The 256,661-nt window shown below is 44.1% G+C and overlaps 2 protein-coding genes and 1 pseudogene across 2 annotated transcripts; all 3 read left to right on the forward strand.

Moving 5' to 3' along the window:
- The first annotated feature begins 2,652 nt into the window (after nucleotides 1-2,652).
- Nucleotides 2,653-47,583, forward strand: LOC121434326 (protein sel-1 homolog 1). The gene is made up of 21 exons (XM_041633167.1): nucleotides 2,653-2,835; nucleotides 8,262-8,299; nucleotides 9,291-9,522; nucleotides 19,847-20,014; nucleotides 21,756-21,861; nucleotides 22,506-22,668; nucleotides 25,818-25,871; nucleotides 25,959-26,018; nucleotides 27,608-27,689; nucleotides 28,024-28,178; nucleotides 29,529-29,585; nucleotides 33,190-33,258; nucleotides 34,613-34,690; nucleotides 35,689-35,751; nucleotides 36,888-36,975; nucleotides 37,302-37,450; nucleotides 38,131-38,296; nucleotides 38,603-38,677; nucleotides 39,319-39,491; nucleotides 41,406-41,534; nucleotides 43,526-47,583. Exons 1-21 carry the CDS (start codon nucleotides 2,766-2,768, stop codon nucleotides 43,733-43,735), a joined length of 2,385 nt encoding a protein of 794 aa, XP_041489101.1. The 5' UTR covers nucleotides 2,653-2,765; the 3' UTR covers nucleotides 43,736-47,583.
- Nucleotides 47,584-71,152: 23,569 nt separating this feature from the next.
- On the forward strand, nucleotides 71,153-226,067 carry LOC121434385 (stonin-2). The gene is made up of 8 exons (XM_041633290.1): nucleotides 71,153-71,231; nucleotides 107,973-108,249; nucleotides 112,318-112,593; nucleotides 132,372-132,569; nucleotides 209,017-210,849; nucleotides 216,788-216,990; nucleotides 218,652-218,749; nucleotides 225,353-226,067. Exons 2-7 carry the CDS (start codon nucleotides 108,162-108,164, stop codon nucleotides 218,733-218,735), a joined length of 2,682 nt encoding a protein of 893 aa, XP_041489224.1. The 5' UTR covers nucleotides 71,153-71,231; nucleotides 107,973-108,161; the 3' UTR covers nucleotides 218,736-218,749; nucleotides 225,353-226,067.
- LOC121434386 lies at nucleotides 147,010-147,373 on the forward strand (annotated as a pseudogene).
- Nucleotides 226,068-256,661: the final 30,594 nt, after the last annotated feature.

The raw sequence follows: 256,661 nt of genomic DNA on the forward strand, positions 1-256,661 counted from the left end.
AACAAAAAATAGAACTTGAAGCTGAACTGGCCAATGCCCATAATCACAGCATGGCAAGAGTACTGACATTAGATTCAAGGCCAGTCTAGGCTACATAGTGAATTCCAGGCCAGCCTTGGCTAGGATATGAAACTCTGTTGGGGGAGGGGGTAATAAACAAACTGGGGAGATGACTCAGCCTGTGTCTTTGTTCGCTTTCTATTACTGTGATAAAAGCCCATAACCAAAAGCAACTTGGGAAGGGAAGGGTTCATTTGGCTTACTAGTTACAGTCTATATGAAGGAGGCCAAGGCGGGAACCTGGAGGCAGGAACTGCAGCAGAGACCATGGAGGGATGCTGCTTACTAGCTTGCTCTCCATGGCTTGCTTAGCCTGCTTTTTCACACAGACCAGGACCTCCTGCTCAGGGATGACACTACCCACAGTGGCCTGAACCCTCTCACATCAGTTGTTAATGAAGAAAATGCCCCCCACAGACTTTCCTGGGATCCAATCTAATAGTCATTTTCTCAGCTGAAGTTCTCACTTTCCACATTATCCTTACTTCTGTTTAGTTGACAAAAAAGAAAAAAGAAAGAAATCAAACCAGGACAGTTGGTGAAGAGCTTGCTCTACAAGCATGAGTGATCATTAGTAAAGAAACTGCCAAGAGGACCACTCCATTATAGCTTTTTATTGTATATATGAGAGGGAAAACAGCCAGACGCATCTGGAAGAGTCCAGGGGAGAGAAAAAAGAAAGCTGACATGGCCAAACTCGGAAGAGAGAAAAAGCACAGACAACAAGAGTGAGAGAAGCGAAGTGAGAGTCATCGCAGAAATCCAGGACTCTGGAGAGTAGCAGCAGGTTATAGGGAGGGTGGGTAGATGGGCAGGGGCCAGGAGACTGGCATGGGGGCTCTGAAATGCATAACAAGCCCTTGTGAACAGTGACTAAGGGGGCCTGGAGGCTGATGTGGGCTTTGATATGCAGCCACAGGTACACATCACTGGAGAGTCGTGGGTCCCTTCCGCCAGAGGTAAGCAAAATAACTCTTTTTTGGCAGATGGAAACCATTTTCATAAGTTCCTGAAGAATTATTTTTAACTATTTAGTTTTATTTTGTGTACATTGGGGTTTTGCCTGTATGCATGTCCAGAAGAATGCTCGGTTTTAACTAACTGCCAGAAGTCCTCTTATAGTTCAGCTTGAGCTCATTTCCGAATGTATGGACACCCTGCGCCTACTACTGAGAAGCTTAGCTCCAACCTGCAGAACCCATGCTTTCACATTCCTATGGAGGAGGAGACAGGAGGTCCTTGGGACTTCAGGTCAAAATAGTCTAGCTGAACCTACAAGATACCCTGTCTCAAAAACCAAAGTGGAGATCAATTGAGAAAGATACCTGACATCAACCTCTGTCCTTCAAATACACATGTACACACACACACACACGAGAATTTGTAAGATTTCTTTTCCTCATCCCCTCCGATGCCAATGAGCAACAGCTAATTGTTACCATTTCCCTAAAAATAAGGATGATCAAAGAAAATGGAAAGCAACTGTTCAAAGACATCAAAGCACTGAGACTTTATCCAAACCCCAGGTGAGTTCCTGGCCTTAGAACCCAGTTGGGCTGGTGCTGGGAAATAAGCCTTAGCAGAACGACCCACTTGGATTAAGAAGATTGCACCAAGATGCTGCCCTGCTGCTCAAAGGGATCTTGCGCTGTCTCCTTACTTCCTATATAACTATCTCCATGTCTGAGAGCCTTGGCTCTCGCCTCTGTCTCCCCACAATCATCTAACCCCATCTCTGGTCAAGGAAGAAGAGAACATTGCTGTATTTCCCTAGAGAACAATGAGGACAAGTGTTGGAAGAGGTTTTGGAGCGCTGTTGGCACTTTTACCAGGTGACTAGCAAAAATAAACACAGGAGTTGAACCCATCTTCACTGGGGGAAATTTCTTTCCCTTTGTTTTATTAGGGAAAAGCTGAATGGCACTTTTTGTCCTTTAGCCCTTTAAACTACAGGTATTGCTTTGCCCAAGCTTTAAAAAAAAAAAAAAAAAAAAAAACAAGACTGTATTTTTAAACTAAATTCTAAAAATACTTAAGATTTTAATGTAGCTGTTGCATATTTCTCAGTGCTCACGTCATGTTCAATTCAAATTCTCAAAATAATTACAAAGAAATCCTTAGCTGCCTTTATAAGTTCTTAACTATGTAATATCTGTTCCTTGATATTTGCTCTGGTTCAAACGCCAAGAGTGCCGTGAAGCCAAGCCGTGAGTATCTAACCCAATTCCTCCTGCTTACTTTCTCTGTCACCTGCAGGCGGTACGCTTGCGTTATTCTGGACTACATCTCCCAAGAGCATCAGCCGAGAGACTCTAATGAAGTGCATTGTGGGTGTTGTAGTCCTAGGTGAGGACATTTCCATCCGAGTCCTTGCCTAACGCGCTGGTTCAGGCGCTACCAATTAGCTGGGGCCATGTCGGTGAGGCCGTGGTCCAACCGGGAAAGCTGATGTGAAAATCATGCACAATGATTGGCTAAGGGATGACATAGGGGACGTGCCTATGAATAGGGCGGGGCGAGCACGATCATTGGACAAGGAGGTCGGAGCGGCAGCTGGGGATTGGCTGCGCGCTGGGCCAGGGTGGCCTGGGAAGGGGAGAAGAAGGAACCTGAGCAGGAAGAGCGGCTGCGAGGCGGCGGTGAGGCGGTGGCAGCGGCTTATTTGGTCGCGGCGACCGCGACGGCTCTCGACCTCGGAGAACAGAATGCGGGTCCGCTTCGGGCTGACGCTGCTGCTCTGCACGGTGCTCCTGAGCTCGGCGGCCGCGTCCTCGGGTCAGTATCGGGCCTCGGGCAGCAGGCCCCGAGCCACCGCCCCCCAACCGCGGTGGAGACAGGGCCGAGGGGCTTGGTGGTCTCTGGCCACACCTCGCCCTGTCTGTCACTCGCTCTTGCTTTGGGCTTCGGTTATCCCGGGCCAAAGAGGATGCTTAGGAAGCTGGACGTAAGGCAAGGCTGATCACCCTGCCCACACGTCTCCCACGCAGCAAACTTTAGGTGACTTGTGACGAATGAGGAATGAACTGATGGGGAGGGATTCCAGACAGCTGGCTTAGACCCACCGGGATTCCTCGGTCCTCACGGAGGGGATGTGTGTCCAGACTCAGGGACGCTCTGGGGGTTGCAGTTGACACACCTGGAGCTGTCACTTTGAGCAGAGCAGGGTTCATTGGGACTAGGATGTTGACAGTGGCGTAGAGGCATTGCTCAACACCTGGTCTGTTAGTCTGGTCTTTTACAAGGAAAACCTCTGATATAATTGTAGTCATTCTCGCCCCCCTCCTTAAATAAACTTTCCTGGGAAAATGTGACCTCTGCCATGGTGTTTCTGAATTTGTAGATAGTGATTTTTTTTTTTTTTTGATTTTTGAGAGAGACTTGGTTCTTTCAGAATGAACAGAAAATAGTTTAGCCTTTTCCTGCAGGTACAAAAATCCGTGTGATTAATTGATTTTTCACCCGGCTGACTTTATACTACCTCTTTGCAAAGGATTTTCCTCGTGAATGTTTTGCTCTGCCTATATCAGAACAGTTACTATCTTAAATATGTTTATTTTAAACATACTAAGAATGTTTTAGGTGTTCGTAGACATTGACTACAGAAAAACTTTGAGATTTTAGTCAGTTCCATTTAACAAGACAGCTGTTGGATGGCTTTACATTTTTTTTTTCTGGAACACTGAAAATATAAATGTCAACTTTTTTTTTTTTAACAACAGACATTTTTCCAGATGGTTATTTGAATCCCCAAATTCTCTGTCCTGGTTGTAAATGAAAGCCATAACAGCACCCTACTTCTAAAATTAGAGAGTTAAACCAGAATCCCATGGGTGGTGAGTTCTAGATCCCACTTCGAAAGGGGCAAGCATATGGTAATCACTTTACTGCCCGCATCGGTCTGGAGGTCGAGTCTGCTCCATTTGAGGTGACATTTGTGTTGATTAATCAAATCCTTAAAGACTGTACAGTACTTGACTCCTGCAGAAATTTTAGCAGTTACTGTCCAAAAGAAGTATGAAGTGGAGCTGTTGCATGTTTTGGGTAAAGACCCTGATGGACTGTGGACCTTTTGCAACTGAATTCCTCCTCGGGTTTTCTTAATAATACAGTTTTAGCTCTACAATACACCACATACCTGTATGTGAACGAGCTGTATGATGCTTCACCCTGAAGTTTGAAGATTCCAGTAATTAAACAACATAGCATATATCCCTCTGAAATTCACTTTGCAGAGTTTAAAAAACATTCAGACATAACAGTTTTTCCTACGTCCTAAAGAACATTCAAATATAACAGCTTTTCCTACTCTTCTGTCGACTGTGCTGTGTGTACTTTGAGCTCTTGGCATTGGTTATTGTTGCTGAAGTACTTAGCACTCAAGTGTTAAATCTTCAGCTTGTATTGATATAAGGGGAGTACAGAGTTTAGAAAATGTCTGCTCTGATTTCCATCACAGTGACAGCCATGCATTTCTGTGGTACAGGTGAAAACTTAGCCAGAACAACAGTATAAACGTGCATGAGGAAAGCTAGGGAAAGGCCAGTGGACCCTGCTGATCCACAAGTTCCACATTGTCAGGTTTAGCCTGCTTTTGGGGTTAAATTGTTGTATCGTGTACATGTGGACTTTTTATTTCAATCCTTACTTCCTAGACAATGTAACAACTAATTGTTTAACATTTACCTTGTAAGAAGGGATGAAAGTTATCTGTAAATTCTGTTTTATGTAAAGGATTTCTAGGGTTAGGACATCATGGGGTGTTCTGGACTGAGGCATCTGTGTATATCAAAAGATAGCTCTACTCTGCTCACATGATGTTCAAATACCATATTTAATATGAAGCTTTATAAATTAAAGACTTGGGTTTTTCAGTTCTCATGGTAAGGATGTGGTTGCTTATTTACATAGGATTTTTGTCTCACTTTTGAGATTGTGATTTAAAGCCCAGCTCTTCATAAAAATCGGGTTTTTATGATCATGTTTTATTTAATATTAATGTTACCCAGGGCAGGTTGAACTTACAACCACACCACATAGGTTCTGATTAACCAATAAAGCTGGCCCTTATTCCATCATTGTTGGTAAACCTCATCTAACATGTTGGCTTAGAGACATGTAAAAACATGGTTCTCGTATTAGAAATGCTTCCTTTTTCTTGTAAATGAGTAAATTGAGAGGAGAGTTTTTAAAAAGCTATTTCTCCTTAATTTTCTCTCACTTAGAAATATGGCCTTGGTGGCGCTGGGAGTGTAACCTTATTGGTAGTGTCACTGGGGTGGTCTGGGTTCAGTCCAAGACAGGGTGAGGAAAGACTGAGAGGTTAGGAGAAGGACTGCTTACCGCCTTTCCATTAGCAACACTGCCAGGTATTTGACGTAAGTTGTATTAATGCAGAAGTTCAGAGAGCATCTTCGAGATGGCTGGGGGTATTTAATTTCAATGTTCTAGTTGCTCCTCGCACCATCAGTGTGAATCAACAGGCACATTGTGGTGTTCCCTTTTGACAGACTAAGAAAATAGAGGCTGAGCAGGCTTTTCGTATTGAGCTGTGTGTGTCTCAGCTTTCCACACCTCAGATTTGGGGTGACTCAGGATCAGGAGTTTGCTAGGAGTTGCACCCGTGTCAAGCAAAGCAGAAGCAGGGTGGCTGTTCCCTTTTCACTAAACTCACAGCTCTTTGTGTTTGGAGGTGAACTCATCTGTTTAATGTACATGACACATAGGAAAATGAAAATGTAGTGATCCCCTTTCCTCGGCAGAAGATCCCTGGTCGTGTGCAGTTCCGTATAATAAAAATGAACATGGGTTGTTTTTCAAGGGAAGTTGTACAGTTAGTTAAAGCAGTTCCATTTTAGATGTGATACAGGTAAACGAGACATTTGGAACTCGTCATTAAATCCTTTGGCATTTTTTTCTCTTCTTGCTTTGTATCTGTTGCTGATAAAATGCAATGCCTGATTCAGGCATTGCTGTGCCCTTCCTACTTATGCACAATGTCAGTGTCTTGGATTTTACTTGAGTACGTAAGAGTCACTTACATTTACCAGCAACCTTTTTAAAGATGGTACGTGTAAATATCAGCTGGTAAGAGAAAACAACTTTAGCTTATCCTTAAAGCTACTGTTTGGAGTATGTTTTCCTGTTTAGTAGCTGAGAAAACTGTTTTGTTAACCAAGTCATCTTAGCGAAAGAAAGAATGATGCAATCCACATGAAACCACCCTGATGACACAAATCCTTTCTCCTGGAGCCGAACAACACACTTTGCTCCTCCAGCGCCTCGCTGTTACCTCTGATTCAGATGTGTGTCATTTGTATTCATTTCTATGTATCTGAATAATTTGCACTTGCAGCCGGTCCAGAGGCCTAGTGTGTAGGGACATATCCTAGACAAATCTGCTCAGGTGGTGCCTGCTCTTCAGGCCAGGTACTAAATAGTTGGTATTTGTGATTAGCAAATGGCATTAATACATACAACGTTGATACATAATAGATGTGGGTTTCCTTCCCTTAGCAAGAGATAATACTAAGGATAGTATTTGAACCATTTAGATCTTCAAAGAGCTAGGAGGGAGGATGATTGTTAATTCATGGACCACTACCAAAACGCCATGGGCACTATGGGACTAAGACATGCCATCCCCGCCACCATTACCTCAGACTTCCAGAAGTAAAACATTTGTAGGCCCTCTTAAAGCAGGTGAATCTATATAGTGACTATACTCTACTTTTTTCATTTGAATTGAAAATATACATGAGGCATAACTTCACTGGAAGACTTATTCTTCTCAGATATGCAAAACAAATACTGCAAACTAAGTTGTCGAAAGTTCAAACCCTTATGGTATAGCCATCAGAAACAAAGTACTGCCACATTTTCCAGTAAAAAGTGGTTTTATAAAATTCCACTGTGAATTTCTCATAGTTTATGGGCACGGGAATAGTAATGCCCCATTCAGGGTAAAATCAGGCCATTTTTAAAAAAGAAGGAAACAGAAGATCATGTCGCTGTTTGTCTTTACATTGGCAGTGATTATGAAGGTCAAGTACTTGCACCTGGCATTGAGTTGTTGCCTGTTTCTCTAGATAGCACTATAATCAGGCACTAAAACTAGTGAAAACAGCCAAAAACCATGGAAAGGATAATAGAAAATATAATTTCTGAGAAAGCTAAACCATCTTTGTGCATTCAGAAGCAAGCTGTCAAAATGGCTGGAGTCATTGATTGTTTTTTCTTAACCATAAGCTATTGCTTTTCTTTTTATGTGGATGAGTGTTTTACTTGCATGTGTGTGCAGTGCAGCATGTGTGTGCAGTGCCCATGGAGGCCAGAAAAGAGTGTCAGATTCACCAGGAACTGGAGTCACAGTCGGCTGTGAGCCAGTATGTGACGTGGGGAACCAAACCTGAGCCCTTTACAAGAGCAGCCAGGGCTCTTAACCACTGAGCCATCTCCACACACATGCACTCAAGTTTTCTCTCTCTTCCTGCCCTCCCTCCCTCCCTCCCTCCCTCCCTTCCTCCCTCCCTTCCCTCTCTCCCTCCCTCTCTCACACACACCTCTTAAGAAGCTGTTGTTATCTTGGGGCTGAAGAAATTAGTAAAACAACGAAATCCTGCTCTGAATTAAAATAACCTACAGTAGCTCCAGATCCTCAGCAGAGAAACAAAAGAGCTAAAAACCTGGAGTATGAAATTAGAGCTTCATTTTTATAAATTGAGATGGAATCTGAACAAGAGGCTGGTTTGGGGGAGTAGGAAGGGAGCCTTCTGGTTTTCCTATGTGGAAGATGAAGAGGGATTTTTTCCCCTTAATTTTTTGTGAAATCTTTGAATACAATCAATTTTTAAATAATCTAGATTAACCAGATGGGAGGGGTGCAGGCCTTTAATCCCAGCACTTAGAAAGCAGAGGCGGATCTCTGTGGGTTTGAGGCCAGCCTGGTCTACAGAGTGAGTTCCAGGACAGCTATGGCTACAGATAAACCCTGTCTCAAAGACCCTAAATAAATAGATAATAAAGTGGGTTCATTTATCTAGTGACTAGTTATCTGTTGTGTGTTTGTTTCCCCTCCAATTTTTTCATATAGGATTCCTGAAATACTTGGACTCTTGGATAGGGACACATGGGGCCTTTTGTGTACTTTCTAACGTTTACAGTTCCCAACACAAAAGATAATTTGTCTTAAAATTTCTTTGCAGATGACGAAAGTAACCAGGATGAATCCATAGATTCCAAGGTAGGTACTAAGGTTTTCACTGAACAGACTAAAGGAGATATACACTTTAGAAAGGGCATACTAATTCTGAGTCACAAATTCAATTAAAGATGATACCTATATTAATTCTAACTCTTTTCATTTAAAAAAAACTATATAAGAATAATGAGAATTTCTTTAAGGGGTGCTGGCTGTTAGGATCACTTTCATCTTAAATTTGAATATTGTGTGTGGATGGTGGACACTCACACAAAGACAGCATTTTTAGTGCCCAAAGAAAGATGGATTTTATACCCTGTTTTTTCTTCTAAAGTCTCATGTAGTTCAGGCTGACCTCAAACTCACTATGTAGCTGAAGGTGACCTACAATTTTCCATCTTCCTGTTTTTGCACTCCCAAGTGCATTGCAGGTGTGCACCTTTTTGTTTGTTTGTTTGGTGAGATAAGGTCTTACTCTATAGTCTAGGCTGACCTGGAACTCACTATGTAGACCAGTCTGGCTTTGAACTCACAGAGGTCCATGTCTCTGTCTCCTGAGTGCTGGGATTGAGAGTACACATCACCGTCTCACCATGCCATCTGTTCCACCTAAACAGATTAGGAAATGCATGTCCTTGTGGGTTGCATAAGTATAGCCGGTTCTCACATACCCAGGGAGGGCTGCTGGTTCTGAACACAGATCTCTAGATTAGACAGAGTAGAGATCCAAACAGGAAGTCATAAAACAGACAGTTACCAAGGGCAAGGATAAAGGAGGAGTGCATGTAAGGAAAGGCATAGCCCCGTCTTCCGGGATTAAAGAAGGCTAATGGGAAAGTAACATCTGAATTGGAATTCAAAGCTAGGTGCAGCCCCAGCTAGAATAAGCACATCAGAGCCTATAGCCGGGTGGAGCTTGGCATGCCTCAGAACTGAAGGAGACACCTGTAGACACCTATCAGAGCAGCGGTCAGATTGGATTGGGGAAGTCGTGGTACAGATGATGAGTAACAAAAACATTTTCTCTTCTCAGAGTTCTTTGCCAGCAGATGAGTCAGTGAAGGACCACACCACCACAGGCAGAGTGGTTGCTGGGCAGATATTTGTTGATTCTGAGGAACCAGAGGTGGAGTCCCCTCTTCAGGATGAGGAAGAGGGCCCCAAGACGGAGGAGGAAGGCAGTGCCACCGAAGAAATCAGCTTTGTAGACTCTCCAAATCTAAGCAGTAAGAGCTATGAGGAAGCAAAGAGGGCCAGGAAGCCAGGTAACCTAGACACTTTGATTTCACGTGACATCGGAAAGAGACTTCTGGAACTTTAAAGCTAGGGAACCTAGACAAATGCTAGAGCTGATCTCGCTGATTATTAACCACGCAGAAAGAGGAGAGTGTGGTTTATAGGGTTTTCAAGGTTTTAGCCAATCAGATATTCACTGTGGTTTGATATTACATGACCTAAATTCATTGATAAAATTGCAAATATTTTCTATTAATATCTTGGCATATTTGTAGACTAGCATGTAGATTTCTTTTAAAAAAATTGAAATTATATGCCAAGGTGGGAGGGAAAAAAAGAAGCAGAGTTTCCAGGGTGTTTGCAAATTTTGTTAGAGTTTTTACTGCCATTTTCACCATCCTATAAGTTTTCAGTCATCCTAGGTAATCTGATTTAGGTCTTACCCTCTCCCATTGAAACTGAACCCTAATCATCTTCTCACCTGAGCCAGCTTCACAGCTTTATGTTCAAAACTGACCTTAAAACAGTGTGTGGGGTAAGTGTCTGTCCTTTTAAAATTTGGTAATGTCCACTCTGCCATTTACTTCACGGTTGACCACAGCAGCACTTGCTTCAATTCCAGCCACAGTCAGGAATCGATCCCAAGTGAAACTCTGCCATACTCATTGATAGAAAAATCATTTCTCAAAAATTAAAAGCGCCTTATTCCATCAACTAAAAATAATGTTCAACATTATCCTAGAATATTCTGGCAAGCTTTCACCAGGCATATATTTACAATTTGAAGTTCTTTGTTTTTGAGCATTAGTAAGAATACAGAGAAAAGAAATCAGTGCAGGTAGTTTTCATATGCTCGCCGGTTGGTCAGTATTTTCCCACACAGCAAGCAAGCAATTCTGCAGTGGGTGTCGCACTTGATGCTGCCTGCTGTCCTCTTTTCTATCTCAGTTCTGTCATTCTATCTGGAGATAGCATCGGATCCCCCAGGTCGAGGGCTCAGCCCCACAGGAATGTCCCCTGCCCCCTGCCCCCTGCCCCCTGCCCCGCTCACATGCCAGTTGCCTGTGCTTCTGACAATCTGCAAGCCAGAGTTCCCGTGACATCATCCTTAGGTTCACTTCATGTGTTAGAGCAGCTCAGAAAACTCGGGAATAGATCGTGTTTACCCATCTGTTATGAAGTATGTTACAAACTGTGTTAAAGACGGCACTGAAGAGTCGGATAGGAAGTGCGTAGATTGAGGTAGAGGAGAAGCAGAGCTTCCTTGCCCCTCTGGGTCCACCACCCTCTGGGAACCTCCATCCTCGCAGCTGTTGAGACCCTCTTGGAACTCAGTCCTTTGGATTCCTATGGAAGCTTCATTACCTTCTGCTCCTCTGATGTGGAAGAAGCTTCAGCTCTATGATGCATGGTTAGCTCCCTAATTTGGTAACTTAGGAGTCCTGGCTCGCACTGACTTTGGTATATAGAAGGGAATTCTCTGTCTCCAAGAGAATCTAAGATTCTAGGAACTGCATGTGAAGAAACTTAGAGGAAGAACAAATAGGCTTTTTACATACGACTACCTCATGACAAACCCATGACCTTTAGTTATTCCCAGTTCACGCTGTACAGCCATTCTTATGGCTAATAGTATCTTATTTTGTCCATTGAGAACACCTTTAGTTTATGCCTTTGTCCTTTTGACTGGATTCTGGTGATCTTTCATAACGTTTCAGGCAGAATAGTATGTCTCAAACTCAGTATATTTCCTAACCTAAAGGTTAACTTTAGTCATTTCTCCAGAAAACCTAGATTCATTTTCATGAGTTAGACCCTGCCTAGGCACCAAGGCTATTGAGCCTTTTCAGTAGATAAGTTTAGGAAACTTAGTGCAAATTAAGTATTACAGGCAAGATAATGAAAAGGGTTTGACTGACAAATTGAACTTCTAAGAATCCGAGTTCTTATCCAATGCCAGACATGGTGCATATTTTCAGAGTCAGCTGCCACAAGACACAGAAAACGAAGACAAGTCCATGACACCAGGGCTCCTTGCAGCGCCTTCTTTGCCCCATCCAGAATGGGCTCTAGCCAGGTCATACTGTCCTAGACTCCAAGGGACACTGTGAATTGTCACTTCCACAGAAGAGAGCTGTGTTGGTTAGCTATCTCCTGCTCATTCTCCGATAATAAAATTTGAGATGTCCTTTAGGATAGCAGTTCTCAGCCTGTGGGTCACAACCCTTTGGAGGGGTCAAATGACCCTTTTACAGGGGTCACATATTAGATATCCTGCATGTCAGATATTTTTAGCATTACGATAGCAAAATTACAGTTATGAATTAGCAGTGAAAATCATTTTATATTTGGGTATCACCACAACCTGATGAACTGCTCTAGAAAGTGGGGCCTGCATACATTTGAGGCTTGTGTAAATGAGCATCTGGGCAGACCAAGTCCATCCTGCTAAAATGTGCCAGAAGTCAGTACTGTGAAACTTTCTGGACCTTTAACATACTTGATGACCAGTCTGTCACTATTGTGTTTATAAGGAATTCTCACCAAGTCTCTCTTTTACGCCAGTGAAAAGACATAGCAGATAAGGATTTCTGATTCTTTTTGGTTCCAGGATGTATTTATTAGGGATTTGAAATAGTATTATAACTATCTCTTTCTTATGCAATTTTCTGTGGGTGGCTTTACCAGCAACTTTATAAACATATTCACCTGTTCAGCTTGTTTCAGTGATGATTTTGATTGATTTTTAATTTATTCATAATACACAAAATCATATGCACTTATGCATATTTAATATGTAATATATATTGCATAAGTTTGCATGGATTTGTGTGTTCCATTCAACTACATTAGAATTAGATTCTGTTACTGTCCCTCTAAGTTGTTCCTTTTGTCAGCCTTTGGTTCATATTCCTGCTGTGTTAATCTTCCTAACTTTCAGACTTGACCCTGCTTCCTTATGTACAGCACTGCCTCCCATGCCTTCTGCAGTGAGGCACACACTTGTTGGCATGATTCACAGAATCTGGCATGACAGCACCTCTTCTGTGCTCTCACCTGCAGCTCTCTCTAGAACACCCTCTTCTGAATGTTCCCCCAAGTTTGCACGCAGTGCAGTCTGTGTCCTGGGCCTTTCCACAGGTTACCCTCACAGCTTAAAATGCCCTCTCCACCCCCTTGAACAAACCCAACACCAAATTTCTGTTCCCCTTCACCTACTCTTTGTGCAGCAGCTTCTGCCCCACCCAAGGGTAAGAGCCTCCCCTGTGGCCCAGGCTTTCGCTCTTTTCTCTAAAGTCAGTCCTTGACAGCAGGCAGAGTGAACTTTCTGCTCGTGCTCTTGGGTTCCTGTCATCTTAGAATCCAAACTTCTCACCTCCCTCCAGCTTTCTCTTCTGCTGCGCCCTTCTCCCACATGACCCCAGCCACATTTGCCTTCATACCTCTCCTTGAATGTTTCCTACTGTGTTAGCAAGACCACAGCCCCCGGGTTAGTAATTCACTAGGAAGAATCTAAGGACTTAAGCATGTAGATGTATTCATAGGTATACTCCAATAAACTAATTTTATACAAACACACACACACTCACTGTGGCATGCATGTGCCTCTCCCCCAATTAATTAATTTTAATTTTAAAATGCAAATCAAAATCAGCAAAGGAAGAAGTACATGAAATCGAGTAGTCTCAGGGAGCTTCTAAGGGTCCTCTCTCAGGGATGTCTCTCCAGGTGTACCTAACCCTCCAGCAGTCAGTTATAGTAACATAGCAAGCATTAGCGTTTCTCAGAGTAACTTAGGCTGGGGCTGACACAGTACCTGAAGTTTTTTATTGGGAGCTGGGCAAGGTGGCAACCGCGTACCTGGCATATACCAAAATTGCGGGCACGCAGAGAGAATGCGCATGTTCATTATGAATCCTACTGTTTGCATAGTTTGAGTGAGCCACTCTGAGCAGGCAGGATGGTGGGATCTCATCAGAAATCAGTAATTTCATACATGCCAGCTAAGGGCAGCCTTTGTCAGCAGACCCTTTCCAGGACAGAATTTAGGCTGATACGCTAATTCTTCTCCACTCAGTCTTCACCTCTGTGGTCATTGGCCAATGGCATCTGTAGATCTGAGGTGTTATTAGTAAGACCCAGCGATGGTGAGGCCAGACTACTGCTTTACTCCCTAGGAGTTCTGTTCTTAGTGAACTACAGCAAATGCTATTAGTTGTAATAGATCTGTTAGAAAGCCAGGTAGCTTCCTCCTTAAGTTTCTATATTAACTTTTTTGCTTTTTAACCTGGCCCAAAGCGTCAGTTCAGACACAGTTTTACAGTCTAGTAGGTTGAGGTAGACCCGGCAACGTTTCAGGGTTGAGGCAGTGTTGTGAGACGTCCATGGAAACACACCTGACAATGGACTGTTAAGCATGAAGCGCATTAAGTGGCACAGTGTGACCGTCCTTCCACCATGGTGGCTTGCCTTCGCCTTCCTAGTCTGGCCCTTGGTTTCAGAGGACTTGCTAGGAGGTTTGGCTGTACTGTCGATAACCCAATCCATCTGCCCATGAGTCAGAGAAGGATCTGGAAGATTTCTGTGTGGGAAATGAAACCTTGGGTCACCTACCACCTTCTCATAGCTAGCCTGTCTTTAGGACGGAGTAGCAGCTTCTAGAAACAGTTTCTGGAGATCATGAATGCCCTTTGCTCCCTCTGCCTCCTCCATGCAGGAGTTTCAGTTTATTTGGTTAGAAAATCAGTAATTTCATTCAGAAACCCTAAGTACACCTTTTTTTTCATCCATTCCCTAATTTCATCTGTAGCATGTGTCTGGAGGGTTCTATGGAAGAGGCACAGAACAGTACAGAAAAACATTTGTATAACTTTGCCAGGAAAACGGTGCCCAGAAACTGAACACAACAAAATCCTCAGTTTTCAAACACTCTGGAAATAAATCCATGTAGTCTCTTACACATTCACCTTGATCTTTCTTCATTTATCAGCCCATTCAGAGGCTTTCCCTGAGCTGTGTGCAGCAGGAAGTAGGTCATCAGTCCATTGCGTCACACTGCAGGAAGAAGCCCAAGGGTCAGCAGCAGTGAGACTTGCTCAGCAGAAATCAGGTCGGCCTGCCTAGAGTGAGCCAGAGGATCATGGTCTCTGCTATGTACCTTCTCCAAACCTGTAACTTGGACCAGTAATCACAAGTTCACAGTGCTGTCTATACCAGAAGTGGACAAGCCATTCGGGAGCTGGATTTCAGAGGGTCTCAGCACCGAATGAGCCCTCCTCTGCGAGCATGTGAATGTGGCCATTCAGGCCAACCAGCCTTCCCAAAGGAGACTTTTTCACAGCTGTGGGCCCCTGAGCAGTGCCCTAAATGTGTGCCTGCAGGAGCCTCAGTGCTGTTCATGGAGCTCATTCCTGCTCTGAATGCGGCACAGCTCCCACTGGCGCTGCAAGCCCGTCCCAGGCAGTATTGACTTTTGGCTCAGAATCAAGTTCAGGCAATTAAGGCCTGTAAACCCAGGACTCAAAAAAGGCCAGATGTTAGCAGCCTCAGAAGCAAGGTGCTTCAGGACCAGGGAGTTGAATAAGCCAGGCTTTCCTAAGCCCTTTTTATCTAGTCAATCTTTAGAATCCTAACTGGCCTACTCAAAATATATTCAAGTTGGAAAATCATCTGCCTCTAAGAGATCAGACTTTGACCAACTCTGGTGACATGCTTTCAGTCCCAGCACTCTGAAGGAAGAGGCAGACCTGGTCTACATGGTGAGCTCCAGGCCAGCTATGGCTATGCAATAAGACCCTAGTCACTAAAAAAGGAGGGAAGGAGGGAAAAGTCAGACTTCAGCTTTCACAGGAATGAATTAGCAAACACAACCTGATTTTTGAACTCTACATAATATCTCTGTCTGTCTTGTTATCAATCTCAGGGTTTAAATTCCAGCCTGTGCTGCTGGGAAAAACCAAGTTTTGTCTCAGTAACATATTTTTTCTTCAGTTTCTCTTGACCACAGTGATACCTCTATCATTTATAAAGTCGTAAGTACTTAATATTTTGTATGAACTTTTAGCGTATATCCAAGATGTCTAAGCACTAAACGATGCTCCACTAAACATCCTTTTTCCATTTCTCTCCTCACTGCTGTTTCGGTATACCCTCACTAGTTCAGAGCAGCCAGAGAACACCCAGCGGCCTGAGTACAGAAAGGAAGGCTGCCGCAGCAGTGAGAGCACCTAACTAAACCTGCCTGCAGTCCTTTTCTCCTCTGGCTTAGCTGCCAGCTTTCTTCAGCCCTGGGGCCTGATTTAATCCTATCCCCACCCTATACACACTTGTGTGCTGTCTTTTAGAGGAGAGAACAATGTCAACTTTAACATCTTTATCCAGCCTGGAGAATTTAAGGCCCATCAGAGGACAGATCAGAACTTTTCATATCAACTAAGCTACTCTTATATTTTCCCTTTCTGTAGCCAGTAAAACCAACAGCAGTCAGGAGATCCAAGCCAACTCTCCTAGAGTTAAACCCCTTGTTTTAAGCTCCCACAGGTCACTTTTCCTCTCATACACACAGAACCTCAGTGGCTACCTCGTATGGCTCCATAGCCCACCTACCTGTGCACCAGGCTTATCATACCCTGCCCTTCCCTCCTCTTCCCTCGCAGTGCAACAGCACGTTTCAGGGAGAATCGGCCATTCTAGTAAATCCCACGTGAGAGGTCAAGGCATCGAGGTACCCAAGACTGTTTGGTGATTTGCTATAAGGAATCAAAATACTTGGCCAGCACTTACACATCAAAGGGATTCAAAGCAGAGTCAGTGAAGGGAAAGGTTGCATTGTGGCCAAGTAGAGGAAACCAGACACGAATGCCTGAGGTCCTCTCCCTGGTTGTCAGCATCACCAGAGCCCCAGTCTGCGCCTAGTCTGCAGTATAGAGCAGATACTGCTCTTGCAGCCAACCTGGCCAGCATCTTTGTCAAGCAGCTCACAACTGCTTGTAATTCCAGCTTTCTCGTCTCCTTAGGCACTGCACTCATGTGCACATGTCCCGTACACACACACACACACACACACACACACACACACACACATCCTAAAATGAACTGGAGAGACAGACGGACAGACATAATGTATAAACACAAAATGTTATCTACTTGCAGCAATTTTGATCAAAATTGGGAAGAGAGAAATCCTCAATCTGTCAACACCTAAACAATGTAGCAAGTTATAGGAAAGGCGAAACAAAAGCCAGCCAGTGTGCACAGGTAGATTTGGGCGATGTGTCTTGGTTATTTGAACTGGAAGCTAAGTCTTTTCTCCTGGCAGCTGGGCCAGGATTAGGGAAGACCAGTCATTTAAACTCCATATGGTATTTGCTGTGGGGAGGTGGAGCTGAAGAACACTTTGGGCCTAAATTCTCAGGGCCCCATTTTCATATAGGATTCACTTGACACCTCCCAGTGCCCATACACAGAGCACATTGGGGGGAGCGCATGAGGCGCTGCTAGCAGGGAAGCTCATGAGAGACCTAGTATTTGGTGTTTTGTCTGGGAACTAGCCATTTATTCACCTTGGCCTCACATGTGCCAAAACTGTAGACTCCCAAGAGCAAAACAGGTGTAGACGATAAACCACATTTATATAAACATGTGAGTCACATGAATGTGTGTAGTAATAAGAGTGGCGGGGCTGCGTCCCCAGCACCCCGGCTGCCCACATGGCTAGCTTATGCTCCGAAATAACAACACACAAACTGTATTCATTTAAACACTGCTTGGCCCTTTAGCTCTAGCCCTTATAATTCTCACATCCCGATCAACCCATCTCTAATAATCTGTGAGCACCGGTCTTACCGGGAAAGATTCAGCATGTCTAACCTGGCGGCTTGCTTCATGGCGTGCGTCTGCCCGGGAGAGCGGAGCATGGCATCTCTCTGAGCTCACACTTCCTCCCAGCATTCTGTTCTGTTTACTCCTCCCACCTATGTTTTAAGCTATTAGCGCCAGCCAAGCAGTTTCTTTATTTTTTTTAACCAATGACCTTCCTCCATCAAATGTGTATGGGGCAGGGAAGCCATTTTTGTGTGTGCGTGTTTGCAAATATAAAGGAAAAGCTCAAATTTTCCACAAAGCTTGATTAGCTGAAAAAAAAAAAGAGTTTGAAGTGGTAGGCAAAGGTGATTGGGTTTCCTTTACATTTGCACACTATCTGGTCGTTTTATGTCATAAAAAAACCACATTTTCCCTTATGGTAAAATAAAAATACAGAAATAATAATTCAGTAGAATAACCATCTTGATCTGTTCAGCTAATACAAGTTCAGAGAAGGTAAAGTGCTGGCTATTACAAAAATGTTTCTACTTTGCTCTGGGAAAGACAGAGAAGGACCCTTCGCCTAGCTGGGGTGAATCATAGGCAGTGGCTTCCAACACACCCAGCTTTGATGGAAAGGATTATGTTGCTGTTGACCGTAAACATTACTCTCCTTCCAAAGGGAGGGAGAAAGCTTATTCTAAGCCAGGTGTGAGTGGCCAGGGCCTGGAAGCACTGGTGGTTCCCCTGTAGAAGTGGCCTCATCGAGTTTTACAGTCACAAAAGGAAACCACAAATCAATGCATTATTTTTACCACATGGTGATAATATGGGGCTGTCTGGTTAGGAGAGAGAAAACAAAGTGAAGAAATCTGTTACAGGTTCAGATGTTATCTGATAGCATTTGTAGCTTTTAAGCTTATGCGAGCTAATGGTCTGCTAAGTTTATGTGTGTCAGAGATTTTATCTGACGGTCAAAAGGATGTTACGAAAAGGGCGCTCTAGGGGACGAAGGAAAGCCTTGACGTTGGACCTGGAGTATTCCACCTCCCCATGATTGTAGAATTCCTTTATTTTAAAAGCAAGTTGTTGACTTTCATTATTCATATACTTGATAGAAAAGGGAACGTGCGGGCTGGAGAGATGGCTCAGAGGTTAAGAGCACTGACTGCTCTTCCAGAGGTCCTGAGTTCAATTCCCAGCAACCACATGGTGGCTTACAGCCATCTATAACGAGACCTGGCGCCCCCTTCTGGCTTGCAGGCACACGTGGAAGGAATGCTATACACATAATATAATAAATAAATAAATATTTTAAAAAAAAAAAGAAAAGGGAACGTGGAAAACGGTAGAACAGTGGCTCTCAGCCTTCCTCATGCTGTGACCTTTTAGTGCATCTCCTCATGCCGACCCATGACGTGACCCCCAACCATAATATATTTGTTGCTACTTCATAACTATTCTTCTGTTATAAACCATAATGTAAATATCCGATATGAAGATTATCTGATAATGTGACCACTGTGGAAGGGTCATTTGATTCCCCAAAGGGGTTGTAACTCACAGGTTGAGAACCAGTGATTTAGAGTCATATGAAAAAGAAGTCTGAGTAGGTACATGCCCCTTTACCTGCAAATCATGCATGGCAGCTGTGCTTGCCAGATCCCCTTTCATCACACTTGGAGCTGCTGACTGAGCAGGAAGAGCAGCAGGTCTTGCACTACAGGATAAGTGGCATCTACCTGATGCCACTGAGTGAAAGATTGTTTTCTCCCAGCTCACTGAAAGTGTTTCTAAAATTAGTATCTTCAGCTGCGTCTCTTGTTTAAACTGTAAAAAAGGAGAGATGCCTCTAGCCTCTCAGAGGAAGGTGTCAGGAATAAATAACAGCTGTCAGCTCTTGAACTTATTATCTGACATGACAGGGGCCATATTAAATAGTCTAGTAGGAGCTACAGTGCGGGGGGGGGGGGGAGCTAGTAACAAAACCCTCAGTAAACATGGTAAGTACTCTAACAAAGGGCTTCACAGAGGAATATGTGAATGATGAATTTTGCCTGGGGAAGCATTATCCAGGTATAACTTTAGATAACTGAAATTGCTGGACTCCATTCAGAAAAAAGGAAAATTGTCCTAGCAGTAGAGACCTAAGTTCCCTTATGTCTGCTTGGTTTTTGTTCACTCCTTAGAGCTCTTTGGTTGGGTCTGTTGTTTTGTTTAGTTCTGCTTTGCTTCTTGAGACTCTAGTCTCAGACTCAGGACAGCCTTTAGGCAGTTTCCTGGTAGACTTTGAAACCATGCTGCTTTATCGTAAGAACTCAAAGTCTAAGCTACACACATGTGAATAGTCAGCCAGGCTTACTAAGTGGACGTGGCCTCGGGTCTTTTCCAGTCAAACAGCTCTGGCTCTCCTCTGGCTCCCGTTACAGATGCCGCAGGGTGTCTCTTTGCCTTCACATTTAATATAGCTGAAGCTTGACATTGTTGAGTCCCTACATCACAAAAGTGTTCATTTAGACTCTTGTTCTTTTGGTTTTTTGTTTTTTCCAGTTTTGACTGCCATTGAAGGTACGGCGCACGGGGAGCCCTGCCACTTCCCTTTCCTTTTCCTGGAGAAGGAGTATGACGAGTGCACGTCAGACGGGAGGGAAGATGGCAGACTGTGGTGTGCCACCACCTATGACTACAAGACAGATGAGAAGTGGGGCTTCTGCGAAAGTGAGTACTGCCTAAGTAGGGCCATGCCCTGTTGTTTTATGTCTAGGGCAGCATTCGGAAGGCATTTTCTAGCTGTCCTTTTCCACGTGGATCCGTGTTGGTGAAATGCTCACAGCCTTAGAGAACAACTTAAGAGCTGTGAGCAGTAATATACTTATTCCAAGCTGTCACTCAGCCTTTCACATTAAGTCTCATTGATTCACAAGTAGTTCTTCTATAAATCCTTGAGGCGGGTTATTGAACTAATTAATACAAAATAATTCATCAATAATGGAAGCAAAGGTTAATAGTAGTTAGAAGAACACCAAAAAAAATACCATCTTTAAAAGGCTTTGAGTGGACTATGCTATGCTTATGTTACACTTGACATACGTAGTATGTTTAACCACCCTGTGTGTAAATGCTGCCCTCTGCTGGAAAACTGTGTTTGGAAGACATAGCAGTGTGGTACCAGATACCATTTCTAACATGGTGGCTGTAGCCTCCTAAAACAGCATGAAACATAGGCCATCTTCAGATGCAGGCCACTATGACTAGTTTAATATGTCCGACTTTTTTTTCTTTTTTTCTTTTTCTTTTCGAGACAGGGTTTCTCTGTAGCTTTGGAGCCTGTCCTGGAACTAGCTCTTGTAGATCAGGCTGGCCTTGAACTCACAGAGATCCGCCTGCCTCTGCCTCCCGAGTGCTGGGATTAAAGGTGTGCACCACTGCCCCCCGGCACAGGTTTTTCTTTATTACAAAAAGAATTCATTTCTCACTGTCTTATGATGAGTTCTGTATTCTGTTTTAAATGTTGCATTCAAGGAGCAAAATAGGGGTTTTTTTGTTGTTGTTGTTGGTTTTTTTTTTTTTTTTAGTTTTTCAAGACAGGGTTTCTCTGTAGCTTTGGAGCCTGTCCTGGCACTAGCTCTTGTAGACCAGGCTGTCCTCGAACTCACAGAGATCCACCTGCCTCTGCCTCCCAAGTGCTGGGATTAAAGGCGTGCACCACCACCGCCCGGCTCAAAATAGTTTTTTTAAACCCACAGCTGTTCTGTGATTTTTTTTCAGTGTTACATTAATGAGTATGAAAAATAGAAAAATAATGAGCTGGGCTGGAGATGTAGCTTGATTGATAGAGTGCCTGCTTGCCATGCACAAAGCCCTGGGATTGGTCCCCAGCACCACATACACTGGGCGTGGTAGCACACTGAACAGCAGGTTCAAAAGTTCAAGGACATCCTTGCTTACATCGGGAGTTTGAAGCCAGCCTGGGCTATAAGAAACCCCATTCAGAAAAAGAAGAGAGAAATGACTGAACTTAAACATTGTACGCTAAATTACTTCTATGTTTGGTAAAAGCCAAGTTTTAAGGTTTTAGTTATATAATTAAATGATTATGTAAATATACAACATGTGACCTTTGGATATTATAGCAATTTCTGGTTGTTCTTCTCCAGTAGCTTTTTTGTTACTGTTTCAGCTGAACTTAGCATTTAATATGAAGTTTTAGTTTAATTGTATTTTTAAAGTCATCATCTCTAATGAGAAATATGTTCAAAAGCAGCTTGTCTTGCTATCACTAAAAGAGACTATGTTATTTAAAACTCTTTGTCAGTACAGGACACACTTCAGCCATTTTTAGTCATGTTTGGAAATAGCCGAAGATCGTTCTTTCTGTATGTATTCCTACCTGAAACAATAGTGAACTTGGTACTAGGTAAATGAAATTCATTTAATGCGTGTGTCATTTTATTGTCAGCTGAAGAAGAAGCTGCGAAAAGACGACAGATGCAGGAAGCAGAGATGGTTTATCAGGCTGGGATGAAGATACTGAACGGAAGCAATCGGAAGAGCCAGAAGAGAGAGTAGGTCGCACTGTCCAGCCCGTTCTTCTCAGCACAGGCCCTGTTGCAGGAAACCTTAATATTTTTTGGGCAGACTTTAACTCATTTGGATGAGATTATACATATTGACCATAACGCTGACCAGTGAGAAAAATGGCAATAGTATATTGTAGTTTGTTCTAAGAACTAAGAATGAATACGCTGTTCTGAATTCCAAAATGACATAAACAAAAGGAACTGTCACTAGATGTGTTGAATTTTTTTGTTCTACTTTGACATTTTCACTTAGAACGTTATTCTCTGAAAGAATTATAGCATTTTATGTCTGTTTGGTTCATGCTGGTTTTGTTAGTCTATGCAGAGTGAAAAATTTTTATTTGCGTATTTACCTGGCATCGTTACAATTTTCCATTACAAGTCTTGTTAACCTCCTTATTAGCTTTTCAGTCATTGTTAGTGTAATTAGATAATCTCACGATGCTACACATAAGCTAAATCAAACTCTCCAGGATATTTTCAATATATATAATAACATGATATAGTAGGAGTAATGGGTTGGGATTTCTCACTATAAAATAAGAAAATTGCAGTCCATTTTAGTAAGGAAAAATCTTTGACTGTTCTGAAAACACAGCTGACTTTTTGTTTGATTGTTTCTTTTAAAGAGCGTATCGGTATCTTCAAAAGGCAGCAGGCATGAATCACACCAAAGCCCTGGAGAGAGTGTCCTATGCTCTTCTGTTTGGTGATTACCTCACACAGAATATCCCAGCAGCTAAAGAGATGTTTGAGAAACTGACTGAGGAAGGTTCTCCCAAAGGACAAACTGTAAGTGCAGCTCCAAAAGAGAACCTCTGCACACAACACTTTGTTTGTTTGTTTGAGGGCTGTGTTTATGTGGGGGTGTTTTTACCTGCTTGAGTATCTGTGCACTGCTTGTGTGCCTGGTGCTCAAGGCGGTCAGAAGAGGATGTCCAGTCCCCTGGAACTAGAGTTACAGGTAGTTGTGAGTCACCATGTGGGTCCAAGAATCAATCCCAGGTCCTCTGGAAGAGTAGCCAGTGCTCTCTCTAGCCCCCACCTCTTTTTAATTTATTATAATAAAATGTGGATGTGTGTTTATCTATATACATGTGAGTGCAGGAGCCAAGGGACATGGATGCTGAGAATTGAACTCAGGTCTCTGAAGGAGCAACACATGCTCTTAATTGCTAAGCCATCCCTCCAATCTCTCTCCCGCACTCAGCACTTAATCCTAATAGCCATTTGTTCTCTGCACCCTGACTTTTTTCAACAACAGAAGACTGGATGAGAGCATATCTCTAATTACTAATTTTTTGACAGACCATTTTACTTGTTTTCTTGGATACTTATTTTCCTTCATCTAAGAACTTTTATGGTCAATGAAGATAATTTTATAGCTACATCTTACTACAAATTCTTTTGTAGTAGTTTTGCAGTTTTAAATCTGTAGACAGTGAAATATGAAGAGCAGTTCAATAGAGCAGCAATTCTGTTTATCAGAAATTATTCCCCATAGGATTTTCTCCCAAAGTTAACCTTGATTTTTTTAATGTGTGTGTTGTGGGGAGGGAGGTGTGAATGTGTGTGTGTGTGTGTGTGTGTGTGTGTGTGTGTGTGTGAGAGAGAGAGAGAGAGAGAGAGAGAGAGAGAGAGAGAGAGAGACAGAGAAAGAGAGAGAGAGAGAGAGATTGATTGATTCTAGGGTGTTCTAGGAGACCAGGAGATGGTATCAGATACATGCAGGTGGTTGTGAGCCACCTCCCATGGGTGCTAGGATCTGAGCTCTGGTCCTTGTAGCAGAACAGCAAGCGTGCCTAGCAACTAAGCCATCCATCTCTCCAGCCCAGTATTGATACTTAAAAAAAAAAAAAAAGTAATGTGAAATATTTTAGGACTGGGAAATAGCCAAGAAAAGCATTTGCCTGGCGTGTACAAAGCCCTAGGTCCAATCTCCTAGTACTATACTGCATACAAACACATACATACATACACACACACACAAACACACACATTCTCTCTCTCTCTCTCTCTCTCTCTCTCTCTGTTGTGTGTGTGTGTGTGTCTTTCTCTCCCTCTCTTTATCCTTCCAGCCTATAAATGCCCATAATATATTGTTAGAGCACTGAGCTCAAAAATTTCTTTATTCTGATTTTGTCGAAGCAAGTGTCCATCACAGCATTACATTTTAGTTGTTATTTCTAATGTAGCCCTTTGTCTGATTGGTTTGTTTCTGTGTTAGAGGTAGATACAGTTTTTCTGTAACATGTTCTGCCTGCATTTGTCCTCATTTCAACATCTATTCATTAATTTTTCTATTACCTGTATTTTCTGTAGATATTTTTCAGATATCACAGCTAAAGGCTAATAAATTGAAGTAACTGTTTTTAGCTAGGCTGCATTATAGGTGAATTTCAGTACCACATTGCACTACATGCATTGATAACACATCGTCGTTACATTATCAATAGAAATATAAAGAACGCAAAGATTGCCTAGGCTTAAGAGGCCATGTGATAGGGGAATGGAGAGATAGCTCAAGTGTTAAGAGCAGCACTGGCTGCTCATCCAGAGAACCAAGATTCGATTCCAAGCACTTACTCAGTGGCTCACAGCTGTATCTCCTATTCTAGAAGAGCCAGCATTTTCTCTTGGCCTGTAAGAGTATTGCACTCACATGGTACATAGACATATATTCAGGGAAAGCACCTATACATATAACATAACATAAATAAATTTTTAAGTTGGCCATCCTATTTATTTACACTGAATTATAGGTAATTCAGGTTTAACAGAATATAAGCTATGCTTAAAAATACATTGTTCAAATACATGGATATTTGCGAAATTATTTTTAAAGATACATTTTCTTCTAAATTATCATTTCTGCAACCTAGAAAAATGCCTGCTTTCCCCTGACCATAATATAATAAAGCATGTGAGAGACAGTTGTCTTGAGGCTTTATGGCAGCAGGATCATACCCATTATTGTCTGTGAATATTTCTTGGTCTCACTTTTAGTTATAAACAGATGCGGTCTTAACTGTTTTCCTTATGTGTCTGAAGCTTGTTCCTTTCTTGATTAAATCAGCTTACATTAGCTGTAAACACACATACATCATCTTCAGAGGCGCTGATGTCTTTTGGCAGCATTTTGTAGAGTCGTCCACCTCTGCAGTGTCACTGAATTTGTACCCCGCCCCCCAGCTCTCTTGCTGTGCTCATCAAGTTTGGCTGATGCAGCGAGCAGAGCCCCACATCAGTACTTCGTGCTCGCCAGATTAGACGGAGCTCTTTTTTCTGCCTGGGTGGCTTTCTTGCAAATGGTGACTCCTGGGCAACAGTCGGCCTCCTCTGCAGACATATCTAGTCTTACCTAGCTGCAAGAGAGGCTGAAATGTGCATGAGCTCACAGACTCTACCGTGCTTTCCTTACCACTGTGTGTCATCAGGATGGTGCACAGAAGACAAGGTGGACCCTCATCAGTACATCATTTGGAGGTGGCTTCCTCAGGAATTCATGTTCTTCAAAGCAACCCTTGACCACTTAGTGTCTCTTTATACCTGAGATTACTTCTCTTGGGACACTTGTCCTTTTTCATCCCTCTTGCAGAGAAAGAAATATGTTGATATAATAGCACAGAAGATATTTTATCTTCATAAAAGCTAAAAAGAATGAAGTAAGAACCACTTTTAAGTGTGTTTAGCTTTGTTTCATTAGTAATGTCTTCTTAATTTTCCATGGACCTTCTAACTAAACTTAATGACCTGATTAAAGTTGTACTCAGGTGTGTGGTTTGTAAAAGGCTAAATGTATTGCTCTGGCTATTTTACTGAAGGTCAGCATAGTTGTAGTCAAACCTTTTCATATTTAAAGATTCCTGACTCTTCTCTGTGTAAAACTGTGTATGTCTTCACCAAAATAAGAATATTTACTTTTCCTCTTTTTACCTCAGGCTCTTGGCTTTCTCTATGCCTCTGGACTTGGTGTTAATTCAAGTCAGGCGAAGGTAACGTTATTGAAGTTTTACTATATATTAAATTTGGAATTGAATAAGCCCTGGCCTGTGTTAACTTATATATCTGCTATTTCACAGGCTCTTGTATATTATACTTTTGGAGCTCTTGGAGGCAATCTGATAGCCCACATGGTTTTGGTAAGTGTGATCTTTAAGACAACGTACATTAAAAGTTAAAATCTGTGTTTGCAGTAGCCATAAGTTTCTGACTGAGATTTGCTTACAATCAAATCCTCAGGTGGACAGCCAACAAATTCTTGTCAATGGCTATAACACATTGAATCCACATGAATAAAAGTTTATATAAATTAGAATTGTTTATCAGAATGATTTTTGATTAGATTATCAGAGATTTTGCATTTAAATTAATGAAGGACCTACTATGCAAAACTGTCCTATAAAGGGCCCTTGCAAGTATCTGTATATAAACTGATAACATTGATCACATACATCACTTAGAGACACAAAATCTGTCCACCAATTTCTTTTTGTGCTAAGGGCCTTAAGTATCTTATATGTTCAATTTGGGATAGTTCACATGACCTGTGATACATGATAGATATTACGTTTTAAATGAGTATGAATTCCTTGTTGCAAGAATGTAAAGGCTGAACTGAGTGGACGTGAAACTCAAAGCAGGAAACCAGTCCAGCACCGAGAAAGGCTCCAGATTTGGTTACTGACAAGGCAGACAAGAATAGTATAGTTTTCCAGCCATTCGGGAAATCATAGATAATTTCAAAAGTCATCACTGAGTGATTGTCAAGATCAAATTAGATGTTTAGGTAGACAGACAGCCTAACAAGTAGAATGCTGGGAGTTGATAAGCAGGGCAGATAGGAATCCAGCCAAATAGCCAAGTTGTGCCCAGGAACTTGGGCCCTCCTGTCCTGGGTTTAGCCACTAAAGGAATTGAAGGAAATGGAAAGCAGAGATGCTGGGCTTCCTAAACATCTCTCCTCTCTGATTTCAGTGTTGTCTTTGTTTAATCTATATGGTACCATCTCAGAGAGTAGCTGAAAATCACCTTCAGATAAGTTTTTTAGGTAGTTTGTTTTTTTTGCGGGGAAGGGTTGGTTTTGTGGGTTTTTTGTTTGTTTGCTTGTCTTGGTGTTGTTGTTACAGCTTTTGAGACAGGGGTCTCCGTAAGTAGTCCTTAGAGACTAGGCTAGTCGTAAACTCACAGAGATCCACCTTCCTTTGCCACCATACCTAGCTCAGGTCGATTTTTAAGAAATATGAAACAATTTTGTGTGGCAAATATATATGAAATACTTTAAATTACCAACTTTTTTAAAACAATGGCTGTAGAATCTGACCATGTTGTGCATATGGCTCTATAGTAATGCAGCAAGGACTGCTGAAGCTTACGACGTTTTGAGTCCATTCAGATTTCAGACAGCTCCTTCCTGCTCCCCCACTCCCGTCAGTCTGTAGTCGTTTGTTAGTGGTGAGAACACCTTGTTCTTGTTACGATGATATCTAAAATAAGACTGACAGTGGTTGTGAGTGGAAACGTGATGAGGACTGTGTCCACGCTTCTTTCATGAAGTTCATGCCACTCACCTGGTTGCTGTAGGAATGTTCTTGTCTCGTGCTTAGCTCTAACATGCGTGTTGGAGTGTGTGGATTGACGGAGAGCAGAATTATAGTCTGAGTGTGATTGGCTGTATGTGTCACAAGAACACCATGGTGCTATTGTCTTCTCACACAAGGGTGTCTTACAGGGTTACCGCTACTGGGCCGGCATCGGAGTCCTCCAGAGTTGTGAGTCGGCACTGACCCATTATCGCCTTGTTGCCAATCATGGTACCTATCTTGTTTTCATCTTTCATGCTCTAGAAAAAAAATACATAATTAATTTGAAGTATATATATATGTTTTGGTTGTAGTAGTTCAGATGTTGCAAATGACTCTTTGAATTGAACTTACCTTTTAACTGCTTTAATTATCAAGAAAGACATTCCTTTCACCACTTTGTTCTTAAACATTTGTGGTAGAAGTCTGGTTTATTAGTGGGTTGTTATGTAGACTGCTACAGAAATGGTGCCATCAGCGCCATGTCTGTCCACAGCTGCTTGCTGCAGTTGTGGACCTGCTCCTCTGACTTCACCTCGCGTTCCTATTTGTCCTCCTCTGTCAGTTGCCAGCGATATCTCCCTAACTGGAGGCTCTGTGGTCCAGAGAATACGGCTGCCTGATGAAGTGGAAAACCCGGGGATGAACAGTGGGATGCTGGAAGAAGATTTGATCCAGTATTACCAGTTCCTAGCTGAGAAGGGTGATGTCCAAGCACAGGTGTGTGTTAGCATCAGGCAGTCTCTTGCTGCCTTGTCTGCTTCATGGGGTGGGGGGGGGCAAGCACCCCCATCTGTAAGTAATGTTGTCTTTGCTCTGAGTAATTGTTAGCTTTGCTCTAGATCACCACTGGATCTTTTAGAAAAAGAACGTCCCACACACTCAACACTTTTTTCCTATTAAAATCACAGCTGTTTGAGATACATGCAAATAAGTACTAAGAATAGTTTGAAAGCTCACAGAAGGAAGTCTTAAGTTAAAGCTGTAGTGAATAGCAGATCTGAACGTTACTCGTGGAAGTTAGAATACAACTATCCTGTCCATTTTAAAAGTCTTTTACACTGGGGTATATTTTGGTTTAAATGTTTTCTGCTACTTGCTTCCTTTATATTGCTTTTCTACATTCCCTTTCCTCTGCTTTCTTGGCCTTGTTTTTGGTGGTTACTGCTTTTGCCTCTCCTCCATGACCCGGACAGTTGGGCCTTCTTTGTGTTACCTAGAGATGCCCACACAGCTCCGCCTCTAGTCTAATGGACAGACACGTTACCATTCCCGGGACAATACCGACCATAGATTGTGCTGAGCGTGATGACGTCTGCGTGGTTTTGTGAACCTCACATTTCTCTTTTATACAGCTCATACTAGTTTAAATTTACTCGCGGGTTTGTCTTTTCTTGTTTTTATTTCTTCATGTCTAAGCTTCTTGGATAATTGTCTTCATTCGCTTAAAACATCCTTTAGTATTTCCTTTAGAGCATGTTCACTGAGTTAAGTGTAATTCATCTAAAAACCTTTTAGGAACCAGGGAGGGTGATACCTCGATAGATGAAACACTTGTTGTACAGTGTGAGGAACAGAGTTCATGTGCCCAGAACCCACAAAAATGCCAGATGGATGTGGTTCCTGCCTACAGTTCTAGCCTTCAGAAGGCAGCGACAAGACCCCCAGAGCAAGCTGGCTGGCTAGGGTGATCTTGTTGGTGATCTGTGGGTTCAATTGAGAGGACTTGCCTCCATGAATAAGATAGAGAACAATTGAGGAAGAATCCTGAAATCAACTTCAGGCCTCCACCTGCATACATGTGCTCTTCATACATCCACTCAAAAACACTGCATGTGTGTACAAAGGAATACTGTTTGCTTCAGAAGAATGCTGTTCATTTTAAAGCATGCCTTTTTAGTTTCTGATAATTTTAGGATAATTAAAACAGAATAGATACTCAGGATTATAGACTAGGTTTCTAGTCTTTTGATTAATAAACAGAGCCTTTTTACAGCCAACTGTGGGTCTGATTTTAATTGTATGGCAGATGCTCACTTTCACATTTACATCGTTTTTGTTGCTTCTCAGGTTGGTCTGGGCCAGCTGCATCTGCATGGAGGGCGTGGAGTGGAACAGAATCACCAGGTAACCACCCTGTAGTGAGGCTTGATCCCATTGGAAATGGGAGCAAAATGGTGCAGTGTGGGTGTTCTTTATAAGTCAGGCTTTCTAAACATCTGTCACAAGTGAGCTCTCAACACCTACCTGATGGCTGATAAACACATGAAAAGATGTCAGAAAGACCAGTGTGTGTGTGTGTGTGTATTTCTCTATGTCATGTGTGTGCAGAGTGTTGAAAAGGGTGTCAGATACTCTGAAGCTGGATTACAGGCATGAGTGCTGGAGACTGTACTCAGGTCCTGGGGAAGAATGCAGCATGTGCCCTCAACCGCCTCAATCTCAGATTGTACTACTTTTAAACTTAGCTCTTAGTACTGCCCAAACACATAGACACTTCTTGATTTCTTTGTTGTTGTTGTTAAGTATATAGTAGAGTAAATCTTAGACACCGTTTAGGTCTGGAGAGATGACCAGCAGTTAAGAGTGCTTGCTGCCCTTACAGATAACCTGAGTTTTGTGCCCAGCACCCATGTCCACAGTTTAGAGCTGCCTATAACTCCAGTTCCAGAGGATCTGACAGTCTTCAGGGCCCTGCAGTTACCCACATTCAGGTACACATACCACACTCAGATACACGCACACATATTCGAAATTAAAAATTAATTTTTTTCAAAGAGCAAAAGGAAGCCATCAAAAAAGACAACTTTTAAAGACTATAGGGCTGAGGAAGATGTTATTTATTACAAATCAGAAGCATCCAACTACCCAGGCTGATACAGCTACTTACTGAGTTTTACCTGCCTTCTGTTTTGCCTGCCTATGACTCATCTCTTCCCCTCTCTCCATTATACCTGTCACTCGAGTGAGTCACCTGCAGTTTCTGTAAACCCAGCATCTGATTCTTTGTTCACCTAGGACTTCCCAGTGCTCTGTGGGTTCCAGCAGCTTAAAGATTTGCCCTTTAACATGACCTCCAAGACCTCATTCCAGCCCCTACCTCTCCAGTCCCTTGCTAAGTCACAAGCACACAGAATTTTCTAAGGTCTCTGAACCTATTGAGAGCCTCTTTCTCATGACTTCAGTGATGTCAACCCCTCTGTCTGTGGTGACTTCACCCCAGCTGCTTTGCTTATACAGTAATTCCTACCCATCACTCCCTTAGCCCCATCCCCACTCCAGAGAAAGGTCACATATGACAAAGGATGGCTGAAAAATAGTGCTCTCTGTGGTCCTTGTCCAAAGCAAATTGGTTGGTTACCTAACCTTTTTCTGTGCTACAGCATCAGTTCAAGAGAGCACAGTCACCATCTGCCTTGTTACCACTTTATTCCAACCCCCGGCAGAGCCTAGCTCATAGGAAGTTTTCTAGAAGTATGTGTCAAATCTACAAAACTCTTAATTTGCTGCCATACCAATTAACTATGTCAAGTAAAGTTATTTCACCTTTAAGAATGAAATTGTTGGGGGCTGGAGAGATGGCTCAGAGGTTAAGAGCACTGACTGCTCTTCCTGAGGTCCTGAGTTCAATTCCCAGCAACCACATGGTGGCTCACAACCATCTGTAGTGAGATCTAGTGCCCCCTTCTGGCGAGTAGGCATATATGCAGACAGAACACTGTATACATAATAAATAAAAATAAAAAAATGTTTTAAAAAAAAAAGAATGAAATTGTCACAAAGACACTTATCACTCACGGTGCCAAGTACCTGTGGAATTTTTTTTGTTTTTTTGTTTTTTTTTTTATCAGGCAGCTGCTTGTCTCTTGGTCACTAAAATGTATGCTACACGCTGCTATTTAACAAAATAACAAGAGTGCAGGATTCTGAGGTAGTTAGGCACCTCCACAATGGGAGGATATTTCACCAGCCTCACAAGAGAAAGAGTAGTATTTTCCAGCACATGTTTGCGTTAATTCAACAAACATTTCAGTTCCTACCACATGCCAGTCATTGCCAGGTTTTCCGAATGCAGTACTGAATGGAACGCTTTGGTCATTGTCCTTGCTGGAGTTTCAAATCCAGTGGAATATTGGTTCCTTTTTAAATGACCGTACCAACAAATAGCAAGCATCTAAAGTTGTCGTGGCTGTATCAAAGCAGAATCAAGGGGTATAATAAGTAAGGGAGGGAGATCCAGCTGTCAGGGAAGACTTCTGAAGGGAGAAGGAGGTGGCACGTTGACACTGGAGGTAGAGCCATTCCAGGACGAAAGGAACACCGTGTGCCCTGGCCCTGGAGCAGAAGGGAACAGGGCTGGTATGGCCATGGTGCTGACATCATAGGACATAATGTAGTTCTGAGACAGGTGGCATTTGTTCTTACCAGCTTAACCTCTGTACTAAGGGGCTCTTACAGCCAGCATGTTCAGATTTGAAAACGTTGACTTTTGCTTCCATGTGGAGAATGAGTTAGTAGAATCCCAAAATATATTCAGTCAGGGAAATCAAAGAGGAGACTATTCCAGAGGTTCATGTGAAAGAAAATATAATGTGTAGTAGAGCCGTGGTACCGGCAGTTAGTAGATGGATTTGACATATACTTTGTCAGTTCCGTGATTAGACTAGTTTGGCGCCAGAAACAAATTTCTAAGTTGCCAGCATCTAGATGGTATGTGAAACCATGGAGTAGATAAGGCTGCTTTGAGAGCATACGTGAGGATGGTGTCATCAGGTGCCCCTTGAAGAACTTAAGTACAGAGAGCAGATGATAGAGTAAGAACTAGCAAAGGTGGCTGCGGATGGCGCAGGTACAGATGAGATTAAGGAAGGCAGGAAAGGATGCATGTGACGCCAAGCCAAGGAGTGTTTCCCGGAGAGTGAAGTAGACTCCATCAGAAGCCGCAGAGAGGTGGACTGAGAGAAGAGCTCCTTTCTGGAGCAGTTGGTGGAAGGCACTCAAGCTTGCAGAGTGGAGTGGAGTCCTGAGAGGACCCACTGAGAAGCTGCGCTGGGAGCGAAGTCACGAATGGGTAGCCATCCCACTGAAGAGGAATGAAACTCAGGAGAAAAAAATGCATCTTGTATGGTTTTTTATTAATAGGTTAGGAGAATTTACTTGAATGAAAAAAGATTAGAAAAAGAAGAGATTAAATCATCAACAGGAGTGAGGCATAACCCGTGATATAAGTTCCTTAACAAAGGTGTAAGCACTGAGTTGCCGGGGATGGTAATGAAGATCTTCCAGCACCAGTGGGTTTAGTTATATGACTCTAAACACAGCCAAAAACTTTCTCTAAGTAATACAAAAGGGAATTGCATTCCAGAATATGCCCAATATCTTGGGAATGTCTGTTAGGGTATTTTTGTTTTTGTTGTTTGGGTTTTTTGTTGTGTTGTGTTTCCTTTCTCCCAGGTCCTAGTAAAGCAGATAGTGAAGCTGCGCTGCCTAAAGCTTATTTACATTGCCTGTGATAAAAACGCCCTCTTACCTGGGAACTTTAGGGAACACAAGACGTTTATTTGTGGTCATAAAAACTTCTAGGTACATGCATTTCTGCTTGAAATTCTGATAACTGGATATTCTTGGTTTTTAAGCTGCTTTACTATTACGAGATCTTTTTTCCCCTGGTTTTCCTGAAATAAGTGTTTTGGTTAGAAACTAAATATTTTTATGAATTCTTCTTTCACAGAGAGCATTTGACTACTTCAACTTAGCAGCAAATGCTGGTAATTCACATGCGATGGCCTTCCTGGGAAAGGTACTGTGTACTCTGCAGTTATGTTATGTGACAGCAAAATAGAATTTGCAATGCACGTGTATCGCACCCTGTCTCCATACAGTGCCGTGTGAGCCCTCTCAGACCGCTTAGACCTAGTGTAGTGCTTACTTCTAAGTGATTCACTGTCTGAGCTCCTACTACTGTATCAGGTATATGCAATGATGAGGGCTCCAGACTGTGTTACACACGGGGTTTTGCTAAGATTCATAGTTATCTACTTCTATTCATAAGTGAATGAAAGAATTTTTTTGGCACTTGTCTGCAGATCTTTTCGTTGTCTTAAATATGACAGCTGTGAGCACCTTTCCGTGTAGTTTTTTCTGGAGCAAGGAAGTATTTACATGTAAAAACTACTGAATAGATTCTGTGTCTGGGAAGGATTCCCTTTTCATCATTTTAACATTAATACAGGGTAAACTGACAGTTGTTCATGCATAACCAAATCCTAAGGTAAGGAAGATCAGGTGGAGTCTAAGGATTTTACAGATAAGACAACCTCATCCAGACTTACCACACGATCACAGCTAGCTCCTGTGAGCTGGAACATTGTGAGCAAGCGTTCCAGTGTTGTATAGTATGAACTGTGTGGGTGCTATGGTGGTGAGGATCTCAGCCTTCCAGCACCAGAACACAGGAATCTTTTTTTCTTCGTTTGTTTTTGTTAAGAATTTTAAATCTCTTTATTTCGAACAGTTTTACTTTTTCTTTGTTACTAATTAACCCTCTATCTAAAGGCAGCCTTAGTGTTGTTGTTTCCTTAATGTATTATATGAATGAGAAGCAATGTTGACATTTGTTTTCCTTTCTTTGAAAGTCTTATCTGATCCTGTAACTAGTTAAGTGTTTATACCTTGTTAAATAACTTTTTAGCTACATATTTTTGTGTGTGTGTGCACATGGAATATGTGTGTGTAAGTGTGTGCCTGTATATAAAGACCAGAAAATAGTCTTGGGTATCATGGACCTTATTTTTGAAACAGGCTCTTTCATTGGCCTGGAACTTAATAAGTAGGCTGAATTAGCTGTCCAGCATACAGACACAAGCAAATGTAATTTTAAAAAATCTTTTAAGAGTTCTTGATGCAGTCATTATCCTGCTTTCTATATTCAAATCTATACCTAAATCATATATTTAGTAGAATACCAAATACTTAAAAACATATAAGTATTTACCAATAAATGTTTGCTTTAAATTCTACACTTTCCTATAGAGAATTCTAAACTTTGTGGGACAATTCCATGTGAGCTAATAAAAATGAGATGAGAAATAGAAACAAAAATGTATCTGGAGAAAGGGTAACAAGTCCACCTGAAATTGGGGTGTGTTTTCCAGATGTATTCTGAAGGAAGTGATGTCGTGCCTCAGAGCAATGAGACAGCACTCCACTACTTCAAGAAAGCCGCTGACATGGTGAGTCTTCCCGACTCAGTGTGCTGACCCTGTGTGTGACCGGTGGTTAATGAATAGACTATGAAGGATTAATACTGGCCGACCCATGCCCTGAGTTATTGGAAGTGCTTACATACACCTGATGAGCTGACTGGAAAAGCTTCCCCAGTAAAAGCAGTTTCTGTTTTAGGAACTAGGTGGATGAATCTTAAGTCTGCTTAAATCTCTTTGAAGTATTTCCTAATCAGAAGAGTACTGGTTTTTAGTGATGAAATTGGGAGTTGCATACCCTACCTCGGTTGTACTGCAGTTTGAAAGCTGCAAAATCCAGTTCCACCGACAACCGTGACACACAGTTTAGACTTTCATTGACCCGGGGGGGGGGGGGGGAGGACACATGTAAGATACTTAAGATAAGACTCTCTGTGTCCTGTGTGTGCACTGACCTCTATCCAGCGATGTATGGCTGCGCATCATAGCTTCAGTTGAGTGTTGTCCTGAGGGATGTTATGACACATTTTTTTTTTAAATGTCATCTATCCCTCCAAGTTTGGGTGAATTCTAGAATTTTGTGTTTTGCATCTCAAAATACTGTCACTAAGCTAGTCTTAAGTATCGTTGCTGCTTTTAGTGCATGAGTGTTGACTCTGCTCCACAGAGCTGTCCTTCCTTTTCTGTTAGGACAGGAAGAGACCAGTGAATCAGCAACCCAGATGTGACCTCTTTTAATTTTGGTGAAATGTATTAGTTATATTTGTGTCATAAATTCATGGAAATGATGGTCATAAGTCAGGTCACAAATTTGATCCTGGAGTCATTTAATGTTGTAGTCTTTGATAGCCCTCTGCGTCTAAAGGTCCAGTTAAGTTTACTCTAAATGGAAGGAAGAAGCTTGTTTTTATTGGAAACTAATTAAAACCTATTTTAGTATGCTTCAGATTATTTCCTCTGCAGTCATTTATCCTCCCCTGTGTTGTAATGAGCTCTTTCCCCTGTTGTCTGATTTCTCTGTTTTACAGGGCAACCCTGTGGGACAGAGCGGGCTTGGAATGGCCTACCTCTATGGAAGAGGAGTTCAAGTTGTAAGTGTGTGTGTGGCACGCTGAGCTTAGGAAACAGGCAGCCAGTGCGGGCGGGAGGTATTCCTTGAATAGCTCCCCGTTCAGTCGGGAGGAGCCATCATTGCAGCAAGCCCTTTCCTGCGGTCTCCGAGTTGGCTGTTCCCATGCCATGCCTCACACCTCACGTGTCTTCTTAGGCCAGCTCCATCTCTGGGACCATCTGAGGGCTAGCGTTGTTTCCCATTCTCCGTGTCTGCTTTCTACACTCTGCACTCTTCCCATTTCTCCAGGACTTCCTTCCTTGCCCGCTTCCTTACTCAAGGCTAAGAAGGCACTCGAGTCTCCTCTATTTAGAAGAGAGAGGCTTTCCCTTCTGCCCTTTGTTCCTTCTAGCTTCCGCCTCTCTTCTCTCCAGTCCTTCGCTGAAAGCCAAGTGTCTCCAAAGAATGAACCTTAGTAAGCCACTTTAGTTCCTAGTTGTCAGGTTTCTGTCTCATATCCAGGTCACCAGTAACCTCCTAAATGTCAGTGCTATGTCTGCAAGCACTTGTTTGTCCTTGGCCATTGCCTCATGGCAGATGCCCCTGAATCATGATGTTATTCTAACCAACATGCTTTTGGTGTTTGAAACTAAGAACTGAGTTTTTTTTTTTAACTTACCTATATGTATTCCCTAACATAAAAGACAGTGATATCTTTGACCCCTGATCATTAGAATACCAAAATTCAGAGTAATGTATTTTAATTTGTCCTGTGGTTACATATGATCTGTGGGCTCTAAGAACATAGCATCTTGTAATGTACGGGGAAGGGAAGAAACAAGGAGAAAATCATACTCCTGACCTAATATTAGAAAAATTAAGGTTTAAAGGGCAAAGGAGGTTAATAAAAAGGTTTTCTTAATTCCTACTCTAGTATTCTATTTGTGTTTATGCTTTCTGAGAGCAAACATAAATTGGTTCACAAAACTCTTACTTGCTTTTCTTCTAAATATGAGGCCCTGACTCCCTGTAACCTGAAGCATTAATGACTACTTTTTAAATCATAAAATAGTCTTTTAAGAATATGTATACTTATTCTTACGTAGAATGGATCTCTGTACTTCCAAGTTTATTAGTCTTTTGTGCTTTCTTACCATTTGACATCTTGTTCTGCAGAATTATGACCTGGCACTCAAGTATTTCCAGAAAGCTGCTGAACAAGGCTGGGTGGATGGGCAGCTGCAGCTTGGCTCTATGTACTATAGTAGGTATCTTTGTAGAATTAATGATGAATATACCAGCCTAAACTAGTGTTCCACCAGATGGCACTAGATATAGAATGGGAGACTCGATTTTGGTGAATTAATATTTTACCAGTTCGATGACTTATGCATCTCATTTCTCATTACAATTTATATTAATTGATATTAATATATTAATCTGCAGTGGTGAGATTGACATGTTTCACTCTGTAATAATCCCGACTTTCACCAGGTTTATTCCTCTTGGAGAAAGTTCTCTGCTACGTCACTAGATTCTGTGTAAGACTCTGCTCGCCTTTCATTGGCTTTTGTTTCCTTTGTCTTGCAGATGGCATTGGAGTCAAGAGAGATTATAAACAGGCCTTGAAGTATTTTAATTTAGCTTCTCAAGGAGGCCATATCTTGGCTTTCTATAACCTAGCACAGATGCATGCCAGCGGCACAGGGGTGATGAGATCCTGTCACACTGCGGTGGAGGTGAGGACTTTCCTGCAGTCTGGCTGTAGGAAATGGGTTTGCCTACTGGGAAGTCCTGCCTTTTCCATTCTGGTCTCTTGACCTGATTCCATCCACAGTAGAAGCTGACTCAGCTCACTGGGATTGATATTCTGAAGGAAGAAACTGGAGATGTATACATTCTGCCCTTCCTACTTTTTGGTTCCTGTAATAAGCAGTGTTTGTGAAGCTGAGTGTAGGCACCAACAGTATCTGTAGCTCTCCCGGAGTATAAGATACCAAGTATCAAAGTAAAGATACAGGAAGGAGCTATGCAAAGGGCAAAGCAGCATCTCTAATCTCCAGCTTCTCTTCAGCACTCACACCTCTCATTGGAGGGACGCTGATAATGCTTAGCACGGTTTTGGAAATCTTTCTCTGCTTTATTTGGTGTTCTCACTTGTAAAATGGGGGTGTTAGCAGGGCTCACCTCACGAACAACTCCTCAGGTAGAGGAATGTGCTGAAACCTGTACTACACAGAAATCACTAGAATAGCTCCTGACCACAGCAAACAATGTGTTGGTTGCTGTTATTTTTTGCAGTGTGTTCGGTTCTAAAGAGTAAGCTGCCAACAAGTCATGGAGCATAGTTGGTCACCTATGCCCGGATGCAAGTTTGTTTTCTAGACGTGCATGTCGTTTGCTTTTCCTCTGTTCACAGTTGTTTAAGAATGTGTGTGAGCGAGGCCGCTGGTCGGAGAGGCTTATGACGGCCTACCACAGCTATAAAGACGGGGACTACAATGCCGCAGTGATCCAGTACCTCCTGCTGGCCGAACAGGGCTATGAAGTGGCTCAAAGCAACGCAGCCTTCATCCTTGACCAGAGTAAGGTCCACTTTGGTCCTATAGCAGGTTTTACTGCACTCAGCAATGTACTTTCAAAGTGAAAGGAATACGGAGCTGCCCTTTTCCTCATCCAAATCCCCAGACTCGTCTCAGAATCTGGCTATGGCTAAAACCTGCTCCAAGAAGTAGCATCTTCCTGAATCACTGATTCCTTTAAATCCAGTATCTTCTTCTAATATTTATTTACTCTTCAGACTAGCTTAATTTCATATTTGCTGTGCTCCATGTAGTCATTCTAAATTGCAAATGAAAACCCTTGACTCTTGTTTCCTGTCTTTCCTGTAGGGGAAGCAACTATTGTAGGCGAGAATGAAACCTACCCCAGAGCGTTGCTGCATTGGAACAGGGCTGCCTCACAAGGTGAGTAACTGATTGTCAAGAGAGTCTTACCCAGGACCCCTCCCTCTGTTGATTTTCATCTCATGAACCCTCAAAGATACCGTTGCTTACCTTGTTTGTGACCAGACTTCATTCTTAAATGAGAAGTTGAGTTGCCAGTCCTTGACTGGACATTTCCATCACCGTGTGGTTTTTAGCTTCAGGCTAGCTAAATGGAGAACTGAAGAATATATAATATAATACCAGCCTGAAATGGAAAAGAACTCTTACCCTTTCCCTACTTTTTCTTTAACTTACTTTCCTCACATACTCCTCTCCAAATTAGGCATCTCCTTCTCCAGTCCTACACAGTGCTCAAGTTGAACAGTCAGTTTAGACTTAAATGACCTGATAAAGGGAGCATGGTCATTTAAAGGGTGGCATTAGTGAGACACAGGACCACCCACTTGGTTGACTTCTCTGTGACTGTCAGGTGCTTTCTGCAGAAGAGATAATGTCTGCTCTACATGCCTGCTGTCTTTAGGACTTGGCTGGGAGATCCATTTAAAGCTTTTCTACTACAAATGAAAATTCTGGTTTACATAAGCCTGTTTAAAAAATAAATTTGATTTGTTTTAAGCACACTTTGTTTATCAGTAGCTTTGCATTTAATTTTGTCTCAGGTTACACTGTGGCCCGAATTAAACTTGGAGACTACCATTTCTATGGATTTGGCACTGATGTGGATTACGAGACTGCATTTATTCATTACCGCCTGGCTTCTGAGCAGCAGCACAGTGCCCAAGCTATGTTTAACCTGGGCTACATGCATGAGAAGGGCCTAGGCATTAAACAGGTGAGTGTGGCGTCAAAACTGGCACCTGAGGGGGCTGGAGAGATGGCTCAAGTGGTTAAGAGCACTGCCTGCTCTTCCAAAGGTCCTGAGTTCAATTCCCAGCAACCACATGGTGGCTCATAACCATCTGTAATGAGGTCTGGTGCCCTCTTCTGGCCTGCAGATATACACACAGACAGAATGTTGTATACATAATAAATAAATAAATATTTAAAAAAAAAAAAAAAACTGGCACCTGAGTAGCGTTGCTAAGACAAGGGGAGATGTTTGCATTGCTGTATTCCAGGTAGCGCTGCCCTGTTGGTAGCCTCTTGTGTCAGGTACTATATCCACCCTCAGTCAGCGCCATTGCTTTTGGATCATTTTGAAATGGATTAAAACTTTTTTCTAATGCCTCTACCTTTATTTTTCTTAGAATGGCTCTAAGTCCTTGCCTCTCTATCCCAAAAGAATTCTGAGAATATTACTACTTGTACACTTTAGATAAACACTACAATAAAAGTCCAAGTATTCAGGAAAGGAACCCAGGTTCAGCTTTTGAGAACAAGTAATCAAATATAGTTCCCAGTAACTCCTAGGTGACAAGACTTTTTAATGTGTCCTAGTCACCGTTTCCATTTCCTTCCTACTTTGTAAATGAAGGAGACATTTACTACTAAAAACTAGTTGGTGCCGCTGACCATGGTGGCACAGGCTGTAATTCCAGCAAGGGGAGACAAGAGGTCAGATCAAGGTCTTCCTCAAGAACACGCCTACTTCTGTCCAGTCTGGGCTACATGAGACCCTGCCTCAAAACAGCAGTAACCCCAAAAGTCAGTCCAATACCAAGTAAATTGCTACTAAAGTATGAAGATTGATGATGATTGGAAAATATAATTCAGGATGTGGTTTGATACGATTTAAATACCCAGTTAGATCATCTATATCATAAAGTTGGGTCCAAGGTCTTGAAAGATTCAGTTGTCGAAAAATGTTTGAATTGTGTATTTTTAATTGGATACTAACCATATTCCTATTATTAATTGAAAGTGCTTTTCTTCTTAATGGATAAGGACTAACTGAAAGTAACTGCTTCTGTTTAAGTCTATGTGTGGAGGATGTAATTTCTGGTGTTCTCCTTCCTTTCCCATGTGTAATAGCATTCTGTCCTGTAAGTTTAACATTCTTCAGAGCTCCTATCATCCCTGCCCTGCCGTTCTGAATCTTGAACCCTCCATCCTAGGGTCACTATTTCCAGAAACATTGTAGCAAGATACAGTGTTTATATTGTGGTGGTTCATATCAGTCAGCACAAGAGCCTCCTACTGCAGCAGCATAGCAAGGTGCCTGCCTAGATTAGTGATCTCTGAGGTTTCCCCGCCCTGAGGAAGGACTGGGTCTGTCAGGCTAAGCCATCCTTTGCAGAGACAGATTACATGTTGACCCCAGGCATTTCTGTCTTAGAAAAACACATAGCAGAAGTTGAGAAATTCCCGAAGAGATAGATTCCCATACTTCTCTAGAAAGGACCAGCTGGAGATTCTCAAAGGTCCTACCCCAGTGAACTAAACCAGAGATTCTTACACTGGCTAAAGTATTAAGTGAAAGATTAGCTTGGAACTTAGAGGCTTTCCTTGGAAATCTCCAGGTCAGCAATATTTTGTGTCAGGTGTGTGCCTGAATACAGTGTGTCTACACATAAAATCTGACGTTACATTGGAAGAAATGAGTTATATTTTCTAATTCCTGATTTTAAATTTTTTAAATTATTTAATTACAGAAATTTTACTCAGGTAAAGTTTTGGGTTTTCCTTTAGGTAGTGGGCATTAATTTTAAATAGAATCTTGAAAGGTAGGACAACTTTTCTGAAATAAAATAGATACTTTTTGTATATTTTGACAAGAATGAGTTTTCCTTTGTTTTCTGCACTATAGGATATTCACCTTGCAAAACGGTTTTATGACATGGCAGCCGAGGCTAGCCCAGATGCACAAGTTCCTGTCTTCCTTGCTCTCTGCAAATTGGGTGTCGTCTATTTCTTACAGTACATTCGGGAAGCAAATGTGAGTAATGAGCTGTGTCTCTTTTTTTTAAAAAAGTACAATTATGTCTCTTTCTCGGGCCTCAAGGCTAAAAAAAAAAAAAAAAAAAAAAAGGGTCTCGGCTTCTTCCCAGGTAAAGTGCAAAGTGGGGTGAGCTGTAGACCAGGCAGGCAGCAGAGTTTTCAAGTAGCACTTCCCGGTGTCCTTGGCATAAGCGCTTGTCATTGGTGCAGGTGTTTTCTTGTCCAGGGACAGCTGAGCACTAACTGGACACTTTGAAACAGTAATAACAATTAAGTCAGGCACACCCCTGGCAGACAGACACCAATACCGTGAGAAGAAAAAGATGGAGGGGAGTCTGAGAGCTGAGTCACTGTGCTTCTGATTCTTCCAACAGTGAAACAGAAGTTAAAAATGCCACAGCTTTCTTCTCTGAAATAGCCTGGCTGCGTATGGATAATAGAGCCTAACTAGGCGGTGGGCTACCTATTCCCCTCAAAGCTCCCGACTGTAGTAACAGGACATGGGTGTAAGTGCCCTGGGTTCTGCACTTAGATTTCTCTGTACTCCGTTTGCTCCATAAACACTCCATGTTCTGAGCCCTTGTTAAGAGCCATTCACCTTTAGTTCATTCCAGACTGAAGGGTGATGTTTAAGTCTTCTGTGCTGCTCCATTAGACTTACCCTTACACATTACAGATTTAAAAGTGAACAGTGCTCCTCCCACACTCACACAGAAAATGGGCTTCTCTCCCTTTGCCACTTGAACCCACACTACCAAGGTCCTCCACACAATTCCCAAAACCCAGGACCCCTTATACCCTGTCCACCCAGTTTCTTATATATGTATAATGTCCCTCGTTGGAGTTCCTTGGTAGCATGAGCCCCAGTGTGCTGTACTTTCTGCAGCTGGCAGTGAGGGCTGGGCTTGGACTCGGGACAGAGCAGTTGCCTGGCTTATACACAGCCAGCATGAGGCAAGTCTCTGACTGCCAGGGATATCCTAGACCATTGTCTCCTGCACTTTCCTTCAGCCGGTTGCAGTCTGAGGTTTAGGATGGTGGCATGCCATGGAGAAGATACTTTTGTTGATTTTTTTATGCAGATCTACAAAGAGGACAATAAGATTCTCCAACTGAAACAAAAAACACCAAAGCAGTCCCAGCCTACGGGGGGGGGGGGGGGGGGGGAGCAACAATACTAAGTAATGATAATAAGAAAGCCAGACTGGGTTAAAAGCTTAGAATCCCCTGGGGCACAGTACTTTTTTTTTTTTCTCTAGAAAATTTAGTGCCTGTGTTTACAAATACATATTGCAGGAGTTTGGGGCACAGTTTTACAAAACCTCTAGACTAAGGATATAACTTGTAAGTTCAGATTAACATGTGAAATAGTGTGCATCTCACTTCAAATGTAACCACGTCCAGGCAGTGGTGGTGCACACCTTTAGTCCCAACACTCAGGAGGCAGAGGCAGGCGGATCTCTGAGAGACTGAGGCCAGCATAGTTCAAGGAGAACAGCCAGGGCTACAACACAGAGACACATGCCTGGAGGGGAGGGGAGGTTAGCCAGTGGACGCTGGTCCTGTAGTCTTCATTTAGGCCGGAGAAGCATGGCAGACAGTCGGGAAAGTGAGGTTCAGCTGGTCTGCTGTCACTGTGGGCAGGTTACATATGCCAGCATGCAGGAGTTTTTGGACTTTCTTTTGCCATCCCGGTGGTCCTTTCAGATATCTACTGTGAGAACTAGCTGGAAGTTGCTGCATGAGATTTCTGATGGAAGAATTCACGTAGACATCTGACGTTGTCAGTGGTTAGGACATAGCAGCTCAGTTCTTGAGACACGCCATTGTGGGTTTCTTCTTATGAGCTTTAAGCCCTTGTAAGAACCATGACAGCATCTTAGAATCCAAGTCTTCAGAGCTTTCTGCTCGTCACCAGCTCTCATGTAACGACTTTAGAGTTTTTGCCGACATTGAAGTGATAATGCTTTCTGTGTTGTTCTCATTAAGATTCGAGATATATTTACCCATCTGGACATGGACCAGCTTTTGGGACCCGAATGGGACCTTTACCTCATGACCATCATCGCACTGCTGTTGGGTACAGTCATAGCTTACAGGCAGAGACAGCACCAGGATATACCAGTACCCAGGCCCCCAGGGCCGCGACCAGCTCCTCCCCAGCAGGAAGGACCGCCGGAGCAGCAGCCGCCACAGTAGCAGCCACACGCCCTCCTGGGTCCGACCACTAGGGAGCTGCTGGCTGAGAACACTTGCATTTGATGTAGGGCTCTGGATGGTGGCCACCACCCGGAAGAGGCTCGAAAAAGCTGCTTAGAGCCTGCTGCCTTCCTTTTCAGGGATGAGTAGCTCTCGCTGGAGCTACAGTGAATGTTCGCTTCAGTGCCATATGGAATGACAACTTCAGTGGCTTTCCCTTCTCCTTCCTTTCCTCTCTTTTTTCCGGAAGCATAAGACACCCGAGTCATGTCTACTGTACCCACCTGTCTCTCCTGAGAGCGTCCTTTTGTCACCCTGTCAACTCGCGTGAGTTCTTACATGAGTGTCTTTTCAGGTCCCAGGCCTTGACCGCCTGGGAAAACTCAGTTAGTTGCAAGTTTAACCATAAAAACATACTTAAGTCTGAGAATAGAACTTGCCTTTAAGTCAAAAACACAACAAGCCAAACAAGGCGTCTTCAGGGTGTTTGGGAAATGCGGTAACTGGGAAAGCTTACCAGCTTACTTGCAAGTACACATATATGGCACTTTCTGTATTAAAAGGGATTTTTGAGCCGTTTCCTGTCCTGGCGGCTGCGACACTTCATAACAGACTTGAAGACTGAAAGGCTTTGCTAAAACATTCTTTGTGAACGTCACTTGTAATGGAATAGAAGTAAAACTCAGTGAACTGACTCCTTGCACTCACATAGGAATTTGCCCCTGCTCCTCAGTGTGATTTGCTTGTCGGTGTGAGTGTGCATAGTGGTCCAGAAGCCAGAGGACGGACTCAGTGGAGGAATCGGAAAACAGCCTTAACCGACTTCGGGGAGATGAGACACCCTTCCACAAATTGACGCCCTGCTTCCCAGGTTTCGTTTCACTTTTCATTTCTTACTGTACAGAGAACAGAGAACCCTCTGAAAATCTTCCGATGTCGAATTCTATTTTCAAGATCTGTCGGGCAGTCACTTCCCCTTGTAATACTAAAACTCAGATCATTAAGGGTGAGTTAGACCCAGTCAGTGCATGGCGAAAACCAAGGCCTGGGTGTGCCGTTCTGTGTGCTCTGGTAGCTTCTTGTTTCTGGCGGTCTTGTGTGGCTGTGGGAGTCGGCCACTTGCATAGCTGTCGTGGTACGGCCCTGCTGTTGTAAACGGGAGGAAATCGAGGCTGTCACACTTGAGCATTTCCTGCTGTGATTGATGTACAAACAACAAGCCTGGAGAGCATCATGTAATCACCCATATGAAGGAATTAAAGCCGAAGCTGAATTTGGGGTCTGAGTAAGCCTCAGATGGCAGCGTCCAGCAGCCAGCACCCTATCATAAGGGAGCTGACACCAGCCTGTTGACGGCACCTTTCCACTTTTCTCTCATCCCTGCCCACCACGAGACCTGTGCAGTATGTAATGCTTTGGGTTGGGATTCCAGTCAGAACTAGATTAGTTCATCTCTAATGAACATGAAGGCTTTGTTGTGAAGTTGTGTACTTTCGTGTGTGCTGACGGGATTATGAGATACCTCGTAAGCAAACTTTCCTCCAGGATACTTGCCTCCAAATTTAAAGAGGTGGCCACAGAGAAGCCATATGCATAAAAGAAGATCTTTTGAGAAGCATCAAGTGTTTCTCTCAAAAAATGTAATGTTGCTTTGGGCAGCACCTTTAAATTTTAAGGCTTATTCTGTGTCCTGTGCTTAAAGATTAGGTGGTGAGTGGTACAGTAAACGGGTTGTCACTGGGGCTGGCGCTGCTGCCTCTCCTCGCAGCCCCACCCCAAGCCCAGCGTAACCCATGGTGGCAGCACTTAGAGGGCCCTGTTTGAAGTTATTTAGGGGAACTGGGTACAGTGGTGTACCAGTAGTCCCAGCTCCTTGTGGGGCTAAGGGAGGAAAATCACTTTAGGCCAGGAGTTCAAGACCAGCTCAGGCAACAAAACAAGACCCAGTCTCTAAAAATAAATAGTTGGGAAACTCTCTAAAGTGACTGTGGCTTCTGTGGTTGTCCTGTGCCACCCACCTAACATCTCCTTGGACAGCAGCAATCTTGTGTCCATCTTTCCTTCCCTCAGAGAGTACTGGAGAAAACACTTCTTAAGCTGCCATACACTACCTGAGGCTGGATGGGTCAGCGCGATCTTGTTCCTCATGTGGTGGACTTGCCCCTTGCTGCCCTCCGTTGTTAAGATTGCAAATGTTTTCCCTTGGCTTGTTAACACCTTCTCTTTCCAGCCTGGGTCATTTGCACCCAGAAATCTGGGTACCATGTGTAAAATAATTCAGTTCTTACAGCTTATTTCAAAGACGATCTCAAAATGCTTTGCTCCGGTTCTCTTACTGCTCAAGGCACATGGTACCTTAGCAAATAGGAATTGGGTTTGGTGTTTCTCTTTAAAATAATGCACAGTTCTTACTAATGGCATCCATTTGAATCAAGTGGCAGTAAAGCTAGTTAATGTCAGTGACATTAAGGCAACTCCAGGATTCCGGAGTTTTAGCATTAGGGTTTAGATTTCCAGATAGAGTGTGGCTTTCTTGCTCCCTGTAGCCCACCCTTCCCACTGCCTTTTGTGGTCTGTCTGTCCTGTTCTCTGCTCAGTCCCTATTCCCCTGTGTGCCTGCCCCATTGGGTAGCCAGCTGTTTCAGAGTACCACGAGTTTTACTTCGGTGGTGTTTTACAAAGGTGAAGTTTTTGTTTTTGAAGTTTTTGTTTCTGATTTCTGGGGGTTTTTTAGTTACTAACTAATAGCACAAAAAAAAAGGTAAATCAAAGGCTGGTTTTTTTTTCAAAAATTTATTAACACTTAAGCCAGATTAATGTAAAAATACAAGTCCTAAATCTTGATGTTCTTGAAGGTTTGTTATTCTTCTGAATATAAGATTAATTTCTGGACATCTTTCCACTCACCTGTCTTCTCTCTACCCTGAGAGGCACTAGAGACTCCTTCAGGAACCTGGTAATGAGCTGATGGCTGGCTGTTCTATACATAGAATTTTGGTTTTGTTTGACTGGTTGGTTGGGGTTTTTTCCTCCCTTCTCTGCCCTCGTGTTTGCTCTTTAGTGCTTGGGAGCAGGCATGGAGGCTTTCAGAAGCGGACCTCAGCTCTTCGTGTGTGTGTGTGTGGCATGTGTACCACTTCCTGTGTACATTTCAGACAGGACACTTCTGGTGGCCCGCTCCCTGCCAAGACAGCTGGTGTTTGGCAGGGGTTCTAAAGTTCATTAGACAATATTATGGCCAGAGTTGTGCAGGAAATAATCAGCAAAAGAAAACTATTTTATGCAAAAAAAAAATATATTCTCATCAGTTACTGAGAGAGAAATGTTCCCGGATGTTAAGTTGTCTGGTTTTTAAATGGGTCATGTTCTTTGAGAAGAAGCCACATGTCTCCACCCATTAGGGATTACAAGAAAATTTGAAATAATCCCATAAACCAATGATTTGTATCTTAACGAGACTGTTTACACATTTAGAAAACTGGTTTTGTATGCATAAGAAGGGTCCTTTGGTTATGTGCAGGACGCCGTTCAGATGTGCTGTCTTTACTATTTATTGACGAACAACCTGACACTATTTCCCTTTTATTTAAAAGAACAATGATGACGTGATCAAAGTATGACCACTATAGGTGTCGAGGGAGGTTTTAAAGAGCCTAAGCTGGCATTGTGAAGGAACACCATAGTAGACGTTTGTAAATTTATTTTGTATTTAATGGAATGCAGTATAAAGGCTGGTGAAGTGTATTATAATTGTGTAAACAAATCCTGTTAATAGAGAGATGTACAGATTCGTTTTGTACTGTATCTTGAAACTTGTGAAATAAAGATCCCGCCTCTGGTTATCTGTCTGTGGTTGTGTGCCCTGCCCAAAGGCCTTCCCATCCAGACTTCTGCTCTAACCTGAAAGAGTCAACATTTCAGTGACCCCTCCTTGAAATTCAGAAACAACGTTCCAGAAGGCACTCGTCTGGGGAAATCTGAATCTCTCTTTCTTTTCTAACATCTGTCCTTCAGATGTTCTATGAAGGACATGAATTTGCCAGGAACTGATAACTATTTGTGGAATCGCTAGGTTTGGCCTTAATCTGCCTGAGTTGTATATAGTAAGCAGAACTTACCTCTTTTTAAGCTGATTCTAGTGTAGATTGCCAGCATATGACTGCATGTTCATCCCTGGTTTTGAAGAGGTCTTGCAGAAACTCAGATACAGCACAATGAAACTTATTTAAAATAAGATCTAAATAAAGGGGAAACAAAAACAGCATTGGCTGAGAGTGAGTTGTATACACACAATCCTAGCCAGGGGTTGAGCGTGTGACAGTGGGAATGGGCTTGCCAATAAAGTAGAAGAAACCCTGAGTTCCATCCTCGGGGCTAGGGGTGGAAAGCAAGCAAGCTGGAAGAGAACCATAGGTTTGTCCCTCCACACCCTGGCAGGCAATTCAAAACTCAAAGGTGGCGATTGCCAAATGGTCCAGCAAAGGACAACATCAGACGGATCCTTGGGTACAAGGTCCGTATAACACAGACTGCTGCAAGTTGGATCGTAGTTGTTACTCCGAGGAACACAGCCACCCGAGGTGGCCTTGGCTAACGTGAAGATAGAGACATCAGAGTGACAGCCTCTGCAGTCTGCCAGCTCAACCAGAAATTAGGAGTGGAGCTGTGTAGCACGAATAGCATGACAGGGAAACCCGCAGCCTCTGTTGGCTCTCACAGCCCCTCCCCTCTAACTTCCTGGAGAGTACTAACTGACAATGGCTGCCCTACCTTTGGAAATGTACTGCTGCCAAGCTGTGGAGTTGAAAGCTTTCCCATCTGCATTTCCCAGATTCTTCTGCCATGGCCTTGCCCACTGTATCCTAGGTTTTCTTAGCCATGCATGAACAATTTTAGAAAGTAGAAACTATAAAAAAAAAAAAGCAAAAGGAAACATTTTTACTTACTATTTTCCAGAAATATATGTATTAAGAAAAAAAAAAAAGCTTTAGAACCTGGTAGCTGAAGAGGATGTTCCCAGGCCACCGCTGCTACAACTTAGAAAGTCAGCAGACTGAACATGAGTATAAGTGGGTTCTGAAAATTCTACCAAACTAGCAATATTTTGTTAATGTTCCATTTTGGACAAAACCACAGCACTTGGGAGACAGGAGCAAGTGGATCTCTGTGAGTTCAAGGCTAGACTGGTCTACAAAGTTCCAGAACAGCCAGAGCTATTAAACCAGAGAAATCCTGTCTCAGAAAAACAGACAGACAGACAAAGGTTGGGTGTGGTTGGTGCATTTTTTAATCCCCACCCTCAGAGGTGGAGAGTTTTAAGGCCATTCGGCTCTACAGCACAAGCCAGAGCTACACAGAGAGACCCTGTCAAAAAAAAAAAAAAGGAAAGAGAGAGAAAGAAAGGAAGGAAGAAATTAAAATAGTATGGCATTAATGCCAAAGTTTTATTTTAAAAGCAAAGAAAAAGAGCATGAATCACTTTCTTAGAGGAATTGAGTGGCACGCAGTCAGTTACCCACCCTTGGAACATCCATGTTGCCCCTGGAAACAGTCATCCTGGCTCAACCTGATTTCCTTTTGCCTTCTCTCTGTCTCCCAGTAGAACCAGCCTCTCAGCATTGAGAAGGATTTCTCCTAAGTCTTCTAAGTACTGGGAGAGCCACATAGTCCACGCAAGGACTCTGAACTTAGAGAACGAAGATGCCACTCTTTCACGTGATTCAAGATTTCAGTCTGACTAGAAAGCATTCTTGGAAGCAGACTTATTTTGAGCTGTGCAGATGCAGCTGTGAGTTTCAGACTTGACCCACCTGGGTTTCCCCTCTCGTCCTGGGGCCTTGCCAATTCTGTGCTTTTCCTAACCAAAAAAAAAAAAAAAAAAAAAAAAAAAAGACGTTAGGAACAGTTTGGCATTAGACATTTTTGTTCTTGATGAATGTAATCCTGGCTCTGTGTATACACTCAGCCATGGGGGAGAGGGGACAGGGGGAGCTTCTTTCTAGCCGACTCTGTTATTCTTCATCTCAGAGAACAGTTGCTCTGGCATCCCACACACACGCCGTTTTCTTTCGCTGGTTGTTTGAACAGTGTTGTCTGGTAACATCTTACACAACACATGCAAATTTGCTTCTTTCAGGGGATTGAAAATAACACACTCTTCCCCAGAACCCTGTTTTGACATGAACTGAAATACGTAGAGCTGTCCACGGCGGAGCCGCAAACAACAGCTGCCTCTGTTCGCTTGAAGAAGCCAAGAAGTATCTGTTTCATCATTCGCTTGAGAGTTAAAAGTAATAAAACTATTATAACAAGACTGGCACTTTGTATACTTGGGGTCACCGGATACAGCCTTAAAATACTGAGATGAAGGAAACACGAAGGACCCCGGCATTAACTGCAGAAAGTGGTTGCCTCCCTCTAGCCTGTAGGCCTTTTCATTGTCACCATCCTGGACCAGTGAGACAGATGGGTAAAGGAGAGCTCACACTTAACCCCTGTGGCCTGCAGTTGTAGTCCCAGCTACTTCCACCAGCCCTCTTGAATGGCTTAATGCCTTAGTCCCACCAAACGGCCTTCAGATGCAAAGACAAGGAAAAAGGCCACGGGAAGGAGAAAGAGTTTGGAGTGAGTGACTAGAGAGTCTTGGGCAAGCCACTCCAGGTGGATCTCACAGGCATCATGCGACCGGTTGAACTGGGGGTAATGGGGGATGCTGTTGAGGTCCTACCCAACTGTGGGGATCTAAAATGCCAGAAGTGACTTCGTGGGAAGTGACACACCATCCCACTGAAATGGTCAGCCCCAATAATACGCAAAGCTCCCCTTACACTAAAACAAGTCAGTCTTAAGGCTTATATGCTTCCATTTCTATCCTTCATTCAACGGCCTTTATTATTCAGTCCAAAGCACTGGAATCGATTGGAAGATAAGTGTGTGAAAGAATACACTGAGAGCCGCCATTGTCCTTTAAGAGCCCTTCAGTGCGGACTGAACACACAGGAAGAGTGCTTTGTATGTAAATACTCCATGATGTCAGTTCCGTCCCCACCCTTCTCCTAACAGCTGAAGAAGCAAACGGATAAAACGCTGAGCCACTTGAGATTGCTCAGCTAGTGCTATTCCTAAAACTCAAATGCAAATGAAAGCCATTCCTGGCTCTAAAACCCAAGTTCTTTTTTTTTTTTTTTTTTTAATTTATTTATTTATTAAGGATTTCTGCCTCGTCCCCACAACCGCTTCCCATTTCCCTCCCCCTCCCCCGATCAAGTCCCCCCCCCCATCTGCTCGAAGAGCAATCAGGGTTCCCTGACCTGTGGGAAGCCCAAGGACTGCCCACCTCTATCCAGGTCTCGTAAGGTGAGCATTCAAACTGCCTAGGCTCCCACAAAGCCAGTACGTGCAGTAGGATCAAAAACCCACTGCAATTGTTCTTGAATTCTCAGTATTCCTCATTGTCCGCTATGTTCAGCTAGTCCGGATTTATCCCATGCTTTTTCAGACCTAGGCCAGCTGGCCTTGGTGAGATCCCAATAGAACATCCCCATTGTCTTAGTGTGTGGGTGCACCCCTCGTGGTCCTGAGTTCCTTGCTCATGTTCATGGCAGCATTGTTTGTAATAGCCAGAACCTGGAAACAACCTAGATGCCCTTCAACGGAAGAATGGATGAAGAAAGTATGGAATATATACATATTAGAGTATTACTCAGCAGTAAAAAACAAGGACTTCTTGAATTTTGCATACAAATGGATGGAAATAGAAAACACTATCCTGAGTGAGGTAAGCCAGACCCAAAAAGAGGAACATGGGATGTACTCACTCATATTTGGTTTCTAGCCATAAATAAAGGACATTGAGCCTATAATTCATGTTCCTAGAGAAGCTAAATAAGGTGAATCCAAAGACAAACACATAGGCATCCTCAGGCATATTAACCTTCATCAGGCGATGAAAGGAGACAGGGACAGAGACCCACACGGGAGCACCGGACAGAAATCTCAAGGTCCAAATCAGGAGCAGAAGGAGACGGAGGACGAGCAAGGAACTCAGGACCACGAGGGGAAAACCCAAGTTCTTAAACGACTCCGCTGTGATATGCCCTTGATGCCACGTGGGAAGACCTGTGATGGAGACGTGGCCAGTCCCATGGGGAACTGTAATGGGAAAAAGTGCAGCGTCGGTTCCCTCCTGTCCACACCGCCGTGCTGTTCTGGTCTTAGCGTGTGCCACTGACGTGGTGTTTACAGGTGTCGTGCTGTAACTTTAGACATGACAAACATCCGGAGCACGTGAGCTGCCCATCTCCGCTCCACCACATCTAGCGCTGGGTGAAATGGCTTAAATGGCTGAAGGAACCTTGTGACCAGGATCTAAACCTTTTCCCCTGTGACTAACATCGGCCCGGGACCAGAATAACCAAGGTACCTCCAACACTCATGTGTTTGGCTCCTGGACTAGCCTGACCAAACATCTGGGGACCAGCCAGCATCTGTCTACATGGGGGAGAAAGAATAGTGTCGAAGTAAATATCCCAAGAGGTTAAGCAGAGCTGCAAGCCACTATAGAAGGCAGCCACATACTTCCGCCTCTTAAATTAGCATGGGAATAAGCAATGTTTGCCTTCTAGATAACTTCTCTATAAGGAACTTGTGCCCTTAGCATACCATACATCACACAGCAGCCCATCCTGAGGACCTCCTCAGTGGTGGCCTTAAGCAACTTCTCACATCCAAGTTGGTACCAACTTTCAAGTGTCTCTGATGTGACTGTCACCTTCCCAGTTTGTCCATAGATTTTGGATCTCTCTATCCAATGTGAACTATCCGAGCTACTGAAAAAGATTAGTGGAGCCAATGAATGTGTGTGTGTGTGTGTGTGCACGCGCGCGCACGCGCGCGCACGCGCCAGCTGGGGCTAGTTCAGTTCCTTGGGCTTCTCTTTTCCTACGGCTTCATGGTACCTCTCTGCCCTCTGGCCAGGCTCACTCTCCTCCAGTCTTCACTCCGACTCCACTGGGTCCATGGGAAGCCAGGCCCATCTGTTATGCGCCCCTGTGTGTCTCGTTATCATTGATTACAGCATTTGCCTGTCTTTCTCTCCCAGCTTGTAAGTCCCAAGACAGGCCCTGATCTGTCTTCTTCACCAGCAGGCGTCCAGAGCTTGGCACGATGCCTGACGTACAAATTAATTTGTCTCATGTTTGAATTAGCAGGTGGACTTTCCAGTAGAAAGAACACTGAAAAGGCTGGTTGACATCCTGAATCTGCTCTTGGGGAAAAGTGTGGACATACAAGTGGACTTTTAACACTGTGTGTGGTGCCCAGTAGCTTAGCCACAATGATTGAGACTTCCCTGAACTTTCTCATTTCCTAAGAAAGATGGAGATAATCTCTTCTGGGAAACCATCTTAGAAAAGGGACAAGTAGTCCTCATCCTTTCCAAACTAAGAAGGGGGAGCATTGAGTACTTCGAGTGTCGCTGGAAGGAGACCACAACAACCTCTGCCCACTTTAGCTCTGGTGCGCCAAGCCCATGCAACACTGGGTACTGGTTGCATCCAAGCCTGTACCAGAAAGGAGGAGAAAGCCAGCTTAGCCAGAACTCGTGGGGCCATGAGTGCTACGAGGAGACACTGTGAGGTGTGTGCTGCTTCACACAGGACATGGGCCCTTCCACACATCTTTCTTCACTCGGGAGCTCTGCATAGCAGGAAGATGAAGTCTTGCCTGGGGTATAGTGGAGCTCTTGTTTTCGCAAAAATCTTATCAGGTAGGAAAAATACCATTAAAAACCAGGAAGTTTTCAGTGTCTACTCATCACTGGGAATGTCTGGTTTCTTTTTAGGGTTCTGTGGCAGCAGCAATTACGTGGCTACATTCATTCGGTGTGACCTGCTAGTGTAGAAAGAAGGGCAATGCAGAAAATGGAGTCTATAATACAGACAGACTCCTCTTGCCCTGTCCGGAATTGCTTCTCTCTAAGCTAAACAGCTATGCTAAGTTACTGGGTACACGGCTCTACCAGGCCAGGCCAACGTGCACCCATGGCCACATACACCCAAGGATAGCAACGAATGCAACGCAACACAAAGTCAATCATAAACTGACTTAAACGCCGTGAGATTATCTTGTTACTCGATTGTGCGGTTCTCAAATGTGAACCGTGTAGATGATAATGTCATCTTACCATCTACGTCCAAAGATCGAATGTGCCGGTTCAGAGCCATGTACCTCACTCACATTGTTTTAATCTGGACCTATCAGTTCCTCTCTAGCTAAAGAAAACAAAGCCACTGGTCTTCTTGGCAGAAGAACAAAACCACCCAGAGCGGGGATGGAGCCAAGGAACATAGATGAGAACAATGGGGAAGGGAATGAATGAGAACAAAATATAATGGGCATGTGAGTATGAAAATATCACAATGATTGCTTTGTAAACCAAAGTACTCCTGAAAAACATGGATGTAGTTTCCAAACCATCCCCTAGAGGGCACAAAAGCGCCACATCTGAAAAAAGAGGTCCTTTTTTTTTTTTTCTTTCTTTTTTTTTATTGATTTTTATTGAGCTCTACATTTTTCTCCGCTCCCCTCCCTGTCTCTCCTATCTCCTTCAACCCTCTCCCAAGGTCCCCATGCTCCCAATTTACTCAGAAGATCTTGTCTTTTTCTACTTCACATGTAGATTAATTAGATCCATGTATGTCAAAAGAGGTCGTTTAAAAAAAAAAGTTTCCGAATTTTTTTTTATTAAATTTATTTATTTATTAAAGATTTCTGTCTCTTCCCCGCCACCGCCTCCCATTTCCCTCCCCCTCCCCCAATCAAGTCCCCCTCCCTCCTCAGCCCGAAGAGCAATCAGGGTTCCCTGCCCTGTGGGAAGTCCAAGGAACCTCCACCTCCATCCAGGTCTAGTAAGGTGAGCATCCAAACTGCCTAGGCTCCTACAAAGCCAGTACGTGCAGTAGGATCAGAAACCCATTAAGCCTTTTCTGAGAAAAGTTGAAGTCTGAAGTCAGAGGTCAAGTGCTCCTCACAAGACTATAACTACAACTTCCAGAAGCTCCACCAGAGCTTCTACTTGGCATCATCCTCGCTGCTTTGTGGTATGCATCGCCACGCTTCGGTCCTCGTTTGTTCTGTGCACAGAAAAGATGTCTCCTGACGTCAACCATCTGGCCTACCCAATTCCTGGGTGCAATGCCGTAAGAAGCAAAGACCCCGGGGGCTTTTCACCCTTTCCCTAGGGTCTCCACGGGCAGCTTCCACAGCTGCCCTCTGGCATGGCCAAGTTGTTCCTTCTGTCACCACGTGAAGCGGGGAGATAAAAGGGTAGGGAGCCTTTGGTATGGGAAAGGGGTCTTCAGAGATCGGGCCCAGGTGGAGGAGGAGTGACTGCTGGAAAAGGTGGCCCCGTTTCCCTCGTGAGACTCTCCAAAGTGCTCTGCCTCCATTTTCACACCTGATGTGATTCTGTCCTACAAGTCACACACTTCTCTCTGCTGACGTAATCATGCCTGCTCTGCTTTCCTCTCGGGTTACTGATCCTTGTTGATTTCTGTGAGTTTCTAGACACGTGATGCACTTCAGGGCTTTGTCTCTGCAGTCCTAGTAAATTGTGCTATCCTTGTTTCTTGGTTCTCTCAAATGTCCCAATGCTCTATCAAATGACTCTTTGTGGCTTCCAACGACTTTTGACTTTTTAAATTCATGTTTCTAAAAGAGATAGAACACCCTAGAAATCAGGAAACTAGCCAGGCTTAGTCACAGTGCTGCAAATAGGCTAACAAGAGAGTCATTCCAAAGTGCGGGGTGGGGTGGGGTGGGGAGCACTTTTCAAGACAGGGTCTCTTTGTGTAACAGCTCTAGCTGTCCTGGAAAGGACTTTGTAGACCAGGCTGACCTCGAACTCACAAAGAGCGACCTGCCTCTGCCTCCAGTGCTGAGATTAAAGGTGTGCATCAGCATGACCCAGCTAGCAATTAGGGAGGAGGAGGGACTGGGGAGGTGGTCTATTGGGTAGCGTGCTCACTATGCAAGCACAAAAACCTGAGTTTAGATCCTCAGAGCTCATATAAAGTTCATGGTAGCACAATCCAGCTCTGTGGAGGCCGAGACAGGAGGACCACTGGCTAATCAGAAAATCTTGTGGAATTGGCCAACTGCTGTGGGTTCAATAAGAGAGTCTCTCTCTGAAAGTAAGACAGAGAGGAACAAAGGAGAGTTGATATAGACCTATGGTGTCCACATTGCTTACACACCTGCACACACATGTACACACATGTACACACACACAAACTTAGAACATAAGGAGAAAATACCTAGGAAGATTCTGAGAGCACCCCAGACTTCAATTTCCTTAAAGTCAGCTGGCAACCAGTCAGGGCTTCTGGGGCAGACAAACCCCTCGGATGTGAAAAGAGACCACTCCCCACCCCACCTCTCACAGACACATCTTCTAGTCTATGCCAGACTTTTCCTGAGAAAATTTCTTGCTAATGTGGCTTTTCCACACTGCTATAGTGATGTGTCTCTTTTTTTGTTTGTTTTTGTGTTTTGAGTTTGTGATCAAACTCGGGTTCTTACACATGTTTGGTAGTACGGCCAAGCTCCAGAGTAGCCTTTGGCTGACATCCTCCTACCTCTCCTGACATGAGTTCTCACCAGACCAACCCCCATCCTGATGAAGGGCACGAATAGAAACTGTCCTCTCCTCTCGGAGGAAGGAAGCTGGTTCAGCTCCCGGAAGACCGGGCAGGGATTGGCAGAGGCTTGGGAGGAAGAATACAGACTTGATAGATTGCAAAGGGAAGGAGCTGGGTGTGGTGAGGAAAGCCTTCCCTCCCTGTTGGAGCTCAAGGCTGCTCCAGGAGACAGAGAACCACGTGTGACCTCCGCATCTATGTGGTGGACAGAGTGCCCAATGTCCACTAGCCCTCCCCAGAGCAGAACCCTACTATAATTTTGTTATCCTCTTTAAAAATTGGTACTGGGGGAGGAGTGAGGTTATGTGGGTGTTCACCCATGTGTGGGGGTCACAAGACAACTCGTAGAAGTTGGTACTCTCTTCTCACTATGTGGATTGTCGTGTCAACAAGCTTCGCAGCAAGCACCTTTACTGGTGGAGCCATTCCGCCAGCCCGATGGCCTGGAATATTTTTTTTAATTGAGTATTTTACCTGGATGCATGTCTGTGCACCATTTGCATGCCTGGTGCCCTCAGAGGCCAGAGGAAGGCATCAGAACCCCCCAAACTGGAATAACAAATGATTGTGAGACCATGTGGGTGCTAGGACTCGAACCTGGTTCCTTTGGAGAAGCAGCCGGCACCCTTAATCACTGAACTATCTTTCCAGTCCTGCCTACAATAACATTCAAGGGACATGCCTTCACCGTTCCGTATCCCTCCATTTCTCTCCGATGCTAGTGAATGCAGTTCCTGAGAGAGGAGCTATTCTAAACCATCGTTGACGCTGTCTGAGTCCCTGAATGGTGAGGAAGGTGTAGACTTCCATGCAATGGCATCACTTGTGAGGATCTTTTTAAAAAATGGGAAACTGAAGAAAAGGAAAAATCATGATGGTTGAGATGTTTCTAAGCGAGTTAAGAAGAAAAGCGCGGCTGTCCTTGGAGATCGTGTTCTCTCATTCCCGCCCCTCATATCTACTGCAGAGTCTCAGGGCAGCCTTTGTGGTCCCTTGCCTCCAGGAAGGTAGAAAATAAGCACTCGGCACAAATGGAACAGGGAAGAGATGGAAGATAAACCTGGCGCTGTGCACCTGGTCCTTGGGATTGTGTTAAAATCTGAAACTCTGGATTTAAAGTCAGTGTTGATGCTTCACGATACAATCTCAGGAAAACATTAGCGAGGCAACATTTGTACACACCCCCTACACCCCCAGACTGGAAACACTAACTGCAGGATTCTCTCATGTGATGGATCTAAGGACCTGGCCAGCAAAGGTGTGTTCGCCTCCATTGTCAGTTCTGTAATCTTGGGGTGAATTGTATCCCCTCGGGGTTTCCCACAGCATCTCTGCAACCAAAGAAAATAACCCTGCTGGGTTTAAAAGTGGGACTTCCCTGACTCCATTTTCAGCTCTGTGGTAGCAGACATGGTTAGCTCCCATGTCACTACCTGATTGTCCACACTGAGGCTTACACAGTGGCTTCACACCTGTCATGGCAACTGTATCCTTGGACAGAGTCACTACCTGATTTCCCCGACTATCACAGCCTTTAATGACTCACGTTCTCCATGTGCAGGGTCAAAGCCACCGAGGCCCCCTCTGCACTCAGCTTGCTGGGTCCTTCCTCCCTTTTCTGTCATTGAGGTTGTCAGTCCAGTCTCCCAATACTTCAGGTAAGCCCTTGTTTGACTTCAGTTAGCCCCCAGGCTCCCGTCAAATAGTTTATTACTGAATGCTGGCTGTGGCCTTGTGACTCCTTTCTGGAAGGGATGATGGCAATTTAAGGCTTAACCTAAAGGTTTTGGGGAAAGCTTAGGTTGGGTTTCAAGAGATGAACCCAAGCTTCCTGACAGGCTGTGGGATGCAGGCCAGAACAGAAACACAATGTGAGGATCTGTGGGTCAGGAAGAGGGTGTGGCCTCTCCCCTTAGGTGTGCGAGTTTGTGGGACTTTGAGATAGAATAGGAGCATGGGGATAGTAAGGAGAGAGGGTCACTAGGGACAGAGTGCAGGAAATGAGCGCACAGCTGACTCTGTAAGAGAGTCCTGACGGTGAGTGGCTCCCAGTCCCGTAAAGTGAGCTTGCTGCAGATGCTATTAGTGACTGAGGGGCTAAAATACAGGACCATGTCATACCAGGAACCCGGAGTCCCAGTGTTCCGGCTTCAACAAGGGTTGGTTTGAAGCTGTTTTTCCCTTCTCTCCTCATGCTAGTACCCTAACTCTTATTAAAGATGGCTGAAGTGTAGTCTAGGGTTTTATATTGTTTTGGTTCTGGGGAGCCCACCTTGCTCCTTGTGTATGTAAGTAATACCTTGGCCTATGATGTCACAACAGCTGAATAACTCTAGATGACAGCGATTATTTATTGCTAGAATAATCTTTTAAAAAATATTTTTATTTATATGTATGTGTGCATGCCTGTTTGTGTGTGCAGTGTGCTTGTGCAGATGCCTGTGGAGGCCAGACGAGGGCATCAGATCCCCTGGAGCTGGAGGTACAGGCAGTTGTGATCCATCAACGTAGGTACTGGGAACCAAACCCTGGTCCTAGGAAAAGCACCAAGTGCTGTTAACTGCTGAGCTCTCTCCCCCTGCCAAAGTTCTATGATAATCGTATGGAATCACCATCATCCTCCGCACTGTCCCTTGACTTAGTCATCATGTATCACACGACTGTAGTTGTGGGCTGGACTTCGGAGCACACAGTATGTAAATCAGTCTAATACACCCCCCTCCGGAGAAAGGAGTCCTTGCAGACTTAGCACTTGAAATCCCCCTATTCCTCTGATGCTTACTGAAATGTGCTCATATTTCCAAACAGAAACTGAATTAAGTGAAATGCAATATTCTAGATCCATTCTGGATATAATGAAAACATAATTCACCATTAGGGCAGAGAGAAAATATCAGAATTACACAAAGAGGCACCAAAGAAGCCGATGGTGCCAATGACGTAGCTAACTGACTCCACAAGCGAGATGGCGGACAGGGAACAGTGCATCCCTTGTTATTTAGAATTGGGTTCTAGGTCCACCCATGTACCTGACTGACAGTGTCAGTCAAACTCTGTGGACTGTGGCGCAGGGGTGGGAGAGAATTGCTGGCTACAGACCCCACAAACAGAGAGAGAAATTCTGACCAGACAACACACATAGATTTCTTTACAAATCCAGAGTGTACTCTATGCTTTGAGTTAGTCAGGGTTCTGTAAAGAAACAGAACCGATGACATGAATATGTATCACAAATGGAATGTATCAGGTTGATTTACACGCTATCTGTTGGGCAATCCAGCGGTAGCCCTCTGTGTGCTGGAGAGGCTGAGAACTGGGGAGCTGCTCGGTCCACGAGGCTGGATGCCTCCGAAGTTCCAGTCTAGCACTAAAGGAGAACTCCTGGTCCTTCAGTACATGTTGGAAGGCAGAAAAGGCTGGGTTCTGACATCAGTGGAGGATGGCATCAATGCCAGCCATAAGATAGATGCATTCACAACCAAAGCAAAAGCCATAGTCTTCCTCAGAACTTCTCATATCCAGTCCACAGTGCTTCCCACTCGGAGAGGTCTTCCTCCCTCTTCTAGGAAGAAGCCTTATATACCTGATCAGGGGTGTGCCTCTTAGTTGATTTCAGATCCAACTGAACTGATAACCAAGATTAACTTTCACATGCTTCTAGGGAATTCTATTCAATGGATACCTAACCCTAGTCCTAACTCTAACCCTAACCCCAAACCTAGTAAGCATCTGCAAGTCCAGAGGTCTAACTTAAGGGGATTTGAGTGTTTTTTTTCTTGAGGACCTGAAAATCAAGATGAAGCTCAGAGGCACTAACACACCCACCTATCAACACAGAAACTGACATCTGTAGTAGCCATGTGCAATGGAACACACTGTTTAGAAAAACGAGATACATAGACAAACCAACCTGAAGTTGTAATCTCATCAAGACTGACCAGACCATGTAAGACGGAAGGGTCTATTTTGTTAAAACCAGACATCTCCAGTGGGAGGATACTTTTATAATTCCAAGGACCTTCCTAGATAGTTATAGTATTTTAATTATGTTCAGTTGACAGTCAAAGCCACAAATCCATTTGCCAGTCCTTTGCAATAACGCTGACTTACACTAGAGGGTGTCAGTGCACGTGTTTTTAGCCAACCAAGAGTCCAACCGTGCTAGAGTATTTTTGCACCACAACTTGAACAGGGAAGTTAGAAGTTTAAAAAACAATTGGCAGACGTCGGTTCCCACCTTCCTTCCTGTAGAACCAGAGGATTTCAACTCACATCACCAGACTTGATGGCAAAAGTGCCTCCCTATCTGCAAGGAGGTCTCAGCAGCCCTGAAAATGAACTTTTTACAGTTGATTTACCTGGATGCCCGCTCTCTTCACATCAGAAGAACGAGCCTTTGAATAACCATCTTGGAGCCATAAGCAGGTTCAGAAGACAGGCAAAGGCTCTGAAATCTAAGGCTCTGAAATCTAAGGAAGAGCAGACTCCAGTTTTGCTTTTGAGTGTCTTGGCTGAGGAGTGGGACAATTATGGACCCCACATTGCTCTAACAGACACAGCCTATCCCGTGACTTCTAAGCACCTACCTTTTTCCTAAGTTGTTGCTTCCAAACTCAATCCAGAACTCCCCCCCCCCCCATCACCGCTCAGGCTCCTGGTCCCCACAGCACTGAGCTCGGTTGGCAGGAAACGGACAAATCCTCGGCAGTGGGACAAAGGGCAGTGGTTGGTGAAAGAAGATTCCCAGTGGTGATTTATAATGAATATCGAGTGCTCATCAATTAGTGGCCAACAAGTGGCTGGCAGGCGTCCCGAAACAGCTTGTTCCCTGTAAATATCTCTCACATACAATAAAAGGTGGAGCCGCAGATGGCCTGGCCACAGGCTGCTCTGAAGGGAGGATGTGCTAAGTGTGAAATCCACACCCATTCTCAAAGACGTAGCATGCAGAAACCGACGCTGAATATTGTTTGAGTCCATCCCAGCTGCTGTAGCGAGAAGACCTCGAGCCTAGAAGCTCATAAACAAAACAGATCTGTTTCTTAGGCACAGTTTTGGAGTTTTGGAACTAGGAAGTTTGAGACTAAGGGAGGCCCTGGCAGACTCAGTGTCCAGTGAGAGCCTACTTTCTGGTTCATAGATGCTGCATCCTCAAGTGGTTAGGTAAGGAGACGGCCACTCGGGGGTTTCTTTTAATAAGCACTAATCTTGCGCATAGGCATCCTACCTCCCTAGACCTCCCCTCCTGATACCAACCATCCCTATATTGGTGATAAGGTGTGCTGGCTATTCTCAACTGTCAACGTGACTGAACCAGCAATCAATGAAAACTCAAGCTGCAGGGCGTTCCTGTGAGGGATGTCCTTGGTCAGGTTTGTCTGAAACAGGAAGATGGTGCTAAATGTGGCCAGCACCTCCTGATGGCCAGCCAGATAAACAGACACAAAAGGAAGCTTTTGTTTTGGGCCTGCCTGCCATTACTCTTGCTAGCTAGCAAGCTCATCCTTCCTGTGACCGCTGTGGTCCTCTGCTGACCTTAGAGCCAGCTTTCCTGGGCCACAATGTAGACAGAAGACCAGTAGCTCTCCAGGAATCCCAGGCCCTCGGTGCCAGACTGGGACCCCTGAGACGTCCAGCCTCATGGGCTGAACAACCTCCAGATTCTCAGCCTCTCCAGTGTGGGACAGTTAAGTACCATTGAACTACCCACATGACATGCTGTGAGCCAAATACATTCCCTTTTAATGTATATATTCAGCCTTTGGGTTCGTTTCGTTTAGAGAACCCTAATGTATCAGGCTTCATCATAGAGATATTAATACCTAGCAAAATTTTAATAATTTGCATATGAATGTATACTGAGACGTTAAGTAAATATATTAAGATGAAGGTGGCTCCTGAAAATTTCTAATGATTCATGTGACTCACATGTGTCAAATAGATGAACTCGTCTTGACTACACAGTCTACAAATTTTCATCCTGGGGCTTAGCGTATAGCCCAGTCAGACAGCATGGTATGGGCAGGCTCTGGGTTCACAACCACCACAGAAAAAGCCCTTGTCACCCTGTGGGGTTCCGTGATGGAAGAAGCGTTTCAGAGTGAAAAAGCAGTTCCATAAGGTCTGTATCCAGCAGCTCCATGCACTGAGGACTGACCCACAGAAACGCCTGTCTATGGGCTCCTACATGATGGCATGCTCTTTTAGCACAATAAGAAATCGTGAGGACGACCTAAATGTACAACAACCCAGAACCAATTGATAAGTGATGAGCGATGGTATAAGAGGCCCAGGGGAGGGGATGCTCATCGGTGGGACACCCATGTGGCATATTCAAGACCCTGGCTCCATATCTAGCGCTGGGAGGAGGTTGGGGGGAAACAGTACATCCATCTATGGAGTGTATGCCACCATTGTAAATACGCAGAATCAAAAAGGAAAGACTACCCAGGCTCCTCCAGGAGGAAGTCATTCGGCAGGTCTGAGTTGAGACCCGTCTACCTCTGTCTTTTAAATATTTTCCCCCAGGAGATTCTGATTTCCAGGCAAGCTTGAAAGATGCTAAACTAATAAGTGTATGTCACTACATGAGAAAAGTGACCAAGCCAGCAAGACAACCTTCAGAACAACATGATACGATGCACGGTTGTTTGTGCACCGTTTGTAACCCTGCAAATACGTAGGGGAGGATGGATCCACACACCTTTACAGGGAAGGACCTGAGCCACAGGGTCCTGGTGACTGCATCTGGAAAGGGAAATAAAAAACGGACTTTGTTTTTATTTGTGTACTTGGATGTTTGTTTATATATTGAAGGAGGATGAGGGACCCCTTGGGGTTTTGTGGCAAGGATGTGTATGGGAGAGACTCAAGGTAGGGCTGCGCTCCTTCTGAGGGTCCCAGCCAAGCTTGGTCTCACCCTGCAGCTCCTTGGTGCTTAGCAGGGAGAGCCCAGACTTGGGAGAAGAGGACTTTCCAAATCATCTTGGCCCATGACGGAGCCAGAGTGATGAGGTCACCCAGCACAGCTGCGAACTATTTCAAGGAAACAGGTGGTGGCGGGAGCCTCTTCCAGGCTTGGAGTTTTGCTGGGAGAGAGGCCTCCTTCAAGGGCATCCTCCCTGGGAGGCCAGCCACAGAGGCCCAAGCTGCTGGGAAAAGGGAGTGCAGGGTCAGAGGGTGTCCTCGGAAGCCGGCGGATGTTTTGTCCCTCCACAACCGAACTCTCAGCGCCTGCGCGTTGTTCTTTCACCGGAACAGCTTTGCAACTGTTCCGCGGGAGCTCCACCCTCAGACCAAGAAAACTGTTGTCTCTGGAGAGGACCAGGGGAGCCACGCACAGTGTGGAAGCTCTCAGGTCATTGTAAGCCAAGGTTGACACCTCCGGGCTAACCTTGCAACTGAAGTCCCCGGACAAGTAGCGTTCCCTGGAAGCTTTCTGGAAATGTAGAATTTCTGGCCCCTTAACCATATTCAGTAGATAGTCAGAATACGTACCCCCAGTAAGAGTCTCCGAAGGGTCCGATGCTCTTTGGGATTTAGAAGCTCGGCTTCCGTGGACATCGATTGGCTTAGCTGGTGAACAAAGATTCTCGGGGATCACAGAAGGGGTGCAAGGCACGTAAACCCTGGCCTTCTCTGAGATGCTTTGACCTTGTGGATGTAATATAGTCGGCACAATTTTCCTCCTGTACAGTTGGGATGGTCTTAGTTGGTGGTGCCTGCATGGGACTTAGTGGATCTGGGCGCCTATTTTGTCAGGATGGTCACTGTTTATAATCCTGAAACACAGCCTGGTTAGTTGGCTAGCCTGTATGAGCGTGTTTCTTGCCCAGCTCAGTCCCCATTCTGCCAACATCAAATATCTTTTCTCGCTGCCGCTGAGTTGAGGATCAGAAGGTTGGCGGCTCCATCAGCACTCTCTCAGATCCCAGGTTTGATTTTCCTGTTCAAACTGTGTGATTGCTCCATCTTTGAGAAAAGGGGGAAAAAAGGCAATAAAAGGGTGTAAGTTCCGATAATTGCTGTGGAAGCTGCAAATGTGGAGTGGTTCTCGGCCAGCTGGAGAGATGAAGGGTTTGGACTTGGGGTTTGCCAAATCCCTGCCTCCCAGGCTTCTGCTGGCAGTTCAGCTCTGCATGGAGAATTGGAGGAGTTGTGTGGCCACAGCCCTCGGATTTGGGCACTGACCCATTGATAATGGTGAGTAAGCCGTGCCATTCCTTTAACAACAGTGAAGCCTCTTCCAACAAGGAGACTTAAAAAAAAAATCCCCCGAGCCGCGCAGTGGTGGTACACACCTTTAAAATCAACACACAGGAAGTAGAAGCAAATGAATCTTTGTAAGTCTGGGACCAGCCTGGTCTACACGGTAAGCTCTAAGACAGCCACAACTACACAGAGAGGCTCCGTCTCAAAAACCCAAAGATCAAAGATTAAAACAACCCCCCAATAAATAAATAAACAAACAAAAGCCCTCATTACTTCTTTAGCAAGCAGTTAAGCATTTTCTAAGTGCGAAGCATTTGTTCAACCATCCCATTGAATCATCAGAATTACTCTTTGATACTGATGCAACATTTATTTTTAGGTGAGAGCAGGCTCAGAGATGTTTGGGTCTGGGTATAAACAGATCTGGAGTCACAGAATGGGGATTCCCACAGAAGTGGTCCTGGGTCCAGTGTCTAATTGGGGGGGGGGTCATCCTATTATTGACCTCCCTCCATTCCAGGACCTGGCATTGGTAGCCGAGGCTCTTTCTATTAAAGATCGGCTTATTTGTTCTTCCTTTGTTTTTTCCTACTAATGATGAAGGAGACACCATCCCTTCACTTTACTCGGTCAGATCTTTCTTCTACGATGGAGAACGTTAGTCCAGTACGGACTCCAGTTTTACAGCTGTAAACTCTATGTGTTTAGAAACTCATCTCCCTGACTCTCTTTAACCCAAGGAAACATTTATCCAAGATGTCAGGAAATGCACAGGAGAACAAAAAGGAGAGATGGCTTTTGTTTGGAGGGATGGGGTTATGAGGAAAGGAATCCCAGATGCTGAGGGAGAAGAAAAATACTTCATGTTTTTATGGATCAAAAAAGGAGGAACTTCGGGTCATGGCAGCAGTACAAGCAGGGCTCTTCTTAAGGAGATATTGATTTATTGTTTTCTTTTTGCAATGCTGGAGATTAAACCCTAGTCAAATGCTCTATCTCTGAGCCACACCCTGAGTCTGCTCTGTTCTTTTTTGTTTACGATCACTAATTTGCAGCTTTCTTAAAATAAAAGCCATATGAGATTTTAAAGAACGAATTTGATTTTCTCATTAATCAATTTATTTCTTTTCACCACATGGTCTGAAACTCAAGGGTTCACTTACACTTGGCCAAGCATTCTACTGTGGGCCTGGATCCTTAACTCTAAAACTTGATTGCGAGCTTGAAATGATCTTTAAATAACAATATCCATGATATCTAATACTTCTATTGCTACACACTGGGCGTCACTCTAAACACTTGATGTTTGTTAAGTGGATGCTCTTTGTGTGCCTCCCTGCCAGGGTCTAAGTGACAACAAGTCCTTCTTTCTTCCCATGGCACCTAGCGATGTTCATACGCAAAATACACAAGAGCTCCATAAATATTTATGCAACAAATCAATCTTGCCATGGATGATACTAAATTATAGACTTGGAAAACTTAGAAAACAACTTCATGCCGTATTATTGATTTCAAATTCAGTGAAAGTATAGTTGGAGATGTATTGAAGGAGTTAAGAATGTCTCAAGGCCTGGGGTAGGGGAAAATGATCTAAAAGATTCTTCAGGGCGATGAGATGGCTCCGTGTGTAAAGACACTTGATCACAGGCCTGACAGCTTGAGTTCTATCTCCAGAGGCCAAGTGGTGGAAGGGGAGAACCAACTTCTGCCAATTACTCTCTGACCACCACAAGTACATGATATATAGGCGAAAATCAATGTAATGTTACAAATTATAAGGTTCTCCAACATCGGCATCTTGGCAGCAAAATTTCCCTCCTGGAAAAGCAGTGAATGGGGGGCACTGGAGGGAAGGGTCACGCCCTTCAGAGGGATTTCTTCAGTCTTCCCTTCCTCTTTGTTTTTTAAGATTTATTTCTTTATTAAGTATACAATGTACTGCTGGCATAGAAGGTGCCAGGTCACCAGGTCTCATTACAGATGGTTGTGAGCCACCATGTGGTTGCTGGAAATTGAACTCAGGACCTCTGGAAGAGCAGACAGTGCTCTTACCCTCTGGGCCATCTCTCCAGCCCTCTTCCCTTCCTCTTAACTTTCAAGACCAGCTCTTTACAATAATTTTTACTACTTATCTCTGTGTATGTACCCAAGGAGATCAAGGGCTGTCAGCTCTCCTAGAGCTCAGGTTGCAGACAGGAGGGAGCTGCCTGATATGGATGCCGGGCATGAAACACAAGTCTGCTACGATCGGTGCCCTTCCTTAACTACCACGTCGTCTCTCCAGTCTAAGCCAGCACTTGGAAGTTGCCCGAGATAGTTACTCTTTTCTGTGTCAGTATGTTCCGTAAATTGACTAATCCATAAACGCTTGTGAACGGAAACGCTTTGCATAAAGGAGCAGCTAACCGCTGTTGGGCTGATGTGCACGGTGACCCTGCAAAGGGAGACAGAGACAGCAAAACGCTGCTGAAGTGTATTGCGTGGGTGCAGGCTTGAGGCGGGCTACAGGCAAAGACACAGACTCTCCCACGACCTTAACACAAGACGTTCTAATGTGTTTTGTTGTTGTTTGTTTGTTTGTTGACAGTCTCACTATGTTGCTCTGGCTGATCTGGAACTCGCTGTGTAGATCACACTGACCTCAAACTCAGATATTCACCTGCATCTGTCTCCCTACTGCTGGGGTTAAAGGTGTCCACCGCCACACGTGGTTCTAATTCTTTAAACCAGCTCAGGTTACACTGCTGTATTGGTGGTCATTCGCTCCATGCAGCTATTCATATTTCAGTACAACTTTAAAACTTAGTATTTCAAGTCACAATGAACCGCATTTCAAGTCCGACAGCACATGTCTAATCACTACTTTATTGATTGTCTCAAATAAAAAAACCACTTTGCTGGCTGTGATGGTATGTGTCTGTATAATTCCAACACTTGGGAGGTGGAGACAGGAGGATCAGGACTTCAAAGCCATCCTTGTCTACATAGTGAGTTCAAGGTCAGCCCACGCTGTGTGATAATCTATCTCACAATAAAACAAAAAAAGATGAAAAGACAATAGTTGCATTTTAATAGACCGTTCTCTTAGACAGCACAGATCTAACAAGTAAAGTTTCTCTGGACTGATGAGGTGGGGGCATGAGTCCTAAATGAGTTATATTTAGCTTTCTTTTATAGGCCTACCTAAGTCCCTTCACCTAGAGAAGCATATGTGATGTGGAATTCTCCTCTGTGTGCTGTGAATGTGTTTTATTAGCATTGGTTCATAAAGAAGCTGCTTTGGCCCATGACAGGGCAGAATATAGGTAGGCAGGAAAACTAAACTGAATGCAGGGAGAAAGAAGGTGGAGTCAGGCAGATGCCCTGTAGCCGCCCAAGAAGCAAGATGTGAGGTAACAAACCACGAGCCCTGTGGTAAAACATAAAATAATAGAAATGGGTTGATCTAAGATGTAAGAGCTAGCTTGGAATACGCCTGAGTAGCTGGCCACAATGTTGTGATTAATATATTTATGTGATGAGTTGGGTCAGGGTGACTGGGAAACGAAAGCGCAGTTTCCGTTTACATAGGCTTAGGTCCTTCATTTAGGATAGAATGAGTGCATTCCTCAGAGCACTTTCTGCCCTCTCAGAATGTATGCTGTGCAATAATAATAGATTTGCTTCCCCAAATCAGCAGACATTCATTCTCTGTTTCCAAGGTTTTTTTTTTCCCCAAGGGAGATCTGGCCACCATGAAGCAATCACTCCTCACTTCCCCATCTCCCAGTAACCAGCCCTTTGCAATGTCTTTACAGATTCGCCTATTGTAGATATAGTAAAGAAATGGAATTATACGCTATGTGGCCTTTGACTTCTGACTTTTTTCACTTTGCATAACATTTGTCGCTGAAAAATACTCTATCACACTGGGTATTTGCAATGTTCTTTATGAGCAATTACTGAGCTTCTTGGCTTTGTACTTTTCAGCCACGATCTATAGCAATACTATGATACTCTTGAACAAATTTTTCTGTTTTCTTTTCTTTTTTCTTTTTTGACACAGAGTCCAAATGTAGTTCTGACTGGCCTGGAGCATGCTAGGCAGACTGGCCTCAAACTCAGAGGTCCACCTGCCTCTGTCTCCAAGGTAGTGGGATTCAAAGGCATGCACCACCATGCCAAGCCAGTGTCCTTGACGATTTAAGTGGAATTACTGTAGTGTGCTGCAATTTTTACCTTTGTTTTTTAAGAAACATTGTTCTGTAGATCGGGTATTTAATCTCACTTCACCTTGTGTCCATACAATAAGGCTATCATTTTTTTCTTTACTTAACAACATCTAACATATAAGAACTACTTGTTTACAGTTAGGTTGAATGGATGTGGCCTTTAAGGTAATATCCCCTCGTTCAGGAACTGGAGAGTACCCTGTTGAAATTTAGGATAAGTATGTGGTTAGCATTTTATTAACCTGTTGGAAATTTTAGCCTCATTCATGTTTACAGAGTGCCTACCGTGTTCTGATGGTAAGCTAGGCACTGGGGCTGTGCAACAATGCAATTTAGCGGAAGAAGACTCGTGACAGATGGATGGAGCACTGTTCCTGGGTGCCTGAGAGACTTGGTGAAGGCCTCACACTGGAAGGGATATTTCAGTTCACTCTTAAGTGCTAAGTGCCATTCAGGAAAGAAGAAATATGAGAGCCAAGCAAAGCGTTTTTCCTAGATGAGGCAGGGTATAGAACTATGCGTAAATGAGCTCACCCACAAGACAAGTAGACTCCGTGGTCCTCATTCTTTCCTTGTATTTGTGGGCTGGAGTTCACTCGCGGCCGCCAGAAGTGAGCGATTGGACACGTCATCTTGGGTCAGCCTCCAACTCTGGAAGAAACAAGCTTCTCTCCTTTGAAGTGAGCATATGAGCAGCTAAATTGGACTTCTGTTTTGGCAAGGGCCATGGCCATGAAAAGTGATCATCCAGGAGTCACAAGCATGTATGTGTGTAAGGGTGTGTGTGTGCACACACACACGCATGCGTGTATATATTTCCGAGGCTTGAAGAGGAGTGCCCCCGATAGGACTTTCTTCACCTTGCCTCTGTCCTGTTTTACTCCATTTTCCAGCCACGTGAGGCTCAACCCACGTCCAGTCTGCTTTTCCAATATACAGGTTCATTAATATAAGCGACAGAAAATGGAGATGATTTTCTCCCATGGACTGTGGTTTCTAACTTTGACCTAAGATAGATGCAACCACTGTTTAGTGTAGGTCCAACTGGATCCCAACTGGTATCTTTTAAGCATTTTTCTATCAGCCACACTTCTTAAGGGTTCTGTGAGCCCAAAAGCACAGAAGGAGAGAAAAGCTTGCAGGAAAATGGTCGCATATGGTGTGTTGTTTATTTGTTCATTAAGATAAACGGCAGAACATGGAGCTGCTTTTCTCCACTGCCTATCTGGGTGGCAGAGATTTGTAAGAGTGGCGTGTGGATTTACACCGCTTGCTTTTAGTTTTTAGGAAGATCCAGAAGAGGTAGGTTGAGAGGGTTAAAGAGCTACAAGGAAAGAGATGCATGATGGGAACAGTTATGGTCCCCTCTTCTCCCCAGAGATTAGGGCCCTGCTACTGTCTTTCCGATGAAATTGTGGTCTCTTCGGAACGTCTGTGTTCTATCCCTGAGGCTCACGCACACATAAATGTCTTTATGGCAGACTTTTCCTGAATTTCTGGATTATAAAAGTGTATATAAAGTTCTTGGAATAATGCCTGCCAAATAATATGCACCTTGTTAGTATTAGGGTAATTATTATGTTATGAATCAGCCTCATCTCTCCAACTAGGTATTAAGTTCTTTGTCGGTGACCTCAACCCATCTTTCTCCTTTCTTGGACAGTACCTAGCACAGAGTTCTTAATATATTGACGGTATTGGGCTCTCCCACAAATCGCTTCCTTTTTGTTAGCTTCTGGTAGATAGGGACCATACAAAGATTGTGTGTGGCGTTCAATTTCAGTTCACAAACACCGTTTGGCACCTACTGTTTACAGAGTCTGACCTAAGCCCTACACCCTACAGTAAAAAGTACAGAAAAATAAATGTAAAGTCAAAGTGGCTTGCATGAGAGAATCCAGGGAAGCACCTTTCCCAGCATGGTGGAGGTTCACAACCACCCGCACTCAGGGACAGTAGCTGGATTCCATAATGATCCCAAGTTCCCGCCACTCCTGCGACACTGTTCCCACCCCCAGATGCTTGCTGGGCCGACCCCACTGGGTGTAGCGGGGATCCGAGCGGGTTTCAGAGTCCTGCTGGCCCCAGGTGAGGTGGGGGACCAAGGCCAGGGCAGCAAAGCTCCAGGAGTGACCCCACCTCCTGTCCAATCAGAGAGCGGCTCTCGAACACGCTACGACCAATCAGGAGCGGCGGGAGCTGAGCCTAGAGCCGGCGGGCGCCCAGCGAGCCCAGAGTCGCGAGCGGGCAGTGGTGGCGCGGCGACCCGGAGGCTGCTCTGTTAGAGCAGCGGCGGGACGGAGGCTGGGCTGGGGAGCTGGTGTTGGAGCGGACCTCAGCGCCGACGCCGGGACTCTGCTCACCCCGACACTGGTGAGTACAACCCGCGGTGGGGAGCGACCTAGGCGCCGCAGGTGGACGGAGGGGGGCGCCGGCCGCGAGGTCCTAGCGCCGTGCGTCTCCGAGCACCGCGCACGGAGCCGACGCCGAACGCCACCGAGCCACCAGCCTTAGGGGGAGGTTGAGGAGGGACGAAGGGAGGCGGCCTCCGCGGGGTGTTCGTGGGGAGTCTCCTGTGACCCCCATACTCACCCCAGCACTTCTTGCCAGCCAATGCCTTCCCCTGAGATCCAACTCGGCCAGGGCAGCTTCGCTGTCCTGAGTGGGGAGGCGACAACAGGTGTCCTTGGAGACAGTGCCTTGCCCCACCCCCGCTCGAAATCCCGGCCTTGGCGTTGCGCTCCAGCTTCGGGGTGTTCTGAGACAGGACCCCAGCCTGGCCTCTCAGGCGCTCTGCCCGCTGGACAGCGCCCAGGGGCCGCTTGGACCCCGGGCTTTGGATGGAGTTTCCTGCGCGCGTTGCCAAGCAATTTGCAGGTCACCGCCTCTCGTTGGGATGGAGAGTTGAAGATTGGAGAAGGCGGGGGACAGAGGAAGGGGGGAAGATTTGCTGGACACTGACCTCTCCATGAGATGAAGAGTTGGAGAGAGAGAGAGAGAGAGAGAGAGAGAGAGAGAGAGTTCCCACACAGACTCTGTTGAAAGGAGCTGCCTGAGGGCTTAAGTGAATCATTAACTCTGGTTCTGTGCCGCTACTGCGGCTGCTTGCCTTCCACCCCGTCTCCTCCAGGCTTTCTGCGCCTATTTTGCTCTTATCTATAAAGTGATGACACTGATTGCACTCCTTGTTTGAAAGATTGTACGAGCCAGGATCTGAAAAATATCAAGCACAGCACCAAGCATTCGATAGATGCTGGCTCTTACTATTTATTGTGAAGTGGATGGTTGTTTTAAGAGCAAATCAGACCTGTCCAAACAGGCCCAACAGTCATTTGGAGCATTTAGCAGCTTTCTACTCTCCAAGGAGAAAAATGTCAATGTTACTGATGGTCTCGTTTAAAGGTAATAAATATAGCCGGGCGGTGGTGGCGCACGCCTTTAATCCCAGCACTCGGGAGGCAGAGGCAGGCGGATCTCTGTGAGTTCGAGACCAGCCTGGTCTACAAGAGCTAGTTCCAGGACAGGCTCCAAAACCACAGAGAAACCCTGTCTCGAAAAACCAAAAAAAAAAAAAAAAAAAAAAAAGGTAATAAATATATCCTATGGGAAAGGATGGCAGAGGTAAATGAATCTGAATTAGTAATCAATGCTTTGTATCCCTGTGAATGTTTTTCAGAAAGAATATCACGGTACTTTGTTGAATTCTCTCTCTCTCCCTATTTGTATGGTTGATCGGAGTAATGGAGGAATTATTCTTTAGCGTTTTATGATTCTTATTCTTTTTAAAGGTGAGGGAGAAAAGCAGAAACACAAAGGAAATTCTCAACCTTATGACAGAATGCCAGCAGCTGACAGAAAACTGAAATTTGTGTTTCTGTCTCTATGCAACTGATGGGATGCCTGACTCAGGTGCTCTAAGTCAGATCCTTGCCCCTTTGCTGTTTAATCTGAGACACAAGCAGACACTTGACTACATGCTTATTTGTGCTACTAAACCTAAGATATCACATGTATCGCTTGTTGGAGTTGTGAGCCTTCTCCTGCCTCCTCCTCCTCTGGAACAAACCCTAAAGACCTCTGTGTTCTCAGTGGCCATCTGCTTATCTCGGCATCCCACCCCACCCCTGCAGCCTGGACCTGGGAGGGGAAAGGTCAGACAAACTAACCCTGTTTTTCTGAGGTTCCCAGTGCCTTGTCTACCTGAGGATGAATACACCATCTAGGAAAAGTGTGTCTTCTCAGGCCCAGGGTGCATTTCTAGCTGCAAATCGTGCAAGTGTGAGATTAGTGTGGATTTCAGCTGTTGTTGTAGCCTTTTCCTTCCCAGCAGAGTGGGAGGATTGGAAAGCTTGCAGCTGGGGAGGGACAGAGGTATGTGGCACAGGGCAGATTGCTTCATTCAAAGCCAGACTCCCACCCAGTGAGAGCCCTGGCTCTAACTGTAGCTGGGAAACTTGGCCACCCTGCTTTGGTTCTCTGAGCCGGTCTCCTCACGAGTGATAATGATTTTGTTAAATAGCGAAGAGACGGTATAATAATAATGATGATGATGATGATGATGTTAGGTGGGAAGCCCATGACACAGCTCCCAGGACAGAGTTTCAGGTCTGTGGCCTCTAGAAGAGGTTCTAAAAGTGAGGGTGACCTTTTAGAGATAAAGCCCAGGTTGAGAGTTCACCACTTGAGCTCAGGATAGAATGAGCAGCCGAAGTCATTGGCAGCAAGGTAGAAGAGAGGAGAGAAGCCACTGCAAGTGGGGTGGAAAGATGACAAGTGTTGCTGTAGTCAGCTTGGGCTAAGTGACAAGTCACCCCAAATCCCACTGCTCTATGGTCACTCAGACTCCTTGCTCCTTGATGCTGTGATCCAGGTGGATCCTCACATGTCTTTATTTACAGTCCCACATAACTTAAAAACAAACCAGCCTTGCCCAAAGACAATACCAACTTCACTTATGGCAGGGGAAAGACGTAGGATGCTCACAGTTAAAGTTTGCTAGGATGTGAGCGGTGGCTGGGCTGTCCCTACAGCTCCATACTGTTGGCCAAGGTCAGTGACATGGTCAAACATGATGTCAGAGACAATATAAGCTTCCTGCAGATGGGCAGACATGGCTGTGGAGATTAGAAGCAGGGGAAGAAAACAAGGTCAGGGAAATTACCAGAGGTAGATAATAAAGGATTTGGGGTTGTAGACCAGGCACTTGGGACTTTTTTTTTTTTTCTTGGATTTTCGAGACAGGGTTTCTCTGTGGCTTTGGAGCCTGTCCTGGAACTAGCTCTTGTAGACCAGGCTGGTCTCGAACTCACAGAGATCCGCCTGCCTCTGCCTCCTGAGTGCTGGGATTAAAGGTGTGCGCCACCATCGCCCGGCTTGGGACTTTATTTTATAGGCAGAACACAACCACTAAAGGCAGGTGTGTGTGTGTGTGACCATGTGTGTGTGTGCATTCGTTTGTGCACCTAGAAGCCAAAGGAGGATTTGGGGTATCTGACTTACTCTCTCTTCCTCATTCTCTTGAGACAGGGTCTCTCATTGCATTGGCGAGGCTGGTGGTCAGCAGGCCCCTACACTTTCCCCGTCTCTGCTCCCCACACTACCGAGGATTACAGGTTTATGAGTCTTTTTACATGGGTGCTGGACATTTGAACTCAGGTCCTCATGCTTGTGGAGCAAGCACTATTACCTCATGGTCCATCTCCCCAGCTCCTAATAGAGGACTTTAAATGGGGTTTAACAAAGTCAGATTTTTTTTCATGCCAAACCAAATTTCCAGTAGCGTTGTGGAGAGAAGTCTGAAATCGGTGAGATTAAAAGCAAGAGATGGTGAGGTCCTGAGTTCACCCAACAGCCTCAAATCCCCTTCATATATCTTGAAATAACAGGTCTAGAAAATTCTTTATCTGATATTTGAGGGGCTTGTCTTTTTCATGAGTCTTCCTACAATGTTCATGCTCATCTATGTTGACATTATCTCCTAATATCATCTAAAAACATGGTTCTTAAACTTTAAGGGCATCAACACCACTTGGAAGACTCCAGTCAACAGCTTGCCGGCTCCACCCCCAGCTCCACCCCAGAGTTTCTGAGCCAGTCAGTCCAGGGTCAGGCCTGAGAGTAAGCTTTTGTACCTAGTGTTCTGAAGATGCTGATGCTGCTAGCCCAGAGGTCTCACATTGAACTGCTAAAGGCGGAAATTAAGATGTTTTGAAAGACCTGAAAGGGAGGGCCTATGAATAATTCTAGAGTTCTTGAGGCATTTGTCCTGCTGTAGGCTGCCCCAGGCCACAAGCATCAGGGTGTGTAGGAGTCCTTGAGCCTCCAGTTCTTATTAACTGCTTGCTTGCTTGAGGTTTTTGTTTTGTTTTTTTAATAGAGCCTTATTATGTAGCCCTGGTTGTCCTGGAACTCTCAGCAATCCTCCTGCTTCAGCCTTCTAAGTTCTGAGGGTGCAGGTGTGTACTACCCTGCCCAGCTAGGTTTATATTAAATGTCACATGCAATTCTCCTAGTGAGAAAATGCAAAGCAGCTCAGAGTTGGAGAATCTAGAAGCATACAAGGGTTGCTTTGTCCCACCCCTTTGTAATTCTGCCCAGCCTCTCCATCCTGCCTTTGAGCACACACCCTCTCATCCGGCTCCAGACCTCTCTTCCTGGCCTGTCCACGTGTTCCAGTCTTAGCCCCTCTCACTCTTTTGTCACTCCAGTCTGACCTCTCCTGGAGCTTGCCCACTGGGTGGACTTTTGGCTGAATTTTACTAGAGTCAGACCAAGAAATTGCTTGTCTCATTTGAGGTCACCTTCATGACTAAACATCTGTATGGTGTGGTCATTGCAAATTGCAGTCCATCTTTACCCCAAGATAAATAATCCTCTGAGAATCCAAGAACAACCAACCCCGAACTCTTGGGCTTGTTGTAATAGGAGGAACAAGTCCCAGCAATTCCCTCAACGCTGACTCATCACTCCTGCAATGACAGAGTACTTGAAAAATGGTTGTTAAAGAGAAAACATGTTGGTTTGCGCAGGAAACGAAACAAGAGTTTCTTTTCTTTCTTTTTCTCAATTTTAGACATAACAAAAGGGTGACCTCTATCTAGGAGCCAGATAGCTGTTGTGTGCCCACCCTAATGTTGTTTGATTTTTTTTGTTTGTTTGTTTGTTTTTATTCTTTTGTCTTTGGGGGCCTGCCACCCAGCTCCCAACTAAACACGTGGAGAATTATTCTTTCTTATGAATTCTTGGCTTTAGCTTGGCTTGTTTCTATCCAGTTTTTCTTAACATAAATTATCCCTTCTACCTTTTGCCTCTGGGCTTTTATCTTTCTGTAAACCTTACTTTACTTCTTACTCCGGGCTTGCTGTATAACTGGGTGGCTGGTCCCTGGAGTCCTCCTCTCCTTTTTTTTTTTTTTCATTTCCCCGCCCACATTCTTCTCCTATTTATTCTCTCTGCCTGGCAGCCCCGCCTATCCCTCTCCTGCCTAGCTATTGGCTGTTCCTATCATTATTAATCCAGTCAGGTGTTTTAGACAGAAAAAGTAACACAGCTTCACAGAGTTAAACAAACACAACGTAAAAGAATGCAACACATCTTTGCATCATTAAACAAATGTCCCACAGCATAAACAAATGTAACTCATCTTCGACTAATATTCCACAACACACTAATATGCAGCATGTGAGCACATGAAATCATTTGGGGCCCAAAGTTCTGAGTACTGACTAGCAGCCTACAAGATATGTTTCAAGGCGAGGAGCATAAAATATCTCAATGGGATATGCGTAGAGAATTTTAGAAGCAGTGTATATTGTTCATATAAAATAGAGTGAGCCAAAACTAAAACATAGAGTGGCACTTGAAAAGACCCTGAGATTTGATAGAGTACCACACTTAGCAGGTATGTGTTTGATCAGAAGATGATGCTCAATGATTCGGATGTTTGTGATGGTCCAGCACAGCCTTTGGAAGGTGGCTCACATGATGATATTGACCATCTGGGTACAAAACACTAGAGGAAGTTGTGGGGAATCTGTGTCATCCAACAGCCTCTGTTCTAGGAGAGAAGGGGCCTAATATTTGCATAAATTAATACCAGTTAATGATGAGACCATTGACAGTCAGTGGGCAGTTAACTAAGAGGGTACCGAGTGCTAGGAATTCAGAGCTCTGGCTGTGTAGGTCTGCGAAGGAGCAGGTGCCCTGGGAGGGATGTAGAAGATTTCATGGAACCAAAGCACTGGTTTCATAGGTAATGAACCTCTGTGAACTGTGGTTCAGCCCTGGTGACTCACGTCAGGCTCCCTGACAAGACGCTTCGTCTGGATGAGAGAGTCCACAGAAAGCAGAGAGGCTGGAGCTGATGGCTTCTCTTCCTTGCTTAGCTGCCCTCTGCCCATCTCATATAAATGCTCATGCACATAAAAATTTGCATAACCTCCTAACCACTGAATATTATTCATTAGTAGATGAATAGCGCAGAACTCTGATGTGACCTTCTTACCATGCTCGTTTTATTAATAGGAAAGCACTTGGGAGCTGAGGCTGTCAAACCTCTTTATAAATAAAGCCTAACCCTACCATACATGCTGTCGTCTGGCAGACCATCAGCCACTCTCGACTTTTAAGATGACTTACAGGTCAAATGGGAGGTTCACAGTCATTCAGGAATCCCTTGGCACTCCATGTCAGCTGACCCCCACCTCTTCTCACATTAGCTGGTGCCCGGCTTAAGTTGCTTCCCAGAGCATCACAAGGACTGTGACACTAAGGACTTTGGGCCTTGCCACCTAGCGAGGATTTCTCCGGCTAGCATTATACACCACAGAGGTTTTCGACTGCTAATGCCTAAAACTCCTCATTAGTTTTAAATTTAGATAATTGCACCCTTTTCTTTCAAGCTTCACCGTGGCTTTTATTGAAAGAAAGTGCCATTTTTGTGCTTGGGTCCATGCAAATGTGCTGTCTGAATAAAATGGCATTGAGTTCTTTCTACCAAATGTCAGCCAGGGTCTGGTGACAGGTCACCAAATGTCAGCAGGTTGTGGGTCTGTCAGTTTCTTTCAGTCTGCTTGTACTTGGGAGTGAGACACCAAGCCATTACCAACTTGATACAGCCCTCTATTGCCTGCCTTTTGAAGGTATGGAATTGCTCTTGCTGCTGCTCCTCCCTGATGTGGGATGTTCTTCTGTATGCTGTGAATATGTGTTGCTTTTATTGGTTGGTGAATAAAGCTGCTTTGAGGCAGAATATAGGTAGGCGGGAAAAGCCAAACTGAATACAGGGAGAAAGAAGGCAAAGTCGAGAGAGATGCCAGCAGCCGCTGGAGGAGTAAGATGCCAGGGCATTACTGGGAAACCACAGGGCACGTGGTGATACACAGATTATTAGAAATGGGTTAATTTATATGTAGAGCTAGCCAGTAAGTAGCCTGAGCCATTGACTAAACAGTTTGTAATTAATATTAAGCCTCGGGAATTGGCATGTGGGAGAGGATGCCAGTTACAACTCCTCCTCTTCTCTTCCTCCTCTCCTCCTTCCTCCTCTTCTCCCTCCTCCTTCTCTTCTTGATGTGTCTCTGTATGTAAATGTGGGCACATGTGTGCCATAGCATGAGCGTGAGGGTCAGAGGGCAGTCTCAGGTGCCAGTCCTCACCTTCCAGGTCTCTTAGTTGCTTTGCTCTGGCATATGCCAGACTAGATACCCTTCAAGTTTTCAAGGATTCACCACCTGCCCCCGCCCCCATCTCCCCATGCTGAGTTTAAAGTAGACACTTGTACTCTGCATCAGGCCTTTATTTGGGTTCTGGGGACTTGAACTCGGGTCTTCATGCTTGCATGACAGCTACTGTTATCCACTGAGTCATTTCCCCAGGCCTATAACTGCTTTTTTTTTTTTTTAAGTGAGACGCTTTATTTAAGAACAGATTTGATTTCATTGTTTGCTTAAGAACTGAGTCTGTCTGTCTATCTTTCTTGATCGGCACTTTGGAAGGAAAGACCTATAATGCTTTGATTAAGTGGGTGGGCTGAGGCTAGCCAGACCAAGGGTTAGGTGGGGCACAGTTTACATAGTAGCTGTTTTTATGAACCCAGAGCTGTCAGAACCTAAGCTCACTTTCTTATCTCTCCACTCTTGCCAAACATAAAATACTCATTTTTTCCTCGGGTCTGCATTTCCCTATTCACATGATAAACAGCTGAAGAGTGCGGAAAATTTACATTGTTATTGAAATGATCAAAATCCCTGCCAATAACCCTCACTCATTGAGTTTTTCTATGTGCCGGGTCCTCGGTTCTGCCGCGTTTTGTCTTTTCTGCCCCTGGAGTCAGTGTGTGTCTCCTTCTGCAGCTGAGACAGGGTCTGAGGTTAGAGGGGAGCTGGGCTTTGAATCCACCTCCTCTAATCCCTTAGGTTTGGAAGCTGTACACTTAATCACCATTATGGTGTCTGGGAACAAAAGGGAAAGCCCTCCACAGCACCGGTGGGCTGGATGTTCACTGCTGGCACACCCACAGAGAGCCCCGTGGGAGAAAGCCGCCCTTATTTTCCCAGTATGGTCGAAGCACAGTTCTCTCTCTCTCTCCTTTTTCCTCTGGAAACATTTCCCTGGAATGTTTCTGTTACAAACTAACCTTTAGAAAAGAGGCTATTTGAGAAAGAGGCTATCTATTTTCCTATTTCCACTTACCTGAATGCTTCTGTTACAAACTAACCTTTAGAAAAGAGGTCATTTGAGAAGGGGGCAATCTGCACTTCACGTCTGACAGCTACTCACTCCTCAGCCTCTTTGGCCCGAGTGGGCAGTGCTGGCTGTAGCAGCTTGCCAGCCCCCATCACAGTGTTTAGGGACTCCCGTATCAGTGCCCCCCATCACTCTCAGGGCCCTAGCGTTCACATGCTTTGCCGCTGGTGGGTTTTAAGTTCCTCCTGCCTGAGCAGGCCTTGGATATACAGTTCCAAAGAATCAGAGTCATTTAATGTCACATGTTAGCTTTTAATCTGGGTGGCTTGGGTGGTCTCTCCAGTGGCCACAGGACCAGGGGCTTTGATCCTCTATCATTTGGTTGCATTTTGTCCTGTGCACCTGTCAAGTCTAGGTCCTTTGCAGAGGTGGGTCCTGGCTAGTTTATTACATATGTGTTTCTGGTTTCTACTGTTTCTACTTAAAGGAAGAACATTTATAGCATGGGAGGGGGGATATGTTGCATGGTTGGAATATGGTCAGATGGATAAAAGCTAGATGGACTGTTCAGGTTTGCAATTTTGTAATAAGTTATTTATTATTATCATTTTCCTTACCTCTGTAAAGGGATAATTACAGAACTTCCTAGAGTTATGAGGATTACATGAGTTATTTAATTTAGAGTCATAAAGCACTTTGAGATTGATGTTTGGGAGATAAGAAGGACTCATCGAATAGCACAGAAAATAAAGTGGAAGGTGACTGTTTCTGGGTGTGGGCTGGACAGTACCGTGACAGGCATGGCTCACATAGTCGCGCCTGTTGTAAAGGTCTCCTGGTGAGTCGCAGGCATCAGCCGTCTTACCAAGTGCACTGAGGTGCTGGCCACGGTAAAGAATCCCAGAAGGCATCCTGGTAAACTGCCCCTTCAGGAAAGAAACAGAAGAGACGCCGTGTATGAGGAAAAGAGAAGCCACGGTTGGATAACCTGGCTTGAGCCATTGGGAAGAGTGTTGGTCCCTCTCCATGAACTCACTCATATGTGTGCTCACCCAAGTGGGCATGTGTAAAGACTGGCAATGAACATCGGAATTATTTTACCTCATTCTTTAAACTATTTTTATTAATTCTTTGAGAATTTTATACCATTTATTTTGAGCATATCCACCCCCTTCCCCTTTTCCCATCTCCACCCTCCCATCCCTTTCCAACCAACTGTAAGGACTCTTCCTCCTTCTTGCCCCCATGGAGTCTAGTCCTTGCTGTCTGACTAGTCTTACTACCTCATTTTGTGAGGTGGAGTCTTTCTTTGAATCTGGAGCTTGCTATTACAAGTAGAGTAGCTGACCAGAGACGCTCTGGGACCCATTGTCTCTGCCCCTCAGCACTGGGGTTACAAGTGTGTGCTGCTTTGCCCTTAGATTTTCACATGGATGTTGGGGATACAGATTCACATCTGTATTCTCATTCAACAGGTACTTACTTTAGCCACAAAGCCACTTCTTCAGGTCCCTATTGCCTTCATCCTGGACGGGAACCCTTCTGGGGACTGCAGGAGTTTTCAGGAGAGCAAGTCATTGGCCAAGTTTGGATGTTAAGTTTGACAGGCTGTTAGACATTGACACGAACTGGTCATTGAATGGAAGCAGTTGAGAATTTGAAGCTGGAAGATGGGTCCATGATGGTCTCAGGCTTCTTGATGGGACCTGTGGTGGTTTGATTGAGAATATCCAGGCTCATAGATTTGAATGCTTAGTCACCAGGGAGTAGAACTTTCTGGGAAGTATTAGGAAGTGTGCCCTGTTGAGGAGGTGTGGCCTCGTTGGAGAAGGTGTGTCACCGGGAATGGGTATTGAGGTTTCAGAAGTCCACACAAGTCTCAGTCTTTCCCTCTCTACCTGCTAGCTGTGGATCAGGATTTATCTCTTAACTACTTAATGCCTGCCTGCCTGCCTGCCATGCCTGCCTGCCTCCTGCTGTGAGGAGAATGGCCTAACCTTCTGAAACTACACACAAACCCCCAGTTAAATGGCCTCTTCTACAAGTTGCTGAGGTCATGATGTCTCTTCAGAGCATTGCAAAAGTAACTAGGACAGGGACCGAATGCTGGGAAAAAGCGAAAGGAGTCAGGGAGGGAGTTCTGGGCGTGAACCAGGGTCATTTGAGTTCTGGCTTTCAGAAAATGCCAATCTGGCTCTCAATCTCTAGTTTGCTTTCCTCCCCCTTTCCAGTGTAAGAAATGGACTTCTTGGGGGTTGACATTTTATTGGGCTGTTTGTATCGTTTGCAGTGTCTGGTGAGGGGGTTCATCCATAGACCTAAAAATCAATAAACTAGCATCAGCTACGACCTGATCTCTCAGCAGCCGTGTGTCCTTGGGGACCTCAGTCTCCAGTCTCTGAGACCGAGTTCCCATCCCTGTCAGCTGGTAACTGGTGGCAGCAGCCCATCGAAGGTGGGAGGGCACTGTGAGTGCTGCACTAATGCTCTGAAGTGGTCCCTCCGGCTGTCACCATGAGCACTCATGTCCTGCCGTCACATTAGAGGAAGGAACAGCGGCAGTTCACCCGTCCTTAAAGCCCTTTCGATTCTCCCCAGACGGAGAATCTCCACTCCACTCACTGCTACTCTTTTCCTCCTCCCCACCCCCCTTCTTAAATTAAACATAAAGGCGGACGGAGTGCAAGCAGATAGTGCAATAAATTTCACACACTTGCCAGTTGCTTAGGTTTCTCTGTAATTGAAACACTTCATCTAGAGATCAAGTCTGGCCTGTGTTGTGGCAATTGCTGCATGAATTGCTACAGGTGCAGAGGCATTCAGAGAAAATACAGGCATTAAAAGGAGCGTGTGTGGGTGTGTGTGGGGTCATTTCTGTCTGTGACAGTAACCTCGTGCCTGCTCTCTCTGCCACTCTGGGCCAAGAAGGAAGATCCTCCTTGTTTTGTCACAAACAAGCTCCTCTTCTCTTGTAAATTCAGATTGCTGTAGTTGTTTGAAACCACTTAATTTTGATCTGTAAATATTTGAAATCTAGTTTTTAAGTCTTAGTCTTTTTTTTTACTATTTATTGTGTGTGTACATATATGTGTACACATGCTCAATGTGTGAAGGTACTTGTGTGTGGGTGCACATAGACACGTGCATCCGAACACCTTGGGAATCCTCCATCACCCCTTACCCTATAGTCTCTTTTTTTTTTTTTTTTTGATTTTTCGAGACAGGGTTTCTCCGTAGCTTTTGGTTCCTGTCCTGGAGCTAGCTCTTGTAGACCAGGCTGGCCTCGAACTCACAGAGATCCTCCTGCCTCTGCCTCCCGAGTGCTGGGATTAAAGGCGTGCGCCACCACCGCCCGGCCACCCTATAGTCTCTTATTTGAGCCCAGAGATTACTGATTTGGCTAGTCTAGCTAGCTTGTTCCTCACTGCCCCTGCCCGACCCCCAGTCCTCTGACTCTGCCTCCTGTGTTGAGGTTGCAGGTTTGCTACTGTATCTCTCTGGCACTCACACAGGCGCTGGGGATCTGAACTGTAGTCCTCCTCCTTGCACAACGAGCTCGTCGCCCGCTGAACCATCTCTACAGCATCTGAGATGTTTACTCTCTGCAGACGCTGGAGATGCATGCAAGCTCTCTCATCTTGCCCCTCCTTCTCTAAGTAGTATGTCTGCTGTGTTTGCATTTATGGTTTCTATGCTTTGAATTTGTGGTTTTTCTGTTTTGCAAGAGTTACTGTCAGTGAGCTGTCTACCCAAAGAAATACTACTATTAGCGGTGGCGGGACCAAGAACATGCCACGGCGTGGTTTGTTTCTAAATCGATACCGGAGCGTTCTGAGAAACGGCTTCCAGATGGCCGTGGGTGATGTGAGGACTGGAAAAAGAAAGCATTAGAAATATCAAAGTAGGAAATTTAATAGGAAAGACCTTCCAGGGCTGAAACTTTTTCTTTCTGGTCTTCCAGTTTGAGGAAGTAAAAAGAATAGGCATGAATGGTGGGAAATTTCCACCAACTTGGGGGGAGAAAACAATAGACACAATAATTCTTAGCCACTAAGGTGCTAGCACAGGGAGGCACAAGGTCAGAGGATCCTGTCTCATTTGTCTGTGGTGACAGGCTATCCTGCCCCCATGGGAACGCCTCCCTTGAACAATAGTCATGTCTCCGGGAAGTTGAAATGCATGCAAACAGTTATATAAATATAAATCACATCACTTTGGAACAGTGGTTCTCAACCTTCCTAATGCTGTGACCTTATAATACAGTTCCTTATGTCCTGGTGACCCCCCCAACCATAAAGTTATTTTTATTGCTACGTCGTAACTGTAATTTTTCTGTTATGAAAAATAATGTAAATATTTGTGCTTCCCAATAATGGCTTTAGGCGGGCCCCGAGAAAGGGTCATTTAACCCCCGAAGGGATCGTGGCCCACAGGTTGAGAACAGCTGCTTTGCAAGTAGGTCATGGGTGTGTTTGTAGACATTTCCCAGATTATCTTTAGCAGGAATATATTCTTTTTTTTTTAATAAAAAATAGACAAACTCAAAATTGATGTGAAAGGGGAAATGAGCTTGAAGTGTAGGGATAGGTGAGCTGTGACCCTTTAAAAGTGGTCAGTTGCTCACATTTTATGACGAGAATTCTCTTGTCTCATAGTCAGGCCACATATAACATACACACCCTGTACATAACAGCTTCCAGAAAGGAAGAGACGTTGATGCATTTCACATATCGAAAACCCAGAGCCTGTTTTACTGAAGCCTGGCCAGCCCCTGTTGACATGACCAGGGTGTCTGAGTTCATCTCTCCCGGCAGCTGGAGAAACCCACACACCCCTGCCTTCAGCCGACATGTAGACTTGGGGTGTCTCGTGTGTCTAGTATACAGCCTGGTGTACAAGGATAAGGTCACAATCAGGCTGGGGCCCCTCTGCAGCTGCAGCTTTGAGGCCCCCTGCAGTGGTCCTTTTTTTGTTGTTGTTGTTTTTTTTTTTTTTATGTGTGTGTGGCTGTCTTGTTTTGTTTTTTTTTGGTTGTCTGCCTGGGTCAGGATTCTCAGAAAAGGGAAGCAGATCCCCCTCTACATTGCTGAAAATGGAAGGAATCGTCAGCTTGGGGTCAGTGTGGAAACCACCGCGTCTCTGCCACTCTGGAATGATTCCGTCTGGTTTGACTTGAACTGGACAGGTTGTTCTGGGGCTGAGTGTTTTACAGGGAATCAGAGGTCCCAAGGGTATTCTCAGTTGCAGGCTGGGCAGGCTGTCCATAAAGCACCTTAAACTGGAAATGATGTCTCACGCATGTGTGCTTTTTCCTGAATCAAGAGATTCAGCTCACCCTCTCGTGTGAGAAAAGATCAAGAACTGGTTCCAGGGGAGGCTTCAGTTCCTACATCTTGCCTGTGGCCCACCCTGGAGAATTCTTCCTGGCGCAGTCCATAGGAACATAGCTGCGTGTGAAACCTGTCGGTGCACCAACAGGCCATACTATGAACAGGTGAAAAGGGTTGCTTCTTCAGGACCAGAAAGATGGACACCCCAAACTGATACCTCTACGGTGCTCCCCTCAGCCTTCTTCTGGCTCCCTCTCCTCCCTTGTGCCTGAGCCTGGTAGAACTTCCTCGTTTCCTTGTTACCGAATGATTGACACTTGTGGAGTAAACATACATATCTCTTTCCCCCGGTTTCCTCTGGGCTCCTGCTTCTCCACTTCTTCAGGATGGTGACAAAGCAAACTCTCCCAGCGACTGCTTGTCATCTCCGACCATAATTAGTAACCTTCCTCAGATCCCAAACTTAATTCCTATTTCTCCAAATCTTATTCACTCTGCGTCTCCCAATCTAAGACTCTTGTTCCTAGTGGTCCTTCAGTATCTCTTAGCAGTGCACATCAGTATTCTTCTAGCTCTGTGTGACAGCCCAGTCACACAGCCCCATCAAACCCACTCATCCGCCCTGAGCTCATCATATCCCTCTCTTCCTCAGCCACCCTTCCTCCTGAAGTCCTTGTCTTGGCAAACGATACAACTTGGTCCCTTCCCAGGGTCTTTTTCATCTGTCTACTATATAAATAAAGACTTCTTTATTCTAAATGAACCCTAACAGATTTCATCCCTGTGTCTTGATGCTATACCCCGTAAAAACATTCTCTTCCTCACTCTTGCTAGTCTCACGACCGTATTTCTTGCTTATCTTTGCCCCTCCTGTCTACCCTCCTCATTGCTTCCAGAGTGGTCTTTCTGAAACATAAAATCTCACTTGCTTAATTGGCATCCGTTGCTTTCATTTCAGGACCCGGCCTCTGGGCCCCACCTGCAGTGCACTATCTTATTCTTGGTCTTTCTAACCTCTCCTCATTCTGCCTTCCTCACAGCTCCTCGTTTTTCCAAACCGAATTATCTGTACGTCAGAAGACAGCAGACTTTCATTCACTAGACTTTTTATGAACACTTGGCGTTTCAATGCTGTTGTTTTGAGGGAGATCTTACCCCTAAGAACTATTGGAATTTGAATTGCCAAGCATGTACAAAACAGACATCCTGAAGCCATCTGTGTATCCACCACTCCTGCCTTTTACCCCATCCCTTGTATTAGCTCTGTGTGGAAAAACCTTTGTGAACTCTAACCTCACCTTTGAAGCACAGCCGTCCCTCATCTCATAGCTTATCTGTATCTCTATATCCTGCTTTCTCTTCTGTCTGTCTGTCTGCCTGTCTGTCTATCTGTCTGTCTGTCTATCTATCTATCTATCTATCTATCTATCATCTATCTATCTCCAGCTTTTATGATCAGCCTGTCCAAGTATGGAATTAGACAAGACAAGGTCCATGTGTGGACATAAGAATTAGGGATTCCTGTTGCATATACTTTGGCGTAGTAAACAGTAGTTTTACATGTTGTCATGACTGTGTGAACAAGACTGAGTAAAATAGTACATTTTAAGCCAGGTGGTGATGGTGCACACCTTTAATCCCAGCACTTAGGAGGCAGAGGCAGGAGGATCTCTGAGTTCGAGACCAGCCTGGTCTATAAAACAAGTTCCAGAACAGGCTCCAAAGCTACAGAGAAACCCTGTCTCAAAAAGCAAAACAAACAAACAAATGTACCCCCAAAAAGGTACATTGTATTCTCATGGTTTGTTCTTATAGAGACAGGACTGCCATCCAAGAAAGTCCTTTTCTCTCACTTGTGTCTCCGGAACCCAGCTAATTTCCACTTCTATTTCAAACCTGTGGCTTTCCCCCTATTTGTTCTTAGCTGGCCCCAGATGGAACTGAGTCACCTTCTGCATGGCCATGGCATGGCTGAATTCTCGGGTAGCCCTAATCATATTATGCCATGTCTGGCCATCTGCCTATCTCTTTGAAGACGATAGATTTTAGTTATCTCTAGCCACAGAATTTCACTAGATGTGCTAAGTAACAGGGGATATCAAATGAGTGCTTCTTCAGTGATTGGGGAGGTGAAGGAACGAGTGGGTGATGTTCTGTGATAGAATTCTAATACCCCGAAGAAGCCCCATAAGCACAGATAACCAAAGGCCCAAGGCACCTGCTGGGTCATCCCCAGCCTCCTGTGTCTGTGAGATTGTATACTAACTACTAACATGGGCTCTTATCTTCACTACGCTTCCTATATAGGCTATCTCTTAGGCACCTTGGAAACCCTCAGCCTCACCTTTCTCCAGGCTGCTGTGGTGGCCAGTTCTACTGGGGTAAGCCATTCTGCTGTCCAAGATTGATGCTGGGGGTCTCCCAAGTACTTCTGGATTCAGATGAATTACCACACTGAAGGCATAGACTCTTATGTTCCCCCCATATCCTGCCACAGGAGCCAAAAATACATGCTATATATGGGGAAGTTGAGCCACCACCATATAGTCAACTCTGACCCAAAGAGAACAAAACCAAGCAACAGCTGCCAAATATACTCGGCCTCCAAGCACCGCCTTGTCCAGTGCAAAGTCCCTACTATCCTCTGAGACCACCGGGCAGCAAGCTGTGATTCCTTTGAAGCCAGGACCAACTCAGTCCCACCACATCTGGTATCTCCCTACCTCTTTGTTCTTGATCCTTCGTGTGGACTTCTCTGGGGTAGCCATCAAGCCCTGGCAGAGAAGCTTGACTTTGGGCTCTAGCCTAACACTCATTAAAACTTGCCACTCTTCCCTGAGAGCCCCAGGCCAGGAAAGGGAGAAGAGGCGAGAACAGGACAGTATTCCAGGCCTCTAGATCGAAGATCCTACAGATTTTAGACTTCAGCCATGAGTTTCCTGTTCACCCTTGGCTGTGCAGCTGTAGGGGGAACTGGTCACTCTTCTTTCAGGGAACTGGCATGTGGCTTACTAGCAGAAAAGGTAGATCAAATTTGGAGCCTGTGAACTGGTTGTTGTTCATACTAATGTTGGTCCCGGGACTTCCTACTTAAAAAAAAAATCTTTCTGATTAAAAAGATCAAATATACAACTTTAAAGGCCAATAATCCAATGGAATGTTACATAGCCACAGAGCAGATAATTATGGCTTTGTGATGAATTGGTTTATGTCTTTGCTTATCTATCTACTTATGTGAACCTGTGAAAGAAACTTGGCCCATCCAAGCCTCTGTTTCTTTAACTAGAAAATAAATGCCAGTAATTGTCCTTTACCTCGCAGAGTTCATGTGAAGATCACATTATAATACAGAGCATGCGGCACCATCAATACTTAAAACTCATAGCTTTAGTTGTCACTTTCCTTTATTTATTTATTTTTTAAGCTTTATTTATTTATTATGTATACGGTGTTCTGCCTGCATGTGTCCTTGCAGGCCAGAAGATCTCATTACTGGTAGTTGTGAGCCACCATGTGGTTGCTGGGAATTGAATTCAGGACCTCTGGAAGAGCAGCCAGTGTGCTCTTAACTGCTGAGCCCCTAATTTTTTAAGTAGAATTTGTGAATGGTAGTATTAACTGTGTCTGTGAAATACAACTTTACGGTGAGATTTTGGAATCATTCAAACCTTTATTGGGATTTCAACAGGAATATTTTTGATCTGGATTTTTTTTTTCCTAGAGAAAGTAAATCACAGGCCTGGTTTTAATCTTGCTATAAGAGTAGATTGGTGTGTGTGTGTAGCGGGGGTGACACAGAATTACATGCAAGCAGTATTGGCCTACTAAGTTTTCAAAGCCTATTTTCTTTTTTTTTCGAGACAGGGTTTCTCTGTAGCTTTTTGGTTCCTGTCTTGGAACTAGCTATTGTAGTCCAGGCTGGCCTCGAACTCACAGAGATCCGCCTGCCTCAGCCTCCCGAGTGCTGGGATTAAAGGTGTGTGCCACCACCGCCCGGCCTATTTCCCTTTTTAGAGTGTTTTCATAGTCTTTATAAAAAGGTTGATATCAACCTTAAATTAACACATTTTGAGGGGTGGGGCAGAAAGGTTTTTGAGTTTTGCTCTGGTTGAGAGAAGATCCCAGGAAGTAGCCTCTTGGTCCTCAGGCAGGTTCCAGTTTCTTCCTGCCAGTGGATGAGAACTGCTTCTTATGTAATCAGGATCAACAGTGTACCCTGGTGATTCCATCTCTTTTATAGAACTATATTGAGAGGCATTACACTTTAGGACCAGCAAGATGGCTCAGCAGGTAAAGGTGCTTGTCTCCAGGCCTGACGGCCTGAGCTTGATCCCTGGCTCCCTCATGGTGGATGGAGAGTACTGACACCCACAAGTTGTCCTCGAATCTCCAGATGTGCACTAGGGCACAATAAATCAATGAACAGATAAGTAAATTTCTTTTTAAAGAGCTTCAAACTGTAGTTATTTTTAACTTTTTTTTGTAATCAAGCTTCCAGCTCAGGTCTTCTGCTCTCCCAGCTCTGGCTGCTTTCCTTCAGTGTGACCTGAACTGAGTGTCAAGGCCACCCCCATTCCTCATGGAGTGGACACTCCAGCCAACCTCTCCAGAGTCGCTAGTGACCATCTGGCCCCATTATGTTTTTCTGTGATGCTCACTGGAAAAGTCTACGTGTTCTGGAAAATTCTCTCTTGCCTCCATGACCTCTTGAAGGATTCTGTTTTTTTTCTGGGTTCTCAGACCTTTCACTCCAGGCCCCCTTTTCCTTTCTGAGTCTCCCCTGTCCCATGAGCGGTGCTGCTCCTAAGGTCAGGCAGCCCCTTGCTCTGTACTTCCTCTAAGTGATAGCCTGCTGCTTCTGCTTTACACACGTCTGTCCTGGATGACTGTAAAATCTCCCCCCGCCCCACTTTTTCCACATTTTCTGTAATCAGTCTACTTTTAAACCCTTGAATCTCAGCATATGTCAGATAAAACTCACTTCCCACCTCCACCTCTAATTAGCTGAACTCGGTACTGAAGCACCCCTGGCTTCCTTAAGATTTGTTCTGGGTTTTCTCTCTCCTCTATTCAGCTACTAATGGCATTAGCGGTCCCCTCACCACGAAGCTTAATCGGTCTCCCTTATCACTGTTACTTTTATTCTGCTGAGTGAAGAATGACCCAAGGATTCCTCTTGGCTCTAAGTGTTTCCTCTGCTTTTATCTTCTTGATGGGTCAAGGGTTTTCTCCTAACAATCAGCAGGCCCCTGCTTTTTCAAACATGTGGAGGTTTGTGTGGGAAAGGGTGTGTGCTAGGCAGTGTTTTCTTGGTCACCCATCTCCCAGAGAGCACTCAGATAAAGGGTCGGGTTTTCCTGCTGTGATGTGGATGTCACTGCCCATGCTTGCACAATAAGAGGTGGCGTGCTGGTGATGTGTTCGGTGGTTCTGAAGGCAGATGTCAGGGAGGGCAGTATAGGGGTTTACACTAACCTAGGCAGAAGCTGTTTTTCTAAAAGGAAAGGAGAGGATGGGGAAACAGGAGAGAGAAATTGCGTGTTTTTCAAGACAAGGCTGTGTTGGGCTAACTTCTCTATAGATCTGGACAAGCTTGAGATGTATTGCCTGGAGCTGTTGTCTTCTAGTCCTTGTTTATCTTGGTCTAGAGAATGTGGGAGGGTGCATCTAAATTGCAAAATCCATGCTTTGGCAGAAGTACAGTTCAATTAGGATAACACCACACACTCGTGTCAGAACCGACATGCCTTTGGATACGGTTAGCATGCTGCATAGAGGTTCGAGAGACTTGCGGTCACATTGATGCTCTCTATTGACTGAAGTAGCAGCTGTGGCATACCTGGGAAGGCTCCATGGCACATTGTCCCCTCAGCTGCACAGGCTGGGTACTTCACACTGTATGGTCACCACACACATAGGTGGTCATAGGGCTAGGGCCTCAGAATTGTCCAGTGTGATGACCCGAGCCAGGTCACCTGAGGCTGGATAGACAGATAGGGCCTATTGAGGGATGTGGGAAGGGAAAGAAGCTCCTGACCCCAAGATCTAGTTTGTCTTTTATGCTGACAGACGGCCAGAAACCTTCAACCTGTGCAACCAAAATTACCTACAAAGATAGTGTGTTTTTTTTTCCCAAAGTCCTCTCAAACAAGAAAGTTAAAAATAACAGCTATGATTACTTAGAGTCAAGATATTTGTAATCTTGAATATTACCAGATCAACACTCCTCACACCCATAAATGTGCAAACATCAGATTCAGAAAACACCTTACGTTTCCATTTGCAAAAGTTACCTCATAAGAAAAATAAAGTTAAGCATTTTAAACTTTTAAACCTTATCTTACATTTTAAACTCTGCTTATCATTAAGCCTTTTTATAAATTATATCCTTCAGGACCTGTAATTTAGAAAGCTGTAAGAGCATGAATTAACTTATGAAGACATTTAAGATTGACTGTCTTGCTGGGTTTGGCGGCACAAACCTTCTATCTCAGAATTCAGGAGGCAGAGGCAGGTGGATCTGTGTGAGTTCAAGGACTGCCTAATCCACATAGTTACAGGACTACATTATAAAATCTTGTTTTTAAAAATAATAAGAATGAAAATAAGGAGGGAGAGAGGGAGGGAGAAGGAGGGAGAGAGGGAGGGAAGGAAGGACGGAAGGAAGACTGACCTCCTTAAGAGCCAGCACACAAGTCTTAGGGTGGTGTATTCCTCTCCTGTTTGTTTCTCTTTGACCTGGAATTTAGTCAGGAGTCTGGTTTACCTGAGCGGAGGTCCCTGAGGGACAAGGGAATTCCAAGTGCTGCTGGTGCTATGTAGCCTGTGTCTCCCTGTGTGGCTGTTGACAGCTCTGCTTCTCACCCAACACTCATTTCCAGAGCCCCAGGTCATGCTGGCCAGCTGTTTCCTGTATGAGGCTGAAACTTTAACCATGACCTCCTTTCACCCCAGATTTCTAAGGTCTCCCCTTTTCTTCCACTTTCACTTCCTGAAATGCCATCGCCACAAGAGTCAGGTCATTGGGTTTGCATTACACTCGCTCTCTTGACCAAGCTTCACCCTTGGTTAATGGAAACATGGACGATGACGGACGCCATCAGCTGAGCACTTGTTCCTTACTAAAGGTCTCAGGCACTGCAGCGTCTATTTTCATCTCACAGGAGCCTTTGAGAAGAGATCCCTATCACTGTCAGCGGAAGCAGGCTTAGAGGTCCTAGGAGACATTCCCTGATGCAGCCAACAATGAGGAACTTGGCTGGCTAGCCTAAAGGGCCTGTGCTCTGTTACCTTTCATTGTGAACCTTCTCCTAAAACATAGGTCAAGTAGAGTATTCCACCATCCTTCCTGTATCCCCAGCTCCCAAGACCTGTGGTCATCCTCCATAGCATCCTACATCATCGTCATCATCATCATCATCATGCTCAAAGCTTCTCAAACATGGTAGAGAGGGCTATATACTTTGCTTTTCTGAGATTCCATAATATATTAAAAAACTCAAATTCTAAGACAAGATTAGAAAAATCCCTTTTCTGTAACTTTTCATTTCTCCAAATTAGCCTTAGATATTTATGCATGTACCTAGAACCTATAATGTTAACATAATTTTGTTAGGCACACAGTAACTATAGGAGTTTCAATAATACTTATTTAACTCCCCCTGCAGAATCGTCTGCTATTGGGACATGCATTTAAGGTTGTAGAGAGAATCTGATGGCTGTCCTTTCACTGTGATATTAGATGTCCTTCCAGAAATGAGGACATTGGGTAGTTGGCATTTCTAGAGCCTGCATTATTTATTTCTACCATAGTGTCAGAGTTTACCAACAGTCATTACCCATGATGGTTAGATTTGTGAATTACCTTCGAAGTCAAAGGGTTTAGGGTCGAAATCCCCACACTACCTGAACTTGAGTAAGTCATCTCACCTCTCTGGCCACCACCCTGCCATCTCTCAAGTGCTGGCATTAGCAGCGTCTTCTTTCAGGGTTGATGAAAAGAACATAGGTAATGATGTACCTCATCTGCCCCATGACAGAAGTGGGCCTGACTGACGCTTGGGTCAGACTTGAGGAATGGGAGACAGGCATTAGCATCATTATCAACCAAGCTTCCCTTCCCTGGGCCTCTCTGCCTCTGACAGCCATAGAGAAGAATTCATGGCCCCAGGAAGACTCAACAGCAACTAAATTCTTGCCAGAGACAAAGCCCGTCAAGAAAAAGAATGTGTAGATTTTGGCTTTTTATAGAAAGCAGTCCACCGGAACCCTCCCACAGTAACTGATTTAATAACTACTCCAAATTTTGAAATTACCTGTGTTTTCAGGATGTCCCTGCTCTTGTTATGACTTGCCTGGCATCTGCTCAGCGGCAGTCACCACTGAGGTTCCTTCCTCCTATGTTTACTGAATTCTTTGGCAGCACGTTCCTGTGTTTTAGTCAAGGAATTTCATTGAGAAAAGCTCTATTTTAAATTAAAGACTTGTTGGCCAGATATAGAGTGCCTGAGGCCTTTTGGCTCCTGGCCACCCTTTTGTTGAAGGACAGACCAACATGGCAACCCACAACTAGGGCATCCTCAGTGTTTCAGGACATCTGGAATCTGCCTCCTGTGCCTTGGGTACATCCCAGAGCATAACATCCCAACTGCCCTGGGCATGTAAAAGCATGGGCCATTTCTTTTCTTTTGCCACAGCCTCCCTCTAGATTACCTGATCTTCTGTATATGGTGGTGACTTCTGGATTTGGCTCTTCAGCTCTGAGCTCTAAGCACCTAGTAGACACATCTCTTGAATACATAACAAATATCTGTAACATATGTAAGTGTGTCACCTTTTAAAAGAAATGCTTCCCTGGATATGATGAGTCACACCCAAACTCCCAGCACTTGGGTGACCCAGGTAGGAAGATGGGGGTAATTCTAGGAGATATTTTCTTCATAAAAAACAGAAAAAAAGAGAAAGAGGCCAAGGAAGGGAAGGTATGGAGGGAAGAAGACAAGCTCATTTCCCTAACAAATCTTGACTTTTCTTCCAACTCCAGTCAATGACACACGCAGTCCTCAAGCAGAATCCCAGGAGCGTGTGGCTTGCTGCCACCAGTGATTCTACTTTTCCTACCTGTTCATTCTCCCGTCCTCCCACTTCAACCTGCGCCAAAAGGCTCTTCAGCATCCCTCATTGGTAGGAAGAACCCTTGGCAGGAGTTGATCATTTCAGCTCCAGGAAACCATGGACTATTCGCCGAAACCATGGACTGTTCGCCGGCACCATGTCTCCAAAGCGGTGAGCTAATGTTCCCGTGAGCTCAAAAAACAAGACAGGAGAAAGAAAAATTTAACCTCCTGTACAGAAAATATCCTTATAATGTGTTCCAAATGCTGCATGCGTAACTCCGTACATTTTGTTTTGACTTTTCTTTGATTTACTACATCCCGTGGCTGCTACAATGGCTGGTTTTAGTTGTGGTTCTGTACCTTATCTCAACTGGGATGTTACTAAAGAGAGGTTGGTTCTCTACTGGGATGTTACTAAAAAGAGGTTATAGCTTCAAGTTTTTGAACTCCAGACTGACTCCATTTCCCATTTCTTTTAAAACCTTTGTAATTTTTTTTCTTTTACAATCTGAAAACCAGAAATTTTGGCCAATTTACATAACCTTGTTCTGAAGACACAATCAGTCACTCAGAGATGTGAAGAGCCTCTGCTTGCTATCCCACAGTTCTGAGGCCCTACCTCCGCGTAGCTGGGTGGGTTCTCTGCTCAGCTGAGCTCACGGGTTGTGCGCTCGCCAGAACTCAGGCTCCTGTGGCAGAATTCAGTTCTGTGGCTGTCTGCTTGCAGCCCTGACTAAAGGGTCGTTAGCTGGGAGAGGCTCACTTGCATAATCTCCACTTCTTAAGGTCCACTGAATAGTAAACATAATTATATCCACCAAATCCATTTTGCCAGGTAGTGACCACAGGAGAAACAGAACCATGGGACTAATGACAGGGTGTGGGAGTCCTGGGATCATCTCAACACTCTGCTCCCCACCATGGGACTAATGACAGGGTGCGGGAGTCCTGGGATCATCTCAACACTCTGCTCCCCACCATGGGACTAATGACAGGGTGCGGGGGTCCTGGGATCATCTCAACACTGCTCTCCACCGTTTGTTTCCCCGCCCTTTAAAAATCAGTTAGCATCACAGTCACCTATCTGTGTATATCAGAAAATCTAGTTATAATAGCATAAACAAAAATAAATGTTTTTCCACAAAGCGATAAAAAGGCGAGTGATTATGGTTACTGGTGCAGAGGCTTGGTGACATCAGAGCCAATAGATCTGATCCTTCTAGCCTCTCCTTCATATGCTTGCCCTACCTCCAACAACCACTGCCATTTTCCCAAAAGGAGCAGTCAAATGGGAAGGATTATAGTTACCAGACTACAACTGTCTTCTTCCCTGGGAGAACAAGACAAAGATAAGAAAATACCTCCCAGAACTATGTAACTCACTGTCTATCCATCTAAGTCTGACTGATTAGTCAGAACTTGGTGAGGTGTCTACCCTAAGATCCAAGGAGGCTTATATAGAACAGAGTGCAGAGTTTAAAGGCTTGTCCTGTCCTAATTCTGCCATGACCTTGAACTCACCTGTGCTGTCTCTGAGCCAGTTCCTTTGAATATCAACTGAAAGAAATACCTGTTTTAGTTATCTCAGGGTTACTGTACGAATATTGAGATCTAAAGCATAGGCCCATTGATAGATACACAAGGCCTTGGGTTTGATCCTCAACAAAAGGAAACCTCCAAACAGCCTTAAGAAATTGAAGCAACCCATAAAGATGTTTACATTATGGAACTTTATGTTAATTGTAGTTTAGGATAACTCTGAAATCAGAATATATTGTGTTGACTCTCAGAAAGCTGAGCACACACACACACACACACGTGTGTGTGTGTGTGTGTGTGTGTGTGTATTTAAAGTATTTTTATTTCTTGCTGGACAGTGGTGGTGCACACCTTTAATCCTTGGGAGGCAGAGACAGGCGAATCTCTGTGAGTTCAAGGCCAGCCTGGTGATCTACAGAGTAAGTTCCAGGACATCCAGGGCTACACAGAAAAACCCTGTCTTGAAAAAAAAAAAAAGCGTGTTTTTTTTTATTTCTCAAATTAGTTACATTTAACAAACTATGACATCTTAACTTCATTGAAACTTAGCAGTAATATTTTGTTAGGCTTCTTGGAAAGACTTAGAGCTATACACAAGAAAGATGGCCATCAGAAGGGACCCAGAAACCACAGCACTAAAACATAGCTGATAGCAAATTATCCATACCATCCACCTTCCTTCACACAACAAAATACTAGTATTTTTGTTTTAAGAATATGAAATCAGTTAAACCAAGGAGAACTTGCCAAGACTGAGTAAACTATCACCTGAGACTAGAAGACTTTAGTAGGCCATGTGGTTCTATGACACGCGGTCGGTGCCTGGGATGTCTATCACTCGAAGTCACTGACTCAGGAAGGAAGCAGAGACCTGAGGCAATGCCTAACCTGATTTTCAAGCCAAGTGTGGCTTTGACCTTTGACTCTGGATGTGGGGCCATAGTATTGTTGGATAGCACAGCCACAAAGATTATTTCGAAAGAAAAAAATCATATAGTCAGGTAATTTGAAATTATGACTTGAGAAGAAAACATTGCCTCATCACTGGAGGGATTTACTGTATCCCTGCCTGAGACCTTTCTTTTCCTGATTTATAAAAGTTCAGAAAGACTTGAAATTAATTTCCAGGTATAAGGCGTATTTTTCCAGATAGGAGGTATTGTCAAATTACCTTTAGATAATCAGAGCCAGTCTCTGATTTAAAAAAAAAAAAAATCGTGAACACAGCCCAGAAAGAATGTAGGGGAGGATTCCCAGTTCTGGCTGTAACTGGCAGCAGAATGGCCTGTCAGCAGTAATTAGTCACAAAACAAAAACCATTTTTAGGCATTGCTCAAGACAGAGTGCTAGATTTGTTTCCAGGGGTCAGGAAAACTCAGGAGTTGAACTCCACCAGTGATGGCCTCGGCTCTCTTCCAGGGCAGAGTTTCCTGACTGCCAGGGCTTTAAGCTGTACTTAAAATCGCAGTACTGTGAGCTAAGGAAATAGAGATCAGGATTTGGAGCAGTGTCAGCCCCTGGACTCTTCAGGAGGGAGCATGTCCTGTCACGTTTACTGTTGTTATAACAAAATAACCGATGCCAGCTAATGCATGTGGAAAGAAGAGGTTTATCTGACCTGGAATTCCAGTGGTTGGAAGGTTCAAACTGCATGGCGTCAACGTCCTGGTAAGGAGCCCCGGCATGATAGAAAAACTGACTGAGAGACAGCCATGTGTCTAGGAGAATCAAGGCACGAGGCAGCTGGAGTTCATAACAACCTGCCCTTATGAAATGGCATTATTCTGTGTGTGAGGTAGAGCCTCTGTTATTTATCTATGACGAGGCTCCACCCTTTAAAGATTCCACCTCCTCAGCACTGCCCTAAGGACATCAATATTCCAGTGCCCAAACCTTGGGAAGTAGCAAGTCTGGTGGAGACAAAGAGCTGTTTGGGGAAGGGCTATGGGGAGCAGAAGTCTGTTAGAGGAAACTCGGAGGATCTTCGGTGGGACTGGACTGCATATCCACTTACTGCAACCAGATAAAGCTTCCTAAGATGCTGTTCTAGAACCAAGAAGGTCCCGAAGACTACTGGGAGTCAGTCAATCCCGAGGGGCCTTGGTGGTCCATCTTGATCTCAGTAAAGAACCTTGCTAACCATTGTTACTCTTCCAAGCATCCAGCCAAGATGCAGAAAGCCTTGGGGGAGGGACCAGGATACACCTAGAAGACACACCAATAAAAGAGATGGAACGAAAGGGCGGTTCTTCCCGTGTGAATACCTTGTGATTGAATTACTCCATATTTACTGGACAAACTGACATGCAAAACCAGAGACGCTCCATAAACTTCACATGAGTTTTGAGAAACCTTAAAGTCAGCTGCTGAAAACCGAAGATTTAAGAAGAAAATCTTGAAGTGTGTGTGTTTTTTTTTGTCTTTTTTTTAATTGAGAAAAGGAGAAAAAAAAAAAACAAGTTTCCACCTCCTCCCAGCCTCCCATTTCCCTCCCCCTCCTCCCACCCTACGCCCCCTCCTCCCACCTTTCTCCCCCTCCCCCCACTCCTTTCCCCCTCCCTCTCCAGTCCAAAGAGCAATCAGGGTTTTCTGCCCTGTGGTAAGACCTAGGACCTCCCACCTCCGTCCATATCTAGGAAGGTGAACATTGAAACTGGCTAGGCTCCCACAAAGCCATCACATTACGTAGGATCAAGCCCCTGTGCCATTGTCCTTTGCATCTCATCAGCCCTCATTGTTCGCCATGTTCAGAGAGTCCAGTTTTATCCCATGCTTTTTCAGTCACAGTCCAGCTGGTCTTGGTGAGCTCTCAATAGATCAGCTCCACTGTCTCAGTGGGTGGGTGCATCCCTCGTGGTCCCGACTTCTTTGCTCATGTTCTCCCTCCTTCTGCTCCTCATTGGGACCTTGGGAGCTCAATCCAGTGCTCAGTGTCCCCAGTTGGACAGGGGAGCACGGAACCACAATTCTTAGTTAAGGGAGCCACTTTAGGGTTGGCAAGAGACCTGACCCTAGAGGGGCTCCCAGGTGCCCAAGCTGAGGTCCCCAGTTAGTTCCTTGGGCAGTTGAGAATAGGGAACCTGAAATGACCCTATCCTAGAGCAATACTGACGAATACCTTGCATATCATCATAGAACCTTCATCTGGTGATGGATGGAGATAGAGACAGAGACCCACACTTGAAGTGTGTTTTTAAAAATACATTCATGCACAGATAATTAAATTCAGCTCCTCACCAGAAGTTCATTTTGGCAACATATTTTGACCCAAGATCTCATTTCTACAATAGTTAACAATATAAACTTACTAATTAAACATTTTTACACCTTAAAAAAAAATCAGTTTTGAAACCTGGTGTGCATTTTGTCCTTGAAGAGTAACTCAGTCTGTGGCAGGTCCATCTCAGGAGTGCCAGTCGTTTAACAGCTGTCACCTTCAAATTGAACAATTTTGATAAACGAGAGAGGTGACACCGTCTATTGCCTCTTATCTAGATCCTCTCCCGAACCAGCACACACCAGTGTTTTAATGCGCCTTCTCAGAATAGTTGCTATCTCAACAGTTTTTGAGAGCACACCTACTATGTAATTAAACATACTCATTTACTCGGTACATAGCAGGGCCTACTCGAAGAGTTGGAGACCTCTGGAGGACACCAGGGACACAAAGTCCCCTACATGAAGAGGATTGAGACCCACATGAACTCAGAGACTGTGGCAGCATGCATACAGTCTGCATGGGTCTGCACCAGATGGGTCCTAGAGCTGAAAGGAGAAGAGGGCACATGCCCCACTCCTAACCCAGGAGCAATCTCCAATTGATAACCACGTGCAAATGAAAATTTAGTTTCCTCCAAGGGAGTCAGTCACACTGGGGAAACAAGCTCCTCTGTTTGGTTCTTCAAGACAGGGTTTCTCTGTGTAGCCCTGGCTGTCCTGGAACTCACTCTGTAGACCAGGCTGCCCTTGGACTCAGAGATCTGCCTCTGCCTCCTGAGTGCTGGGATTAAAGGTGTGTGCTACCACTGCCCAGCCAAACAAACTACTCTTGAGTATAAACTGCGTTCCCTGCTGTAGATGACTAACAGAAAATGGACTCAGTGGTGTCTTTGAAGATTCCTTGTCTCGATGTCTTATCATGGCTTTTCCTTTTTAAAAAATTTTAATCGTTTTATATATAGCCCCTCCACTTAACCCTACAGGTCCTTTGAGTATATATTAAAGCTTTCAGTTTAGTGCTGTTGCGGAATTGCTGAATGCACAAATAAGTTGGTCTCTGTTTCTTGTACCTTTTCTTGGGCTCTTTTCGTTTGTTTGTTCTGTCATAGTCTGATGTGTTAGTTTTGTTTTATTATAATTTATTTTATTATTATCCCATAAAAGCCTGTTTGTTTTCTAGTGAGAGCCACACAGAAGGTAGATCTGGATGGGAGAGGAGTTGGGAAAGAGCTGAGAAGGGTAGTTGGAGGGGAACCCGTAATCAGGATATATTATGTGAGAAAAAAATCTATTTTTAATGAAAAGGAAAAATCACTATTAAAAACAGAGAGTTGGAGACAACAGGAAAGATGTCCCCCCTTTCCTCTGGAAACGCTCGGGCTCATTGGCAGCTGACCACAGCGGCAGACATTTTCATTACCACTGGTTATGAATATAGGCTACAGTGGGAGCGTCACACAGAACAGGAACGGGGCATGAAATTTGTGGGAGCTGGGGATGGGTACACTAAGTTCTTGAGTTCCAAAACCGAGTTTGGCTAATGTAAGAAGGGGATGATGTACCAACCTTTTGTGCTACCAACCAGCTATTAAGTCATGACACAGAGACTTATTGTTAGTTTTGAATGCCTGGTCTTAGTTTAGCTTATTTCTAGCCAGATTTTGTAACTTAAATTATTCTGTTCCTCCTCTTTTATGTTTTGCCTCTGGGTGTTTAACTTTTCTTTATACTCCCCAGCTGGCTGGGTAGCTGCCCCCTGGTGTCTCCCTCTCTCTCCTCCTTTTCTTCTCTTCTCTCAAGCCTAGATTCCTTCTCCTATTTATTCTCTCTGCCTGCCAGCCCCACCTATCCTTTCTCTGCCCAGCTGTTGGCCTTCAGCTCTTTATTAGACCAATCAGATGTCTTAGGCAGGCAAGGTGAAACAGATGCAACACATCTCTACATAATTAAACAAATACAGCATAAACCAAAGTAACACACCTTTACACATTAAAGTAATATTCTGTAGGATAAACAAATGTAACACATCTTTGCATAGTTAAAATAATATTCCACAACCAAATGAATCTATGGAAGGTATTGGAGAAGTCGTTGGATTGATTGCCAGATAACCGCCAGACAGCTTGGGATTCTTGGTTAAGAATGACAGGACCTCGACAGCAGTAAACAGAGCTAGGCTAATGCTGAAGTTCTGATTCGGTTGGCATATTTGGTACTGTCACTACTGAATTTAGATACTACTACCACTGGGCTTAGTCCAAGTTTCCATTGCTTGCTATGTTACTTGTGCTTTGCTCAGAGTCTGTGTACCATTCAGGATTCTCTCAAGATCCTAGCGTCTTCTGTCAAATCACTGGATCACCTGACAAGAGTGACAGAGAGTATTTTTTTTTTCAAAAAATGAGGGAGATTTTTGAATATTTGGTGAGAAAACCAAAATAAGCAAGCAAAGATAACAGCACAACAAACATACCCATTAAGAAAGTTTCAAAGCAAGAGTCTACTACCTTCTCTTTCTTTGGATCGAGTGGCTACCACTTAGAGTAAATGCTGGTTGAATTAAACCCCTGGTAAAGAATGAGCTAATTCTTTAAGATGAGTAGGAGCCCATTAAATAACCATGTAGGGAAAATATAACCCAAGGAGATTTCCAGTTTATTAGATAGACACATATATGACCAAATGACCAAACCAAGCAAAGTATGCATAGAAACAGTCTTTCGTAGAAAACAGTTCAGTTTGTCTGGAAGAAGGGGCTCACACGGGGAGACAGCAGCAGAGGAGGTCCTGTCCTGGAGCTGCAGTATTTACCCAGCTCCCGGCAGGTACAAAGTTCTGCACTCAGTGCTAAGAGCTCGCAGCCGGCAGGCTGTACAGCCCCTGCTCTCAGGAAGCCTCTGCATTTCTCACTCTTGCTTTATTTTGTAGCAATTGAGGAGCTTTTAAGGAGAACTGTAGCACAGCCATTTGCAGAGTGTTGGAATCCAAGAAGCCGCAGAATGGGGCCGAAAGCAGGGAGATTGTAAGAGACTCGTAACAAGGATGAGAGAAAAGGAGGCTGAACCAGACTTCAGCAGTGCAAATGGAGCGAGCTGGTCCAATGCCTTCTTCAAGACTAGTTCACTGCGCCCGACACCACTCCTGTGCCTTTGTGATAAGCAGCCTGTTGTGGAATATTATTTCAAGATGTGTTATATCTGTTTATGCTGTGGAACGTTTGCAAAGATGTGTTGCATTCTTTTATGTTGCATGTGTTTAACTCCATGAAGCTGTGATTCTTTGCCTGTCTAAAACACCTGATGGTCTAATAAAGCGCTGAACAGCCAATAGCAAGGCAGGAGAAAGGATAGGCGGGGCTGGCAGGCAGAGAGAATAAATAGGAGAAATCTGGGCGGAGGAAGAAGGAGGAAGAGAGACCAAGGGGTGAGAAAAGGGGCCAGCCAGCTGGCCGTGGAATAAGACTGTAACTAAGATTACAGAAGTAAGAGAAAAAAAACACAGAGGCAAAAGGTCAAAGGGAGAACTTAAGAAAAGCTGGCTAGAAACAAGCCAAGCTAAGGCCAGACATTTATAATCAAGAATAAGTCTCCAGCCGGGCGGTGGTGGTGCACGCCTTTAATCCCAGCACTCGGGAGGCAGAGGCAGGTTCGAGGCCAGCCTGGTCTAGTTCCAGCTAGTTCCAGGACAGGAACCAAAAGCTATGGAGAAATCTTGTCTCGAAAATCAAAAAAAAAAAAAAAAAAAAAAAAAAAAGAATAAGTCTCCATGTGTGATTTATTTGAGAGCTGGGTGGTGCCCCCCCCCCACACACAAAAGAGCAGAAGCTAAAGAGTAAAAACCAACCAACAACAGCAGCGTATAAGTCATTGCAGGCCAGCGTGCCATTACTATGATCCATTCCTAAATGGCTTTGTCTTTCCCTTGTGCTCAGAGCCCCCCTTCCAGATGAAGGTGAGCCCTGGGTAGTCTGGACCCTTCTCTACTCCTGCGGTTCTGCAGGACAGGTCATCAGAATAAGTTAGGGAACAGAGGTGGCTGTCTAGATCTCCGAAGCTGACTGCAGAGATAGTGTTGGTCTCTTGTGTGCCCATATCCTCTGAAAGTTCAAAACTCTCTGTGTCCAACACAATTTGCCTAGTACCAGCTCCTGACAGTGTCAGCCCCTTGACCGTAGGGCACGCCTTGAATATTATTGTGACTGATAACTCATCTTCAAGCTGCTGCTGAACACAGTGAGGAATGTCGATGTCCCCTACGCATGCCCTGGAGCCACTGTCCACTCCTAAACCTTTAGCAGGTTTCCATTTCCCGAGGGATCTTTCCTTTGGTGTTTAAGGTCCCTCTGTCCTTCTTTTCCACATTTCCCCAGTACATACCTCCAATCTCATCAGCTGCCCAGAGTTAACCCTTACCAAGACTATTAGCCTCCACTCACACTGATCCATCTGTCCCCAGGAAAGCCTTACTCTCGCCTTCTCGTGTTCCAGAACCCAGGGCATCCTTCATACCCATGCAGCCTGCATCAGGCCCCTGTGTTTCCAACTCTCCGAGATCTCTCCACCGCCGGCAGTCACACCACCCCCATATGTCCTTCAGCGGGCAGTTATCCCAGACTTGTATTTGCTATTCTGTCTTGTCTCCCCCAGCTAAGTTATGGCTGCCTGAGGATTGCTATCTCGAAGGACAGTTGGCATGTTTTTACAGAGGACCGACCTGAGACAATCTACTTAAGACTCCTATCCCGTCAGCCAAGCGCACTCTCCAGCTCCACGTTTTAGAGCCTAAATGGTGCGGACCATAGAAGCCCCAAGACTTCAGTGGAATCTCTGGTATCTCCAAGTCACTCTTGCTGCTGATTCTGAGTCACCACTCATCTGTGGTGGCTGCCAGCCTCACTTCATGATTCACGCTCTAAAAGTGGGGTGAGGTTTTGACTGAGGAATTGATTCCAGTCTGAGCCTAGCCTCACAATTACTGGGTTCCTCTGTGGGTTTTGAGTAACTCGCATAGCGCTTCTCACGACAAGTACCTAGAAGGCATTTCACAGGATATGCTGGGACATTCCCTGTAACAAGTATTCTGTCAGTCTTTCCTTGGACTGTTCAGTATTGACATCTGGCTCATGCCTGACCTGGGATGGATGAGCTAAGGAAGAGCAGAGAGTTCCCAGGGGCCCCTTCTTCCATTTATTCTTGCTGAGTGATGGTTTTGGTTTCTCACGCAGAATGTGCTTCTGTCTGAAAAGAGGAAGCTGACCTTCTGGGCCCCGGAACCAAGCACTTATCTCTACTTAGCATCTGAGAGACCTGTTCTCTCAGCAAACACAATGAGGGAAAGAGGAAATCACTGGAAGAGGACACATCAGTGGCAGAAATAGGGCAACTCAATAAGTCTGTACTCTAATCCAAACACTTTTCCCAAAGAGCTTTGCCACCTTGGCTGAGACTCGGAACAACTGTGGTGATGACAATAGCGAACGCTTGCATAGGGTTTGGAGCGGAGCCTAGCCCAGAGTAATCCCTCTGTAAGGTCACTGAAGATGGACCCTTAAAAGAAATCCCACACTAGCTCAGAATTGAGAAATAGATGGTTATTTATTTAGGGGTAGACTCACAAATCAGAATCCTCTGCTTGAACGATGATCAGAAACCGAATCCCACAGCCGGAAAAGAGACCGGACGCATGCCCTACATCAGCTTATATAGTATAAGCGACCACGCCTCAGTGGGCGGGTAACCACTGGCTGTAAGACTTCCTACAGCAGGTCACCTGATATTGTCGTTGTCACTTATTTGTTTCTTTCCAAGACAGAGTCTCATGTAAGCCCAGGCTAGTCTCAAAATGTATGTATGTAGCTAGGGATATTCTCGAACTTCTAATCCTCCTGCCTCCACCTTCCGAGTGCTGGGATTGCTGGTGTGTGCCACCGTGCTCACAGTGGGGTTGAGTCCAGGGCCTTGTGCATGCTAGGCCAGCAGTCCACCAGAGGCTCAATAACTCCAGCCTACCCTTCTTGTCAGTACAGGGGGCTTAGTATGCCCACTACTAAACATCAGCAGCGTTCATGATCCCACTGAGTGCTCTGAATGGTGAAGTGAGTTTTGTTCTTTTTGGTGTACAGAGGTAAACTGGGACTTAAGCAGCTTGAATGATGAGTTCAAGCACTCGTGCAGGCTAATTTTATCTCAGCTTGACAAAGCCTAGAGTCATCTGAGAGACAGGAACGCCAATTAAGAAAATGTCTTCCTAGGATTGGCCTGTGGAGCACTTTTAAATTAGAGATTGATGGGGAGGGCCCAGCCTATTGTGGGTGGGTCCACCTCTGGGCAGGTTGCCCTGGGTTCTATAAGAAGCAGGCTAAGCAAGCCATGGAGAACAAGCTTGTAAGCAGCATCCCTCCATGGCCTCTCTGCATCAGCTCCTGCCTTCAGGTTCCTGCCCTGTTTGAGTTCCTGCCCTGGCTTCCATCAGTGCTGGACTATGACCTGGAAGTGTAAGCTAATTTAACCCTTTCCTCCCAAGTTACTTTGGTCATGGTGTTTCATCACAGCAACCGTAGCTCTGTCTGGGACAGCATTCAGCTCTGGACTGGGCCATGCAATGGATTAGCAGATAAAGGCACTTGCCACCAATCTGCTGACCTGTGTTTGATACCCGGAACTTACATAGTGAAAGGAGAGAACTGATTTCTGCAAATTATCCTCTGACCTCCACATGGTTTGCATGCACACACATACATAAATAAGTGTGATGTAAACACACATTCAGGGGCTATGCTATTAATCCTGAAGAGCCCACCTATTCTTAGGGTTCTCTGCTCTTTTTACCTTTTATTTCCTTCTCCCTATCCATCCCTCCAGGCCTACTTATCCACGGCTTTGGCTAGGCTCACCCTTGTGGGATAAACTCCCACGGAGCCGTGACGTGGCGTGTGTCAGCACATGCCTTGCATTGTGGCTTTCTGTCTGAGAGGCGCAGTGGGGTTCGGCTTGACATCCAGAAGATGAATCTGACTCTTCAATTTTGCTTTCTTTTCCTGGCTCACAGCCATTACCACACTGAGTGACACTAGCCTTGACGTTGATGGGGCTAGAAAGAAAAAAAAGTTCACAGGCTGCTACTCATGAGGACCAGTCCTTTGAGTTAAGACCTGGGTTAGGACGGCAGCCTTCTCCAGGCTGTTCGTACATGTCCAGTCCTGTGGCTGGTAAGGATCTCAGGGGAGGGCCTTGGAGTAGAGACTTCTGGACATTCCATCCTTCGTGCGCATAGGGTGTCCTGGCAGATCTCCATAAGGGGAGTTTGTCAGGAAATGTCAGTAAAGTTCCCTTGTAGTTGATGATTGTAACCTACTTTAGTTGCATGATAGTCTATAATATACTCAGTAGTGCTTTTTCGTGGCTGTGACTCAGATTACAGTGTTTTGACATTAGAGGACCTGGGCTCAGGGACTGGATTTGTCACCCAGCAGCTTCCATTTTCCAGTCTACCAGTTTGTTGTGGCTTCTATTTGATCTTTCTTTATATAGGAGGCTACCATGGAAACCGAGAGTCAATTGCCCTGAAGCCGTGAATTTCTTTGACTTAAAAAGCCTGGAAGAAGCGTGTTGGGAATGTTAGGGCCCATTTTAGCGTTGAATAAGTCACCTCATTTCTCTCTCCTCAGATATTTTTTTAATCAATAAAAGAACTATATTGTCACCTGCCCTAGTCATCTAAAATGGACGGTGAAGGGCTGGAGAGATGGCTCAGCGGTTGAGAGCAGTGACTGCTCTTCCAGAGGACCCGGGTTCGATTCCCAGCACCCACATGGCAGCTCACAACTATCTGAAAATGCAGTTCCACGAGATCTGACACCTTCACACCAATGAACATAAAGTTAAATAAAATCATTAAAAAATAATAAATAAAAATTTAAAAAAATAAAATAAAATAAAATGGACGGTGAAGGCTGTGAAAGCAACTCAGTTGGGAGAGTGCTTGCCTGCTATGCAGGAAGTCCTCTTAAACCGTGTGTACTGCTGTGTAATCGTAATCTCAGCATTCGGGGGTGGAGGCTAGAGGATAGGAAGTTCAAGGTCATCTTTGTCCATGTAGCTAGGTGGCCTCAGATATGAGACTGTCTCAAACAAACAAACAACAGCTGACCAGTATACTGAAAACTTAAGTGACGGGCAGTATAAAAATAGGTTTCTGAGGATTATAAATTTTATAGAAACAGTTGCTTTAAGAACTATAAAACAAACCTTTTCCTCACCAAAATCATCAAATGTTTTCTATTCTGATTTTTTTCTCAGTATAAAGTGTTCACTGTAAATAATAATGTAGAGCAAAGTTTTACTTCTACTGTTATTGTGAAGGCTGAGTTACGTCACTCTAGAAACCATCAGAAGAGTGTATTTGCTTAACAAGAACAATGGGGCCCGAGACAGACAGAAGCTCCTTTGTGAAAGCACATTAATTTTGCACCAATTCTCATTTTATCCATTCATCATAAGATCAAGAGCGAGGTTCCAGTTGTAAAAAGACATTAATAACATAAAGAAAATTATAAGCCAATTAAATAATCTTGAGCATTCACAGAACATAATTGCCTTTCAAGGAAGGATTTGACATTTATACACTAATTCAAATTGACCGAGATTGAAAATGTATTTAACTTGCTTTTTTATTTTTAATCAGTAAATCAAATATTCCCCAACCTCTTCCTTCAAATGAACAAGCGGTGACTCCGTTATTGTTTTGTGTTGTTTTGTTTTTTTCCTGATTGGTTAATCACGCTTGGAGATGCTATCTGGTTACAGCTGGGTTTCTGCCAGAGATTCAGATCAGACTCACAAAAAGGAACCTGCCTGAGGCAAGCAAGGGCTTCGGTTAAAACGGGAAGGAGCATGCTTTTATTTCACCATCTGGGTAAAAACCGGGAAAGCCTCTGAACAAGTTTTAATGCTTAATAATAACCAATAGCCTTCCATTATAGCTAACAGTGTTTCCGAAAGAGAATGGTTGGGGAAATCAGGGAAGCCAATCTAAAAATGCTAAACTTTGAGTGGTTATTAAATGAGTGATCTGACCTGACTCCTTATACAGGGATCTTGCTTCAATAGAGACGGTTTAGGAGAGAAAGAGAGAAACATGGCATGTTGGGAACTACCCGAGACCTCATCATGGTATTCAAAGCCCTAGGTCTTTGTGGATTTCAATTTCCTTTCTCATTTCAACAGATCTCTGCCTGGCAGATTGACCAAAGGCAAGGAGGACCAATCTTGACTCTGTTCTGATTGCTGGCTTTCACGGACGTCTGTGATAGATTGGAGGCCCAAGCTCGTGGTGCTGCTGCCCTGCTCTCCCCAGACGTCTTTCTGGGGTCTACTTGAGGTCAGCAGGGTGAAGATGAGCAGCCTTCTCTTAGCATGACGACCTTGGACCATGTCGTTGCTACCCACCAGTCGGAGTGGGTCTCCTTCAGTGAAGAGCCCCTGTTCCCTGTACCTTCAGAGGGTAAGGACAAGATTTTTTTTAAAGTGACAAGATTTGTGTCTGGTTCTTGATCATTCGTGGGTGGGATTTAAAAGGAAAAAAGAAAAAAGCCTTTTGGTCCCTTACCAGGGATGTGCATGGTTTCTTTCATTCAGTAGCAAGAGGAGGTTCCTTGTTCACATGAGACTGCACTACAACCCTGGAACACCAGTGGCGGGGGGTGGGCTTATTCCTTCCAGGAAACAAAACTTCTAATTGCATACTGCTTTCCTGTTGGCCATTTTGGTGGCTCCTCCCACCAACCCTTTGGATTTTTCTCAACTTTTAAAGTATAATTGCTCGAAGTGACAGACAGGTTCTGAGCCAGATTGCAGATCTCTAACCTTGGCATCACCACAGACGAATGGTATGTTCTGGGGTGAACGATGTACGTGTGGGGTGAGATGGCGGGTGTTTGGCATGTGCACATGCCGTGCCCATCTATGCCGAGGCTCGAGCAGGACTCAGGTGCCATCGTTCTCTGCCCTCTTGTCTTGAGACATGATCTACCAACAAAACAGAAGCCTGTGTGTTAGTGAAGCTGGCTGACCACAATCTGCTTGTCTTTACGCAACGCCGCAGTTATAGGCGTGTGCTGCCAGGCCTGGTTTATAGGTGGGTACCGAGGACTTGAACTCGGGTCCTCACGCTTGCACAGCCAACGCTCTTACCCACATCTTTCTGAAACTTTTTTATTTTATTTTTTTTTGCTTTGTGATTTGTTTCTGTTGTTGTTTCCTTTTGCTTCTTGTTTGAGACAGGGAAACCTGTGTATCCTGGCTGTCCTGAAACTCAATCCGTAGACCAGGCTGGCCTCGAACTCAGAGATCCACGTGCCTCTGCCCCTCCCCCCCAAGTGCTGGGACTAACAGCATGCCCCACCACACCCAGCTGGTTTTGTGTTTTAATTTTAGGACAGGTTTTTACACTATAATCTTGGCTGTCCTAGAAGTCACTGTAGACTAGGCTGGCCATGACTTCCCCAGCAGCTCTCCTACCCCCCTCTCTGGAGTGCTGCAATTACCACCGCTGCCTTGTCTATTTATAAGAGGAGTGATCACAGGCCCTGCCTCGGGAGCTTCTGCGAGCATTTAGTCAGCAGATGTAAAATGCCTGCTGGAGTACCTGGCTCACACAAGGAGCCGAGCATTGTCACAGTAGAAGTGACCACATTGCCCTGTAGGAGACTAGTGCTCCAGGGTGAAGGTCAAGGTAGACCCAGGGATATTTGCAGCACCAGGCCGGTTGGTTCTGCTCTGCTTCCCCTATGCCTACTGACCTTCACCTGCGCAGATGGGAAGTGGCAGTCAACAGGTATACAGCCCGTGTGGTCGCCATGTGGATAGTGAAGCCTTAAAATGTGGCAAATCTGAATTGAAACGTGGCCAAAGTGTCCTGTATGGAGATGTGCATTCTCTGAATGTCAAAGACCTAGTAAAGATCACATGTCTGGGGGGCTGGGAAGACGACTCACTCAGTGAAAGCGCTGGCTCTGCAAGCGTGGGGGCCCTAATTTCAAATGGCCAGGAACCATGCTATAAGTCCAGCATAGCTGTACACAACTCTAACCCCAGTCCTGTGGAGGACATGAAGTAGGATTGCTGGGAATGGATGGCTACCAGCCTAAATCCGGATCCAGTGAGAGACCCGTCTCAAGGGAATAAAGCAAAGTGTGATAGGAAAAAAATACTAGGTGAGCTCTTCCTGGCTGCCACACATGCATAGGCACATGTATGCACCTGCCCCCACACGTGTGCATTCAGCACAGAGACACACTCAAAACACACACACTCTCTCACACATACACACAGTTGTGTCTCGTCGTGGTATTTCATTTGTATTTTAATAAATCAAGCTTGCCTGAGGATCAGAAAAGCAAAGCAGCCACACTGGCCAGCCTTACAGACCAGGCAGCAATGACACACACCTTTAATCTCAATAGCCACACTAGCTTGCCATAGAAACCGGGCGGTAGTCGCGCACACCATTAACCACAGAACTAGAGAGGATTATAAAATGGGAGGAGACAGCTCTCAGTCTCATTCTGAGATTCCTGGAGGCAAGATGGTCTTTTTGGACTGAAGTATAGATAAGAGCCAGTGGCTGGCTGTTTTGCTTTTCTGACCTTCAGGCTGAACTCCAGTTTCTGTCTCTTGAGTTTTTAATTAATCGTGCTTCAGTATCTCATTAACAGTTTTTATTTGGTTTTTTTTGTTTGTTTGTTTTTTTTTTTTTGGCTTATGGAGACAAGTTTCTCTGTGCAACAGCCCCTGGTTGTCCTAGAACTCACTCTGTAGACCAGGCTGGCCTCAATTTCACAGAGATCTTCCCGCCTCTGCCTCCCCAGTGCTGGGATTAAAGGCGTGCGCCACCACCAGCTCCTTTTAAATGTGGAAACTAGAAAACTTAAGCTTATGTACGTGTCTCACCTTTTATTTTACTTAGATAGTGCTGGAGCCTTTGATTGTATAAAAGACACTATGATTATCTTATGATAGGAAAAAGGATTTTCAAATTATTTTTTTGACTCTTTAGAATATTTCATATATAGGCTGTGCGATACAAAAGCAGGTAAACTCTCATACAGTAAAATGGACATTGTTTGCTATGCAGTAGATGAATTTTAAAAACATGTATATATTTGTATATTCAACCACCATAATCAGTGCATATGCTTTATTGTGAAAAACAAGTTTTCTTTCTCCATCTTCCTGGACACAAAGTCCCACCCTTAGCCAAGAAGCCATTTGCAACTGTTACCTGCTGGGGAAAAAAAATCCATTTTCTCAATGGAGTGTCACTAGGTCTGTCAGTAACGCTCCACGCCCAGATGTAGCTGGCCTATAGAAAGCAGACTCTGTGTGTATGTGCGCATGAGCATTTTTGTTTTGTTTTGTTTTGCTTTGTTTTCCTGTTTCTATTTTGTTTATTTTGAGTCAGAAGGAGGAAGAACATGAACTTGAGTGGGTAGGGACCTTGGGAGGATCTAGGAAGAGTTTGGGAAGGAGAACAAATATCATCAAAATATATTTTATGGAAAAAATGTAATAAAAGTTTTTAAGGAACAAGTTTTGAAGGGCATTAAGCCTTTCAGGGCCAGTGGGACAACATGAAGAAAAGGAAGAACCCCAGTGTCAGAGCTGCCAGTGATTCGTGGGGTCTGCACGGGTTGCCTGCAGAGTAGCTTGTGCAGAATGGAGTTTCAAATTTGAATTTGAATTTCTTTAGTGCAGAGGGAAGCTCCACTATTTGGCTGTAGTCCCCAGCACCCTACTGCTTCTCATTTGTCCCCACTCGGCTCAGGAATATTTCTTGCTTGACCTCTATTGCCATTTGAATTTGTTTGCTCTCAAACTGGGCACGGAGACTGAGAGTAAAAATAATGAACAAGGGCTGGAGAGATGGCTTAGCAGATAAAGTGCCAGCTGTGCAAGCACTGGGACCTGGATTTAACCTCCAGTGCCCATGGAAAATTGCGAGCGGTGCGTGTGTACAGACAGCCCCAGCATTGAGAGAGGGGGAGGTACAGACAGGCAGAGCCCTGGGCTCACAGATCAGCCAGTCTAGCAGAATAGATGGATCCAGGTTCAGGGAAAGACCCTGTCTCAGAAAGTAAGGTGGAGAGCAATTGAAAAAAATCATCCTGGTATTGACGTCCAGCCTCCATAGGTGCATACACTATGCACTGGGCAGAGTACCCCCTCACATGTGTACATCGAATATGTCACCCCAAAAAGTAAAGAACAATCAAGGAAGATGCCTGACATCAACCTCCGCCACACACCCACACACACATACATCATATACACTCATACACACATAAATAAATACAATAATGGGGAATGTTTTTCTCAGTTCTCTGGGATAGTAACTAGGAACAAATGAGATTACAGGCTTTAAAAGTTATCAGGGACACAGCCCTTTAACACGGAGATGGATCGGCATGGCCATTTCATCTTCCAGTGAGTGTCATGTCACCCCGTCCCTTGGTTAGTCACTTCTGATTAGCATCCTTCCTTGCATGATGGTCGTGTTTGGTACCCTCTGTAGGGGCCACAGAAGAACACTTCCCAGGATCATCATCTTCCTCAGACCCGTCTGAGAGCTCCTCCGGGGAGAATCCTGCCGTGGATGGAGGCTGCCAGGACCTTTCCCACTCTGAGCAGGATGACTCCTCTGAGAAGATGGGCCTCATCTCTGAAGCGACCACCCCTCCCGGGAGCCCAGTACAGCCCACGCCTGACTTGGCCTCGGCCATCAGCAACTGGGTCCAGTTTGAAGATGATACGCCTTGGAGCAGCACCTCAACACCTCACAAGGAAACCGGTGAGCTGGGGAGGAAGTCAAGGAGGGGTCTGGCTTTGTACAGGCTGTTGAAGGGCTTTCCTGTGAGAGGTCTGTAAGGCTTCTAGGGCTCCAGATTTTTGAGCTTCAGAACCTGGAAATGTACAGGAGAGAGCAAAGACCCCATCTCTTTTCAACTCCATGACAAGGTTTTGGTTGAAATATGTACACAAAAGGATTGGATGCTAGGTCATTTTCATTTTTGTTTTGTTTTTGAGACAGCTCTCACTATGTAACCCTGATTGTCCTGGACCTAGCTCTATAGACCAGGCTGGCCTCAAACTCATCGAGATCCGCCTGTCTCTGCCTCCCGAGTGCTGAGATTAAGGGTGTGCATCACCACTACCCAGCATGAGTACCTATATTTTTATCTATTATCAGAAATTGAAATTACATTTACTCAGCTCCTGTATTGCAAGCTGTAGACACATAGGAATGAGTGTTTCTAACCTGTAAGTCACTGATCATCCCTAAACAGGGACCTCTGGCATCAGAGTCCTCAGGGTAGGAGATGGCCTTGAGTGGCAGAGATCTTATTTTGTTGCACTTAAATGTTCAGAAGCTGCACTGTGAACCTCAGAGAACACAGGGAATTGATCTCATCCCTACACATCCCCCAACCCACACCTCACTGTCCACCCTGACTCCCCATCCCCACCTAGTGACCTAGCCATTTACTGCGCTCTGTGCTCCAGTATATCAAGGATGGTTTGATAATCCTGTGTGTGTATTAGTTCTTAACTTACTGCTGTAACAAATGACCACAGACTTGGTGACTTAAACAGCGTGAGCTTATCACCTGTAATTCTGCCTTTCAGTAGTCTGACATGGTGTTCCTTTTTGTACATTCTAGGCAAGAATCGGTTTCCTGGTCCTTCATAGATTCCATAGGCCACCCAAGTTCTTTGACTTGGGACCCCTTCCTCTGTCTCCAAAGCCAGAGCTGTAGTATTATTCTGTGCCTTTATTCTGAAGTAATATCTCTCCAGTGCCCCCCTATTCCATTTTTAAGAACTGTTGTGGTTATGTTGGGCTCATATGAATAATTTCCCTATCTCGATGTCTCAGTTAATATTCTGTTGCTGTAAAGAGACACCATGACCACGGAAACTCTTATAAAGGAAAGCATTTCATTGCGGCTGGCTTACACTTCAGAGGCTTAGTCCATCATTGTCGTGGTACACAGGCAGGCATGGTGCTGGAGAGGTAGCTGAGACTTCTACATCTGGATTGGCAGGCAGCAGGAAGGAGAGGGACAGATGGGGGGCTTGGCTTGAGCATTTGAAACCCCATATCTCCCCCCCCCCCACTGATATACTTCCTCCAACAAGGCCACACTTCCCAATCCCTGTGAAGTCGCACCACTCCCTAAAGCCCAAACATCCAAATCCATGAGCCTGTAGGGGCATTCTTAATCAAACCACCATGTTCATGTTCCTCGTATCTGCTAAATCCCTTTGCCGTGTAAGGTAACACATTCACAGGTCTTGGGGGTTAGAAGGACATCTTATATGCAGAGGGTGGAGGACATCATCCTGTCTACTACAGAGTCATATTAGTAAAAAAACCAGAACTGCTATGTGTTTCTGTTGATGTGTTAACTGTTTTGCTAGTTTTACTTTTAAACATACCATCTGAAGTCAGGCCTAGTTGTAAAGCTTGGGGAAATTTAGAAAGACCCTGTCAATTAAAATAAAAGATGTAAAGGGCTGGTCGAGCACTGCCTCGCATACCTGTAGGTCTGCATGCAGTCCCTAATATTGGGAAGGAGGATTCAAAGGAAGCAGTGGTCGGAGCATGTGTGCAGTCTTGCTTGACACTGGATGCCATCTGAGCGCAGGAGTTTGAGATCAGTTTAGGCAGCATGGGAAGAACCTGTAGTGGCTTAAATTAAAGCTGTCCCCGATAGGCTCAGATATTTGAAAACTTGGTCCCAGTTTGGTGACACTGGGGAGGAACCTTTAGGAGGTGGAACCTTACCGAAGGAAGTACATCAGTTGGGGGGAAGGCTTTGAGAGTTCATTGCCTCACCCAGCTTCCAGTTTGTTCTCTCAACTTCCTTCATGTGGATGGAAGCGGAGTCTCTTGGCTTCTAGCTCTGACTCCGGCTCTGCTAGCTTGTCATCACCACCAGGGCGGATCCTGACCCCCTGGAACTGGAAGCCAAATAAACTTTCCTCCCTGAGTTGCCCTTGATCATAGTTTTGTTTTTGTTTTTGTTTTTTTTTTATTACAGCAACAGAAAACTAACTACTGAAGACATTTTAAAAAAGAGATTCCTTTTTTCTAACATACTTCCTTGTCATTAAAAATAATTTCCAGAAAATATACCGGTCTGGAGAGTTAGACAGTTCAGGGTTTACGAGCGCTTGCTGCCCTTCCAGAGGACCTGGCTTTAAATCCTAGCACCTATGTTGGTGACTCACATCTGTAGCTTCAGTTCCAGGGGATCTAATGTCTTTTTCTGGCTTCCTTGGGCACTGCATACCTGTGGTACACAGACATAAATGCAAGCAAAACACCTATACATATAAAATGAAATTAAGTTGAGTTATATACGAAAATATAAAGTATGATTCTGCCATATAACAGGTGTTTCCATTTTGACAGAATACCTCAAACATTTGGGTGTCATTTTTCATTTCTAATCACCAGGCCTTCAGCGATTTGTTGGTGATTGAGCCACGCTGTGTCAGATCCAGACTGGTTCTGGCTGGCTGGGGAGTGAGGGAGCCACTCTTAGTGAACCTCTGACACTGGCTCTTCAGCTCTCCATACAGGAAAATGATGGAACACGAGGGCTGTGGTTTGAATATTTTGTCTCTCCAGGATTTATGTTGAAATCTAATCACCAATGTTTTGGTATTATGGGGTCCTTTGGGAGGTGACTAGGTCATCTTGAGGGTGGACCCTTTGTGAAGGGGCTCAGCGCCCCTCCCCCACGGCAATGTTTGTCTTTTTGCCACGTGAGAACACCAGCTGCTGTCTGTACGGAATGGACCCTCACCAGGATCTTAATCTGGTATCTTTATCTTGACCTTCCCTTCCCAGCCTCCTGATCTGTGAGGATTAAATTTATATTCTTTATAAATTACTCAACCCACGGTATCATAGTATGACAACAAGAACAGAAAAGCCAGTCATATGAATCAGTACAAAAGTGTGACTATTGTTATTACTATTTATTTTGTATAAAGGATTTCATATAGTCCAGGCTAGCCTTTGACTGTCTATATATATATGTTGGCTAGCCTTGAACTTCTGATCCTCCTGCCTCCACCTCCACTATAGTGAGATTACAGACAGGCAGCACAAGCCTGGCCGGTCTTTACTTTTGGTCAGTTACCTCTGTGGAATGCCCACTCTTAGCACTTTCACTGAGTCACCGTGTATCCTTTACACCGATCCCATAAGGAAGGTTTTACTATGAAGTCCCTTTCTCTATGAGGACACCGAGGCAGGTAATGGTTTGAGAATTTGCTCCAGGTTAGGGGCTAAGAAGTGACAGAAAAGAGCTTTAACACCTGGTGCACCGGCCTCAAGGCCTTGGAGCAGCCAGCGCTGTGTTGTGGTGTTTGCCTCTTGCCTCACATTTCCTCCCACTGCCAGTGCTCCAGGGCCCCCTTCTCCTGAAATACACCAGAGGCAAGGGGAGTAAGGGGTGGGAGGCCAGGGCTGGAAGGTGATGGGAGGGCAGAAAGAACTCTCTTCTGAGTGTCCATGCCTTCCGGGCCTGGATAATATTCAAAGTATCCAGATCCTTTTGCTTCTTGTTCAGACTTCACGTTTAGCCTCTAATAGCTCAAAACAATTAGGGTGACAGATGGGGCAACTTGCCTCGACTCGTTACCACTTCCTTTGGTGAAGCTGATGTCGGACTTAGCCTTAATTATGTAGTTTCCATCCAGCTAAGGATCCTGAGTGGTTATTGACAATGATTTTGCTATAGAGTTAAGACTTTATTACCTGAAGCAACGTTAATAGCTCAGTTGGTAGAATGGGTGTCTAGCATGCATGGTCAGTGGGTTTGGTCACCACCTTGTAAAAAATGACTGTGCTAATTCACACCTCTAATCTCAGCAGTGGGGAGGTGAGACCAGAGACTCAAGGTCAGTGTCAGCTTTGTAGCAAGACCTGAGGTCATTCTGGGCTACTTGGGACACCATCTCTAAAAATTTAATAATACAAAAATATCCTTGGTGAACAAAATATTAGACTTTAAAGACAAAATCCAGCTCAGACATGTAAGACTACAGCTTTATTGAGATCAGCAAAAGGCTAATGTCTGGGCCCTAGTTTGCTGGTTTGCTTTGATATTTTTAAAGTATCACATTTATAACATGTTGCAAAGTATTGTTTTGATAGCTGAGATTTTTTTCGTACATTGTAAATTGTGCACCCAAGACAATTATTATCACCTGCTGTACCCTAACCCTAGCCTTTCGTTGAATTGAAGGTGTATTAGTGTCCGTAGAAGACAAAGCAAAAAGTTACAATTATGGAAGACTAGGTTTGTCTTGAAAATTGCTCAGATATCAATAATCCCATGCATTTCTGTGTCTGATGAATTCACTAACTCTGTGAGGATGGAGCCTAGGAAGAAGCTAGACTGAACTATGCATAGGACTATCTGGTCCCCTAAGACTCTATACAGAGCATTAGTCTTGTTTAAGAGCAAAGGATTAAGAAATCCAAGAGCCAGATTCTAAACCTGCCTGTGTGCCACTTGACCTTTGAGAGAGCACGCTAAATAAAAGGCTACAGGATGCTTTCTTGTCATCTAAACCATCCTTTTCCTCTTGGGCCTGCTCCCCCTGGGCTTCCTGCCTTGGGCTGTATTTAACAAGTAGGATGGCTGGTAGAGCTCACAACAAAAGAAAATGAAGAGAAACTGGCCATCAGTCCACTCAGTGTGGCCAACATAAACAGTCCACAGGTTAGACCTTCGTTCACTTTGGACGTTGGTGGATAGTGGATAGTGCAAGATTTTAACTTAAGTGGAACATGTGTGGATCATGTGTCATGTTATCAAGACTGTGGCTGGACCTGTAAGCATCACACAGAAACAGCCTATATCTCTACAGCATCCTCCTTCATCATGCTGGAGGCCCTTGCCGCTGCTGCACGCACTCACTGCAGCCTGCTCCATTCTTTTGGTAATACTGAAATTTACTTTTCAGTAGGATGAATAATTGCACCCAAAGGCAGCAGGTTCACCACCTTGAACCTGTCAATGTTACTTTATTTGGAGATAAGACCCATGCAAGTGCTTCCTCTCTGCAGTTCTGCTAGGTGTGGGCATCCAAAGACAGAGTGTAGTGCTCAGAATTTAACAGACACTCACTCAGCTTCTTCCCAAGCCTTCTAGTAGGAACCCAGAGCCAGCTTGCACCTGTATGATTTCTCCTCTCCATTTCCCGTTGATAACCAACCACCTGTTTTCCCATGCATGGCTTTCAGCAACTTCGTGCATTTTTGTTATTATTGTTAATGTTTTACATTTTATTGTAGCTGGAAACTTGAACTTGTCTCTGAGGAAGTAAAGGAAAAAGTAGAAAAAGTAGATATTGGGAGAAGTTTTTTGTTTGTCTTTGTTATGCTTTCCTTTTTTGTTCTATTCAAGAGCTTCATTTTATAGCCAGGTTCAGCTATTATCTCTTGTGAAGAATAAAAACTAAAATTTAAAACACTCTCCCTTGTCAGTTATCAGTTACTTCCAGGACATCTTTGAAGTTTTTTTGTTTTTGTTTTTTCCGAGACAGAGTTTCTCTGTGGCTTTGAAACCTGTCCTGGAACTTGCTCAGTAGATTAGGCTAGACTTGAACTCACAGAGATCTGCCTGCCTCTGCCTCCTGAGTGCTGGGATTAAACACATGTGCCACCACCATGCGGTTTCTTCGAAGTTCTTGCTCAGTTTGCCCTGGACCACTGGTGACTACTTAGAGAGTTCACAGGTAGGTAGGTTTTCAGCTTCCAGAAAATCAGTAGTTATCATATGATTCTCAGGGGCATCTGACAACATAAAAAAGTTTCTTTACCTATTTCTCACTTATCTACTTTTTAAAAAATGTTTTCCTTAAGTCTTTGGATTCACATTCTGAATGTTTTCATTCAACTGTAGATTCCAAGAAAACTTTTTAGAAAGTTTATTCATCATCAAGATTATTATTAGTGGTGGTGGTTTGTGTGTGTGTGTGTGTGTGTGTGTGTGTGTGTGTGTGTAATGTGTGTGTGAGAGGTGGGGTGGGCATGTAAGCACCACGCCCATGTGTACTTTAGTAGCATCTTCAGGAGTAGCATGCATTCTCTCCTTCTATGGCTTCTGGGTGTTATCTATGGTTATGAGACTTGCATGGCAACTGCTTTCACCTACTGAGCCATCTCGCTGTCCCTTTCTTTCAGACTAGGTGATGTATAAATGAAATGGAGGAGTAATAGAGATGGCTCAGTGATCAAAAGCCCTGGCTGCTCTTCCTGAGGACCCAGGTTCAATTCTCAGCACCCATAGGGGGACTCACAGATGTTTGTAACTCCAGTTCCAGGCAATCCAGTGCCCACTTCTGACCCCCATGAACACTGCATGCAAGTAACGTACAGATATACATGCAGGAAAAACGCATACAGGAACTGAGAAAAGGGCAGTGTTTGATGTGTATGTTAAACATGGAAATAAATTTGGATTTCTGGTGAGATGAATATGTAGGTCTGTCTCATCATTCAGGTAGGTGGTGAAGTTCAGCCATAGAGAAGGACCAGGGAAAGGAATTTTGATTGATTTAACCTTCTTTCCAGTCAGAGCAGTAATGTGTAGTTAGTTTATTCACTATTTCTGATGATGGTATTAAATCCCTATGACTGTAGAATAAGATGTCTTTGTGCTAAGAGACTGTAGAATAAGATGTCTTTGAGCTAAGAGAAAAATGTTTCCCTGTAGCCACTGAATTCCGTGGTCTTGGCCTAAGAGAATTGGGTGGGAGGATGAGGAAAAGAAGTTGTTCTGATAGAATCATTCTTAGCAGTCATTTCTACAAGAGAAGTGAAGCCTATTCTAGCCAGCTGCTCAGTATCTGAAGATTCTGGCTTGCCGAGAGGAGCTGGGAAAGCAAGGGGAGCAGACACACCAAGGAGAAATGCTATCTGGATGACTCCTTTCCTTCCCTCCGTTCTTTGAAGTCCTTCTGGCAAAGGAGAGACAAAAACAAAAGATCTCTCCACCTAAGAGTGAAGCCAGAAGGCTTTGGACTCCAGCCTGGAAAGGGAATGAATGGATTGCCCCAATTAAAATGCAAGGAGCCTGTAGGCACAGTGGAGTTAGGGACAAAGATGTTGCCCTCAATGGTAGAGCTTTTATTTTTAGGACATTGAAATGGCCAGAGCCTTGCCCTAGGGAGTTTAGCGAGGCCAGGGAATTGTTAGCTCACCTTGATGACCTGGTCACTTATTTTATTGCGCACTGAAGGGGCCCACGGGTCACTGGAAAGCCAGGAGTGGCACCTGATCCAGAAACAGTTCCAGAAACGCTTAGATACATCAGCGGCACAGCCGGCTCTTGGACTTTTAACTAGGGCAGGAATTGAAGTGAATAAAATCCCATCGTGGCTGGCCTAGGAAAAAGAGGCACATGATTTCCTCTAGAAAAACATGATGGAGCTTGCCTAGCCGCATGGCCCTAGGCTCCATCCTCAGCACTGCAATAAATGAATACAAATGGAAAAAAGCCCTTTTATTACCATGTGTTGAAGAAAGTAAGTGAGCTAATGTTCAATTCTTTGGATGTGAGAGCTGAGGATACTAGCAGGGAGAGGACCAATCAGACGATTCCCCTTGACTCTATCCCATGAAAACCCCTGAAATGTGATGGAAGTCAGATATAGGATACATCTCCAACTTAATAAGACTATTTTCAGTTTGGGCCATCTTAGTAAATGTTTGATGTCAGAACTTTAGATTGCCAAAGACTTAAGACCATGTTGTCACAGAACACTGTCCGCATCTCAGTTTGTGTGTGTGCCGTGGTACAACATTATATGGGGCTGGAGAGATGGCTCAGCAGTTAAGAGCACTGGCTTTTCTTCCAGAGGCCCCGGGTTCAAATCCCAGCAACTGCATGGTGGCTTACAACCACCTGTAGCTCCAGTTCCAGGGTGTCTATTGCCATCTTCTGACATGGGCACTAGGCACACTTGTGGAGTACATATATATACACAGAAATATACACATAAAGTAAAATTTTAAAAATTAAAAAAAGTTTTTTTAAGAAAACTTGTTTGCTGAGCCCTATGCTTGCTGCTCAGTCTGCTAAGCTATGAGTAGAACGAAGGGATACAATAAATAAATAAACTTCTAGAAAGTCTGTCCAAACTAAAATCAAGTCTTCGTATTTTTCTTTAAGAGAAAGATTTTGAGAATGAAGCAAAACCCAGCTGCTGTTTTGTTCATGTTGAGCCCATTAGCTCTAGTTCCCAACTTTCTGTAGCCACAAACATCTGACTGACATTTGGCTTTAAAATTCCATGCAAAGAGCGTAGTGGTCAACTTAACCTATCCCCTACAATCTTCACAAAGATTCTTTCCGACCAAAACCAATTTCACCCATGCACAAAGTGCATTGCACGTACTGACTGTGTTTAAAAACGCTGACAGATTGATGAAGAGAACAAAGTTCACCCTCCAAATTTTAGAAGACGGATATGAAGGCACTGTTATCAGCAACGGCTTCCTGTCCCTCATTATCCTGTGTGCTGACCTTCCTCCACGGACATGACAGTTTCTGCTGGAACCGGGGCTGAATTGAACCCATTATGCAGATACTGCAGGATATGAATATTTAAAAACATTTCTCAAAACCCTTTCATTTCCGGAACATTTGTCCCACAGCCCTAGCGAAACACTAATATTCCCTTATCCTTCATATGTCCTCTATGAGCTTGGGCTGAGGCCTTCCCATTGTGTCTGGGGTAAGCTAATTATTTGGGGCCAGAGAAAGAGCCATTTGTTTGGGAGGAGGATCAGCAATGATGTCAGCTGTGTAGAAAGAGGCCAGAGAGATTTCATCTTCGAAGCTCGCCCAGTGGTTCATTCTGGCTGCTGGGGGTGGGTGTTGGGTAGGGGTGAATATGGAGACATGCATATGTATTTCCCTCCTCAATAGAGGCACTCTTATTTTCTTAGTACCTTGAATTGTTCTTTGCTACTAGATATAATTGATGACCTTTCCGGAAGACATACCCAGGAATAAATCTGAAACAGAGTGGGTCCCGCCTCCCTCACCGCTCAGCCTTGCTGGTTCAGACACATTGACTGCCGCTAGCACTGTTTCCTCTGCCTAGAGGCTCTCCCTCCAGTTTCTCACTCAAAATCCCACACATCTGTGGCCTCCTTAGGGAGGCTGAGAGCATTCCACACCCCACCCTCAAGCTAGCTTTCCCTTGGAAATTTACCAGCTGAATGCAGTCACATGTTTATTCCTTTACTTTCTTTTTCTTTAGTCAGTTTCTTGATGGAGTATAGTTATGAAGAAACAGGGTATTTGTCTGGTTTTGTTTTGTGACAGGTCACAAGTAGCCCTTCCTCTACTTCCCCAGGGCTGGAGTTACAGGTGTGTACTTGGTTTATGTGGCACTGGGGATTGAACCCAGAACTTTGTACATGTTAGGCAAGTACCCTACCAATAGAGATATACCCCCAGCCTGATAAATAACTTTGAGCTATTTATATTGATAAATAGCTTAAGCAAAGATACTAAGACAGTGGTGCTGAGGTGGGCGGTAGTAACGCACGCCTTTAATCCCAGCTCTCAAGAGACAGAGGCAGGCAGATCTCTGAGTTCTAGGCCCTAGTTCCAGGATAGCCAAGGCTACACAAAGAAACCCTGTCTTGGGAGGGGGTGGTGCTTAGGAAAAGGACAGTATACAACCCAAGACATGGGTAGCAGGTTTCTCAAAAGAAGACTGGTTTCATTGTCTATCCACTTGAACAAAGAACTTCATCTCTCTAATCCATCCTCTCTCCGAGAATGTGGTATGTGGATTTAGGTGCTTACTTAGTGTCTGTTTGATTAGTAAATGAAGATAGGAGGGGTGGGTATGAAACCCACTGTGGACTACCTGATGGCTCCAGTGATGGGAATAACAGGTCTACCCTTAGTTAGACCAAAGAGATGGCATCCTTGGTGAAGTCAGTCATCATTGTTGTTATTGTTATCACCACCACCACCACCATCATCGTCATAGTTGTCATTCCTCCACTTTCTCACTACTGTTATAGTTGTCAGTCTTCCTCCCCTTCTTCCCCACCTCCTGTTCCTCTTCCTTCTCCTCCTCCTCTCTTTCTTCTTCAACAAAATAGACAAAGAAATTGTGCCAACCTGTCATCATGCCCTGATTAACTATTATCATTGGTTCATAATTTTTCATCATCATATACTCAATATATATATATGTATACATGTCTCTCTCCATATATATGTATATATAGTAACACGTGTACACACATACTTAACATGTGCACATAACAACATAACACACGTGTATGTACGTATATACAGATACATCCATGGATATACATGAACATATATTTTCCTGGGGGCTGCCTTTAAAAGGAAGTATACTTAAAATTATCCTCTGTAAGTTTTATTTATTGTACTGAAAGGTACTATCGTGCCATGGGTAAAGGAAAAAGTTTTAAAGGTGAATTTTTCTCTATCTTTAAACATTAAAATTCCAATATTCTGTTCCAGAGAACATTCAGCAGAATTTGTGGCCTCTCTTACCATCTGTGGAACACAAAACATAATAAACTACCTGAACATGCATCAATTAACTAGTGCCTTCATGCGAAAAAGTATTTAGGTGTTGGGAATGCCGTTATGAGACAGCTGGACTCAGGAGTCCCTGCTCTCCCTCAATTGTGCTTACTAACAATTGGGCGGTCTGTTCCTAATGGGCCTTCTAGAGATGAACAAGAGCTCCCCTGAACCAGTGCTGGGGACAAGCGCTTCATTTTGCCACTCTGAAGTACAGGAAAAGCACAATGCATTAATATCTGTTTTATATCCATGGCTGAATTCTCAGCATTGAAAAAAAAATTACATGTAGCCCTTGTGATTAGATGAAGCGGTGGAAGACTGGCCTAGCAGGAGCGACAGCTTGGAAGGGTAGCTGCGCTCTGACAGGAGCAAAATGGGAGAAGAGACAGCCGTGCAGCAGGGGAGTCCTAGAGCTTCAGGCATGTAGATCCGTGGACAGGGTGATGAGGATTTTGACTTTTATTATGGATGCAATAGCAGCTATCCAAAGAGGGACAATTCAAAAAATAACTATTAAAATGCTGAGGCTTCATTAGCTGTGATTACCCATATAAGATCTGCATAACCTTGGGCTTCTCAACACCCTGTCGTGGAGAGAGGGGAGGCCCCACCCCCGCTGAGGATGTACACAGTTAACTGTGGCTTTTTTCCCCCAATGCTGTAGCCACTGGTAAGGTGCCCATGCTCCTGTAAACAAGCCCTCATCCATACTCCTGTAAATCACTAATGGAAACACACACATATACGGGGGCGGTGAGGGTCATATGAGTAGAACAGATGAGGGACTAATAGAAAAGAAGAAGGGAATGAGCCTGTGTGGGAGGGGAGCAGGAGAGAGTTGGGAGGGTGAATATGATCTAAATACATTATGTATATGCTTGAAATGTTATAATGAAACCCATTATAATGTGTAATTAATATATGTTAATTAAAACACACCCTCTGTGGCTTGCCATAGTGTGACCGTTGAGAAGGGTGTGGTTGGACGTGCTAGAGAGGCCTCAAACTTATCCAAATGAGAGTGTGGTGGCTGGGCTGAGGATATCAGCATGGTAGCCAGAAATAACCAGATCCCACAGCTTTTGAAAGTAGATCTTGACACAGAGGAAATTCAGAGAATCATTAGATCTTACTACAAACGCCTGTATACCACAAAACTGGAAAATGCAAAAGAAATGGACATTTTTTTAGATAAGTACCATATACCAAAGCTAAACCAAGACCAGGTGAACGATCTAAATAGACCTGTTAGTCGCGAAGAACTAGAAACTGTTATCAAAAATCTCCCTTCCAAAAAAAGCCCAGGACCAGATGGTTTCAATGCAGAATTCTACCAGAACTTCCAAGAGCTAATACCTATATTCCTTAATGTATTTCACAATATAGAAACAGAAGAGTCATTGCCAAATTTCTTTTATGAAGCTATAGTCACTCTGATACCAAAACCACACAAAGACTCAACCAAGAAAGAGAATTACAGGCCAATCTCACTCATGAATATCGACGCAAAAATTCTCAATAAAATACTAGCAAACCGAATCCAAGAACACATTAGGAAAATTATCCATTATGATCAAGTAGGCTTTATCCCAGAGATGCGGGGCTGGTTCAACATACGCAAATCCATCAATGTAATCCACCATATAAATAAACTGAAAGAAAAAAACCATATGATCATTTCATTAGATGCTGAAAAAGCATTCGACAAAATTCAACACCCCTTTATGATAAAGGTCTTGGAGAGATTAGGGATACAAGGGTCATACCTAAATATAATAAAAGCTATATACAGCAAGCCGACAGCTAACATTAAATTAAATGGAGAAAAACTCAAAGCCATCCCACTAAAATCAGGAACACAACAAGGATGTCCACTCTCTCCATACCTCTTCAATATAGTGCTTGAAGTTCTAGCAATAGCAATAAGACAACATAAGAGGATCAAGGGGATTCATATTGGAAAGAAAGAAGTTAAGCTATCGTTATTTGCAGATGATATGATAATATACATAAGCGATCCCAAAAACTCTACCAAAGAACTCCTACAGCTGATAAACACCTTTAGTAATGTGGCAGGATACAAGATCAACTCCAAAAAATCAGTTGCCTTCCTATACACTAAGGATAAGGAAGCAGAGAGGGAAATCAGAGAAGCATCACCTTTCACGATACCCACAAATAGCATAAAATATCTTGGGGTAACTCTGACCAAGGAAGTGAAAGGTCTATTTGACAAGAACTTTAAGTCTTTGAAGAAAGAAATTGAAGAGGACACCAGAAAATGGAAGGATCTCCCTTGTTCTTGGATTGGGAGGATCAACTTAGTAAAAATGGCAATTCTACCAAAAGCAATCTATAGATTCAATGCAATCCCCATCAAAATCCCATCAAAATTCTTCACAGATCTGGAGAAGACAATAATCAACTTTATATGGAAAAACAAAAAACCCAGGATAGCCAAAACAATCTTATACAACAAAGGATCGTCTGGAGGCATTACCATCCCTGACTTCAAACTCTATTACAGAGCTACAGTATTGAAAACAGCTTGGTATTGGCATAAAAACAGTGAAGTCGACCAATGGAATCGAATAGATGACCCTGACTTTAACCCACAAACCTATGAACACCTGATTTTCGATAAAGGAGCTAAAAGTATACAATGGAAAAAAGAGAGCATCTTCAACAAATTGTGCTGGCAAAACTGGATGTCAATCTGTAGAAGAATGAAAATAGATCCATATCTATCACCATGCACAAAACTCAAGTCCAAATGGATTAAATACTTCAATATCAGTCCGAACACACTGAACCTGATAGAAGAGAAAGTGGGAAGTACTCTACAGCACATGGGCACAGGAGACCACTTCCTACGTATAACCCCAGCAGCACAGACATTAAGGACCTCATTGAATAAATGGGACCTCCTGAGACTGAGAAGCTTCTGTAAAGCAAAGGACACTGTCACTAAGACAAAAAGGCAACCCACTTACTGGGAGAAGATCTTCACCAACCCCGCAACTGACAAAGGTCTGATCTCCAAAATATATAAAGAACTCAAGAAACTAGACCGTAAAAGGCTAATCAACCCAATTATAAAATGGGGCACTGAGCTGAACAGAGAATTCTCAACAGAAGAACTTCAAATGGCCAAAAGGCACTTAAGGTCATGCTCAACTTCCTTAGCGATCAGGGAAATGCAAATCAAGACAACTTTAAGATACCATCTTACACCTGTCAGAATGGCTAAAATAAAAAACACCAATGATAGCCTTTGATGGAGAGGTTGTGGAGAAAGGGGTACACTCATCTATTGCTGGTGGGAATGCAAACTTGTGTAACCACTCTGGAAATCAGTGTTTCGGTTTCTCAGGAAATTCGGGATCAACCTACCCTTGGACCCAGCAATACCACTCTTGGGAATATACCCAAGAGAGGCCCTATTATACAACAAAAGTATATGCTCAACTATGTTCATAGCAGCATTGTTCGTAATAGCCAGAACCTGGAAACAACCTAGATGCCCTTCAATGGAAGAATGGATGAAGAAAGTATGGTATACATATTAGAGTACTACTCAGCGGTAAAAAACAATGACTTCTTGAATTTTGCATACAAATGGATGGAAATAGAAAACACTATCTTGAGTGAGGTAAGCCAGACCCAAAAAGAGGAACATGGGATGTACTCACTCATATTTGGTTTCTAGCCATAAATAAAGGACATTGAGCCTATAATTCGCGATCCTAGAGAAGCTAAATAAGAAGGTGAACCCAAAGAAAAACATATAGGCATCCTCCTGAATATTAACCTTCATCAGGCGATGAAAGGAGACAGAGACCCACATTGGAGCACCGGACTGAAATCTCAAGGTCAAAATCAGGAGCAGAAGGAGAGAGAGCACGAGCAAGGAACTCAGGACCGCGAGGGGTGCACCCACCCACTGAGATAATGGGGGTGTTCTATCGGGAACTCACCAAGGCCAGCTGGCCTGCGTCTGAAAAAGCATGGGATAAAACCGGTCTTGCTAAACATAGCGGACAATGAGGACTACTGAGAACTCAAGAACAATGGCAATGGGTTTTTGATCCTACTGCACGTACTGGCTTTGTGGGAGCCTAGGCAGTTTGGATGCTCACCTTACTAGACCTGGATGGAGGTGGGTGGTCCTTGGACTTCCCACAGGGCAGGGAACCCTGATTGCTCTTCAGGCTGATGAGGGAGGGGGACTTGATCGGGGGAGGGGGAGGGAAATGAGAGGTGGTGGTGGGGAGGAGGCAGAAATCTTAAATAAATAAATAAATAAATAAGAACGAAAGAAAGTAGGTCTTGAACAGAACTTATGATGGACCAAATAGGAAAAGACTTTAGGGTGACATGAATTTTATCCTGGGTAGCCGAAAGGATGAAGGGGCTGTTTGAAAGGGATGGCAGTAACCTAGTATAGGATATGTAGAGTGAGAGATCTGATGGCGACATCAAGTCGGTTGGAGCCTCAGGATATGCTGTCACATTCGTACGTCAGCTGCTACTGTGTGATCTGTTTCAGGTACTTCTTTGTATACAGTGCTTTGCCATCGACCCGATACCCTAGCTAGGGTTTTACTCTCTTTGGCTCCATGCTCCAGGTGAAAAAGTGGAGTCATGGATGCATTTATCCATTTCCCTCAGCCTGGGAATGAGGCATCTGGGTTCAGAGCCCTCATTCTAGAACTTGGGGTACATACATCTTCACTGGATGGATGTGTCTGAGAAACATCATCATGGCAGCCCACTTTGGACTGGCTCAGGCATCAAAGGTCTGGCCCTGGGAGAAGAGCCATCTAGCCCAGCACAGGGCCTTCTCTCATTTCAGAGAAACCTGTGGCCTCAGGACATTCATTCAGTCAAGCCTGCGTAAAATAGCTCATTCCAGAATCTGAAGCTGGTAAATGAATAGTGGCTAGGGACCAAATGAGAACAGCGTGTTCGCTACAAGGCCTTATTAACCTCCCCACCCTCCTTTGGCTAGCCTTAATTTATCTCTCAAAGGAAATATGGATGTTTTCACCCATAAAGGTAAAGATCGGTATTGAAATCAGCATTTTTGATATGTGGGTTTAATAAATTTTATTTATAACTAGGTAAACACAAACGGATTGTTCTTAAAAATATATCAAAGTCTGAAGAACAACATACAAGCCATTGCCCCGTTAATAAATGGAGTATTGCCATCATCCATCCGGAAGGGCTTTGATTTCCTACTAATCACAACCTCCTCCATCACGGCCCCTCCCTCAGCTGCTTCCCACCCCCACGCCCCAGGCTCATGGCAATAACTTGTCTTTGTACCTTTTTTTTTTTTTGACAGCTTTACAACCTACACATTTGTCGAGGAAGCTGTGATTTAAATTAGTCTGGTTCTGAACTTTGCAAAAATGGAACAGTGTTCTAGCTAGTATTTTGTGACTTTGTGGTTTGTGAGACTTGCCCATCTTCTTCCCTGTGGCTGCAGTCCCTGTTGTTTCTATGCTGTGCTTTCCATCATGATTATAGCATTCTACAGAAGTTCATTTACCAGGCTACGGCTGGACACGTGGGTCCTCTCTACTTTGGCAGTTAACAAAATGCTTCTGTGAACATTCTTCTAATGCCTTTTCTTCCTTTGCACTGAGACATGCTCTCGTAAAGGTGAGCCTCAGAATCCTTATACGACCAAGGATGTCACTGGACTTTTTTAAAAAAATATTATTTTTATGAGTTCTTTGAGAATGTCATGCAATGAATTTTGGTCATGTTCATCCTCCTTCCTCCACCCCTTCCCAGACCCAGCTTTTCCACCCTCAACTCCCTACCCAATTTTGAGTTTTCTCTTTCTCCTTCTCTCTATAGAAGAAAACAAAACCAGTGTGATACAGTTTGTGCCACCCCAACTACAACTGGGGTCACCCTGTTAAAGAAAACTAACTCTCCCCCAAGCAGCCATCAAATGCTAATAGCATGTGTGCACCCATATATTATACAGGTTGGCCGATTCCAGTGTGAAGGCATTTCTCCATGTCCTACCTAGTTAGCTTCAACCATCAACTGGACCCAGCCTAGAGTCACCTGAAAAGGGAGTCTCATTTGAGGAATGCCTAGATCAGATTAGCCTGTGGGCATGTTGTGGGGGGGGTGTTTCTCTTAACTGTTAATTGATGCAGGAGGGTTGAACCCACTGTGGGCAGTACTGTTGCTGGGCAGGGGATCCTGGGCTGTATAAGGAAGCTAGCTAAGTATGAACCTGAGAGCCATGCAGCCAACAGCATCTCTTTATGGTTTCTGCTTCAAGTTCTTACTCTAGTTCCCTTCCCAACTCCCTTGAGTGGTACATTGGAAGCTGAAATAAACCCTTTTCTTCCCTACTTGCTTTTGATTATTGGGTTTTATCATAGCAATAGGAAGGAAAGCAGAGCACCCTGGGTAAGATCCTATCCTGATCTTAGCCTGTATCAGCATGTTGACATGTTCATTGGTGTCCATCTCGTCCTGTTGAGAAGGTGGTAGGAACACCCATGGTAGACAGGGAGACACTGAGGACAAGGAACGACCACTTTTGAAAGTAATGTGTAGTTTTCCCAATAGCTGTTAAGAGTTTCCCTTTGTCTTTAGTCTTACACGATTCTGAGGTCTACTTTTAGTTACTCTGATTGACATTCCTGGGGATTTCTAATCTGAAAAAGAAATTCTTTCACAAGTCCTGGGAAGTTCTCAGCCAGCAGCGGTTTTTCAGATACTGCCTTCCTCCCATTCTCACATCCTTAGGAACTCAGATATACGGATGAGAACGTCTCCCTGTCCACTGTGGGCGTTCCTTCCCCTCGGTGTCTCCCTCTCCACCGTGGGCATTCCCTCTCCTCAGTGTCTCCCTGTGCACCGTGGACTTTCCTTCTCCTCAGTGTCTTTCACCTTATTTCTTTGCCCTTCACGCTGTCCACTCACTGTTGTATTTGAGGTAGTTTATTTTTCTCTTCTTAAGAAATCCATTTAGCTGTTTCTCATGACTACGTGTTCCTTTCTCATATTTCTAGCTTCTTATTTCCTTACACACACCATACCTAGTTGCACATCCTGCTTCCTAAACCCACTATCTGAATTCTTTGCCGGGCTGACTCTATTTGCTCAGCCTTCCAATATCTTCCTTGTTCTTGTTCACGATAATTTGATTTTCTATGTACTTTGTGGTTTACTACTATTGTGTTTTTACCACCTTCTTGGGATATTCTGCCTGAGATGGCTAGCTTGTGGGCACTTTCTTCCAGAAAGGGTTAGTATTTTTCTCTCACAGGTATATGAAGCTATGTGGAAATATTTCAGCTGAAATTTAGGCTGAAAGTTTTTCCAATGTACACAAATGATGCATTTATCCAATTATTCTTTATCAATAAAAAATCAGGAGTCAGATATTGGGGTAAGAACCTGAGAGATCAGAGAAACAACGGATTAGCCTCCAGTGACTTCCTACCTCTTCCATTCCTTCCTCCAAAAAGGGCCGAGATCCTCTCTAAGCCCTGCCTTACTACTTCCTCAGTCCTCCAAAACCTCTATGGTTAATTTTGGTCAGGTAGTGGCTAGCTTTACCCTCAGATTCAAAACAAACTTTACTATTACCATGTAATCAAAATATCACACAACACACAAATCCCTATGTGGGACCTTACATCAGGAGATTTTTCTTTTTCTCTGTCCCTTGGACCCAAATTTAAGGTAGACATTTTTCTTTGTATCTCTAACTAAAGATAAAGTTATCCCCGATGTACTCCTTTTAACCTCTGGGGATTCTCATTTAGGCATCTGATTTTTTTGTTAGTTTGTCTATCTTGGGTTGCCTGAAGGTTCATTCTCCTTTATCATCACATGGGCCATACGTACTCAGACTCAGCAGGGGGTCTCCGGTTTGTTCAGCCGTCCTCAGGGTATGGAAATCAGCTAAGCTTCACTTACATTTCTAGTTTTGAGATTTCCCTTGGCCGCTTGATAGCGCCATGTTGTATATATATGTTAATGTTAGTATACTTTATCTAAGAGATCTATTCCGTAGTAGTTCAAAGTCCCTGATCCTCCACCAGGGAACGGCAGTCCTACAACAAACCTATTACAAGCTCAGCTTTACTTTCTAGTTGTCTTATTTGTACGAGTATCCTTTTGCTTTCTGTTTGTCTAGGGGCTTTACAGGTGATGGTCTGGTTTTGACAGTCTGTGTAATACAGACTGTTAGGGAATGGTTTGTCGTAGTTCATCTGACATAATCAGCAAGTGATGAGGGCCTGCCTTGTGTCAGGCAGCATTGTAGGAAGTGAGCAAAACAGACAAAAGGTCTTCCTCCCTGGTAATCTTGAATTCTAGCTGAAGACAGGGATATAGCGGGTCACATAGCAATGATGCTATAAATTAAATAAATAAGTAGAAGGCAGCCTTGCATTTGTGGAGAGAATAGCTCACAGGTGATTTGCCAAGGGATAATAGTTCCAAGGAAAAGAAGCCATGAGCCCTCAGTGCAAAGATCCAGGAGTTTCATACATGCCCAAGAAAATAAGGAATGCAGATTCTCTTTTTTTCATTTCCATACTGCAACAAGTATTCCCTCTGAAATCTCAATTTTCCCTTTCTGTCTCTTACCCCAACTATAGCTTCGGTGCTTCAGCTGGGATAACTGACTATATGATCTTGTAGGTTTCTTAATCTCTGTGCTGGTTTGCCCTCCTAATATCAATGGATCAAATGCAAAAAACATTTGTAAAGGTGCCTGATAGTGACTCTCTATGAAACCTCATTCATTCTATTTTCTCTCTCCTCATCCCAAGTGTCCCCTTGCTTTCTATGATGGCTGCTGTTGCAGAGGATCTGAGTGACATCAACATAAGATGAGTGTGATAGACTTAAGCAAAAGATAACTATTTACATTGTATCCTCTTGGATTTCCATCTCTTCTCAGCCCTCACATTGACCATGCCTTGCTGGACCTGCCCCTCCTTCGACTCTTTAAGAAGGTGCCCTCTAACCTCTGAGAGCAGCTGGACAACCCATTCCGAGGATACCAGCAGTCCTAGTGTTGCTCCTTCATACACGGACCTGCAGCTCCTCAGTGCTGAGGAGCAGGCAAGTGGCCGGGCTTCCAGGACCGACTCCACGGGTAAGTCAGAGTTCCAAGCTAGAGCTCTCTACAGATCACTTTTGGTGTACGCAGGTCCTCCTTAAGCTCCTCTTTCCCCCACAGCCAGCTTTGTCTGCAGAACAAATACATATGTGGTTGTCTGGTTCGAACGCTAGCATCCTCAGTGGTTTGTAATGGCATCGGGAAAATGGGTAAACAGACTGACTGGTTACTTGGCCAAGGATTCATGTTGGGAAACCATTTGATGGTGTGTATCAAAGCATTGCTCTTTGTTTAGCACAAGTACTGTTTCCCTGTCAATGCATCCTCTTCCAGTTGCTGCTGAGCTGTGTCTAATATTCACGAGGCTGAATCACTCATCCTACCGCCCACACACCTCTCTTCCTCAGCAAGAGGAAGGTGAATCTCAACAGGGAGAAATTAATTGTTAAGTGAAACAGAATGAGAATCTGGGTTCAACCGTAGCATCCAGACTGCTAAGGATTTTGCAGCCAAATGCCTGTAGCATTGTGCCTTATTGAGCTATGTGACAGCCTGGAATGTCCCATGGTCTCATTTGTCAAACTTTGCAGTAGGCATAGGGTGGAAGTCTGGTCTTCACCACAGGTAGACAATGGGTCTGCCAACAAGCACTCTCACGGGCTCTTTGGGATGGTACTGGAAAGATGTGTGTTCTTGATGTTCACTGCTAGCTGGTCTATGGGAGAAATTATTCTCAGGCACACCCCACGGTGTCAATAGTTTTTTGTTTTCCTTCTCAAAAATATTGTGAAATTTGTCTCTAGGTCATTTCATTTTTAAAGTTTAGATACATTTTTTTTTTTCTCATGCAGTACGCTGGTAGATTCTACAAGCATTAACAGTGATCCTGCATAGAAAGTCAAAGGTTCAGGCAGGATTTGCTTTGGAATTTGATAAAATTGCCCACCAGCGTAGTTAACCAAAGAATTCATCTTTACCAACCATTCTTCCTTATGGCATTTTGTTTTCATAAACATTCCTTCAGCGTGCATTAGTCTCTGTGGCTTATGTGGCTGTTCTGTGCCCCACAATTCCATTTCTACCATGGGACAATCTCGTCGGTAGGAGTTACCTGCAGCGGCTGAGCCTGTTAGGCAGAGAGGCTGAGTGTCCCCTTCACCTCTCATTGCCTTCCACTTCCTCCCCAAGCCTTCACAGGGAGGAAGCACACACTCTTTGTAGTGTTTATGGATGCTCAGATTCAACAGCCATTGGTTCAAATCCTGGTTCTGTCATATACCAGCCACACACCTTCACCAATCCTTACACTGTCTACATGCATATATGTATATTGACATGTGTGTACAAGTATGTTCTTATATTTTCACATCATTTTGACCAAATACCTGACAAGAAACAACTTAAGGGGGAGAAGTTTTTAGGGCTCGCGGTTTGAGAGGACATAGTCCATCCCAGTAGGCCAGGCATAGTAGTAGCAGGTGGCTTCATGACGTCCAGAGCATGCGGCAGGGACGCATCACCTGATCATGTCTTGGTGGAACAGGAAACAGACAGACAGGAAGCAGTGTCTGGTAAATTTCAAGACCTGCCCCTAGTGACCCAATTCCTCCAGCGACAAACACCACCACCTGCCGAGAACCAAGGGGATAATCGTATGGGACTATGGGGAACATTTATTAAAACACTATAGCCCTGAGTGGGGGCGGGGCGGGGTGGGGGAGAAGAGAGACTGTGTGTCTGCGACTCTCAGGATCAGACAGAGGGTCACAGGCATGACAGGCCAAGTGTTCTGCCCTGAGCTACACCTGACACATCTCCAGCCCTAGACCCTTGCTATCTTTATGACTCAGTTTCATCATCTGCCAAATAGAAATAATAGCAGCGTGTACCTTACCAGGCAAGACAGTTTATATAGAATAACCTACACGATGCCTGCTTTGGAAGAACTGATACCAGGGATAAACTGCCAAATAGTTCTCATGACTCTCCAGAGGTGCAAATTCAGCCCTTTACTAAGAAATGTGAAGGTCGAACCCAGAGCCTTTTATATGCTAGGCAAATGCTCTACCACTGAGCCACATCTGATCCCAAGTTTATAATTATATATGTAATTTTTTTCTTTTGGGGGGAATGTTTCACTGTGTAGCCTTGGCTGCCCTGGAACTCACTCTGTGGACCAGGCTGGCCTCGAACTCACAGAGATCTGCCTGCCTCTGCCTCCGGAGTGGCTGGGATCAAAGGTGTGCACCACCACGCACAGCAGTTATAATTTTTAACATCTTACTTTTCTCAGTGATATTGTGACAGTTCATCATCAAGAAAAACTCCTTCTCCCAGCACTTGGAAGGCAGAAGTAAGCGCATCTCTATGAGTTCGAGGCCAGTCTGGTCTCCAGAGAGATGCCAGAACAGCTAGGACTGTTACACAGAGAAACCCTGTCTCAAAAAAGTACCAAAAAAGAGAAGAAGGGAGGAGGTGGGAAGGAGGAGAAGGAGGAGAGAAAAAAAGAAAGGAAAAACACTTCCTTCTTGGTTGGTCAGGGACCTGGAAGGAAGCAGGTGGTACACAAGGAAGGGCTGGCTTATTTGGAGAGAATTCATTGAGGAGGCAGAAGCTGAGATCATAGGAGAGCTCATTCGGTTCTCCCTGAGCAAGTGTGATGACAGCAGCCAGGACAAGCGCTCTGTGTGTTGTCACCTTTGGGTGAAGATGGATGGTGGCACTCAGGTCAGCCTGCGGGACTGTAGACTGCAGGGAGCTGAGTCGGTCTCCTCCCTGACATCTGTTCAGGAGTTCTGCGGGGATTTGCCCGCCTCACAGGACAACATGATTTGCCGTGTAATTGTGGAGGAAAGGATTCTGTCACCAGCCCACACTTTCTTCTCGGTTTCTCACCAAGGGGATAATTAGAGGAGGAAAACAAACAAATGCCCTGGAGTTGGTAGATTACAGGAATGGGGTGCTGGGGAGTAGAGATGGTGTATCCTCTAGAGACCCCATTCCAGGACAAATGACAAGAAAATTAGGAAGAAGTACCACCTCGAGATCTTCCCCTTCTCTGGCACCCCTGTCTCCCCAAGGTCTCCTTTGCCGAGACAAGAAAGGCACACCTGTCACCTTCACCAGGCAGATAATGCTACCACGTTTACACAAAGTTCTTAAAGAGCCAGAGGATCAAGGGAATGGGAGCAAGCCTCTTCCTTTGAACTCTATTCTAAGCAGCGGAGAAAAAGCATGTAATTATGTTTGCAGTAGTTACAAGCTGCTTTAAGTGGTATGCCTAGGCTCTGGTGCTTGTGTGTGCACAGGAAAGGTGTACATTTCAGTGTGAGATTAGAACGTACAGCTCTAGACAAACTAAGAATGTCAGACTGGAAGGTCTGTCAAATGGAGGCAAGAGTTATCACCATCCTAGATGCCTGTGTGTCGTTCATATTTAAGAATCCAGCATTTCCCAACCTGTATTCCATACAGCAGCAGGAACATAAAGCAGGATGCTGGGAGCCCTTGGGTTAGGACATACTGTGGTACCTCTGCTGCAGATCCGTGATGTGCAAAGTTCTGAAACATATGTATGTAATTGTGTATATACATATGTGAGCATACGTGTGCTTATACACACACATATTCAGTTTTCCATTGAATTATCCTACCTGTCTGGTCAGACGTCAATGTTTGAAAACCCAAAACACATCAGTTAGCAAGTTTTATTTTGGAATAACATATTGGCAAAGAACAGAACTTGGAAAAATGTATATAATAAACTCCCAGATGAGTTAACTTTATGAAGTTAGTCCTGTGCACTGCTAAACCTCTTGGCCTTTTTAAAAAGAGCTGTTGCTGCTTTAAGTTCTAGACCCAGTAGATGTAAAAGTGAACTTTTTGCCAGGCGGTGGTGGCGCACACCTTTAATCCCAGTACTCGGGAGGCAGAGGCAGGTGGATCTCTGTGAGTTCAAGGTCAGTCTATACTACAGAGCTAGTTCCAGGACAGCCTGGGCTACTCAGAGACACCCTGTCTTGAAACCTCCCCTGCAAAAGTATACTTTGCTATGCTTCCTTTGTAGTGAGCTATGCATACCTTTTTTATGTAAACTATACATACTTTTGTACGTAAAGCCACGGACTTTAAAGCAGATGTAGCCCAGATGATTGTGGTTCATTTGCTTCTAACTGCAGTTGGGTTCTGCCAGAGGCTATCCCCAGACGTGGATTCTTTTGTCTTTCCTTCTCAGAAACAAATGTTTATGTTATATAAAGAGTTATGGACCGAGGTCTTTGAAGTTTTTTTTTTTGTTTGTTTGCTGCATCTTCCTCTTCCTCCTCCTCTTCTTCTTGGCACGTGCTTATGTGTGTTATATATGCAGGTGTATGGGTGTGTGCACATGCTTGTACATGGGTGTGTAGGGCTGAGAAGTTGATGTAGGTGTCTTCCTCAGTTGCTGTCTATTTATGGAAGCAGAGTGTCTCGCTGGATATGGAACTTGCAAATCCCAGCTGGTCTAGCTAAGCAGTGCCCAGGGGATCCTCTGCTTCGGCTGGCGTTACAGATAGCCACCACACTCGCCTGACACATACCATGGCGCTGGGCACCCAAATTGCCTCATGCTCGCCTGGCAAGAGCTTTTTCCTACTGTACCATCCCCCCAGCCCACAGAGGAGGCCCCACATTTTGTGACAATGTTTCAGTGTATCAGAAGACTCTCTTGTGTGAGAGGCTTACCTACCCTTAGGTGCAGGTCTCTTTACATGGTAGAACTTGCTTTTCTGTCTTGTCCTAAAACTACTGCAGCCAGTACAGCATAAATTAGAATGAAGATCAGAGTCCCAAGTAAAGAGTAATTGCTGTGTGCATGAGTGGCCTACAACAATTTTTGTTATTTACAAGGCACAAGTATATATCTTCTAAATTCTTTCATGTAATACACATAGCAGTATATACTATACTTGTGTGCAAAATAAAACTTCACTGTTTTCTTTTAAAACTTCTTCCTTTATATTTCAGAGACAATTGTAATTGTTAAAAATTATAATGACATTAATTAATTAATTAATTTATATTGTATCTGTCTGTGTGTGTCTGTGTGTGTGTGCATGAGCAGTAAGGATTGAACTCAGGTCAATTCAGGCTATTAGGTTTGGCAGCCAGCACTTTTACCTGCTGAGCCAGTTCCTACCTGATGATTATAATCTTGTGGCTGGTAGTTTCCTTCCTCCAAATTCAGGAGTAGCAGAGTAGTTTTTTGAGAAAATTATATATGTTTTCTCATTCATGAAAAAACACAAATTTATCTTGACATTTGTTTCTATGTGTTCATTAGTTGTACATTTTGTAGTGGTTTTTCTGTTTCTGTCTTTGTTTTTGGTTTGTCAAGACAGGGTTTCTCTGTGCGTAGCCTTGGCTGTCCTGGAACTCAGTCTGTAGACCAGACTGGCTGGTCCTACTCACAGAGATCCACCTGCCTGTGCCTCCTGGGTGCTGGGATTAAAGGTGTGTGCCACCACCGCCCGACACATTTGTGTTTTAATTTTTCACGGGTGCTAAGAAAATGCTCCTGCTCCGGTGTCTGTTTTGTCTGAAAGTCTCTCTGGAGAAGCTTGAAAGTTCCCCAGTGCACAGATATTAATACAGTCCTTACGTTTACCAGTCATAGAGAACAAAGGAGAGAATTAGGTGATATTTTCCCACAGAGAACTGGTGGTTTGAAAACAGACCTTCGCTCTTGTCGTTAAGGAGAGTTTTACATATAATTTAAGAATATTTCTCTGTGTAGAACACCTGTTATGTCCCAGGCAGGAATGTGCGGCACACTTGATACACACATTATCCAGTCTTCACAATCTTAAAAGTCCTCGGTACTATCCCATGTTATAAATGCAGACATAATCCCTAAAGGGGTTTGCCCATACATAGTCTCACAGAGGGAAACACTGCAATTCAACTCCTCCCTCTCTGCTGCTCACCGGCCCTGTGCCTGGCCTGCTGTTAAAGCCAGTGTTAGGAAATACAGTGAGCTGTGGGAAGGAGCACTGACAGAGCCTTCCAAGGCCTTGACATTGCTTTCTCTGCATCTCCCAGGAGCCTCGTGTAAACTTCTCTAATGTAGCTAATTCAGTGGAGGAGAGAGACTCAGGAGTCCCCGCCAGACTGAGGCCATCTAGGAAGAAAGGACTGTGCTTACTTCTCCAGCACTATGTCTGGCACGTTGACATTCCACAGCGGAATTTTATTTTTTTTTTATTTTTATTTTATTTATTTATTTATTTATTAAAGATTTCTGTCTCTTCCCAGCCACCGCCTCCCATTTCCCTCCCCCTCCCCTAATTAAGCCCCCCCCCCTCAGCCCGAAAAGCAATCAGGGTTCCCTGTCCTGTGGGAAGTCCAAGGAACCCCCCACCTCCATCCAGGTCTAGTAAGTTGAGCATCCAAACTGCCTAGGCTCCCACAAAGCCAGTACGTGCAGTAGGATCAGAAACCCAGTGCCATTGTTCTTGAGTTCTCAGTAGTCCTCATTGTCCGTTATGTTCAGAGAGTCCAGTTTTATCCCAGGCTTTTCCAGACCCAGGCCAGCTGGTCTTGGTGAGTTCCCAGTAGAACATCCCCATTGTCTCAGTGTGTGGGTGCACCCCTCATGGTCCTGAGTTCCTTGCTCGTGCTCTCTCTCCTTCTGCTCCTGATTTGGACCTTGAGAATTCAGTCCTGTGCTGGAATGTGGGTCTCTGTCTCTGTCTCCTTTCATCGCACAGCGGAATTTTATGGAATAAAGTAATTATTTTAATACAGGGCTGAAAGGCCTTCATTTGCAAGCGTATTTTTTTCAGTTATGTAGCTTTAAGTGTCTCTGTTCACTGAAGCACAATTACAGGACTAGGGAGAATTAAAAGGATGCAGTGAGGATGCTGCACACGCACTGAGGATGCTGCATGTGCACTGAGGATGCTGCATGTGCACTGAGGATGCTGCACATACAGTGAGGATGCTGCATGTGCACTGAGGATGCTGCATGTGCACTGAGGATGCTGCATGTGCACTGAGGCTGCTGCATGTGCACTAAGGATGCTGCACTTGCACTGAGGATGCTGCACATGCACTAAGGGTGCTATATGTGCAGAGAGGATGCTGCACATGCACTGAGGATGCTGCACATGCACTGAGGATGCTGCACATGCACTGAGGATGCTGCACATACAGTGAGGAAGCTGCACATGCACTGAGGATGCTGCACATGCACTGAGGGTGCTATATGTGCACTGAGGATGCTGCACATGCACTGAGGGTGCTATATATGCACTAAGGATGCTGCACATGCAGTGAGGATGCAGAGAACAGTGACTGCCACTCTTCAGCTCGCTTTCCCCTTTGTCCTCAGTCTAGAACCCTGTCTTGGTTAGGGTCTCCATTACTGCGAAGAAACGCCATTACCACAGCAACTCTTATAAGGAAAACATTTAATTGAGGTGGCTTGCTTATAGTTTCAAAGGTTCAGCCCATTATCATCATGGCAGGAAAAATGGCAGCATTCAGGCAGACGTGGTGCTGGAGTAGTAGCTGAGAGTCTTATACCTTGCAGGCATCAGGAAGTTGACTAAGACACTGGGGGTGGGTATCCTGAGCATAGGAAACCTCAAGGCCACCCCCTCAGTGATACACTTCCTCCAAGGCCATACCCACTCCAACAAAGCCACACCTCCTATATAACACCACTCCCTATGAGATTATGGGAGCTAATTAGAAATTCAGAATCACTGAGAAAAAAAATAGCACATTCAAACTACCACAAACCCCAGCCATGGATTGATGCTATCCACACTTAAGGTAGGTTTTTCCACCTCAGGTAACCTAGTCTGTTAACTCCCTTACAAGCATGCACAGAGGTTTGTCTCCAAGGTGACTACAGATCCTGTCAAGTGGACAATACTAAATCTCACACCAACAGAACAAGATGTTTGTTTCCATAGCGCTTCTTAGTAGCAATGGGTCCCTCAAAATACCATATGTCATTGATACCTAACTGAGGATAGTTACAGACCTCATCAACACATTGTACTGATAGTATTAGCACATTATCACAGTTATATTCATGCTACTTCAGAAGTTTTTTGAAATCTATTTTTAATGTTTATTATTTCAGTATAGTTTTTTGTAAGTCTTACATTCTTAAAGTTAGTGAATTGCCCCGAAAAGGAGTCAATAGGTCTTATTCATTATTTGTTTATTTATTTATTTTAGATAGGGTCTGACTGTGTAGCCCTGGCTGGCCTGGACCTCACAGAGATCTGTTTGCCTCTGCCTTCAGAATTCTGGGATTGAAGGTGTGCACTACTACACCTGGCCCTCAGTGGGTCTTACCAGACTGACAGAGGGTCTATGGAATCCTGGTTTGTTGACACTCTGGTACTTTTCAGTGAAACTAGGTGTAATTTTACCTTAGCTGATTCAATCATTCCACAAACGGGGCTATCTGTATGCTACCACTGGCCTAGGACCTGGCTCTATGAGGATGAACATAACATAACATAACCAATAGCTTTGGTGTGCAAACAGCTGTGAATGTGTCTGAAAGTAGGTCGAGATAACAAGAGGGAGGGAGGGAGGGAGGGAGGGCCTCTTTGATAGGAAAGGTTAGGAGAATCACAAGGAAATAGCAAGGGGGCAAGGGGGCTGCCTCCAAAGCTGTGAGACAGGAAGGTTCTCCAGAGAGCCATTTCAATGCAGCAGCTTACTGAGCTTGAAGGAAGGCCTTAAAATCAGAGAAAGCATAGCGAGTTCAGGAACTTGGTTCCTCTGATTAAACCATACAGCTTATTCATCCTGAATGGTGAGAGGGTCACCTCGTTAGTGCTCCTCTGGACCATGCTCCCCTCTACAGTAGTAACCTTTGGCCACATGTTGCTAATGAGCACTTAAGATGTGGCTGAGGGAAATAACTTAATTTTTCTTTTTAATTAATTTAAATTTAAAGAGCTGTAAGTAAGTGGTGGATACATGACTGGCTGGATCTTAAACTCAAGGCAGGGACAGACAACATAGGACTTTGGAGGCAAATTCATACTAAAGAGTTTTAAATAGCCAGGCAGTGGTGGCACACACCTTTAATCCTAGCACTCAGGAGGCAGAGGCCAGCAGATGTCTGCGTTTGAGACCAGCCTGGTCTACAGAGAGAGTTGCAGGACAACCAGGGCTATATAAAGAGACCTGTCTGGGGTGGTGGGGAAAGAGTGAACTATGTCTAAGAGTGGCATCCATTAAAGGTCTGAAAGCTGTGGATGAATGATGTCTGCAGAATTGGAAAATGCTGCTCTGCGATAGATTATATTAGCCACCAGGACAGGATGCAGGGGATGTGGGGGTCCCCTCCATATGCTGTGAATACCACTGGTTAATAAAGAAGCTGTCTTAAGCCTGGCAGGCTTAAGAATAGAGGTTGGCAGGGAAAACTAAACTAAATGCTGGGAGAAAGAAGGCAGAGTCAGGGAGATGCCATGGAGCCACCGCCAGGAACAGACGAGCCAAAACTTTGCTGGTAAGCCACAGCCACGCGGCAATACACAGATTAATAAAATTAAGTTAAATTAAGATGTAAGAGCTAGACAATAAAAGGAGCTAATAGGCCAGGCAGTGATTTAATTAATACAGTTTCTGTGTAGTTGTTTCGGGAGTCTGGGCAGCTGGGAAACAAACGAGCAGCCTCTTCACAACAATAGATGGTGGTCTGGACCAGAGACTGGACAGGGTTAAAGGAAACTGGAGTCAAAAGCACTTTAGAGGGACGGGATTTCAAACAGGTTCTCCTGTTATGTTTCAGAAAAGTCCATTTCTATGTGTCTGCTCTTGTTCCTAATCCTGAATAATCTTCCCTCCCAGTACACACATGACAAACTCCCACTGATTAAGATGGAATTCAAGAGCTGTTTTCCTCCCATGAAGTTCTTTCTCTGTGAGAAGCATGGTCCTACAGACTGGAGTTCCTTTCATTCTTTATTTTACTTGCGCGTGTGTGTGTGTGTGTGTGTGATGTGAAAAGGGCATACTTGGTACAGAACATGTGTCAGAGGTCAGGGACAGCATCTAGTCAGCCTCAGTTCTCTGATTTGTTCCATGTCATGAGTGCTCTACCTGTTCCTACCTTGGAACAAAGAGGGCTCTTTACTTGAACATCATCTTCCTATCATATTCCAGGATCTAAGAAGCTGTTCCTCAGACATTTTCATGGAGATACTTCCTTTCTGTTATACTGTCAGCATTATACTCCTGCTTCCAGCCTGAGAAATTAAAGGAAAGCTAATTTTAAAAAATTAATAATATTATTATTATTATTTGTGGTAGTATCAAAGAGTTCCACAATAGCCCAGAATGGAGTATAACAAAGGTTTATTTATTTGGGAATAAACTCACAGTAAGGATAGCAATCCACAATCCTTTGCATGCACTGGGAACTGGAACCAAATCCAGCAGAAAAAGGAGCTGCACATGCTTTTTGTCTGCACTTATAGTGCATGAGACCACGCCCAAACTGGATGTATCTTATTAGCTGAAGGAGTTCCCACAACAATTATCATTATCATTATTATTATTGATTTTGGGGACAGGGTTTCTCTGTGTAGCCCTAGCTGTCCTGGAAGTCACTATGTAGACCAGACTGACCTTGAACTCACAGATATCTGCTTGCCTCTGCCTCCCAAGTGCTGGGATTAAAGGCAGGAGCCACCACAGCCCAGCAATTCTGAATTATTTTATTGGGAGTTTTAAATGTAGATACTTTTTTTTTTTTTTTTTTTTTTTGGTTTTTCGAGACAGGGTTTCTCTGTGGTTTTGGAGCCTGTCCTGGAACTAGCTCTTGTAGACCAGGCTGGTCTCGAACTCACAGAGATCCGCCTGCTGTAGATACTTTTTAAATAAGTGACCAAATATACCTGAGAAGGATAGTGTCTGATGTTTTTCAGATAAACAAGATAACAAAATTGATTTAAATGAAATTACAATTTGCTCACTAAAACTTTCATACAAACCATTCAACATCCAGAAAATTCAGACACGAGAAAGAATTATAAGCTATGCTATTTTTAAATACTAAAATGTTAAACTTAATAAAATATCCATAGATATAAAGTTCTGATGCCATAGTTGGTGGTACATAATCCTTTACCAATTTTTTATTATTATCTTATTTAAATAGTGCCAAAGCTTTTCTGAATAAGTGTCTTTTTTACTTGGACATGGAATCATAGTGATTGGTAATGTTTTGTTTTGTTTAATTGATGCTGGGATTGCATCCAGGAGTTCACATATGCTAAACACATGCTGTATTATACCCCAACCCATTTAGTTCCTTTTTTTAAAAGTTGTTTGAAACAGCGTCTTCCTGTATAGCCCAGGCTGACTTCAGCCACAAGGCAGTTCTCCCAGAGGCTGGGATATAGGTGTATGCTATCATTCCTGGCTCCCATTTGGACTCTTTGGGTATCATAGCCTTTTAAAATAAAAACAGACTTAAAAGTTTGGCCAAGTACAATGGTGCATGACTTTACTTCCAACATTCCAGAGGCAGAGGCAGGAGGCTCACCGTGAGTTAAAAGCCAGCCTGATCAGGCCTAGAGAGATGACTCAGTGGTTAAGAGCACTGACTGCTCTTCCAGAGGACCTGGGTTCAATTCCTAGCACCCACATGGCAGCTCACAACTATCTATACTCTAGTTTTAGAGATCTAACACCCATAACAAAACACCAATGTATATAAAATATACATAATTTTTTTTTAAAAAAAAGCCAGCCTGGTCTACATAGGTAGCTAAGACCTTAAAAGTGATTATCTAGTAGAATTTCTGCATTTCACAAACAAAAACACCAATGCCTAGGATATATCATGAGCAGAACCCCACTTTATACCTCATCCATTTGGTGAATCATGTTGTAACCTGAGGGACTGGTCAAGGGAGCATGGGTAGGCTGCTGTCTTATGGTTTTCTATTGCTGTGGAAAGTCACCATGACCATGGCAACTCTTATAAATGAGAACGTTTAACTGAGGGGGCTTGCTTACAGTTTCAAAGGTTCAATCCATTATCATTGTATGGAGCTTGGTAGCAAGCAGGCAGACACTGTGCTAGAGCTGAGAGTCCTACATCTTTACTCAGAGGCAATAGGAAGTTAGCTGAGTATCACACTGCGAGAAGCTTGAACAAAAGAGACCTCAAAGCCCGCCCCAACAGTGATACACTTCCTCCAAAAGGGCCTCACCTCCTAATAGTGCCACTCCCTTTGGAGGCCATTTTCTTTCAATCCACCATAACTGCCCTTCATTTCATTACACTCTAAAAGTTGCCCTCCAACCCCTCCAAAAAATTTGATTACCTTTCTTTTGTTGAAATAATTTATTTAACTTTATTATTTTATGTGTGTTGGTATGAAGGTGTCAGATCCCCTGGAACTGGCATAAGAGACATTTGTGAGCTTCCATGTGGGTGATGGGAACTGAACCAGGGTCCCCTAGCAGCCAGTGCTCCTAACTGTTGACCCATCTCTCCAGCCCCCTAGATTACCTTTCTTGAGGTTTTAATTCACTCATATGATGGAGGAAGGTCATTGGCTAATAAAGGAACTGCCTTGGCCCATTTTATTGGTTAGAACATAGGTAGGTGAAGTAAACAGAACAGAACGCTGGGAGGAAGAGGAAGTGAGCTCAGTCTCCACAGCTCTCCTCCCGGGAGCAAACGCCTCAGAGAGACGCCGGGAGCGGGGAGCATGGCATCTCTCTGAGGGGGAGCATGGCGTCTCTTTATTAACCAATGACCTTCCTCCATCACTCATACAAAAGATAAAAGGTAGACCAATGACTGTGAAAATCCTCCCAGAATACATTATTTTGCCCTTAATAGCAAGTTTGACATCATGAATATTTGGTCATAGAAAGTCTTTTGACTTCCAAGTTCATGTATGTTAGATTCTATACCACTTCTGCTGATACTGACGCACTATGGGGTAAGTCTTGGTCTTACTGTCTCTGGGGCCTCTTGTGTGGAAACCTGCAGTCCCTCTTCCTGTTGGAGGTGAGTTGAAACTCTACAGGGGAGAACCTTTCTCGGCCTCCTGGCTTCAACTTTCAGCCCTCCCTTCCATTCTCAAATGACTCACATTTTCAAAAAGCTCCTTGTGGATTATATATGAACACAGATTCCCCCACACACGCACAACAATAAAATGACAGTTGGTTTTCATTTTCCTTCAAGGGAATACATGAGTTCATAGCTTAACCTTGGTCAAGTGACAAACATGGCAAGCAGCCCAGGAAGCAAAGCTTCCAGAAGAGTTAGAATTCATTGCTCTTGACTTGAGTTGTCATGAGACTAACAAACAAATTGATGCTGTCGCCTTGTGGCACATTTGGCAACACAGATAACCGCCACAGACAGAATAGTGGACGTTAACATATTTTCCCTCTCTGGTAGCAGCACCTAAAGTGATCATTATTCCTCTTGTCTTTTCTGTGAACTTGATAGTTGACTTTCTCTTAGTCATTTGTGGAATACATTGTGTATTTGTTGACCAGGGTTGCTGAAACAAAATACTACCAGCTGGCTGGCTTATGCAACAGAAAGGTATTTTCTCACAGTTCTACAAAATCAAGATGCCAGTAAAGTTGATTTTTTCCCCCCTTTTTCCTGAAGTCCAACTTCTTGACTTGCAGGTGCCCATCCTTCTTTGTGTATGTATATTGTTCTTTTTTTTTTTTCCCTGTCTCCCTGTGTATGTATATTGTTCTCCTTGTGTGCGTCCCTGTGATGGATTGGGTGAGCAATGTTCCCTAAAGGTTTGAGTTTTTGAAAACTTGGCCCCTGTGTTGGTTTGAATAGAGGAATAGCCCCACATACAATAGGGTTCATATATTTTAATGCTTAAGGAGTGGCATTAGGAGGTATGGTCTTGTTGGAGTGGGTGTGGCCTTGTTGGGTAGGTGTGACTCTGTTGGTGTGTGTTGGAGACCAGCCTAGATAAATATACCTTTTGCCAGGGTAGGAGCATTGGAATTTAGAAATATTAATAAAGAATTCAGGGGCTGAAGAGATGGCTCAGTGGTTAAGAGCACTGACTGCTCTTCCAGAGGACCTGGGTTCAATTACCAGCACCCACATGGCAGCTCACACCTGTCTGAAGATCCGGTTGCAGGGGATCTGACACCTTTACACCAATGCACATAAAAAATAAAGTTAAAAAAATGAATTCAAAGACACAAAAATAGTAAGACAGAAAAATGTACAATAGTACTGGAAGGGAGTTCCAGTGAGTACTGAAATTGCCCGCATTTATTTTCCAGTTTGCTTAAAATACCCAGACCCCAAGAGGTAGGAGTAAGATTAAAAAAAAAAAACTGCATTAACATGATACAAGGAAATGAACAGACTAGTTGGAAGTCGCAGGCTACATCCATAGTTAAACATTCTGTTGCTAGAACAAAACAAGTCACGCTCGCTCAAGTCATCATGGCGGGCAGACCTGCTGTGTGGTAATTATAGTTGCAGCATCAAGCAAGTGGCTGGATGGTTTTCGAAAATGATATTATAATGCTGCTGGATTCAACAAACTGGGTTTAATGCGAGGTGATACACTACATGAGACTGAAGATGTGAAAGAAGCCATAAGAAGGCTTCCTGAGCATCTTTATAATGACGGAATGTTTCGAATTAAGAGAGCCCTGGACCTGAGCATGCGGCATCAGATCTTGCCTAAGGAGCAGTGGACAAAATATGAGGAGGACAAATTCTACCTTAAACCCTATCTGAAAGAAGTTATTCGGGAAAGAAAAGAGAAAGAAGAACGGGCAAAGAAGTGATCTTGTAGTTGAGATCTGTGGATGTGCCTGGTCTCAGCATATTTTTTATTTTTATTTTTATTTTTTTTATTTTTTTTATTTTTTTATTTTTCGAGACAGGGTTTCTCCGTAGCTTTTGGTTCCTGTCCTGGAACTAGCTCTTGTAGACCAGGCTGGCCTCGAACTCCCAGAGATCCGCCTGCCTCTGCCTCCCGAGTGCTGGGATTAAAGGCGTGCGCCACCACCGCCCGGCTCTCAGCATATTTTTATGAAGTTGTTTCAGCCTGAATCACAGTTTAAGAATTATTTGTTCTTCTGATACCTCACTTTAAATAAATGTGTATTGAAGCCAAAAAAAAAAAAAAACCAACAAAACAAAACAAGTCACGCTCACACAGCGTTTCTCAGCCGGGTGGTGGTGGTACATGCCTTTAATCCCAGCACTCGGGAGGCAGAGGCAGGTGGATCTCTGTGAGTTTTAGGCCAGCCTAGTCTACAAAAGTGAGTTCCAGGACAGGTTCCAAACCTACAAAGAAACCCTGTCTCGAAAAACAAAAAGAAAACAAAACAAAAAAACAAAACATAAAAAAGACAGGGTTTCTCTGTGTGGCAGTCATAGTTGTCCTGGAACTAGCTATTGTAGACCAGGCTGGCCTTGAACTCACAGAGATCCACTTGCCTCTATCTCCCAAGTACTGGGATTAAAATGCATCATTTTGTTGTTGTTGTTGTTTGTTTGTTTGTTTTGTTTTGTTTTTCAAAACATGGTATCACTATATACCTCTAGCTGTCCTGGAACTCACTATGTAGACCAGGCTGGTCTTGAACTCACAGAGATTACCTACCTCTGCCTCCTGAGTGCTAGGATTAAGGGTGTGCACCAGGCTGCCTGACAAGCAGCGCTATTTATATTAACGAAAGCAAACAATTACAGCCCAGATTCCAAGTATCAAATGAAATGCTGTGTAGGCCTGACAAGTATCCCAATTACATTGTTCACGGAAAAGGAAGGTTACTGTCCAGTATTGTTGAGCACTCTTCTAATTCTAGCATTGGGGTCATGAGTTTGAAGGCAGCCTGGACTATATAGCAGGTTCAGGCCACCCCATGATGAATAATAAGCCCCAGGTCACATATACGGGTGGTCTCTCTTATTCTTTCAGTTCACATGACTGAGGGGAGGACTCACCCAACTGGTGACTGGCATTACACTACAGGACTGGGATCAGAAACTCTCCTGAGAGAGCTGGGAGAAAGAATGAAAGGAAAGGGGTTCGTATCCACTCAGGACCCCCGTGACCAAGTTCTCAGCACGAAGGAGATTTATTTCTCCAGAAGGACAAAGGGCAGGGGATATGGGACAAATACAGGAGATAGAGGAAGAGGGAGAAGGAGAAGGGAGCAATGGAGTGGGGAAGGGATATTGGTCCTGGAGGACAAAGGACTGCATCTGGATGGGGAGGAGACAGATGTGGCCCATAGACAAATGTCAGTTTATAAAGGTACAAGGGGAAACCCTGTGTTAGGATGTGTTTAATTTTAGTTGGGCATGTGAGCTAAGTGAGCCAAAGGGGACTTTTGATTGCCAGACTTCAATACTTTAATAGCTGAACCTTGGTAGGAACTCAGGAGGAAGAAGTGGGCGAATAAGGGACTAGACCTTGGGGGCAGCTTTAGGAATGCAATCTAATGGTTTTTACCAAGGCAACAGGAATGGGGGAGAAGGGCAAGGCCTGCCAGAGCCGTGCTTATTACACTCAAGTCATGAGAGTCCCTTCAGAGAGGAACCAGGTCCCTTCCCCAGGATGGGTTGACTCAAGCAGCACCTTAGTTTGCACCTGTGTGTGTGTCCCTGGAGACTTAATACTTCCCTTCTATCCTTCGCTGCAGAAGTGGGAGGGAAGGGACCTTTCCCACTTTGGTAGACCACAGCCCTGAACTCTTCTTTATACCTGGTATCTATCTACTGTGGGATAGGCTGTTTCATGGCTCTGCTCTTTCCAACACGACTAGTTAATCTTTACTTTCAACTCTTGGACTTTGCTTTCCTTCTTTAATCGTTCAGTCCTGGTGACTAAGAAAGATATCATTTCTGGTGAAAACATTCACTTTGCCTCCCAATGACCTAATCATCATATCCCCACCATCCCTACCACCACCACCCACTGCCCATGCAACAGGACATTGCTCTCACCCTGTGGATATCAGGCTTTGCCATGTGACTTGCTTTGGGGCTACAGAAGAACAGCTGTATGGGTTGCTGGCAGCAGCAAGAGCCATGTGCTCCCTTTGTCCTGTCAGAGCCGAGCATTACTGCCCTCCATACCCGCTACTCTCACACCCTGGCTTGACCTCTGTTCCACACCTACCTTTACATGTACTCGTGCCCACTTTAGATAGTGTCTTGTGTGTGCCAGCCTCCAGAATCCTCCTTGTAGACAGCCTTTCCCCTCTTCCAGGATCTCTGAATCTACGTATAGACCACAGTGTTAGTGGTCAGACTTTGAAGGCGAGGACCACACCATGGACATTGTTGTATGACAAAACTTTTCCTGGGGAGTCGCAACACACACGTTTACTTACCCTAGGTAGGGAGTGCGTGACAGACAAGAGTACAGATATCAAATTCTAACTTTGTGAGCCTCGGGTTTACTGGGGTTCCTTACAGGAGTATGGGTTAGGGGTTCCTTACAGGAACAGAAATGACAGGCAGCTCAAGAGGTTAAAGGGTGTCCTTTCCTGGTGCCTAGGTTGGTCTAAACCTCTTCCAGGCAGCTGGTCTGCTTTCAAGTCTTCCTTGTAGCTTTTCTCCTCTGAGTGAGCTTCATGTCATCTGAGAGGGACTCTCACCTTTATTGTTTATTCTGGCAGGGAAGGGCCTAGTGAATTTACTCAGTTTCAGGGACTTCCTGAAGTTACTTTGAGTTATTTGCCATCCTACCTAAGGCGCTTCCCTGCAGGGTGGAATGTTTCAGTGTCAAAGCAACTGTTCCACAGCAGAGATGTGTGTGTGTGGGGGTGCACATACAAGCAAACAAGATCTTTAGCATTCCGTATTCATGTACACATGTGTGCATGCACATGCATCTACACATATATGAACATACATGAACACGGTCACACACATGCAAAAAAGGAAAAGAAAGGTGTCTTGGCTTTACATAATGTTAATAACATATGACTTTAGCAGAACTTTTTGCCATGATATACACAATTTCTAGAAGAGTCTAGAAGAAATCTCAAGGGATTTCTGGAGCTCTGGAAGTTAGCAGGAACGTTCCCCAAACCCACTCAGTTGCTATAATTGCTGCATCTCAATTGCAAGAACCCAAATTCACTTTGAGATGAGCAATATTTGATATTCTGAGAGTAGGTCTCAGGGCTAGACTTTTGAAGCAGGATAAGAGCCTTAAATATGAATAGCAGTTGGTATTTTTTTATCTTCCAAATCTATCCTTTATATTCTTATTTTGAATGAACCCACAGTTCTATATTCTCACCTGTGTTAAACAGAATTTTACAAGGACGGATTTTCAGATCACGACTGTGAAGAATGCTGCTGGGACATGGCTTTTCTGTCATGGAACAAGTTGTCCACTCCTCGTCCAGAGTAAAACCAGTAAGTTGGCTTAGGACTCCATTAGTCCCAGCACTTGGGAGGCAAAGGCAGGCAGATACCTGTAAGTTAGAGTCCAGCCTAGGCTACACAGTTAAGTTCCAGGCCAGCCAGGGCTATAGTAAAACCCTGTCTCAAAAAAAAAAAATAATAATAATGATAAACGCAAAACCCAACACACAAACAACAAATGACTGAGGTGGGCAGATGCTGCACTTTCTTTGGCTCCGAAGTTGAAGCTAGATAGGCTGCTTGTCAAGTGCTTCTATCTGATGTTGGCCTGGCATCGTATCCCAGGGCCTTCAGAATTCAAAAGAAATGAAACAGCTCATCCAGGATCTTCCCTGGAGACCGAGAGATCTTCACTGTCATTTGCTGGTGCGTGTTACATGCCTGACTAACTCAGAACACCACAACTCTGACTCTGTCCTACCTGAGCTCATAAGCCTTCCATGATTTTCTAGGCCTAACCTCTGACTCTTTAGCCTGGAATGTCACTCTGTCACACTGTAGCCCAGGTTGGCCTATAACTATGTAATCAAGCTATGTAACCCAGGTTGACCTCAAACTTATGGCAATCCTCCTATCTCAGCTTTTCAGGTGTTGGGTTAACAGGCACAAACCACGGTATTCAGTCAACTAAGATTTCCTTTCTTTCTTTACCCTCTCTTTCCCTTTATTTTTCCTGCCTGATTTTCAGTTTTCAGATTGAATGCAATGCCTATCAAAATTCCAAGTGGGCTAATAGAATGAACAGGCAGTTTTCAAAAGACACAAATGGCCAGTAACTGTTTTGAAAAGTGTTCAGCATCCCTAATTATAAGAGAAATGCAAATTATAGCTACTTGACATACAACCTCACCCCATCGAGAATGGTTTTCATCCAGAAATCTAACTAAAAAAAAAAAAAACGCTGGAAAAGAGGTGAGGAAAGAGGAACCTTGATTCTTCGTGGGAGTCCAAACGAATAGAGCCATTGTGGACATCAATTTGAAGGTTCCTCAAAGTAATTCAAAATCAAACTGCCATATAACACAGCTGTTCCACTACTGGGCATATATCTAGACAACCCCATATTCTACCATAATGACTTTTATAGATCCACGCTTATCACCACTCCATCATGGCAAGGAGATGGGACCAACCCAGATGTCCACCAACAAATTAATGGGGAGCAAAAATGCACTGCATATAGACAAAATGGAATGTTACTCGTCTGTAGAGAAAGATGACATCTATAGGAAAAATGGGTGAGCTGGGAAAGCATATTAAGCAAATGACCCAAACTCAAACAAACTGCACGTTCTGCCTCGCATAGGTGGGGGCTAGCCTATAGTGTGTGCAGGCGTATATGCAAAGAGCTGCACGGGTAAGGGTAACATTCAGAAAGACCAAGGAAGGGTAACATTAGGTGATGACCAGGGACAGAATGCAGGGAAAAGGACACGTGAGCCATGAAAGAGGACACAAAGCTTTGGGTTTTTGTTTCTTTGCTGTTTGTTTTGGTTTTTTGTTTTTGTTTTCTAGTTTCAACTCTCGTGGTTTCCTTATTTTGTTCGTGGGTAAGTATATAAAAATGTAATTGACAGTCAAAGTAGAAAACCTGAAGTATGCCAGCGGTAGTGGCACACACCTTTAGTCCCATCACTCTGGGAGGCAGAGGCAGGAGGATCTCTGTGAGTCTGAGGCCAGCCTGGCCTGCATAGTGAGTTCCAGGACAGCCAGGGCTACCCAGAGAAACCCTGTCTCAGAAAAGACAGGAAAGCAAGACAAAACAACAAACAAAAAACCCTGAAGTGAAGCTGCATGACGTCAGAATAGCCGTTCTAACCTGTGGTATACGGGGTTTGGGACTGGGCAAATGTGTGTTTAGTGGTGTTCTCTGGGTGATGCTTTTGTTTGAGAATTAATTACAGTACAATGACTTTATTGAATAAACAAATAAGGTCTTTTTAACATATTTAAAACTTCATGTTGTTTGTTTTGCCTCTGCTTTAGGTTTCTTTGTTCCTTCTTTGTTCCTGCAACTGCTGTTGAACTTGGCTTGTGGTTTCCCTTTACAATGGGCCCAAATACCATCCCTGACAAGCACCCCTGGGACATCTGCATAGATTTATTAAGTGCTCTCATAAGTGATAGATAACCCAATTTTATTCTCAGCATGGAATACTTCACCTCTGAGAGTTGAGCTATGTGAATGTCTGGCTACCAACACCCAGATGTCCACCAGATGCCTGAACGCTCTGATTTAACTCCATTCTGGCTCGGGAAATAGAATAATGACCCAAAGGTGTTATTCAGACCCATGATCACTCTTCCATCAGATGTCAGTCACTAGGGTGCCAGCTAGATGTCTGTCTGACTAGGCATAAATTGGTGGTTCCCGTGACCTCTACTTTGAGTTTGATTAATTAGCTACATCCTGTCACGGAACTTAGGGAAATACTCTGTGACCCTGGCCAGTTTAGTATAAAGGTTAAAAACCAGGTGGAAGAAATGATAGGCTAACATGGGAAGTGGCACAGAGCCTTTGTGCCCTCTCTGGGCATGCTACCTCCCAGAAACCTCTTCATGTTAAATCACCTTTGGGGGATTTGTGGAGGCTTCACTAAGTGGACGTGGATTTTGATAACACCGGTGGCTATTGGTGATCAACCCAGGCCTCAGTCCGTACCCTGCCAGAGTTCCGGGAGACTCTGATCACGTGGTTAGTTCTCCTGAGGCTCTTCAGGAATCTACCCAGAGTCACCTCATTAAAACAAAAAATTCAGTCACTCCGAGGAATCCAAGGAATTTAGAAGTTCAGTGTCAAGAAGTGGGCCCAAGGACCAATCCTTAGAACAAAACATTTTTCCCTACAAGGGTTCTAGGAGTCCTGCCTGGGAAAACGGGGCAAAGACCGTATATAAATGTATGCCACAATAGCCTCCTTACACATACACGCTAGTGCCCCAAGGTGGGACCCATTCTGTCACAGCCAATCACCGCATCCCCACTGCGTTGCCCAGAACGCTCTGCGTTCTCGTGTTCACGCCTGCCATCCTTGCTGTTGAGGGCTCTTTTGCTTGCTGTTCTTTGTCTAGAGGCCTGTACCTGCCGACTTCCGTCGGATCACTGCTTACCCAATTTCTATGTTCCTGAAGATAGCCTTCCCAGACTGTTCCATTTAGGCAGGGTCTCCTTGCTATACTTAATCTTGGCCTCTTTGCCCTTCTTTTCCTCCATTGCACTCACCCGTCCTTGCAATTGCACTTGCCTACCGGCACTCTCTTGCACGTACCTGCACACAGATACATATAATTAACAATAAACCATTTAAAATATTTTGACATTCTTGAGGTCCATAGTCACAATCTGGTGTTCTTTTCCTTCAGGCCCCTTCTCTGTTATCCTGCTAGATAGATATACATTCCCCATCTGACTGTGTTAGCCTGCAGATTCCTCGTACCCCTAGGACCTCTGTCTTCTTGGGAGGGGAAGAAGAAACTGTTCTGTTAAGCGCATCCCTCCAGGTCCAGCTCCCCCTGCACACCTCATTAAGTGGAAACCACAGACTGGGATGTGTGAGAGGGTCATGATGAACGCTTGTCTGAGAACTAAGATATGGAAGTAGAGACAATTGAAGGCATCTCTGAGGCCGAGCGTTCTGATGTTGACTCCCCCAGCATATTAGGGGGGAGAGGGTTGCAACCACTATTTGATAGTGTCTAGAAGCTTGATCAAGGGTCCCATTTCAACTATTCAAAGCTGGTGAGTGAACTTAGGACATTATCTCCTCCTTCTCTGTTCTGGAAGGTTTTATCATGTGTGTTGGGTCTCAAATTGTGTCCTCATATTTAAGTAAATGAAGAAAAGGAAAAAAGTCAAGAAAGAAAAAATGAACAGTCTTTCAAAAAACCTAATATCACTTCTTTACACACACTTCAGAGCCTCTGGACTCTAGCACAGAGGATTGGGGTATTGGAGAGGCACATTGCTGAGGCCACTGGGGTGGATCAGGAACCTATAGCGTCTCACTAGGATTTGCAGGGTCTTGGTCCCCTCTGGTCCCAGTGACACACTGGAGCCTTGGCTCACATTCTAACTAAGGATCGTAAGAGACATAGGTGCCGTGCAGCAACAGCCTGACTGAAGAACTTCTTGGCTTTGGAACAGAAACACTGGGGAAGGCACCTCTAACCACCCACTTCCAAGAAGACAGGAAGGAGTTTCAGAACAGATATTCAGAACCAAGCTTTGTCTTCAGACAGAAATCTGAATGTCACCTATAATGACAGTTATTTCTCCTGCAGACTTTTGAATGACATATAACTTCCTGACAAGGATGAAAATATAACTGTAGAACCTGTTAAAAGTTAGACAACCATGTTTATGCTAAGTAACTCCATGTCATAAAATACGAAGTCATTACTCGGGACATGAAGGGGTGACCGGCCAATATTACAAGTATACCCTGAGTTCTCACTTCAGTGGTCCATGCCTGTAAGACTTACTCTCTGGGGAGTACTCCATTCCAAGTTCATACAACATTGTGGTGAGCTGCGTGTCCTACAGCCATCAACTACCTGTTCGAATACTTCCTTTGCTTTTCTGAAGTTGTTTGGCCTCATGAAACATACATCTCTGAGGTTTAGAGTTTCTTTCATCTGCAAAATTAAAACAGGAAATGGCAAGAAGTTTTCTTGTTCTATTGATAAAATAACTGGGGAAAAATAGGACAAAGTAGAAAGGCTACTGGGGCGGGGGGCATAGTGCATGCCTTCCCAACACTTGGGAGGCAGAGGCAGGGACGTCTCTTAGTTCAAGGCCAGCCTGGTCTTCAAAATGAGTGCCAGGATAACCAGGACCATATAGACAAATCCTGTCTCAAAAAAAAAAAAAAAAACACAAAGGGGGAAAGAGGAAGAGGAGGAGGGCTTATTTTGACTCAGTTTGGGGGCCTAGTCCTAGTGCAGAAGTCAATTGGCAGAAGCATGAAGGAACTGGACACATTGTATCTACAGGCTTGATAGTCAAGAGAGTGATGGATGCTGGGGTTTGGCTTGTTCCCATTTCTGTATTCAATACTGGACCCCAGAGGGAGGGATGGTACTACCTACATGCCAGTTGGGCACTCCTTGCCCTTTTATTTCATGTTTTTAAGACAGGGTTTCTAGGTAGCTTTGGGGCCCGTCCTGGAACTAGCTCTTATAGACCAGGCTGGTCTCGAACTCACAGAAATCCACCTGCCTCTGCCTCCTGGGATTAAAGGCATGCACCACCACCACTGCCCAGCCTACTTTTAATCCTTCATAGAGAAGTCCAGATGTGTGTTTCCATGGTGATTCTAAATCCCATCAACATGATAATAAAGATTATTTATCACATGGAGATTGACAGAAAAGTGTGTTTAAAACTCTTAGATTAGATAATGATTGACATAATAAGTATGCTTAGAGGACATCTTCTCATCCATTAAAATAATACTCGTCTTTGCAGTCAGCATCATTATCACTCTGTCTGAAATCACTGAAGAATACATCGTCTTTTTTCAATATGTCAGCTTACACTGTATTTGAAAATAGCTAAAAGTCTTCAGTCCCACAGTCTACTTGTAAACTTAATTCTATAAAGGCAAAAGAGTAAAGGACCTGTGTGCCTTAGGTTTTATATGATGCCCTGCGATCTAGAGAACTCAACAGTAAAATGTTTTTAATATTTTAGTAACAATGACTTTGCCTTGAAATTTTTATCCTCAAAAGAGAGATCTTAGGGTCTTAACCAAGCAAAAAGGACAATTTTTTATTTTTATATTCAAAGATAGAATTCGCTTTTGATGTATATAAAGCCATGGAGTTTTTAGTGTTATTTACTTATAGATTTGTGGTTATTTATGAGTGTGAATGTGAATCACCCCAAACCAGCAACGCTAGCTGGACGCCCCTGTTTGCTTCTGGGTGGTATTGGGTGAGTAGGCCCATCCTTAGTGATGCCTGGGGAAAGAAACTTGTCCTAAAATGTGCCTCAAGCCTGTCAGCTGCCAGCTGCAGGCCATGCCCTCCACATGCCTCCCACTGATGATTCTCAGCATCCTGAGAATCTTGGCTTTGCCAAATCAGGGGCTTGGGACATATCCAGCTGCCTACACTGAGGAGTTAAAACCATGTCTGGTCCGTTTCATGCTGATTACTGGCCTGAAGGGATATTCTACTATTTTGTTAGAGAATAAAATCTAGCGCTTCTCAGTGGGCTTAATTCCCTGCAAAGACATCAGGCTAAGTCTTCATTAAACCGTTGAATACTTGTGGGGTCGGGGCACTTGCCCTCCCTGCAGTGGCTGGCAGAAGTTAGGCTACAATGTGTGGGATTCTGGTAGCCTTTTGTTTGGTTTCTAAGGTTCTGACTTTAGCTAGATATTCTGTGTGGAGAGGAAGGAAAATGGCTGGTAACTCTAGTGGAGTAGTTTCCTCATGGTTCCCTTCTTTCCCTCTGCCCCATGGCTGGATTTAAGTACTGAGACTACCCTTGTGGTGTAGCTTTGGATTTTTTTGTTTTTTAACATGATTTTATGTGCATTGGTGTAAAGGTATCAAATCCCCTGGAGCTGGAGTTACAGACAGTTGTGAGCTGCCAGGTGGGTGCTGAGAATTAAACCCAGTCCCCTGGAAGAACAGCCAGTGCTCTTAACGCTGAGCCATCTTTCCAGCCCTGACTTTGAGGTTTGTAGATCAGAGTTCATTGCTTACATTGTGGGCAGTGTGCGTGAGGGTACAGGAGAAGAATGCCTAGGAGCCTCACTTATGCTTGTCTCTGTCTGTGGCTCTTTCCTCTCCCTTCTAATAGTCCTGTGGTCCTGTGGAGCTAAATGGCATCAAACCTGGCACTCAAACATGGCATCGGCCCTGGCTCTGCCTTTTTGAGGCAGTTTCCCAGCTGGTGACACAGGATTAGGATTGCTGTGAGAGGCTGAGTAGAGAAAGAGAGCAGAGAATAAAGACATTAGCACTAGCTTGGCATGGTGGCTTTCTCCTGAGACTCCTGAATGCAAGAGGCCAGGGAGAAGAATTGCAAGTTTGAAGCCAGCCTTGCCTATATTAGCAAGTTCCAAACCAGCCTTGGTTACATAATGGAACTTCGACTTTAAAAAGCAGGAAAAAAAAAAAAAGGAATAAAACACACACACACACACACTCATACACACACACACACACACACCTCAGCACAGTATAACACACGACACCCTTTTCCACATTTTCAAAGATACATGGGACCAGCAGCTGCTACTGACAAGAACCCGAAGTATCAGTGGCAGTCCCAGAGCAAGTCTATTCCAGAAGTCACTGAGAAAGGCTAGCTTTTAATCTCTGTAGAACAAGATACTGTTTTAGCCTGGCGTGCACATGCATACACACACAAACATGAACACACACACACACACACACACACACACACACATGCTGTGGAACAATAGTCTTATACCCTGTAAAGTTTTGTAAGTTGTACTAGTTTAATAAAATGCTGATTGGCCAGTAGCCAGGCAGGAAGTATAGGCAGAGCAACCAGAACAGGAGAATTCTGGGAAGAGAAAAGGCTGAGTCTATAGTCATCATTCAGACACAGAGGAAGCAAGTTGAGACTACCTCGCTGATAAAAGGTGCCTATGGGTTGCAACCACTCTGAGAGTTGCAGATCAGATATCTTGCATATCTGATATTTACAGTATGATTTATAACAGTAGCAAAATCACAGTTCTGAAGTAGCAATGAAAATAATTTCATGGCTGGGGTTCATCACATGAGAATCTGTATTAAAGAGTTGCCGAATGAAGAAGGTTGAGGACCACTGTTTTAGGGGAACCAATAGAAAATGATTAGTAGGGGCTGGAGAGATGGCTCAGTGGTTAAGATCATTGCCTGCTCTTCCAAAGGTCCTAAGTTCAATTCCCGGCAACCATATGGTGGCTCACAACCATCTGTAATGAGGTCTGGTGCCCTCTTCTGGCCTGCAGACATACACACAGACAGAATATTGTATACATAATAAATAAATAAATAAATATTTAAAAAAAATGATTAGTAGACCCCAAATGTGAGCAAAAGACTTACAGCCTTTTCTACTTCCTTCCTTGCCCCAAAGTAATCATTAGGTCGCTAATTATGACTCATTTTTCAGCGGGGCCAGAAGCAATTTGTGTATAAGTCTCCCTAATCTCAGAGATTGATGAGCCCTGGAGTTGGTGCTAGCAGATGCCGAGAAAGGAGGTAACTCTTGTTCTGAAGGAGTTAATCTGGGGAAATCAAGCCAGCACACCTGAGATGATTGATTCGCCATCAATTAAATTCTAACGAAATCATGATCATGTGCTGTTGACCCCTTTAGAATTCAGTGTGGGTGAGGAAAAAGGCAAAAATGATCACTGGCTCTCCTTGGTAGCTATTTAAAAAATTGTAAAGATGTGCATGTGGTAGCCTTTTTTATTTTTAAAAACAACCAGTTTCATTTTAAGACACTTTATTATTAAATTTCATTGTAACATTAAAGAAACTACACCTACACACACACACAGTTTGTAATCTCACAACCCCTGACACACTTCACTTATCAGAGCCAAGGCTCATCTTGACTCTAACAGCCCACTCCATGCTCAGAGTGTTCAGGGAACATGAACAACCACCTCCATTATTTCGTGTTTTAAATGTGCAGGCAGTGACTTTGTAACAGGTGTCATGGCAGCACCCTTGCTTGCCATGTTCTTCCCTTCATTGTTGTGATGTATTCTCAGTGCGAGAGGTGGCTTCCTGACCGTTGGCACAGTTAAGTAACATAGCATCTTTCTTCGGTGCACATATGTTTCCATTAGGCCACAGACCCTCTGTTATGGTAAAACACTGCAGGTCCCTGAGTGGGTCACTAGACCATGGCGGGCCACAAAGGCAGCCGGTCCCAGGCAGGGAGACATTTGGCAAGTAAGAGACAGAGACCTATAGGCATGCCATGTAGAGAAAGTGGGTATTTATGTAGTGGATTATGGAAGGGAAAGAGAAAGGGGGGAAGAGGAGAAGGGAGAAGAGCAGAAAGAGAGAGAAACAGAGATAGAGAGAGAGGAGGGAGAAAGGGGAGAAGTGGGGAGAAGGGAGAGAAACAGAAAAGAAGGAAGGAAGGAACTCAGGCTGGAAGCGGAAGAAAGATCCACTTGCTTCAGCAGACAGAGTTGGTGGGGAGTGGGCAGGGCTCATCTCTTAGACGGACAGGACAGACCATTACATTCCCATCTCTTTTTTATAATAAAAAGCTAGGAGGGGGCTGGAGAGATGGCTCAGAGGTTAAGAGCACTGCCTGCTCTTCCAAAGGTCTTGAGTTCAATTCCCAGCAACCACATGGTGGCTCACAACCATTTGTAATGAAGTCTGGTGCCCTCTTCTGGCCTGCAGGCATACACACAGACAGAATATTGTATACATAATAAATAAATATTTTAAAAAATAAAAGGTAGGAGGTTAGGCACAACAGGTCAAAGGAATTGGGGTGGCAGATTCTCAAGACTACTTCCTGCTTATCTGTGGGCATCATCTTAGAGGGAGAACCTGAGAAAGCTGGGTGCTAGTCACATCCTGGGGTAACTGGTCTCTTTGTTCCTGTCCAGTGTTTGTGATGTGGAAATACATGGTATCTCTTACAACTGTTTAAGATATTGGCAGAAGCCAGGTGGTCCTGGTGCACACCTTTAATCCCAGCACTCAGGAGGCAGAGGCAAGCTTATCTCTGTGAGTTTGAGACCAGCCTGGTCTACAAGATCTAGTTCCAGGACAGGCTCCAAAGTTACAGAGAAACCCTGTCTTGAAAAAAAAAAAAAAAGATATTGATATTGGCAGAACAGAGGACAAAATTAAGTTTTGGAAAAAATATTTAGGACCAGGGAATTGAGAGGGTTGTATCTGACCTGTTTAAGGTGGATCCTTCAATTCAGCTCCCTGAAACTCACAAGAATTTTTTGGGTTTGTGAAAACATAAGTTTTAAACAAATACATTGTATAAACAGTAGCATATTTATGTCAGAATGACTATGACAGATGTTTTTGTATAATGAAAAGTATCTTTAAGACTATGGGAGGCAGGGCTGGAGAGATGGCTCAGTGGTTAAGAGCATTGCTTGCTCTTCTAAAGGTCCTGAGTTCAGTTCCCAGCAACCACATGGTGGCTCACAACTATCTGTAATGAGGTCTGGTGCCCTCTTCTGGCTAGCTGTATACATAATAATTAAATAAATTGATAAATATTTAAAAAAAAAGACTATGGGAGGCAACGAGAGAGAGAGAGAGAGAGAGAGAGAGAGAGAGAGAGAGAGAGAGAGAGAGAGATTTGGTAAGTTGTATTTGTCCTCACACCTTTATAACTTGCTAACTTGCAGGTACACACCTTAATAACTTATATTGGTATTTTACTGAAATATGTTTGGTGAGGTTGTCCTTTTAAACATTTCCATTGTTAAACTGCATAAGAGATCTTTGAAAAGGATAAAATTTTACTTGAGTTATTGATTAAAAAATGACAGAGAACTTACTTGGTTGGCACCTAGAGCCCCTCCTCAGGGTCTTCTATGGTCACTGAGGGTCGTATTTTTTCTTTTGCTGTTTAGTGCAGGGCCTGCCAGACTCCAGAAGATCCTGTGGGCTAAGAAATCTGTAGGAAGACAAGCCTACCTTGACCTGGGCAGCTAGGTCAATTCCAATGATTCTGTCCACTGTCTGGTGATCTTCAGTTTAGATGAAAGGCAGTTTTGCCTGGTGGTCAGTGCTTGGCAGTTGAAGACAATTTCAGATGGACATTGTTTTAGGGCACAGTGAAGGTTGCCTGGGATAGGCCCTCCCTCCCACCATGCCTGAGTCCTGTTCGCATTTCCCCTTCCCCACCTGAGATGAAAGCTGCCTAACCGCGCAGAGAGCATTCTCATCAGGACGTGTCTGTGCCAGCAGGTTGTGTAGCTTCTGCCCACTTGCCTGCCAGGTAAGGCGGCCTCACCTGTTGGTACTTGTGTAGCTTTGAAGAGTCGGCTGTACGCCTTGCTGATGCGAGGCCCATTCTAGCTGATTTGCTGATTCATGTTCTGCCATCTGGGATCTCCACCCACACCCCACACCCTGCATGCCACCACTCTCGCTGAGCAGTTTAAATCCACGGTAGACTGCCTGAGCTACGCTTGGGATCCGAGTTCTCTGGGTGCTTTGTTTCTCAGGTGCTGCAGTGAATGAATACAAACTGGGTGTCCTGACACAGTAGAAATGTATCCTTTTGCAGCTCTAGAGATAAGAAGTCCAAACTCTGCATGTTTTTAGGGTATCGGGTAACTTCCAGTGATCCCTAACATTCCTTGGCTTGTAGAAACATAACTCGTTTCTTCCTCCATTATATGCCCCCTTCTTGTCCATATAGCATTGCATTTCTTACAAGGAAAACACTGATTAAATTTAGGGGACCCACCCTAATCCATCGTGACTCATTTTGAGTCACCTCTGCAACGTCCCCATTCCCAATTAAGATTACATTCGCAGGTTCTGGAAGGCCAAGACGTCAGCCTGTGGTTTAAAGGGCACAGTTCAACCCACTGGAGAAGGTGAGCTAGTAAGCTTTCAGTTACTATAGCAAAATTCCTGCGATAATCAGCTTATAATGAGAAAACATTTACTCAGCTTTAGAAGTCCTTGTTTGTCTTAATTTTCGTTGTGATGGAGGAAGAATTCATGACAAGGGAATTCTGCCAACAGATGGCAGGAATAAGAAGCTGAGAAATCATGTTTCAGCCGCACAGAGGAAACAGAGAGCCAACTGGAAATAGAGCAAAGCTCTAAAGTCTAAAAGCCCCCCCCCCCCAAGAATGTGGGTGCCAGAAGGTCTAGAACTTCCCAAAGCAGCACTACCATGCAGGGACCAGGTTTTCAAACACAAGAGCCTATAGGGTCCATTTCTCAAACCACCTCCTACTCTCCACCATCTGTGCCCCTAGTAGGAGGTCATGGCAGAGTGACTACGAAGTACAAAAGGAAAAGAAAGGGGGTAAGGAGTAAGTGTTCCACAGTCTTTTTCAAGTGAACTTACGACCTTCTAGTGGGTCCCACCCATTAAAGACGCTACTATGTCCCAGCTCAGTCCCTAGGACTGAGCCTTCAATTCATGAACATAGGGTGAGCCCTAACGTGCTTTGATGTTTGAGTCTTTGCTACACCTTTCTCTCCACTTTCATGTATGTTTGAAATTTTCCATTAATCTAAATGAAGAAAATCATTTGGCAAAATCTTTCTTTCTTTCTTTCTTTCTTTTGTTTTTGTTTTGTTTTGTTTTTGTTTTTGTTTTTCAGAAAGGGTTTCTCTGAAGCTTTGGAGCCTGTCCAGCAACCTATTAGACATTGTTTCTTTCAGTAATAAAGGAGGGGCTGTCTAAAGATGGCATCTATATCATTTCTCCAAGGCTCTGGAAAATCCCCAAAGAGAAGGTAGAAAGAATGTGAGAGGCAGCGAAACAGGAAGGAGTGCCATCCAAATGCTGTTTTCTGGATGTGACCTGGCCGTTGTGGCCACCATGCCCACAGGAACTCACAGCAGGGGTGGTTACCTGCTCAAGCTGGGCTGGCCAACATGGCAGATGAAAGGCGGCCCCCCCTGAGCCACTCTAGACAGTTAATAGTCAATGGGGAAAGGAAGTCGTCTTTCTCAGTGGTGTAGTCACAAGTAAGTCACCCTTGCTCCAATAAATAACCCCTGCCAATGCTCATGCAAGTGAGTATAATTATATTCCTATATAATTGATATATATATAATTATATACTATTCATATATAATTCATATATATTCATATATAGTTATGTGGGACACTCAAATATACATATACGGACTCAAACACACATACATACACACTCAGGCACACATACATACATATACATTCACACATAAACACACTCACATACACACATACACACAAAGCATGAAAGCAAAAGGAGACTTTCTGGGAATAAGAAAAGTTTGGTGGGGGGAGATAAGGGATGGCAATGCAAGTAAATACATACAGAAAGTGTGAAAGAAAAGAATTAAAAATAATTTTTAAAAAGGCGAGACTACTTGAGGCGCTCTCAGTTTCTGTCGTAGGAGATCATTTATCAAGATGGCCCAGCAGGTAAAGGCACTTGCTGCTTGATCTGAATTGGATTCCTGAGACCCACTGGCTCCCACAAATTGTCCTTTGACTTCTCCACATTAGCTACAACATGCATGTGCATACAGCCCCACCACACACACACACACAGTAAATAAATATAATTTAAAGGATTTACTTTATTTTTAATTGTTTACTGGGGGTGGATATAGGGTGTGTGCCCGTGAGTGCAGGAGCCTAGAGAGGTGTCAGGTGGTCCTAGGGACAGAGCTATGGCCTGTCATCAGCTCTGTGCTGCCTGAAAACAAGTACTGGGAACTGAACTAGGGGTATTTGGAAGAGCAGGATTCACTCTTAACCACTGAGCCATCTCTCTGGCCCCAAAATATAATAATAATAATAATAATAATAATAATAATAATAATAATAATAATAATGTCAAAACTGAGCCAAGAGGGAGGGGCGTGGTGGCTCATGCTTGTAACCCCCCAGCACTAGGGAGACAGAGGCAGGCAGATCTCTGTGAGTTCGAGGTGAGCCTGGTCTACAGAGTGAGTTCCAGGACAGCTAGGACTGTTATACAGAGAGTCTCAAAAAAAGCAAAAAATTTTTTAAAAAGGCCAAAACAGTTTATTGATCATGTCTGGAATTTATAGGAAGCCAAGCTGAGATCCTTGAACAGAGTTTTTATGACGGTGTTCCTCCAGGCAAATAGCATCATAATCCTACGAGAAGACTGCCTGGTGGCAAAATCAGGGACACGTAGCGAGACTGTCTGCTGTATTAGTGCAGCAGCTTTAAACATTTTGTGCTCTTCCCATGCGCTCGCTACAAAGTGATTGGCTACTTTCTATAAACAGCCTTTGCATTACAGGGTTCTGGAGAGAAAGGATGGAGTCAGTGCATGATAGGAATTTTAAAAAGCACTGAGGACATGCTAAGTGCTCATTGAGCACTATTTATTTATTTATCATTTCTTTAAAAATAATTTAAATTATTTTATGTGCCTTGGTGTGAAAGTGTCGGATCCCCTGACAGTTGTGAGCTGCCCAGTGGGTGCTGAGAATCGAACCCAGGTATTCTGGAAGAGCAGCCGGTGCTCTTAACTGCTGAGTCATCTCTCCAGCCCCTATTTATCAGTTTTGTGCTACCATTGCTAGGCCTTTACGGTGAGGTAACTGTTAGAGTCTCCCCATTCTATTCCTGAGCCCCAGCTGTAGGTTAAACCAGGGCTGGAGTGGGAAGCCAGGCAGATCCATAAAGCTTACCATGACACACACAGAAGATATTTTTAATTAAAAAGTATATATTATTGAAATAATTAAAAAGACATGTATGTGTATGGCTGTTTGGCCTGCATGGGTGTCTGTGCAGCACTTGCTTGCCTGGTGCCCTTGGAAGCCAGAAGACAGTGTCTGATGTCCTGGAACCAGAGGAACAGACAGTTGTAAGCCTTCAAGTGGGTGCTGGGCACTGTTTACCACTGAGCCATCTCTCCAGCCCCTAGAGGGTGTTTTTTTTGTTTTTCTATTTGTTTGTTTTGTTGTTTCTTTTTCCAAGACAGGGTTTCTCTCTGTGTATAGCCCTGACTGTCCCAGAACTCCTTCTGTAGATCAGACTGACCTCGACCCCAGAGTTCTGCCTGACTCTGTCTTGCAAGTGCTGGGATTAAAGGCATGTGCCGCTACTGCCCTGCCCAAGAGGACAGTTTTGTAATGCAGTAACCTCATATTTTAGACTCCCCCTTATACTTTTACTTCCCTCCTCTCAGTGCTAGGGATCAAACTCTGGGCTGGCACAAATGCCAGGCAAGAGTTCTTCCATTGAACATCCTCCCTAGCCTTAACCACCTTTACTTTTCTTGACTCTGACGTGCTAATAGCAGTTCAATATGCTGATATGGGAAATATTCTCCCATATCATTAAGTTTCAAAATGTGCCGAATAGCACACCAGGTTTATACTTTAGCCTGGGTGTGTTATTTTAAAAAGTGCATTCATCGTGGCCAGAAACATAAGGCATGTTAGTGGTGCTGTCTTTCCTCTGAGGACTGGAACTGGACTGGGGGATAATGGGGAGATTACTTTTTATTTTATATTCATTCACCCCTTGAAAGTTTTCATGATGGATTTTTTATAAGTTTAAAAATAATTTATGAGAGGAAGAGAAAAATGCAATGGCTTGTTTCCGTACTAGTGTTGGCTGAGTTCAAACCATTCCCCTCTCATCAAGCAAAACAAACCCCAAACCCCTTTGCAAAAGGTAAGCATGGGCCCCCAGGCTTGTAGATTCACAATTTGTTTTAACTTTGTAAAGGGTGGCGGGGAGAGGAGTGTTTCAAAATAGGCTTCTCTGTCTTGGCTGTCCTGGAACTCGTTCTGATGACCAGGCTGGCCTTGAGCTTACTGAGATCCACGCCACCACTGCCAGGCTGCTGTTGCTTTTTGAAATGAAATTTCTAGTTTCCATGTGTGTCAGTGTGAATAGACACCCTATGTGTGCAGGTGCTCTTGACAGCCTGTAGAGATTGTTAGGTCCCTTGAGCTGGAGTTCCGGTGTCAGGGGTGCTGGGAACTACCTCCTCTGTGAGAGCAGCACTCTGTGAACTGCTGAGTCATCGGCCCAGCCCTACCTTCCCACTGCTCTTTAAAATTTCTTCTCCCTTTTTTTTTTTTTTTTTTTTTTTTGAGTCCTAGTCTGTAGCCCTGGCTCGTCAGGATCTCCCCGTGTAGACCAGACTGGCCTTGAGATTCTCCTGCCTCCACTGGGGATTAAAGGCTTTTATCACCACACCAATCTGGTTTACTTATTTGTTGAGATAGGGTCTCAGTAGGCAATCATCAATTTAGTGGCCATCCTCCTGCCTCAGAGAGTGCTGTGAGTTCTAGCATGAGTTACCCCCACAAGACTTTACCTTATGGGGGTACGTCTTGGTCTTAGGTAAACTGAAGGAGAGCTTTACTTAATGTATTGCAGACATGCCTGCTGATGTACTGGGACAGTAAGTATGAGGTCTTGAATTCTGACATACCTGTGTCCAAAGCCTGGGCTTTCTCCTCGGCTGGCTGAGTGCAAACTCTCAATGTGCTCAAATATGAAGATAGAGGCACAGCCCTCTCCTGAGCGTGTTTTCGGGTTAAATGAGATTAGCATCTGGGTGTAGAAAGTACCATGGCCGGTTCCCTTGTTTTCACCATTATCTTCTTTGAGTTACCAAAGTTGTTTTTGTTTTGGCACATCCACAAATACCCTGACAGACAAGTCACAATATGGTCCCTTTATCAGAGAACGATCCTTTTGGGATCTACCAGCCACCAGACTATCAGGTGATAGTTCTTGCAATTGCCATGGCTCCATTTCCATCTCTGTTTACAGAGTTCTGACTCAATAACGTGCATCTTATACAAAATGCAGCCCATTGGCTGACTGTAGGAGGCAGCCGAGCATCCCGTTTTCCTAGACTGGAGTCTGCAGGTTATTTTAGAAATACATGCTAGTTCTCTTGCTCCAGGCTCTCCCAGCTTCTGCCCCAGGTAACCAAACCGTTCACTTGTCTGTTGATTCAATGTTGATCACCTAAACCCAGCAGAATCAAATGTGGGGGGTTCAGCCTGAAGGTGTATGCTTAGGTGTCTTCCTTTCAAAGCAACCTTTGCATTACATTCTTGCAATCCAGCCACCAAGTGTTATTTACCTCCCTTCAGCACCCAGGCTCAGGCCGACTTAACTCAGGAAGTAATAACAAAAGGAATCCGACTGATCTCTCAGGCAAAGAAAGCCTCAGAAGAGTCTCCCAGTCCGCCTAGCCTCTCCCTCCTCCTGGGTGTGTCTGCCTGAGAAGGCAGTGAGTAACCTGCACTTTGTTCCCCCTCGTCTTGGCCCTTCCCACCCAGACAAGAGGACTGAGTGGCAGACAGGCAGACAGCCGGAGTCCTGTTGAAGCATGCACGGAGTACACTTCTACCCGCGCCCATTCCCAGGACCCCTCGTCACCACCACCTCCTTGAACCGGGAGGACCCAGAGCCCGGGCCAGGGTTCCTAGGGGGATTCTGCTCACAGTGGTAAGGGCTACCTGCAATTGGATCTCTCCACGGACCTTGTTTTCCTTCGTGTTGGCTTTCCCGTTCAATTGTGATGAGGTGGGCGTGTTTTTGAGAGGTGTTCTGTTTGGTTAGTTTTCAGTGGTCCCGAGACAAAGAAATGTCTTTCTCTGGTCTAGTTTATTAGAACTTGTAACCTGATAGCCTGGCTTACAACAAAACTTAACATACTCAGGACTTCTGATAGTATAACTTAGCCTTTTGGCCTTGTAGAGACTATCCATGCCAAACCTTACCCCCCACCTCTCCACTCCCCTACACCTCTCCCCTCCCCCCCACCTCCTCTTCCAAATTGCTCACCAAATAACCAAATAGGTTTTGAGAAAACTGTGCTAAGGGCTTGTGGTAATTTTAATGTGTGGGCCCTTCTGACTGAAGTGTACACCTGATTATTACTGTAGCTTTAAAGAAAACCAACATGACATTTTGTCTGAAAAGCAAAGAGAAAAATCTATTTTAAAAGGTTTTACTCTGGAGAGGTGACCTGAGGTGGTGTTCCGGGGGCGGGGTGGAAAAGGTCTTAAGAGATAAGTGAGTTTAATTAAATTTATGTGAGCACGGAAGTATTAAGGTGGCAACAGTCCAGGAAGAGAAAGGGCTGGCGTTTGATGTGAACCTCGTGTGTCTTGAAGGGAGAAAACGGAGATCTTTGTATTGTATGCTGAGGACTCTGAGAGAGGAGGGTCGCCAGACAGATGGAGGAAGCTGGGAAGCAGGTTTCTTGTGTGGGATTCGGGCCAAGAGCTTCTCTCTCAAGGCTGTGGGTGAGAGAGTCATTTAGAGCAATCAAGTTGCTCACTGTTCGCATCGGCTGGGCTTCAGATCTTCTGAAAACAAGCCACAGAATCACTGGCGTGGGGCCGAATAAAACCACTGCCTCTGTTTCCCCGGCCCCATCTGAACCTGAATACATGGGAGAGGGAAAAAGAAACAAAAAACAAAAATGTTTGAAAGGCAAGATAAAGAGCAACGGGTAAATTTAATTCGATCACACTAGTACTGTGTATTTGAGACATGCTATTCTCTTCACAGCCCCGAGGAATTACCTCGTGATTACATTAGAGTGGGAAGATGCCGAGCTAAGAGGCAGGCAGAATAGGAACTGTGATAGAAACTGCGCTAAGCAGAGGCTCCCTGCATGATGCATGTGGATTGCTGGCTCGTGCCCAGGTGCCTCTCACTGCATCGTTCTTTGGCACCTTGGAGCAGGCAGCACCAGGATTCTGCGTAAGGAGCTGCCTAAACTGAGCAAACCTGAGTTTTCAAGCAGCAATGAATAGCTTTGGGAAAAAAAATAGGAAGGCAGGAGAGCACTTGAGCATAAAGTTGGTGTGTGAGAGCGGGGGGGTGGGGGGGGGGTGGGGGGGGGTGGGGGTGGGGGTGGGGTCGCTGGATGAAAAAAAAACTCTTAAGAGGGCCTTATGCTGAAGAGAGTCGTTGGCTTGTCTTCATCGTCATTATCGGTGTTCCCGGGGTGATAATGCCAGATGTTTGCTTCCTTATCCAAGTGGCTTCCCCTTGGCTAATTAAAAGCTGAAACTAACTGAAGTCCTCCCAATCAGTCAGCTCTTCGTCCTGAGATCCCAGTGTGGCACTTCTGTGAGAAGTGGAGGGAGAAACATTGTGCCGGGGTGGCTTTACCTGGCAATCCCTAGTTTCAATCTAGGACTGTTCATTTGTGACAGAGAGCAAGTGGACGCGTACCGAGCTGTCCCCTGCGCTGCAGAACACTCGGAACTGTTCCGTTCTGGCTTTGCAAGCATCTGCACACTGAGTGTTTCGTGTGATAAGATGATACCACTCTCCCTACCAAACCTATCACACTCCCAGATCTGGAACTCTGGGACGGCATACCTTTTAGAAGAGAGTGGCTGATGATTCCTCCCATTGGTGCCCTAACGTCCTAGGCTTTTGTCTTGAAACAAACTGGATGCAGTGCTTGACTAGTTGGGCTTTTCTGAGGCATCTTCATGGCAAACTTAGAGCATCTCTTACTATTCTCTTGGGTTTGGTCCTCTTGGTGCTTGGTATTGTAAGCAGCGGTCCTACCCGGCACGTTGTAAACTAGACTTACAGACCCTGGGACAAATAGTTGAGGTGCCTGTTTACCATATCAAACCCAGCCTAGCCAAATCTGCGAAGTCTCTGCAAAAGCCAACAAGGAGACCAGTCCCGTATGTAAAAGCAAAGAGCCTTTATTTTAATCAAGTTTGCACACTCGGTCTCTTCGCATGTCAAACGTATTGGAATAACTGGAGAGCCCTGAGCTCAATTAGAATTGGGTTTTTATAGTAGTAAAGGTGGGGGTGAGGGGTTCAGAACCCCTGATTGACCAACATTTGTCTAGGGGTGTCCTGGTGAATGTGCACTGACAGGTGGTCCTATCTACAGTGATTGGAATGTTAGGCATTTCCTTTCAATGTTCTGTTTTTGGGGCAGTGGTTGGGTCCTGCAACCAGGTGTTGCCTTAGGATAAACTACTGTGACTCAGGCCTCTAATTAAATTTATCAGGGCCAGAGTTCTCCTCTGCCAGGTGATAATGGTTGGAATTAAAGAACTTCCTTTGGGTGACCTGTCCATACTTAGCTTATCTTGGCTGGCCCCCCACAGCCACCAGGTTTTCCTACCTGGACTGTACTTCCTCCAGAGAGAGGCTCTTCCCTATATAATCCAGCCATTTTGGTTACCAGCCCTTTTTATACCTTTGCTCTCTTGGTTACTGTCCTCCTCTCTCTTCTCCTCCCCCTCTCCCCACATGGCCCAGCTCAGCTCAGAGTTATGTACACTCTGAATTTTCCCTGATGTCCCTTGCCTCTGGCTATGCTTTTCTTTTGGCCTACAATAAACTTTCTCCTCTACCATACCTAAGAGAACTCATAGCCTTTCCTTTCTTCCTTTCTTTCTTTTTTTTCTTTCTTTTTTTTTTTTTAATAAGCCAGAGCTAGTCTATGTATGTACTCCTCTAGACAGCTTTGCTTTTGAGAAAGATATACCTTCCCCTTCCTGCTTGAAGAATTCCCTCCAAAGAGCCTTTAGGAACTTTCTAGTTGATCCTACTCATCCATTAAACTGTGTTCTGCTTGCTGGAATTCTTTCTTCTTCCGCCCCACGCTGACTAGACCTCACAAGTAGGTATTTAAGACATTCAAGTGTCAGTGGTGATCGCATTCTCCAAAAGGTCATGGTGATTTTTCTAAAAAACAAAACAAAACAGAAGCCGCACCTTATTGTATAAGAACTGCTTCTAAGTCTCAGGCAGCACACTTATGTGTGGGAACCCAGATCGGGGAAAACAGTTGTAGATGTAGTCGACATAGTTTTTGCATGTTTCCTAAGTGGTAACAATGGGCAAGTGTGAGTGACCTAGGGAGTCAGGGCTAGCTGAGCCAGCAGCCCTTAGCTAAAGTAGCCAGCAGCCTGTGATCTCTAGCAAGCTCCAGGTTCCTGCTTCTCTGGGCTCTTTGCAATTCTTACGTTTTACCTTTGCTGTGTAACTTTCTTCTCGTGCTTGGCTGCTCCTCATGTGAAGGTTGTGCATGTTCTCTGAGGACGTAGCAATGTCACGTCCCAAGCCAAGAATATACACTGCAGGGAGACAGGTTTGCCCTGACCAGATACTCATGTCTTCCACATCTTCCGATGCCCCAAACCATGATATACATGGTGCCAGAAGCAGCCAGATTGCTTCTGCTCTGGTGCAAGCAAGGCTGAGGTCAGAAGGATTTTAAGCAGTACGTGCATGCATGTGCAAGCACGGGCAGAAGTAGAAATAGGAATGAAGCTTTAATGTGAGAGCCTTGTATCTTTTCTAGATAAAACTCATAATGATACAGCCTAGATTAATGATACAGCTTAGATTCACACGTGGCTGGAGCTGAAATTCCCCCCACCCCACCCCATTCTGTGTGATAAATTGATTGCAAAAAAAAAAAAAATGGGTTCTGTCATTCTCTTTGAATTTCTTCCCAGACTTCCCACTGAGGCTTGCCTTCCTTGCTTGCGCTGGCCAGTAACATGCAGAAGTAAAGGTGTGTGTTCCCTACTCCAGATCTTGGGAGACCTCATATACCTGCGCTTGCATCTCTTGAAACAGATGCTCCTTGGATGGTCTTTAGTGGCTCAGAGACCCACTTCCACCAGCTGAGCTGTCCAGACACTTGAATGGCCCAGCCAAGATTAGCCAAGCCACAGACTGATGACAAACGCTTGTTGATTTAAGCTAGAATGCAGATGGGTTTATTATGCAACCCACAACCAACCGATACATTTGGTCTGCCTGGACTTGGTTCCTGAGCACATTTTTGAATCAACTAATGTCATCACAGACTTGATTTGGTCAGCACATGGAGTTCTGTTAGATTGGTGCTGGGTGAGACGTTCTCAGTTCTTAGGATTGTTACTACCGCTGGGATGGTTTTTAACAACAGGCTTGTGTTAGATTGGTGCTGGGTGAGGCATCCTCAGTTCTTAGGGTTGTTACTACCGCCGGGATGGTTTCTAACAACAGGCTTGTGTTAGATTGGTGCTGGGTGAGACGTCCTCAGTTCTTAGGGTTGTTACTACCGCCAGGATGGTTTCTAACAACAGGCTTGTGTCTTGTGCCAGTATCTCATCAAATATGGTTTGATATTTGTTTGGATCTGATATAGAAGTATTGATGGAGATTTAGAATCTGTAATGTGCAGAGCTCTGGTGATTGGCCAAGAATAAAAGCTAGTAACCGAAAAAAAAAAAAAGCTAATAACTGGTGGGTTTTGCCAATCCACAGAACTGTCACTACTGCAAATGCAGTGACTGCAGTTTTTCCAGTACTTAAGCAAGTAACATTTGGTGCTTCAGAATTTGTTACTGACTCGGCTTTTAGCTGCAGAAATCATTTTATTATTATCTTCAGGAAAAAGCACATTGGCCCTGGTGCTGGATGGAAAAAAATCACAGGTGCAGTTGATAATTACAATTATGTAATCTTGACCTCGTGTTCTCTAGAGCCTAGAACACGACATGAACTCAAGAGTCTTGGACATTAGGAAGGCAATGGGACTCCAAATTTATGGGGTAATACTCATTTTTTTTTAATTACATGTTAAGGAAAAGCAAAAACTATTTGAACTCTTAGACTACAGGTAAACTAGTATTGTGTTGGGTGATTTGGTTGTTGCGCAAACAACTACAGGCTGGGCATCCTTTAATCCCAGTCCTGGGGCTGGCAGGTATCTGTGAGTCTGGTCTACATAATGAGTTATAAACCAGCCATGGCTACATAGAGGAGGAACCCTATCTCAAAAAAAAAAAAAAATTGAATACAACTACAAGATCCCTGTGGCGTACAATACTGCCCATTACCTCGCCCCTCTGCAGGCTGAACCAGGGAACCAGCTAATTCTAGGCTGAGCTCAGATGGGAGTAGCTTTACCACCCATGCCCCTCATTCTATTCTCCCTGCTAGTGAAAGCGCGAGCGCACACACACACACACACACACACACACACATAATATATATAATATATATTATATTATATATATATGTGTATATATATATATATATACACACACACACACACACATACACTCATGGTGATGGCAAAGACTATGGTGTCCCATTTCCAGCTTCTAATTGTGTCCTCAATCTCATACCATTCTAGTACTCAAAGCATCTCACATGACCAAGTCTAGTGTCAAAGGTCAGGGAAATAGATCTGCTTTCATAGCGTGGGAAATGGTAGTAGGATTACTACCTACTAGCAGGTAGTAGGGCGTGTGAAGGAATCATACCATTTCCTTTGGAAAGGATCATGGAGTTATAGTTGGGTCCCTGAGTGGCCAAGAGGCAAGGAAGTGCCCACCTTTCGAGCCAATCTGTTTGCCCCTGGTAATGTGGAAGTAGCATCCGACCTTGTATGATCTATTGAATGAGATTTCAAAGGAAAGGAATGCTGCAGAGAATTGACTGAAATCTCTATGGAATGTCCTGTAAACCGTGCAGGTCACTTGGTGGGCTGCCTCCTCTCCAACTCCTGGAGAAGGGTGACATCAGGTGACATCAGGTACTCTAGGTCCTCCGACATACCTTAATTATCATTTATTTTCTCTGGTGAAAAATAACCGGTTTACTCTGTAGACCAGGCTGGCTTCGAACTCAGAGATCCCCCTGCCTCTGTCTCTTAAATGCTGGAATTAAAGGTGCCACCCAGTTTAAGGAGAACGTGGCCCACAGAATCAACTAAGCAGGGCTCATAGGGGCTCACAGAGACTGAAACAGCAGTCACAGAGACTTCATGGATCTGAGCTAGGTCCTCTGCAAATATATTATGGTTGTTAGCTTGGTATTTCTGTGGGACTCCTAACAATGGGAATAGGGGTGTCTCTGACTTTTTTGCCTGCCCTTGAGACCCTTTTCTCCTACTGGGTTGCCTCACCCAGCCCTGAGAAGAGGGTTTGTGCCCAGTCTTATTTTAACTTGTTAGGCTGTGTTTGCTTGATATCTTTGGGAGGCCTGCTCTTTTCTGAAGGGAAACAGAGGAGGAGTGGATCTGGAGGAGAGGAGTGGTTGGGGCAGGGCTAGGAGGAGTAAGGGGAGGAGAAACTGGTCAGAATGTATTGTATAAGAGAAGAATGTGTGTGTGTGTGTGTGTGTGTGTGTGTGTGTGTGTGTGTGTCAGAGAGACAGAGACAGAGAGAGAAGTAACCAGTTTCTATCTAGTCCTGTTGTTGGGGTCTTATTACATCTTCTAATTCAGCGTTGCTGTGGTTCAGATGTTTGAGTGAATATCTGTATCTATTCCTTCTTTAACTGTGGCCTGAGCCTTTTGTTGAGATAGGAAATCAGTGTTTTAATATAGGACTGTGGTTCTCAAATATTGTCCAGGGTAGAGACCACATTGTACACTGTTACTAAGAACACTGACAGTGTTTTCTTTCAGGCCACTAGTTGATGGGCTTTGCATCCATGTGCTGCATCCGATCTACCTCATAGCTCAGCACAACTGAGGTGCAAAGGATCACACCTAGTGGCCAGCTCAGAGGAGCTTTTGTTTTGAGACAGGGTCTCACTGTGTAAGCCTAGCTGGTATTGAACTCACAGACATCTGCCTGCCTCTGCCTCCCAAGTGCTAGTTTGCACCACTCGACCCACCCTCTATCTTATTTTAAGACGAGGTCTCTCATTGAAACAAAACATCTTCATTTTGGCTGGGCTGGCCAGCCAGGGAGCTCCAGAAATCACAATGTTCCCCTGCTCCATGCACATATTACAGGAATGTGTGACAGTGCCTGGTTATGTGTGTGTGGTGTGTGTGGTTGCTGGGGATTCAAACCCAGGTCCTTTAGCTTGTCCAGAAAGCAGCCTTACGCACAGTGCACTCTCTCCCAGCCCTCTTAGCTCTTGCTTGGCAATCTGATTGCTGTGGCCTTGCTTCACAGAAAGCTTATGGGATAATATTACCTACTTACTGCTATTATCTCCTAAGAAGCTCCACCTTCCTTCTGTCTGAGCTTCGTGGGAAATAAGGAAGTTGAGCAAGGAGGTGTGTTTGACACCATGAGATTTCCACTCCACAATGTAAGGAAAGACGTCTGGATTAAACATAGGTCATTTCTACAGTGTATTTCCCAAAACCTTTTCGTTGACATCTTAATCACAGATATGAATGGGAAGTGGGAACTGTTTTAGAGCGCCTGGACACTGCTTCTTTGTGTATTTTCCAAGTAGGTACCTGGCTTTTTTGTTGCCAGGTGACATGTACAGCCATTGTGTGCCATGCTTCTCTAACAGACTATCTTATTTCTATTTTATGTTGTGGGAGGGGAGACTTGATTTAATTAAACAACTTATTTAAACCAATTTGTGGGAGGCATTGAGAGCATTAGGGCAGGCTTTTCTAGTGATGTTATTTGTTAAATTAGCACCCACAAATTATCAGATCATTACCCTGGCCCAGAACACGCAGAATGCACTGTAACTACAGAATCCTCTGATTATCTTGGAGAGATGGTTTTCTGGTGATGTCTTTGCTGAAACTTCATGTCTCTCAAATAGGCTGATACTACACTGTGTGCTGTGGTTTTAGCAATATCTTAACATCCACCTCCTCCTTCATGCTTCATACCATGCCTGGCTTGCTTTCCATGAAAACTCGGGACTCGCATAATGATATGTAAATGAGCGGGCATTCGGTGGGTGGCAGGATGGTTACATGCCAAGAGAACTGCCTCCAGCACAAAGGAAAAGAAGGTTCTTCCTGGGGAATTTCTGCGCCTGGCAATGGCGGGGAAGGGTTAATGTTCTCTCCCAGAGCGGGTGGGATTTGGATCTGGATCTCAGCAGAGCTGCCTGAATCACATTCTCCCTGCTACTATAGCAACAGGTTGAGAAATTCTGCCAGCATTGTCGCCTGCCTGCCCACTGAAAATGCCTGAGTGGCGGGCCACTTCATTGTGTGGAGACAGCTGCTCTCTGTGACGTTTCAAGGAAGCAACTCTTGGAAGAAGCCAAACGGTTAATGCAAGTATAGAGCTGAGAATCATGGACAGGCAGAAAGCACTCTCATTTTGATTGGAGGGACTTTGCCAATCCTTTGTCTCTGGAAGAGGTGTGAGGTGGGGCAAGAGTGGAGGTTTGATTTGTAGCCGGCAGAGCCTCTCCCCATTTTCAGTGAGGCATTTCTTTTGAGAGACACCTCATGGCCACATTCGGAACACTTCCTTTTATTCTCTCTGTTAGCATACAGGTATGGATAGGCAAAGCTCCTGAGGAGACGACAGGGTGTGCCAGGATGTGGGGTGTCCCTCCGCAGTTATCAGGCCTTTTGACTAGTATGCTGCCTTCGTTGTTTATTGACAAGAGCTAACCGGGAGTGAGAAATGGAGTTCTTTTTTTTCTGAATGCGGGGTGTTGTGATGGGAACATTGGGGAGGAAAGTCAGTGAGGGTACTGACTTCAGGGGAAGTTTCACAAACAAAAATGCCCAACCTGCTACTCTAGGCTGCAGCGTAGGGTCTCTCCTGGGGCAAGGAAACCTTAGGTGTGGGAATAATCAGAGTTTGGAGCTAATCGTAGTTCCTTCTGGGATAATGAACGAAATTAGTAAACCTGAATCTAAAACTATTGTTATGTGTGTTTGTGATTTGCCTTTATATATGTCTGTATACCACATGTGTGCCTGGAGCCCGTGGAGGCCAGAGGTGGGCATCAGATTCCATTGGACTGGAGTTACAGATGATTATGAGCTGGGAATCGAACCCAGGTCTTCTGAAGAGCAGCCAAGTATGAACTTTAGCAGTCATTTGAATTAATTGATCTAGTGCTAGTCTACAGAGAAATCTACTTGGTTCATTGTCTGTATCTGGTTTACAAATGCATGCTGACTTTTTTTTTATGATCAGCATATTGAGACTTTATTCAGAAAGAGCACCAGGTTTTATTATTAAAAATGTACTTTTAGGGTAGGGGAGGAGCTTAGTGATAGATCACTTACATAGCATGAGCAAGGCCCTGGGTTTAATTCTCAAAACCCCTCACCACCTGAAATATCAGTTGAGTTGTTTTTTATACTTAAACCACACAGTTCAAACTCTTAATCTTTTGTAGGTTTCCAGGTCTCATCATTGCAACCTCAAATTCCCTGGTATCCCTTAAACTACTGTCCAGGCATGGGTCATGTGATTACAAGGTCACTGTGCTTAGCCTAATCAGTAGGGACCCTGGCTGTTGATGTGGGGATTTAACATAATCACATCATATGTATAATGAGAGACTTGAAAGCGATGTCTAGGATGGGCAGTGGAAGTGAGGTGAATCGCTGGGTGTCTACAATCTGTTAGCCACAGCCTTAAGGGTCTTCCAAGTTGCTTTCTCTGCTTCCCTTGTCTTTTAACCCCCTTGCCTTCCCTCAGACCTAAAGCCTGGATTCTCATTACTGATCTGCTTGTTAGGCAGATTTTCACTTTCCTTGGCTGGACTGCGAGGCCTTTCGGGGCAGAATCTATAAGATGAGGTGAGGACTTGGAAGATCACACAGGAGTTTCTGAAAGGATGATTATATTTCAAACAAAATGAGTGAACCAAAAACATGTACAAACACAACCAGAAAGGTATTTCCGTTTTCAGAAGGATTGGCAGGTTTCTATAACTTAGTGCAGTTATGGTAAATACAGACGAATGGTTCATGAACTCATAGATAGTCCTGCCCAAACAAACAAAGAACAAGAGATCATTTGATTCTAAGCCCCCAAGGCTTGTTTAGATGCCTGAAGGGTGAGAATTCCTCAAGTTTAAAGTGTGAAGTCCTGGGAGAGGAAGCTGGGAGAGGGGATTTGACTGCTTTGCAAGAGGCAAGTCCTTTGGTCTCAAAGAGTCTGTCATTTCAGAGGATGTAGCCTGGGGTGGGGGTGTTGCCTAAGCAATTAGGTTTCAGTCAAAAGGCTGGAATCTCTCGGCTCAGGAAGCCCAGGCACCCTTCATTTGTCTTCAGAACAAGCCTCAGTAAGAGTTAGGGCAGGTAAAACTGCCTATTTCTCAGTGGTCCTCTCCCTCAAGGGGTCTAAGGATGGAGTTGGTTGGCTGTCTGAATGGATGGTTGGTGTCCCTTTGACCAGCACCTGCTGGCACAGAAATGTCCACAGCCTGCCTACCTCTAAGCTTGGTCCCACCCACACTAGACAGATGCAGTCCTAGCCGGGTTCTGGTCTTCCCTGAGCCACGTCAGGGGGAGAAGAATGACAAAAACAAACACACAATCCCTCTTCCTCATAGACAGGAAGGATTTAAGCCAAGAATGCAAGGTGTGCCTGGTGGCCTTTATCCCCAGCTGCACAGCTGTTACACACATGCACTGGCTTATTTACTTGGGTAGAGGCAGTATGGTGTGTCATGTTGGCCAGAGACCAGGAAATAATTGAGTTGATAAGCAGCCAAGTCAGAAGGCACATATGTCTTCCCAAGTCGTATGGCTGGCTGCTCCTTCCTTGTACAAAAGCACACCAAGTAATACGGGAGGTCATGGTGCCTTCCCATCTGATGCCCCTTAGCCAGTGTTCCAGAGAAGGGTCTGCTGTAAACACTCCGGCTCTCCTAGCAATCTGCCCGGTTGTGGACTTATTCAGAAGAACACGTAATAAGGCAAATCCGGTTCTTTTCCTTTATATCACAGCCGTACCGCTTTCTAACTGTGCAGTTGACTTCTTTGCACCTCATCGTATTTATCTTACTTTGAGCTCATGGCAATATCTCTCCTAGAATTCTTAGGAGAAGCAACTATTTAACAGCCCTTTTTTTCCCTCCACAATAACTGGCCCATTGTGTTCATTTTTTGTTTGGTTGGTTTTGGTTTTTTAAGATAGCGTTTCTCTGTGTGGCCCTGGCTGTCCTGAAACTCACTCCATAGACCAGGCTGGCTTAGAACTCAGAGATCACCTGCCTCTGTCTCTGGAGTGCTGAGAGTAAAGATGTGCCCCTCCATGCCTGGCTGTTGATTTTTTTTTTACATGCTTTTTGTTGTTGTTGCTGATTTATTTATTTATTTTTTTGAGAAAGGGTTTCTGTTTGTAACATTCCTGGCTATCCTGGACCTTGCCTTGCAGACCAGGCTGGCCTCAAACTCACTGAGATCCGCCTTCCTATGCCTCCCAAATGCTGGGATTAAAGGCGTGCACCACCACCAAGCCTGGCTGTTAATTTTTTAATAGATATTTCAGAAAGACAACCTCTTCCGGCCATTTCCAGTTGGAAACATCTCTTCATATTCGACATTCTTGGTGTCCAGGTTGTATTGGAACATGGCAGAACAGAGGCGGCCAGGCAGGAATGGGGTATTGGAAACCTAAGCCCCATATTCTCCCTCCTGTGTCGTTGCTCTTGCATTATGCTATACAGCTTGAATATCCATGGATATGAGGTGCAAAAGAAATAGGAATTCTACTCAATCTTCCAGGAATTGAATCTAGGTTCTAGTCTAGCCTCCCTCTCTAAGTCCTCTTGTACTTGCTCTTTAGCTCAGATTCTGTCCCAAACCTGCCACGTGGAAAAATGCCCAGCCCAGATGAAGAAGGAAGGCGATCACTGTTGCCAGAGGACTTCATGCTAGCAACAGATCGGCAGTCATACAGCCACTCGGCTCTTAGAGGAAATGCTTTTTTTAAAAAAAGTCAAAGAGCAGACAGACCCAGGATGGAACTTTCACAGGCATCTAACCTGGAAGGACGTTCAGGCTTGTGCAAAAGGGATGTAAACCATCTCTGCAAAGGCCCTGGAAAGAGGACGTGGGAGGGTGGGGGGAGCCAGAGCTTTCCTGTCCTCTCTGCTAACCCACAGAACAGGAGCACCAATTGAACTTTACTACGGGGCTGTATATTGTTTGGTTTAATCTTAAGGAAAGCTGCTTTTTGCTGTGTGAGTGGCTTTGCCAAGGCCAAGGCCAAGCCTGGAAGCAGAAGGATGCTGCAGGAGCTGCATGTCTTCTTAGGATGCTGCAGGAGCTGCATGTCTCTGTGTTAGAAGCTCTTTTGATAAATGCCATAATCTCAGATCTGTAAAGGCACTTGAGAACTAGGTACCATTACCTGTTATTTAAACTGGGCATATAAACTAAATTTAGGCAGGTATTGTATCCAATTAGTTACAGTTTATCAATGCTAGTAGATGTGAGAAGATTAAAAGGAATATTTTAATAAGTCAAAGAATACTAGCAGATGGTGGACTAGCACACGTGGTTACCCTTACCAAAGATGGCAGTGAGGTTAAAATGGCAGCTACCCATGTGTTTGTATTTTTCCAGAGCTGCTGTCATCTGGAGATAGAAGTTTTACTGATCTTAACATATATAAAGCCCATGACCCGAGGACCTGGCATACAATAAGTTCTCGATAGATGTTAGCCATGATTAACGTATGCCTAACTCCTGGAGGCCATCAAGACTTCTTGGCTCTGTGTAGCTCAAACTTTCTTGCTGTTGCTGATGTTGCCACCGTTCCTGTTGGCCACAAGGAAATGGTATAAGCTGTTCGTGCTGGCCAATCTCTCTGCAGGTCCACAGAGTCTTAGTTGTTCATAGGTTAGAATTAAATGACCCATGGATATTGTGTCTGTCATTGCCAGAGATGGTAAAAGAGAGGAAATATGGTAAGCAGGCTGATGTAATGATGGGTAGGCCAGTCAGTGTCTTCGTAGTGACTGCAGGATAGCATCGTATATACATGCTAATATGAACTCATGTTTTATTCTTATTTGTTCATCATTTTACCTCATCAAAGCTGTGAATTTTTAAAAATGCTTTCTGATAAAAATTGGGTGGCTTGCATGGTTGCATTTCATAATAAAAGGAGTAAATAGGAAATATGAATATGAATTCATTCTGGCATTAATACAAGATCATTTGAACCATCTCCCTTTAAAAAGTAGAGTTGAGGGTTTAGGGTATTAAATGAATTTTGTAGCCCAAGGGCAGAACTTTACGCACCCTGCACCTGTAGTACAGTCTCTTGGCCTATGACTTCCCCATCATTAACAGGTCATAAAACAATTCTGGAGCCATTGTTCGAAATGTAAGGAAGATGACCTGTGTGAAGGACTCTCAGATACCACCACCTCTGGCTAAGTCTCTTCCTGTCTTTGGCACTTACCTCTGCCTATCCATCAGAAAACCCATCCTTCTGTTTTCAGAAAGGACAGTAATGAGAAAATTAACAGTTCCCGTTTTTCCCACTGAGGGATTCCCAAGATTGTGTGCTCCTGCATCCATAGCCATGGTTACAGTGGTACAATTTTTGCTCTCCTTTATGGTCCAGAGATTGGCACTGTAACACTGCTACATAGTAGAACTTCAGTCCGTCTCTCACCAGCTCCAAGCAGCTATCAGCTCTGAGAGCACAAACCCTAGGTAATCTACTAAGCAACTTAAAAAAAATTCCTCTTAACTAAATCAAGTTCCAAATTTTATACAGACTTTAAAGAGAAAGTAAAGGGCTGGAGAGATAGTTCAACTATTAAGAGCACCGGCTGCTCTTCTAGAGGACCTAGGTTCAGTGCCAGCATCCATGGGGTGGCTCACAACTGACTGTAACTGCAGGGGCTCCAGCACATTCTGGCCTCCATGGGCACCAATAAGCACATGGGATACAGACATCCATACAGGCCAAACACCCATACACATAAACATTTAAAACAAAAAGGCGTGAAGAAGCACTGGGAGAAGCATAATCCTTCCAGATATTGAAATTGATCAAGACTCAGCAAGTCCTAGAATATCCCAGACTAGACTAAATGTTTCTCAATTTGTGATTTAGACCCAATATTTGGTATTTAATTCTTTGTTTAAAACCGATAATAATTACTGTAACAACATCTTAGTCAGGCAGCAATATGTGCCAGACAGCGTGATAAATATTTCTCCTGAGATCTCATTTAATTTTCATAGTACTGGGAAGGAAATATGATTTCTCTCATTTTATTGATACAGATACTGAGGCTCAGAGTCAAAATTACTTGATGGGGGTGGGGTGGCCATTTGACAGTTTATTTCTAGGTCCATAAAAACAGGGCAGGCAGATGCCATGGAGAGGTTGTACAGCTGGTTCTCTTATTAAGTCAGCCGGTTCTACCTGGCCAGCACTGCGCAGCAGCCAGCTGTCTGGCGTTTTGAAGACATGGCACATTAATGCTTACTAGGTTAAAGAAAAGGCGCCCGTCTGTACTCTCCCGAACAACCCCATCACTTCTGGGCACATCTATTCCTTGGGAATGTCTGTTTCCACCATTCATTCTCGTATATTTCCTGGTCTGAAAAACTGCCCTTTTTTCCTGGCTCCCTCTACAGCCCGTGAGACACTCGGCTCAGAAGCTGTTTGACACCGAGAAGAACCGTGACCCAGTGCCCTACTGTTAGCACATGGTTCCTGTGGTTATGCTTTCTCAGCTCAGAGCCCTAAAAATAATGCTGGGTCTGAGGTGGATTGCACAAATCCAGAGAAAATATGTCTTGACGGTGACTAATGACCATAATAATGGTTAAAACTCATAAAATTCTGTCAGGGAAATCTTTTCTAAACCAATTTATATTCAGCAGACAAAGGTCATTCTTCTTCCTTACAGTAATAAAATAAAAGCTATAATAGCTCTAGATATATTATCCGATTTATCAGCCGCACCCGGGCCATGCGGTATTAATCCTTTGTGATGCTTTAGGAAATTGAAGCCACGCTTCACTGTCAGACACCAGCCAAAGACAGTCGGATCCAGATTTCTAAACTGCACTCCGGTGCCCCTTTAAAAACAGATGTTTACTCCTTAGCTTTAATTCTGTTTTAAAATACTACACCCAGTCAATGCCAAGAGATGAAGTTTTGCCACCGCTTGGGCAGGCTGAAGACCACGTTGGCTTTCTGAAAACACTTGCAGAGAGATGTAGTCAAGGCATGCCTCCTATCCTAGCTGCCCCTATCAGTGCTTGCCTGGTTCACTAGCTTAGATGCATTTGGAGGTGTGGCTTGTGCTGCTTGCCAGTCATGTTAGCCTTGGCCCTAGAGGATTGGAGAGAGTCCCCAAACACCTTTACAGGCATGATGGTGTTTCATCAGCGTCTGCTTCCCATTGCCTGCTAGCTGGTATCAGCATGGCTCCCTTAACTGCCCGATATTGTTTGCCCTTCTGTTCAGTAAATCAGCTGAAAAGATAGTATTAACTATGATACTCAGGCAGCTACGGGGCTGGGTGTCTTTGCTGTTACTCATTAGAGGACGAGTGTTCATATTGTACTGTATTGATGCCCAATGTTAGCTAGGGTTTCCCTTTCATCCTTGCACTAAAGGCTAGTGAGAGGAGCGTGCTATTGTTTCTCCTGGGCATACCCGAAGCCTGTCCTTTGAAGTCATCCTGCACTAATCATGAATGGATGAAGACTGAGTTCCTTGAAGGTGAACTTTCCGTTAATATAGTGTGATCGTTCAGGCTGTGTTTGCTGTCATTGTGGTTAGAGTGCAAAATTCCTTTTACAGGTTTGTGTATTGGATCCCTTTCTCTCCTGTTTGAGAAGGCTGGGGAACCATTAAGTGGGGGGAGTCATGCAGGAGGAGATGGGTCGCTGAGGGCGAGGCACAAGCTTTCAGGTTTTGTAGCTCTCATCCTGCTTCCTGTCTGTCAGCTTTCTGTTTCCTGACTCCCACGCTCGGTCATGATACCTTTCCCACTGAGATAGTCTATATACCTTCATAAACTGTGAGCCAAAATTAACCCTTTTTGCCTTCCCTTGCTGCTTGTCAGATCCCAGCAGTTAGAGAAATGGCCAACACAGTGATGGGTAAACATGGAGACCATCAAGTGAAGGAAATGCGAGCTGAGGAACGGGGGAACGGGGGGGGGGGGGGGGGGGGAGGGCGCTTTGGTGACAGGGAGCAAACATAAGTGCTGACCAACCAGAAGTCTGAAAAGGAGGGTTTGTGGGGGCAATCTGGTGGCTGACACTCGCGGGAATGAAGGGCAAGGGGAAAGATCAAGTCGGACAGCCAGTTCCAGAAAGGAGCAAGAGCCTATGAGCTTGCAGGCGCTTCCTTCTAAGCAATACCACCCTGGAGAAGGAGCAACATGCTTTCTCATTTTCAGGGAAAGAGCTCTGTAGTGACTCAAAGCCAACAATGGCCACAAGTCCGTCTTTTTAAGTCTCTTCTAAATGAATCTTAAGACCTAGAAAGCACTAACCATAAAGGAAAATAATCAATAAATTAGATCACATTTGAAGTAAAAGTACCTGTTAATTAAAAGCTATTAAGAATGTTAGAAGCAAACGACTGGGTAGGAAGAAATGTTGCCGATAGGTATATCTGGCAAACGGCTGACGTGCAGAACATAAACTTCTGTGAATCAGCAGGAACACAGCAAACAACAAACAAAAAAGCCTTGTGAAATAATGTCATGGGCCAGGAAAAGGTGCTTGTCATGTAAACCTGGTGACCTCAATTCAATTCCCAGATCCCACCTAGAGGTGGAAGGAGAGAACCTACTCCACAGACCTGTCCTTTGAGCATGCTGTGGCAGGCCTGTGCCACAGTCATATACTCTCACAATAATAATAACTATTGCTTTTAAGAGGTACTTCATAAAAGAGAATCGCCAGATAGCTAATAAAACATGCCACAGGGTGCAAGCTAACCCTAGTTATCAGTGACAGCCAGCTAAGTCTACCGAATAATAAACTGCATAGGGACCATCGTAGCTAAAGTGAAGATGACAGCAGTGTAGAGTGTTAGCAAAGATACAGGCCAACAGAGCACTGGATACTGTGGATAGAAGTATAATTTGATACAGTGACTGTTTAGCATCCTGTTTAGCATAGTCAAATAATACACCCTTGTGAGTACCGGAGTATGTACAAGAACACGCACTGAGGCACCACCTATTAATCGCCCATGTACGGAAACTACAGATATCTATAAACACACCACAGGATAAACTGTACTCGTGCACTGGGATGCAGTACAGGAATGTTCATCTATCACATGCAACACTGCGAATGAATCTCATGACCATAAGGACCCTATACTGGCTGGTCTTACCTGTGTAAAGTTCAGAATCCTGCAAGCTACTATATGGTATGAATACTCACAACAGGCATGATGAGAAGGGGAGCTGGTGGAAGGGCTGGGGCAAAGTGACGTCTTCCTGAGTGCTGGCTGTGTTCTGGCTCTTGATCCATTAATGTCTTCACAAACCACATTAAGCTGTAAATATAGATAGAATTTATGTTCTTTTTCCCTGTGCTGGACGTTTTAATAAACTGTTCGCAGAAAGCAAAGGAGAAAGTGAGCCTGGTGCTATAGGTCCATAATCCAGCACTTGGGAGGGGAAGGCAGGAAGAGCTCTGTAAATATGAGACAAGCCAGGACTGGGTAGTGAGTTCCAGGCCTACCTGAGCTAAATGGTGAGAATGTATCTAAAAAAAAAAAAAAAACAGAAATGAAAAAAGAAAGGGGAGACAGGGACACAATGAGAAAGGCCAAACTGACAATGTCAGGGTCTGAATCCTGACTCACTGACTGGGTGTTACCGGGTGATAGTGGTTGTGGTTGTCGGGTTATTAGATGAATTCAGCAACATAGTCCACATATAGTACTTGGGTCTAATCTCTAAGATATCTCTGTGTATTTACTAATATTCCAGAATGTACATTTCTGGGCTAAAGTGTTTTAACCTGTACAAAAGCCTGACCTTGAGGTGAGGCTAGAATCAATAGAGACAAGTCAAATAACAAACAGTTGCCTCTATAAGAACTGAGAAAATACAGATTAGTCATTGGTAAGGGAAATATGCAGTTGGAGCTAGAGAGATAGTTTTGTATTTAATATTTAAGAGCATTTGCTGTTTTTGCAGAGGACCTGTTTGGTTCCCAGCACCCAAGTGTGGAGGCATCCTGCCACCTGTAACTCTAGCTCCAGGGGATTAAATGTACTCTGGCCCCCAAGGGTACCTGCATACACAGAAAGGCACACACACACACACACACAAATGAATACATAAATGAATCTTAAAAAAAATAGAAAAATACAGCTGGGTGGTGGTGGTGCATGCCTTTAATCCTAGCACTTGTGAGGCAGAGGCAGGTGGATCTCTGTAAGTTCAAGGCCAGCCTGGTCTACAGAGCTAGTTCTCGGGTAGTTGAGGCTACCAAAGGAATACGGTCCAGAAAAAGAAGAAAGAAAGAAAAAAAGAAAGAAAGAAAGAGGGAGAGAAAGAAAGAAAGAAAGAAAGGAAGGAAGGAAGAGAGAACACACAAGGAATGATACTACACGTCACACTGCCCTGAGTAAAACTCATGGAGTGGCTATAGAAGTAGGTTAGTGCTCACCCTTCAGGGGCTGACTGAAGGACATACAAGGGCTCTTGTTTCTTGTGGAGGTTGCGGAGACATGAATCCGTACAGTCCTGACTATCTGTGTGCCCTTTCTCGCCGTGTGTTCTGCTTCGGCCTGATGAAGAGAATGGTTTTGAAACTCGAAGTTTTGGCTCCAAGATGAATTACCTAAGCTAACTTTTTCTTACTATAGACTATGAAACCTCTCCTCGTCTTGAGGGTAAGTCAGAGTACTATAGTGTTTTATGTTACCTCATCAGCTCACTGGGGACAGTTTCTTACAAATTGGGACAGGTTCTTCCTGTGTTGAGATTTGAGGCCTCTCCCAGGGCTTTGTTTTGTTCATGGAATGACCTCGTGTCATTTGTGAATGGACCTGTCACAATGTGTCAGTTTGGTGGTGCCATGACTCACCCACGGGGGCAAAGGTCACTCCTGCTTATCAGTACTATGGCTTGCTGCTTGTCCCCACACCATGCCATTGGCTTCCTTTTCCTGTGTTTACTCACAGACACACCTGCTGGGTACCCACGCAGTATCTCAGATTCTAATATAGCATTTCATAATGAATAAAAGCAGCACAAAAGATAAAAGGAAATGCTGGAGACTTTCCTTTCCAATTGTTTATAGGCCGGTGATGAAATAGCATGTGCTTCTTCTGAAAACGGCAGTTTTCCTTTTCCTCCTTTCTCTCTGCTCCGCCTCTACTCCGTACATCTTTTCACATTCTCGTCCCATTTACATCTCCTCAGAGTAGCATTCCATAAAAGCAGGCTAAAAGCAGTTTGACCCCATCTCTCTGCAACAGAAGCCATCCGTTCTTAGCCCATATCTTCCTATTCCCGCAGCTCGTAGTCCTTGCTGGCAGTGCATTATGTTAATGATAATCTCGGAAAGAGCTATCTGTCTTGTCCTATAGAAGGTACTTGCCCGGCACTGGTTCACGAATCTCTGGCTCTTAACGCATGGCTACGGGGCGTCATTTTAGAAGTGAAGGCCTAGGATTTGGCATAAGTGGCACCAACTTTCCCCAGCCACAACCGATTCATGGCACAGTACCATCCCCCATCCTCGTGGGCGTCTCATGTGCCTCACGGAAGTGCATGAGGTATTTGCTTTGCTGACTCAATCATGCTAATTCCCATCTCCCTTCAGTTTGTCGGTTACACGCATGCAAAGTTACGTGGTTGGCAGAGGTTGGCACTGTGGTCTTTGGCATCATGGATATGTTCTTCCTTTCCTGGTACTAGTTTGACTGGGGTGTCAGTAAGAGCCAGGTGAGCCTTGCATACAGATTCTGAGCTCCTATTTTAGAAACACATAGCCTGCTATGCCATCATAGGGCCACCACATCTACACTGCTATCTATATTAAAATCTTAGATGCACCTGAGCCTTCTAGTCTCTGCAGGAAGAGCCCCTCCTATATTGAGAAAGCTCTGCTATCTTGCTCCTACCTCACTAGGCCAGCTCTATCTGAAAGATGTATTACCTATTGCCAGCTTCTGTTCTCGACACTTGCAGACGGGCATCCCATGCTGGTTAAGACGCGTATTGCTGTGAGCCGGGCACAGAGCTGGCAGCTCATAGATAAATGATCTCAATGGATACTTACGGAGGCACCCGCTGCGCTCGCGCTCTCTCTCTCTCTCCTCTGTCTCTCTCTCTTTCGTTCTATTCTTCTCTCTAGCTTTCTCGTAAAGCGCTCAGACTGAGACAGCTGCTGTTGGGTCCACAGGGTCATGCCAGAGGTAAGGGCTCAAGCCATGTTCAGGTGAGCAGGGCGTCTCAAAGCTAGCAAGTCACTCTTGGTCTCCTGGGCGATACTCCCATAACTGTGACATACACTGGGCTCTTCTCTAACTTCTCCTCTCGGGCGACTCACTAGCCAGGGTGGGCAATGACGAGCATGGCAGAGCATGCCAGTGTGTAGTGGGACCAAGACGTTGGTCGCAGCTTAGCTCTGCTTGCAGGGATAGCAACCTCTAACAAGCAGACTGTGGCGTTCACAGCGACTTTCTCAGCGATGACTTTCTAAGGCTGCCTTTCAGATTCCAGCAGTCTAAGCCATCTGATGCAGCTGAGATGCTTGTGGTCTAGAGCAGACACCTGTCTCACGCTGGGCTTTGAGCAGCTTGAGGAACGGATACAGGAGTTAAGCTCTTATTTCCAGCTGTGTGCTTTGTTTTTTGTAGACTAGGAAGTCATCCTCTAGAGAGCCACACATCCTTTATTGTTCATTTCCTCTTCCCCAGAGGGAAGTGTCTCTTGCTTGCGAGCAGTTCCAGTGGTTTTAGTGTCCATGGCTCCAGTGTTCCCACCATGGGAACACCATTCAAAGTCACTGTCTTGTCCAAATAAACGTTATTATGTTTTCCTTTCTGATGACAGGTTCCTGGATAGATGGATCACTTTCTGCATATATTGAGATGGTCTCAATATTGAATATACAATGAATGTCCCTATTTTTATCATCTTATATTAATTACTAAGGTTAGAAACTTTTGGTGTTTCAAGACAGGGTTTTTTTGGTGTAGCCCTGGCTGTCCTGGAACTTGCTTTGTAGACCAGGTTGGCCTCAAATTCATAGACATCCACCTGCCTCTACCTCATAGGTGCTGAGATTAAATGAGTGTGCCACCACTACCTTGCTTAGAACATATTCTTGAGCTGAAAGGCCATCCAGCTTCCTGTCTGGATGCACGCCTGCTCTCCCAGCACTCGGAAGACTAAGACAGGAGACTTTCCAGTTTAAATCTAGCCTACTCCCAGGGGGCCAGAGGACACTGGAGAGATGGTTCAACGTTTAAGAGCTCTGCCTGCTGCTTACAGTTGCCCATACCTTGCCTCTGTGGGTACCAGGCATGTATGTGCCACCAACACACTACTACATATAAAATAAATCTTTAATTAAAAAACACCTAAATTATATAGCATGAAAATTTAAAAATGACATTCAAATGTATCCAGGTGTCCCACATGGGCCTCACATCCACGCTTCAGTGTGTGAGGTAAGTTATCTTTAAAAGAAGGAGATGGAGACTCAGAAATCAAGAAAGACACCAGCTGTGGCAGTGCACACCTGTGATCCCAGCACTCGGCAAGTAGAGAGAGGAAAATCAGGAGTTCACAGGCTCACCTACCGAGGGAGTTTAAGGCCACCCTGGGCTACCTGAGAGCCTGTCTCATCCTCTTTACCCACCCCCAGGAGGAAGTTGCTTGAGATTGGCTAGCCCTGGCGACACTAAGCTGTAGCCCCAGTGCTGTGTTTAGAAGGTTACTCTGGTCTTAGGCTGCCTGTAAATTCACTTCTGTGGCTTGGATCTTAGCTTCTTTACTTGTGTGGCTTTCACTGATCACTGAAACTCTATGTCTTATTGTCCCCCATCCCTAAAATATGGTTACAGTAGGGCCTGGCCCGGGTAGGTAAATGGGTATCTCAGGGTTAAACAAAACCATTTGGTTCCTCACGGACAGAATGCCTAGCATGCAGTAGCATGTGTTTAGTGAGGGTTAGCGTGATCTCTTCTGTCATATATGCAACGATGGGGTGGCAGGTACCCACATACCGCTCTGCTATGTGTTTAGCTGCAAAGGAGATTCCAGCTGATCCCTAGGAAGTGCTCCAAGTATGGGGCACAGAGCTTCTGCTTGTCAACATGTCACAGTGTGTCCCCGCTGGGCAACAGCAGCCTGATCACATGACCTCACCTGGGTCGACTCAAGTCCCGGTCTCTAAATGTCAGCTGGGATCAGATTTACTTCATTAAACCAACCCAGCAGTATTGCTCGTCCTTTATCCAATGTCATCCTTTATTACTTTTCGTATATCCCGTATGATCACGGAGGTGGCCAAATACTGCATTTACATACCAGAATTGAGATTTGAATGATCTGCCCTTTGTCCTCAGTCGGTGTACTGGATGTGTCTGTTAATAGCCTAATCAGGCACTGCTAACAGCTCCTTTTCTTTCTTTGTCATTGCACTGCTTGGTTTGTTGTTGTTGTTGTTGTTTTGTTTTTTGTTTTTTATTTCTGTTGCCCCATGAAAATTCTCAGCCAATATTTATTTCATCTTGATTTTTGAGACGGGATCTCATGTAACCCAGGCTGGCCCTGAACTCGACCCGGAGCCAAAGCTGGCCTTAAACCACTATCTCTTGTTTCTTAAATAGTGGGGTGATAGGTATGTTGCCACCATGCCTGGAAAACAGGCTATAAATTGCCCTTGCAGAATAACATCCATGCGTGTGCTATGGATATTCATGCATGAATACACAGCTTGAATATAGCACACTCCAGTAGTGATGTTGAGCATCACGAGCAGCAGCAAGATTTGGGTATTCTTTATTATCTGAATGTTTTTCTGTGCTTCCCAAATACTTTATGGTGTGCTGATTGGTCTTATGCCAACTTGACACACAAACTAGAGTTGTCTGAAAGAGGGAAACTTAACTGAGAAAAATGTCTCCATAAGATCCAGCCATAAGACAATTTCTTAATTAGTTATCAAAGGGAGGGGGCCCATCCAATTGTGAGCATTTCCTTTCCTGGTCTGGTCCTGGACTCCAAAGCTACACAGAGAAACCCTGTCTGGAAAAAACAAAAACAAACAAACAAAAGACATATAGTTTGTTCCTTAAAAGCCAAGGAATATAATTTTTCTTATATTTATAGGAACAAAATATTGTTGATTTAGAACATGGTAACTTAGAACATGTATATAAACCAATCTTCTTTGAACTGATTTCAAATGTGAGTTACACTAGACTCAATACCCTGGAATCCTGAACCGTTCTCAACAGAGGCACAAGGACACTCACCCTATGGCTCTAGAGACAGATGTTGAGTTAACTTTAGTCCAGAGTTCGTTAAATGGTTGCTTTTAATATTAAGGGTCAAAATTTATTTTTCATGGTTCTGGAGGCTGAGAAGTCCATAATGAAGGTGCCAGCAGTTTCAGCATCCAGTGAGGATCCTGGTCTCTGCTGCCAACATAGCACCCCAATTTCCTTGGTGCTCACTAGTCGCTTCCTAAAACCCTTCTGTTGTACAGGAGGACCAAACCCATGGGATTTAATCATTTCCTAAAGGTCCACCTCATAATACTATCACACTGGGTGTTAGATTTTCACATTACATGTTAGTGGAGTCCGTACACCAAACCATTAAAGATAGGCGACAGGTAGAGTAAGTGACACCTCTTGGTTCAGGTTGTCTAAGGCACACGGAAGTGCTCTTACATTCCCTGCTCTCCTCTAGTCCCTAGCTACCTGACTTCACTTCCTTCCCCAGAAATAGTCACGATCTCTAAGAGTCTTGAAAAGGCTTTAGTGCCTTTGATTTGTTATATAACACAGCTTATTATCACAGATCCATAGCTGTAGACAAGTGTAATAATATATTTTCAAATGAATCCCTTTGCCAAGAATGCTTTCAAATTACCATTCTTTTAAACAGCCGTACTTTCTAAATTTTCTGGTTTTCTGTTAGGTTGCAATGACTACCCACCTGGGACTGACCTATTCAAACAAAATAAAGGAAAACTCGTTAGTAACCCAAAAATACTTTGATATCAAAATAGTAGTCTGAATCATAGCCAGACACTGTGAACGATGAGAAGCAAGTTCGTGCATGTTATTTCATATTTATTTTCGAACAACCCCGTGGGCTAGACCAGAGATAACTGTTCCATGTTATAGTGAGCAAATTGGCACAACAGCTCTCAGTAGAGTTGAGAGTAGAAACAAAGCCTCCTCCTGTTGCATAGCTTTGTCAAAGGCCCCACAATGCTAAAACTCGTCAAGATCTTCCCCCCACCAAGAGCTCACAGCCTCAAAGAAAAAAAATATAATGCCAAATATTTCTATAACACTTACACCAACTCCATCCTTGCATCAGCGTAGGAGAATCTCCACTCTGCATTTATGGAGTTAAGGCCTCTTGTGTTTAAGAAAGGAGCCAGGAGGTGAGTGAGCACCAATCACATATCCTCCATCACTTGACACACATCAGCCTGGGTTCACAGGTTCAGCCAGGCCAAAGGTGGGTTTTTTTATTACCCCAGAACAAATATTTGTACAAATCTCTTGTACAAATAGCAAAACTCATTGCTTTCAAACTTAAGAGTTTCAGGTATGCTTTTTATATTGCTCAAACAATAAAATAGAACTAACTGTTGTATTGCCTTGTGGAAAGTGTAAGCACTCGTAGAGGAGAATAATGAAGCCAAAATATTTTTTGCCCAGTAGCCATAGATAGATGTCTGAAGGACCCTGGCTAGGAATGCCTGTCTACCTACACACCCCACAGGATCTTTTCATCCATCTGTGTTACTTGGTCGCTAAAAAACTCACATGGCAACTAACAGAAGCCAACTCAACTAAGCAAAAATAATTTCTTCTAAGGACATAATAGTGTGTAGAAGAAACAGAAAAGCCAGACGCCCAGGCTTTAGGAAATTGCCGTGTCAACTTATGCTTTGTCACAGAACATCTCCAAATTTAGTGGCTCAGAACCATCCTTTGTTTTGCTCATACTTCTTGTAAATCAGCAGTCTGGGCAGGGCTTGAACATCCTAGATTGTGTGAGGCTCTGCTGGTCGCCCTGGGGAGTTTCTTGCTCATGGAGTGTGCCGTCAGTCAGCTAACTAAACACAGTACAGTTCTCTTCCATATGGTTACCCATCCCCTGGAAGGTCACTCACACGAACGATGGTCTCAGGGTCTCAAGTGCTGGATAAAAGTAAAACCCAAATGTACGAGCATTTTTCCAATTTCTTTTCAGGAGCCAGCAGAGGCCAGCTCTACTGACTTCCCACCAGGGTTCAGGTCAGTTGCTCAGCGTAGTGAAAGGGGTTTTAGGATAGCTCTGATCTGAGAGACAAGACTCACGCATGCTTGCAGTTCCGGCCGAGTCTCTTTATTGTTTTGCTGTAATTCTAATTTTCTTGCCCTAATTTTCGATAATTTCTTCGCTCTAATTCTGTCTCAATTCTAATTCCAATTCTCTGTTACAAATCTCTGTTCCAATTCATTCTTGTTCTAATTACTCTATATTTCTCCTCCTCCTCCTCCTCCTCCTCCTCCTCCTCCTCCTCCTCCTTCTCTACATTCTTTATTCTTCTACATTTTTACTAATTCAATCTTATTTCTTCTCCATCTTACTTCTTCTGCTGTTACAAATTCCCAAATATATATCCATATCTATCCATTAGCAACTTGTTCGTAATTTAAAAAAACTACAAGGAAAATTCTCAGGAACACAAATATTCTTTGAAGATATGCAGCAAACTTTTTCAGCTAGTTTGTAGCTAGCCACAGCTGCAGCTGTGAGGATGTCCTGGCCTGCTTTTAAAGGAACCGCTACAGGTTACAAAGGGAGAAAACGAAACCATTGAGAGATCTAAGGAAAAGGCAAAGAATACGTACGTTATTTTGTACTTCTTAAGTGTGATTAATAATATCTGACATGGTTAGTAAGTTAGGTGCTGTTGATCTCTTGAAGGACTAAGGTATAACAAGGACAGGCACCTGCAACACTGCCCTAATTCATCATAAATCTTTGAAGGACTTAGATCTAACAAGGCCAAATACCTGCTATTCCGCTCTGTGAAAGTTCCTCCTGTGATCTCTCCCCAAGCACTTTCTTCTGGCCTCATCATCTAAGGTTTTTTTCCTATTGCAGGGTGGGACAAAAGGTTTGATTGTCTTTTTTTATATGCCAGAATACACAGCTTCTGGGAAAACGTCGTACTACTAACAGAACACAGGAAAACTGTGCCCAACATATGAGGAATCCCCTGCTACACTGCAGGGGAGCATGCTATCACACGAGAGAATCTGCACTTAGAGACAGCCAGCCTTTCAAAAGGCAGCATTTTTCATGGTCCATGCCTACGTGAATTTAACCTACATCAGATGTGTAAATCTCTGGTGGGTTAGCCTTCTAAATGTCAGCTGATCTACTGCGTAACCTTGCGGATCCCATGAATATCTACTTGTAGTACATAATTTAATTCTTTTTTTAAAGATTTATTCATTTATTACATGTACAGTGTTCTGCTTGCATGTATGCCTGCAGACCAGAAGAGGGCACCAGATCTCATTACAGATGGTTGTGAGCCACCATGTGGTTGCTGGGAATTGAACTCAGGACCTCTGGAAGAGCAGTCAGTGCTCTTAACCTCTGAGCCATCTCTCCAGCCCCATAATTTAATTCTTAATGAAGCACACACAGGGCCATACAGTCAGTGGGGGACAGGATGGATCCAGAGCAAGGATAGAGATGTAGAGATGGGAAGAATCCCTGGCCCTTTTTTGTGTCCCCCAGATATGATCAAGAAATTTATCAGTTTTGTTGTTATTTTATTATTTTATTTTATTGTGGTGCTGGGCATTAAACCCTGGCCCCTGTGCAAGTGAGTTAGCAAGCTCTCCACCACTGGACTATATATCTGTCCCCCTGCCCCTGGCTTTATGAGACAGGTTCTCACAGTTTACCTCATTTGAACCTACCACGTGTTCTAAGTGCTAGCATTACAAGCATGCTTGCACCAAACTCCCTCTTAAGACAATGTTACTTCAAGTGCTGCCAGCTTTTTAGGGACCCTCCATCTGACTAACTTAGCCCCTAGCATTTGCACGTCTTTGAGCAAAGCCATTCAAGATTTCCGAAAGGAATCTTTATTGGGGTCATACATATTGTGGACAGAGGCCCTTGTTTTGCGATCTGTAAAGACTTATCTGGAAGGAGAAAAGTTCCCTAACAGAGATGAACAGTTATGAAGCTGTGATCCAGAGGAGTAGGGGAGGGTGCAGAGCACACAAAGCAACGCCCCGAACACACACGTCTGCTGTCCTCCGCGTCCAGACGACAGCATCAGCCCGGTTTCTCACAAGTAATGACACCCAAGGTCTGGATAGCTTTTCTGTAGCCACACCTGTCGTCAATAACTTTGAAGGAGCAAAAGTTGGCTCAAACTCTCTGGCCTAAAAGTCAGGGTGGAGAGGACCCACATCTATGGGCCCCAAGATCATCTGCTTGCTCTTTGTGCTATTGTGGCTTTTCTCTGGACCTTGCAGGAACTGCAGACCTTTACTGGAAGCAACAGTAAAAACCTGCCTCTTGGGCATCAGATTTAAACATTTAACTCAGAACACACTTGCTGTAAAGCTAGTGATGTCCCAGCACGGGCTGTAGTCCCATAGGCTTCCCCTTCCTGCCATTGCTGTATGTTCATTAGGCACCAGGTAACTAGCCAAGAAAAAAACATTCTGTGAAGTTACGTAACCCACGACCCTGGCAGCGACTACAGCAATTACTTATTTGGGTCACTTTCATAGTTTCCACAGAACTGGAAGGCTAGCTGGCAGACTTCATAGGAAGCAGAGAAGGGAATGGTGGAGACAGCTTTGTTAGATTCCAGGCACCAGAGAAAGCCTGAACAGGGTGTTAGCATTGTCACCAGGGAATGAAGTCATTTGATTGAATTAATGCCCAAATAAATTGAAGCGTTTAAGGGAATAATAGATCTTATTTGTGGCGAATGCTTCTCCTTTTGGACTGACAGCCAAGCCCATTTTTCTGACCATAATGGCCATTTCTTACAAAAGGACGGGGGGAGGAGGTGCTGTCTGTGAGTCTGTGTGAACCCATGCCAAGTATGTGAGCCACGCATGCCTAGTGCTCCAAGTTAGCTTTCTCCAAGTGTTTGATCATGTTTCTTTAAAAGCTTAATTATGTGCTTCTAATATGCCTATGTATTTATTAACAAATAGACTCTATTTTGCCTATAAATGCTAAACTTAGTTTAGTTTATTTTTTATTACATTAAAAAAACAGTTTTTATTTTATTTATTTATTTTTTTTTTTCGAGACAGGGTTTCTCTGTGGCTTTGGAGCCTGTCCTGGAACTCGCTCTGTAGACCAGGCTGGTCTCGAACTCACTGAGATCCGCCCGCCTCTGCCTCCCGAGTGCTGGGATTAAAGGCATGCGCCACCATCGCCCGGCTAAAAAAACAGTTTTTAAAAGAAAGGGAACACAATGAAGGTTTTAAAATACCTTCCTGGCACACCACAGTGAGTCAGGCGGTATCCTTCCTTCCTCCCTGTACTTCTACTTTAGGGACTTCTCATCTGCACCACTTACCCATACTCCTTTGCAGCCTCATCATACCTCAGGGATAATGGGCAATCAGGGGCTTTGTCTTGTCCGAGGTGTGTTTGTGCCTGAATTCTTGTCGTTCCTTGTTATGTTAACAGAGGCTTTGTGAATGTCACTGTCTGCATATATAAAATACAGGCACTTGTGCACTTCATAATGCTCATCATTTTGTAAGGGTTCGTCTTTAATAATTATAGAAAGATGTAGGTGTTTGGTTTAATCATAATAAAAGCCTTTCCGCTGACACAAATGAACCAGATTAGAGCGGATTAAGATGCCCATGTTTAATAAACTGTTGGGTGGACCGAGACAGCATGGCGGGAAGAGGAGCCCGTGCAAACCCGAATAGCCTGTGGGAGTGAGTGTTCCTGACCCTTCCTGGGAGAGGGATCAGTGCTTGGCAGGCTTGGAGTTGGAGTCCGGAACAAGACAACTCCCAGGCCAGGGGCTTCCAGTCATCCCAGACTTCTTGGATATAGGGGTATTAGGGGGCTGAGGTGACGCCCCCAACTTAATATTATATTCCAGACTCTTTGGATATAGGGATCTGACAATGAGCTGAAATGATATATTTATGACCAATATTTTAGGCTCTCTTTGGATAAAGGGGCATTGGCTCAAGTCTGGCTACTTCCTATGGGCATGGGGCGACGTGGGAAGGGGGAGAGTTGAGAGTTGGTGCGTGCATGCTCAGCCAAAGGCGTGGCTGGAACAGCATCTGGTTTACTGTCATCCTGGAGTCCTTAGGCAGCTGATTTTTGAGGGAGATGAGAAAGCAGGTGGCTAGGATAAAAAAAAATATTGTTATTGTTATTATTGGCCCTATGAAATCGGGCTAGACATGGGATGGACACAATAGCAGATAGAACCAGAGTTTAGTTGACAGGTGTCCTTGATCCAAGAGAGTTGGTACCAAAGGTGAAGTCCCAGGAGCTGTTATAGGTGTTTGGCATTATCCAGAGAGCGCTTTGTGAGTTGGTCTTGGCCCACGCAGCAGGAGTAACCTGTAAAATATGCGTGAAACTGGCTAGGGTTAGTGTAGCAGAACTTTAAGAGAACTGGAACAGATTTTAGAAGACAATTAAAGGAAATTGGAAACTCTGAACCTCTGAAGACACACCTGAAATCTGTTAGTCCTGGACTATGAAGCCTGTTAAAGAGTCATACCTGTCTGTATTTTAGTAAGAAACTTCATTAAATGTCATGGATGAAGTAATACATTAACAGTACCTTAAGTTGTCAAATGCCATTAGACAGATCTGGGAGGGATAAATGAGCAAAAATGAGCCAGCTTTTTTAGCCACACAGGCAATCGCAAATCCCCTCCTTAGTCCTTGGAGAACACCAGTCTTAGAAGCAGTGCTTGCCGTTACCTGCTGAGTACAAGAAGCCCAAAGATTTTTCCTGTAGCGGGGAGGATTAGTCTAACTGTCTTGGCTGAAATAGATTCCCCAAAAGGCGTCCAGGAAGCTATAGAGGTGGAAGGCCGCTTTCTGCTGTGTGGGTTACTTTGACAAACCCAGAGGCAAGGCCTGGAAGTGGAAGGTCTTCTGTCTTTTTGGAGGCGCTAAAGGGTGCTGCAGAAGCTGCATGTCTGTGTTAGAAGCTCTTGTTAAAATGCCATGCCCTCAGATCTGTAAAGGCACTTGAGAACTAGGTACCGTTACCTGTTATTTAAACTGGGCATATAAGCTAAATTTAGGCATGTGTTGTATCCAATTAGTTACAGTTTATCAATGCTAGTAGGTGCAAGAAGATTAAAAGGAATATTTTGAGCACATCACAAAAACACATTTACCCGGACATAGTGTGGCCACATCATTCTGACAGACAGACAAAACATTTTTAGAAACCTATGTTAGCTGACCAACTTAATAAAAGCCTCTCTGCAGAGGCAAATGAACTCCAATCAAACCAGATTAGACTAAATTAAAATGTCCATGTTTAATAAATGTGGCACTCTTGGGTGGACCAACACAACATGGCGGGAAGAGGAGCCCATGCAAACCCAAGACCTTGTGTTTCTTTTTCTGGGGCAAGCTTAAATAGCCTGTGGGAGTGGTTCTGACCCTCCCTGGGGGAGAGGTCAGCGCTTGGAAGGCTGGGAGTTGGAGTCTGGACCAGGACAACTCCCAGGCCAGGGGCTTCCAGTCGTTAGGTATGTGGAATCTTTACCTATTTCTCTTTCCCTTCCTTCCATTCTTCTCACTTTTCTTCTCTTAGATTAATAGTAATATAATTGAAAAGATAACTTTCATCTTTCCTTTTCCCCTTCTTTAGCAATTCTGAAGTAATTATACACAGATTTCCTATTACAATAACATTTATTGACTATGGGCCAGGTACTTGCTCCTCCCTCTTCCCTTCCCTTTCCCTCTCCCCTGCTTTGCTTCACTCCTTCCCCCAAACTGATGTTGCAGGCATATGGATGCTAGGAACTTACCTTGGTTCCTCAGTGAACCATCATCTCTGCAGCCCCCATCTACTTTCTTGTTTGGAGACAAGGTCACATGATGCTGGAGCTCACTGATTTGGCCTGACTGGCAGTCCACTGAGCTCCCGAGATCCTCTTGTCTCTGCCTCCCCAATACTGGAATTGCAGGCACGTGCTTCTGAACTCCCTATTTTCTGTGGGTACTGGACATCCAAACTCAGATCCTTATGCATGCATGGTAAGTGTTTTACTAACTACACCATCTCCTCAGCCCCATAGGCCAGGCATCCTTGTTTGTTTGTTTTTGTTTTTCTGAGACAGGGTTTCTGTGTAGCTCTGGCTAACCTGGGACTCACTCCTGTAGACCAGGCTGGCCTCAGACTCACAGAGATCCGCCTGTATCTGCCTCCATCATGCACCACCACAGCCAGCTGGGCCAGACATTCCTAAATTCACTGTCCTTAATAAAAACTCTTGAAATTGGTAACATTATTGGTAACATTATATGCTGAAGTTTATGGGGGACTGAGGAGCCTTCCCAGGAACTCAGTGTATAGTAGGGCAAGGGCTAAGCAAGGTCAGTTTGACTCAAGAACCTAACTTTTGTCCTTTCCTGCCTCTTGATGACTCTGAATTGGAAGTCAAGCCAGGCATGGGCTCAGAAAGTCAATCAGGATTAGTACAAACCCCCTTTAAGGCAGCCTTTTGCTCGTGAGCCGTGTGTCCACCTAGGAAACACTTGAATATAGTTTGCTAACAAGTCAGGAAAAGCATTGAGCAAAGGAACCATCTAGAGATAGTTTATAACTGTTCTCCCACAGATTATTTTAAGGCATTGCTCGGAAGTTTTAAGAGATTTAGAAGCACACCTAAATCTCTACCTGCTAAATGAATCCTTTAAATTGTTAGAAATTAGGTTTTTTTTCTCATTTGTCTAAGATACTATCTTGATATGTGCATAGTTTCTTAAGTTTTTTTAAGATTGATTTATTATTTTCTGTGTGAGTGTTTTGCCTGCACGTATGTACTTGAGCCACATGTGTGATGATGCCAGCAGTGGTCAGAAGTGGGCATCAGATGCCCTGGAACTGGAGTTATATCTATTGTGAGCTACCATGTGGGGGGCTAAGAAATAAACCCAGGTTTTCTACCACAGGAGCAAGTGCTTCTTTATCACCGAATCATCTCTCAAGCCTCTATTACTGTTATTAATTGCAGTCTGTAAGATTGTCTCCTTTGATCTAACAAAATAAAAACAAATTGTGCAATTCAAACCCATTTGAAAAGAAATGGCTTGTTGCATACATGATGCTTGGTCATTTTATTGTCAGTGTTGTTAGAAAACCAACACGAAGAGAAGTGAATTTGGGGTAGCACAGGAGACTGGATCAGAAGAGGTCCTTGCAGCTTGTAAGATAGGCAGTTAACGTGATGTTGGTTGGTGATGTTGTCCCTCCCAAAAAAAGTTCTGGAATTTCTTCAAGAAACTATATTGTATTTTAACAAGGTCAATAGGTATTAGTTATCCAGAATGTCTGTTCCTCATACCCCTGTACATGTGTGCACATGCATATTTAACACCATGTAAGAACTCCCAGCCTTGCTTATTGTCCTCCCCACCACACCCCCAAACAAATGAACAGAATTCACTTTGATGAATCAGACATTCCCTTCACTAAGGCTTACACAATGAAAATACACACAGAAGTACTGCATGTGTGGGCTGGGGAGATAGCTCAAGCGGTGAGGTGCTTGCCATGCAAGCACAAGGACCTGAGTTCAGTTCCCAAAGCTCACACTTCATAAATAAATAAATAATAGACAACCAGGTAAATGAGTAAATAATTGCAAGCCAGGCGTGGTGATGCATACTTGTAATCCCAGTGCTGGGGAGCTGGAGAAAGCCAGATCCCTGGGGCTTGCTGGCCAGCCAGCCTTGTCCACTTGGTGGACTGCGGGCCAGTGAAATACTATTTCAGAAAACAAAGTGGGTGGCACTTATGGGGTGACAGCTGAGGTTGACCTCTGCCCTTTGCACACACCCTCAATCATGGGCATGTGCATACACACAAGAAGTACTATCTGTGAGAAAGATGTTAAGTACCAGCTTGGCCCAGGGCATAAACTGGTGATAGGACATTAATGGGCTAAGGGTAGAGTACTGTGAGTGTGATGGATGAGGCCCTGATGAGACGTGAAATCTTCATTTCATTTGGGTTTTTGGGAACAGGATCTCACTCATAACCCAGTCTGCCTTTAAGCTCATGTTCCTACTGACATTTGGTCACTGTGACATCCTCCCTGAGGCTTAGCTTGGCTTTTATTACTTATTAACATAACCAAGAGAGTAATGCAGCCCTCACTGTTGGATGCTCTGATCCTCTATAGATCTGTCCTTTAAAAAAAAAAAAACAAAAACAATTAACTAGTGCAATTAAAGGGTTGTGAAAGTGATAGTGTGGTTTATTTAACTTCCCGAGCAATCCCAGGATCTGAGATTGTCTTACGATTGCACCGAATTAATTTTACCTGCTCTCTCAAGAGAGGAGATGCTATTAGGAACTGATGTCACTGAACAACATAAGATCAGGGTTCGGTTCCCTTAGCCACAGTTTTCAATGTACTGATTCACCCTAGCCCTTCACTAGCTTCCTGAAGCTTGCCTCAGGTAGCTAGAGATTCCTACAGATGCCCTGGGCTGTTACTGACATAGAGTTCCACATGGTGAAGGGGAGGGGACATGGGGACATGGAAGCACAGGAGTGAGGCTTGTGTGGAGATGGCGATTACAGCTCTGATGAGTCACCTACTCTAGTCAGAGCATTGGCACCGCAGGCAGGCAGCTGCTCCTGAGGATTTGCCAATGCTCTGCCAGAAAGTGGTTTTCCTGGATCCCAGATCTGGTAGCTACTTCTAGGCAGAACTGTATTCAGTCAAGGTGGAGGAGGCTCCTTCCCTCCCCTGCTACCTGCATTACCCCTTACAACTCTGAAGTTCTCAAGCTTCAGAGCCCTTCCCACTTCTTCAGAATCTGTCTTTGAGTCCCTCTGGTGCATCTTGAGCCAGGGAGCTAGGATGCCCAGATTGATTAAGGTTTCTTGGAGGATAGGACAGAGTAAAAAGATACAGAAACTGAGTATTGGGTAGTTATGGAAAAGAGGTCCGTGATCAAACAGGAGCCAAAGTCTGGAACTCCAGAGAAAAGATTAATCCCTGACCATACGTAAGGATACACACTGGCAGGTTTTAAGGAAATGGAATTTTCCTGAAACATTTGACACCGACATTTTCCTGCATGGCGGGTTGGCTAGTCTAGATAAGCAGAGAGACGAATTGACAGGAAACTTGTGCCCACTATTTGTATAGATACAGAGGAGCATCTTGATGCCCAGTCTGCTTCCTGCTTCCCGGAAACTTCTGGCCAGGTAACTTTACCAGCAAGGAAGCATCCCCAGTCCTGGACAGAGCTTAGGACAGGTAGAGCCTCATCTCTGGCTGTGTTTTTATCGTGGAGTTGAATCATCTCACTGTTACTGTATAAAGTTAGATGCTCTTACACATACACACATTTGGGGTAACAGAGTGTGACTTTTTGTCCAGAAGCTTAAGTGTAAGCAAATATGTCAGCCTTTGTATAATTTCCATCTTTCCTCCAAATTGGTTGAAACCCCTAAGAAATTTATATCGGTGTGACTCTGCCCGTCTCAAATGGAAAATGTTGGTCAGATTTTACAGTGGCGATCATACACTAAGGGAATAACAGTTAATAAAATTTAAAGTAAGAGGGCTCCTGATCTCATTAGAGAAGCAGTTTTCTTTTTCCTTTTTCTTCTTTTTTTTTAAAAGAGCATTTATTTATTTTTATTTTACACGTGTACATGTTTTGCCAGCACAGATATATGCACCACACGAGGGCAATACTTACAGCCAGCAGAGGGTGTTAGAACCCCTGAACCTGGAATTACGTGTGGTTGTGAGCTGCCATGTGGCTGACCGGAACAAACCTTTAATCACTGTGCCGTCTCTTCAGCCCCTGGGCAATTTTCTTAAGACCCCCAAACCATGGTCTTCTCGGCAGAATGAGGGTTAAGTTTTACTGTCTCTCAAGAAGTACTGTGCTCCTCTTCTCACCGCACAGACCGCTGCCATTTATCAGAGGCTAACTACAAGCCGAAGTGTATCCTCTTATGTAACTAGGCTCGTTTTCGTGGTGAGAAACCTGCCTTTTGGAAATAGGTTTTCTGCATGGTGGCATTACATTAACGAATCAGATTAACAGCTGGGCGTGGCAGGGGTCTACTGTGTCCCAAGTGTGGAGACTTCAGCTTGATTACCTTTGTGGTCACTAAATTTTGTATAAGCTGATTTTTAAGAATTCACTACTGTGAATATTATGTTTATATCAGTAATGGTGCCAGAAAGCTCCTGGGCCTTAGCAATCTTCTTTTTTTTTTTTTTTAGATTTATTTATTTATTAAGTATACAACATTCTGCTTCCATGTATGCCCGCACGCCAGAGGAGGGTGCCAGATCTCATTACAGATGGTTGTCAGCCACCATGTGGTTGCTGGGAATTGAACTCAGGACCTTTGGAAGAGCAGGCAATGCTCTTAACCTCTGAGCCATCTCTCCAGCCCCCGCAATCTTCTTATAGTATGGACGGGGAACCTGATCTTTTTTTTTTTTTTGTGAGTGGTTTTTTTTTTAATATTTATTTATTTATTATGTATACAATATTTTGTCTGCGTTTACGTCTGCAGGCCAGAAGAGGGCACCAGATCTCATTACAGATGGTTGTGAGCCACCATGTGGTTGCTGGGAATTGAACTCAGGACCTTTGGAAGAGCAGGCAATGCTCTTAACCACTGAGCCATCTCTCCAGCCCCGGGGAACCTGATCTTTAAACGCGGCCCTTGGTCGGCAGTCAATTAGACCATAACAAATGCTATTTTGAGTAGCAAGTGGAAGGGAGAGTAATTAAACCAAATACTGGATTTTTTTAAAAAGTAAATGGAATTGTGGGTGATAGTAAAATTCATATTCAAGATAATTAGCTTTTGCCAATTTCAGACTGGAATTAAAAAAAAAAACTAGCAGGCTTGTTTAACACAGACTGTAGCAAAGCTGTCTCCTTTCTGTAAGAGTTACAGAACTGTCTTGGGGTTCCCCTGTCTTTGCCTCCCACCCCCATCTTGCCTTGGGAGCACTGGGGTTGCGAACCTGTGCTACTGAGCCTTGAACTCACAGAATTTGGAGCCAGGTTCTCACACTTGTGTGGCAGGCACTTTACCCACTGAGCCATCGACCCAACAATTTTATGCTTTTTGTGTGAGTAATATCACATTGTTTTTGTTTTGCACGAGAAAGAATGTGGATTTGTAATTTTCTAATCCTGCTTTTACTCAATGAGACATTAGTCTTCAAAGGCTTATGAAATACTATGCCCTAATGTATAGTTACTTTATAAATGAAATGTCTTCTTCTAGTAGTAATGGGAAGCGCAGTCACTGACTGTTACGTTCTTGACCTATCAGGTGGGATTTAATAATTTTCTTAAGTACATAGATAGAAAACTGAGACACAGATGTTGAAGATGTACCCAAAGTTAAGTAGCTGTAGTAAGACCCTGATGCATAATTAAAACATGAGCAATTCGAATTCAGATTGTAGGGTCTGGATTGGCCCTCGACAAACCTGCAGCAAGGTCGTTGTCTCAAAGGTGACACGGGGTCCCATTTTAAGGGCGCAACAGTTTAGAGAATGTTTGTCTGTTGTTGAAGTGTTTGCTGTTTATAGCTTTTCAGTGATCTAAACATTTTTATGATAAACATCCCCTCTGTACGTTGTGACAAACTTGTTATTTTCTCAGGCAAATTCATATAAGAATTCTTGAGTCACCTTTAAAAGAAAAGTAAGTGTGTGTGTGTGTGTGTGTGTGTGTGTGTGTGTGTGTGTTGATAGCTAATGGAATAGCCCAGTGGTAGCATCTAGCATGAATGACAACCTGAGTTAAAGTCTTAACACTGAAATTGATGAATTGGACATTGAGTCTAATGTTTCAGTCCCTAATGTCTAGAACTTTAAACAACTTGGTTTTGAAATGAATTTATTATAAGAAAATAATCTTCAGGGCCGGGCGGTGGTGGCGCACGCCTTTAATCCCAGCACTCGGAAGGCAGAGGCAGGCGGATCTCTGTGAGTTCGAGACCAGCCTGGTCTACAGAGCTAGTTCCAGGACAGGCTCCAAAGCCACAGAGAAACCCTGTCTCGAAAAACCAAAAAAAAAAAAAAAAAGAAAAGAAAATAATCTTCAGGAAAGACACAAGCCCTTTTTTCCTTTTCTTTTTTTTTTAATTAATTTTTTTAAAATTTTTGTCTCAGAAGTAAATGAAGGGGGCTATTTTGTGAACAAGGTTTCCAACAGAAGGGAATCCCTTGGCAAGAGTATAAACAGCTTTGGCAGAAAGCCACCCTCCAAAGGAACAGGGCTCAGCTTGTCTCAAGCTAGTGAGTGAGGATGAGCTCAAGTCAGCAGGGATGTCCCCGGAACAGTGATGGCAAGGGGCTGTATGGGTGGAGACACTGCCTTACAGGGAGCTCCCACATTGAGACTCCTGGGGTCTGTCAGATGTATGACTGCTTCAAAGAGGTTACTATATTTTATACGAATCCACAATGTTCCCCTTATCTCTCATTACAAACACAATAATGACTAATAAATGCATAAGGTATTAATACTATGAGCTTGGGTTGTTTCCTTCCCCCTCTCCCTTTTCCCACAGTAAGTAAGTAAATGAGTAAACTCTGCATCTACAAAAGCACATCTGAGGGTGAGACCTCTTCAGGGCTACACATACAGAAAGCACGCTATGCTTGTTGTGTTCTGGGGTAGCTTTGGATGGGTTTGTATTCATATCGTTTATCTTGCCTTTTCAAAATGGAAATTTGTGTGTACATGTGTATGTATGCATGCGTATTAGACTTGTAATGCTGTTGTCTGTCAAGAATCTCCCTTTGTTTTTAGTATAAGCTTGGGGACTCAAAGTCAGATCCTTGAGCTTGCAAAGCGAACATGTTACTGAGACCTTCAGCCTTATAATGTCCTTTTTTATTTTCCTCTTTGAGACAAAACTTTGCCATGTGTTCTAACTGGTCTGATTCTGTATAGTTAGTTCATGCACACCTCCAATTTATGTCACTCGTCCTGCCTCAGTTGCTGGAGTACTGTGGTTCCAGGTGTATGTCACCATGCCTGGCTTTCAAAATGACCCTTTTAATTAAGAAAATTGCTATCTCTTTGATTGAATTTCTTGGAAGAATGGATAACAAGCCAGCCATCCCTTCCATGTGTAATTATGTGTGCATTGTGTGTAGCATTGTTGATTCAGTGTAGTTGGATGTGATACATATGAAGGATCAGTGAGATAGTAATAAAACTCAAGTGTCTATTTCCAGTTGCCCCTGAATGACTGGCAAGAGAAATAGTGGGTGGTATCACACACATGCACGTGTGCGCACACACACGCACGCATAGACACACACACACACACACACACAGAAATATTGATCTGGCCGGGCGATGGTGGCACACGCCTTTAATCCCAACACTCGGGAGGCAGAGGCAGGCGGATCTCTGTGAGTTCGAGACCAGCCTGGTCTACAGAGCTAGTTCCAGGACAGGCTCCAAAGCCACAGAGAAACCCTGTCTCGAAAAACCAAAAAAAGAAATATTGATCTACACCATAGCAAAACTTCCTCCTTATCTAGTCAGTAAAACTCTGAGTATTTACTGTTGCCTGACATTTTTTATCTGTTATGTGTGTTTATCTAAATCCATTCCTCCTTGCTAAAAGCCTGTGGTCCCTCCCCATAAGTCCCTCATACACTTAGGGACTTCTGCTACACAACAACTTTGGACCTTTCTTTTTTTTTTTTTTTTCAAATTTTTTTTACTTTTTCTGTATACAATATTCTGTCTCTGTGTATGCCAGCCGGCCAGAAGAGGGCACCAGACCTCATTACAGATGGTTGTGAGCCACCATGTGGTTGCCGGGAATTGAACTCAGGACCTTTGGAAGAGCAGGCAATGCTCTTAACCGCTGAGCCATCACTCCAGCCCCTGGACCATTCTCTTATTAAAACCCAAATCCATTATTTCCTTCCTTGATGACCCTGTTAGAACAGAATTATATTTGTAATAACCTTTTAAATTATAAAGTACATAAACCCAGAGATGGAAATTTTAAAGGAAGAAAACTATATATCATGATCATTTCCTGTGTTGCTACAAACTTATCAACACTGTGGTGGCTAGGTATTACTCCACTGTGGGCTTAAATCTCTTCACAGGGGGCTGGAGAGATGGCTCAGTGGTTAAGAGCATTGCATGCTCTTCCAAAGGTCCTGAGTTCAATTCCCGACAACCACATGGTGGTCACAACCATCTGTAATGAGGTCTGGCGCCCTCTTCTGGCCTGCAGACATATACGCAGACAGAATATTGTATACATAATAAACAAATAAATATTTTTTAAAAAAAAATCTCTTCACAGTTGCTTGTCTATCGCTCTGAAGACAGTGGGGCTGGAAGAATGGAGCCTAAAAGTGAAGCAGGCTAACGTCTCATGCAATAGCCAGCTCTATTCAGAGCATCAGACAATTTACACTCAGAGCGTTAAGAAAGGTCACATGAGCAGAGTTCTCATGAGGTCAAGGTGAATACAATCACAAAAAGAAGCCACATGTGGGTTTTTATTTCATCGAGGCAGTATGAATTAACAACAGCTGAAATAAGCTCGCGCCTATCCAGCACACCTGGAAGGAGCATGAGAACACAGTTGGAGAAGCTGAGGTCACAAGATTCTTGTCTTGTGTTCTGGAGGTTTTCTCACAAGCACAAAGAATTCTCCTCACAGAAGTTCGTTTTTTGGACCGATTTCTGGCCAGTGACCAAATTATTTGTGTGTTTGAATTTATCACATGCACACTGAGGGTACTCACATTTTGTCATTCATTTTCATTGATCATATTTCGGTCATTGTTATTTTAAGGCTATGTGCTGTCATTATGACTGATAGACTATAGTTTATTTTTCAAAAGTCAGTTTGTATCATTTCACATAGAGTCATTCCGATGTTTTAATTAAGAACACGCACCTTAGAACTAAGTGCAGAAAAGGTCGGTGTCACACATTAGTGCATCTGTTTTGACAAAGTCGTCATGTTCTTTCTTATTACATTTAATGTGGTGAGCCCTCCAGAATGCCACCACGAAACCATGAGACTAGTGCTCAGAGTGTCCACTGTGCACACTCGAGTCGTGTACTAAGCTGCTGGGACATTCACTGGGTTCAGTTTCCTTTAAGGTCCTGCGTGTCAGCTCCTCATGTCTTTGCCTTTTCATTTCAGACAATTCCTCCTCCCTCCAGGAAGATGAAGAAGTAGAGATGGAAGCTATCAGCTGGCAGGCCGGCAGTCCAGCCATGAATGGGCACCCTGCCGTCCCACCAGTGACCACTGCCCGTTTCCCCAGCTGGGTCACTTTTGATGACAATGAAGTCAGCTGCCCTTTGCCACCGGCCACCTCTCCTGCAAAACCAAATACACCATCGGTTGCAACTCCCACCCCAGATGCATCTTACAACCCAACTGGGTCATTTAAGAGGGACCGTCCCAAGAGCACACTGATGAACTTCTCCAAAGTTCAGAAGCTGGACATTTCTTCCTTAAACCGTCCGCCTTCCGTAATCGAGGCACCTCCCTGGAGGGCCACCAATCCTTTTCTGAATGAGACGCTGCAGGATGTACAGCCCTCCCCTATCAACCCGTTTAGTGCTTTCTTTGAAGAGCAAGAGCGGCGCTCCCAACGCAGTTCTGTTTCCACGGGCAAAAGCCAAAGAGATTCTCTCATTGTCATCTACCAGGAAACCATCAGTTTTGACGATTCGGGCAAAAGCCAGTCCCACCCCGATGCTATTGAAAAGCTCAAACAGCTCCAAATTGATGACCCCGATCAGGTCGGCCCTGCTGCCTTGCCTGATGACGACCCCATAGCCTGGGTTGAACTAGATGCTCACTCACCTGCCTCAGCTCTGTCTCAACCCAGGGATGGATGGCCGATGATGCTACGAATCCCCGAGAAGAAAAACATCATGTCCTCTAGGCACTGGGGACCAATCTACATCAAACTGACAGACAGCGGCTACCTGCAGCTGTATTACGAGCAGGGCCTGGAAAAACCATTCCGTGAATTCAAGCTGGAGATCTGCCATGAGGTTTCCGAACCCCGGCTCCAAAACTATGATGAGAACGGGAGGATCCACAGCTTGAGGATAGACCGCGTCACTTACAAAGAGAAGAAGAAATACCAGCCCAAACCGGCTGTGGCCCACACAGCCGAGAGGGAGCAGGTGATTAAACTGGGTACCACCAATTATGATGATTTCCTGAGCTTCATCCATGCGGTTCAGGACTGTCTCATGGATTTACCGGTGCTCTCCATGGACTTGAGCACGGTTGGCTTAAACTACCTCGAAGAGGAGATTACTGTGGATGTGAGAGACGAATTCTCTGGCACCGTAAGCAAGGGAGAAAACCAGATCCTCCAGCACCGTGTCTTGACCCGGATCCACGTCCTGAGTTTCCTGTCTGGGCTCGCTGAGTGCCGCCTGGGCCTCAATGACATCCTTATCAAAGGAAACGAAATCGTTTCCCGTCAGGACATCATGCCCACCACCACCACAAAGTGGATCAAGCTCCACGAGTGCCGGTTCCACGGGTGTGTGGATGAGGACGTGTTTACCAGTTCCCGGGTTATTCTTTTCAACCCTTTGGATGCGTGCCGGTTTGAGCTAATGAGGTTTAGGACAGTATTTGCCGAGAAGACCTTGCCCTTCACGCTCAGGACGGCAGCGAGCATCAACGGGGCAGAGGTAGAGGTGCAGAGCTGGCTGAGGATGTCGCCTGGCTTCTCATCCAACCGTGACCCCCTCACTCAGGTTCCCTGTGAGAACGTGATGGTTCGCTACCCAGTGCCCAGCGAATGGGTGAAAAACTTCCGCAGGGAAAGTGTTCTAGGGGAAAAGTCTTTGAAAGCCAAAGTGAACCGGGGGGCAAGTTTTGGCTCGGCTGGTGTCTCTGGCTCTGAGCCTGTCATGAGAGTAACTCTGGGAACTGCCAAGTATGAGCACGCCTTCAATGCCATTGTGTGGAGGATAAACCGGCTGCCAGATAAGAACTCAGGTAGGTAGGGATTCTCTGGAGACAGCCGCTGAGACAGCTGAAAACTGTAGCCTATACCTTCTATAGCCATAGCTATCTGTGTAGCATCTGATTACATTGTGTGGTGGAAATGGGGGGAACAGGGAGGGGAGACGAGGAGACTAAAAAAATCTGCATGTGGTAGCAACCACGATGAACCAGTATTTGCATAAGATGTATTACACTGCTCAGCTGAGCAGCTAAACAGCTTTCCGGGGCATCTTCTGAATTGTGTATGTATGCATGAGTATGTGTGTGTGCAAATGCATGTGTGCGTGTATGCATGTATGTATAGAAACCAGAGAAAGTCATCAGATGACATTGTTGTTAGGGTCTCACTGGCCTGGAACTCAATCTGCCAGGTCAGCTAGGTTGACTGACCAGCGAGCCCAAGTGATCCATCTATCTTTATTTCCCCAGCTATGGTTTATTTTGTTGTTGGTTTATTTTACTATCGTGTATATGCGTGTTTGGGCTACATACATGTCTGTGTGCCATGTGTACACATTGCAGAGGTCAGAAGAAGCTTTCAGATCCCATGAAACTGAAGTTCCAGTGGGTTGTGACTTAGCATGTGCGTGGTGGGACTAGAACCCAGGTTCTCTGTAAGAACAGCCGGTGCCCTTAACCTCTGAGCCATCTCTCCAGCCCGTTCCCAGTTTGGGGATCATATACATGCACCACCACACCTGGCTCTTTTATATTAGTTCCTAGGATCGAATTATATTTTATATTTATAGGTCCTTAATATTAGCATTTTACTTATTGAACCGTCTCTCCAGCACCTTGAAGGTTTGTTGAACTCGTTATTAGGTGTGGTACTAAAAACCATTTATTCCCTGATCCTGAAAGTCTTGTGGGGTCTGAAGAGGAACTCTATCTCCTTAATGAGGGTGAAAGAGCCAATTGATATCCAACCACACACAGTACGTAGGAGAAGCGAGCCTCTGCAACTAGCTGTGGTCAGTCATAATATCTCAGACCCAGAGTCTGGCTTTGGGATTCTTGATGGAAAAGAGACTAAATATCCAGGATATCAAGGTCCAAGGGGCCAGAGTTCCACCAGACAGAAAATAAAGAAGGGAGTGTTGGATTTAAACAAACTTTCCAGCCTAGCTGCCCTGCTCCCAGCCAGGGGCTGTGCTGCTGTGTGTACAAGAGCCCAGAAGGCAGCTGCTAGCGAGACTTCGGGAGTGACAGAACAAGGCAGCTACAACCAGCTGTAATGGCTTTATTTTCTGAATTGCGTCTAAGTGACCTCAGTGGCCCGTGAAGAGCCTGTGATCCCACAAGCCTTTAAACCACTTCTCCTCTTGTCTGTAATAAACCATGCCCATCTGTTAAGGAAAAGTGGAAGGCAAAAAGAAGAAAGGAAGAAAAAAAAATACTGGCTTGAAATCCTGGTCAAAGCGCCTTGCCCCTGCTGGCTCACATTCCCACTCTTGAATCATTACCGTGTATTCAGGGTGTTCTGCCGCCAGTGTGGACTGGCTGCATTATCATATCTAAAACGGAATTCGATGAGATAGCAAGAGGCCACGCAGTCTAATCAAGTCCTGAGGCTGCCCGGGGAGTAGGCAAACACCGGGCATTCTGTGTCTGCCACTGGCTATAGCAGTGCCAGCCAGAGACAATCATACCTCTGTGCTGGGGGCCGGGGCAGCTTCACTCTGCTACTGCACTGACAGGATTTGGAAAACAGGCTTCGTCCCGCGCCTGCTCACTCATTGCTCAGGCCTGCATTCTCCCTGTGCTCCTGTGCTGGCTGCCTCAGTCGGCCATCAGGGCCCACCTCACTCCACAGTGGAAATGAGTGTTAGGAATTTTTCCTAGAGAGGTGTGGCTGGAAAGGCATCTCGTGTACTGTCGATGAGAAGCCCTGTGTTCTCTCTCCTTTGGCAGGGAAGCCCTGGGGAAGAGAAAGCTGTGAAAGGACTGGGCCTTCAAGCTGGGCCTTAGATGAGAGAGTAAAATCTGAGAGATGACACTACTCACCTGAAGTCACGGAAATGCACACAGGGTTCTCTTCTCAATACCACAGGTCCCCTTATAGATGAAGCCAAATAGGTGCATGCCTCAAATCATGTCCACCATGGGAACAAAACTTTGTAGTTTCTTAAGGTAATTTAAAGTATTTACAAGTGCTGCGTGAAGGATTATAGTTATAAGCAACAAGGGCCAACCTTAAATGGGAATGGCGGGGGAGGGGGTATGGGTAGCTCTCTGAACTGAGGAAAGGTTAAACAACACACGTCAGAAAAGAGAGCTCTGGATCAGCACTAGTCACAGAAACTGAGAGTTGTCTCGGTACAGCCATGGAGACAAATTTTTATCATCATTTTTGGTCCTTGGGCCACTTGGCTCAAGTTGAAAAGTGACCAGAGCAATCAAGATGCAGAGACCATGGCAGAGTGCTGCTTACTGGCTTGCTCCTCGTGTCTTGCTTAATCTGCTTTCTTGTAGAGCCCAGGACCACCAGCCTAGGGATGGCACCACCCACAATGAGCTGGGCCCTCCCACATCCATCACTAAGTAAGAAAATGCCCTGTAGGCTTGCCTACAACCCAGTCTTATGGAAGTGTTTTTTCTCTGTTGAGGCTCCTTCTCTGATGACTCCAGCTGGTTGTCATAAAACTAACCAGTACAGCTGGCAAGGATTGCCCAGCTTCTGCCTTCCTCATCACAAAACCAAAGAGCTGGTGATGACCTACTGATTCCAACCCATTTTCTGAGTTGTTTATAAGGTATCACCCGTAACAAATTGCCTTTTTTTTACTTTTTTAAGGTTTATTTATTAATTATGTATTCAGTAGTCTGTCTGCATGTATGCTACAGGCCAGAAGAGGACACCAGATCTCATTACAGATGGTTGTGAGCCACCATGTAGTTGCTGGGAATTGAACTCAGCACCTCTGGAAGAGCAGTCAGTGCTCTTAACCTCTGAGCCATCTCTCCAGCCCCCCCCCCTTTTTTTTTGAGGTGGGGACTGGTTTTTTGTTTTTGTTTTTTTGAGACAGGGTTTCTGTGTAGGCTTGACTATCCTGGAACTCATTTTGTAGACCAGGCTGATCTCAAACCCACAGAAATCTGCTGGCCTCTGCCTCTTAAGTGCTGGAATTAAAGGTGTGTACCACCATAGCCGAGCTGGTAAATTGCTTTTTACAGATTGTTTTTTCATAAGTACAACCTCCATTACCGTGAAAAGTGTCTGATCCGAGCAAATGTCCAAAGCCAAGCCTCTCTGTATACACTGTCCCCTGGTCATACATGGGAATGTGAATGGCCCACAGAACACACTAAGAGATGAAACATTCAGTCCTGCACAAGAACCTTTTTTTTAGCTGGTTCTTACTGGTCTAGGTAAAGAGAAAACATACCCAATGTGATGGCCCTTTTTTGGAAATAATATGAATCTTAATGCTGAATTTCATCAGGAAAGACAAGTTAACATACACACACACATATTTGGATATATTTGGCTTTTCAAGACAGGGTTTCTCTGTGTAACAGCCCTAGCAGTCTTGGAACTAACTCTGTAAACCAGACTGGCCTTGAACTCACAGAGATCCGCTTGCTTCAGCCTTCTGAGTGCTGGCTTAAAGGCGCACGCCACCACCACCTGACTCCCCTTATGCATTCAGTAGCTGAGACTAGGAAACCAGGACAAGACGTGGCTTGCAGAGTTTTCCTGTCTCACTCACGCTTAGAGACAAGCTGAGGAGTAATTTCTCTGTATCCCAGCAATGTCAACTAAAGCTAATTAGAGCAAAACAATTGTTTCAAGTTGCCTTTTGAGATGAGAGGCCTTCTGCACGGTAGTGAGCAAATCCGTAACAGCGTGCCAAGTATTTAGAACCTGGTTTGCAAGTCAGCGAGGTCTGAAAATTTTATTCTCAGCTACACTGCTTAATGGTGGTGTGACCTCAGGCCATTTATTTAACCCTTTTAGAGAAATCTATTTCTTCTCATCTACGAAGTAGGATTATTGATACCCAGCTCGTTCAGAATAAGTTGGATGGTGCTTTTCAGTGTGAAGCCGAATATTAGTGGTGCTGATACGTGATGGCTCTGAAATTGGTCTGCGGCACAGGGGGATAGAACGAACAGATTCATCGCAGACACCATTGTGTTTTCTTATTATTATGTGTATCTTATTTCAGTTTATTTCCTAAAAACCAGTGTGAAATTTTCAGTTGAATTTCCTAGCCTTACTGTTTAGAAATAACCCTCCAAGTATTTTACGTTCGTGAGACAGAGAAAAACAAATACTTCACTCTGTAGCGCGCTCCTTGGAGAGAGGGTGTGTCTCCCCCGACTTCCGAGATTGAAAAATCCTGCCCGGAGCAATAAAGAAAATTGAAGTTATTTATTTGGAGAAGCAGGGAGGAGTCAGACAATTCCATCAGAGCCCTGTCACGCAGTTCGTCTGTAGCCCCTCGCTGTTCTCCATCTCTGGGCTGTTGTCCCACAGTCTGACCTTCGTGTTTGGGGACCATGAGTTGTGACTCAGACAAAGGGGTGACAGCCCACAGTCAGAGGTAGCTCCGCCAATTTCTAGTATGACCTGTGACAGCTGACTTTGTCTCCAGAGACCTCAGTGACCTTAAGGCGGTGGTTCTCAACCTTCCTAATGCTGTGATCTTTTAATATAGTTCCTCATGTTGTGGTGATTGCCAACCATAAAATTATTTCATTCCTACATCATAACTGTACTGTTATAAACCGTACTGTAAATATCTGAGATGCAGGATATCTGATATGTGACTCCCCCCCCCCCAAAGGGGTCGTGACCCACAGGTTGAGAACTGCTGCTGCTCTGAGGACTTGTGATGAGCTTCAGCCAGTAGGTCTGTGTGGAGAATCTAGCACAGGGCACCCAGCCATCCCCACTGAATGAAGGACAGTGATGTTCAGATGTCATAGTCGCACAACTAAACTCTTTTCCCCTCAAATCTAGCTTGTCAAGTGAAAAGTTGATCCTAATTTTACCTGTAAGTACAGTCAACCGTACACACAGAGTCAGCCACGGCTCTTTAATTCTGCGTTTATTGTACAGCCCTTTTTTCGTGCCCCTCCTGACCACTCCACTTTCCAGATGAGGAGTTCAGGTCAGAAGAGAACAAAGGACTTTTCCGCTTGGAGAACTGCAAGCCGACCAAGGCGTTATGACTACAGATCAGACCGTCTGTCCTTTGCACTGTATTCCCCGATGTCATGTGCGCTTCTGGAAGTCTGTCACTTTCATATGTCATCCACCCACAGAAACATGCCTGAGGCGTCTCTGAAAATAGAAAATGCTATTAAGAAAATTGATCTTGTAAAGGAAAGCGGTTTGCTCCAGGTGGCCGTCACTGTTGCTGTATTAGGTGCCAAGTGCTACTCAATCTCTTCTCTCCGTTCTTCCACTTCTAAGCACCCCTTCCTTAGTGTTTGTGCTGTGTCTACATAGCTCTTTGACCTAAACAGGCACAAGGGCCCCAGTTTCTCAGATGTGGGGTTTTGTTTTCGTTTGCAAATGGTGTTTAGTCACTTTGATATCTATTCTGTGTGCACTGATGTTTTCTCTGCCTGTATGTCTGTGTGAGGGGTGTCAGATCCCCTGGAACAAGAGTTACAGTCAGTTGTGAACTGCCTTGTGGGCGCTGAGGATCAAACCCAGGTCCTCTGGAAGAGCAGCCGGTGCTCTTAAGCACTGAGCTATCTCTAGCGTGTAATCAAGAGGCACACAGAGCCTGACGTCTGCATACAGAAGCCCCCTTGCTCAGCATTGGACCCCCCGAAAGTGCCAGGTGCACAGCCTGCAGACTGCTGTTATTATCAAAGTAGCTCTCTGGCTTCTTGTCCTTTTTAATTTCATCCTCAAAGTACTTGACTTCTGATTTCTTTTTTTTTTTTTTTTTTTTTTTTTTTTCTGTTATAGCTTCTGGTCACCCACACTGTTTCTTTTGCCACCTCGAACTTGGCTCTGACCGGGAAGTGCCTTCCAGATTTGCCAATTATGTAAATGTCGACTTCAGCATGCCCACGACTTCTGCCTCCAAAGCAGCTGTGAGGTCCATCTCTGTGGAAGACAAGCCTGGTGTCAGGAAGTGGGTCAATTACTCTGCCCACTACAGCTACAAGGTAGCCTCAGGGGGCTCTGGGCTGATGTTTCCCCAAGTCCATTTGTTCGTTCAACCCCTCCCCCTCTTCCTTTCGGCAAATTCTTCTCATATCAAGGAACTTTACACTCATAGCTGTGGATAAATCAGCTCCGACTTTAATGAAATAATCTCTCCTGGGTAAGAGAAAGGTTTGGAGAAAAAAGAATTAAGGGGCTGATGACGGAAATGAAGAATATAATGTCTGACACCATGAATGATAACAAAAAGAACAGAGGGACCAAGCAATAATTGTTACTCACCTGTGACATAATTTGGGTTTTGGAAATGGAGGGGAGCACTGAGAACGTGATAAGCTGAAGCAAGTATTTCATCTGTGGGAATTGTGTATCAGAACACAACAGAGGCACTCAGAGGGCAGTGAGAGTGTAAAACTTAAAAGCCAAACCCTTTACTTTGATAACAGGATTGAAGCTGTGGGAGAAGTCTGCGGTCAGCGCTGGAGAACTGGTTTTCTGGTGGGGGGTGGAGTGGGAGACAGGGTCCCCTCTGTAGCTCAGTCTGGTTCAAATTCTGTTGTCTTGCCTCTGAGTGCTCAGATTATAGGTAGATGACTGCAAAAGCAAGGACTTTTGGCACAAAGAGGTAGACTTGGGTAGACGACTGACTTCCAGAGACGGAAGGGAAAGAGGCATTATTAAGACTTTGCAAAGATATTTGGCAATTTCCTATGTATAATGATTTTCACAGATTTATATAATTTGCTATTCCTTTAAATATTCTTAGTTGTATCACTTAAGCCTTTTAACAACCAAAAAGAACAAATGCCCCCTCTTGTGGCCAGGAAAAAAGCTAGCACTCCCCGCCCCCAACCATGGACTGTAATCTGTCTTCAATTGTTGCCTCCAAGTGGAGAAGTCTAATATCCAGGGTAGGGCTGAGAGGCAGTCGGAATGAGGATGAGATTCCTCAGTTCAAACCTATCAGGGGCTTTAGTTAAGGCCTATTACACTTTAAAAAGATTTATTGATTTATTTGATGTGTGTGGGTGCTTTGTCTACATGCACGTCTGTGCACCCCATGCTTGTAGCACCTGAGAAGAACCTGGAATTGGAGTCACAGACAGTGGAGAGGCATGTAGGTGCTGAGAAGTGAACCCAGGCCCTCCGGAAGAGCAGCCAGTATTGTTAACCACTGAGCTGTCTCTCTAGTGCAAGCCGTGTTACTTTGAAAGGGCAACTTCTTGGCAGTATTTAGCAGAAGATAGGCTAGACTAGGAAATGCTCCGATACTTATTAGCCTAGCGTCTTAAATGAAGTAGCTGGAGAGACGGTAAACTCCGTATTGCCTATTGGTTTCCTCACCTTGGATAAAATGAGCTAGCTCTTGCTCCTGTCCCATGCATGGGGCCTATGGAATAGTGGAGCCGGGGATACCAGAACTGTTCAGAGGGAACTCGGTCACCCCACTGGATGAGGAGCAATCCTGCAAGACAAAGAATAAGAATCTCCCCAGAAGGACCACGAAGAGGGCGTCATGACATATGCAGGATTAGTGGTTCCATTAGGGCAGCAGCCCAGAACTTCCACAAAATAACCTTCTGAGGTTCTTTGGGCTCATTCATTTTCATGCTTTTCCTCTCCCTCCCTCTCATTCCTGATGTTTTCACCATTTTTTTTTCAGGTGGAAATTGAACAAAAAAAGAGTTTGAAGCCAGACTTTGAGGGAGAGGAGTTGGACAACCCGAAGGAATGTGGGGTACAGTGACAGAGGCCTACTGTGTAAGGACCTGAGGAATGCTGACTCCCGAGCGGTGTCTTCCTGAATATGTTAAGTCAACACCTGCTGTGGCTGCTTCCTGTGTGCAGTCACCTGTGTGTGACAGGAAATCCTGAGAGGGGGTCACTTTCAATAGTCTCCTTGACGCTGAGCATGCCTGAAGCACGGGGTGCACCCGGCTTTTGGAGTGTATTGTATATTGAGCCTCCTTGTCTCTTTTCTGCTTATATCATGACACTGGGGTGTGGTTTATGGTGACGATTAGAGACCTGAAGAGAACGTCCAACGTCAGTCTTGGCACAGTTTGCTCCTGGTATCCATCTGTCCCTTGTAGGTTTCTGGAAAAAGCAGTCTGGAAAGTTAAATCAAGAATCCATCTCCAGGGGTCCCTCTATAAAAAAGTGAGAAGACTTTCAAAACCATTTCTCCTTTGGGTCTACTAGGCCTTTTCTAGAAATCTCCATTCTTTAAATGCTGATTTTACTCCACAGAAGTTTTCCAGATGTTTCCTTTCTATTCTGGATTGTTCAAGATCAAAATGTTTTTTTTTTCAACTCCTACTTTCCCATTTGCTATCCTGAGTCATGATACCCAGTGGGAGAGGTCAATCAGATTTTTTTTTTTTTCAAATTCAGGGGTTGGAGCTTAATTCTACAAATGGCCTGGATTGTATCCACGGTCTGTTGAAAAGAACGGAAAGCTGAACTATTTTTTCTCCACTTGAAGGAAAGGGGACATTATGTGTAATTATATTCAGTTCAAAGACAGGTGCAGTCATAATGAATTGTCAGGGTCTCACCGATCACCTCTAATTCCTGAAATACAGGCATGGCTATGGGAGAGGCCTGTGAGAAAGACACTTGGGAGTTCTTTTTATACCTCATAGGCAGTGACTGTTACATGTCCCTTTAACTCGAAATTTAGAGAAAACTTAAAGAGTAAAAGCTCAATTGGAATGAGCTTTGCCTCAAAGAACAAGGTTGGTGGTCAGCGTTCTGAAAGTACCAAGAGGCAGAAGCCTCCGGGGTGGGGCTGGAGAAAGCCGGATTCCTGGTGTTGTGAACATGAAAACCTGTTTCTGAGAACCAGAACTTCCCTTTCTGTCCCATGTTCCCAGCCCACCCACTGTTCCCTGTCCCTGCTTTTTTGTACCTTGGTGTTTTCTCTCCTGAAGGATAAAGTGAGGAGACAGAATGCATATTTTATCAGGCTGGGGACATATAAGGAAATATAAAATACCTGCAGTTTGGGACTGACTGATTCAAGATTTATATATTGAGCTCATATTCAGTGAGGTCGATCTATGTACTGGCCTTAGACATTAGAAATCATTGCAGTGTTTTAAACTGTGTTGTTTTGTTTTGTTTTCAAGACAGGGTTTCTCTGTGTAGCCTTGGCTGTCCTAGAATTCTCTCTGTAGACCAGATTGGCTTTGAACTCAGAGATTCATCTGCCTGTCTCCAGAGTGCAGGGATTAAAGGCGTGTGCCACCACCTTCCCCAGCTTGAACTATGTTTTTAACTATCTAAGCATTAGATTGAAATGAAAAGGACAAGCTGCATAAGCATAAACCTGTATTTTGAGTTTTTAAAATGCCACCCTTTCAGTTAGAAGTGTGTGTGTGTTCGTAGAACCCAGGAGGCTGGGTTTTATAGCAGTTCATATAGAAATGTTTTCTTAAGGAAATGAGAGGTTGGTTTTGAACCAGCTATTCACAAAGCTAATGCATTCCATCTGTGATGGTAGGGGTTTAAACAACTCTGTGTGGTGCATTCGCCCACACATGCCTGAATGGATGCATTAATAGGTTGAATGTGTCCACAGGCAGGTAAGCAAAGTTGTGAAGATGGTGACTCTATAAGGACCGGGGGAGGGGGTGGGAGTGTCCTCAGGAACAGAGGGTATAGCTGCGAACGGAGGACAGTTTGGAAATGATGTAACGGCTGCCACAAAATTTCAACTAAACTATAAAAAGTAAGAGGAGTTAGATTTGCTTTGCATAGCTTCAGAGGCAAACAGAATAGAAACCGGAGAGAACTTTACAGATGACAGATGTTTGCTCAAGATAAGCATCTTCTAGTAAGGAGTGCTCTAAAGAAGAAAAAGATGTCCTGCTGTAGCAGATGCCCATGGGTTAACTGAGCCACGCCTATCCCAGGTGCTGTGAATGGGACTGTCATGTTGGTTTGGGGCAGGATGACAGGAAAGCTCTTTTCCAAATAGTCTCGATAGGAATGAGACGCTCCAGCTGGAGACAGCCTTTCTCTGTTTTCGTCCTGTGGGAGGACAGTGGGATCCTCAAAAAGAACTTGGTCAAAGAATCCCATGTCATTTCTGCTGTTAAGCCAAAGGCCTTCAAGAGTTCTCAGATACCCAAGTGCTTGAAGCATGGGCAAGAAGGTCATCCCTAGCCCGGCGCTGTCAAGGGCCCTGTCTCTGAGGTAGCATAGAGTGCACAGTACCTGTGCTGTCTAATCTCCTACCCCCTCGGTTAATTCTTCTTGCTTTGGTGCTTCTCCTGGACTGTTTAGAATTTCGTTGTTTCACCATTAATCAAACATTGGTTGAAAAAAAAATATTCCCCTCTGTGCTATTTGTATCTAGTAAGCAAATTAGCTAATCTTTAAAAATCTACTACCTTGGTCACCAGATTTGTTTTGCCTCCACTGTGCTTAGGGTCATTCTGGATAACAGTGTAGGGAGCTGAGGAGTATAATAAGATGTATTTGATGACTTATGAATAACCTATATGAAAATCATAGTTAGGCAGATTGCCCTTTTGATATACAAAATGTGTGCTTGCCGTTTGGGTCCTCGGTTATTTTTCCTGTGGCCACACACACACACACACACACACACACACACACACAAATCCTAGTCTGTGTTCTCAATCATGAAAAAGTGTAAAAAGAGGATGGATTTTACCAATGCAGTTCGAACACGCTTGGGGTCACATGGTTTCAAAAACTTTATTATTGAGTCAAGAGCTTGTTTTTCAACTTTACAGTCAAACAGGACAAAAAAGATACTCATTCTACTATGTCAAACAAGGGGACTGGCTGTGTAGCTCAGTGGTAGAGAACTTGTCTAGCAAGCACAAGACCCCAGGTTCAACCCCCAGTACCAAATAAGCAAGCAACGAAAAGAGTGGGAGGGATCTTGAAGACAGACCCCCGACACCTCTCTTGTAGACGTAGTGCTGGTTAGTTTTTCAGAAGCCAGCCCTTTGATCCTTGTTGTTTTGTTTCCTGGTTGCCTCCCCACCTCACTACCTTCCCACATTTCTTCCAGGCTTGTCCTCAAGATTATTCCTTCATTCAAAAGAGTCCTTCTTTGAAATGAGACTAATTTCTGTGCAGAAACCTGGCTGGGATCAGGAATGTATGTCCCTAGAAGGTCTCCTCCTGAGGAGTGTGCTACATGAAGACAAATTATTGTGGTTATTACTGAACCACTCTCCTTGTGATTTAAAGGCTTGCCACAGAGTGTGAGCCCAGCCCCCTTAACTCCTGTCAAATACACTCATTAAATGAGTGGAAATTATCAGCGCTTTGGCTCTGAGACCGCTTATCCTTTGCTTAGTTAGCATCCGGTCCTCACGTTACAGCTAACAAGCAGGCAGCACTCATTTTCCAGAGGACTTAAACACTTCTATTTTGCTTTTGTTCCTGCCACCAGTGTCAACCAAGCGTCAGGACAGAGGCACTTCCTGAGTGGCTGACGCTGACCCACACCAGACCTTATTCATATTGAGAAACATTTTTGCGCTCAGAGATGGAGGGGCGCAGGTGTTGGCCACAGTTAGGCTATCGATCCAGTTTTATTGCTGCCAGTCCCACAGACCTGTGAGCCCTGCCTGGCCTTGCCCACAAGAGTAAGTAGTGGAAGATGCAAGAGTCTGATGGAGCACACAGCCAGTCCTGCTCTGTCAGGTCTTTGTCTTCCCACATTGACCAGTGCTACTGTGCACACCACATCCCCACATGGGATGGGGATCTGAGATGGGAAGGCTGAGGCTCACCAGGTGAAATCATGATTTCAAAATTTCTACTTTAAGCGGGGCGGTGGTGGCGCACGCCTTTAATCCCAGCACTCGGGAGGCAGAGGCAGGCGGATCTCTGTGAGTTTGAGACCAGCCTGGTCTACAAGAGCTAGTTCCAGGACAGGCTCCAAAACCACAGAGAAACCCTGTCTCAAAAAACCAAAAAAAAAAAAAAAAAAAAGTCTACTTTATAATCAGTTTAGGGGGAGAGAGAGAGAGAGAGAGAGAGAGAGAGAGAGATTGAGCTGATCTTTTTCTATTTTTCCTTAAAAGTTCAAGGAATTAATTGTTATGAGTTGGAAGCGATACCATCCAACCTACTTGTATAATTTCTTCTGGTAAAAACTGGTATTTTTTTAAAAAGTGTTTCAGGATAGGTTTTCCCTGTGTAGCTCTGGCTGTCCTGGAACTCACTCTGTAGACCAGGCCTGCCTTGAACTCAGAGAGCCAACTGCCTCTGCCTCCTGAGTGCTGGGATTAAAGACGTGTGCCACCACCACAAAGTTAATTCTTCTAAAAATGGTTGATTTAAATTAATCAATCCTAGCTTGTCTGAAGTTGAGGTTATGATTGGATTAGACTTTGATAGAGAATTCATGAACAGAGCTAACAAAAATTAAAAATATGCCATCTAGTAAATGAATCTTGTATTAACATTTCTACCAAGCTGTGATAGCATTTTCTATAGAATTAGTCAATGTATTCTCACCATGATTCTAATTGATGTTTTCTAAACATGACCAGTGTCAATTTACCAGTTCCCTACACATGACCATGTTTTATTTATGCTCTTGTAAATGAGATTGGTTTTGGATATTATCATTTATAACTGAAGGAAATACAGAAAGCAGTCTTAAGAGTAGGAACAAATGCATGTATTAGTAATAGTCCCATGGTCACTCAAGTAAGAACATGGAAGCTTTATTTTTCTTCTAGTGTGCCTTAGACAATTTGCCAATGAAAGTCAGTCTTATGCGGGAGAATTGTCTGTATTCTGTCAATCATGTTTTAAATAAATGCTGATTGGCCAGGCAGGAAGTATAGGTGGGAAAACCAGAAAGGAAATAGAAATGAGGTAATGAGAACAGGAGAATTCTGGGAAGGAGGAAGTTGATTCCTTCCACTCCTGCCCAGACCACTGAAGCAACAGGATGTGATCTGCCCCACTGAAAAAAGGTACTGAGCCACATGGCTAACATAGATCAGAAAAATGGGTTAATCAAGATGTGAGAGTTAGCCAATGAGAGGCTAGAGCTAATGGGCCAATCAGCTTTATAACTTACAGAGATCTTTGTGTGATTTTCTTTGGGCCTAAACAGCTGGGGGTACCGGGAAGGACAGAAACCCCAACAAACAAGCAGGTCTAGCCCTTCTTGTTACAGTCTTATACTTTAAGAATTGAAAGAGGGACTATGTGTGTGTGTGTGTGTGTGTGTATACATGTGTGTATGTGTATACATATATTTCACCCTTTCAGTTCTTAAAGTATGTGTATTGCAATTCCAAGCCCACAAAGGTAAGAAAGTTTCTATAGTACTATGTTCTGCAGAACCTGGAGCAATGCAAATAAAAGCTAGATGTAATGAAAAGCTACTAAAGAACAAACTAAAGAAAATAATAGTGAAAAGAGTTGAAGGATTTATAGCATTGGCCACCCAAGATTCAATGTAACCTGAACTGGAGGTCGTCTCTTAAAGTAAGAAGCTGTGGGAAAGAGGGGTGCCTAGCAGGACTAGACAGCAGAGCTCTTCAGCTCAGCTCAGCTTGCATCGAGTGCCCTGGCTAAGGGACTCCTTGAAGGGAGGAGAGGCTGTCCAATAGGATGCTAAGGATCGTTGTTGGTAGCCATGCGGGGATGACTTTGTGAAGGGGAAGTTGCATTAGCATGAGGACAATCACTATTGCTAACTCACCTGTTGTTTCCCCAGCTTGATGTCAGTTTCCAGAGACAAAAGAGAGAGAGGGCTGGACTTTCACTTCTTGGGTTATTTTTTTTTTCCCAGCTGTGGTTTTATGGGTTGTTTCACAAAATGTCCTTTCTTGCCACGTTTTGTTGATATTCCTTGTCTCTGAGGTTCTTTATCCATGCTTACGAACCAAGACGTTTAAAACATGTATGCTGAAGAGGCCAGCTAGTTTTTATCTTTTTCTGCTCAAACCCCTTTCCCGTCCCCATCTGTTTAGATGACAGAAGTGCAGGAAAGCCCCCAATTCTCTGTTCTACGGTTGACTTCAAAATACCAGTTCAATACAAAGGTCAAAAGGGCAGTTTCCCGGTGAATATTAGGATGTGAATACCAGGTGAAACATAAGTAGATCTAATCCTCCAAGTACTGAAGATGTTAGGATGTAAGATGGCCTAGGATTTATAGGTACATCCTTTTATGTGGATGGCTATAGGAGGGAGGAGAGAACAGAAACTAATCTGGAGCCATCTTAGTTACAAGAAAGTCAAATGAGAGAAAACCATGTTAAAACATATTTAATTTTTTTAATGTGGATCATTATAAAATAACTTTCTGTGGGTGTATTTGAGCATGACTTTAATTTCCCCTCTGGTTAGACTTAGTCAGATACAATGGGTCAGCGCTAACTGGTCAGGTGGAGTCCCAGCATCCTCTCCGTCGTTCCCATGTTCTGCCTCAGACGGAACCCCAGTTCTCACTGTGGAGACTAGCCACACTGTGACTGAAGCCTGAAGCGCCACCATTGCCCGCTCCACGTGCTCTGCGATGGGCCATCCTAGCGCGACTCCCAGCAGCAAGTTCTGTGAACACAGATGTACACTTAACTCCTTATTGGATCTAAGGGTTTTCAAGAACGGCATGTGAGGAGGACGTGAGCCCCTTTCCCCTCCTGCCGGCATTCGTTTATCTTTTACGTTCACTTGCCAACAGAATCTGGAGAACCCTTTGCCATATTCAGGAGGCTAAACGGGATCACTGAGAAAAGGCAACGCGGGAGCATCCCTTCTCGCCCGCCCCCTTGTGATGTCTGTGTGAATTTCAGTGTGTCCGGGTGGTTGGACCCAGGATCCAGTGAATGGCTTCACTGATCTGAGGCTTGTATTTCACTTCATTTGTCAACTTATCCTTACTCGGTGTAACTTCTTGCACTCTTGTGGCTAATTTTAATGTAAAACCAGTTAACTTTTAAAAGAATGTGCCTACGTAACAAAGTCTACACACTGGCTATTCCTGTAGAGGTGAGGTTTTGTTTTCAATGTTTTGCTGAATAATCTGTAATATCTTTTTCGAACTATGAAAAGGAAGTATTAATAAAACATTTTTAAGCAAAGTATCATTGCAGCATTTAATAAATGCAGGCGTGATAAAGAATACATTTGCCGGCTATGGTGGCTCATGTCTTTAATAAAAGAACAAGAGAGATGGCTTAACAGTTACAAGTGCTTGCTGCTCTTCCAAAGGACATACATCAAAAACATCCTGTAATTCCAGCTCCAGGGGACCAATACTCTGGCCTCTGTAGCTACCTGCATTACACGTATGCATACCCACACAAACATACATACATAACACGTTTTTTAATCCTCCAAGAACTTTAAGTCACAGGTAGTGGTGCATGTCTTTAATCTCACAATCTCAGCACTCAGGAAGCAGAGGCAGGTGGATCTCTGTGAGTTCAAAACTAGCCAGTTCTACCTAGTTCCTGAACAGCCAGAGCTACATAGTGAGACCCTGACTCAAAACAAAACAAACAAGGAAAAAAAAACATAGTATTTTCACAAAATTATGTACTGATTATACTCTGTGACCACCAGTACAAAGATTCGCAGTGTGTTTTCTCACTTAATGTAAGTAATCACCTTTCTCTGACTGGTGACTGGCTGGTGGCTCTAACAAACTTTACCAAAAGTTAGGGACTGATGGTATGGTTTGAATGACAATGGCTCCTATGGGCTCCTGTGCTTGAATGCTCATTTCTGCAGTTGGTGAACTGCTCTGGATAACTAAGAGGCGTGGCCTCACTGGAGGAGGTGTGTCCCTGGACTCTGAGGTTTAAAAAGCCCACACCATTCCCACTTAGCTTGCTCTGTCTCTCTGCCTTATTGTTGTCTCTACATATATGCTCTCAGCATTGCTCCAGAGCCTTGCCTGCCTGCTGCTGTGCTCCCCGCTGTAATGGTCACCCTCAGACACTGTATGCAAGCCCTCAGTTAAATGCTCATTTATGAGTTGCTTTGGTTGCACCATCCCTTCACAGCAATAGAAAAGGAACTGTAGAAACAGACACTCCTGCTCCTAAATGTCACTGGCCACACCCTACTGATGGAGTTCCCTATGAAGCACTGTCTTCTTAAGCCCCAACCTGAGCAGACCAACTGCTCAAGTTCCCAAGCCATTCTCTGCCAATGAAGACTAAAAACTTAATATCCTGTCCTGGCGGCGATAGTATTCTTAAGTGAACACTCTCAAACCTCATATAAATGCTCACACAGGAAGCCAAGGAGCAGATAAGGGACAATTTTTAATGACAGTTGCTCTATGACCCTCGACTCACTCTTTAATTTCTCCTGTGTGGATACCAACAGTCATCACTAGCCAAGATTGTGAACAGTGGGAGGAAGTCATTAAAATGAAACCTACTGGTATAAATGAACTACCAGACTTGACAGCATCTGTTGTCTGCTGCACAGCAAACAGGATAGCTGGCCAGACAACCTGAAGGCGAGTAAAAATCGCTTTGCTTTCTACTTCATTCACTCTATGATACAAAGCTTTTAGTTCCATCCTGTCTCATCCCGCCCTGGACCCAGTGAAGGCTATTTCCAAACAAAATGAGTTCATCTTGCATTGCCAAAAAATACAAAGTTGCTCAAAAATTACAGATAAAATGGTCAGGAAAAGTTGGCGTGAAAATGTCTGACCTGGGAGCTGAGACTTGGCTCGACAAGCAAAAATGCTTTCTGGGCAGTCCTGATGACCCAAGTTCTAGAGTTCAAAGCCAGAATCCGCATGGAAACGATGAAGGCAGTGGAGCACATCTGAATTTACAGCCCCAACAGTACTACTGCAAGGAGGGAGGCAGAGACGAGAAGCTTAAACCACACAGCAGAAGGGCAGCAGAAATAGCAGGAGAGATGCTGCCCCCAAGACCAGGTGGGAAAGAGTACTGGCTGCCAGATGCTGTCCTCTGCCTTCCCTATGTGCACTGTAGCATGTATACACACAAAATCAATTCTTAATCAATCTATAAAAAAAACCATACTACTTTCCTTCTGAGCAACATAGGCCAATAGAGCAAAATCCAAGGACCAGGGATTTCAGTGTCCCTCCTCTTCTTCCCCAACATCTCCTCCTCTCCTTTCACCTCCTTCGCCTCTCCTCTCTACTTTACTAAACAGGTAAAGATAGCAAGATGAATCTAGTTAATCCTGAAGAATCTAGTGGTGGTGGTAGAGAAATGGGGCACATCGAGTGATCTAAAACACTCTGATTATCTCTGCCTACTTTGACTCCATTCTGTTGCTTCCATTTGTGCGTGTCCTCAGCTGTGTGTGTGTGTTCCATGAGTTTTATGAACACTGTGTGTATGCAGGATCCCTCAGAAGCCAGAAAAGAGGAGTTACAGGGGGTTGTGGGCTATCATGAGGGTATGAGGGTGCTGGGAACCAAACCTAGGTCATCTGAAAAAGCAGTAAGCACTCTCAGTAACTCAGCCCTTCCTCTGCTACTTTTAATACTTGTTTTCTGGGGGCTGGAAAGATGGTTTAGTAGTTAAAAGCACTGGTTGTTCTTTCTGAAGATCCTGGATCCACAAGTTGTAGGCAGAAAGAAATAGAGGGGGGGGGGCTGGTATGGGTTTTCGAAACCTCCAAGCCCACCCTCAGTGACAGACCTCCCCCAACAAAGCCACACCTTCTCCAGCATGGTCACACCTCCTAATCCTTCCCCTCCAGTTCACTAGCTGGGGACCAAGCATTCAAACAGATGAGCCAGCAGTATCATTTTCATTCAAACTATCACTTAGGATTTCTGACACTAGCTGGGGGGGGGGGGGGGGGGGGGGCTTCCCCACTGTTCTGGATAGCTTTGTGTCAACTTGACAGAGGCTAAGGTCATTTTAGAGGAGGGAACCTCAATGAAAATACTTCCATACAATCATTCTGTAGCAAAGCTTGTGAGGCATTTTCATATTTAGTGATTGATGTGGGAGAGCCCAAGTCCATTGTAGGTGGGACACCCCTGGTCTGGTGTCCCAGGCTGAGCAAACAATAAGAAACAAGCCAGCAAGCAGCGCCCCTCCATGACCTCTGCATCAGCTCCTGCCTCCAGGTTCCTCCCCTGTTTGACATTCTGCCCTGACTTCCTACAGTGATGAACATATAGAAGTGTAAGCCAAATAAACACTTTCCTCCCCAAGTTGTTTCAGTCATCATGTTTTAAAACAACAATAGTAGCCCTAACTAAGACACCCACATATTTCAACACTTCAGCAGATTCTACATAGGGGTGCCCTCTGATTCCATTTAATTCCAGCCAGACTGCACTGAACCTGGTTACCTTATAAGTAGTCTAGCAGAAACTCAATGATTGACCAAATATAAGCTGTCATTTCTATTGCTGCCAAAATGCCTTTTATTCTTTCCTGAGATTTTGAAATTATTAGCTTAACTTATATCCAAGGCATCAGTTCACCGTCTTTGGAAATGAGCCAACAAAGTATGATTGCCAAGAGCAACATAAAGATAATGAAAAGTTGTGTAACCAAGGGAAAATCAGCACTGGATCTCAGGAAATCCCACAATGGTGAACACTCAACTTGTGACTGAATGAAATGACCTTGTTTCAACCCCAAGGTCTTTGACCCCTTATTCATAATTCTAGTGATGGGATTACTTCAGGTAAGAATATTCTGTGTAAAAGGGCAAGCTCAAATGGGGAGTAGAATGTGAAATTCTATGTTCCTTTTATCTCTCTCTAAACCAGATTCTAGAGCCTTTATGAACCATTTAGTACTCCAGAGCAAGAGAAATGGCTCAGTGGACAGGAGAATTCTTAGTTCAGTTCTCAGGACCCATATGGTTCCCACATACAACTGACTCCCACAAGTTATCCTCTGACATACTGTTCTCTCTCTCTCTCTCTCTCTCTCTCTCTCTCTCTCTCTCTCTCTCTCACACACACACACACACACACACACACACACACGAGAGAGAGAGAGAGAACATTATTATTATTATTAATTTGGTTTTTAGAGATTGAGTTTCTCTGTGTAGCTCTGTCTGTCCTGGAATTAGCTCTATTAACCAGGCTGGCCTCAAATCTCAGAGATTTGTCTGCCTCAGCCTCCCTAGTGCTGGTATTAAAGGCATATGCCATCATTGCCTGGCTGCATTATTTTTTTTTTAATTTGGTGCTCCAATAATGCCATAGCTAATCTAGTTTCCTAATACAGTGTACCCTAAAGTCCTCCCTCAAAGAAGAGAGAATTAAGTATAGCATAAACAATCCTAGATTTTGGTTATAAAAATTTCAAGTACTTCTTTCTGAGTATTTTTCAGGGACTGCAAGATGTGCAGATAATAGCTCCATAAGTTGCCACGGCAATGATAGCCAGCATCGTTAATATCATTGTAATGCTTTAACCTTTCTTCTCCCTTGCTTCTACTAAAGACACATAGAATACAAAGTGTATGCTTTCCATTACAAATTGATGTCAATTTCCCTTAGCATTTAATCTCTACAGTTCTTTGCTAACCCAGTGTGCTTCTCTCTATATCATAAAAAAATTGTGATGTGGGAGAGGTTTGGGAGGCTCCAGGAAGACCCATTGGCAATTAATGGCTGCCTAGAAACCCGAGAGCCGTCTTCTTCAAGTGATGTGGTCACTGGTTTGTTGTCCATGTTCCAGTAAATAACCACACACACAGTCATGAAAGAATCCCTAATCAAAAATCAGTGGATACACTCACAGACACACACACACACACAGAATGCATATTCACCACAGACACACACACACACACACACAAATATGCACTCACACACACAAACACAGAGAGAGAGAGACATGGAAGTAAGAGGGGGACTTATTGGGAAGAAAAGAGAGGTCAGTGGGAGTGAAATAACAGACGGTAATTGTTGCATGTGTATTTAATCAGAATACATTGTAGATATGTACAAGACTGCCAACAAATAAACAATCTCAAAAGTCCTGTAGTTTCTAGCACTCTACTGTCTCTGCATGCAATATTTACCTCTTACACACCTAGGAAGCAGACACTGCAATATTTACCTCTTACACACCTAGGAAGCAGAACACTGCAATATTTACCTCTTACACACCTAGGAAGCAGACACTGCAATATTTACCTCTTACACACCTAGGAAGCAGACACTGTTGATGCCCTTATCTCACAGATTAAAAGGAAACCAGAGCCGGAGGAAGGTTAACTGATTTCCCAGGAAGAGTACAAAGTAGAGCAGATAAGTAGAGCTTATCTGCGGAGGCTGGGCTCCCATCTGTGTTAGTCTGCCACCTACAGGACAGTCGTGAGTAGGCCACCCCATTCTAGGTTCTTTTCTGACCTCTCAGGAAAAACAAAAAAACAAAACCAAACTTTAGCTAATCAATACACTGTTTACCCAAGTAATATTTTTCTTTATTGAAAATAGTTTTTTTCTTACAACATATTCTGGTTGCAGTTTCTTCCCCCCCCCCAACTCCTCCCAGATTCTCTTCACTTTCCCATAAATTATTCAAAATAATGATAACTATTAATTATTATTACTATAAAATAAAACAAACCAGAATAGGACAAAACAGAAGAAAAAAGTCAAAGAAAAAGCTCAACAGCCGGGCAATGGTGGCGCACGCCTTTAATCCCAACACTCAGGAGGCAGAGGCAGGCGGATCTCTGTGAGTTCAAGGACAGCCTGGTCTACAGAGCTAGTTCCAGGACAGGCTCCAAAGCCACAGAGAAATCCTGTCTCGAAAAACCAAAAAAAAAAAAAAAAAAAAAAAAAGATTATTGTCAACAGGTGTGCTAATAGCCAGACCTTGTATTACAGGAATAGAGAAGTAGATGTGTTTCTACCTCAAACAAAAGTCTAAGGATCCAACTAAGGGACCTTTATGGAGATGACATTGGATTCTACCCCAGGAGTGTTTTCCTACAGAATGTTTTGGTCTGTGACGTGAGCGTGACTTGTTTTGTTCTAGCAACAGAGTGTTTAACTTTGGATGTAGCCTTTCCTTGTATCTATCATGGTAATGTAATTTTTTTGTCTTACTCCTACGTTTTGTGGTCAGGGGTATTTTCAAGCAATTGGAAATTTAACGCGGGCTAATTTCAGTACTCACTGGAACTCCCAATACTATTCTGTTTCTCCATTTTAGTATTTTAATTCGCGTCTTCATATTATTTACTATATTTCTATCCCCATGCCTCTACCCTGGCAAGAGGTACTTTTGTCGAGGCTGGTCCCTGACACAGCGACTTCCTGTGTAGCACTCTCGGCTCCAGCACCACATCTGCCTGCCCCCCTCCACACTTCCCATCATGATGATAATGGACTGAACCTCTGAAACTGTAAGTCACTCCAATTAAATGTTTTTTTGTTTTGTTTTTGTTGGGTTGTTTGTTTGTTTGTTTGTTTGAGACAGGGTCTAGCTGTAGCTTTCAAGCCTGTTCTGGAACTAGCTCTTGTAGACCAGGCTAGCCTCGAATTCACAGAGATCCTCCTGCCTCTGCCTCCTGAGTACTGGGATTAAAGGTATGAGCAGGGGCCCAGCTCAATGAGTCTGTTTTTAATGCCAGTGCCAAGCTCATTTTTATTTTTATTTTTTGAGGGTTTTTTTGGGGGGAGGGGTTGGTTTGTTGTCATTATTGTTTTGTATTCTGGGGGAAGGGATTTTTTGTTTGTTTGTTTGTTTGTTTTAGATAGGGCTTCTTCTGGACATCCTGAAATTTGTTTTGTAGATCAAGCTGGCCTCAAAATCACTGACATACACCTGCCTCTGCCTCCTGAGTGCTGGGATTACAGGCATGCTATGTTTTTGTTTGTTTGTTTGTTGTTTGTTTTTTTATATAGTTCTGTAGTAAAATTTGAAGTTGGGGATGGAGAATCCTCCAGCAGTTCATTTATTATTCAGGATTGTGTACCAAGATCCAGGGCAGCTTGGTACATAGGCTCTATAGACCATCAGGAAGGTAGGCCTGAGTCTCAGTTTACCCTAAGGCAATACCTGGTTCCAAGAAAGACCACAAACTGAGTCTACCCATGCTTCACCCAGGAACAGACCATCCAAAGGAAATTCCTAACTTTCCAACTATTGTAAATAGAATCACTCGATGTCCTTTTGCCCAGTACACACACACCCCCCTTTAGCCAGGGCACCCTTAGGCACCCTTACACAAATATCAGTCAATCGGGGGTCCTGAACTTAGAAATCTTTCTGCTGTTATAAAAACCCCACCCCAACTTTGCTCAGGGCTCTCCTAGCGCACCAAAATGCTGGGCACATGGAGCATCCAGAGTCCGTAAGCTTGTGTAAGAAAAAAGGCTCTTTGCTTTTCCATATGGGACTCAGTCTCCTTGTAGGGTTTTGAGGGATTCTGTGACCTCAGTATAACAGATTGTTTTAGTCATCCTGGGGTTTTGTGTTTCCATATGCAGATGAAAATTCTCCTTTTAATTCTGTGAGTTATTGTATTAGAATTTTGATGGGGATTACACTAAATCTGTAGATTACTTTTGGTAGGATGACCATTTACTATATTAATTACTATAGTACTATATTAATCCTACAAGTCCATTAGCATGGGGGAATCTTTCCATCTTCTGATATCTTCAATTTCTTCTTTGTTGTCTTTACATCTTATTATTCAAGTCTTTCAGTCTTTCACTTGCTTGTTTAGAGTTACCTGAAGATTTTTTTTTTTTGAGGTGTTGTTTTGATTTCTTTTTCAGACCACTGGTCCTCTGTATATCAGAAGGCTACTGAGTTTTTTGTATTAATTTTGTATCCTGCTCCTTTACAGCTAGGAGTTTCCTGGTACAAATTTAAAGTCACTTATGTTATGATTTGCTGGCCTGGTTGGTCACCTGCATACACTGTCCCTTTAAAAGACAAGCCCCACCCTCTCCCAAACCCTCCCCTTCCACCTAGGGAAACAGAATTACTGCCCCCTCAGCCTGTTCTCTCTCTCTCTCTCTCTCTCTCTCTCTCTCCCTCCCTCCCTCCCTCCCTCCCTCCTCTTTCTCTCTCTTTCTCCCTTCTCTTTCTCTCTCTCTTCTCTCTCTCTCCTCTTCTCTTCTCCCCCCTCCTCTCTCTCTCTCTTCTCTCTCTCTCTCCCCTCCTTTCTTCTCCCTTCTCCTCTCTCTCTCTTCTCTCTCTCTCTCCCCAACCCCCATTCCCTTTCCTCCCATAACCCACTGAGTAAACTATACCCAAACCCTCTCTCCACATGGTGTGCCTATCTGTCTTCTGTCTCTCACCCACCATGGCTCCTTTTGGGACCGGTTGCTCTGCCAACAACCCACAGAGGTCTCCTACCCACTGCCTCCCACCCACCTGACACCTACAGAAGCCTCGAGTGGTGGAGAGGTGGGACCCAGTTGCCCCTTGTGGCCTGCTGCCGCCCCTCAGGGAGCTGCAACATTTTATCTAAACCATTACAATTTATGTATATGATCACCTCATTTGCAAATAAATATACTTTGGCTTCTTTCCTTCCTGTTTGCTTTTTAAAAAAACAAAACAAAACAAACAAACAAAAACCAGGGTCTCACTATGTATCTGTTGCTGTCCTAGAACTAACTCACTACGAAAGCCAGGATAGCTTCAGATTCACACAGATCTGCCTGCCACAGCCTCCCAAATGCTCTGATTAAAGGCTTGCACCACCATGCCCGGCTCTGGCCTTGTCTTTGTTGGGTGGGTTTTCCCTTCCTTGGTTCCTGTTGCCAACTCTGGGCCTTAGAAGGGTGTGATGGCTGCAGGTTGCATGGTAAGGAATGGGTGCTTCTAAATCCCTGCCCACTGTGGCCACTGGGGGTCCAGCCACGTGAACAGAGGAAATACTGCGATGTGACTTCCAAGACAGGGCCATGAAAAGATACATCTTCTGCTCCCTGAGACATCCCCCTATGGAGCCCTGCTGCCATGTCTCAGAGATCCCAAGGCCCATGGGTAGTCTACACATAGCTGCTATAGTAGATAGCCTAGCAAGAGCATTGGCCAACAGAAGAACTCACCGCTACAGGTGAATACATGAACCTGCAGATGGAACAGGCCTCAGACTTTGAGTCTTCTGGCTGAGGTACCAGATGTCACAAAACCAAGGGAAACCATCCCCATTAAACCCTACCCAAACTCCCACCCCACCACTTTGTGCCACCCTCTAGAGGTGAAATCAAGTCCTGTAGCCAGACTCAGATCAAAGAGGTAAGTAAACATATTTCACCTACTTAAGTGTGTTAGGAAATGATAGTAAAATAAATGGCTCTCAGGCACAGGGTAACAGACTAGCATCATCAATTCACTATCTCGGAGTTAATCTTCAAATTAGAAAGTACTATTCCCAAACTTCATTCATTTCACTCACGTGGTAAACAGAACATTGATATTATCATTTGATAGTATTTGATTCCTTTTGTTTTCCATCACTAAATTATTTCTGAGTAGCAACTGATCCTAAATATCAATAGCTTTATGCAAGTTAGCTTTATGTCAGCTTGACACAAGTTAGTTATCTGAAAGGAGGGATCTTCAATTAAGAAAATGCCTTCATGACATCCGGCTGCAGGGCATATTCTGATTTAGTGATTGATGGATGAGCCCCCAGCCCATTGTGAGTGGTGTCATACTTGGACTGATGGTCTTAGGTTCTATAAAAAAGCAGGCTGAGCAAGCTGTGAGGAGCAAGCCAGCAAGCAGCATCCTACCATGGCCTCAGCATCGGCTCCTGCTTCCAGGCTCTACACTGTTTGAATTCCTGTCTTGATTTCCTTCAGGAATGGACTACAAAGTAGGAGTGTGAGCCAAATGAACTATTTTCTCTCCAAGTTGCTTTGGTCATATTTAATCATAGCAATAGCAGCCCCAATTAAGACAAGCTTTAGAAAGGCCTTTCTTGGGCTGGAGAGATGGCTCAGTGGTTAAGAGCACTGCCTGCTCTTCCAAAGGTCCTGAGTTCAATTCCCAGCAACCACATGGTGGCCCACAACCACCTGTAATGAGATCTGGTGCCCTCTTCTGGCCTGTATACTTAATAAATAAATAAATCTTTTAAAAAAAGAAAGGCCTTTCTTTCCTTTCTTTCTTCCTTCCTTCCTTCCTTCCTTCCTCCTTCTTTTCTCCCTCCCTGCTTCCCTTTCTCTTTCCTTCTTTCCTCCTTCCTTCTTCCTCTCTCACTTCCTCTTTCCTCCCTCCCTCCCTCCTTCCCTCCTTCCCTTCCTTCCTCTTTCCCTCTCTCCCTTCCTTCCTAATAGTCCACATGTCCATGGTCCTCAAGGCATTGGTCTCCCTCATGTGTCTAAGTTGGCTGGGAACTCTACTGTAAGCTGAGTTTGACTGGGCATCTTAACTAATATAGGCAAACATGATATGTCTATTCTCGAAGCCAATGGTCTGTGTGGAATACGTTATTTTGGGGGGAAGGGAAAAGCACAAGGATGAGGCTGGAAACCCACAGGGCTTCTTGACAGCTCTGCTGAAACATGACCCAACACTACTTCTGTGACCTCCTGGAGGTCAAATCAAGTCATGTGGCCAGACCTAAATTAGAGAGGTAAGAAAACATACTTTACCTATTTAGTGAACTATAAGATTATAGGCATAAAATATACTCATGTGAGCAGGTAACAGACTGGGGTCAGTAGTTTACCACACACATACCCTTCATAATCACCAAGTCAGTATCTTTGTTCCAATTTCATCCGTTTCATTGACAAACCCAGGCTCAGTATCCTTGGAAACATGAGCTTTCTGAAGTTTGGGGACAATTTAATGAATGACGCCATTCTTGGGACTTTCCACTCCTGCATTCACTGAAAACTACCTAGGAAACCAACCCAAACTTTAAGAAGATGTTTTTGTTCATTCTTTGATTTTTCCAGCCGACAGTGGACTACAGGCATGCTGGAACACGCGGTCTCCCTAGCTGATCCCTGACCTTGCTCTGCTTGACTCTCAGTGCCAGAATACCCACTAATGTAAACTACACAGGTAATTGTCACGTACTGTTTGAGGTCACCGAAAAGCTGGCTCTGGAAGTGGGGCTGTCCTTCCACCCCCATTTCAGATTCAGTCATGTTTGTCTTCATTGCCCTCCCAAGCTCCCTGTCCTGGGGCAGACTGGCCACTGAAGTCTGTAACAGGGAGATAAGGTGTTAAAAACACCGCGGCCTTGAGAACAGTGAGAATGTAAACCATTTCTCACAGATGTTACCTTTCTTTATCTCATGCTATAATAAAGCCTGCAGAGGCAACAGAAGGCCAGGTGTGTGGGGTGAAGGCTCAGCTGGGAACTGTAGCTTACTGCTTCAACTTCCCTAAATGATTTCTGCTGGCTATTAAAGCCTCCCCGATAAGATGCTGTTATCTCTGTGGTACATGGCATTAGAATCCTTTGGGTTGATTCCCTGACAGGTATAGGTAATACAGAAAGTAAGTTTAGATTTTGTTGCTGTAGTTTGGATTTCCTTGAGAGCTAAGTTGTTGATCACATTTCTAAGTATTTATTGATCATTTTTTTTCTCCTTTTGAAAACTGCCTATCAGTGTCATGGGTTGAATGAAAATGGTCCCCACAGGCTCATTGGGAATGGCACTATTTGAAAGGATTGGGGCATGTGGCCTAGTTTGGAGGAAATGTCCAAAATGTGGCCTCTTTGGAGGAAGTATGTCTCTGGCAGTGGGCTTTGGGATTTCAAATGCTCAAGACAGGTCCTCCGTCTCTCTCTCTCTCTCTCTCTCTCTCTCTCTCTCTCTCTCTCTTTTCTCTCTCTCTTTCTCTTCTCTCTCTCTCTCTCCTTGCTGCCTGCCAGTTCAGAGGTAGAACTCTCAGCTCCTTCTGCAGCACCACTTCTGTGTGTGTGCCTGTGGAGTTCGGAGGGCATCTTGTAGGAGTCAGTTCTCCCCTCCTAGTGTGGGTTCCAGGAATCAAACTCAGGTTGTCAGCCTTGCTGATGAACCATTTTACCCACCCATAATTTCTTTAGATTATTTTTATTTTACATTTATGAGTATTTTGCCTACATATACCATAAAAAATAGGCACCATTTGCCTGCAGTACCCACAGGGGCCAGAAGAGAGCACTGGGTCCTCTAGAACTGGATGGTTGTGAGCCATCTTGTAGGTACCGGGAACCAAACCCTGGCCCTCTGTAAGAGCAACAAGTGCTCTTAACCACTGAGCTATCTTTCCCGCCGCTGCCCACTATTGTAATATCAAGTCAAGCTCCTGCAGATAATGTTTGTTTCCTTGACATTCTTGCCAGGTTTTTGTTTCCTTCTTTAGTTCAGGTGCTCATTCTTGCCATAGCATATATTATATGGATATATGTGATCACATATATGTGTGTGATTATATATATATAATATCACACACACACACACACACACACACACACACACACACACACATATATATATATATATATAATTTTTTGAGATGGGAACCCACTATATAGCCCAAATTGACCTTTGATTTGATAGCACTTGTCTCAGCCTCCTGAACTAGGAGGGCAGGTGTGGGCCATCAGACTTGGGAGAAGTACTGTCCTTGATCCAAGCACCACTGGCGATCAGCATCCCTATCTTCCAAAAAACAAAAAATCTCCTTTCAAAATATTTTTTATTTATTACAACTCACAACTCAACGAGGCTATTATTTTATTTCTCATCAGTCTGAACTCCCCATCCCTCCCCTGAAGCTAAATTGTTCATTATCATAGTTCCTGAGGTCAGGCAAGTGTCTTCTTGAAGGGAATGACTCAGGAATTGCTGGCCTCACAGCTCACATCCCATTGGATGAAGCTTAATCACAAGGGCACAGGAAGTTCACAAATAGCCTCTTAAACTGGGTGTGGCGCTATACACCTGTAACCCCAACAGGTGGGAGGCTAAGGCAGGAGGATCAAGTTGGAGGCAGATCTAAGCTGCGTGATGAGACACCCCCTCCCCATCTCAAAACAAACAAACAAACAAAAAATAGAAACCAAGAATCCCAAATACACTGTCTTACTAGGCAAGACTAGCACTGTGATCTGAAAATGACTCCTGAAATCTGTGTGTTGAAATTCAACCACTGCTGGGCAGTTGTGGCAAACGTCTTTAATCCCCAGCTCTAAGGAGCCAGAGGCAGGCGGATCTCTGTGTGTTTGAGGCTAACCTGGTCAAAGAAAGAAAGAAAAAAGGAAGAAAGGAAGGAAGGATGGGTGGAAGGAAGAAAAAGAAAGAAATCACCATAGTAACAATGCTGGGAAGTCAGGCTTTGGGGTGTTTAAGTTATGAGGAATTAACAAAAGGACTTAATAAAAGAAATATATATATTTCACTGGTTTGACCTTGCAGGTGTTTTCCTGGAACCCACGTCTGCTGTGAGTTTGTGAGTGTGATGGTCCTGACACTTCCGGAAAAATAGTGATTTTTTTTTTTCAGCCTCCTGGCCTCTGGCTCTTACAAACTTTTCTCCACCTCTTCCAAAAACGTTCCCTAGGCCTGGTGGGGCTGGGGTGGGTGCCATGAATATTCATTTAAAGCTTAACATTCCCCAGGGAACTTATTGTCTGCACTTTAACCATCTGTGAGTGTTATAGCGAACCACTATGATGAGGCCCGAGAATTTTACTTCCCTATGGATATAAGAATATTGTCACACCAGGCCCGTTATGCACCACGAGGAGGAGAGAGATGACACTGTGGTTTCCAAAGATTTCAGACTTCAGTAATTCACCACTTAAACAGGTCACTGATCCATCAGTGCTGCAGGACAAGGATTCAGGAGTCTTGTTTCTCCTGACAGCGCCAGCAGTGCAGAAGTGGGGTTTATTAGCACAAAAAGCACGATCATTTGTTGCCAAGTTACAGTTACAATTTTCCCCAATCAGAAATCAAAGATGAGGGGCTTTCCTTGTGTGTTCTATCAAGGTCAACTGACTTACAAAGCAAGCCTGTTAGTCTAACCAATCAGATTCATTTGCTCCTGCTGTGGCACCGGAAAGTTTCTAGAGAACTAGAGAAGCACAATGACTGTGTCTGTGGTTTAGGGAGGAGGGTGGTCAGCCACTGGGAAGTCCTCAGCTCCCTTAGGGCTTGGGAACCTGAACTTTATTTCACCCTACAGGTAAAATGGAATCTGGAGTCTGGAGCCAAAATGGCAGTATTCAGGCCAAGGTGCTTTTGCCTGCTCCCTTCAGATAAATGTTTTGAGCCATGCCTGATGACCTCAGTTTGATTGCTGGGAGGAAAAGAGAAAGGACTCCTGCACCCTGGCCTCTAACTGCCACTCACAGGCTCCCTCCTAAGAATAAACAATTGTAATTTTCTTCCTTCCTTTCTTCCTTTTTTTCTTTTCTTTCTTTTTTCTTTTTTGAGATAGTATTTCTTTCTTTCTTTCTTCCTTTCTCCCTTTTTTTCTTTTCTTTTCTTTTTTATCTTTTTTGAGATAGTATTTCCCTGTGTAACTACCCTGGCTGTCCTGGAGCTTGCTCTGTAGACCAGACTGGCCTTGAACCCTGCCTCTGCTGGGCTCAAAAGGCATGCATCGTGTTAGCCCTGCCCCCTGTAGTGATTATTTTTAAGGTTAAAAGGTAAACATTTAGAAGGAGAGGCAAGGAGGGGAGCAGAGAGAAATGTAGAGCTCAATAAAAAAAATCAATTAAAAAATAAGGCCAGAAAAAAAAGAAGCTAAGTTAATGCTATTGTCCGTTTAGCAAGACAACAGTATTGAGTCACCCCTAAGGCTTATACCTCCACAGCCATGGGTTTCTGGCCACATTTACAGGCTTAAATTCCCTCCTGTGACTTGAGCCTTAAATCCAATCAAAACGTGTTTGGTTACCCAGGTAATGTCACTATCATATCAGTAGACATATCTTGCCAGTCTGGGCATGATTTTAGCTCTCAGGATTGACAGCTGGATAAGACTGTTGGTTTTTCAACTTCGGCACAACCTACACAGACTTCAAGAGCTAGCCAGTGCGGAGGAGGCTGCCTGACCAGTATCCCCTTGATTCCTCACATCCTGTGTCCAACGTGGGTGGTGTTTTCACTACTCTTTAGGTGGAAGCTCTGCTTGGGCCACCCCCCCCTCTCTCCAGACTCCACCCCTGAGAAAGTCCATCAAATGGCAGCTCTTCCCCCTGAGATGCTCAAGACCATGCCTACAGGATATTTAAGACCCAGCCCATAGGTCTGCCTTGTGATTTCTCTTCTGTTTTCTTCCCCCAAGAATCACCGTGGGGTGCTTTGCTCATTAAGCCTCGTCTTTTTAAATTTAGTTTGATTTGGATTACTATGTCAGTGGGGACTTAATATCGGGGTACAGAAACCTTTCAGCTACCACATTCTGGCAGTCAACCAAGAGCCATGACAATAGTCTGTCTTGTTTTGAGCATTTCTGGACCCCTAGACCAACAGACAAGTGTGCCAACCCCTCCTTTTATGTTCACGCCCATCTTCAAGCAATAACGTTGATAGACAATGGCCTTAATGTCTGAAGCACAGTGAAGACTTGCAACTTCACAAGGAAGCCGTACAGAGCAAATGGCTATTAGTTTTGGTCATTTTCAGCACTTGGTACATCAACAGTTACTCCACTACCACCCAACCTTTTGGCAGAGAGCCAGACCGTCATTCCAGGAACAGCTCGTATAGCTTGTGGGAGCCACAGTGGGTACAAAAGACCCTGCCATTGAAGTATTTGGATCTGTGTCTCAGTGGTCAATAGCAGTTCAGACAGATTATATTTTTAGAACACTTTGCGGCTCTCAGAGATGCCCCATAGACTCTCCACACGAGCGTGAGAACCGTGAGCATTATATTATGTTCAGTGGTGAAAGGCTGAAAGCTTTTCCTTTTGAGATGAGGAACAAGGCCGAACTGCCCGCTTTCACAGTTCCTGCCTATCACATTGCTGCTGGAAGCTTGACTAAAAGCAATTAGGAAAGGAAAAGAAACAAAAGGCATCCCAATTGTTAAGGAAAAAGAGTGAATTGACCTCTTGTCCAGATGGTATGATCGTGTGTGTATAAAACCCTGTAAAAACTTGCCAAAATTAAAAAAGGCAAATTTCACTCTGGAGAGTCTGCCCAGAGGTCGAACATACATGGCGCTCTTGCAGAGGACCCCAGTTCAGCTGTCAGCATCCACAATGGGTGGAAGTTTCGGACATCTCTGACCGGGGTGGGCACCTGTACTCCCATGCACATACCCCCCCATAGACCACACACACACACACTTAAAAATTAAAAATAGCTGGACAGTTGTGGCACATGCCTTTAATCCTAGCACTTGGGAGACAGAGACAGGAGAATCTCAGTGAATTCCAGACCAGCCTGGTCTACAGAGTGAGTTCCAGGATAAGCCTGAGCTGTTACACAGAGAAACCCCATCTCAAAAAAAAAAAAAAAACAAAAACAAAAATGAATGAATCAATGAATAAATAAATAAATAAAATCTAAAAAAAATCCCAGATTTAGTGAAGTTGAGATCACATCAACACACAAAAACTAGTTAAACTTCTTTGTATCAGCATTCAATCAGAAAAGAAAATTGACAAAGAAATAATAGCAACAAAATAATAAAATACTAAGGAATTAATTTGGAAAAAGAGGTTTTTAAAAATTTGGCTTCTCTTCTAGAAGACTGAGGTTTGATTGATTTCCCAGCACCCACACAGAAACTCAAAACAATGTCTAACTTCAGTTTCCAGAGACTGGACATCCAATGCCCCCTTCTGGCCTCTACTGGTACCATGTATGTCAGTGATGCATAGCACACAAGCTGGCAAAACAAACACAAATACACATAAAATAAATACTTCAAAGTAGTCCAGAATAAACCAGACACCTAAATATCTAAAAGTCTTAGAAGAAAGTACAGAACAGAAACTTCACATTTAGATTTAGTGATGTTTTCTATATGTTTCTAAAGGTACAGGCAACAAAAGAAAAAATAGATAAATTGTATGTAATGGAAAATAAATTTAAATGTGATTGAATATAATTTTAGCATGCCTGGGAACCCAGGTTCAATCCCTAGTACCTTCTACCCACCCCCCAAAAAGGTGTGTGTAGAAGATACTATTGAGTAAAATGGCAACCCATATAATGGGAAATGAATTTGTAAATCATGTATTTGGCAGGGTTTTAATATCCACAACATAGAAAGAACTTTGACATTTCAACAGAACAACCTAATTCAAAAAGCAACAAAAGACAGGAGTAGAGATTTTCCCCAAAGATGCCAATGGCAAGTAATGGATGGAAAATGGCCAACATAACTAGAACTTAGGCAGATGTATACTGAAAACAAAAGGTACCACTTTATAGGCATTAGATGCTTAAGAAACACCCAGAAAATGAATGCAAAGGTATGGAGAGTTTAGAACTTGCGTGCAGCATCAATTCCTGCATAAAAGAACACAATTACTGTGCAAATGCTGCAGTGCTTTCTTAGAAAGTTAAAAATATAATTTCTATGTGACCTATCAGTTAATTCCATGTCTGGATCTACACCCAAAATAATTGAAGGCAGGGTTTCACACTGTTGTCTGTATACTCATAGCAGCGCTATTTGTGACATCTAACACATGAAAGCAGACCAATGGCCATTGCCACATAAATGAAGAAATAAAAGGCTGTTAATACATATAATGGACTGGTATACACCTGGTGCGGGATAATTGTCTGTATTCTGTCAATCATATTTAAATAAAAGGCAGGAAGTATAGGTGAGCCAACCAGAGGGGAAGTAGAGGCAGGGCGAGGAGAACAGGAGAATGCTAGGAAGGAGGAAGCCCATTCCTCCCACTCCTGCCTAGATTCCAAAGAAGAAATATGTGATCTGTCCGACTGTGAATGGTACTGAGCCACATGGCTAACATAGATCAGAATACTGGGTTAATATAAGCTACAAGAGCTAATAAGTAGCCTGAGCTAATGGGCCAATCAGTTTATAATCTTATGGAGTCCTCTGTGTGATTTTCTTTGGGGCTTGCCGACTGTGGGGTACCAGGCTGACATTAACTCCAATAAGCCGCTCCCCTCATGTTACAGAGTGGCACCCACGTGGATAACTGAATCCACAGAAAGCCTGAGAAAGCTTGGGAAAGAATAGAGTAAAACATGTTTTCTTGGTAGCAGCAATTTCTCGGGTCTGCTCTGTTTCTTAGAGGCAAGCAAGCACTCTTATTTAAGAGAGCCTTCCTGACTCAGCTTTAGCTGCAAAACCTTGCAGCTCTTTAAGACGTCCTGCCACGAAACACTTAAATGGTGTTGATGAAAAGCTGACCGCATGCTTTTCAGTTTTTAGCTGTAGCAGGAAAAAAGCTGCGCCATTTTAAAATGCTGACTTTCTGGGCCAACCTGCCAGGGCAAACTCTTGACTCTTTCAAGAAGGCAGCCCAAAGCACTCGAGTGTGGTCTGTGAGCAGAATGCTGAAGCTTGCTTGCTGGCAGGGACCTTGGAACACCATAGAGTTGTGGCGATAAACATGGCTACAGCCCGTACCTCAGCCATGAGGCTGAAATCAGAAAGCTAAGAAATGGGCTGGATCTACCTGTCAAAGTCACGGCTTTAATTCTACCCATAGTGCTTGGCAAATTAAAGACTCGTATGGTCAGAAAAAGATATACAGTAAAGAGAGAATCAAAGACAAAGAAAACCTCTAAATGTTTTACAGTGTGTTAAAAATATATGCGGGCTAAAGGTTAAAGTTCTTAAAAGTAAAAAAGAAAAAAGGGAGTAGTTGGGTGTGGTGGTACACACCTTTAATCCCAACACTTGGGAGGCAGAGGTAGATTGACCTCTGTGACTTCAAGTGTGGTAGTATGCACCTTTAATCCCAATGCCTGGGAGGCAGAGACAGAGATCTCTGTGAGTTCAAGGTGTTGTAGCACACACCTTTAATCCTAGCACTTGGGAGGCAGAGGCAAGTGGATCTCTGTGAGTTCAAGGACAGCCTGGTCTACAGAGTTATTCTAGGACAAAGATATACAAAGAACCTGTCTCAAAAAGTAAAAATAAACAAAATAGAGGTTAAAATAAAGCCGCACAAAGATGGAAAATACACAGAGAATCTTTTTTTTAAAAATAGATTTTATTTATTTATTATGTATAGAAAGTCTGCCTCCATGTATGCCTGCAGGCCAGAGGGCGCCAGATCTCATTACAGATGGTTGTGAGCCACCATGTGGTTGCTGGGAATTGAACTCAGGTCCTCTGGAAGAACAGTCAGTGCTCTTAACCGCTGAGCCATCTTTCCAGCCCTACACAGAGAATCTTGATACGGTATGCTATTATACTCTCTTTGAATTGTTTGAATTCTGAGGAAGGAGCAACAGATGCTAAAAGATATTTATTTATAAATGCTGCTGAACTAATCCAACATAGATATTTTGAAAATACCTTGACTTCAAAATTTGTATCTAAGGTTATGATGCTTTGGAAAAGTTCTTTTGTTTTCATAGAGGATGAGACCCTATGGATTGCTTCTATCCCAATATGGTATGATAGACCATGCCCTCCTGAAAGGTTGCTGTGAACACCCTCAAAAAATTACTTCACTCAACTGCCGACTGAGATGTACCTGGCACACAGGTTACACCATAAAAGAACCGATTAACAGCACCCCCATACAGCAGGAAGCAGTTTGGAGAGAAATAACTGCACCCATATTTCCAAATATTGTTTATAAATGTTCTTTTACATTTAAAGGGGGACATGATATAGATATGAATAATTTGCATTGGTATGGATTTTAAGGTCAATTTTATTATATGTATATGTATTCTGCTCTTGATTAAGGTATTGTGATTGTGTAGTTCATTTAAAAATGTAATGTATGATTAGGAAATATAGGTTGTTAATGGATAATCATCAATAATAATCAAGCTTATAGTCATGTTAGTTAGATTTTCTAGATATATAGAGATATATTTCAGTTAGATAGGCATTCTTCATATCTTTCAAAGACTTCAGAATATGGTAATTAATGTTTTAATAATTTAGGATTTTTCATGACAATGAGACATGTCTGTTCCTGGCAGCACCAATTTACTTCAAGAGGAAGATGGGCATCAAAGAGGCTCCCTATGGAGTTGGGTAGCTATTTGGGCAAGAAACTGCTCTTGCCTGGACTGTTGCATAAACTGGACACAACAAACCCGCAGAAAGATGATTGCTGAAGTTGCCTAAAAGTGAGATGGTCTTTTGGGGTTCCTGACTCATGAAAGAGTCTGTAAGACATTATGCAGGACACAAAAAGAAGTGACTGAACTGTCTTTGAATTTTCCTGTTTCATAGAAATGTTTGCTGGATACTATTGACCTGTAGGCTGAAGTGGTACAGAAAAACTTGTGTGACTGTTCAGACAGCGAGATGTCTTTGTCATTTCTAGAGTTTGAAAGTTGCTTATTTCTTGTTTGCTTAGGTAAATATTATATCCTTCTGGAGTCTTTGATGGAGTTGAAGAATGGTTAGTTATAGTTTTCCTTAGTTATGATAAAAGATAAAATAGATATAAATATTGTAACTGTAATTATTGTTTGATAACTTGTTATATGTAATTTTACTATGTTAAAGTGAAAGCCTTTCTTTTTTGTTTAAACAGAAAAAAGGGGAAATGATGTGAGAGGGTCTTCTGTCTATGTGTTACTTTCATTGGTTAATAAAGAAACTGCCTTGGCTTTTTGATAGGGCAGAATTTACGTAGGTGGAATAGACCGAACAGAATGCTGGGAGAAAAAAAGCAGAGTCAGGCAGATGCCATGAAGCTCCGACCTGAGATGGACAAAAGCTAGAATCTTTCCCCGTAAGCCACCTCCTCGTGGTGCTACATAGATTATTAGAAATGGGTTAATCAAGATGTGAGAATTAGCTAATAAGAGGCTAGAACAAATGGGCCAGGCAGTGTTTAAATGAATAGTTTCTGTGTAATTATTTTGGGTAAAGCTAGCCGGTGGCTGGGAGCTGGGCGGCAGGAAGCGGCCTGCTGCTCCTTTTACATCATACACCCTTAGGTAGGAAAGGTGTTCTGACACGCAGCAATATATATGAACCATCTGGGAAAGCCTAATTCAGAAGGTCAAATGTAACATGGTTCTTCTTCTTCTTCTTCTTCTTCTTCTTCTTCTTCTTCTTCTTCTCCTTCTCCTCCTCCTCCTCCTCCTCCTCTTCCTCCTCCTCCTCCTCCTTCTCTTCTTCTTCTTCCTCCTCCTCCTCTTCTTCTTCCTCCTCCTCCTCCTCCTCTTCTTCTCCCTCCTCCTCCTCCCTCCTCTTCCTTCTCCTCCTCCTCCTCCTTTTCATTTTCATTTTTTTGAGACAGGGTTTCAAGACAGCTTTGGAGCCTGTCCTGGAACTAGCTCTTGTAGACCAGGCTGGCCTCGAACTCACAGATCTCTACCTATCTCTGCCTCCCAAGTGCTGAAATTAAAGGCATGTACCACTACTGCCTGGCCGATATGGTTCTTCTTAATGAAAGTAATTAGTCAAAGTCATACAGGCAGAAAGTAGACTGAGAAGAATGGGGATTCATTGTTTATTAGGTATAGGATATGAAAAACACAGAGTTCTAAAGGTAGTTGCTGGTACTGACTGCCCAACAATATAAATATATTCGACATGATTAAATGCTACATTTCAGGAGGACATGACAGTAAACTTCACCTTGTGTGTACTTTACTACAATGAAAATAGAGAAAAATCATTTGATACCATGTTCCTACCCCAACCAAATACAACCCCATCTGGGGGTGGGTGCTCTCACAGTAAAGTTTCTTAAGATGTTCACCGTTTTCTCACTTCCCTCTGAATTCACTCTAGTTTATTGTGCATCTCTACTATCACGCTAAGACACACTTTTGTCATAGTCCGTTAACATGACAGATCTAAGGTTCTATCTGCCGCCACTTGATGGGCCTCTCAGCAGCATTTGACACATTTCACGGTTCTCTTCCTGACACGCTTCTCCTTCTCTGTTGTCTTCCCTCTCTTCCCCACCCTCAGTTCTAGACAAAACTGTAAATACATCCTGTGTTCCTCTTCTCCTAGTTTTTATTAGAGAGATCAGTGCACCTGAAATTCTGGTCACACCGAGGCTTAAATAAACAGAATTTACAAAACCTTTCCCACCTGTGACCCCTTTCATTTGAGTGTGTGTGTGTGTGTGTGTGTGTGTGTGTGTAATTTTGTTGAAGTTTTGGTTTTGAGACAAGGTCTCATTGTGCAGCTCTCGCTGGACCTTGTAGTCCAGGTTGGCTTCCAATTTACAAGGATCCAGCCACCTCTGCCTCCCAAGTGCTGGGATTGAAGACATATGCCACCACAGTCAGCAAGAATGTTTTTTTTTAATATATTTTATTTTAATGTTGTAATTATGTGTATGTTTATGCACAGAATTCAGGGTCCAGGGAGGGCAGAAGAGAGCGTCGATCCTCTAGGACAGCAGTCATGGTTGGAAGCTGCCAATGTGGGTGCTGGAAATTGAACTCTGGTCCTTTGGAAGAGTAGCAAATACTCTTAACTGCTGAGCTATCTCTCCAGTCCCACACCTGAACATTTTTCATGTATCCTCATATATACACACATAAAATAGGTATAGAGGGCTGGGCATGTAGCTCAGGCGGTAGAGTGCTTGCCTAGCCTGTGCAAAGCCTTGAGTTTGCATCCAAGTATCACATAAACTGGCCTAGTAGCACATCTGGAGTTGGAGGCAGGAGATTCAGAAGATTCTCCTCAATTATATAGGGAATGCAAGGGCAGCCTTGAGCTGAAGTGTTTCAGGCAGCACTGCCTGACCATGCATGATGTGACAACACACACAGTGCAAAGCGCACACTGTGTGCTCAGAACTAAGCCTACGGCAAAACCACACGATGCCACACAAGCAAGCCCTGCTAGAGATACAGGAGTCTTACCCTTCGGATTTGAAATTAGGTGTTGGTTAATGTGCATTCACAACCTTTTTATTTTTGCCAAATGCTTCGTGATACCCACCTTCACTCATGCAACCCCAAACACATTCACCACCCACAGTGTAAGACACTGTGGCCCAGAATACTCTATGAGACTCCATAAACATTTGTGGGAGGAAAAACTGGACTCAGTGTCTGGAATCCTGGCACTCTGAAGAGGCTGGGGCAAAGGGATCAGAGTTCAAGGTCATCTGTGGCTACGCGGCGACTTCAAAGCCAGCCTGGGGTCCATGAGACCTGCTTCAAAATGTATGTTCTGTTTTATTGAACGACTACAAAAATAATTTAATGATAATTAGACATAAAATATAGTCATAAGATATATTTTAAAACAGGAGTACATACAAAGATTAGAAAAAGGAGTATTTCCAGAAATTTTTGAAGTAGGGACAACTTTAGTTTTCCTCTTGGGACAGAAGAAAACAAACACAAGGATTAAAAAAAATACCATGAGCACATTCACCATAATTGTCCTTTGAATGTATATGTCTAATCAAAACATACAGCAATTATACCATCACTTTCCAAATGTTTAAAGCCAAGCACACAGGGTTGGAGAAAAAGGAGTGAGGCAAGGGGGAAGCCAGTGGAGGGGAAGAGAAGGAGAGCTAGGAAGGAGGGATTTAGACCTGCCAGTCTTTGCCTGAAATTAGAGAGAATTTAGAAGCAAATATGTGTGGAATTTTCTTAAAAAATGAAGCCATTGTTATGAACACATCTCACCACGGAGCCTGGAAATGTGAAATGTTTCCAGACATTGTGCTTTCAGGGCCTGGTGTGTTTTTTTTTTCCCTGGGATCAGGCATATTCTGCTATCCCATGGCCAGCTGACAGTACTGAATGTCATTTACCTCACATATTATAACACAATATGCCTGAAGGCTAGAAAAAGAAAAAAAAAACCCATCATTTTAATCTAACAGTTACTGTGGAAGAGTGCAATAGATTTACACTTGAAAAATTGGTGTAGGACAGCTCTCCCATCTGTCACAGGCAGGAGGGGTCAGGGTAGAGGAGTGGGGGATGGGAAGGATGGTAGTGGTGAATGCCGTTTTATAGATGAAGTAATTTGCCAGTAGGGAGGACTCGAGCTTGAAACCATTTGACTCTGGGGCACAGGCTCCCAGGAACTTGAGATAGCAGGATCTTTTCCAACATACACTTTCTCTTCTGATTACTGAGCAGCGTTGGCCCAGGCACAATTTATTTTTCTGTTTCCATAATGGAAGGTATGCCATTGGCCCATTAAGTAAAATAAAAAGAATTCTCCTTCCCAATTTTCTACCACTAAATATGACCATCCTACCATCCTTCATTTTTCTTGTTTTATGGGAGTATTTACAATTCATAGTGGAACTAGATGGCAATGTTTTCCAATAGAAAGAATCTCACTAGACCATGACTATTATTATTATTTTTTTTGCCAAATTCAGTAATTGAGAAATTACTTTTGCAAACTGATGTAGAAGCAGGGAAAATCAGTTATTCAAATGATTTTACAAAGACATTTTGTTTGTTTTTGGAGATGGCGTCTCACTCACTATGTAGCCTGGGTTGACCTGGAACTCATTACGTAGACCAGGCTGGCCTTGAACTCACAGAGATCCAGCTGCTGAGATCAAAGGTGTGCACCATCACGCTCGGCAATTGCAAATATTTTTTTGATGACTAGGACAACTATATTTAATTGGGGTGAAGCCTTAATTACTTTATTTACTACATAAGTTTCTCTTATCCCAAACTTATATAATTTATAGAAGTATTTTATATAATTAAGAAATCTGACAATTTTGGAGAACAAGATGTTCCGATGCAAAACCCTCACGTGCTCCTAGGCAATTCCACTTGCTAAGACAGGTGCAAAGAGCCTTGAACTTGTGCCTGTAAAATTTCACACATAACAATATGACCTTGGATAGTTGTTGCTTCATCTGAGTTTCAGCTTCCTGCCCACAAGACAGAAATAGCCTCACTTACCTTTCTGCTGCTAGGGCAAAACACTTGAGAAAAACAATTTAAAAAGAGAGAATATTTATTGTGGCTCAAGTTTTTTATATGTGTCATCGATGGTGGGCTGTTTTCTTCACGTTGGACCTAAGATGAAACAGGACATCCTGGTGTTGGTAACTTAGGGTTGGGAGGCTGCATCCCTCATATTGTACAGGAAACAGAGAAGGGGAGTGGTTAGGGTTCAGGACAACAGACCCTTCGAAGGCAGGGACCCACCTCTGCCAGCTAGGCTGTTCAGCTATGGGCTCAAGAGTGGGTTAATGCATGAACCACTCATCTCTCCATAGCATACCACCTGGGGACCAAGTGCTCAACCCATTAAAGGCTCCTTGGGGAACCATTTCATGTCCAACAGCAATACTGCAATAGATCTAAAGGAGACAGTATATGATTAAAGTTTTTAAAATGGGGCTGGAGAGATGGCTCAGCAGTTAGGAGCACTTGCGGCTCTTATAGAGGACTCAGGTTCAATCTCCAGCATCCACGTGATGGTTTACAACCACCCATAACTCCTGTTTTCAGGGGGTCCAGTGCCTTTTTCTAAGTATCAGGGACACCAAGCATACAAGCCATACATATCCAAAACAGTCCTTAAAGAAGTTTTTAAAATGCTAAACACAGTCATATAAACTCCCACTAAATTGATTGCCAAGTTGACTATTCATTCTTACTTTTTTAAAAAATATTTATTTACTTATTATGTATACAATATTCTGTCTGCATGTATGTCTGCAGGCCAGAAGAGGGCACCAGACCTCATTCCAGATGGTTGTGAGCCACCATGCGGTTGCCGGGAATTGAACTCAGGACCTTTGGAAGAGCAGGCAATGCTCTTAACCACTGAGCCATCTCTCCAGCCCCCCCATTCTTACTTTTAATGCCTTTTTTTGTTGTTAAAATATCTATTCTGTTTGCCTACTAAAAGAAACTTACTTACACAGTAGGTCTTGGTTCTCAAAAAAAAAAAAAAACATTTGAATGGCATCTGTTAGTTTTTGTGTGGTTTTCCCAATTGATTTTGTTATAAAAAAATGAGTCTTAAGTATTTATGCAGATTTATTACTTTCCTTTACTTGTTTAATTATTTTTATTTATTTTATGTGCATTGGTGTTTTCTTTGCATGCATGCCTGTGTGAAGGTGTTGGATCCTTTAGGACTGGAGTCACAGGCAGTTGTGAGCTGCCATGTAGGTACTGGGAATTGAACCCTGGACCCCTGGAAGAGCAGTCAGTGTTCTTAACCACTGAGCCACCTCTCCAGCCCCTACCTTTATTTTTTTTTAATAATTTAATCTTAATTTCAATTTTTGTCTCACTATGTTGTAGGAGGCTGCTTGTTCATTTCCCGACCACCCAGACTCCCGAAATAACCACGCAGAAACTATATTATTTAAATCACCTCTTGGCCAGTCACTTAAGTGTATTGCTAGCTAGCTCTTATATCTAGAATTAACCCATTTCCATTATTTTATATTTTATATACTATATAAAACTATATTATTATATAATAATTTATAATAATTATTAAATATTATAATATATATAACAGTGGCCTACCAGCAAGTTTCCATCTAGCAACTTGCATATTTCTCCTCTGGCGGCTCCATGGCAGCTCACTGACTCTGCCTTCTTTCTCCCAGCATTCAGTTTAGTTTAGTTTTCCCCTCCTAGCTATATTCTGGCCAAAACAGCTTCTTTATTCATTAACCAATAAAAGCAATACATATACAGAAGGACTTTCCACATCACCACTATGTACCTGTCTGTCTTGGGACTTCCTATGTAGACCCAGTTGGTGTCTAATTTGCAAAGATCACCTGTCTCTGCCTCCTAGATGCTGGGGTAATATTTCCTTTTTCTTTCTTTCTTTCTTTTTTTTTTTTTTTTTTTTTGGATTTTTCGAGACAGGGTTCCGCCATAGCTTTTGGTTCCTGTCCTGTTCCTTTTTCTTTTTAAATATATGTTTACCTATTATGTGTAGTGTTCTGCCTGCATATGTGCATACAGGCCAGAAGAGGCCACCAGATCTCATTAGAGATGACTGTGAGTCACCATGTGGTTGCTGGGAATGGAACTCAGGATGTCTTCAAGAGCAGCCAGTGCTCTTAACCACTGAGCTGTCTCTCCAGCCCCCTAGGTAATACTTTGGCTAGACGGGGTCTATGATAATGGTCTTTTTGCCTATCTTTCAACTCTTCACAACCTTTACTTAGAACTGTAGCTTCTACAAGGAAGAAAGTTTTGGAGAACAATTACCTACATGTGATAGCTAATCATGTCACCTGGACTAGATTCAGAATCACCTTGGAAACGTCCCACTGGTGTGTCTCTGAGGGAGTTCCCAGCTAGGTTTAACTGGGGGACTATACACCCTGACAGTACGAGTGGTACTCTTCCATGGGCAAGATCTACACTGAGCAGAAGGTTGAAAAGGAGGCGGCCAGGTGAGAACTAACATTCAGTTCTGTGCTACCATGTGACACAATGGGACCAATTGCCTCAGGCTCCTCCCACCACGCAGGGACAGGCTGCAATCAAACTGTAGCTAAAGGAAGCCTCTAGTCTTAGTCGATGTTCTATTGCTGAGAAGAAACATGATGATCACAGCCAACTTTTATGAAGGAAGGCATTTAATTGGGTCTTGTTTACAGTTTCAGAGGTTTATTCCATTATAAGCATGATGGGGAGCTTGACAGCGTGCAGGCAGACATGGTGCTGGAGAAAGCTGAGAGAGTTCTACACCTAGATCCACAGGCATCAGTGAGAGAGCCCCTGGGCCTGGCTTGGGATTTTGAAACCTCAAACCCAACCCCAGTGACACATTTCCTCCAACAAGGCCACACCTCCTATTCCTTTAAAAAAAGAGCCTCTCCCTAAGTATTTGAAGATATGGAACCTATGGGGCCATCCTTATCAGACCACTGCACTTTCATTACCACGTTTGCTGCGTCTGTCCGGTACTTTGCCAGTGAGAGAAATAACTAATATGTACCATTCCCAGCTTTCATGCAGCTTTAGCACCCCTAATGAACAAATCTGAAGACTCTCTGGGCCTGCTGGGAAATATCTGCACTACTGAAACACGTAAATCTGAAGTAGGAAGAGTCTGAGTTTTATACCAGCTACATAGCAAGATCATGCCTATATATCAATTGATTGATGAATTAAAAGTGGAAATGATCCAAAATTAAAAACTTTTTGAGCGCCAAAATGCTGCTGCTGGTGAGAACTCCATGCCTGGCCTCACCTGAAGGACCGTCCTCAATGGCACAGGCACACTAGAAATACTGTGTGAGATTCCCTGCAGGCTGTGTGAAGCATTAGTGAATTTTGTGTTTAGACTTGGGTCCCATCCTCAAGATGGTTCATTTGATAAATCTGGAAAAATCTGAAACACTTCTGGTCCCAAGCATCTTGGGTAAGGGATGCTCAAGCTGTAATAGGTAGTATTTCTCTAAGACAGCAACACAAGCACCCTAAATTTTACCCGCTTTACCTCTCCTAAACCACTGCACTTGTGATTCCAGTGGGCCTAGAAAGCTGAGACCCAAGAATCAGATATCGAGGAAACCGATGTAATTAAACCCGACATTTAGTGGTGGTTACATTTAGTACCAGGTTTCTTGAGAATTTCCACCAAGTCTGGAAGATAAACCTTGTCTTTTATGGGACTACTATCAATGGTAAAATAATGCCTCATTGTGCTTATTTGTAAAAGTTTTACTTTAAAGAAAGATTTATTTTTAGTTCATGTGAATGAGTGTTTATGAGTGTATCACCTCATGTAGTGCCCTAAGAGGCCAGAAGGATCCCCTGGAACTGGAGTTACATTCAGCTGTGAGTAGCCATGTGGGTACTGAGAACTGAAACCCAGTCCCCTTCAAAAGTGGCAAGTGCTCTTAACTGCTGGACTATCGCTAGCTCCCTAAACTTGTATTTCTCATGTCTGTGCACATGTTTGTGTGCATGTGCCTGTCTGTGTGGCTGCCCATGCAGAGTCAATGGCATGTTTCTTTGTCTATTGCTCTTCACCTTGCTTTCTGAAATAGTGTCTTGCATTGAACAAGGAGCTATTTTGGCTAGCCCAGCTGACCAGCTGGCCCTGGAGGATCCCGTCTGTTTCCCTGGACTGGGCTTATAGATATGTTCTACCATGCCTTCTACTGGGCCTGGCTTTTATGTGGATCTGGGAATCCAAACTTTCCCCACTGAGTCATTTCTCTAGCCCTTTATTATTTATTTATTTGGTCTCTTTATGTAGCCTTGGCTATCCTGGAACTTGCTATGGTAGATCAGGCTGGCCTCAGACTCACAGAACTCCTCCTGTCTCTGCCTCCTAAATTCTGGAATTAAAGGCGTGCACCACCATACCCAGATAGCCCTTTATTATTAAAACCCTTTAATAGAACATTTCAAATAAATAAGAACAAGAGTCATATCTGGTGGTATGTGCCTTTATTCCAGCACTTGAGAGGCAGCGGCAGAAAACTCTACAAGTTTGAGGACAGTTTGATCTATATACCAAGTTCTGGTACAGCCAAGACTATATAATAGAGAGACCCCCAACTCAAAAACCCCTAGAGAAAAAAGGAATGCTTAAAAGAGTAGGTCGGGTGGTGACACATGGCTTTAATCCCAGCACTTAAGAGGCAGAGGCAGGTGGATCTCTGAGAGTTCAGGCCAGCCTGGTCTACAGTGTCAGTTCCAGGACAGCCAGGGCTACACAGAGAAACCCTGTCTCAGCTCCCAGGCCCCAAAATATAAACTAACTAAATAAAATAGTGTAGTGAAACCCATTCTACCCTGCATTCACTTTAAACTGTGTTCAACAATAGTCAGTGCTATATCATTCTTCCACCACTGTCATATTTCCCCCTTCTCTTCTGTTTGTTCTATTTTATTTTATTTATTTTTTGGTTTTTCGAGACAGGGTTTCTCTGTGGCTTTGGAGCCTGTCCTGGAACTAGCTCTGTAGACCAGGCTGGTCTCGAACTCACAGAGATCCGCCTGCCTCTGCCTCCCTGGTGCTGGGATTAAAGGCGTGCGTCACCACCGCCGGGCCTGTTTGTTCTATTTTAGATGTGCTTTTTTTAAATTTTTATTTATGTGTAGGTGTGTGTCTGGAGAGAGACAGAGATAGACAGAGACCATGGGGCGAGAAGTGCATGTCAGAACCCCTGGAGCTGTAGGTTGTGAGCTGTCTAATGTGTGCAGGAATCTGAACTTGGGTTGTCTGGAAGAGCAGCAACTGCTCTTAACTGCTCAGCCTTTTCTCCGGCTCCACGGTGTGTCTTTTTTTTTTTTTTTTTTCCGAGACAGGGTTTCTCTGTGGTTTTGGAGCCCGTCCTGGAACTAGCTCTGTAGACCAGGCTGGTCTCGAACTCAGAGATCCGCCTGCCTCTGCCTCCCGAGAGCTGGGATTAAAGGCGTGCACCACCACTGCCTGGCTCCACGGTGTGTCTTTTAAGGATATCCTCTTTTAAGGATAGTTCTTGTTAGATTGAGGTACTATCTAGGTAATGCGGCAATTCAACCTAACTGGTGTCCTTATCAAAAGGGAAATTGGGGAAACAAGAGAGAATAGTTTGCAGAAACCAGGGATCAGGCGTGGCAGCTCACTCCTGCAATCCCAGCACTCAAAAGGCTGAGGCAGGAGGATTTCCATGAGTTCAGGGAGTCTGGGAATAAACAAGGA

This window comes from Microtus oregoni, unplaced genomic scaffold (assembly GCF_018167655.1).
Source record: "Microtus oregoni isolate MIOR12 unplaced genomic scaffold, Mior012 000043F_ref0000047, whole genome shotgun sequence".
NCBI lineage: Eukaryota > Metazoa > Chordata > Mammalia > Rodentia > Cricetidae > Microtus > Microtus oregoni.

Coding starts and splice junctions, on each gene's coding strand:
- LOC121434326 (XM_041633167.1), top strand. CDS start 2,766: ATGCGGGTCCGCTTCGGGCTGACGCTGCTGCTCTGCACGGTGCTCCTG. Junction 27,690..28,023: donor TCGCCTTGTTGCCAATCATG/GTACCTATCTTG, acceptor CTCCTCTGTCAG/TTGCCAGCGATATCTCCCTA. Junction 34,691..35,688: donor TCAAGAAAGCCGCTGACATG/GTGAGTCTTCCC, acceptor TCTGTTTTACAG/GGCAACCCTGTGGGACAGAG.
- LOC121434385 (XM_041633290.1), top strand. CDS start 108,162: ATGACGACCTTGGACCATGTCGTTGCTACCCACCAGTCGGAGTGGGTC. Junction 108,250..112,317: donor GTTCCCTGTACCTTCAGAGG/GTAAGGACAAGA, acceptor TACCCTCTGTAG/GGGCCACAGAAGAACACTTC. Junction 112,594..132,371: donor AACACCTCACAAGGAAACCG/GTGAGCTGGGGA, acceptor ATCTCTTCTCAG/CCCTCACATTGACCATGCCT.